The sequence below is a fragment of the Colletotrichum lupini genome, chromosome 7 (assembly GCF_023278565.1).
Source record: "Colletotrichum lupini chromosome 7, complete sequence".
NCBI lineage: Eukaryota > Fungi > Ascomycota > Sordariomycetes > Glomerellales > Glomerellaceae > Colletotrichum > Colletotrichum lupini.
In genome coordinates this window covers 1-233,066 of record NC_064680.1, presented here as the reverse complement: position 1 = coordinate 233,066, position 233,066 = coordinate 1, and the positions used below count along the sequence as shown (strand labels likewise).

The 233,066-nt window shown below is 40.9% G+C and overlaps 51 protein-coding genes across 51 annotated transcripts, besides 1 other annotated feature; 28 read left to right on the top strand and 23 right to left on the bottom strand.

The window, feature by feature from the left end:
• Positions 1 to 16,920: 16,920 nt before the first annotated feature.
• Positions 16,921 to 17,355, bottom strand: CLUP02_13117 (uncharacterized protein; the record flags this gene model as incomplete). Its single annotated transcript, XM_049292061.1, has 1 exon — positions 16,921 to 17,355. The coding sequence occupies one exon, from the start codon at positions 17,353 to 17,355 to the stop codon at positions 16,921 to 16,923; it is 435 nt and encodes a 144-aa protein (XP_049149207.1).
• A 211-nt stretch (positions 17,356 to 17,566) lies between these two features.
• On the bottom strand, positions 17,567 to 18,829 carry CLUP02_13116 (globin; the record flags this gene model as incomplete). The annotated part of the gene is made up of 1 exon (XM_049292060.1): positions 17,567 to 18,829. One exon carries the CDS (start codon positions 18,827 to 18,829, stop codon positions 17,567 to 17,569), a length of 1,263 nt encoding a protein of 420 aa, XP_049149206.1.
• Positions 18,830 to 19,434: 605 nt separating this feature from the next.
• CLUP02_13115 (uncharacterized protein) lies at positions 19,435 to 21,417 on the bottom strand (the record flags this gene model as incomplete). Its single annotated transcript, XM_049292059.1, has 12 exons — positions 19,435 to 19,509; positions 19,606 to 19,740; positions 19,818 to 19,889; positions 19,952 to 20,063; positions 20,100 to 20,267; positions 20,326 to 20,416; positions 20,609 to 20,705; positions 20,763 to 20,833; positions 20,922 to 21,118; positions 21,160 to 21,227; positions 21,295 to 21,344; positions 21,405 to 21,417. 12 exons carry the CDS (start codon positions 21,415 to 21,417, stop codon positions 19,435 to 19,437), a joined length of 1,149 nt encoding a protein of 382 aa, XP_049149205.1.
• An 11,599-nt stretch (positions 21,418 to 33,016) lies between these two features.
• Positions 33,017 to 34,554, top strand: CLUP02_13113 (FAD dependent oxidoreductase; the record flags this gene model as incomplete). The annotated part of the gene is made up of 4 exons (XM_049292058.1): positions 33,017 to 33,263; positions 33,316 to 33,661; positions 33,719 to 34,244; positions 34,330 to 34,554. 4 exons carry the CDS (start codon positions 33,017 to 33,019, stop codon positions 34,552 to 34,554), a joined length of 1,344 nt encoding a protein of 447 aa, XP_049149204.1.
• A 154-nt stretch (positions 34,555 to 34,708) lies between these two features.
• Positions 34,709 to 39,555, bottom strand: CLUP02_13112 (L-amino-acid oxidase; the record flags this gene model as incomplete). The annotated part of the gene is made up of 13 exons (XM_049292057.1): positions 34,709 to 35,057; positions 35,131 to 35,192; positions 35,273 to 35,431; positions 35,497 to 36,995; positions 37,048 to 37,575; positions 37,656 to 37,855; positions 37,929 to 38,135; positions 38,235 to 38,401; positions 38,472 to 38,618; positions 38,790 to 38,898; positions 38,971 to 39,250; positions 39,319 to 39,475; positions 39,550 to 39,555. 13 exons carry the CDS (start codon positions 39,553 to 39,555, stop codon positions 34,709 to 34,711), a joined length of 3,870 nt encoding a protein of 1,289 aa, XP_049149203.1.
• Positions 39,556 to 39,762: 207 nt separating this feature from the next.
• CLUP02_13111 (uncharacterized protein) lies at positions 39,763 to 40,318 on the top strand (the record flags this gene model as incomplete). Its single annotated transcript, XM_049292056.1, has 2 exons — positions 39,763 to 40,057; positions 40,137 to 40,318. 2 exons carry the CDS (start codon positions 39,763 to 39,765, stop codon positions 40,316 to 40,318), a joined length of 477 nt encoding a protein of 158 aa, XP_049149202.1.
• A 212-nt stretch (positions 40,319 to 40,530) lies between these two features.
• On the bottom strand, positions 40,531 to 41,062 carry CLUP02_13110 (LSM domain-containing protein; the record flags this gene model as incomplete). Its single annotated transcript, XM_049292055.1, has 4 exons — positions 40,531 to 40,614; positions 40,675 to 40,749; positions 40,806 to 40,877; positions 41,033 to 41,062. 4 exons carry the CDS (start codon positions 41,060 to 41,062, stop codon positions 40,531 to 40,533), a joined length of 261 nt encoding a protein of 86 aa, XP_049149201.1.
• Positions 41,063 to 41,349: 287 nt separating this feature from the next.
• Positions 41,350 to 42,858, top strand: CLUP02_13109 (uncharacterized protein; the record flags this gene model as incomplete). Its single annotated transcript, XM_049292054.1, has 1 exon — positions 41,350 to 42,858. One exon carries the CDS (start codon positions 41,350 to 41,352, stop codon positions 42,856 to 42,858), a length of 1,509 nt encoding a protein of 502 aa, XP_049149200.1.
• A 272-nt stretch (positions 42,859 to 43,130) lies between these two features.
• CLUP02_13108 (uncharacterized protein) lies at positions 43,131 to 44,522 on the bottom strand (the record flags this gene model as incomplete). The annotated part of the gene is made up of 2 exons (XM_049292053.1): positions 43,131 to 43,745; positions 43,812 to 44,522. Coding segments are annotated over 2 exons (1,326 nt in total), but the record flags the coding sequence as incomplete, so codon positions are not given.
• Positions 44,523 to 44,821: 299 nt separating this feature from the next.
• CLUP02_13107 (uncharacterized protein) lies at positions 44,822 to 47,318 on the top strand (the record flags this gene model as incomplete). The annotated part of the gene is made up of 8 exons (XM_049292052.1): positions 44,822 to 44,921; positions 44,985 to 45,303; positions 45,351 to 45,414; positions 45,477 to 45,789; positions 45,849 to 45,990; positions 46,052 to 46,661; positions 46,822 to 47,051; positions 47,090 to 47,318. 8 exons carry the CDS (start codon positions 44,822 to 44,824, stop codon positions 47,316 to 47,318), a joined length of 2,007 nt encoding a protein of 668 aa, XP_049149198.1.
• Positions 47,319 to 47,379: 61 nt separating this feature from the next.
• Positions 47,380 to 49,595, top strand: CLUP02_13106 (uncharacterized protein; the record flags this gene model as incomplete). The annotated part of the gene is made up of 3 exons (XM_049292051.1): positions 47,380 to 47,407; positions 47,448 to 47,530; positions 47,700 to 49,595. 3 exons carry the CDS (start codon positions 47,380 to 47,382, stop codon positions 49,593 to 49,595), a joined length of 2,007 nt encoding a protein of 668 aa, XP_049149197.1.
• Positions 49,596 to 50,565: 970 nt separating this feature from the next.
• Positions 50,566 to 50,637: a sequence feature (Short protein (CLUP02_13105, UQC87588.1) was converted to a misc_feature.).
• Positions 50,638 to 50,751: 114 nt separating this feature from the next.
• CLUP02_13104 (uncharacterized protein) lies at positions 50,752 to 51,635 on the bottom strand (the record flags this gene model as incomplete). The annotated part of the gene is made up of 2 exons (XM_049292050.1): positions 50,752 to 50,813; positions 50,894 to 51,635. The coding sequence occupies 2 exons, from the start codon at positions 51,633 to 51,635 to the stop codon at positions 50,752 to 50,754; spliced, it is 804 nt and encodes a 267-aa protein (XP_049149196.1).
• Positions 51,636 to 52,186: 551 nt separating this feature from the next.
• On the bottom strand, positions 52,187 to 53,900 carry CLUP02_13103 (uncharacterized protein; the record flags this gene model as incomplete). Its single annotated transcript, XM_049292049.1, has 5 exons — positions 52,187 to 52,492; positions 52,523 to 52,577; positions 52,659 to 52,742; positions 52,796 to 53,372; positions 53,432 to 53,900. 5 exons carry the CDS (start codon positions 53,898 to 53,900, stop codon positions 52,187 to 52,189), a joined length of 1,491 nt encoding a protein of 496 aa, XP_049149195.1.
• A 53-nt stretch (positions 53,901 to 53,953) lies between these two features.
• Positions 53,954 to 63,869, top strand: CLUP02_13102 (immunoglobulin I-set domain-containing protein; the record flags this gene model as incomplete). The annotated part of the gene is made up of 25 exons (XM_049292048.1): positions 53,954 to 53,988; positions 54,036 to 54,152; positions 54,193 to 54,256; positions 54,334 to 54,421; positions 54,472 to 54,822; positions 54,882 to 54,980; positions 55,042 to 55,409; positions 55,472 to 55,966; positions 56,066 to 56,182; positions 56,251 to 56,339; positions 56,394 to 56,505; positions 56,598 to 58,325; positions 58,386 to 58,443; positions 58,515 to 58,591; positions 58,629 to 58,770; positions 58,842 to 58,903; positions 58,971 to 59,380; positions 59,461 to 59,534; positions 59,618 to 59,964; positions 60,059 to 60,492; positions 60,548 to 61,848; positions 61,909 to 63,065; positions 63,289 to 63,335; positions 63,429 to 63,588; positions 63,648 to 63,869. The coding sequence occupies 25 exons, from the start codon at positions 53,954 to 53,956 to the stop codon at positions 63,867 to 63,869; spliced, it is 8,154 nt and encodes a 2,717-aa protein (XP_049149194.1).
• Positions 63,870 to 64,328: 459 nt separating this feature from the next.
• CLUP02_13101 (kinesin motor domain-containing protein) lies at positions 64,329 to 67,702 on the top strand (the record flags this gene model as incomplete). Its single annotated transcript, XM_049292047.1, has 4 exons — positions 64,329 to 64,368; positions 64,444 to 64,483; positions 64,553 to 64,669; positions 64,726 to 67,702. 4 exons carry the CDS (start codon positions 64,329 to 64,331, stop codon positions 67,700 to 67,702), a joined length of 3,174 nt encoding a protein of 1,057 aa, XP_049149193.1.
• A 3,709-nt stretch (positions 67,703 to 71,411) lies between these two features.
• CLUP02_13100 (uncharacterized protein) lies at positions 71,412 to 71,832 on the bottom strand (the record flags this gene model as incomplete). Its single annotated transcript, XM_049292046.1, has 2 exons — positions 71,412 to 71,542; positions 71,577 to 71,832. The coding sequence occupies 2 exons, from the start codon at positions 71,830 to 71,832 to the stop codon at positions 71,412 to 71,414; spliced, it is 387 nt and encodes a 128-aa protein (XP_049149192.1).
• A 52-nt stretch (positions 71,833 to 71,884) lies between these two features.
• On the top strand, positions 71,885 to 73,190 carry CLUP02_13099 (endothiapepsin; the record flags this gene model as incomplete). The annotated part of the gene is made up of 3 exons (XM_049292045.1): positions 71,885 to 72,348; positions 72,375 to 72,619; positions 72,697 to 73,190. The coding sequence occupies 3 exons, from the start codon at positions 71,885 to 71,887 to the stop codon at positions 73,188 to 73,190; spliced, it is 1,203 nt and encodes a 400-aa protein (XP_049149191.1).
• A 481-nt stretch (positions 73,191 to 73,671) lies between these two features.
• CLUP02_13098 (uncharacterized protein) lies at positions 73,672 to 74,484 on the bottom strand (the record flags this gene model as incomplete). The annotated part of the gene is made up of 5 exons (XM_049292044.1): positions 73,672 to 73,765; positions 73,820 to 73,984; positions 74,042 to 74,120; positions 74,173 to 74,296; positions 74,356 to 74,484. 5 exons carry the CDS (start codon positions 74,482 to 74,484, stop codon positions 73,672 to 73,674), a joined length of 591 nt encoding a protein of 196 aa, XP_049149190.1.
• A 164-nt stretch (positions 74,485 to 74,648) lies between these two features.
• CLUP02_13097 (uncharacterized protein) lies at positions 74,649 to 76,177 on the bottom strand (the record flags this gene model as incomplete). Its single annotated transcript, XM_049292043.1, has 3 exons — positions 74,649 to 74,959; positions 75,152 to 75,726; positions 75,816 to 76,177. 3 exons carry the CDS (start codon positions 76,175 to 76,177, stop codon positions 74,649 to 74,651), a joined length of 1,248 nt encoding a protein of 415 aa, XP_049149189.1.
• A 1,185-nt stretch (positions 76,178 to 77,362) lies between these two features.
• Positions 77,363 to 81,277, top strand: CLUP02_13096 (uncharacterized protein; the record flags this gene model as incomplete). The annotated part of the gene is made up of 12 exons (XM_049292042.1): positions 77,363 to 77,388; positions 77,441 to 77,617; positions 77,688 to 77,876; positions 77,929 to 78,062; positions 78,281 to 78,381; positions 78,422 to 78,464; positions 78,730 to 78,947; positions 79,020 to 79,141; positions 79,201 to 79,437; positions 79,511 to 79,708; positions 79,772 to 80,980; positions 81,040 to 81,277. 12 exons carry the CDS (start codon positions 77,363 to 77,365, stop codon positions 81,275 to 81,277), a joined length of 2,892 nt encoding a protein of 963 aa, XP_049149188.1.
• Positions 81,278 to 82,097: 820 nt separating this feature from the next.
• On the bottom strand, positions 82,098 to 85,026 carry CLUP02_13095 (uncharacterized protein; the record flags this gene model as incomplete). Its single annotated transcript, XM_049292041.1, has 4 exons — positions 82,098 to 82,804; positions 82,864 to 83,938; positions 83,988 to 84,704; positions 84,829 to 85,026. 4 exons carry the CDS (start codon positions 85,024 to 85,026, stop codon positions 82,098 to 82,100), a joined length of 2,697 nt encoding a protein of 898 aa, XP_049149187.1.
• Positions 85,027 to 85,943: 917 nt separating this feature from the next.
• CLUP02_13094 (uncharacterized protein) lies at positions 85,944 to 86,898 on the top strand (the record flags this gene model as incomplete). The annotated part of the gene is made up of 4 exons (XM_049292040.1): positions 85,944 to 85,988; positions 86,023 to 86,325; positions 86,396 to 86,518; positions 86,593 to 86,898. 4 exons carry the CDS (start codon positions 85,944 to 85,946, stop codon positions 86,896 to 86,898), a joined length of 777 nt encoding a protein of 258 aa, XP_049149186.1.
• Positions 86,899 to 87,085: 187 nt separating this feature from the next.
• Positions 87,086 to 90,438, bottom strand: CLUP02_13093 (proline dehydrogenase; the record flags this gene model as incomplete). Its single annotated transcript, XM_049292039.1, has 8 exons — positions 87,086 to 87,914; positions 87,982 to 88,699; positions 88,920 to 88,933; positions 89,010 to 89,066; positions 89,155 to 89,351; positions 89,407 to 89,525; positions 89,702 to 89,857; positions 89,916 to 90,438. 8 exons carry the CDS (start codon positions 90,436 to 90,438, stop codon positions 87,086 to 87,088), a joined length of 2,613 nt encoding a protein of 870 aa, XP_049149185.1.
• A 385-nt stretch (positions 90,439 to 90,823) lies between these two features.
• Positions 90,824 to 91,290, top strand: CLUP02_13092 (uncharacterized protein; the record flags this gene model as incomplete). Its single annotated transcript, XM_049292038.1, has 2 exons — positions 90,824 to 90,826; positions 90,886 to 91,290. 2 exons carry the CDS (start codon positions 90,824 to 90,826, stop codon positions 91,288 to 91,290), a joined length of 408 nt encoding a protein of 135 aa, XP_049149184.1.
• Positions 91,291 to 92,164: 874 nt separating this feature from the next.
• Positions 92,165 to 93,883, top strand: CLUP02_13091 (uncharacterized protein; the record flags this gene model as incomplete). The annotated part of the gene is made up of 1 exon (XM_049292037.1): positions 92,165 to 93,883. The coding sequence occupies one exon, from the start codon at positions 92,165 to 92,167 to the stop codon at positions 93,881 to 93,883; it is 1,719 nt and encodes a 572-aa protein (XP_049149183.1).
• A 1,347-nt stretch (positions 93,884 to 95,230) lies between these two features.
• Positions 95,231 to 95,602, top strand: CLUP02_13090 (uncharacterized protein; the record flags this gene model as incomplete). The annotated part of the gene is made up of 2 exons (XM_049292036.1): positions 95,231 to 95,433; positions 95,524 to 95,602. 2 exons carry the CDS (start codon positions 95,231 to 95,233, stop codon positions 95,600 to 95,602), a joined length of 282 nt encoding a protein of 93 aa, XP_049149182.1.
• A 545-nt stretch (positions 95,603 to 96,147) lies between these two features.
• Positions 96,148 to 97,844, bottom strand: CLUP02_13089 (NLI interacting factor-like phosphatase; the record flags this gene model as incomplete). The annotated part of the gene is made up of 2 exons (XM_049292035.1): positions 96,148 to 96,759; positions 96,813 to 97,844. 2 exons carry the CDS (start codon positions 97,842 to 97,844, stop codon positions 96,148 to 96,150), a joined length of 1,644 nt encoding a protein of 547 aa, XP_049149181.1.
• A 1,294-nt stretch (positions 97,845 to 99,138) lies between these two features.
• CLUP02_13088 (uncharacterized protein) lies at positions 99,139 to 100,068 on the top strand (the record flags this gene model as incomplete). The annotated part of the gene is made up of 1 exon (XM_049292034.1): positions 99,139 to 100,068. One exon carries the CDS (start codon positions 99,139 to 99,141, stop codon positions 100,066 to 100,068), a length of 930 nt encoding a protein of 309 aa, XP_049149180.1.
• A 598-nt stretch (positions 100,069 to 100,666) lies between these two features.
• Positions 100,667 to 101,886, top strand: CLUP02_13087 (3' exoribonuclease; the record flags this gene model as incomplete). Its single annotated transcript, XM_049292033.1, has 3 exons — positions 100,667 to 100,752; positions 100,980 to 101,312; positions 101,373 to 101,886. 3 exons carry the CDS (start codon positions 100,667 to 100,669, stop codon positions 101,884 to 101,886), a joined length of 933 nt encoding a protein of 310 aa, XP_049149179.1.
• Positions 101,887 to 102,029: 143 nt separating this feature from the next.
• CLUP02_13086 (uncharacterized protein) lies at positions 102,030 to 103,554 on the bottom strand (the record flags this gene model as incomplete). The annotated part of the gene is made up of 2 exons (XM_049292032.1): positions 102,030 to 103,334; positions 103,405 to 103,554. The coding sequence occupies 2 exons, from the start codon at positions 103,552 to 103,554 to the stop codon at positions 102,030 to 102,032; spliced, it is 1,455 nt and encodes a 484-aa protein (XP_049149178.1).
• Positions 103,555 to 104,482: 928 nt separating this feature from the next.
• CLUP02_13085 (uncharacterized protein) lies at positions 104,483 to 105,874 on the top strand (the record flags this gene model as incomplete). The annotated part of the gene is made up of 4 exons (XM_049292031.1): positions 104,483 to 104,585; positions 104,662 to 104,762; positions 104,817 to 104,956; positions 105,016 to 105,874. The coding sequence occupies 4 exons, from the start codon at positions 104,483 to 104,485 to the stop codon at positions 105,872 to 105,874; spliced, it is 1,203 nt and encodes a 400-aa protein (XP_049149177.1).
• Positions 105,875 to 106,056: 182 nt separating this feature from the next.
• On the bottom strand, positions 106,057 to 106,857 carry CLUP02_13084 (short-chain dehydrogenase; the record flags this gene model as incomplete). Its single annotated transcript, XM_049292030.1, has 2 exons — positions 106,057 to 106,431; positions 106,495 to 106,857. The coding sequence occupies 2 exons, from the start codon at positions 106,855 to 106,857 to the stop codon at positions 106,057 to 106,059; spliced, it is 738 nt and encodes a 245-aa protein (XP_049149176.1).
• Positions 106,858 to 108,503: 1,646 nt separating this feature from the next.
• On the top strand, positions 108,504 to 112,480 carry CLUP02_13083 (alcohol dehydrogenase GroES-like domain-containing protein; the record flags this gene model as incomplete). The annotated part of the gene is made up of 7 exons (XM_049292029.1): positions 108,504 to 108,786; positions 108,852 to 109,571; positions 109,653 to 109,705; positions 109,764 to 109,794; positions 109,854 to 109,881; positions 110,004 to 110,089; positions 110,172 to 112,480. The coding sequence occupies 7 exons, from the start codon at positions 108,504 to 108,506 to the stop codon at positions 112,478 to 112,480; spliced, it is 3,510 nt and encodes a 1,169-aa protein (XP_049149175.1).
• A 29-nt stretch (positions 112,481 to 112,509) lies between these two features.
• Positions 112,510 to 113,551, bottom strand: CLUP02_13082 (uncharacterized protein; the record flags this gene model as incomplete). Its single annotated transcript, XM_049292028.1, has 6 exons — positions 112,510 to 112,575; positions 112,726 to 112,838; positions 112,902 to 112,933; positions 112,988 to 113,077; positions 113,144 to 113,200; positions 113,391 to 113,551. The coding sequence occupies 6 exons, from the start codon at positions 113,549 to 113,551 to the stop codon at positions 112,510 to 112,512; spliced, it is 519 nt and encodes a 172-aa protein (XP_049149174.1).
• Positions 113,552 to 113,744: 193 nt separating this feature from the next.
• On the bottom strand, positions 113,745 to 115,512 carry CLUP02_13081 (uncharacterized protein; the record flags this gene model as incomplete). The annotated part of the gene is made up of 5 exons (XM_049292027.1): positions 113,745 to 114,229; positions 114,309 to 114,373; positions 114,431 to 114,816; positions 114,893 to 114,997; positions 115,090 to 115,512. 5 exons carry the CDS (start codon positions 115,510 to 115,512, stop codon positions 113,745 to 113,747), a joined length of 1,464 nt encoding a protein of 487 aa, XP_049149173.1.
• Positions 115,513 to 118,042: 2,530 nt separating this feature from the next.
• Positions 118,043 to 128,408, bottom strand: CLUP02_13080 (acetyltransferase; the record flags this gene model as incomplete). The annotated part of the gene is made up of 15 exons (XM_049292026.1): positions 118,043 to 118,143; positions 118,432 to 118,619; positions 118,672 to 118,795; positions 118,870 to 118,933; positions 118,995 to 119,126; positions 119,253 to 119,316; positions 119,396 to 119,611; positions 119,751 to 119,930; positions 120,028 to 120,073; positions 120,128 to 120,212; positions 120,393 to 120,429; positions 120,507 to 120,561; positions 120,694 to 120,797; positions 120,880 to 121,407; positions 128,404 to 128,408. The coding sequence occupies 15 exons, from the start codon at positions 128,406 to 128,408 to the stop codon at positions 118,043 to 118,045; spliced, it is 1,929 nt and encodes a 642-aa protein (XP_049149172.1).
• An 8,197-nt stretch (positions 128,409 to 136,605) lies between these two features.
• Positions 136,606 to 142,380, top strand: CLUP02_13079 (FluG domain-containing protein; the record flags this gene model as incomplete). The annotated part of the gene is made up of 16 exons (XM_049292025.1): positions 136,606 to 136,733; positions 136,795 to 136,984; positions 137,033 to 137,072; positions 137,132 to 137,407; positions 137,490 to 137,754; positions 137,816 to 137,946; positions 138,013 to 138,231; positions 138,279 to 138,607; positions 138,660 to 138,800; positions 138,858 to 139,044; positions 139,203 to 139,490; positions 139,537 to 139,908; positions 139,966 to 141,367; positions 141,535 to 141,621; positions 141,687 to 142,069; positions 142,238 to 142,380. 16 exons carry the CDS (start codon positions 136,606 to 136,608, stop codon positions 142,378 to 142,380), a joined length of 4,581 nt encoding a protein of 1,526 aa, XP_049149171.1.
• A 1,367-nt stretch (positions 142,381 to 143,747) lies between these two features.
• On the top strand, positions 143,748 to 144,320 carry CLUP02_13078 (uncharacterized protein; the record flags this gene model as incomplete). The annotated part of the gene is made up of 2 exons (XM_049292024.1): positions 143,748 to 143,831; positions 144,078 to 144,320. 2 exons carry the CDS (start codon positions 143,748 to 143,750, stop codon positions 144,318 to 144,320), a joined length of 327 nt encoding a protein of 108 aa, XP_049149170.1.
• Positions 144,321 to 144,926: 606 nt separating this feature from the next.
• CLUP02_13077 (uncharacterized protein) lies at positions 144,927 to 145,316 on the top strand (the record flags this gene model as incomplete). The annotated part of the gene is made up of 1 exon (XM_049292023.1): positions 144,927 to 145,316. The coding sequence occupies one exon, from the start codon at positions 144,927 to 144,929 to the stop codon at positions 145,314 to 145,316; it is 390 nt and encodes a 129-aa protein (XP_049149169.1).
• Positions 145,317 to 168,973: 23,657 nt separating this feature from the next.
• On the bottom strand, positions 168,974 to 170,044 carry CLUP02_13076 (uncharacterized protein; the record flags this gene model as incomplete). Its single annotated transcript, XM_049292022.1, has 1 exon — positions 168,974 to 170,044. One exon carries the CDS (start codon positions 170,042 to 170,044, stop codon positions 168,974 to 168,976), a length of 1,071 nt encoding a protein of 356 aa, XP_049149168.1.
• Positions 170,045 to 170,500: 456 nt separating this feature from the next.
• CLUP02_13075 (uncharacterized protein) lies at positions 170,501 to 171,622 on the top strand (the record flags this gene model as incomplete). The annotated part of the gene is made up of 1 exon (XM_049292021.1): positions 170,501 to 171,622. One exon carries the CDS (start codon positions 170,501 to 170,503, stop codon positions 171,620 to 171,622), a length of 1,122 nt encoding a protein of 373 aa, XP_049149167.1.
• Positions 171,623 to 179,200: 7,578 nt separating this feature from the next.
• CLUP02_13074 (serine/threonine protein kinase-20) lies at positions 179,201 to 179,776 on the top strand (the record flags this gene model as incomplete). Its single annotated transcript, XM_049292020.1, has 1 exon — positions 179,201 to 179,776. One exon carries the CDS (start codon positions 179,201 to 179,203, stop codon positions 179,774 to 179,776), a length of 576 nt encoding a protein of 191 aa, XP_049149166.1.
• Positions 179,777 to 180,872: 1,096 nt separating this feature from the next.
• CLUP02_13073 (uncharacterized protein) lies at positions 180,873 to 181,442 on the bottom strand (the record flags this gene model as incomplete). Its single annotated transcript, XM_049292019.1, has 2 exons — positions 180,873 to 180,988; positions 181,214 to 181,442. 2 exons carry the CDS (start codon positions 181,440 to 181,442, stop codon positions 180,873 to 180,875), a joined length of 345 nt encoding a protein of 114 aa, XP_049149165.1.
• Positions 181,443 to 183,379: 1,937 nt separating this feature from the next.
• On the bottom strand, positions 183,380 to 184,474 carry CLUP02_13072 (uncharacterized protein; the record flags this gene model as incomplete). Its single annotated transcript, XM_049292018.1, has 5 exons — positions 183,380 to 183,563; positions 183,849 to 183,938; positions 184,031 to 184,142; positions 184,206 to 184,274; positions 184,348 to 184,474. 5 exons carry the CDS (start codon positions 184,472 to 184,474, stop codon positions 183,380 to 183,382), a joined length of 582 nt encoding a protein of 193 aa, XP_049149164.1.
• Positions 184,475 to 184,544: 70 nt separating this feature from the next.
• On the top strand, positions 184,545 to 185,351 carry CLUP02_13071 (uncharacterized protein; the record flags this gene model as incomplete). The annotated part of the gene is made up of 4 exons (XM_049292017.1): positions 184,545 to 184,568; positions 184,635 to 184,943; positions 184,990 to 185,279; positions 185,315 to 185,351. The coding sequence occupies 4 exons, from the start codon at positions 184,545 to 184,547 to the stop codon at positions 185,349 to 185,351; spliced, it is 660 nt and encodes a 219-aa protein (XP_049149163.1).
• Positions 185,352 to 185,483: 132 nt separating this feature from the next.
• Positions 185,484 to 187,224, bottom strand: CLUP02_13070 (uncharacterized protein; the record flags this gene model as incomplete). The annotated part of the gene is made up of 9 exons (XM_049292016.1): positions 185,484 to 185,931; positions 186,020 to 186,057; positions 186,086 to 186,126; positions 186,188 to 186,235; positions 186,296 to 186,422; positions 186,454 to 186,499; positions 186,557 to 186,653; positions 186,765 to 186,821; positions 186,891 to 187,224. The coding sequence occupies 9 exons, from the start codon at positions 187,222 to 187,224 to the stop codon at positions 185,484 to 185,486; spliced, it is 1,236 nt and encodes a 411-aa protein (XP_049149162.1).
• An 807-nt stretch (positions 187,225 to 188,031) lies between these two features.
• Positions 188,032 to 188,802, top strand: CLUP02_13069 (uncharacterized protein; the record flags this gene model as incomplete). The annotated part of the gene is made up of 1 exon (XM_049292015.1): positions 188,032 to 188,802. The coding sequence occupies one exon, from the start codon at positions 188,032 to 188,034 to the stop codon at positions 188,800 to 188,802; it is 771 nt and encodes a 256-aa protein (XP_049149161.1).
• Positions 188,803 to 189,254: 452 nt separating this feature from the next.
• CLUP02_13068 (protein kinase domain-containing protein) lies at positions 189,255 to 189,806 on the top strand (the record flags this gene model as incomplete). The annotated part of the gene is made up of 3 exons (XM_049292014.1): positions 189,255 to 189,342; positions 189,413 to 189,575; positions 189,635 to 189,806. The coding sequence occupies 3 exons, from the start codon at positions 189,255 to 189,257 to the stop codon at positions 189,804 to 189,806; spliced, it is 423 nt and encodes a 140-aa protein (XP_049149160.1).
• A 7,524-nt stretch (positions 189,807 to 197,330) lies between these two features.
• Positions 197,331 to 197,563, top strand: CLUP02_13067 (uncharacterized protein; the record flags this gene model as incomplete). The annotated part of the gene is made up of 2 exons (XM_049292013.1): positions 197,331 to 197,433; positions 197,502 to 197,563. Coding segments are annotated over 2 exons (165 nt in total), but the record flags the coding sequence as incomplete, so codon positions are not given.
• A 7,343-nt stretch (positions 197,564 to 204,906) lies between these two features.
• On the top strand, positions 204,907 to 205,989 carry CLUP02_13066 (fungal specific transcription factor; the record flags this gene model as incomplete). The annotated part of the gene is made up of 1 exon (XM_049292012.1): positions 204,907 to 205,989. The coding sequence occupies one exon, from the start codon at positions 204,907 to 204,909 to the stop codon at positions 205,987 to 205,989; it is 1,083 nt and encodes a 360-aa protein (XP_049149158.1).
• A 470-nt stretch (positions 205,990 to 206,459) lies between these two features.
• CLUP02_13065 (uncharacterized protein) lies at positions 206,460 to 206,821 on the top strand (the record flags this gene model as incomplete). Its single annotated transcript, XM_049292011.1, has 3 exons — positions 206,460 to 206,495; positions 206,554 to 206,694; positions 206,747 to 206,821. The coding sequence occupies 3 exons, from the start codon at positions 206,460 to 206,462 to the stop codon at positions 206,819 to 206,821; spliced, it is 252 nt and encodes an 83-aa protein (XP_049149157.1).
• Between the last annotated feature and the right edge of the window lie 26,245 nt (positions 206,822 to 233,066).

Below are 233,066 nucleotides of genomic sequence, written 5' to 3'. Positions count from 1 at the left end.
TACCTAAGCGAACTTTAAATAAAACTTTTTTTAAAATATTTTACTTTAATTAGGACGTAAGGCTAGTTTATAAAAAAGGTAATACTATTTAATAAGAGGCTATTCCTAGACCCCCTCGGATTTTATAATTTAGATTATACTATTTTAATTAAGCTAAGTATCTTATATTATTATAAAATCTATTTTAAAATATTAGATTTAGTTATTTTTAATAAATAAAAAGTATACTCTTAATAGCGTTTTTAAAAGACATTTTGTTTAGATCTATATTACTAAATCCTTAACCCTAAGATTATTATTATTATAGTTAGCTAGTCGTAATAAGTATATTAATAAAAGTTAAGACTACGAGTACTAAGTAAATAGTATCGTAATTATAAATAGCTTCTCTAAAGCTATATTTATAAATTATAAAATAAATAAGGCTTTAATAATTGATTATAGTCTTATTAAAAGGGGTTCTTAATAAAAATAGCTAAAAGCGATTATAAGATTTAATACTAAGTTAATTATTAAAAAAGCTATAAAAAGTCTATCCTTAAGCCCGGCTTAAGTTTATACTATATATAAGTCTCGTTTCTAAATATATCCTTTATAATATTTATATTTATTATTATTTAAGTATTTACTAAATAATTATCCGTTCTATTTATTTATAATCGTCCGTCCTATTTATTTATAAGTATTCGTTCCTTATTTTATTATATAATTATAGTTATATAACTTATTTATAGTTTTTTTATTTTAAAAAGAGTTACCCTAAGTCCGTATTTTTATATATATAGTATAGTAGCCGTTATAAGTCCCGTAGGGCGAGGCTTTAGCTTTATTATATATATTAAGTCGTAATATTAGCTTCTCTTTTTAAAAGTCTAGTTTTTTAAGCCTATAAATAGGTCGTCTATTCTTAAGTTAGGGAATCGTTAAGTATTCTTTTAAAATATATTAATACGATATTAGGTCGAATTAAAAAATTAAAATCTTTAATAGTTACGTCTTATTATAAATTAATACGTATTATTCGCTTTTTTAACGAAGGTATAAAAATAATACCTTATTTAAATTATTACTCATAAAGGGTTTATTATTTAGTTTTTTTTAATTCCGAGGTTTATGGAATATACTATTATTTAAGTATTTTATATAATATATCTACCGATACTATTTATACTTATAAGTATTACGTTTTTATTTATAAGTTTTAGCTAACTAAGTATAGTTAGTTAATTAGTAATAAAGTCTAATCGTTTTAATGATAAAGAAAAAGTAAAAGAGTTACGGTTTTAAAAAAGAGCTATAGAGTTATAAAAAAAGGCTAAGGCTTATTAATAAGCTTAAGCTAAGTTAAATAAGTTATTATTTAAATTAGAGCATCTTCGTTCTTAAAAGCGAATAGTATTTAAAAAAAGTTAAGTTATATTAAAAGAGTTTTTTAAAGATTTTAAAAATACTTTTTTAATAGCTTATAAGGTATAAGCTAACGGTACTTTTAAAATTATTAATTAGGACACTATAATAGTTAAGAGTTCTAAATTTAATTTTAATTTTAGTACTTCTTAAGAAGTTATTAAGAGTTCTAGAGGTTTATAATAAGTTCTTATATATTTTCTTTTATATTTATAGTTTTTTTATTTAATAAAGAATTCTCGTATTTTATTCCTAATTTTATAATTAATAATTCGTTTAATTTCGTACTCTAATTAGTTTAGTTCGATAATAATATAATTTTCTATATATAAGCTTTTTAATATAAGCTCGAGTAATAAAATATAAAAAAAAGGGTAGTATTATATTATATCTAATAGTCTTAATTCGTAATTAACTAATAAAACTTTTTTAATAATTTCGAAAGGTCTAAGTTTTTTATAATTTAATTTCTTACTTAGTTATTTTATTTTAATATTATAATAAAAGAGATAAGTACTATCCCCCTTTTTTAAAAATAGTCCTTTAATCCTTAATTTATTTATATTTTTTTATATATATTATTATACGAACTCGAGGTTTAGAAAGGCTTATTTATAAATTTCTTTAAGTTTACTTATATTTATTATAACTTTTATAACTTATAGTCCTTATTATACCTCTTTATATATTATTAGTCAGAATCCGTAATTAAAATAAAATAGAGATTTTTTTATACTTTTACTAACTATATTATTATATACGAACTAAGCTATTAATAAAAGTACTACCTAATTATCCTAATCGTAGTTTATATAATAATAAAGGTATATTTCGAGGATCTAGTTAATCCTTTTTATTTATTTATTAGTTTATAAATAAAATAATATTAATAGTTTATAGTCTATACTAAGTTACGAAATTAGAGATTATTAAAGCTTTAAAATAAATAGCTTATTTTTATCCGAGATAATTTCTTTTAATAAACTATAGTTCGAGAATATATTTTTAATAAATATATATATTAAGTCTTTTATAGTACTTAATTCTTTATAAAGAATAAAGTATGCGAACTTAGTAAGCTAATTAACTATAACTAAGATATTATCGTATTATACTTTAGTAAATAGTTCTCTAAACTTTAATAATTTAACGATAAAGTCCTATATAATTAATTATTATATTTTTATTAATAATTATAATAGTTATAGCTTGTTATAAGGTTTATATAAGCTATTTTTATTTTTTTTATAAATCGTATAATCTTTAATTACTTTTATAATTTTAGTATATATAGCGGATTTATTATAATATTAATAAATCCGTTTTTATATTTTAATAATTCCTTAATAACCGTATACCGGTACGTTATAAACTTTTATAATAAGCTTAGGGGTTATTCTTTTAATTAAGTTAATATTAATCCTTCTAATTATTATAAAGAGTTTCGTAATTAGTATAAGGCTACCGTCCTTTTTCTACTTAAAAATAGCTTATATTTTTTTAAGGACTATAATTTCGTAATTAGGTCTTTTATTAAGAGCGTTTATTTTACTATTTTCTAAACCTTTTTAATAAATAATTTAGAAGTTAAATTTAGATAAGAATTCGCTCTATTCAACTTATTATTTATTTAAATTCTTATTCGTTATAAAGTTCATAAGGTTTTTATAATTTATATAAACTATAATTTCGTACTTAGTTCTAAATAACTATAGTCTCTATTCTTAAAATACTTTAATAATTACTATTAGTTCTTTATTATAGATTTACTAATTTAATTCTACTTTATAAAATACTTTAAAATAAAAATAATATAAATAAAGCTTTTTTTATTTATCTCGTTATCCTAAGACCGCTCCTATAATAAAATCTAAAATATTAATCTTAATTTTAAAAAGTTTTTAAGAGTTTAGAATTATAATAATTAGTTTAAAAACGACTATATTCTTAATTTTAATAAATACTTCTTTATACTTAGGATTTTAAATAAATAGGGTATTTTTTTATATTAAGTTATTAAAAGGTTTAATTATATTAATATAGTCCTTAAGTAATTATTAATAATAATCAACGAATCCTAAGAATCCTTATACGTCCTTAACGTTCTATAGTATAAGCTAGTCCCTAACTATTTCTATTTTTAATATTTATATATAAATTTATCTTAGTATAATAATATATTTTAAAAAATCTACTTTTTATATATAAAACTTATATTCAAAGGGTTTAGTATATAACTTAGCGTTTTAAAGTTTTTAAAATATTATATAAATATACTTTTTATATATTTTAAAGTTAGAAAAGAAAATAAGAATATTATTAATATAAATAATAATAAAGATATTAACGTACTCCCGGATTATATAGTTAATTATTATTTAAAAAGTTATTAGAGTATTAGTAAGTTTAAAGGGTATAACGAGGTACTTAAAAAGTCCTTTATAAGTTTAAAATGCCGTTTTTTATTTATTTATTCTTTTAATTCGAATTTAATTAAATACTTTTTTAAAATTTATAATAGTAAACTAGTTAGTTTTATAAAATAAATCTCTAAGCTTAGCAATAAGTAGTAAAGAACAGTAATTCTTTTTCGTAATTCTATTAAGTCTTTTATAATTAATAATAAGTTTTCGTTTTTTTACTCTTTTTTTTAATATAAAAAATAGGGGTAATCTTACGGGAGAATTCAATAATTAAATATATTCTTTCTTAAGTTTCTTATTAATATATTTATTAAAATACTCTTATTCTTTTTAATTTATTAAGTATATTAAGAAGAACCTAAGTTACGTTCCTTTTTTAAGTTCGATTTTTATATCCTAATTACTATATTTTAATAATCCTATTTTTTTAAGTTTTATAAATAGTTTCGTATATATTTAGTACTTTTTAAATATAGTTTAGAGTTCTTATAATCTTTAATTATTATTATTATATACGAACTTCTTAGAGCTTTTTACTATTTTAATAAAAGCTATATATTATATTTATTTTTATTCTTTAGGAGTTCTTAAAAATCCGTTTAAACCCTTTTTTCTTTTAAGTTATTTAGTAATTAAATTTTCTTAGAGGACCTAATTAATAATTTAATTTCTTTATAAGTTATACTTTCGTAATTACGAGATTCTGAAAATAATATTAATATTTTTAACTTTTATAATATTATATTATAATTATTCTAGCTAATTATTAATACATATTAAGAGGTATATAGTCTCTCGATTAATATATTTATAGTTATAATTAACTCGTTCTTTTTTTATTATTTATAATTAATATAGGTTATTGTTTTATATTCATAATAAATTAAATTCATTTACTACTCTTAGTAAAATATAAGTTTCTTATATATTATTATTAATAATAGCGTTTAATCCTTATTTATAAATATTCAAGGTTAATTCATAAGTATACGTCGTTATATTATCTAGTTATATATAAAACCCTTTTTTTTATTCTTACTTTTCGTCGTTTTTTTATAATCAGCTTTTTTAGTTTTTTATTATATACTTTTTTTATTAAGCGCTTTACTTATATAGTTCTTATTATTCTCTCTAAGCCTTAGCTTTTTTAATATAATAAACTTTATATTAGTCGTATTTATAATCTTCTTATTTTATATACTCGCTATTAAAGTACTTTATAAAAAAACTAGGGTTTAGGCTAAATATTATTTTATCGTTATGATTAAAGCTTAATAACGTCTAGCTAAGTAATTAATCTTTTATATAAATATCCTTAATAAGTTTATTATTACGTCTTTATAAATAAAAACGACTATTTTATTTATATACGAAGTACCGAAAATATTTATTATTTAGGCATTTTATTTAAAATAATTCCTTATAAAAAGGATCTTCGGGGTCGAGTAAAGAGTAATTTTTATTTATATAAGGGGTTATTATAATCCGTAGTTATAAACTTTATAAGAGGGAAAGTTAAAAAGTTAGAAAATCTAAAAAACAATAGTCTAGCGAGATAGTATAAGTATTTACTAATACCGTATATTAATACTATATAACCGATATCGAAAATCGCCCGAGTAGCTAGCAAAGGCAGAATACTAAAATAAATAAGGGGTTATTATAACTTTCTTATATTCTTTAGTTTTATAAAACTAAATAGTTTAATTATTTTTAAATAAATAAATATATTTATATTATAGTTTGTTATTATCTTTTTTAAAGCTAGTATTATTAATACTAAGTAGTACTTTATAATCGATCTTTATTTAAATACGTTATTAAATAACGTTACGAAGTTCGTCCGAATTATAAAGTAATTTTATTTTATTAAAATAGAAGGAGCTAGTTCTTATTTTAATATCTTTTTTTTTTAAAATTAAAGTTAATTTTTCTTTTTTTTATAATTCGGAAGTTAAGAGTTAGTTTCTTAATTACTTCGATCTTGTTTTTATATAAGAGGTTTTTAAGCTACTCCTTAACTTTATAAATAAATTTTCTATTACCGTTTATTTTTTATATTATATAAATAGACTTAGTTAATTATTTTTAATTTATATAGTTTCGTCGTGCTATATAAACGAGGCTATTTATAGGTCTTTTTAGTATTAGGTCCTCTTTTTTTAAATTTAAGGAGCTACTCTTTTATATTAGCTAGGCGTCTTTATTTAATTCGTTTTTTAAAGAAATAAAGTATATCTTTTATAACGGGGTCTATTTGAGCTTTCTTTTCTATATTTTTATAAATCTAAGAGAGCGTAATAATATGTTTAATATTATTATTTTTAAGAGTATAGGGTTAGTATATAAATATCTTTTTTTTTATTACTAGGGTTTTAATAAATAGTATAGTATTATATCTAGATCGTCCCTTATTTTTAAGTCGCTTTAAGTACTATCTTATTTATTCTTTATTATTTTAATAAGTAAAATAATTATCGTCGTAATAAGCTATTTATAAGAGTTATTTATAAAGAACTTCTTTATTTATAATATTAGCTCGCTTTTTTAAAATAGGTTAGTATTAAATATGCTTAGGTTATTAATAATCTCTAGCTATATATCCTAGTTTATTATAGTTATAGTACTTAAAATCCTTTTTTTAGCGAGGTTATTTCTTTAGTAATATTAAGATCTATTAGTTTATTATTATACTTTATTATAGTAGTCGTTAGTTTATACTTACGTTTATTATTAGGTTTAGCTTAGTTATTCTAAGTATTCTATTTCTTTTATTTAAAGCGTTGTTCGTAGAGTCGATTATTAATTTTAATTATTATATTAATATAATTATAAAGCTTATTTAGTTATTCTTATTAAAAGAGGTTATTTTTAACTTCTTTTTTTAAGCTATAATAAAAGGCTATTATAAGCGTATTATTACCTTAATCGAGCTTAGAAATAATCTATTTAAATTTAAATATATACTTACTAACTAATCCTTTTTATATAAGGGTTATAAGCCTTCGTTTAGTAATTCGCTCTTTATTAAAGCTACCGAAAGTTTTTTTAAGTCTTTTTTTAAATTTATTATAATTATTAAAGATCTTTTTAATATTTTCGTTTTAAAAGTTACGTTTATTCTCTAAGTAGGTTTTTATAGAGGGCTTAAACTATATAAGGGTATCTTTTTAAAAAAATAAAGCTATGTAATAAACCTTATTAGCTTTAGTAATAAAAAAGGTTTTATAATAATATAAATAAGCCCTAGTTTAGGTAAGGAATTTTTAAAAAATATCCGGGGACCCGTTATAAGGTTTTAGTTTAAAGTACTTAGTTCTAAGTACTAATGGAGGTCGGGGTATTATAAACTAAGTATAAAGCTACTTATTTTTATTCTTAAGTTTAAATATGATATTATATAGTTATTAAATAGGAAGTATAGTTACTTAAATAAGCTACGCTATACTATTATTATTAATAGTCGATATATTCGTACTATTTAGTTAGTCTTTTATAAAATAAACTTACTAAATAGGAGTAATTAAAATATTATAGCTAATTAGTTATAATAAATATATTAATAAAAGTTAAAGCTACGAATACTAAGTAAATAGTATCGTAGTTATAAATAGCTTCTCTAAAGCTATATTTATAAGTCGTAAAATAAATAAGGCTTTAATAATTAATTATAGTCTTATTAAAAAAGGTTTTTAATAAAAATAATTAAAAGCGATCGTAAAATCTAATACTAAGTTAATTATTAAAGAAATTATAAAAAGTCTATTCTTAAGCTTAGCTTAAATTTATATTATATATAAGTCTCGTTCTTAAATATATCTTTTATAATATTTATATTTATTATTATATAACTATTTACTAAATAGTCGTTCGTTTTGCTTATTTATAATCGTTCGTCTTATTTATTTATAAGCGTCCGTTTTTTATTTTATTATATAATCGTAGTTATGTAACTTATTTATAGTTCTTTTATTCTAAGAGGAGTTACTCTAAGTCCGTATTTTTATATATATAGTAAAGTAGCTATCGTAGGTCCCGTAGGGCGAGGCCCTAGCCTTATTACATATATTAAGTCGTAATAATTATATCCTTTTATAATAAGCTAAAGAATATAATATAGCCTATTTTATTATAACTAGTTTTATTTAAAAAAGGCTAGTTAATTAGTTAAGCCCGTACTATTTATAATAACTAAAGCGTTAATAATAAAAAGCGAGGCTATTTATTTAAGAATAAAAATAAGTTAACGCTAGTTAAGCTTATAAAAGAGATAAGTTAGCTAAGTTAAAACTAGATATTAAGCTTATTTTAATAATAAATAAGGAGCTAGTTTAGCGTTTTTAATAAGAGGAGAATAATAAGGAATTATATAAATAAACGGCCGATATAGCTTAGTATTTAAAAAGAATAGAGCTAATAAAAAGTAGTTTATAATAATAATAAATTATTATAATTACGTTAGAAAAGGTAGTTAAGTAAACGTTATTATAATTTACTTTTTTTATATTTTAAGTATATAATATAAAAAAGCCTTACTTATTTAAGATTTATAAAAGCTTAGATTATTAGCTTATTTAAGATTTATAAATCTTAAATAGGTAATATAGTAAATCTAAATAAGTACGTAAGTTATAGTAGTATTCTTATTTTTAAAAATCTTAAACTAAAGCTTAGGTTAAAAAGGATAATAAGAATAGTTATATTAATATAGTTACCCTTACCGCTTTTATAAAGAGGTATTATTTTTTTAAACTAATTAGAAATAGAGAATATTATGCGTCCCTAAGAGCTATGCGTCCGTATTAATTCGTTATATATCCCTATTAATTCTTTTAAAATAATAAAAAGCTTTAAAAAGTTTATAATTAGTATTAACGATTAAAAATCGTAATAACTTTAAACCATATTTAAAAAGTACTAAATATATATAAAGCTATTTATAAAACCTAAGAAAATAGGATTATTAAAATATAGTAACTAGGATATAAAAATTAAACTTAAAAAAAGGATATAACCTAGGTTCTATTTAATATATTTAATAAATTAAGAAGAATAAGAGTATTTTAATAAATATATCGATAAGAAACTCGAAAAGGGATATATTTGATTATTAAGTTCTTTTCTAAAATTCCCCTTATTTTTTATATTGAAAAAGGGTAGAGAATTAAGATTTATTATTAATTCTAAAAGACTTAATAGAATTATAAAAGAAATTACTATCTCTTATTACTTATTACTAAGCTTAGAGATCTATTTTATAAAGCTAACTAGTTTATTATTATAAACTTTAGAAAGGTATTTAATTAAATTTAAATAAAAGAAAAAGATAAATAAAAAGCAGTATTTTAAACTTTTAAAAGACTCTTTAAATACTTTATTATACCCTTTAGACTTATTAACGCTCTAATAACTTTTTAAATAATAATTAACTACGTACTCTAGGAGTACGTTAATATCTTTATTATTATGTATATTAATAATATTCTTATTTTCTTTCCTAATTTTAAAGTATATAAAAAATATATCTATATAGTATTTTAAAAGCTCTAAGATACTAAGCTATATATAAAACCCTCTAAATATAAGTTCTATATATAAAAAATAAACTTTTTTAAATATACTATTATATTAAAATAAATCTATATATAAATATTAAAAATAGAAATAATTAGGGACTAGCTTATATTATAAAACGTTAAGAATATATAAGGACTTTTAAGATTTATTAACTTTTATTAATAATTCTTTAAAAACTATATTAATATGATTAAACTTTTTAATAACTTAAGATAAAAAAATACCCTATTTATTTAAGATCCTAAGTATAAAAAAGTATTTATTAAAATTAAGAATATAGTCGTATTTAAATTAATTATTATAATCTTAGACCCCCGAAAATATTTTAAAATTAAAACTAATACTTTAGACTTTATTATAAGAGCAGTTTTAAAATAATAAAATAAATAAAAAAAGCTTTATTTATATTACTTTTATTTTAAAATATATTATAAAATAGAGTAAAATTAATAAATTTATAATAAAGAACTAATAATAATTATTAAAACATTTCGAAAATAGAAACTATAATTATTTAGAACTAAGTACGAAGTTATAATCTATATAAACTATAAGAACTTTATAAACTTTATAATAAATAAAAACCTAAATAAATAATAAGTTGAATAGAGCGAATTCTTATTTAAATATAATTTCTAAATTATCTATTAAAAAGGTTTAAAAAATAATAAAATAGACGCTTTTAATAAAAAACTTAATTACGAAGTCGTAGTCCTTAAAGAAATATAAGTTATTTTTAAGTAAAAAAAAGATAGTAACCTCGTACTAATTATAAAGCTTTTTATAATAATTAAAAAGATTAATACTAGCTTAATTAAAAAAATAACCCCTAAGCTTATTATAAAAATGTATAATATATTAATATATAGTTATTAAGGAATTATTAAAACGTAAAAACGGATTTATTAATATTATAATAAATCCGCTATATATATTAAAATTATAAAAATAATTAAGGATTACGTAACTTATAAAAAGAGTAAAAATAGCCCGTATAAACTTTATAATAAGCTATAACTATTATAATTAATAATAGAAATATAGTAATTAATTATATAAAACTTTATTATTAAATTATTAAAATTTAGAGAACTATTTATTAAAATATAGTATAATAGTATCTTAGTTATAGTTAATTAACCCCCCCGATAGAGCAATCCGCTAGGGCCGTACTATATATTACGTATTAAAAAAAACTAAGTATATTGCGCTTTATACTTAATTACTAATTAAAATAGTAGTTAACTAACTTAACCGTTATTTTCTTTTTATTAACTCCTAACCTTCCCCTACCTATCTAAAGGGCGAGCTATACTTACTTTAACGTATATAAAACCTCTTAATATTAGCCCGCATAAGTAGCTAGATCTTATATTATATACTCCTTTTTATTAAAGGTTAGGGGGCCCCTTATATATTCCCTTATATTTATAATATAACCCGTATTAAAAGGATTTTTAGTTTTATAAAATATAATTTCTAAGCTAGTATTAATATACTAAATCTTAACGTCCGTATTAGCCCGGTTATTTATAGCGTTTATATTATTACCTAGCTAAATTCCGCACTATTAAAAAGTACTTTATTAATCTTTAAGTATACTTATTTGTTTTTTTTATTTTTACCTTTGCTAACTACTCGGGCGATTCTCAATATTAGCTACATAGTATTAACACATAGTATTAGTAAATACTCCCACTATCTTATTAAACTATTTTTCTTCAGATTTTCTACCTTTTTGAACTTTCCCTTTTATAAAGTTTATAATCACGGATTAATAGCGATTAAGTATACTTATATTAGCTATAATAGCTATAATATCGAGCTAGCCGAGGGTGCCTAGCCCGAGAGGGGTAGACTTATTAACGGGTATTTTTAGAGAGTTCTAGCCTACTAATTATTAACTATATACTAAGAGTAGAGTAGTACTTTATATATTAATAAGTTTATTTAGTAAATTTATTTAGTAAATTTATTTAGTAAATTTATTTAGTAAATTTATTTAGTAAATTTATTTAGTAAATTTATTTAGTAAATTTATTTAGTAAATTTATTTAGTAAATTTATTTAGTAAATTTATTTAGTTTAAATAGAGCTTTGGGTAATATTAAAAGCGATAAAAATAAAAAGAATTTTTATAAGCTCTGAAAAGTAATAAATATTAGCTTATTTAGCCCTTTTTTTAAAAACCTTTACGTTACTATTAAAGTTTAGAACCTCTATAATTAAGGGCCGCTTCTAATTATTACGGCCGATTATTATAATCAACTATTATAGCCGACCTCTATTATTAACCTTTCTAACTAGCGCCGCTATAAAGTAGCTTACTTATTTTAAATTATATAGTAGTTTTCGTATCGAAATTACTATATTACGTTAAGTACGTACTTAAGGTATATTGTGCGTATTATATAATTAAAAAGTATACTATATTATATAATTTCCTTTAAAAACGTAATCCTGTTAAGGTCGATCTTTTATGCCTATAAAGCCGGAAAAAGACCACTATATAATTAATTAACTTACTAAGTTCGTATACTTTATTTTTTATAAAGAATTAAGTACTATAAAAAACCTAGTATATATATTTACTAAGGTTATACTTTTAAATTATAATTTACTAAAAGAAATTATTTTTAATAAAGATAAGCTATTTATTTTCAAATTTTAAAAATTATTAATTTCGTAACTTAGTATAGGCTATAAACTATTAATATTATTTTATTTATAAATTAATAAATAAATAAAAAGGATTAATTAAATCCTCGAGATATACTTTTATTATTAAATAAACTACGACGAGGATAATTAAGTAGTACTCTTATTAATAGCTTAGTTTATATATAATAATATAATTAGTAAGAGTATAAAAAAATCCCTGTTTTACCTTAACTATAGATTCTAGCTAATAATATATAAAGAAGTATAATAAGGTCTATAGGCTATAAAAACCGTAATAAATATAAAAAAGCTTAAAGAGATTTATAAATAAGTATTAATGTTACGAAGGTAACTTTGTTTACCTTATTATTCGCCTTATTATCAACATTACGTAAGCAAACTATATACTATATTAATCTACGATTTCTATAGATTATTATAGGTATTGATTATATAGGTAATACTGCTTACATAAGCTTACGTGAGCAATGGAAAGTACTAGAAGGTAACTAAATAAGCTAGAATTCTCTCGAGACGGAATTACGTACTACAATTACGTATTCACTTACGTATACGCTTATTAATTATATTATAATTAATAAGCAATAGAATATTTTAGTAGGAGGTTTTTATACCTATATATAGGCGTATATTTACCTACCTAGACCTTTTATTAAACAAGCAACTTCTTATATAATAATTTAACTATATTACTCTCTTTACTATAAAAACCTCTTTTATATACGCTTATTTCCCCTATATTTATATATTCTTACTTCTATATAAATATTTACTTTTTATATTCTTTATAAGAATATCCCGCATTACCTTATTAAAGCTATACGTATTAGAGTTTTTAGAAAAAAAGCTCCTCTATTTCTTTTTTACGTTCTAACTTATTAATTTTAAATAAAAAACGATTTATTATAAATATAATTAATATAAAAAGTTTTAATAAAAAAATAAAAAAAACTTATAATTATATATAGTACTAGTAGTTATATTATAAAAACGACTACGACGTATATACTTATAGTACTTTAATTTACCCTTTAGTATTTTATATCTTTACCTTAATAAATAATAAAATAAGTGAAGTATTTCGACCTTAAATCCTCGCTCCTTAATTTTAAAAATAGGTTTTAATTAATAATATATTAAAACTCTAGTAAATATTTTAGTATTTTTAAAAGAACTATTTAATAAGCCCTAACCTAGGCTATAACGACTTATTTATAAGTTTATAAAAATAAGACTTTTAAAAAAAGACTTAATATTATAACTTAATATATATAACTAAAACTAGGGCCCGCCCTATGAACTTATAATAGTTATAATATATTATATATATAAAAATATAGGAATATAAAGTAGTTTTTATAAAATAAAAAAACTATAAATCAGTTATATATAAATAAGAAATGGTAATTACGTAATAAAGTAATTATTATAATTACTCTAAGTAATTATTTATTAATATTTACTAAGCAATTGCTTAATAAATAAAAGTAATTATTAATAAAAAATATATTTATAAATAGGCCGTTAATAATCCGTGGTTATGAACTTTATAAGAGGGAAAGTTAAAAAGTTAGAAAATCTTAAAAAAATAGTCTATCGAGATAGTAGGAGTATTTATTAATACTATATATTAATACTATATAATCAATATTAAGAACTGCCCGAGTAGCTAATAAAAGTAAAATATAAAATTAAATATTTATAAATAGACTTATATATAATATAAACTTAAACTAAGCTTAAAAATAGACTTTTATAGCTTTTTTAATAATTAACTTAGTATTAGATCTTATAATTACTTTTAACTATTTTTATTAAAAACCCTTTTTAATAAAACTACGATTAATTACTAAAACCTTATTTATTTTATAATTTATAAATATAGCTTTAGGGAAGCTATTTATAACTACGATACTACTTACTTAGTACTCGTAACCTTAACTTTTATTAATATACTTACTATAACTAGCTAGTTATAATAGTTACCTAACTCTAAATAGTTAAAAAGGTCGTAGCGGCACGGTAGGCCCTATTAACTTAAAAAGGTATTAGTATAAGAAAGTAAGTACTTTATATAAAACTAGTTATAAAAGACTTTATTAGTAATATATAATTAATACTAAGTTTAATTAAGTACTTAAAAAGAGATTATTAATAAAAAATTCTTTATTATTAATATATTACTATAGTCTATTTTAATATAATACTTTCATTTACCTATTTCTTTTTTAAATCGTAGTTTTTTTATACGGACTATTTTAATAATAATAAGTTAAAAACTATTAAGACTAGAGAGCCGATTATATAAGTATAACTTTAATTTAATATAAATAGACTCTATACGTAACGTAACTTTAAAATTATAATTCCGTAAGTAGCTAACGTAATAAGTATAAAATTACTTATAAAAGGGCACGTAAATAGCCTCGAAATATAAAATACTTCGTAGCTATGTAGAATTAAAGAGTTTATATAATATAGCCTAATAGTAGTTAAAATCTTTTTTAGTTTTAGTATAGATATACGCGCACTAAGCCTTAAGAATTTTATTAAGCGTTTATTTATATAAATCTAATAATAAAATTAGTATAATTAAGGGCCGCGGAGGTAGTAAAATTAATAAATTAATTAAAAATAAATAATTATTATTAATAGGCTATGTTAATTAAGATAATTTATAAGTTAAAAGTTAACTTAGCGGGCTAGCTATAAGATCCTTATTTTCCGTAATTTTTACTTAGTTAGTTAATTTCTAAAAATTTATTAAAACTATACTAGTAAAATTAGGCTAATTAGAACCCTCTAATTACTTTAATAACTTACTAAGTAAATTAAATCCGGCGCTTAATAAGGGATTTTTTTATACCGTTAAGCAAGGCTTAGAAATAGCCTCGTAAAAATCCTAAGTAGCTATGGGTTTCTCTTTATATATACTATCCTACTTCTACTTAATATTTAATATTATATTTTTAAAAATATACTAAAAGTAGATTTATTATAGTATATTTAAAAAATACCGCCCTTACTACCTTTTTTAATATATTATTAAAGTTCGTAATAATTACTTTTAGCTATAGAATTTTTTTTTCTTTATATATTAATTTTAATTAGCTTAGTACTTATTTAAACGTTTTTATGTTTTTACTTAATACGAAATCAAAGGCTACGTTAAATATAATATAAATAAAAGTCGTATTATTAATTTAAAAAAGCGGTATATTAAAGTAATTAACCTATACTCTTAGTAAGTTTTAATAACTTTTAACTATATAATTACTAACTTTATAAGTATTATCTATTACAAATAATTTAGGATTCCTTTTTTATATTTTAAAATACTATATATAAATTTAAAATATGCTATTAATCTTTTTTATCGTTAGGCTATAGTAAATTATTAAAAATATTATATTATTATTCGCGTTAAGCTCTTATAAAAAGATTTATATTAAAAAGAGCGGGCCGTACTTGTCTTACTATAGCTTTTACTAAGTATTCTTAACGTCGCGCTTTTTATATAAGTATACTTATAAAATTACGGATTTAAGTAGTAATATAAGTAAAAATAAGTTTTCTAATTACTAATAATAACTTTATTTATATACTAATTACCTCGGTACTAAGCTCTTATTAATTTAGCTTATAAAAGACCTAGCTTAACGAGTATAATTCTATTATTAGTAATTCGTAATTATACTTATTATATATTATACTTACCCTATACTTATTTTATAAGTTAGGGTATTAATATATATAAACCCTCTATAAATAGCCCGTTTTTAATATTATCGTTTATTACTACTTAGTTACTAATAACTATAATTAACTACTACGCTTATATATAAGATCTAAATATAATAAAGAGCTATTTTACCGCTTTTTTAATTTTAACTTATTTATTTTATAACCGAGGTCTTATTAATATAACTAAACCCTTATAAAAAGGTCGTTAATCGAATTATTTATTAAATTTATTAATAAAAGCTTAAGAAAAATATAAAAAAGTAGAAATTAGGTAATCAAATTTATATAAAATTATCCTGATATAGTTAATAAAAAAGTACTATAATAATTATATAATTACGTTACCTAGGCTAATATATAAGTAACCTAGCTATTAAAGTTAGCTAGAACTAATTAGTATAGTAGCTACTTACTTCGCCTATTATTTCCTTAAACGGGCCTAGTATGGGTGCGGGATAGCCTTCATGTGGGTGCGGAATAGCCGTCCTCGTGGGTCTTGCTGCAAGAAAAATCGTTGAAAATCGTGCGTCACCGGCGAATTGCGATGAATGAATTGGCAGGCAACGTCTCGGGGGGTCTATTCTGACCATCGATCTCTATGAAATCTCTTTAGATTCTCCTTCGTGAAAGACTCAGGTGACTGACCGTCGAGTCTGACCTACGACATTCATGACACAGGTGGACCGAGGAGAATAGAGGAACTTCGGCTGCAGATGAGTAGGATGTGCTTGGCGCTAGCAGCGGGCTTTTCATCATCGCCAGCGGAGGTAGCCCCGGAAGACTTTCCAATCAGAAATGTCGATTACCTGTTGTCTCTCGTGAACATTGACCCGATGATCGATGGGAATTTGATGTGTGGATGTTGATAGTGAACACAATAGATTACTCTCCCCATGTCCCCCATCGGCACAATGTCAGGATCTAAGAGTGCTGTCTGCGACTTCGGCTGCAAGCATATGTCTGGTGACATGGTGATACATGTTGTCTGGCTCTCGTCTCCCGAATTCTCACGAATGAACCAACTGACATTTCCCTGTGGATCATTGGGTATAGATGCGAGTAAGATACAGGTTGCACTGAACTGAGTTCACTCCAGAACCCCAGCGATTCTCTCCAGGCCCCAGTTAAGGAACCCCATAGGGAGTTCTGGGGGGTTGGGGCTCCTGTCAGGGGCTCGGAGGAGCAAGATTAAATAGTGGCGAGTCAGGCGGTTGCATTGTACTACATCCAGTCCAGTTTTCTCGTATGATGGAGGAAACTCAGTCATTGTCAAACCGGCGCTGAATCCGCGATGTTGTGCAAGGGCTGTGAAGGTGACGTCCATTTCGACATCGGGAATTGAGTTCTTGAATTGGCTTGGTTGCCATCGTTGAATTTTCCGGGTGTGCTGAATCACAAAACTCGGATTCTCTGGACCAGTCTCAAACAGAGCGCCATGTGAGGCATCGAGTTGTAGTATTACGCTTCTGATAACAATCGAAATACTCGCATGCTCTGAACCCTCAGAGCCAAAAGGAGCCATCCAGTTTCTGCTCCTGCATCTTTTAATAAGTAAACAAAAGGCATAAATATTTCCGTTTGTGTAGTTTCTGTACCCGTTTCTGTACCCGTTTCCCAGATAGACCACTTTCATGAAACTCCGTCTCACCCGTTTCCTGAATCAGCCCCCAGAACCCATTTCATTCTCCGTAAAAGCAATCACGTCGAGATACTGGTATTAGCCTGTGTCGACCTTATTTTTTGAACTCCAAATCACCCGTAGTAAACCTCTCGAACTTGACTCTGTTGGGATCGACGCCTTGGTTGATGAGGAATTGCGACATCTCAACCATGAAAATCTCAGGACCGCAGATGTAGTACTCCGCGCCACCATGGCTGAGGTAGAGCTCTTCTGGTGCTATCCTCGCAAGATCCATGCGGAGGCCAAAGTCGCTAGAGGAGGAGAGAGAATCATCGTCCTCGACATCGGCGATCTGGGATCGAAAGAACTTGATGATGAAGTTGGCGCGGCTGTAAGCAATCTTGCGGATATGCTCTTCAAAGGGGGCTGCCCGAGCCGAGCAGTGAATCCATGAGATGGGACGGATAGCCTGGCGCTCGATGATGGTGTTGCAGATAGACATGAGAGGCGTGACACCGACGCCTGCGGAGATGAGAACGACGGGAAGAGTGCCGGCCGCGTGGGTGTCGAAGAAGAAGTCGCCGGTAGGATGCGTCAGCTCCACGATGTCACCCGGCCTCTTCTCATCGATGAGATGGTTGGAGAAGACACCAGGGTTGAGGTTAAAGGTGGCGGCTCCCTTGCCGACCTTGACGCCCTGGTCACGCTTGACGGTAATGCGGTAGTAATCCGGTCGTGGTGAGTCACTGAGCGAGTATTGTCGTGACTGATAGTGGCCGAGCTCGGGGATTGTGACGCGGATCGAGGTGTATTGACCTGGGTAGAAGTCAGGTAGCCGTTTGCCGTCGACAGGCACCATGTAGAAGGAGAAGATGTCGTCCGTTTCGGCAACCTTTCTTTCGATGCGGAACTTGCGCCATCCCTTCCACTTGTCATCATCGAACTCGCGATACATTTGGGCCTCGCGGCCGATGAGCATCTTTGCGAGGATCCAGTAGGCCTTTGTCCAGGCTTCGCGGATCTCTGGGGTCATGGCAGGACCCAGAACCTGTCCAAAGGCTTGGATGAGGTACTTTCCCACGATGTCATAGTGTTCCGGTAGAATTCCAAGGGAGCAGTGCTTGTTGCACATGCGCTCCAGCTTGGGGATGAGCTCGCTGATGTGGTTGAGGTTTGCGGCGAAGGAAAGGATGACGCCGGTCAAGGCACGGGGCTGGCGGCCGTTGGCCTGGTTGACCTTGTTGAAGTGGTCATGAAGCTCAGGATGAGCCCGCAGCATGTTGGCATAAAATATGGTCGTGATGGTCTCGCCATGCTCACGCAGAGCCGGGATCGTACCCCTGACGAGCTGTGATTGCTTGTATGTCAAAGCCATGGTTGTGATGGTTCTGCACAGAGAATTTGCTGTTTAGCTTCGGATTGAGAATACTGTTCTGTAGTCCTTGACTGATGGCAGATAGTAACTTGGTAGCCAAAAATGGGAAACCTCACGGTTCTCAAGTAGATACTTCTCGTACCCAGATACAGGGTCAAGGATGGAGATCTAGGGGCAGACCGGAACGGGGATAAATGTTAAAGGGGGTATCAACAGAAATGCACAAACGCTACGGAGAAGTGGGTAAACGTCTGCGTGATAGAAGGAGAGCCGGATCCAAAGGTTTGGGAACACAAATGCAGACGTCTTTCTCGCCGCCGGGTTCGGGCCTCGGAGGAAAGATATAGAAGCTTTCAACTCCAGCCCAAGATGCCTTCGTGTACCCCGTAGAACCACTCCGATAGACACAAAGCTCAATCCTGTCTCACCCCTCCCCCTCGTCGTGCTCCATCATCGCGTGCGCTCGAGTCTTCGCGGTCTGCATGCTTCGAATCAGGCACCGCCCGTCTCGACGGATAGACATCGTATGATTTGTATGCCGTAGTGTAAAAAGAAAGCTGGTTCCTCATTTGAACACGGCTCCCATGGGCCATAGATGCATGGATTCAAGGGTGGGGGGCCCATAGAGGAAGACACTGGGCGCCGTTAATGGTTAATCCAAGGAACAGCGCCAATGGTAGCTAGTCGTTCGCGATGAACCGAGGAGCGGTTCAAAGTCAGCCCTGTCCATCGCCGAGTGGTACAAGACCGGGAAATCAGGGATACCAGGATCTCACAGGCACTAGGGAGACACCGGTAGGGGTATCAACTGGACCCTGAGGGTGACTCGAAGCCTCTCCAGTGGGACACCGCCCGTGAGCTGCCGAGCAAACCGAAGTAACGAGGAGCTCCGGGGGTCTTCTAGAAGTACGCTAAGAGGCGGGTTTGTGGTAGATATTCCGCACAACTTTTGCTGCATGCAGTCCGAGCTGCCTCGAGGGAAACAAACTGAAGGTCTCAAGCAGTACTCCGTAGCTTTGCAGAGTGGTGATTGAGGATCTCGTGGAGACAGGTACGCTGGCTTATTACCCAGTCTGTCAGATGTAACCGGGCGCACGGAATAGCCCGAATTCTTCTCTTCACAGAGGCTGGAGCAAGGCAGGCGGGAAACCTGAGCATGCGGACAGAACCCCCCAGGCTGCGATGGAGGCGGCGGTTGGAGGTGACTCTGAGTTTGCAGTCCTCTAGCTCGTCCCTTGTTCCTAACAGACGTCAGCGACACGCGATGTACAGTGGAGTAGAGAACACGCCACAGCAAGGAATTGCCGAGTTGCAATTGCAAACTCGTATGATGAGATTTGCGGTTTCCGGAATGCCTAATTGAGGGTCCACGGGGCTTCGCCCAATGGTCTCAATATTGATCCTTGGAAGTACTTTGATGCCATGTAAGGCTTTGCTTCTTTGCTTGGGTGACAGCGAGGAGTGAGAGAAAGACAGAGGGAGAAAACGGGGGAAACAGAGGCGACAAGGGGTTGAGCGGCACATAACCACAAACACTGTGACGCTTCTCCAGTTTACCCAGGAGCACTTTTTCACTTCCCGATTCCCCTGGAGGGGGGGAACAACGTCCGTGTGTCATGGACGGCTTTTTGTTCGGCTTTCTGCCCACTCTGTTGGAGCGTCGGGGGGGGGGGGGTTGTATTTAATACCGTTCGTCGTCTGTTGGGTCTCACAAGTTACGCTCAAATCTCAACGCGAATTCCCATTACGACGTCGGAAAGAAAACTGAGTTTTGCCAACTGATACAATATCTATTGGTGGAGTTGCAATCATATACCCTTTCTTCGTCAAGTTTCAACTTGAGCCGGAAAGGATTGAGTGGAGTTGTCTTATTTTGCTATTCGCACTGGCCAGTTCGGCTACGGTGAGACACAGCACCACTGCGTGCTCGAACGGGGTGGTTCCTTTCGCTTGTGACTGGAATCTGCAGCGCATATGTACGGATGTGCTCGATGAAAAAGTCTGCTGAATGGAACATCTGCCAGGGCTTCTGATCCGTCTTCCATCCCGGCCGGAGGATCCGCACATGTCGCGATTGTAGAAGCTTACTCACTGCATGTCGTCACGCCACGATCTCCCAGCCTCATCTTGTTCATCTTCTCTTTTAGAGTAAATGGTGTTGAGACGGAAGCGCCATCGCGTGTCGACACTGTCCGTAGTCGGGATTCCCCGGGCTTTGGCGGCACGAAGCTCATCAACAACCCCGAACCACCCCGCATACAACCCTTGACAGTGGCCTGCTTCTCGAGCCTCGAAGCGGAAACCGTTAGCGGATCAGAGTCTTTCCATACGCAATTGTCAGATTGTCAATGTGACCTCCACCTACAGGTATCCGTAGTATGTACTTCGTGGAGCCCACCTACTGGGCCCGTCAGTGATGTGATGGAGATCTCTTAAGATCTCGATGGACCAACAGAAGACTATACAGTAAAGTAGGGGGCCAAAAGGCCCTCGCGAATTTCCAAGGTGCCCGCCTCTTGTCATTTGTGACAGGTGTCAAAGTACAATGCAAACATTGCAATATGAATCTCTCCACGCGGCGGCCGCATACATGTCGCTTGAAGCTATTGAACACCGAGGAGATGATCGCACTGGTGGTCGGCGGATGACCGAAGCGCAATTTCAAATGCAGGCGCCAATTCTCACATAGAATTTTGAGCCTACCCGCCCAGCGTACCTAGGTGACCAGCGGATTGATAGATCCCACTTCCCCTCCGTCCGTGTTGATAAATAGACCGAGGCGTGACGAAATGAATCTGATATGTCATTTCGCCGAGGGATTTGTCCCCCAAATTCCATAGGGAGGAGGAGAAAATGTTTGCTGCTCTTATTGATCTTCTTCGACGCCACCAAAGGAAACCAGACCCTCAACTTGCGGCGCTCTTCGATATTGTGGCGGCCGTTTCATTTGCTTCTGCGCGTCCTAAAAGTGAGACCTGACGCAATGCAGGTGTGAGCATAGCTTTTGGTCCGATTCTAGGTCCTCACGAAGACAATTGCAGGAAATCTCCGGGGGGCCCAGTTCCAACCTGCGAGATGCATCACACGAGCCAGGTGCTCGACACCACATGCTGACAAGCAAACATCGTTCCAGGCCCTGTCTGAGCAGAAGACATGCCTGTTCCGTTGCTGCTCTCGCACGTTTTCAGTCTGGGAAGAAGAAATGTTTCGCCCGTTTGCCAATTTGTAATTGACAAGCAAACACCAAGCTCGTCCGGTCTAGAGCCGCTTGGACTTCCGCAACCTTCAACACCACACGCGTTTTCCACGAGCCACATGGCGTCCACGAGTACGACATGATGCAACTTGGGAGAAGAAAGGGGATGCTAGCACGGCTTCCTCCCCGGCCAAGTCACCAACGGGCTGCACCCGACCCAATTGGGCTTACCTGAACCTAGCTAATGACGGGCGGGTAAAATTTTGACACTTCCAAAGCCGACGGCGTCGAAAATCTCTTTGAATCCGCTACACCCTTGCCCATGACAGTAAGCTCCCAACAGTAATAACTAACGAAAGATGTTTGCTTGCCAGGTGCGCCGGCCTCCCGCTCATCGCGCATCAATGCGAAATTTCAGCCGGTGGCCCGTTGCGCATCTGCCCGGAAGCTCCAGTCGCTACATGGCCTCCACAGTTTGGGGACCAAGCACACTTGGCAATTGGCTTGGGGCTTGTCATCACCGTTGTTAGCCTATCTCTAAGACCCATATGCGTCTGACACAGTGCTTTCGACGTCGCATTCAATACGGATGAGGGCCTGCGTATGGCGGGGCGGGCATTGTAGCGAACACGGCATCTAGTCTTTTGCAGGTCAAGATGCGACTGACGGTTCAAACGCTTTGGCGATGATAGATTACTGATCACGGTGACTGACTTGGACTTGGAAATCACATACACGCCGATCCAAGACATAGTAAGGACACGAAAGTAACGAATCCGTATTCAACTACACCAATGGTGATTCGCGATCTCGTTGGTCGGCTATCACTCAAAGCAACTTGCGAAACCATCTCCTAGCTTTTCCTCATCATTAAGCGAGGCAAGATGACGAGCAGCATACTGTATACGCAGGCTTGCGGAGACCGTATATGTATCGTATTGCAAATGATGCTTAGGGTCCAGATTTACTGCCACTTCGACCCAACATCTCGTACGAGGCATGCTATTCCACTGTTTAACTCCATCGTTTTGCATTACTAGAGGATTACCACAGTACATATAGACGCTACCCTACCCTCGAATTCCGTACTATTCAACCTTAACCCTTTTCTTACCTATCCTTTCCTCTATTTTACCCTCTCCCTTATTAAAGAATCGCTAGAATCGTAATTTTAATAGCTTATTAATAAACTAATATTATTATTTAAAAATAAATAACTTATTCTTATATGTAAGTATTAGGAGTCTTATTATTATAAAAATAATAATAAGTATACTAAAGTATTTAAAAAAGCTTTTTAATAAATTTTTAATACTATTTAAAGCGATTATTCTCGAGCTATAAAAAGAAGCCGAGGTATTATATTAATACGGCCCTATTTATTTTATTAATATTAATAATACCCTTCTTAATATAAGATATATTAATAATATTCTATAATTATATTATTACGCTTTATAAATCGTATTTAATATTAGCGAGGTTTTTAATATTATTTACTAAGTTTTTTATTAAAATTATTATTATAGGGTTAGTTTAGTTATTAATATTTTAATAAGTATTTTAACTTAACTTAGAGGCTCTTATAGCTCTTAAAAAAAGGTTTTTAAAGGATTTATAATTAGACTTTTTATTTATTATAAATAAAGCTATTATAATTAAAGCTATAGTACTATTTACGGACTTCGATAATAAATAGTTAATAATATAATTATTTTTCTTTTATAATAAGCTTAAAAAAGTATTTTAATTTAAGTACTAAGTAAGTATTATACTATTTTATTAAAACTGTATTCTTATACTTATAACTTAAAAAGAATTAACTTTTTTCGATAATAAGGTACTTAGAGGCATGCTATTCTAGCGCATTTACTAAAGGGTCGGGCCGTTGACCTCGAATGAGCTACCACTTCCGATAGACTGAGATGACTTTCCTGTGAACACGAGTTGTCGAGGATGGAGTCTCCGCTGCGGCGTAGAACAAACCCCGAGGCTACAGTGCGGATGTGGTCATCGGCCAGATTCTTCACAAACATTGCGAATGAGCGTCATATGTGAAACTGAATTCTTCAGAACCCATCTTGCATACGGTGATGCTACCACTTGCCATGGAGTCGGCGAAATGATTGCGGCCCTTGAGATGTAGCATATGTACAGTATGCATGACTGCATTCAAATGGGTAGTAAGCTTGTACTCCGTACTCGGTCTTGATATACTGCTAGTCAAGATATCCAGTCAACGTGAGGAACTGGTCGAGACGCGTGTCCGTGTATCGCTAATAATAATGTACCTGGAATCAGGTGACATCAAGCCTCCGCCATCTGGCTGATTTTCACAAGACAGCCAGCCGTAAGTATTTCATATCAGGCATGACGTTTGAAGCTACATGGGATCTGTCGGTCCCATCAATCCCTCTGGTACCATCCATATCGTCAATGTCTCACTTGCGCGACAGATATGACATACCTGGTTCGGTTACGGAGCGGGCGCGGAGGCTCCAAAGCCCCGCCAATTTGACGAGCCCAGTAGCTCAGGTTAGGTGATATCGTGATTGAGAACCCAAGTCAATCACACATTTCCTTATAGTTTGATGTACACCATACTCCTCGGACAAGGAGTCCGATCTATCAAAGAGACGCATCGTCAGATGAGCTAGGTACTGCAACCAGAGCCCACGTGTTATTGAGTGGCTTGCACGCCCGGCGTGAGATGTGTAGCCAAGACTACTTATGAATACGATTGCATGCATAATCTTCTGCGGCAGCTATGAGAATTGTCTCTGGGTAAGGTATGAAAGCCTCGTTGTGATGCCGGTAATTTAAGCCGTCCATGCGAGTGAGTTGATTGCATCACCCGTGATGAATGAAATTTGACGGTCGGTTCATATATAAGTAAGTCCTCGTCTCCAGAACGACCACGAGGATGTACGTGAGCAGAATGAGATCAAGCTTCTGCGAAACATCGGCTAAACCAGAGCTGCCAAGGTGCTCGAGAACGCCATCTAATTAATCCATCTTGCTGAAGCAAGACAATTGGATATTGGGAGGCAAGCCACAATGACTGAGGTGGGAAAAATAATATTGGACAGATCGAGCGTGGGGGCGTCTTTCGGCATACCTAAATCTCAACAAGATTTCAACTAGACTTTAGTCAGGTATTGCATCCATTAGGTTAGTGATTATGTGGTGAGCTCAGCGCTCATTATGCTGTTCTTGGCTTTTCCCTTTATTGGCCGGATGCTTGGACCGACGATGCTATGCTTGAGGTTAATGAGACTTGATTAGTACCGGAATGCACATCGACCGATCTGGAAGGAATTCTCCCCACTTCCAATATCCAAGAATACGGGAAGTCAACCAGCCACGCGACAGCCGTGGGGTTGTTTGATGCATTTGGCTGGTGGCATCGGCAGTCAACGAGGTCCCTGCAGTATTGTTGACGTCCTCTGTTCCAAATCAGACCCGATGAGTGACCGAGTGCCTGTTTGGGCAATGGAGACATGCAGCTCGTAGTTGGATTAACCAGATCCGATCTGGAGGAACGTTTGGGCACATTCCATGACTCCATGGCGTCATCGATTCGTAGATAGCAGCAACGTTGCCATGGACGCATGGTTCATGCACAAGACAGACTCACTATTGAGGAAACTCGCCGGTTAAAGACTGAAGCGTAAACTCACGTCATTGAGATACAAGTGAGCTCAGGAAATAAAAATTGACCGTGAAGCACTAAAGCACTACAGAGTAAAGCCGCCTGATGTGGCCTGTTTCTTCTTCATCGAGGCTAGGTATCTGTCACGAGTTATGGCACGCAGCAATGGGCATACGGAGTGTGGTAAAAGTGGCTTAACTATCAAAGTAGAAATAGACAAAAGGAGAAGGTCTATATATACGATATCTGAGATAGACACGTGATTTAGTACGTAACGGGCACTTTATGAGGTACGATTACTATCCCTGTTATGTAACATACCCCCTAATTACTACCGCTAGGGAGCTATTATACCTAAGATAGAATCTCTAAATGCCCTTATAAAGGCCTAATTTAGTTGAATATAAATAAAGGAAAATTAAGCGTAAGGGATATACGTCTTTTAAACCGCGTTTATTATAAATATATCCCTTTATTTAAAATAAATAGAGTCCTAACCCGGAATAGCACGTATTCTATTACTTCTAATATATAAATTACTAAGGGCGAGGCTACTTAGCCGCCTTATATATATCTAAATTCTCGCGGCGTCGCCTAGCTATTATTTTTTTTCCTCTTTTTAACACGACGAGTCGAATCGTTTACTAATTATCGTAGTTAACTAACTATACTTTTCTTAGGTTAAGGGCAATGTCCTTAAAAAGGCGCTTTAGAGCCATGGTCTCTTTTACGGTTTCCTTAAGGTAAAAAAGCTTAGCTTCGGTAGTTAACGTCGTAACTATCGCCTAGCGTGCTAATTTCTATTAAATTAGGCTACTAAAAAGGAACATTATATATCCCTAAGATAATCGTCGTATTACCTCGTTATTTACGAAGCTAGTATCTCTAATTAGAAGTAATAATTACGCACTTAGTATACTACTATAATAGAGCGTAAGATATCTCGTTATATAAAGATATTAAATATAGTAATTAATTACTTTAATATAAGTTGCGCTTAGGTTAGTTAGGAACCGTAATAATTATAAGTAAATAAAAGCGACGTCTAGTCTAATTATAATAGCTATATAAAGCACACTCCCGACCTTCTCTTAGTAGCTCTTTATTTCCTCCTTTATTACCTACCCCTCGTTTAGTTTAAACTCTTTTTAAAAAAGAGGGGTAGCTAGATATAGTAAATCTATAAAGTCGAAGCGCTTAGTAACTCGCTTAATATATACGTTATAAATAAAGTAAACCTTATGAGTAGTACGGTTTTATAAAATCCGTACTCCGAGGAAGTAATTAATCGGTCTATTCTTTTTAAGGTTAATATATTCTTTTATACCGTCGACGATCCCCTAAGCCGCTTTTTAGTTATCTTAATAATATAGAATAATAAAGTTATTAACGTAGAATACTAGTATTACCTTCCTATTTATAGTTTAGTAAATATAGATCTCCTCGTAACTATATATTATATTTATATTACGGAGTATAGAAATAAAAGTTTAAAACTAGAGAATTAGTAAGTCTCGGAGGCTATATAAAGCGCGTTAGAGTTTATTTACTTTATTAATAACTTTATATCCCTCTAAGAGTTTAATAATTACTAGCTTCTCGCTCTTAAGAGGCGCGTTAAGGAATGCGTTAATAGTATTATACTAGTCTATTTTAAGGTCGAATTAAATAGTTATTATTATTATAAGCCTAAAGGCCTTTGCGGCGAGCGTCGAAGCGTATATATTTTATAAGGGGTTAAGTAGTTATATATCCCCCCTTATATATATACGTGCTTTTACCTCGCTAACCTCGTTATTAACGTCGTACTTATAAGTATATACCTACTTTAATAAAAGTGGGATCCCTTATTTAGGATCACGGTCGACCTCTTCTTATATACTAATATCCCTTAGCTTTTTATTTCTATATCTATAGTATCCCTAAATAACTTTTATAGTTACGGTAAGAGATATTTAATATCGCTAAACTTCTTTAGTAGGCTCTAGAAGTTAACTTTAATAAGTCGTAGTTTTTAAACTCCTCTAGAGCGCTCTAAGTAGGTCCTATAAACTACTCCTTTTATTACTTAATAAAGTATTATATATCTTATACTACTTTCCTCTATAGCTTTTTATTAATTAAGTATAAAAGTAGAGAAAAAGTAGTCCTAGAGACGGTTATAGTAATCGCCGTTTCCTATATTCGAATATAAAAGCGTTATAAAAATATTATTATCGAAGCGTTATAGAGGTCTGCGGGCCCGGTTTAAACGTTTAGGACCTAACGGAGCTTTACTTAGTACTTAATAAGGCGGTTTTTATAAGCTCTGTTCTTATATAATAGTAGAGGTTTATTATAAGGGTTCCTTACTAACGTCGACTTTAGTATTAAGAATTACTTTTTTACGATCGGTACTTTATCTACCGCGTGCTCTAGCGTTTTACTAAGAGCCGTTAGGAATTAAAGGCTTAAGAACCTCCGCGGTATATATAAGTACTTATAAAGCGGACTATAGACTGCGCAAAGCCGTTTATAACCTAGTTATTATATTCCTTTTTTTACCCCTACCCCCGAGCTCGCGCAAGGGGGTTATCTTAGGGATTAATAATAATAATAAGACTATATTAGCCTCTTTAGCCTTATTTACCGCACCCTAGAGTACGTTTATCGGTTACTTAGCGTCCTAAATAATTAAAAATCTAATAATAATACTATCCTCGATTATAAAGTTATCTTAAGTACTAGTATTTTTAAAGTCTAGATCTACTTCCCCGAGTGCTCGAATTAACTTATTATTAGTATTAAAGAGTTCTTATATTTTTTAGATTACTAGATTTACTTATTTACTTACGATAGCTTGTTCCTCGTATATAGGATTATAAAATACTTCTTTATTAAACCTAATATTTTTTATAATAAATACCTACTTAAGCGCGGGTACCTAGACCCTATATATATTATGCGTTTTTAGTATATATCTAACTAAGTATTTTATATACCCGCAGGGAAGTACTTTAAACTCCTTTTAACGTATACCCTTCTTATGATCCCTATAAAGAGGGTATGCTTAGTAACTATATACGTAGAGGCTACCGAGATACGGGGTAACTAGTTTAGAATCCCGTACTTAGTAACCCGTTTACTACTAGCGTTAATACCGCTTTTATTAGTTAATTTCTATTATAATAAGCGAATCTCCTTTATTAGCCTCCCGTGGGGTAATATTATAAATAAAGATTACTACTAGTACTATTTCGTCCTATAAATTCGTAAAGAGGTTCGCAAAAAGGCATATCTTACGAGCTTTAGTAATTACGAGTTAACCTACTCTTTTAGCGTTACTTATAGGTTTTTTTATATATAGAGGTAGAAGTTCTATTTTAATTCTTAGCTCGCTATACTATGTCTTATATACGCGTTTAACGTTTACGGTTAGGAGAGCGGTCTTATTATTACTTTTAAAAAAGCAAATTAGAGTCCCTTTTTAATAACGAATCGCTACCTCGAGGCTCTATAATACGAAAAGCACTTCCTCCTCTATTTTTATCCTTAAAAAGAACCCCCTAAGCTATTTACTATATTTATTAAAAGCTATAAGTATATATTATCGTTTACTAAGAAATAGTTCGAAGTAAAAGAGATCCTAGTATATATAGTACTATAGCCGTAAGGCTCTTCTCGAAGGTAGTCCTCTTAAGACTACTATCTTAGCTTTAAATAATATATATACTTTATACTTAACTTATAATAGAGGTTTAATACGCACACCTCGAGTCTTATATAGTAATTAACGAAGAGTATTAAGTCTAAAATAACCTGTTCTAAGGTACTAAAGGAGCGCGCTATTAGACCTCTTATAGGTATATTAATATAAATAACGGAATTTTCTACGGCTAATTAGTAATATAATACTAGCTAGGCTCTATAGGATACGCTTAAGGTTTATAAAAGAAGGATAGGATTAGAGGAGCTTATATTCGAGGAAGACTAGATTATTTTTTTAGATAAGCTACTTTTTAATAGTGCTCTTATAAAGCGTTCCCTATTATAAAGTACAATCTAGACCGTAGTACTAGAGTACGCTTTTATTTAGTAAAGTCTTTAAGACTATATTAATATAGAATCCCTCGACGTAAGCGACGTTTTAAAGCTTTAAATCGTAAGTTCCCTTTCCCTTAGGTCCGTCTAGGACGCCCTTTATAATACGAGTACTACGTGTAGTAATAAGTAGTATAGTAGTTCCTAATTTAACGTAGTTTTTATTACTTAATAATACGCAACTCTCGGGTTTAAGTAGGCTCTTATTATTAACTAGATATATTACTTTATAACTATTTATTACCGTACTCTAAGAAAGGGGGTAAGTGCTACTTATAGGGGTACTAAAGATTGCGTTTATCTCTAAGTCCTAACTTTTTATAAGTATAGCGACTACGTAGCCCTCGTCCTAGTTTATTAATAAGCTCGCTATAAGTTAATTAGAGGATCTTTTTAAAAACCTAGGTTTCTTAGGGGTTCTATCGTTCCTTAGCTAACTAGCTTTTTTAAGCTTATCGTAAAGTAATTTCTACTTACTTAATTTAATAGTAGCAAGGACTTCTTTTATATAGCTCTTTAGTATTCGTATTAATAACTTATTAGCGTTTCGGCTTATAAGTACTTATTCTAATTTTTAGTACGCCGTAGGGCGCTACGAGTATACGTAATTATAAGGGTATATAACGTTACCCTTATTATTTACGTCGTTAACTAAGTTAGAGCGTTTAGTAAAAGTAAAGTAAGCCCCTCTTTAACCTAAAGGTCGTTTAGTATATACGTCCTAGGTTACTAAGCTAAATATATACATAATCTCCTCGAGGGTCCTCGTATACGTTCCGAAGGCTATTAATTCGCTAAAGGTCTTATATATACGTTAGCCTTATATAGGGTTAAGTCTAGACTTAACTATAACTAGGAAGTTAAGTACGGCGATCTCTCCGCTAATTTCTAAAATATTATACGTTTTAACTCGGAAGTAAGCGGACTACTACTCCTTATACTAATATTAAGGGTTAATTCCGGTCCTTATTTTATTAAGGGCTTATCGGTATTCCTCTCGAACCGCATTCCTTACTACTAGTTCGGGTAGCGCAAATTCCTATTTTAAATATTTAACGATTCGCTATATACTAAACTTAGCGCCGTTCTTAGTAGCTTTTTAAAATGCGTATTTATATAGTATAGCGTTAACTAATTTTATTAATTACTAAGCGAGGACTTTAATATACGTATTAATAGTATTACGTTCGTAAGCTATAAGTTACTCGTATTTAGTATTAAGCTCCTATTATTTCTAAATATTCTTAAGCGTATAGATCCTCTTTATAAGTGCGGTATAAAGATAGATTTATCTATATAAAGTAAGTAGTATAGCTAGCTTTGTAAAAAGAAACCCGGCTTAGTTCTATAAGTTACTTATACTTAAAGAAGTCGAAAGGTTCGTATTAAGAGTTGTGTTTAGAAGCTATTAGCGGAGGATTTCTTAGTTTTTTTAGTCGTTCTCGAACGCCTTATAACGGGCTTAGTAAGCTCGTAGTTCTTTTTTATTATAAGTTATAACTAATTATTCGAATTCTAAGGGCGAAGTGAGCACTATAGAGGGGTTAAGGAATACGTTAGAATTTAGAGCGTTTAGGTCGACGTATTTCTAAACCCCGACGCCCTTATTTATAGTACGAAGTATATTAAACTATTTAATTTAATTATCGTAGCTAGTTAGTTTAGCTTAGGCTAAAGTAGGTATAAGTAAGTCGGTTATTTTAAAGAGATCGTAAGAATCGTATTAATAAGTGCGTTATCGTAGTATAAGGTCTTAATTAAGAGCTAGGCTTATAACTATTACGAGTTATAGTACGTAATAATAGGTATACGGAGTGTAGTAAAAGTAGCTTAATTATTAAAGTAGAAATAGATAAAAGGAGAAGGTCTATATATACGATATCTAAGATAGATACGTGATTTAGCACGTGACGGGCACTTTGTGAGGTGCGATTACTATCCCTGTTACGTGACAGTATCCGCATCTGGATGAGAAATTATGTGTAAGGTAGTATAGCATATGAGCTAGACCCAAAGCCACAGATGCGTGAGGGCCTCTGGGTGAGAAGATGGAAATTCTGCCCCGCGCAATAAGCATGACTCGAGAATGGTCGGGTCTGGCCGACATGGATGCCGCAGTTCGTAGTTGAGGACTTGAGAGCTGTTTGAAGCTGTTTATCGTCACGCCTTGCGACTTTTAGAGGGGACAAGTCGGAATCGTTTGGTGGTGATTCGAGGAGCGGAGACGAGCCAATTTCTCAAAGTTAGCATTGACCTGCGCGCTAAAGACTATCTAGTCTCGGATCCCTCATCAACGATCACAGGCAGCAGAGGGTATTGACACTGAATGATTTGAAAGCAAGTCGACCGGGAAATCTAGCAAAGTTCACAACGATGATACCTGATAACGAGCGGTGAGCTCGGTCAGGTAGCAACAATGGCGCATCCCCTGGCCGGAGGGCATTCCCCGTCAACAAGGTTTCAAGCCTCGTGGCCCGTCAAGCAGATTGACATGTCGGCGGTGAGCCATCGTGAAAGTTCCGAGGGGTCGCAGAGACCCAAACTTGACAGATGACAGGTGCGGGGTCAGGGGCGTGGCATGCCGTTCATCTATGAGGCCCCAAAAGGTATTGTCGTAGCGTTTTGCAGTAGCGTGACGGATGCCCAAGGCGTCGGTACCGAGTGAACGATGTTAGTGTGCTGGGCTGGGGCAGGCCACAGAACGTGCGGTTGCGCGAGTCAGGTAATTTGCAAACAAGGGGTTGTGATCCCCAGAGTTGAGTGGCGAGAGTGGGTAGGAAGCGTGCAAGGTTTGAATGTTACTGGCAGTGTTCGTTGAGGTTGAAGTTTAACTAAACTTATCAACAAGGGCAATGGGGTGAAACTTGCCCAGTTGGCCCCGTTAAGTCGTCTGCATGACCTTGCCTTAGTGCCTCCGACATTCCCGGAGTGAGACAATAGCCCTTCCGAGGCGACTCCCGGCAAGGCCCCGGTTTCGCCGGCCCGGGTCTGTGCAAGATCCCGGTCGGCGCCGAGTCGGAGCTGGTAGACACGACCCCGCGTTTTCGGCATTTACTTGCCTATCTCTCTCGGAGCATCTTTACACCCAACACACTCCGATGTCTGTCTACCTCGTGGTCACCTTATCTTAACTATATTACCAACTTACAATAACAATCTCATCTCGAAGACTCACATTTCGTACTTGTTTGTGTTCTCATAGTGTTGAATCTACGTCATCTACCTCGGTCGTTCACGACACAACTCAAGGTTCTCTATAATGTCCGAGACTCCGTTCCCTGTCCCTAATGCCATCACCCCATACTGGCGCAAGGATCTGCATCCTCTAGACAGCCACCAAAGCTCCGAGACCCTGCCGGCGGAACAGGACATTGTCATTATCGGTGCCGGATACTCAGGCGCCGCTTCGGCGTACTACCTCTTGGATGGCACTGATCCCTCATCACGTCCGACTGTCACAATCCTCGAAGCCAGGCAAGCATGCTCCGGTGCAACAGCCCGCAACGGTAGGCACTCTTCCGTCACAGTATAGATGGTTCCCAATCTAACATGGTCAAGGCGGCCACGTGAGGCCGGATCTCTATGCTGGACTTCCCGCCCGCGCCAAACGATATGATCAAGAGACTGCGGATGAGATGGCGCTATTCGAGCTTGCCAATCTTCATGCTGTGAGAGATCTCGTACTGGAAAAGAAAATTGACTGCGACTTCCGGATGACTACATCTATGGCTGTCTTGAGAGACCCGGCACTTGCAAAGCCGATCAAGGAAGGCCTAGATGAGCTCCTGCAATGGAATTCGCCGACCGCAAAGCTCGTTCACTATCTTGAAGGCAAAGAAGCCGCGACATTTTCCGGTGTCAAGGATGCGACTGCTGTATTCTCGTTCCAGGCGGGCTCGATCTGGTATAGTCTGCAATCATTCTGTTGCCTGCGCCGGCGTAAAAGCTGATCCCCCTTCAGGCCCTACAAGCTGGTTATGTTCCTCCTGTCTCAGGCTGTCGACAAGGGAGCCCAGCTGCACACTCACACGCCCGTAGTCAAAGTTTCCGACTCCCAAGAGGGCGGCTTCTGGACCATAACCACGCCCAGAGGTGTCATTAAGGCAAAGACGGTAATTTACGCTTCCAACGGGTACACGTCAACGATCCTTCCAGAGTACAAGAACCGTATCATCCCCGTCCGCGGGATCTGCAGCCATGTGGCTGCTCCTGATGGCGCCGAGCACCCGCATCTCCCCATGACATACTCACTACGGCACGGAGCCAATCTATACGACTACCAAGTCACACGACCGGATGGGAGCATCGTCGTGGGCGGTGCTAGGACCGAAGTCATCCCGCGCGTCAACGAATGGTACAACGTCTGGGACGATTCGAAGCTCATCGAGCCCGCGGCTCATTATCTTGACGACCACATGCAGCGGAACTTCCGTGGGTGGGAGAACAGCGGGGCAAAAGTTGACAGCATCTGGACAGGAATCATGGGCGTGAGTTTTGCCGCGCCCTGCGAACCTATTTAGTGGACGCGAATAATGATATGGAGGTGCGAATGACTGACACAAACGGGCATAGTACACCAACGATACATACCCCCATGTCGGTCCTGTACCTTCAAAGCCGGGGCAGTTCATCTGCGCGGGATTCAACGGGCATGGCATGTCATTCATCCTATTGACAGCCAAGGGTTTGGCGAAGATCGTACGGGATGATGTGCCATTTTCGCAGTCTGGCGTTCCGCGATTGTTCGAGACGAGCGAACGCAGACTCCGGGAGGAAAAGAATGAGCTGCTCGGTTAAGTCGCCGAGCTAACTTGACAAATATGCTCTGCCCAGGCGGAAGATAGTTGTATGTAGCATGGCTCAAAGAAGAGATGAACACTCTGATGCCTATACGAGAACTCTTGCTGCTGGTTGGGATACTGAAATGTGGAAAATATCCCACACAGACATGCTAGATACCAAACAGGCCACTGCTAGTGCAACTTGAGAACTTTGTTAGAGGATCAGCCTGGCGCTGCAGAAGTGCGGCATTGTCAGCAGATGCCGAACCATCGTGTCCCGGGTCTGGCCGAACCCCTGTCCCAACCAACCGTGCGACGCGGTGTCGAACGATGACCATATCTGCAAGGCTGAGCCCAAAATCTACCTTGATACGCTCGGCTGCATGCTGCATTCGACAGGGGGTACGGCCATGTGGGTTGTCGTCTCTTATGTTGTGGGGATCCTTGCGAATATGGATCGTTGGTGGTTCTATTCCTCGACGCCTGCGGTCAAATGCAGACACGATGCAGATGGTGGCTCTATAAGACAGCATTAGATGAGGAATCATTGATCTATTCTTCGTTAATCGTCAAACTATGTAAGATTATGTACTGCCATTTCTTGGCGACAAATCGACTCTTCCTGAACCCTTTGCTTTTGGGTTTCCACCGATTCTTGATTATCATTGTTCTTCATCACTAGAGAGCGTTGTTAGGACCACCTCATTACCATGCGGTTGAGAATTTGAACTCACGATATCGATCCATCGAGCCATCCACTTGTTGACAGCTGCCTTGGCCTCGTCAACCAGACCAAGCTCGAGCAGCAACTGGACAGAACCACGGATTCCAGAGTCGAGAGCAGAGGCGATCCAAGCGTGGGTGTAGGGGGTGTGCTCGCCAATGAAGATCATCTGATTTCTATATTAGAACTCTTGTCTTTGCTCAGTTATCCAGCAAAGGGCAGGTCATAACTTACGTTATCGTACGTCTTGAAGTACTCGGGGATGTAAAGTTGATGTTGGCCAGCAACGGGGCTGACCCAGCTGCCACTCTCGAGAGGGTCGAGAACCCAGCAGCGACGATTATACTTGCCCGTGTACAGCTCACGGGTGTTCTCGCCGTGGATCTCAACCATGGCGTCAAGAACATACTGGACGTGCTCCTCCTCCGAGACGGAAGCCCAGCGGTGGCCCCAGTCGCCCGAGATGTACGAGGCCAACATGGTGGCCTTTCCGGTGCCGTTGATGTTGTACGACGGGTAGCACGTGGAACCGATACCAGCAATGTCAGAGGTGGTGCTGCAACCGCCGACGATGGGGTTTTCGTAGTGCTCCCAAAAGCGCTCAGAGAACTCGAGGGCGACCTTGCAGGCGCTGGTGTAAGGGAGCTCATTGATGGCGTTGGAGATGGTCAAAGGCAGGGACGGGAAGCGCCACTTGCGGATGATGGAAAAGGGGACAGCCAGCAGGGCGTAGTCATACTCAGAGGTCTCAAAAGTCTGGTTCTTGAAGGACTCGCGCCATTGAAGGTTGACCTTGGAGTTCTCCGAGTCGAACTGCACGCGCTCAATCTTGCGGTCCATGGTGGTGATGTCGTCAACGAGAGGGTGGAAAGCCAGCGGGAGACGGCTGAGACCGCCGTCGATGGTCTTGTAGGAAGCAGCCTGGAAGTACATGCCCTCGTAGAGAGTGTCCCAGAATGAGGTGGCGGTGTAGCTGCCCAGGGCATCCGTCGAGTTAAGGGAGCCCTTCAGGTAGTTCACCATGAAGGCATACTCGGACCAGACATCGCCACCAAGGCCCTGAAGACCAGAGTCGAGGAATTCGCGGTGGGCCTTGAACATGTTTTGAGCCATACGGACAGAGAAGTCGCTACCAGGAAGATACTCGTCGATTTTCTCATTGAGGGTGTTGGTAGACTCATCGTAGACCGTGGCGACAGCCAGCGAAGAGTTGGCGGCGATCTGAGCCAAAGTAGGGGGCAGACCGTTGGGAAGCTTGATGCCGTTCTTATAAGAGAGACCGTTCTGGTTGCTCTGGATCCAGGGGATGAAGTCGACGCTGAGGTTCTTGTCGTGCTTGTTGAGCTCGTTCATCTCTGCAGCAAGCTGAAAGACGAGCTGGTGGTCAGTGATGTTGTAAGTGGTGTTGGTCTTGGGATCAACATAGTGCTCGGGGAAGCGCATGGGACCCATCTCCTGATAGGAGTAGTCGAAAGGACCACCACTGAGGTACTCGGTGTGAACACGGCCTCCCAGACGCTGGCCAGCCTCAATGATGCTGATGTTGGTCATGCCGGCTTGTGAGAGAACGAGGTAGCTCATCAGACCAGCCATACCAGCGCCGACGATGGCGACGTGCTTGGACTTGGCAGCGTCGACATCCACCGTGGTGGGCTCCTTGTCCTTGAGGAGGTTGACGCCCTCAAACCAGGCTCCGAGCGTGTCAATGCCGGTGCCGTTGTTCATCTCAATAGCTATGGCGCGTTAAATTATGAGACAATACAACAAGATCATGAGCGCACTTACATCTCTTCAGAGCCCGGCGCTTCCACTTGTGGTGCAGAGTCTGGGGCTCACTTCTGCCCTTCAACTCGCCGGAGATACTCCACGCGGAGATGCAACCATCGGTGGCAGCATCTTCAGGGAGAACCCAGACGAGGCGCTGAGAGTCGCGCACCTCTGACTTGACGATGGTGTGGTGGGCATCGCCCATGGAGGCACCTCGACATGAACCATAGGTGAATGTGACGGTCTCTTCGATGGGCTGCTCAAGAGTGATGTGAATGTTGGACACGCGGGAGGTGACTGCGCTCCGTGTCTCGAGCTTCATAGGAAGGCCAGAAGCCGCCGCAAGGGCGCTTCCAGCAACGAAAGATAGGAACCACCGAGCCATTGTAAATGGAGAAGGCCAGTCAGAGGGAATCCGGGGTAAGCTTGGCGTGAGGATGAGTCTCTGGAATCCCTTCTCTCCTTGTCCAAGATGCGCCCGCAGCTCTTTATAGTCAGGCGCAGGTGTCGATGATAGTACGCCGGTGACGAGTAAGACGCCGGTCACTACCAGGGCTGTCGTCAAATCGATATCGATCTCGGTGTAGCCTCGAAAACGCGGCCTACGGCCACAGCACGAACCGCACCATCGGTGCCCGATCCATGAACATTACAATATTGGTCATCGGATGACGACCGGTTAGAACTTGGCGGTGTCGGACCGCTTACACTACAAGTGGCACTTCGAACTACGATAGATACAACCTCAAGGGTAGCTGATACTGGAACAATGTTCGGCAAGTCAGGGCTCCATCGGAGACTTTCCCGCGCCTTTTGCTTTTCTTCCCTTCCCAGAGACATCAACCATACCAGAAGAAGCAGGTGAGAAACGTCAATCGCAGGGCACTTCCATGGCTCACCATGTGGCTGCCATGCAGACTGACATCGCACAAGGGCGAGTGTCGTCTGTCTGGAGGATCCGAGTCATTGGGTGTTGGACGTTATCAGTGGAGGCGGTGCGGTGCAGGCGGGAAGATAGGGACGAGAAGCTATAGCGGCCGAATTCCAAGTTGTTTGGCGGGGCAAACAAACCCATGCCGTCTACAACGGCCCCGTTCTCTTGGAGCCTTAGTCTCCGGAGGCCGCGATGGGGGAAGGGGGGCGCGAAGGATTGTGTGGAGGTTCAAGGTTACCGAGACCGGGGACCTATCAACTTATTCATCTACCGTAGCCATGTCGTTGGCGCCCTGATTCGTCTCTTCGCGCCCTTGGGATGAACATGGCAGATGGGGATCATGGGACAAGACGAGGATGTCAGGGATGTCAGGGATGTTGGTGTATGTAGACTTGCAGTTTGCCGGCTCCCTCCGGAAGAGTCATAGATTGAAGTCATCTACTCCGTACCCCAGAGCGATAGCTTCTGTTGTCCGAAGTACCTCATGCTGATGGTTGTGCAGTCTTACATCCGTAACATCGAGCAGTATCTGTACATTCTGCCAAGGTAGCGTAAGCTCGCCCGAGATCAAGTTGTGTAACTGGGCGGGATAATTTACGACCATGAGTAGTAAGAAACTGGGGGAGACTGCCTTGCGCCGCTTGACGCGTTCCTTCTCTCTGACATAAGCAAGTCGAATGAGACTGCGATATCTTAAACGATAGATAAGATATGTTCGTTGATAGATAGGCTCAATAGGGGACCACAGGTTTGTGGCATCTCGGATTCGTATGCCTGAGTTGACCGGCCCGGCTCCGGTGACGGGGTGCTCTCAAGGTTGATTTACAATCATGGAGTACTCGGTAAATTGCTGGAGGTTGTGTGGATTTGAGCGGGAAAGTTTCTGTCTTTGCCAGTCGGAAACCTGGGAACCTCGAATCAATAATGGAACGTAACTTTGAGGGGAAGAGAGAAGAAAGGAGAGTAGAGACCCCTAAGGGAAGCTTGAAGCGAGTTGAGATAAGGACAAATACCGCACCAACGCAACTTTGGGGGAACTAAGGGTTGAGGTGGACAAGAGTGCCGAGCTCCCCACTAATTGGTTGAGATAGCCGATCCGAATCCCACAGGAAAAGATAAGAGATGCATTGGTTTTAGTCTCGGCATGTGGGCGGGAAGCAAGGTGGTTGGGTGGTGGTATTAAGAGAGAGAGAATCAGATAGTCAAAGGGGAAGAAGAGAAGGAACCAACGACTTGTGATGAAAAGTCGCGATAGTTTGTAGTTGAAAGAAGTTGAGCAGAACTCTCCTTAGCACACGAGAGTTTCGGGAGTCAACATGGCTCTTGAGTCTTGATGGGGGGGAATAGAGTGTGACGGGCGCAAGGGTTCAAGTTGCAGAACGCATCCTTTGGCGTAATGGCATCATTGACAGCCAATAAACGCCGCGGAATGACAGAGGATTCTGAGCGGAAATCTCCACAATCGCAGAGTGCCGAGACTTTTGGATATTGAACGCACCGCTTGGCTCGCTTCTGCGGCTCTGCAACTCTCTTTTCAACTGCCCAAACCCGTTAATCGCCCATCCTTTTCCCCTTGAATCGGTCACGACCATCTACGGATACCTAGTAGAGATCTCGTCGCAAAAATCCGGGGTAAGGTGCGCCCGCAACTCTACGCCCGCACCATCGATCCGCAAAACAATCACACATCACAACGTAGCGTCAGGAGCAAACGGCTGGCGTCTCATCACATTGGGTAGAGAGACAGAGAGCCTGGAGTAACACCAGAACTGGATTTCGTAGCTTACGAGAAGCACGCAATGGCAGAAGCCACAGCATCAGAGACCCCGCCATGGTGGGCGGCCTTTCCCGCTCCCAAGGCCAAGTCACCGGAAGTCGAGGCAGACGAGGTGATGGGGTTACTTGAGGCTCAAGCTGCGACCAGCAACAGCACACCTCGAGCCTTCCTGCTCGTCGATGTGCGCCGGAACGACTTCGAAGGTGGCACCATCTCAACGTCCATCAACTTCCCGGCACAATCCCTATACCAGACAAGACCCATCATTCATCAGCTGTGCAAGCAGGCAGGTATTAAGCGTGTTGTATTTTACTGCGGTGAGTTCCCGCCGTCTGCCTCTTGTGACTGTCTAAGACTCCCTTTTTTGGGCTTATCCCCCATGCTGAAGCCACTCAGGAAGCAGCAATGGCCGTGGCCCTCGGTCAGCGAACTGGCTGCAGGACTATTTCGACGAGGTTGGCGAAACTGCCGTGCAGGCCGTCATCCTCAAAGGCGGAATCAAGGGCTGGGTTCGTAAGTATGGCGGCCGCATGATGGACTGGTATGACGAGAAAGCCTGGGCCGGTCTCGACAAGTAGAAATACCCCGCTTCGTCCCGGCCTATGATTGCAGGCTGCGCAGTCGTACTTCTGGGCCGTATGAATGTGACATCGTTGTGCTGGTATCTAGCATATTTCATCCCCATCCTTGTCTCTGAAACCAAAAAATCATCTTTTGCCGTCATAACGCCAACTTGTAAAACCTGTACTGCCTTTTCGCGGAAGTCGACCACCGGATAAAGACGCGCCTTTTACCGCTGGTGGTTGCGATCGTCACCGCCGATTCTCTCCAGAGCCTCCAGCATGACAACGGAGTTGCCGCGGATGACCTGTTGCTATATTAGTGTTCCATGTTCCAAATAAAAAGGTTGGAAAGGGGGTCTTTCGCAACATACTACCATGCCTATCCGAACCTTCTCGCCGCCCTCCTTCTCCTCGACAGCCTCGTCCAGCACAATGTTCAGGAAAACCTTTGACACAGGTTAGCAGGGGCCGCACCCAAGCAGATCGTCAGGAGACTGCGTACATCGTAACCGCGGAGAACACCGATGACCTTGCGGCTGCCGTTGAGCTGGACAAACAGTCTCTTGTCAAGGTACTACGAAAAGACGTGTTAGCTTTCCGAAATCTCAAATAGCAATGGACGGGACAATGAGGGATAGCCAAGCAGCTTGCATAGCTTCCGTTATCTGGCAATACATCGAACAAGTCTGGAGACTCCGGTATGTCCGTGAGAAATCGGGGCTTCCGTACCTTCTTCAGCTCGGGCTGTGCGGGCGCCATCTTGAGTAATTTGGTGGGTGGGTGTAGAGTGCCGAGGAGGAGTTCAATGGGTAGGTGCCGGTTTGATGATGTCGCGCGAGGTGAGCTTTGCGACGCGACGGAGCTCTGACGGCCTGACCGAGGGGATCTCTCTGCCACCAACCGTTATCTGGAAAATTGGGTGGAGTCACGTGGAGATAATCGTCTTATCGGCGCGTTATCGCCAACACCTTTCCGAGAGGTCGCGAAGCTGCCTGACTGACATCACACCGAACCAAAGTCACACTCGCAACCTCATAGTACACAAAATGAGTGCATTTACGCCAAAACGAAAAGCGAAAGTAATCAAGGTTCTTGACGACGACGAAGATGACGCGGGAAAAGCGTCGCCAACTAGTCAAGAGCCCGTAAGGGATGGTGAGTCTGCAGATCCCTTCCAGAGACCTTGCGCTGATATTTTTCGCAAGACTAACGAGTCTCCAGAGGGTGAACCGGTAGCAGTCAAATTCACAAGGAAGCCTTTTCGCCAGTCTGGTTTGCGCAAGAGCATCGACTTTAACGAGACCGACGACTCAAACGGCGGCGTCGCAATCGGCGCAACCACGAAACCCAAACCCAAAGTCGCTGCACAGGACGATGAGGATGAGGATGGACCCGTAGTTATTCGTCCGTCAGTGAGCCGTTCAAGCTCACTGAAGCAAAAGAAGCGTCAGTCCTCCTCAAGATTGTCATTTGGTGGTGCTGGAAGTGATGGCGACCAGGGAGCAAAGTCGGGATACACGACCCCCAAGAAGTCGACTCTGGGTCACCAGGCACTCGAAAATAGTGCGGTCAAGAACCGATTACCCATGCGATCATTCCGCGACGATGATGAAGACCGTCCAAAGTACAGCAAAGAATACCTCAGCGAACTACAAAACGAGACGCCAAACACGCCGCAGAACCTAACGTCCCTGCGCATAGAAGACGAAGACGGGATGGATCTAGACTCCTCTGAGCTAGAGGGCGCATTGATAGTGAACCAGGATGAGTTTGCATCTCAGCCGGCCCAAACAAACATTCTCACAGAAGCCGAGATCCAGGAGAGGAAGCAGCGCAGGGCTCGGCTGGCGCAAGAGCAAGATGGCGACTTCATCTCCTTTGACGACACCGAGGACGGCGGTACCTCTCTGCGGAAGAAGAAAGCCGAAACTCGCCTCGTCGCCGAGGATGAAGATCTTGGCGAAGGCTTCGATGACTTTGTCGAGGATGGCGGCTTGTCGCTGGGTAAGAGGGCCGAAAGGGAGGAGAAGCAGCGCCGCAGGCGCGAGATGGCTGAGCAGATTAAGATGGCCGAAGGAGACTCGGGTGATGAGTCCGATGCGTCGGAGGCGGAACGACGTGCAGCTTTCGAGGCGGCACAGACAAGGTCGGGAATGGACGGCTTAGAGAAGCCCGAGCGCAATCCCACCGAACAGCTCCTGCAGGTTCCGCCAAAGATTACGCCGCTGCCGAGTCTGACAGATTGTCTTTCAAGGCTACAGGCTACAATGCGCGCCATGGAGCTCGAGCTTGCGGAGAAGAAGAAGCGGGTGGATGAGCTGACACAGGAGAAGGACGGCATCATGGTCAGGAAGGACGAGGTGCAGCAGTTGCTCAACGAAGCTGGACAAAAGTACACTACTGCTGTGGGCAACGGAGCTTCGGTCGAGTCGACTACGCAATCGCCAGCTAGACAGATTACGAATGCCGGAGCGAGCGAGCTGAGGGTTGAAAGGGGCCTCGAGAGCCTGGGAACGACACCGAATAATCGTCCAGACGTAGGAGATGTCGACTAGCTACTGTACTCGGGACCGACAGTACCTCATATATCGCGATACCACAGATTAGAAAAGAGGAATAATGTTATCATAGCTTCAATTCTTTTCGATTGTCTAAGAAATAACCTCTCCGCATAAAGAGAGAAATGTCCTGCCAATGCCAACGCCACATGAGAATACACCTATGGTACAGACTACCACTTGCCGATTATAAGCACAATCACCCTGCCTTGATCGAGGTCAAGGCCCTTTCATCCCTATTGTTCAATGAGGCCATCCAACAACGATCCTTATTTGGTCTTGGAGACGCCAGCACCAATGACACCCGGAAGCTTCTCCTCGCCAACACTGAAGAGCAGACCAATAGCAAAGGTCAGGGTACCGACCATGGCAATACCGAAGCCGACGAACAGCCAAAAGGGAACGCTGACGTCAATCTTGCTGCAAGTCCTGCCGCCCCAGTGAGTGACGCTGCCAGTGGTCTCGTTCTTAGTTCCGAGGCACATGCAGGAGAAGCATTCCTTTCCGGCTGACTGGCCATCCGCTTTGGCGTACTTGTTCAAGCACTCACCGTGGCCCGAACAATTACCAGTGGCCTTAACACAGGCATCCTGCGAGCCAAAGCAAGAAGGGATAGTACCCCTCTCGGCATTTCCAACGAATGGCGCCGTGCTCTGGACTGGCGTAGTGGGTGCGGGCGGATCGTGGTCGTCAGTCTCGGTCATAGTCATGACTTCCTCGGCTTGGCGGCGACGGAGCTCCTCGGGCTTTGAGGACCAATGACGCAACTTGGAGTTGCGAGATGACTCGGGCATCGCGATGATGATGGTTTCCATCTCGCCATTGGCAGCAAGCTGCTTGAGAAGGGTGGCGTTCTCAGTGAGGGACACGAGGATTGACGAGTCCTAAGGAGAGAAAGGGTTAGTTTCTTTGTGAAGGATGCAAGGTCTGTTGGAGTATTCGATGCTCACCTTCTTGGTATCATATCTGACGACAGAGGACTTGCCACTCCAACATTGTTCGGCAAAGGGGTTGATGGCCTTATCGAAAGCACAGTTCTTTGCGGTGACGCCAACCGACGGCAAGTCGTTGGCCAGCAGCATATCATTGGCCGTGATGGAGGGAGCATCTCCAACTCTGAAGCTAGGTCCAGAGGTAGCAAGAGACTTCTGGAGCGTCTTGGCATCGTCGGCAGTGATGCCCTCGAGCATGACGACGAGCTGCGACGGGTTTGTGGAGACGGCATTGCTGAAGAGGCCCTGAGGGGCCTTGCCGAACTCGTTCAAGTAGCTGACAGCGTTCTCGTTGGAGATAGACTCGGGAAGATCCCAGGATGCATGTTGACCCTCGGGTGACAGGCGTTGGAGGAGGATAAGGCGGGCAATCTGTCGTGGTAATGATGGAATATCGGAGCTCGAAGACTGCTTCGATTGCAGGAGATATACGTCAGCGGGCTGGTCCGAAGAGAGCGCGGTCGCGACGCCGGTCAGGGCAGCCGCAAGCCCTACGGAGAGCTTCATGGTGTCGTCTGATGTGGTTGGAGCTCGTAGATGGGGATTCGGTGATGATGTCGTGGAGGGGAGGAGGATGTGGATGCGACTGTTTGCTGCTTGCTGCTCTCTCACCAAGCTGCGGCGTGCGTCGAGGATGTCGAGCTCACAGTGCTCCGCCTGCACGCTGTTGCTACTGCCACACGTTCCAGGCCAAGCCCATCCAACCCCCGTGTCCCAAAAACGGATATCGGCAGAGATATTCTTCCGGCTGCTCCACTATGATCGGCTTGCTTAGATAATACATTCTCCCACTATGGACCTGGGGGGAAAGTCCCTCGAGGTGGACGGTGGACATTCCTACATGATCCGTGCTTGAGGTTCTTAGGCTTGCACTGTACGTACCTGCCGGGACAGTTGAGACTTCCCTTAGGTAAGCTACGGGCCCTTTTGAAGCTGCCGCATTCCTCGCCGCCAACAGTCCACGGTTCATGCACCACGGCAGAACAGAGTGGCGGGACGTTATCGGAGGGGCTTTCGTCACACTGTGTGCCGATAGCAACGCATTCACGCATCTAGAACCTCCCGTTGGTACAATGCGAAAGAGAATCAATAGCCGCCTCTAATCTAACGTTGTCATACATCGTACATCAGAGCAGTCGCCTAAGCCGCCACGAGGGCGCTGTCAGACACCAGGCCACCTTCAACTCGTTGTATTGCGCCCTGATTCTTCTTTCAACAACCGCGACTTTACCGACTTCCATGGTTTGCCTCTCGTCGCCATCCATCCCGCTGCCGCCGCCGCCGTCGTTGCCATCCTCTATCCATCTCCACCAACCATCAAAAGAACCACGACGAAGCTGAAGCAAGCTGAAGCATCACGATCGACGCCATCGAACTCTTATCGAAAAAATACTCGTCTTTTCTCCGTGTCCGGCAGCCGGCGCTCGGCGAGCGGCGAGCCCCCTCTACAGTGATGTGGCGGGTTTTCCGACCTCGCGCTGGCATATCGAATGCGAGCACCTTGGCTGTTCGCGCAGTCGCGCCACAAATTCCCAGCCAACAGACTGTCATCGTGCAGAGGGTGAAGCTTTCAAAGCCTAGATTTAGGGCCGGGTATGTCCACGTCACACAAATCATGTCAAGCCTGCTTCCACTAACCTTGCGCCTAGAACTTTCCTTATCGGAGCAGGCATTTCGCTCGCTTGTTGGCACATTTACTGGTCCACCGTTTTAAATCCATTCTTTCGACATGTAGATCGCGAATACGAGAAGCTGTCACCGGCGGAGAAGAAGGCGCTTGACGAAGAAATAGCTCAGGAGGATGCCGAGCCGTGGTTCATTCCGTTCCCCTTTACGACGAAATCTGTCAACCAGCCACCGTACAAGGGCAGCGACCCCGAGTGGCTAGAGTTCGTCAAACTCAGCAAACAAAAGGGGACGCAGACCCAAATTCGCGGTAAGTGCCTATCCTGAGAATTGGCTGCAAATGTTCTCCCGACTGATCGCTGTCACTAGCCGACCTTGCCAACTGGGTGAAGTCCTCGGTCGAGAGGCACCCGGTAATCACAGCTAGATGTGGCAACTCAGTAAGGCTTCGTAGATATTGGCTGGACATCGACTTTCCATACCGACCACCACCGGTGTTCTACTCTTCTGGGTACGCGAACTCAAACCATCCCATGACACGCGATCAGGTAGCCACTAACAATACGCTCTAGATTACTGCTGCAAGGCGATGGATTGTACTGGTCAACTCAGCCCGTTGACTCGTTGACCGTTAAACGCCTACAAAAGATACTTTGGCCGGATGCAATTGCCGTGTCTTCGTGGGCTTTTACGAGTGCGCTATTGAAACAACACTACATGGATATTTCCCGAGCCCTTGGTTTCGAGTCAAGCAAGCCTGTTCAAACGTTTCCATCAGTCAACGGTGGCAACATGCAACAAAAGACTCAGGGGCCTCTTCCGTCTGCCAACAGACAGACTCCTGATGGCACGCCGGCAGAGAACGCCTCTCACAATGTCAGCAAGACAACGGATTCATCACAGGCAGACGAGCCAGAGAGCGGCGGCAAGACAAACTTTGTCAGGGACACCGCCATATCCCATATAGAGGGGATGAAGCAAATAACAGACGGCCCTGCAAGAGAATTCCGAAGGAAGCTTGCGCAGTCCTGGAAGCCCACACGACCATCTCCTCCGCGCGGCTGCATCCTCGTTTCAGGCTTCGTTGAATGCGAACTACCCAAGGGCTTCGTATTGATCGACGTCTGGGGATTCTGGAATCCCAAGACGGAGACGTTTGAGACGAAATCAACCTTTATGAATGTACGTAGGGTACAGATGAAGCAACAATCCCCTCGGCGGAGTTGATGGAATTCGCCAAGACACTCCCACCTTTTCTCATTGCATATTGGCGGCGTTAAGGTAGCGGTGAGCATCTACCTTTGGGTTAATTTGGCATTGGCTGGCGATTTGATCTCACCAGCACCACCCCCTCATCGATCGGGGGTCTAGCGGAACACTCTTCTGGTTTGTGAACGAGCATTCAACAGGTTACAGCAAGAGAGTGAGCGTTTGTTCGATACCAAGATACCATAGACGAGCACAGAAACGGGCCTGGGGCAAGACAGTAGAGAGGAGCAACGAGTTCCCCTGTGTCTCCTACAATGCCCTCTTTCTCTTCTGCAAATCATTTTCACTTGAAATCCTGCTGGGGTACTGTTTCTCTCGGTGACACGATCATTTGATTCCAGTGTGACTTGGTCTCCTGCAAACCTCCTGAGAGACGAGTTGCCGGGTTCGAGAGAAAAGGATCAAGTTGGCGTGAGAAGTCTTGTTATTCGCCGAAGCTTTTGCATTCTATTGCAAGAGTACGGATTAAGCACAACACGATTGAGAGCCACTGAACAGAGTGCCGGAACCCAAATAGGCGCAGCAGGCAAGCAGGAATGGGAGTCCGCGCCTGAAGTTTCTTTCTCCTAATTTTGCGAATGCAGCAGCGTCCGGGAGCACTGAGGTAAGTACCTACAAAGGAAATATCGAGATGTCTATTCCTCGGAAGGATCGCGGGCGTGAGGCGGCTCAAATGTGTGGCTGCGCTGCCCCGTTGAGGCCTCTGCGAAAATGAGGCCAAATGGCAAACTCCAGCATGGCACAACTACGGCAATCCGGCGATTGACTCAGCCCGAATTACAGTTTGATAAAATAATCCTGAGCAAGAGGCGGCCTCAGTCTTTATGCGCATACATAACGACGCAGATTAGTTGACGTCTCCATCCTCCCGTTAGATCATCAGCCTTCTACCATCATCACCTCTAAAGAGACCATCAACAAACATCCACTACCATGGCTGCACATCTCCAGCGCCGACTGCTTCAGGACTTTGCCGAGTTACAGCGAAACCCCTACCCTCGCGTTGCATTACATACCAGAGAAAACGATGTTCGCCGGGCATGCCTTGTTCTGCAGCCAGAGGGCTGGATGCCCATGCACACCACCGTCAACTTCGGAGACCGCTATCCTCTCGTCGCTCCCACCATCAAGATGAACACGCGAATGGTGCATCCCAACGTTTTTGATACCTATATCTGCGCATCAATCCTCAATACGTTTGAGGGATACACACCGGCGTATACCCTCAAGGGCATTTCCATTCAAATGCTGAGCTTTTTCAGCAGCGATTCGTTGGAGCAGGAGGGCGGATTTTACACCGAGCCTCTTGAGTGGTATCGGCAAGAGAGCCTCAAATGCCGGCAGGACTTCAAATGTCCTCACTGCAACTTTGATGGAACCAAGAGCAAGGCAGACTTTAGAAGAGCTCGAAGGCACGCCCTGAAAGCCTTGTCGCCGACGCCATCATCATCATCATCCTCGTCAAGTGCTGCGACTATAGCGGCTGCCTCCAAAGACCACCAGGGATGTGTCTTGGCCGCTATGCCTGACGAGCTTCTGCTAGAAACTCTCCACAGTCTCGACTTCGCGGATCTCCTCTCCTTTTCACGGGCTTGGCCGCGGATTGCAGACATACTTCGCGGATATGATGTTATCCGATTGAGAGAACTCCAATGCTTTGTGACCAAAACCAACTTCCGAGATACGAAGCTCGGTGTAGGCGTCATGGTCCCCAAACGCAAGCGGGCTATAGAATCAGAGTTTGACCTCATCTCTCTGCCGGCATTTCAGGACCTGGGAGTCCGCTTCTCCGTCCACAATGTCGCCTTCGAACACTGGCTTCCGCTGCCTCTGAGCCGCCGTCACTGGAACTCCGTCAAAGACTATGTTACACCCGTGATGCATAGTCTAGCCGTGGCTATCTCGTTACCGAGCGCCAACAACTCTGCAGTGGGAGTTCTCGCCGCCTTCATGAACGACATTGTTGTGCGGCTCAATCAAGTAGATGCACACACATCATCTAGCGGCGCAGCATACAGAGGCAACGATAATGTCAGGATTCCACAGATGAGTACGTTGCGGCACGCGTCAGAGAAGGCGATCGAGTCTTACTTCCATCTATTTCACCTTCTGCTCTGCCTGGCGACGGCGGATCCCAAGCTGGTCACCGACGCCAATAACAAAATCAAGAGATTTATGGGTGGTAAGACCTCAAAGATATCTTGTCCGAATCTTGGTCACCTCCTGGTCTACCTCCTCATCAGCGACTTTGATATGACGGAGGCTATGAGAAAAGCGATCATCACCGAAGCCATCACGCGCAACGTCGTCTGGATGCTCGACAGGAGGGGCTCCAATATGCCGGAGTTGAGCTATCTCGAGCCGGATTACGTCTCGGGGTATCGTTTGAAGAGAACCTTTGAGGCGAATCGCACCTCATACCGACTCCTCATGTTTTCGGAGCTCTTCCGCCGCATCGCCAGACCTTCCAACGGAAAAACCTTGGAGCAAATCCGGGACGAGCTCTTCGACCGTCATGGCGCACCCCCTGCTGGTGCCGCTCTCCAGCTATCCACCGAAGTCCGCCGCCTTCATGACATCGACAATTTCCCCCATTTCTTCAACGAAATGGGAATTGTGCACCATCCGTCAGCTGAAAATTTCACCAGCGTGCTACGGGACTGTGTCAAGGACAGCATGAAAAGAGGCTACTCGGTCTGGGGCTTGCCGGTCCCTACTGCTCTGGCCTTGCGATCCCGGATAGAGCCCAACGTTGGCGTTCGAGCAAACCTTGTGGTGAGGAACCCTCCTGGTCCTCGCTACATGTCAAGGATCACTTTCTTCCCTGACAAGGACCGCCGGAGCTGAACAGCCACCTTGCAAGAGGCTTAGAGCGGGAAAGAGAGATTTTGCTTGAGCCGAGCAGTCGAGTTATTGGAGATGATACCCCTAATGAAATTAGAAATTCGAATGAGAAACAATTAGTTAAATCTAGTTTATCGTGAACCAAGTCATGGATCCTCCAGACTATCGTCCAATCGCGAACCAAATGTTCGAAATGGTTACGATCTTTCGATTAACTCAGAGTCACAATGGGCAAGTAGTTGGTTCGTGAGCATGAACTACGATATCTTCTTTTGCGAAGAGTGCTAAAATAATCGAAAAAATCTCCATTCGCTCAATATTGATCTTTTTTGCAAGTGTATGTTATTAAAAGATTCCTCAATGTCTATTCTACTGGGGAACGTGTTCTTCTGTCTTGATTTCTTAGATGCCGGTACATTAGCATATCGAGTATCGTGAGGCATCGTCCTGCTCCCAAGGTCCGCACCAGCAAGGTGAAGGCAACTCGGTGAGTACGGGTGCCTTCGGTGAGCAAAAACCTTGTTAGTCAGCAGGTATCTTACGTAAGGCCTCTGCAGGGTCCCCCGGCCGCTCTCACTCAACGTCACTCCCTCCCCCCAACTTTTACGTCCCCACGTCCCTTCGTCCTCCCCCGAACTCGTCGTTCTTCGGGTCCAGCCCGTGTAAGTGGTTCTGCGAGGTTTTCGTCTTCACTTTGGCTCCCACTTTCATTCCCGTTCTCGTTGATGGACAAGGACTACAGGCACGACACGTGCTTTTCATTTTGAATCTCACTTATACCTTCATGGCCTTGCCTTGCCTTACTGTGCCTGCTGAGATCCGGCGGCCTCCCTGTCGTTGTCTTGTAACACCAGGATTCTCTACATCTTGATTGACGATGGCTTCAACCACTTCAAACACAAATACCTCGGTTCAAGAAGACAAGAGTCAGATTCACTGAGAGTTCCCTTTTGATTGTAGAAAACATCACAGATTATGGGTTGCCTGTCAACCTGTCCATTCCATCTGGACGAACGCCTTGCCCCAACGCCATACACCAGGACATCAATTCAGAAACAGCCATACATGGACCAGCCACCTCGACCAATCTTAATCAAAAAGACGACGATCGCGTCTGATTTCATCACGAAATGATCCAAGGATCCCTCCTGGGTGGCTCTCACCCTCTCCGCGTGCGACTGCGTCCCTCTACAGCCATCATGTAAGCCAAGGCATCATCCACTGCGTCAAAGTCAGCATTTGAGCTTCACGAAACAGTACATCACGATGTGTCATCTTGAGCTTGTGAAAAGAGCACTGACATTGAGACTCAACCCTCTCCCGACCGGCAATGTACCAGGCCTCGTTAATCCTGTCTCGCTCAGATTCATCGCCGAGGCAGGGGAAGAATTGAACATCTGTCGACAGCGGCGCCAGGTCTGGTGTGCGGAGCCTGGTAATGCGGGGAGCCCCAAGCGCTGACGATGAGTGGGCGGGGACTGTGAAGTCCTCGTGAATGTATTCTCCAGCATCATCGGGGAAGAGGATGAAGTCATCGTATGGCGCATACTTGGCTGAAAAGTCGCCGTCGTGGAAGCTGCTGCTGCTGCCTTTTTCACGTCCGGATCTTGTACATGGCTCTTCATTGTGGGTGCTTGGGCTAGTCCATGATCCCATTGCAACAAGGCTGTCATGATCCGGGCTGCGTCTCCGTCTCTGCGAGACGGGTCCAGGGCTTCGTCGGTATGACCAAGGCTGGTGCCTTGGGCGCGGAGACGGCGGTATGATGTACAGCTGCTCATCACTTAGAGGATTGGACACGACGCTGCCTCTGTAGTCGGCAGGGCGATACGCCCGCATCGACGTCTGTGTCGGGGACGCTGGAGAACGTCGATCACGTGGCCCGGCAAGGGCATCTCTGTGTCTGTAACCGTGAGGGGAAGCGCTCTCCTGCGATGGCACCATTACTGAGCACATCTGACGTCCTGGTGTCATTGGAGACTTGGATCGTGGCACAGTGGTGAAGTCTGGGTTAGTATCAAAGTCGAGAGGCAAGAAAGCCATGGTGCTATCTTAACGAGGCCTTGTAGACCAGGACCGGAGATACTTTTGATGGAACTGGCGATGAATGAGGAAGCTTTTGAGTGATGGAGTGTGTCAGTTGATGAGGAAATATGATGGAGGATGACGGCCTGTAATATCTCCTTCGGGGCGGTGCAGAGGAAGTGTGTGCCAAGGCAAGTATGAGAGGGCTGAGATGGGCTCTGCCAAGATATAGGAACCTGTCTAGGATGGAAAGCGAAAGTCAAGGGGGAATTTGGGCCATTGGAGAAGTTTCTCTGATAACACGGAAGAAAGAAGAGGGGAGGAGGATGGGATGCGAGATGGAGGGTGGTGGGAAGCTCGAGGGCTTTATATGGTGAGTGCTCCCCCGTCCTGCTCTCTCTCCTCCAAGTGGCCAATCAGGGGGCAGTATTCCACTTCCCCCGTTGCGTGCCACCGACCCCGACACGGAGCCCGGGCCCGCACTAGACCGATCCTCTTCCTTCTAACATCCAAGCTGGATGCCTTCTCCCATATTCCTCGTCGTTGATCTCATTGAGATGTGCAATGGCTCACAAAGTCTCATGAAGCCGGCGTGAGGTTGCTGGATATCGTTGAGCCCTCTGGACGATGGTAGGCAATGTTGGACGCATGTCTTGATTTCCTTCTTCCTTCTTTGCCTTTCCAGAGTCTCTCGTTGTTTCACTCCGTCTTACAGTCGAAGTCGATGTTTCTGTCAATCGTCCGGAGCCTTTGAATCGTTCAAGATCCAGTCGCCTTCTCTTTTCTGCCTTTCTTCTCTCGGTCGTTGACCCAGCTTCCTTGGCTTCTGATAGCGATGGCCTTTGTATCGATGTCCCATTTTGAGCGCATCCCCACTTGCAAGCTTGTGGCTCAGATATTCAGACGTTTCTTTTAGCAGGCGCAAGAGTGTAATGCCCGCCCGTGTATATCACGAGAGGCCTGTTTCTTGCGAGAGGTCAAGCCTGGCTGGACTGACCGTGGCACACCAGTCATGTGACCCTACGCTGACCTAATGCGCACCCCCCTTGCAGCTCGAGAATGTCAATGGTCGTGGGAAGCATACACGAGGCTGCCGTCACCAAAAGGATGCCGGAGGAACCGTCGCTTCGATTTCCCAGTCGAAGTCTGGTTGCCGGGCCCCTTCCCACCGCCACCACCAAACATCGACCCGGGTGAAGAAGTTGATGGTGTTGAGCCGAGCAGAGTCCCAGAAGAACAAGCCAAAGAGACGACAGTTCGTCATCCGAGGATCATTGCAGGTTGACCCTGGAAAAGATTGATATGCCCAATACCAGGCTTCTTCTGGGCCCTTATCGGTGTCCTCGCTTATCAGTGACTGTCGGACATGCTCTTTGTACTCGTCCGGAGTATAGGATGACAGAGCTTTCCTGATCGGGAGTTCCAAGTTGCTCATTTCGACGCATCTGTCAACAGCATCCGTGAACCATGAGTAAATCTCGCCAACCCGGTTGTAACTGGCGTACCGTGGCTGTTGCGGGAGGGCGAGAAGTAGCTGGTAGAACTGAGTTGGCGGTGATGTTGACACCCTGTAGAGAAACTTGATCCCAAAGCATAGCAGTCGAGCCTGGTTCTGGTTGATGTGGCAATCGCCGCGCTCCAAATTGGGAGGTAAGATTGGAGCGGTCCAGTACACAACTTGAGCGCCATTTCTAGGGCCGCAATGGTGTGTCTGCAGAGCCTCGATCTTACGAAGCTCCACGAGCGCACGCAATGCTATGGAGAATTGTCAATATTCAACATGATGTAGGTTCGAGAGATGACGGATAACTTACGAGGACCAATGACAACCGCTGCAAGAAAATCCCTTGTCGCAACCAATTGTTCAATCTCCCAAAGTGACAGGTAATCAAAAAAGTGCGCTCTCTGGAAGTTTACGATATCCAGATTGAATCGTACAACTTCGGGGTCTTTGAAAAGCTTGCAGTAGACCTCGAATCGATAGAGGGCTCTGTGAAAACGAGCAGACTCGGCATCGGTTGGCTTCTCAGCGGAAGAAGGTGCGTCAGGCCAGTCAGGACGGTCGTTGGCGAGACTACACTGCTCTTTCATGAGACGATGGAGTGCCATGTCCCGAAACTTGGACCCCAGATGGCCGACGCACTGGTGTAATTCTGCTAGTTGGAAGCCATCTGATAAGCTGATGGTGGGAGGAACACGCGGCCGTCTCTTGAGATATTCGTCACTAAAGGCGGCAACGAGATTCAGGTCTTTCGGGTCAAATTTGGAGGACTCCAGCGCCATGACAGCATAAGGAAGTGAAAGGTGGCCTATTTCGTTCAGGACCACCTGCCGACATGCTGACGAGGCGCATCGGAGCCAAGTTGGAGAAGTGAGGGCTGCATCTCTAAGGCATTTGAAGGTTGACAGATGTGATAGGATATACACCCAGAACTCATCTGGCATGCGCCGCGACATCGTATCGTGGATTATTTGGCAAGTTTGTCGTGATCTTGTTAAGAAACCGCATCGAATTCTCTATGTCTTCCTCAAGTGGTAGGAATTCCGGAAGTGGGCAGTTCGAGGTTTGACACAGGAATAAGGTGTTTTCAGTTGGTGGTATTTCAATCCAAACTCAAATCAGGCTCAAGGCAGAGACCGTATGACCTGGAATTACTGGTGCTCAGGGTCTCATATGTCGTACTGAAAAGTCTCTTGGGTGGATGTGCGTGGTGAGTTCATGGCTTGTCGTTGTAAGATGACTGAGCTGATTGATGCGAGGATCGTCGATTCGGCCGCCGTTTGGGCCAAGCCGGGGCCGAGAGGTACGTACTGTGTGGGTTTACAGTGTTTATACTTCTATCGGGTCATCCAGACTGGGTGGAGTCTTTGAGTGATAGAACCAATGAGAGATCATCAAAGACACTAGTCTACATCCGGGTCAGCGCCCAATTGCTCTCAGCTCGGTGCAGGTGCAGTGAATTGCTGGTCGAGCACAGCTCGCGTCAATCCCTTCGCCAGACTGCCACGGTACCTCTCTGTGAACGTCACACTTCTTCGCCGCATTCCACCTCGCTCTATCGTCACCAGACAACTACGAAATCGCGATTACGCCAGCATTCATCGCCTCCGAATAAATCCGAAGTAACAACCGTCGCGATGGGCAAGAAGAAGCGCGGACACCCCGACGTCGAGGACGTCCTCTCCCGGCCTTGGTGCTATTACTGTATGAATTCATTGCCTTTCGCGTCTCGGATTTGAGCGCGTGTGCTGACTTGTTTGCAGGCGAGCGTGATTTTGAAGATCTGAAGCTTCTCATCTCCCATCAGAAAGCCAAGCACTTCAAGTGCGACAGATGCGGTCGCCGACTCAATACCGCTGGAGGTTAGTCCACCACGCACGCTGTTCTCTGTGGCATCGTAAGCTAATGTCTCGTGTCGCGCAGGTCTCTCCGTCCATCTGAACCAAGTTCACAAGGAAACTCTCACCCAAGTCGAGAATGCGCTACCGAATCGACAAGGCCTCGATGTGGAGATCTTCGGCATGGAGGGTATTCCCCAGGATATTTTGGACCAGCACAGGAACCGCATCATCCAGAACTTCTACCAGGCCCAAGAGGACCGCAGGATCGCCACCGGCAACCCCTTACCTGGCCAGTCGAAACAGCCGAGGAAGAAACTCAAGGTTGAGACTCCCGAAGAGTTGAAGGCCCGCCTTGCCGAGCATCGCGCACGACTGGCCGCCGGGCATCCTCCCGCTACTAGTGGCAGCCCTGCCAATGGCGCCCCTGCGAGCGCCAGCCCGGGTGCATTTGTAAGTATCCATACACCGAAAATGTTATACATGTGTGGCTTTGGGCTAATCATCTGTCACAGAACAACTCTCCGTACCCGCCGCCTCAAGCGCCTTACGGTGCGGCTCCCGATCCGAACTACCCGCCTGGTGCTGCCCCTGGCGCTCCGGCCTACCCTCAACAGGGCTATCCGCAAGGCAACTTTGGCGGTTTCTCTGCATCATCTCTTCCCGCGAGACCGACGAGTGGCCTTCAAGCGATGCCCGGTCTACCTCAACGACCGCCCCAACATGGCGGCCAGTTCTGGAATGGCTCTGGCGCACCGCCGCCTGGCTTCCCAGGAGCATCCACTGTCGATGAGCTGGTTTCTGGAGCGGCACAACACGGAGACGAAATCGACGAGCTCATTCGCAGAGCCGAGTCCGGTATCAAGCCAGCCAAGAAGCCCGAAGATGAAGCCGGTGATGAGGCCGCAGGCGACAAGAAGTCGAAGAAGGATAAGAACGGCAGAATGTTCTATGCAGACACAGAGGTCAGCCCTGAGGAGCGCATGGCGCAAATACCGAGATACGCCTACGTGCCCCCAGCATCGTAGTCAAGTAATGACTGGCATTGAACTATTTGGATGGCGGCGCATGGGGATGTTGCGACACGGATGCATCCCAATCATGGCAAGTGTCACTGCGAGAGGCTTTCATCGATTGACACGATTTTCGAGACTCGGGACGACAACGGCAACCCTCCTGAGCGGAGTTTCAATGGCGTAGCTGGTTTTGGGATGTACATAAAAATTGTAAGGAATGCACTGAAAATTTCCGTCACTGTACTCATCGCAGGCCGTGACGCTGAACAAATTGACAGGTCCTGCATTTCAACGATCGTCGTTTCATAGTGACCCGAATTGCTGTCTCTGGAGCTGCGGATGAAGAAGCTGGGATAACCTCTGATATGTGAACCGGCATCTGTATTGGTCCTAAGTCATGCATGAGAATGCAGGAGATGAGGGGCCGCGACGTGATAGGTGGTCACGCGTCCGTATCTGGACTTAGTTGCCAGCCTTGCTTACCTTGCTTGACGAGATCGCACAAACGACGCATGATCCATCCTTCTCAGAACGTTCAACATACTTACTAGCATTGGGGCATTCCTCTCGTACTACTCTGGGCCTTTGGTGCACAGCCTTGGCCATGTGGCTGATCGACACACAGAAAACAACACTGCATCGCGTTGCGGATCATCGACAGAATGGCACACGCTCGTACGCCATTCTCTCCCACACCTGGGGCAACCAAGAGGTCGAATTTCACCACATGTCGAATCTAAACAGTGCAAAGACGAGAACAGGATGGAACAAAATCAGGATGACCTGCAAGCTTGCCCGCTCCAAATTCAAGTACGCATGGGTCGACACATGCTGCATTGACAAAAGCAGCAGCGCCGAGTTGACAGAAGCCATCAACTCCATGTACTCCTGGTATCAATCGGCCGAAATATGTTACGTCTACCTAGCAGACCTAAGTCCAATACCTGAAGGGCTTAGGGGCACATATCGTTACGATTACCTCAGAGACAAATTACCCAAGTGCCGCTGGTTTTCTCGGGGCTGGACTCTCCAAGAGCTGATAGCCTCAAAGCAAATCGAGTTTTACGACAAGAAATGGAACCTCGTAGGCGAGAAAAGTGACCTCATAACTATCATTCAGGAGATCACACGAGTTGACGTGAGCATTTTACAAGACAATTCAGACCTACAAACGCTCCCGGTAGCACGTCGCATGTCCTGGGCCGCCGGCCGCAAAACCACAAGAGTCGAGGACATTGCCTATTGCCTCCTTGGTATTTTTGATATCAATATGCCATTGCTATATGGCGAGGGATCAAAAGCATTTCAAAGACTTCAAGAACACATCGCCAATGAGACCAACGACTTGAGCCTTTTTGCGTGGCAGAAAAAGATCGACTACCAAGCGGCTTCAGCTCCAGGGCTCAGTGGTGTATTCGCAGAGTCTCCAGCAGACTTTACATACTGCTCTACCCTCATGAGACACCGAGATCGATTTCAGTTCAGGAACGACTTTACCCTCACCAACAACGGTCTCCAAGTCAAGGCCCAAAAGCTCAGGCTGCCGGCGAATGACGCTGCGGAAGCGGCGAACGATGCTGACGCGTTCTACGCATTGAGTCTTGATTGTCTCGAAACCAGTGTCAGAACGCAAGGGACCCCCAAGTGGCTTGCAATCTGGCTACTCAAGGTCGGAACGACGTTTGTTAGAGCGGTTCCAGATCAGGTGTATGCATACAACTCGAGATTACAATGGTCTAATGCCACGCTGGACACATTTGATGCCTGCATCCGCAAGACGCTATACGATCACGAAACGACGCGGCTGGCGTCCTTCATGGGAGCCAAGATCGGATTCGAGTACGACTCGCAGCTGAAAAACTTGATTATCTCCAAGACAGCGAACCCCGTGGAGGCATGCGTGCGATCCTCCGTCGCAGACTTTGTCTTTGACTGCCACGGGCTCGACAATTTCGCTGGGACGCATTGTTTCAAGATCCAATTCGGATTTCCATTACAGAAGGTTACCCTGGGCATCATCTGTGGCCTTCAGTGGGATGGCTCGCGTTGTCGACCGTGGGCGGCACTTTTTGACGAGCTCTCGGTCGAAGGGACCGAATCGGAGCTGCTGATGAGATACGCACAGGTGATCCCTGGCGTTAAGGCTGAGGAGAGACTGTCGGAGATTCGCGACTACATGATGTGTCGATTCACGGATCAATCAGGCCTGTACAAGTCGAATTTGATGCCCAAGTCTGCAACCATTATTCAGTACGGGACTGTCATCACACATCGTATCTGGATCGAGGCGGAACCCAGAAAGATTGACGAGGTTTCCTTCTCTCGAGGTTCGTCTTCTGCGTACATCTTCAAGGTCCATTATCGATCTGGCGTGAACCAGGCAGATTAGGTATTTGCTGAACAGGATCAAAAGTATGATGTTGTTGCTTCCATGCTCCTCTTCCCGCTCGATATGAGACGGCCGGGATTGCGTGAGTGGTGACGCTTTTGAGCAAGTACCTTACATGCGTGTAGGTACGCAGTACTCCGTAGACATGAACAGTTGTTCGTGTGGGGACGGCAAGACGTGCCGAAGTTTTCCAATTCACATCACGAACCCAAGCGGTCGGGCTACTCATGGTGATGGCTTCCTTGCCACTTTGTTTAACAAGACTAGGGTGGCCGGGTAATCTGGGGGACCAAAGTTGCTAACAAGGCGAGTTTTTTTGGTGGCGGCCGGGATCATGTTCACTTTGCGGCTAAATGCAACTCTCCACTTCCAATGTCACAACTGGTTGTTCCCCGCAGTGACTTTTGCCGTGAGATCACGCGCGGATCAAGAAATCTCCAAATTACACGCAACTAGCTGGCTGATTGCTTTTTGGGGTAGGCAATTCTTCTATCTTGTCTGCGTTTAGTTCAATGTCTCCGAAGTCTGACCTGTTTGGTATTGTAAGTTGAGAAAATCTGGTCAATCTGGCGTGTAATAAACTTACTTGAAGAAGAAGAAGAAGCAAAGGGTCTTCCAGAGTACTCAAGAGAAGCCTACTACCGTAACATGGCACCGGCTCTTGAGCAAGTTGTGGCCGAACAAAGCCGGGCGTGGGGTAAAAGAGTCTTGGAAGCCGCTCGCTTCGAGGACCCGGCCGCGCCGCGCTGCGGGGAAAGCTCGACTCAAGCATTTTGGAGGCTGGGGTGTCCCTCGCCCGTATCGAGGATGACCATCTCTTCTCTACTGAGCATGCCTCGTAACCTCGTCGGCCTCTGCTCCGGCCTGTCATGGAGACCCAGGAAGTGGTCCCTTTTACCCGTCGGCCAGGAACCGTCATCCCATCTTGGCTGGTGTCATCCGTCCCCGGCCGTCCATGAAGGCGGTTCTCGTGCCATTATTGGTGGTTCTCCATGTTTGTCTAGCTTGTGGTGCCGTTCGTTCGTTCTTTCGTTCATGCCCCGTACCATCAGTCGATCCCACCTTGCCATGCCTGTTCAATCTGATTTCCCCATGGAAGCGTCATCCTGGTCTGGGGTCTCCAACCGTTCCTGATCCGAGGACTGAAGCACTTGCGCGCGCTATTGGATGCTCGTTTGTGTATTTAACAAAAGCGGTAGCCCTTCCCTCTCAATGATGCTGGTTCCTGTCTGTCCGTGACATTGTTCTTGTACAAGTGGAGCGTGAGCTTCACAAGCCCGCAGTCATGGTGTTCGTCAACCTCAAGTCAATCTCCCTTGTGGTCCTATCGAGCCTGGCACCTTTGATCTCGGCATTGGGACAGCAACCGATCGTCTCATTCGAGAGTGCTTCAGGCAGCTTCCAGATTGCCGGAGGAGATGTCGGGACAGGCCAAATTCTGGTATCAGACGATGATTACTGGGGCGTCATTCGGGCAGCAGGCGACCTAGCCTTGGATTTTGGTCGGGTCACCGGCACAAATTACACGCTCAGCAATGGCGGAAACAGCTCCAAGCCTGCTCTGTACACCTTCTCGCCAGTGGATGTCACCAATAACACCGTTGTGAGTCTCCTTCCTGTGCCGCAGTCCAAGTGGTCTGAGTGGCTCTAGAAAGCGTTTTCTTAAAGAGAGGAAGGTCGCTAATCGTTGTCCACAGTACCGAGTTCTAGACGAACAGTCATTTTCCGGTCCCAACTACACCAATCCAGCCCCCGATCGCACCGTTGTCATCGCCGGCACAATTGGTCATTCAAAGGTCATTGACAGCCTCATCAAGGCCCAGAAACTCAATACGAGTGAGGTTGAAGGACAGTGGGAGTCATTCGTCAGCCAACTGATCGACGAGCCCATTCCGGGATGCTCCCGGGCCCTTGTCATTGCCGGTAGTGACCCTCGAGGCACCATCTACGGCATCTACGGCGTCAGCGAGCAGATTGGAGTCAGCCCATGGTACTTCTGGGCCGATGTGCCGTCCAAGAAAGCGACTGAGATCTACGCTCTGCCCGAACGTAAGGTCCAAGGATCTCCTGCGGTCAAGTACCGTGGTTTCTTCATCAACGACGAGCAGCCTGGTCTCTCCAGCTGGGTTTCGTAAGTCAGTTCCATTCTCTTGGGGAGAAAAAGGCTAACATGCCCAAAGAACCAGATGGAACGACACCTGGAATAATGCCGCAGGGTACAACTACCACTTCTACAGTCTCGTCAGCGAGCTTCTCCTGCGTCTCCGTGCCAACTACCTCTGGCCTACGCTCTGGGGAAGCATGGTCTACGTCGACGACCCGCTAAACCAACCCCTCCTCGACGCATACGAAGTCGTTCTCGGTGGCTCTCATACCGAGCCTCTAATGCGCGCTCAAAACGAGTTTAGAACATTCTACCAGGGCCAATGGGCCTATAACCTCAACAACAAGACCATTGACGACTACTTCCGCTACGGCGTGCAGCGTGCCAAGCCCTACGCTCGCAACAGCCTGTGGACGATGGCCATGCGCGGCACGGGTGATACCGCTATCGAGGGCAACTTGGGAGTCGAAGGCATCGTCAAGATGCTGGAGGAGCTCGTGGCCAATCAGCGATCCATTATCGAAGAGGGACTTGAAATCGACAGTGCCTCGGAGGTTCCGTCATTGTGGTGCCTTTACAAAGAGGTCCAGTCGTACCAAGAAAAGGGCCTCGTCGTGCCCGAGGACATCACTCTACTGTGGGCTGACGACAACTGGGGCAATGTCCGAAGGCTACCACTGGTAAACGAGACTGACCGGAGCGGCGGTGCCGGTGTCTACTACCACTTTGACTATGTCGGTGACCCGCGCGACTACAAGTGGATCAACACGATTCAGCTGGAGAAGACGGCGGAGCAGATGTCTTTGGCGTATGCCCGGAATGCGCGCAGGATCTGGATTGTCAACGTCGGTGACTTGAAGCCGCTCGAGATTCCCATCAGTCACTTCTTCGACCTCGCCTATGACACCGAGAAGTGGGGGGTTGACGGCACTGGCAAGTGGCTCGAGGCTTGGGCAACCAGAGAGTTTGGCGGCGACCACGCGGGCAACATCACGGACATTTTGACGCGGTATGGCATGTACGCTGCTCGCAGAAAGTACGAATTGGTTGAGCCAAACACATACTCAGTCATCAACTACAACGAGGCAGACGCGGTTCTGGGCCAGTGGGCCACCCTCCGCGAGCAAGCTCAAGCCGTCTACGATGCCCTCGCTGAGGAATATCAGGCGGCTTTCTTCGAGATGATTTTGCATCCCATTTCGGCTGGCGAGATCCTGCACAAGATCCAGATCAACGGTGCGAAGAACCAGCTGTTTGCAGGACAGAAGCGCAACCTGGCAAACGATATCATTGACGAGTCCAGGAAATTACTCGATGCGGACGCCGAGCTGACTATCCGATGGGATGAACTGATCGACGGAAAGTGGCAGCATATGCTTGATCGTGAGTTGAAGAACCAAAAGCTCTTTCTGTTGTGAAGGGTGCTAATATGACGCGCAACAGAAACCCACCTCGGATATGATGGTTACTGGCAACAGCCCATGCGTAACACGCTCCCAGATATGCGCTATGTTCAGACAGCCTTCCCATCTCTGGGTGGCCAGATTGGTGTCGGCGTCGAGGGGTCCAACGCCAGCGTTCAAGGTGACGACAAGTGGCACACCAACTCCGCCAACGACCTCGCCGTGCCCCCACTGGATCCCTACGGGGCTATCTCGCGCTACTTTGAGGTTTTTACCCGTGGCAATACTGCATGCCCTTGGACGGCCAGCCCTTGGCAGCCCTGGGTCAAGCTCTCCCAGTATAATGGCACGGTTGGCGGCAACAATGGTACGGACAGTCGTGTCTGGATCTCGATCGACTGGGAGAATGCGCCGACAGCTCCCAACGCGACGCAAGTGTACATCAATGTTACGACGCCGTGCAAAGGCAAAGAGAAGTACGCTGGATCAGGACAGAGAGTCATCGTGCCTGTTTTCAACCGGGCCGTGCCGTCCAACTTCACCAAGGGTTTTGTTGAGTCTGATGGACATGTTTCCATCGAAGGACCGCACTACCAGAACATCATTGAGCCCAGCAACTCTACCGGGTCGAGCAACAGCAGCAGCAAACTCGAGTATCACTTGTATGAGAATTACGGGCGCACGTTGGGTGGGATTGGACTGTATCCGCCCGAGTCGGAGAAGGTCAAGCTGGGTGAGGGACCGGCGCTGGAGTACCAAATGTACCTCTTCAGCAACACCAGCAAAGCCAACGTCACGCTGTACATCTCACCCACATCCAACTATCTCGGGGATGGCAACCCTCTCGAGTATGGCATCTCGCTGTACCCGACCGGTGGAAGTGCACCGCAGCCCAAGACAGTGCAACCGGTGGGCAAGACGCAGGGGCAGAACATGCCGGATGGATGGGGCTATGCCGTGGGGGATGCGGTCTGGGGACTCACCGGCAACTATACGACAACGTCTTTTAACGTGACGCAGGAGGGCGCGTATACGCTTCGCGTGTGGGCGCTTCTGCCGAACATTATCGTGCAAAAAGTTGTGGTTGACCTTGGTGGTGTGAGAAAGTCGTACTTGGGACCTCCCGAGAGTTTTTTGCTTGGACGCGATGAGCAGGGCGCCGTCAAGCGGACCGCCTTTACAGAGACACCGGGAATTGTTGGAGGAACTGCGGACTAGAAGTAGTCACATGCTTGAGCCTAGAGTATTGGGTGTTTATGTAAGTAAGGTGAGAAATAAAGTGAACAATAAGAAAGTACCTAATGGAACGATTAAAACCACAACGGGTTGGTGTCTGATTAACTTTGAAGTTTGAAATGGATTCAAATTTATCCCGGCTTTTCCCATCTTCGCCCAACCCTTCACTCCTGACATGTTTCAGTGTGTACCCGTAGTTCTGGTCCTTGGAGCGTTTCTTTGCCTTTCTTTGTCCTCCCACTGCGGTGATGTTTTTTTATTATTGTTTGTGGCTAGTGGATTTGACACCAGCCACAGCTCACATCAGCCACGTGAGTCCCACAGTGCCCCGTTGTTATCAGATGTGGCTCAGGCGACAACATCCATTATCATTCGTCTGCTCACTGATGGTGGTGGGTTCGGCAGGGGGATTGGGGTTAGCGGATCCGCTTTTGCCTCGCTAAAAAGGCTCCCGGTCGTCGGGGGCAACGGCGGCAGCTGGCGGGTGGGAAAACAACAAACGTCAGTCACAGCACACGGCCAAACAGCACGCACACAGCCCAGAGTGCGCACACCGTCAGCTCAGATCCGCCCAGCCCAGCCCGGCCCAGCACAGCTCAGACAGACAGACAGACAGAAACAGAGGGACCCTTCAAATCAAGACATTTCACGACCACCTACCGTCACTCCTCATCTCCTAATCTCTTATCCAACTGCAGCTCTCTCCTTCCTTCCTTCCTTCCTTCCATTCCATCACCACCTCGCTCTCACCCTCACCCTCACTAACCTCCCCCCCCCCCCCCCCCCCCCCCCCCCCCCCCCCCCCCCCCCCCCTCCCCCCCCCTCCCTCCCCCCTCCCCCCCTCCCCCCCCCCCCCCCCCCCCCCCCCCCCCCCCCCCCCCCCCCCCCCCCCCCCCCCCCCCCCCCCCCCCCCCCCCCCCCCCCCCCCCCCCTTCTGCCCTTCCCCCACAGCAGCTCGTGCTTCTTCTCTTATTCTTCCCCAATACTCTTTCGTACTGCACATGCTCGGCCCGCGCTGCAAAGCGGCTTTGTTTATTTCTTGATTTACACCCCCGTTTGCTGCACCACTTGACTTGGACGTGAACTCGGACTCGAAGAGCTCTCTTTCGCGACTTGCTCGACAGTCTCCTCGAAGCCGGCAAACGGGACTGATCCGAGTCACTTCTTTTCTTCGCACAAGAAAACACCCACACAATACAGACAGCATCGCAATAGCTAGCAATCATGGTTGTCGATCCGAATGCCGCCTCCATCACGGTCGCAGGTTCGTCTTCCTTCTTCTTCTTCCGTATCTTAATCCACTCGTCGAGCGCAAACGCTAACCTTGGCCATTCGACAGTTCGAGTACGACCATTCACGATCCGAGAAGCAGCACAACTGTACGTCAAGAACCTGTAGCAAAGCATGGGAGAAACCAAGATCAACAATACTGACAGGGCTGCGTGCAGAACCCGCAATGAAGAAGGCACAGTCTTTCTCGGCGATGGCTCGCTTGCTGCCGCACCCCCAAAGCTTCAAAGAGGCGGTATCCGACCAGTAATCAAGGTCGTCGACGACAGATGCCTGTGAGTATCCTACCTGTCACTGCGGTCTCGTCTCGCCCTAATACCCTCTTCCACAGAGTCTTCGACCCTCCCGAGGACAACCCCGTCCACAGATTTGGAAGATCCGTGGTTCCCAACGGCAAGAAGGTCAAGGACCAGACCTTCATGTTTGACAGAATCTTCGACGACAATGCCACCCAGAACGACGTCTACGAAGGCACAACAAAACAGCTCATCGACAGCGTCCTCGACGGCTACAACGCAACAGTATTTGCCTACGGCGCAACTGGTTGCGGCAAAACACACACCATCACTGGCACATCACAACACCCCGGAATTATCTTTATGACAATGCAAGAACTCTTCGAGAAGATCACCGAGCGAAGCCAAGACAAGACCACCGAGATCACCCTCTCCTACCTCGAGATTTACAACGAGACCATTCGCGACCTGTTGATCCCCGGAGGCAGCAAGCAGGGATTGATGCTCCGCGAGGATTCCAACCAGGCCGTCTCTGTCGCCGGCCTGACAAGCCATCACCCCAAGAACGTGCAAGAGGTCATGGACATGATTGTGCAGGGTAATGCTTGGCGTACAGTCTCCCCGACAGAAGCCAACGCTACCTCATCTCGATCCCATGCAGTTCTGCAGATTAACGTCTCGCAAAAGGACCGCAATGCCTCCGTCAACGAACCCCACACCATGGCAACCCTCAGCATCATTGATCTTGCTGGCAGCGAGCGTGCTAGCGCCACCAAGAATCGAGGCGAACGTCTGCTTGAAGGCGCAAACATCAACAAGTCTCTTTTGGCCCTGGGGAGCTGTATCAATGCCTTGTGCGACCCTCGCAAGCGCAACCACGTACCATATCGCAACAGCAAACTCACACGACTCTTGAAATTCTCTCTCGGCGGCAACTGCAAGACTGTCATGATTGTCTGTGTCAGTCCTTCAAGTGTCCATTTTGACGAGACGCAAAACACCCTTCGATACGCGAACCGGGCAAAGAACATCCAGACCAAGGTGACTCGTAACGTCTTCAACGTCAACAGGCACGTCAAGGACTTTTTGGTCAAGATTGATGAGCAGATCGCTCTCATCAACGAGCTCAAGGCCCAGCAGAAGGATGCAGAGAAGACGTTTTACGCAAAGTTCCGCAAACAATTGGAGAAGCGCGATGCGATCGCTCGCGAGGGTGTGCAGCGTCTGCGTGTGGCGTACGAGAATTCGGCCAATGATAGACGGGACAGGATCAACAACATGAAGAAGTTGAGGGCCTTTGAGCGACGGATCAGCCTGCTTTCTGCCTGGGTCGCTTCTTTCGATACCGTCTGCGACCAACGAGGTGACGAGGACGCGATGCCCGCGACTCTTTTGGCCATTCGCAAAACCGCACAGGGCATCATGGTAGAGCTGGAACACAGCCGCCACCACATTCATCAAAAGCTGGAGAACACGAACTGGGAACGTGCTATTGATACCGCTCTCCACCACAGCATCAAGCAATTGCCCGGAGGCGAGTCCGATGCGGCTGAGATCGATACTTTGAGTCGAGAGGCTGAGCTGCTCAAGGCCAACTTTGGCAGAGAAGCTAGCCACGAGGTTCTCGAGATGGATAAGGTTGGCGATGCTGCCATGATGCAGGTTCTTCTGACGGCGCAATTCGACATCCTGGCGTCCCTCGAGGATACACTAGCGATGAACGAAGAGGATGCCGTTGCACACGCCAAGCAAATCATCAACCGACTACTAGAAGCTGGCTTCTCGGCCGCATCCCATGTTGTCAAGCCTGATGGTGCCATGATCCCCGTTGAGAAGTTCTCTCCCAGGAAACAGGGTACGCCCAAGCGTAAGAAGGCAGTCGTCAACAACACCACCTCTCCCATCCGCCAGCCAGCCTTTGTTCCTCCAACTGAGCCTACACCTCAGCCTCATGCGTCTCCCATCAAGTTGTCTCCACGCCGTAGAAAGGCGGCGGCTCCGAGGAGTCCCCGTAAGGGAGTCTCATTTACGCCGGTGAAGAGAAAGTCAGAAGCCAAGCGAGGCGTCCGTTGGAGGGATGATGAGACAGAGTCAGGATTGGCCGACTTTGAGAAGACGCCCAAGAAGTTTGAAGCAACGCCGGAGCACACATCACCAGAGAAGGGACTGAGAATGCCTGCTCTTCCCTCATACCTGAGGACAGCATCACCCAATCCGGGTAACTCGGGCTCTGACGACAGCCCGACTCTGGAACTCCCCGAGTCTTCATCCATCCCTCCTGCCAAACCCAATAGATTCCAGGCTGGCTTCCTGACCAAGGGCCGTATCTCGTCGATAGGTTCTGGATCACCAACAGTGCCAATCCCGACCATGTCTTTGCCTCTCGGCTCCTCTCCGTCATCAGACAGCGGAGATCAAGTTGCTCCGCTGCGCGCCCTGGACGTGCACCGTTCTTCGAACTTGTCGCCTCCGGCTTTCCGCTCTAGAATCGCGAGAGCCAGCCCTCCTCCGAGAACGTCACTCTCCGGCAATGTCTCTGCCGATGAAAACAACCCCCCTTCACCGCAGGGGCCGTCCGGATCAGAGTCAGAATCACCTAGCATTGACCCTAGAAAGATTCGATCGGCCTTGCACTCGATGAAGAAGGTCCGCGGCGAGCACCGACGCGTGTCGTCCATAGGAGGGACGGCGGCATCAAATGCAAGACGTATCTCGTCTGTGAACTCAATCGGCTCCAACCACCGCGCGTCGGCAAGCTTTTCCGGCCCTGTGGCTAGCAGCACGAACGGAATTTCTCGATCACGACGAGCCAGTGCAGAGCGAAGGCTCTCACCGCCCATGGTCTGCTCACCTCCTGACTTCAGGAACGATCGGGCATTCACGGCGGGGCAAGCAAGGCGCATGCACTTGGGAGGCAGCTTGAGGCTGGAAGGAGGAAGCCCGCAGACGCCTCAGCACCGAATGGCTAGCGCCGACTTCAAGAACCGTCGCATCACAATCGGGAGCCTGGCAGCGACCGGTAAGATCGAAAAGGGACATGCACCTAGGCCCAGCGTGGCAGGTTGGCGTTGATTTTTCATTCTTTGGTTTCAATCATACCCACTTGGCTTGGTAGTTGTCGCAATAGAGGCGATGGGGGTGTCTTTGGTTCACCTTCCCTGTTAGGATAGGATCCTTGTTTTTTTCCCTCTCGTTGACGGGCGTTGGGTACACTTCGGATCTTAATCTCAGAGGATTCTTTCAGTTTGTTTCCAGCCGTTTGGCGGGCCTCGTCGAGGGCCATTGTATGGTTGTTGTATCAATAGGTTCGGGGTAGAGCATATATTCACAGTTCATCTGATAACGATTCTGAACTCAGCAACTCCGCTCCCCCGCGTTGTGCGATTGGTATAATGGTGACAGGCTCTGAGAAACAAACCGCCGGGTTCACAGTGTCATTTCGCCAAGCAGCCAAGACACGCCGCTCCGAAGATCCCACACAGGGCATGCTGGGAAAACGTGGATGCAGACATGCAGTGAGCCCTGAGGTCACGTCCCTCCCCGGATTTGTGCCAAGACTGACGCACGTCGGCATGCAACGACAGTCCGATAATGCGAATATGTCGTGTGTGAGACTCGAGTGAGTTGCGAGAGTTGAGACTGTGAGACTGTGAGACCTTCGGGTCTGTGAGATGAGAAAATCGAATTGGACCTTCCGTCGGTGCCATGTCATGCTGCTAAAAACAGCACACTTTGTACCAGCAGAACCTCAGAGTTTGGAGCCTCATGATGAGACTGAACTCAACGGCCGATTTCTGCCGAATGATCCGCTCACTGTGGTCAATAAGGCATGAGGCCGTGGGAAGCAGCAAGGGCAGCGCACAACGCAATGAGAGTCAAAGGTACCCTCATTCGAAACGAAAACGCTCGCTGTTTCATATAGTTTGTGGTAATTGATGAGTGGGCTTCTTTGTTTCCATCGCCGATGAAAGCCAGGAGCCAGGAGCCGGGTGAGGCATTTGTATGGGAAATGGGAGGAAAGACAAACGAGATTTGAATGCAGACTTGCAGGAGTTCTTCTCTCGTGATGAGGGGGTACCGGGCAGAGTTCGCCGCCGGGCGCGTGGTCAGCTTTGGAAAACGCGAAGGGCTAGAACACCGTCAGCTGTATATGTGTTGCAGGCGCGCGCCGAGGCTGTCTCATTCAGCAGACCAAGACAGATCGGATGGCAGATGGAAGTGGCCAACGAGAGTAAGAGAAGACGGAGCTCGCGACATCATTATCATCATCGTCATAATCAACACCAACTCTTCCTGTCTCTGTCTCTCTCTATCTCTCTCTCTCACACACACACACACATACTATCAACAACATCAAGTGCAATAAGACGTTAAACTAAGCACCATCTCCGTTGAAGGGGCGGAACGACGGAGTGGGCCAGCGATAAAGGCAAAATAAGTGATGGCATTACCTAAGTTCCCCTGGCGTGGCCCTGGCGGTAACGTAATGAGATTTCCCCTTTTCCTAACAGGACCGTTGAGCCAAAGGATGGTACCCCCTCTCGGTCTGCCACTCTGGCACTCGTGCCACTCACAGCCGTTCCAGGGGAGACCCAGGTCGGGGTAGCTGAGAGTTCTGCGACGGCGCAATCTTATTCCAATCATGCTTATTCGGCTGATTTTCACCAACCGATGCTTATCGCGTCGACGGCAGAAGGGGCGGGTAGATTGCGATATGTGATGAGCACGAGGCGAGTGGCTGGCCGCTGTCGAGAGCTCTCTCTCGCAATGCCACTATGCCTGGCACTTGAATCACTGATTGATGATCCCTTTTCTCCCATTTGCCTCTTTTTTTTTTTTCTCTTCCTTTCTTTTGTTGTGGTGTGTACCCTATTACGGATACCACCACGGACACTTCTTTGATTCTCTCATCTCTTATCTCTCTCATAGTATGGAGACCGGCTGAGTCGGCATCGCGTTTAGGCCATAGTTGAGGCGACTCTCGGGGCTATCTTCAGCTCATTGAACGATTGAGCCCCTCTCTTGCCTCATCGACGGCGATGACGACAAAGTTCTCGGAGACATAGATCAAATGAGGAATGTGAGAAGAGGCCCTCTCAAGAGTTTCACGGGCGCAATTAAGAAACAAGCTGGAAAACGGATGGCTCAGTCAACCCCGAAATCAATACGCGCGAACTTTTGCAAAGGTAACCCCAGTCCGCCTGCTGAGGCGCCAAATCCGCGAGGTCCCAGTCTCTATCAAGAAGTTGAATGCAACGGGAACAGGGTCCAGGCCGGAATAGCCGCAGCACGTCATGACAGGTCAACACCTCTCCCAGTCTCATTCACTCGCAAAGTCGGGTGATTTCACTCACAAGTCACAAAACTCACTTTCATTCACTCATCGCTTGGTTGGCAAGGCAAGGTAGCAGTTGGGGCCACAGGGCAGCATCGCCAAGAAACATCGCCAAGATGGCAGCAAACAGCCGAAACCCGCTCAGCTGGATCCCGCGTTGACACAGAGAATGTGCAAAGAGACAATGGAGTTGCGGCGGCAAGCGGCGTGATCCCCCCTTCAACCCCCCCCCCCCTGTCCTGTCTGTTCCCCTTCGCTTCAGCCTTCATGTCCCTCTTTCTCCTCCACCTCCCCCCCTGGGATTCTTCCCCCCAGAAACCTAGAAAACTCTCTTTTCTTCCTTCCCGTCTTGGCCTCGATCTCGTACCTGCTGCGGCCCCAGACTGGGCATTTTCTGGGCAGGCATGGAATGAAGCTATGCCCTCGGGGGATTGAGCAATCGAAGGGTTCGCAAGGTCGCAATCGCCAACCTCTGGGCGCGCATGCGGGATTGCGGGTGGGGACTTGGCGGTAAAGCTTGTTTCCATGTGCCGAGGCGCATCAAGAGCCAAGAAGACCAATGGAAGAGACGGGATGGTCGTAGGTTCGCCGTCAGAACACCACCACCACGCCGCCGCAAAGCATGGGTTCGCCTGCTTGCTGTCTCGACGTACCAGCCAAACCCTCGACCTTTCCCGGAGCCCCAGCGGACTTGGACCGTAATGTGGCCTGGCTGACTCCCGGAGCCATGTCCCGGAAAGGTAGGTGCTTTCAACGTCGACTCGAGAACGAGGGACCACTCTACCACACAGCACCACTCAGGACCGGCACCGGGGCTATCGCGAGGGTGGATGGATCATGGAGTGATGGACTAGAATCAGATCGCTTTAGACGAGAATACCTCGTCTCGCCTCTGGATTGGTTGGTCCCGCCCTCCGCCGGTGCTCCTCTCCCCGCCGCGGACCCCCCTCCATCAGCTCGGCTCCATTCATATCATCTGCTTTCGGTGCCTTGCTGCTTGTTTCCTTGGCCTAATTCCCCTTTTCACTCATCTCAACTTCCGGCCTTGGATCCAAGAGCGGAGGACGGCGGTGCGTCGACATTCGACAAACAAGCCTCGACTCGTTCGACCCTTTTGCCCGACCTGCTCTTTTCCATCTAGTCTACAGCTGCTGGGAACTTTGTGCCAGTGACAAGCTTTGGTCAAAAGTTCCCATAACCCTTCCCACCCCCTGGCCGGGAATAGGCTGGTCCTTGGGATGGGTTCCATCTTCCACCATTCCATGAGCTCCATGGCGGAGAGACAGATGGAGCTACGACCTTAGTTGAAGAGCTCTAGACACTAGAGTCTATCAGTCCCCTGTTCGAGACTAGCCTGCCCGTTGATGGCTGCCGCAAGTAGTCAACTGCTTGTTGTTCCTCCTTGGTGATCTACACACTACCGACTACCGTCCCTTCTCATCAAATCTAGCCCCTCTGTTCTCTCGAATCATGACGCGCAGTATCATCGTCCTTGTCGGCGCGATATGGAGTCGCGACAGGCAGCCTTGCTATTGCACGATGCTCCCTCTTGGAAGGTGGTATTCCCCCACGGCTAGCTTGTGCCGCACACCATGATGGGCCCTCCTTCACGAGTTCCCCCCTGCCTGTTGTTGTTGTTGTTGTTGGCCTTGACATATCCAGAGACGGTGATGTTGGCAAGGACTGCGAGTAATGTCGCCATGATCCATCCTATCGCCCCGAGTTGCCGTCCCCGGTCACAGAGTCCAGACACCATCTTCATAGACTGGACGATGACGATATAAACCATCCCAACTCCCCGTTGATCATCCCATCTCTCCTCCTCATCCTCATCGGTCATCTCCCAGTCCTCCTCCTCGGTCCTCATATCCTCTTCTCTGCTCCTTTCCCCGGCTTCACTAGCTTTCAGTCATCCCACAATGACTGGCTCATCCTTCGTCTCGGCCCTCACGGCCGGCCTTGCCCTGGCCTCCTCCGTCGCCGCCCTCCCCGCTGGTGCCCAGCAGGAGAGAGGCTTCACCGTCGAGCAGATCAAGAACCCCCGCTACGTCCGCTCCGGCCCCCTCGCCCTCGCCAAGGCCTACCGCAAGTACAAGGCCCCTCTCCCCGCCGACCTCGCTGCCGTTGTCGCCAACATCAGCTCTGCCGGCCTCGTCGAGCGTGCCACTGGCAGTGTCGCTGCCAACCCCCAGGAGTACGATGTCGAGTACCTGAGCCCCGTCCAGATCGGCACCCCGGCCCAGACCCTCAACCTCGACTTCGACACCGGCTCCTCCGACCTGTGGGTCTTCTCGACCTCCACCCCGGCCAGCCAGCGCAACGGCCAGACCGTCTACGACCCCTCCAAGTCTTCCACCGCCTCCCGCCTCTCCGGCGCCACCTGGTCCATCTCCTACGGTGAAGCTCCAGCTCCAGCGGTATCGTCTACAAGGACACCGTCACCGTCGGCGGTCTGACCGTTACCGGCCAGGCCGTCGAGGCTGCCTCCACCGTCTCGGACTCCTTCACCTCCGAGAGCGACCTGGACGGTCTCCTTGGTCTCGGCTTCAGCAACATTAACACCGTCTCGCCCACCCAGCAGACCACCTTCTTCGACACTGCCAAGTCTAAGTTGGACTCTTTCCTCTTCACTGCTGACCTGAAGCACGGCACGGGTAAGTACTCGCTCACATTCTCACTAGATGTGGTATCAAGAGATGGGACAGCTGATACTAACACATTGAACTTATAGCCGGCAAGTACAACTTCGGTTACATTGATAGCACCGCCTACACTGGTTCCATCACCTACACCTCCGTCAACTCCGCCAACGGATGGTGGCAGTTCACCTCCTCCGGCTACCAGGTCGGCTCCGCCAGCTTCGTCTCCAGCTCCGTCACCGGTATTGCTGACACCGGCACCACCCTTCTCCTCCTTCCCCAGGCCATCGTCACCGCCTACTACGCCAAGATCACCGGTGCCAAGTACGACTCTTCCCAGGGTGGTTACACTTTCCCCTGCTCCGCGACCGTCCCCTCCTTCACCTTCGGCGTCGGTACCGCTCGCATCACCATCCCCGCCAGCTACATGAACTACGCTCCCATCAGCACCTCCACCTGCTTCGGTGGCCTTCAGAGCAACGCCGGCATCGGCATCTCCATCTACGGTGACATTGCCCTCAAGGCTGCCTTCGTTGTCTTCAACGGCAGCACCAAGCAGCTTGGCTGGGCCGTCAAGACCCTCTAAATGCTTAGAGAACGCAGCTTCTGAGCAACAGTCATAGAAGAGAGAGATGGACGATTCAGCAAACAGGAAGCCCGGGTGATCTGGATTTGAGGACTGGACAAGGGAAAGAGAACTTAGGGTTGTTTGCTTAATTGTTCATCAGGACAATCCATGTGACGACTTGGTCACTACTTCTTATACATAATTCTTATTCGTAGCATATTGGCGGACATTTATGAGCGATGATGACGGAAATATAGTTGCATTGTCTATATTGAACAATATGACTCAGCATTTGAATGATGATTAGATCTGTCCCACCCGTTTTCCGTGTGCATCGTCGACAATGGCCTTTTCCGTATGGGTGATTCGTTTAAAGATTAGTATCGCTCGTTACTGATCCTTTTCCCGAAGTGCCAAGAGTTGAGTCTTCCCCCTAGACGCGTCGTGTTTGGACCGCTAAAATGCAATTGGGAGTCGTCCTCCACAATTACAGCTCAACTCATCGCTCACTAGCACCCACTTCCGGCCGCACTCTCCCATCTGAAATTTTCATTCCTCCAATACAAACCATGTTAGCATATACATAAGGGTTCCTTGGCATGCGGCAAGCCATCTGGGTTATGCCAAGGTCCTAGCATCTCTCCCACCCAGGTCCTAGAATCTGCCCAGAGCGGCGCGGCCGTCCGGCGCGCTTCGTTGCGCTGGGCGCTGGGCAAAAGCCCAAGACAAGGAATATGAGAGTGGAAGAATATCGTCTCTTCTCGGGCTCAAGGAACCGAGGTGCAGATGGTGGCTGATGAGAAGGGGGAGAGCTGGTTGGCATCGGTGGATGGTTTCAATACAGGGCTGCTCTGCCAAGGGAAACGAACCAGGGGAGGTAGGTGAGTTGGTGAGCCTGACGAGGAGGAATGATTTCACAGTGAGCGAAACTCTGCGCGAGAACGTCCTCTTCTCATCTCTTTGATCATCGCAACGGGACGGGCTTCATCACAATCAGAACCATGTCTCTCGTCTTTCTGAGGATCAAAGTCCTCCAATGAAATGGGGGATTGGGGGCAGAATACGACATACTGAGTTTTTGCGATGACTCTTGGCACAACTTTGAAATGAGGGTCGAATATCCACTGTATGATGATCACTGCAGAGCTCTACTTCATCTACAGTATTTAATGCTGTGTTGGACGCCGGAGATGGAACTTCGGCACTCCAAGGTTGGATTGACTATGACCAAGGGCCCCGTAATCGTCCGACGGTCTCCCGCCGTCTTCACAGAACCCTTCAGTGCCGGGGACCATAGGCTTTGTCTTGCCATTGCATTAATGGGGTGCCATCTGACGCGAAAATACCGGGGAGGTGATGTGCAACAACCTGTGGCTCACCACCTAGACCTAGCCAATTGCGTTTTCTCGATGCGCATCTCTCACCATCCCGTCAACGAACCAAGTTCATGTGACTCTTCTCCACCGTACATCAGCTCTAGATCTGGAAGTCGAGGACGACAACTTGGCGATCTTTCGATGAGGTCGCCGACACGGCAATGGCGAAGATGGACAAAACATCTTCCTCCTCGAGTCTTTTGCTGTCCACGAGCGGCTCGCCCATAAAGCCAACACCACGCCAGACCTCTACTGACTCAGCATAGTCTTTTGCTTTCGATGACTTGAGGATACGGAGAGATGAATTGGTCGGGTCGGGTAGAATCAGGAAGAGGTCACCAGTTTTGCTGATGGCTAGGCGGCCGCGTCGAGGACTAGGTACTGGCCCGATGGCATGTTGAGTCCATTGACCTGCGCAAGAGTTCTTGTTAGATGAAATTCTTGGGAACGATCATAATATATAAGAAAGGCTGTGTGTCGTCATCTTGCCATTAGGAGATCGATAGTAATGCTTCCATAGATTCTCTGCATCCATCGTGTCGCGGTTGAGAACATGCACCCCACCGTCCTGATCGACTGCCTGTGCCTCTTGATTTGTCAAACCTCGCCCCTTGGGGATATCAAAGGCAACAAGACCGGGGCAATCGGGTGTGATCGAGCCTCCATCTCTCAGCAAAGCAATGGTCTTGTCGTGCCCGTTCTTCCATGTGTAACCCCCGTCGTCGCTATAAGCATAACAGATGTTATAGTTATTATCGGCGCCATTGGGTCCGGCTTGTTGCTTGTGTTTCGTATCTAGAGGATCATCCCATCCGTCATAGTGTACGAAACCGCGAAACACCCATGTGATATGTAGCTTACCATCACGGTAGTCCATGCCATGAACGTATGGGTTATTCTGGATGCCTTTCAGGTGTTTTCCAGCATACTCATACAATCCTGTTGCGGCATGGTATATGTACAGGAGATCATCTCCAAGACCAGCTTTGCCATTCCTTATGGAGAAGTACATGTCGTTGCCCAAGACACCGAAACGCGGGTAGGTCACGTAGCCGAAGTTCTCATGAGGTTTCGTGATGCCAGGAACGTAATCGAGAGTCAAAGTGAAGACGTCTTTGGTCCATCGGGATAGTTCTGGATCACTGGCAATGCCCTTGATGGAGCGCCGATACCTCAAGCTTGGGATTCTGTTAGCGACGGTTATCCTTTTCTTATGGTTATGCAACTAAAAGCTGTCGCATGGACTGAGAATAAGAAGCAATCCTACGTGTCACAGTGATGGTCGTAAGATAGGTGGATGGTACCATCGCCTGGACAGATGCCCATCTGCACGGTATTATGGCCATCGTCAGTGGTCTGGTGATAATCGTCGAAAACTATCGTTTGCCACTCAGAGTTGGGTAGTTTACGCCGATTCATGCAGACGAAGAGAGGTTCTCGCTGAGTGTCATCGTTTAGACTTGAGGAAGAGCAGCTACTGTAGAACACAGCATATTGCCAACCCTTGAAAGAGATGATGGCGTCCTGCTGGAACGCGTTCCCGTTGAGAACGCATTTGCGGTGAGCCGGGTCCTGGCCCAATACAGTGACCATAGGGGTTTGAAGACGATGCACCTCGTTGAGTGACATACCGGCTCGTCAACGCAGGCAGGTCAGGGACAAGCAAAAGCGGGGGGACTTGGCTCGAGCTGGATTATCTTGGCGTTGGATGTGAGAGGTGGCACAGGAATGCGCGGGCTTGGTGTGGCACGATTGAGGGAACGGGAGTGAAAGGACAAACGCAGAGGCTCATGGAGTGGCTTGCATATGTTTTCAACGTCGGGTCTTGGAGGACGAAATTCTTCCGTCCCGTCTCTATACGAGAATCGTTCGCGATGACGATACAGCGACGCGCCGACATTGAGTCGAGATTGTAGTACCAGATCAAAAGATTCCCGATAGTTCATGGACTAGGATAACTTCACAGTCCACTTGGGGAACTCTAATCATGTCTGAAGGCCACGAGGCAGCCGTGAAGGATGCGCGCCCGAGTCCCATAGCCCTGGCCTGCGACGGTACGGCACATTGCGGACTATTGGTTCATGGATAGCTACAGCTGCAAAAGAGGCGCCAACAGAACCAGTGCAGGGCATGACAGGCCTAACAGGGCCCGAGGACTCGGGTCCGGAACCAGACAGACATAAAGGGGAGGGATTGTTATGTGGCATCGCATGATGTTGGCCGAAGGCGACCGGAGTGGCTCACTTAGCGTGTGGTGGCTTGAACATATCTGGAATATCTACAGCTACATGTACACTTGTTGACGAATATGAAATTGAGCCAACTATCAAATACGAGAGTAAGTCAACGTACGTGCCAGAAAAGAATTGGAAGGCTTCAAAAATAGAGTGTTGACAGAATCAGACTAGAAAGATCCGGTCCTTCAGGTCAGAAACGCGGATTAATTTTTCCCTCAAATGAATGAGCTTCATGGCTTGTTGCCAAGCCTTAGGATCCAACGCCACAAAGTCGGGGTGGTGTCGCGAAAGATGGGAATGGCCGTTGGAACCCCAGACTCAAATCTTGTTTGGCGGGTGGTTGGTCGAATCACGATCTCTCTTACCTTGGCTGGAATAGTCGTCAAGGTTATCAAAAAAGTGCCAGATCGAGTCTGAGCTTAGACAACAAACGAGACAGATGCCCAACAAGAGTCCAGACTGTGCCTTCGCTAATGAAGACATCTACGGACGAGCTTAGTCTAACTATGGTCAAGCGTCAACTGAGAGGCGCGATCTACTTTGATAGAGTCTTTCTTCGTCTCTTGACAAAGTCAAAATGTTGCTTGTTGACTTGCTGATGTTGTGTTCGCCCATGAGGTCAAGTCTGTCTGTGCCACTTCACTAACCTCCTCAGGCTCCTTTTGACCACCCCCGCGATCTCCAACACATCTCCACCTCTCCAACCCCATTTCTCCTACCCGCGTCCTTACTCCGCAGAATCCACCGTACGGGGATGGGTCGACAAACGGGCTACTGGTTGGAGCAGAAACCAATCCGGGACGTGGGATGAAAGTGGGAGGCGCCGGACCGAGTAGGCTCTACGGAGTACCTACTTATCAAGAGACGGCCTACATAGTACTTAACCTGTCACTGGTCGTCAGAGACTCCTTGGCCCTTGGTGTTTGTGTTCCTGTAACCCTGTATGGATACATCGTCTCATGCCCGGACTTCCCTGTCAGCGCATACGCAGTGAAGAGGAGACTAAACCAAGTCCAGCGCACTAAATGTCTGCTCCCTGGTCTACACTCTATTCGTACAGCCAGTCATGGCAGTCTAACTCTACGGCCCACGTCCTTATCTCTTTGCCTTTTTGCCTCGTCCCTCTTTCTCCACCTTCGCCAGTAGCCTAAATGCTGTGATGGGGGAGACAACCAGAGACGCATCTTCCAGCAAATCACGCGCCTTGCTCGTTGCAAGGAGCGGTCCACATTTCGGCAACGGAAACCACAACGAGAATAGCCACAATTCGGAGAGCCGTTCGTCCTAGCAAGCATACGGATACTTTATTCTTGCTCCGCTGTGCGTACGGAGTACTCTGTATCCTATCCCGGGGCACCTGGGGAAGGACGGTACTCTCCTCTGGGGCCCCAGAGAGCCACGTCTATTACTATGAAGCTTGAACTGTCAGCATGCGCCCCTGGTCTACAGCCAGCAGGCGTTTGTTTCTTTCATTGCTATGATGAAGAATGTCAAGGCATCTGGGAGGTAACCTGGGAGACAAGGTCATCCATCTTTTCATCTCATTACCTTTACGCCGCATTCAAGCTTCCCCACAGCTCCCATGTCAAGTTTATGGTTTGTATACCTAGATGAACCGTGAGAACCATACTTTGAGACTACCGGCCGCGACAAGCTCAAGGTCATCACGTATCCGAAGAGTAGGTAGGATGCGCACGTGGGTGCTTCCATCTTTCACCAAAGTCTTTCTAAGGCTGCGATGTTGGTCTCCCCTGGATTCGCACACTCGTAAACCCGAGCGTCGTTCCTGTCGTCCATCTGACTAAAGGAGTACTGCGTAGAGTGCTATCCGTTCTGCCTTTAGCCTGCCAAGCCTAGTTTCTGAGACTAGCCCAGCCATGCCATGCTTGTTGCTGCATCCCATCCGGCCACCTCGATGGTCGACCACCACCACCACCACCACAGTTACCACACACCCCCCAAGATGCTTGCCGTATCCCACCCTTTGCCGGAAGCCTCCAATTGCACGACCTGGTCGGCTGATCGCAAAACCGAATAGGTTCCCCTCTCCCAAGAGCCAAGCCGTTCCTCTGCCGCCCCCGGCGGCCCAGCACCATCGGGCTGCCCTCTCCGTCCCTTCTGAATGGCGGAAAAATCTCATGGACAATTCACCGTCCGTCTTGGTACTCGTTGAGGCTCGGTTTTCTGGGGTTTAGAAGCACAGATGAGCGGACGAACGAGCTACACTAGACAAGATAGGATTGCAGCAGGGGTTCTTTGGGTTCTGGACGGGCTGGGAAACGCACAGGATCGATTGCGACCATGGCTCTCCGAACAGTTACTCCTCACCAGCACCTCCAATCCCCTTTTCCTCAGGGTACTTTTTGCTACCTACTACGTACATGTGAGATGGCAAATTGCTGACTATTCTGGGAGTGAGGGGTCCCCGGGTTTCCATCCATCTGGGGAAAAGACGAGGGTCCAGATCAGCAAAAGAGGGAAAACACCATTAGAGATTTCCGATATATCAGGGCAGGCTGCCCACACCCTCAAATCGTCGCTTTCTTCTCTTCGTCGCTTCGTCTCCTCATCCAGTCCTCAGCCCATCACCCACCCCTCATCACATCTTGAGCTGAATCACCTTGGCTCGAGATTCAACCATCACAGGGTGTCGTGCACATCGGCCACCAGTCATTCAACTGCGATAGCAACACCAACCCCGCCAGAGCCTGGCCGTGTTGTGAAGAAACCAACCGCCCAACATGACGACGATGCAAAAGATTCTCAAGAAGATCGTCCACAATGAGTCCATGGAGACGGACCCCGCAGAAATCTACGGCTGGAGAGTCTTCGCGCTCGCCGCCTCCGCCTGCTTCGGCGCCATGTCATTCGGCTGGGATAGCTCCGTCATTGGTGGTGTCGTTGTCATGGAGCCCTTTAAGAAGTAAGTGACGACTTGGACAGCATAAATCATCAAGTATCAATAAACTGACTTATCCAACCATAGCGACTACGGACTCAAGGATGCCAAGCCCGTGGAAACTGCCAACTTGACCGGTAACATTGTGTCCACTCTCCAAGCCGGATGCTTGGTCGGTGCTCTTCTCGCCTCTCCCATGACAGACAGATTCGGTCGCAAGTGGTGTCTTGTTACTGTCGCTGCCATTATCCTCGTCGGCGTTGTCCTCCAGGCTGTCTCTTCCGGTAGAATCGCCGCCATTTTCGTCGGTCGCTTCATCGCAGGTCTCGGTGTCGGCGGTGCCTCTGCCATCAACCCTCTCTACGTCTCCGAAAACGCGCCTCGTGCCATTCGCGGTCTCCTCACTGGCATGTACCAGCTATTCATCGTGACAGGAGGTATGATTGCCTTCTGGATCAACTACGGCGCCGAGGTCAACTTGACGGGAAAGACCATGTACATCTTTCCTCTCGCCATCCAGGGTCTGCCCAGTCTGCTGCTTCTCATCTGCATGCTCTTCTGCAACGAATCTCCCAGATGGCTGGCCCGCCAGGACAAGTGGGAAGAGGCCAAGAAGATTCTCGCCACTCTGCGTAACTTGCCCGAGAACCACCCCTATCTCGAAGATGAGTTCCAGGAGATTGTTGACCAGCTCCAACATGAGAGACAGCTCATTGGCAACGCCACCTTCAAGAACCTGCAAAAGGAGATGTGGACCATCAAGGGCAACCGCAACCGTGCTCTTATCTCCATCTTCCTCATGATCTGCCAGCAAATGACGGGAACCAACGCCATCAACACCTACGCCCCTATGATCTTCAAGAACCTCGGTGTCACCGGTCGCTCCACGCCTCTTCTGTCAACCGGCGTCTACGGAATCGTCAAGGTTCTTGCCTGCATCTGCTTCTTGCTCTTCATGGCCGACTCTCTCGGCCGTCGTCGCTCGCTTCTCTGGACTTCAATCGCCCAGGGCTGCTGCATGTTCTACATCGGTCTTTACGTCCGCATCTCCCCACCCATTGCCGGAGAGCCTGTGCCAGGTGCTGGCTACATGGCCCTGGTCGCCATCTTCCTGTTCGCCGCATTCTTCCAGTTTGGCTGGGGTCCGGCCTGCTGGATTTACGCCTCTGAAATCCCGGCAGCTCGCCTTCGCTCCCAGAATGTCGCTCTTGCTGCTGCTACCCAATGGCTCTTCAACCTCATCGTCGCCCGTACTGTCCCGAACATGCTGGCTACTGTCGGTGCTCACGGATACGGGTAAGTGGTTTCTGGTTAGACCTTCCTTCAAATGAACATTCAACTAATGTTTGTGACAGAACCTATCTCATCTTTGGAAGCTTCTGCTTCTCCATGTTCTTCTTCGTCTGGTTCTTCGTCCCCGAGACCAAGGGTATCTCCCTTGAGCACATGGATGCTCTGTTCGGTGTCACCGACTATGACTCTGACAAGAAGTTGAACCACGACAACCTGAGCGAGACCAAGGGCTCCCCCGCCGAGATTCAGGTTGAGTCTACCAACCCCGCCCACGCCCACGTCCGCAAGGAGTCGGCCTAGGCGGTTATGTTCGGAAGGAGACATGATGCTAGGATTTGTGAGGAGATGCTATAATGTCAAATGACGGAAAGGTGTAAGCGGGTTCGATCTTAGATGAGATTTAGAAAGGGGTTGAGATGCGTAGTGGGAAGTGGCCCCTAAGCACCTAGTTGCGCCATTTGATACCAATCTTTTGAGACCAAAACCACGCACGGCAAAGGTCTATGACCATAACTCAATAAAGTTTTGAATTCACCATAATGCTTACTCGCCAAGTGAAATCCCACTGTCAGGCCTTACACGCCCTAGGCTGCCAGCGATCGCCCTCGACATTCGTGAGGTACCATACAAGTCTCAGGTTCTGCCCTGCTTCCCCTTGGCCAAATTCGGCCTTTACTCTAAAAGTATATTGTAGGTTCATCGCCGTGAGGAAGCACCGGCTAGGATTGCTTAAAAGCGACTGTATAGTTCGTATACCTTTACAGAACCACATGAAGCCTTGAGAGAGATAGGACTATTGAAATTACGCCTATAGAACGCTGCCCATTGTTTGCTTGCAGCCGGGTATTGCTGGGTTTACATCATGCAACGATCGCTGGTGAAATTGACCATGAAACGCCGAAACCCATCGGGGTCATCTGGATTGCCCCAAGATACCAAGTCGAACCATTCGACTCGTGCCCATAGTCCCCTATCCTTTTACCCCCGTTGCTGAGCCGCAGCATGTTGTCTGGTCTGGAAAGAGACCCCGAGTAGACGCCTAAAGTAGCTCCATGATAACATATGAACGAGAGAAACATATCAGAACACGCTCGCAAGTGTATCAAAACCAAACCTCCGTCTACTGTCCTCCTGGGGCGCCCGCTCCGTCAAAGATGATGAGCGGCCATTGGCCGACGGGAGCTGTGACAGAAGCCATATCGGCCGCTGTCGCCGCCTCAGTCACAGAAGTGGGATCCCTAGACCCGCCGCCCAGAGTCAACAGGGCATTAGCGCTGTATCTATCTTGGCTGTCTGCCATTGCCGCTGTCCAGTCGTGCCAGGTATTCCCTTGTGACGCTGATTGTCTCCAGAGGAGCTCCGCCGCAGCCGCAGAGCCGGCCGGGTCTGCCACATGCTGAGTGGCTTGGGATGCGAACGCAATCAGTGGATTGGTCTCAGCCGTGTTGTCCTCCCCGTTTGTGGGCTGCGTCGCCGCAGGCGTATACGCGTATCCATTGTTTACCTCGAAATTACTTGTCGATGCCATGGTGTTGGTGCTTGGTGGCTGCTCGGTGTAAGCTAGGGAAGGGTATGGAGTTGTCCCATTCTGATTCTCCGCGTCAGCGTAGAATGCCTTCGTAGCCGCTTCGTCGGCACTTGCAGCGAGGGCCTGCGCTGCTTGAGGCTGGGACGTAAGCTGAAATGGTGACGCCTCTGCCGTTGATGGTTCGGTCTTGATCGCTGGAGCAAGTGACGACGAGTCCTTTTGTTTTTGGTCGTGTTCAATCCAGCTGATTGTCCTTTCAATAATAACACTGATTTCGTCACTGATACGTGCGCCAGTTCCTAGATATGAGCGGTTAGTCTCAAAAGTTCCGATTGATATATCCAGAAATAGGACTTACCCAGTAACGAGACAGTCGCATTGATGATCTCCATCCAATCCTTCATCTCCTCTCGAAGGGTTGCAATCTGATTTGGCGTTGCCTCGAACCTCCGTTCCCAGTGGGCGACCAATGTGGTGAAAATGGCGGCACCGTAAACTGCCATTTGGTACCACGTGGTATCGAGAGACTTCAGCTTCACGAGGCTCTTGACAGCATTGAGCATGTGCGCAGCAGTCTCTTCGCATATGCGGGCATTTTCGAGGAGAAACTTGCGATCGGTGGTCATGGCCACGGATGGATGGCGTAGACACAATCGAAGCTCAAGGGCGTACATCTGTATGTACAGGGCATACATACGGCCTTCATGTTCATTCTGCCCTGGGTTGATTTGGAGCGCTTCGGGGAGGTTTTCCTTCCAGAGACGAAGCTGCTCTTCTAGAGAGTTGACAACATCAACGTAACTCTTGGGGTCGCGCTTGACGCTGTAGATGTTGGAGTACATCTCCATGAATAATGGCAAGATCTTGAAGCCTGCCAGCCCAACGTGATACGTACAAGGCGTCGTTACCGACGGGTCGACGCCGTCTGGCGTCAGGGCCTCGTCGGCGATCGGCTCGGGAAACTCGACATCGTACTCCTCAACCGTGATAGGCATAGGCCGCCCAAGGCGCCCGTTCAGAGTGACATAGACGAGAAGGATGGTCCACCAAGTGCGCTTACGGATCTCGTTCTCAAGATTCGTCGTCTCGCCTGGTCCCTTCATGGCGCGGTGCATATTCAGGTCGATAGCGCGGTGGAAGGCAAAGTTGGTGACCATGGAGCCGCACCCTGGCTTGGGGAAGCTACGGCTGTGAGCGCAAATCATCGCCATGGCCTGCACCGCTGCCACTGATTGCGAGGATGCCAAGTCAAACATTTTGCTCAAAGCATAGTGATAATGCTTGTTGGACAGTTCATTGAGTTGGGATCGTGTTTCCTGCTGTTCCCAGTTTCGCACGCCGTATTGGAAGTAAATGGTCGCAAAAACCATGTGTACCATGACCTGGTCAGGCACACTTGCTTCGAAGCCGGGTTCGTCGTACATGCGAGTGAGCTATAGATGGTCAGAGCTGACAGACTTGAATCGACATTGGCCTACTTACGATGTTCATGAAGCTAGGCTTGTGCAGGACTGGCAGAAAAGGCCAAATCATGAGAAAGTACCATTCCGAGTAAGTGAAGGCGTCGCTCCTTGAAGGAAGCTCAATGTTGACCGTAGGATTGATGTTCATGCTGGACTGTAGAAACGATTGTAGAGACTTGTTATACAGAGGCTGCGCATCCTTGGCGTCTGGTATCGGCTCGTCAATGTCGGGGGCATCGAACGAGGTGACGTCGATTGTCGTTCCCAAAATGGACAACTGGGTGCCCTTGATTGAGCTGAGGGGTGCACTGTCAGAGCCCACGCCCAGATGATTATGGACGGGACGTGATTCGAGCGTCGATCGAGGGAATGAGCGACCACCGGCAGGTTTGTAGTTGTAGTTCTTGACCCAGACGGAACCGACCTTGGTCCAGGCATCCTTCTCGTTGGGGTCTTCGATGGCATTGCCCATGTGGTCATAGGTTGCGCCAGGAGTCGGGTAGTTTATGGCGTACGGAGACCATTGGGCCGGTTTGACCTCGGTGCCGTTGTTCTCGAGCAGCTTTTCGAGTTCGCGGATGTGGTTCATCATGTCGGTCTTTTCCCTTTCGAGCTCCTGGAGGTAGCCTCTTCTTTCGGTTCGGCCAGTGACGCGATCGGTGACGAAGCAGTCGAGATTCTGGCTGATGCAATGGGAGCATCCTTCGGGGAGGGCATCGCATCGAATCTTTCTGACCTAAAGGTTATTGTCACGAGGGTTAGTACGGAGAGGCTAAAGATGCGAGCGGGAATGTGATAATGGGGCGATGCAGTATCGTGAAGAGCTCGGTACGAACTCAAGAAGAGCAGTCAAGACGCACCTTGCATCTGTCGCAGGCCTGACCTGTCCGAGTGTACGACGACAGGCGATTCTTGAAAACAGAGGAGAAGTCTTCCTGGCCGCCCTTGTCGAGTCTCGGCAGCTTCACCTTCGGCGCGGGTGTGGTGGAGGCGACGTCTTCAGAGGGAGTAGCTGCATCGCCAGCTTCAGCCGGTCGCTTGGGCGGGCGACCCGGCATGGTCTATTGTTTTCTCTCCCTCTTTTTCTTCTTCTTCCTCCTCTCTTTCGGTAAGAAATTGTAATTCGAAATTGGCGCAAATTGGAGCGAAGAATAAAGTGTCACTGGCGACGCGCGGGACGGGAAGAAGTCGCGACGGGGATTGCCGTGGATGATGGAGGTTGCCGCGCTTTTAGGAGAGCTGTGCGCTGCTGAGGTGCCGGAAGGAGAGCCGGGGGGGAAAGCATCCAGTGCCGGGGGGGGGATCAGTAAGGTAAGGTACCTACCTACCCGTGCTACCTAAGGGAAGGTATCCGTACCGGACGCAACTGGGGCGCGGGAGCTGATGGCAAACGCAAACGCAAACGCACTGCGGCACAGGGGGCGAGGTGCTCCCAACCTGTCGGGATGCGGGAGGGCGGCACGGCGGGCGGGTTCCAGGCCAAGCTACCCGTAATTGAGGCTGCTAGGACGTGGGGATTTTTACCGCATCGAATAATGAAAAGACCAACAGACTGCAACTTAATATCTACAGAACAAGAGGTACCTAGCAGGGCTTCAATAAGGTTCTTAGCCTCGAGGGATATCGTGTTAGTCTCTTACACGTGCAATGCAGCTAGTGCCGAAGCGGGGTGGGAAGATGCAATTTGACGGAGGAATGAAAAACATATCCGGGCAAGGGTTGGTTAAGGGACAACTCACTGAATGAGTGTCTCAATGAGTGTCTCAATGAGTGTCTCAATGAGTATTTGGTTTTGAATGAGCAAGTCACGGCATGAGTGAGAGAGTAAGTGGATGATCGGATGAGGAGCAAGGCCGTGGATCGTGAGAATGCAGTGCCCTGAATTGCAGCAAACACCTCAGCAATAGGTAGGTAGGGCAGGTGGGCCCGGCTAAGGCGCTGTCTGCCCGTAATTCTGACGTGGTCACCTCATGTCATGGCAGGGAACCCCGCCATTGCGCCGTGCCCCTCCAAGTTTATCGTGCGCTCGATAACAAACTTCAACTGAAATTCAGTCTTCCCAAGTTTTACCCCGCGATACTTTTCGACCAGACCACACTTCAGCTTCCCAAACCCGGCACTCACAGCTCCGTTCTCATCCGTCTTCCCATCTCATTCTTGACATTTTTGTGCCTCCATCTACCTTAGCAGCTAACATGTCGTCCTCCATCATCGAAACCATACCCATCGATCACGTGCCTGCCGATCACGTCGTTCACGTCGCTTTCGTCAAGGAGATCGAGAATGCTGCCTTTTTGCACCAACAGCTCCTCGACCGCAACGCAGACTTTGAGTATGCATTGATCGATGCCTCCGTGGTATGGCACACAGCCCATCTGCACTAAGCAGTAGGCGCCGGAAATGACTGCTAATCACAAACTTCAACAGGCCGTCTCCCGAACCCATATCCTGGCTGCGGCCTTCAAGGCCGTGACCGCAAAGGTTGACGGCAGCCTCAAGACCCCAAACGTCCATTCCGAACTCGTCGCGTCCCTCAGCTCTGCCAACAATGTACGGTGACTTGTCTTGCATTTCAAGAATTGGGTTTCAGGTACTTTGGGGTTCAGGCACTAACTGGTAATTAGATTGCAGAAGCCTACCGTCGCTATGGTATTAGCCCGTCGACCAAGGACGTGATCGTCGTCAAAATCACCTCCCCGAGCGGCCCGCCCTCTGCCCAAGACGTGGAGCAACATCTCAAGGATAACTTCCAAGGTACCCCGACCCCGTTTACGGATGAATCCATTGCGACATCGACAGATTGGGCCAAGGTGCGCAAGTACTATAAGTTGAACGGTCTCGCATGGCTCGACGCCATCAAGGACGAAGCGGAGCGCAGAGAACAGCTGGAGACTCTGGTTCTGGGTGCAATGGCATTGCGCACGGCATAAGCTGCCAAACTACGCCGGCGCATGCGTGGAACGTACAGGTCATCCACCTCTGTTCTTTGAATGGATTTGTCGTAAGTCATATAATCGTAATTGCTATGCTCTAGTTCTCGAGGGATATCTAACCCAGTACCTAGGATCCAACTCCTCGCAGCCCGGACGATTTCGAATTCCAAAAAAGCGCGCCAGTTTAGACGGATACCCCAATACTACTCTTCATTCTCCTCACCAATTCACTGAACATCGCATTGCGTCCACTTCGTGTTCGCTGTACCGCATCCCGATTTTCATGCGCTCTTCTTAAGAGATACTTCATGCATTCTCCAGTCGACCCCCAAACGAGATACTTGTACGCTTCGATGGCCCGGGACTCTGCTCTCTTCCGCTCCCGCATATTGCCCGAACCTGTCGGACAGACTAGCTCGCAGCTAACTTCGTCCGCCATGCCTTGCAATTGTGCAAAGACTACCTCAGTACAAGCTTCCCCATCGATACAAATTTTTCGAGCCAGCCTGACGGACTCAGCATTGTGGGAAGCAATGATCAAGCTGATTGATGGCATTCGGAGATCACCCTGCAAAACATTTCCCCATTGTTTCTTGAGGAGACTTTCGGCAATGCCATCGTAGCAGGCATCCGTGCCTTCTTTCGTTTCGTGGATGAGATGTCTCGGGTCGGTTCCAATGTATGCACCGCGCACAAGCTTTACGCCCAAGGTGAAGCCTTCTTCTCTTGCGACTCGAAGATGTCTTGAGAGCGTCTCTGGGGTTGACTTTAGGTACGCCTGATACGTCCCGTAGACAAGTGCTTGCCTTGGGGCGGTATTGTACTTTCGCATGTACTCCATGGTCCAATCGTCGATAACAGGCTGCAGAGAGGCCTGCTCAGCGTCGAACAAGAGGCGAACACCACGCTCGGAAGCGAGAGAGCAGACGGAGTTGATGGCGTCGGTCAGGGCGGCAGAACGTGGCAAACGTTCTGCGAGAGAATCTAGTGCTTGACGACCGGCACCAGTAAATCTGCCAGAACAGTCAGTAGACGTGGTTTGAAGGATCAAGATGGAGAAATGAAATGAATGGTTTCTACTTGAGAGCAACAAAGTCTCCTGGTTCTGCCAGCTGTACTGTCTTCAAGGTACCTGTGGCCCAAGGAATAATCTCATTGCGAATGCACTCTTCCGCAATCTTGCCTTGGCTACAAGCACCCAATTCCTTTTTCTGAGCGTTGGTCAAGGCAACCTCCTTTGCGTATCCCAGTATGACACCCGAGAACCCAATGTCCTTGAGACCCTTGATGGTTCGACCAACTTCGGCTGGAGTTTCTCCGGCGCAGAACTGTGCGTAAAATGTTTTCTTTAGGAAGAAACGCAGGAGCGGGTTCTTGTCTGGGTTGAGCAGTGGATTGGTAGCGTGTGCAAGGACGGACATTAGCCATAGCGAGGGCGGAAGAAGGGTAGGCGAGGAGGATATTGTTGATGTCAGTAGGGAGCGGACGATGACGTTCAGTGGAAGGATGGATAAGGGTTTTGGTGGGCCCATTGATGGTGGTGATGAGGATATTATTGTCGATGATGGTGTCTTACGTTCGAGTGCCAGGTGTGTAGGTGTCGTGTCTGCGTCTAAGAGCTGATTATTCAACAAAGGCCGCCTCGTAGACAGATGGATGGATCTTTCCAATGTACTCATGGGAGGGAAGCTGCCATGTTGCCGAAATCCAGCGCGCGAGGCAGACGATAGGAAGGCGGCATGCAATGGTCTTCTCCTAAGAGCAATGCTGTATTGTTGAGTAGGTGCAAACATGCCCGCTGCTCAAGGACCGCAAGGTAAACGCGCCCTTTGTAGAAGCTGAGGCTTAGGATGCCTTGGAAAATGCAATGATCAATGCGAGTTGAGGAAACAAAGCTTGGTAGCGGAGTAGGGCAGAGGGGTGGTTGCCTATTTCTAAGATAGGCTTGATTGATGGATATTTATTTACTTAGTGACATGCAATATCGGCGCGAGAGGTACTACAAGGTAGGTAGGTACTGTACTCGACGACCCTACACATGACATAGCCTTTATCTAGCAGTCTTTGCAAGATGCCCGAACCCACTGACAGTCCCAAGGCCGTCTCACGGACTGTACCGTAATCTCAGGTAGGCCAGTGTCAATGGCCAAGAAGATGAGTTATTGCTGTGCGCCGAGGCAGGTCAAATAGCCAACGATGGCTTTGGTGAAGTTGAACCAAGGCCCCCCTTATCTCTTTTCACAGACCCGTCACGTGGAGGTCTTGTGCCTCAGAGAGATAGCCGACTGTAGCCGGAAGCGGAGGCGGAGCGTTTGGACGGACCCTGGCGATGATGCAGAGCAATTTGCGAAGCCTCCCATTGGCGAATGGCCTTGACCTGTGATGGCGGTGCGATTGGGTTCCATCAAGATGGTTTCGATGCGACCAGGATATTCTGCGACTCGAACATTCTAGTGATTGTGACCTTCCATCTGCAGTCAACTAGATGGCCGGCCATCTTGGTACTCGGGCAGGCGTAGGGTACTGCGGCGATGTCCTGTGGTACACTGTCTCAGTTTCGCGCGGCATAGGGCCAGCTAGGCCATATTGATTCGGGCGGCGCAATAGCATGCGGATTCCTTCTCCTTCGCAATGCAGAGGTCACGCGCCAGCTTCGGGGCTTTCTGATTCACGCAGGCTTGGCTCGGCTCGGCGATCCTCAGCGCAACCAACAATCCGTGGTTACACAGCCCCTGAAGGATGGGGTTTTTTTTTTTTTTGCAATGAGGTCCGCTTTCCCGGTGGAGAGCCTCGAATTAACCACTCTGAGGCTGATCGGCCTTCGGTGTCTTGCCAGATCCAAACCGCCTGCGTAGAGATTCCACATAGCCAATGGGACGGCCCCGAGCAAGACCAACAGCGTCTTGTAATCCACCGTATACCAGTCCAAAGAGGAGGCCATATCTTGCTGTGCGAGCTGCCGTTGGAAGAGAGAAGCGATCTAGATTGGACAAGAACTATTAGTACGCGCATACATGCGCCTGCATGGGACGGAGTTGACCTACTCCACAGACTGAAAGTACCGGCCACGGTCAAACTGGCGGAGACGGTACTGATGAGATCGCTCTGGCCTCGATACCGGTCGATGGTGCTCTCCAAGCCAAAGGCCATGAGGGTCCAGAAACTAAGTCTGGCTCCCATGGTCAAGCCTTCCCTGAGGCCGCCGTACATGGTGTGGTAGTTCTTGCTTTTGTGGTAGAGATACCATCCGGTCGTCGTTGTTGGCATCTTGTGCGCGTGCTCAGCACGGAAGCGCAGCTGAGCTATGCGACCTCCATGGGCGAGACCCAGAGTAGTTCCGATACCAAATCCAATAAGCCCTGCGAGCGGGATTCGTGCTGGTGTCGGGATGGAGAGGCGTGCCTCGGAAGGCTTCTGGCCGAAACTGAGGCTCTCGGCCAACGTCATCTGCGGTCGTTCGGCCATGGTGGGATCGATACTGGAAGGATAATCGGTTCCGAGTTGTGTTTTGTGGTTTTCATTGGCATATTCAGGCATCTTGGAAGAGCGGACAGCTTGTGGCTGTTGGCAATTGAAGACTTTGGTGACGAAGACCGGGATGCACGGCCAATGTGCTCACCTCAGGTGCAGAAGTCCGTGATCCGTCAGCTCCTGGGAGCTTGGGCCATCTCTGCATACAACACGAAGTCATGTGATTTCGCATTGGGGAAAGTGCCCCGCGGTCCCGAGCTCTGTCGGTCGCGACTTCCCCGCTGCTTACCTGACAGCTGCCACCTGAGAGAAAGTAAGGTACCTTACCATACACAGTAGTTCTTCACCCACCGACGATCCCCAACCAACATCTTGGTTTGCGACGTCCCACTGTCGCCTCCAACAATTTGCATTCAATCTCCATAAGGTAGAACAGGTACACCTCGCAAAGATGGTATGAAAATAGGTCGCTGCCTTTCCAAACCTTATCGTACTAACACTCTTGATCAGCAGATCGACGAGACCTTCTTCTCGGTACGCTTCAAGTACGGTGCCCACACCATCTTGATGTTTGTCGACGGCCAACAGCAATTCTCCGAAGTAACCACATCGCTGCTCGAGGTGCTCCGCGATCGCTTCCCCGATGGCCTTACAATCAACCACACTTCCCCCGAGACAACCGCCGTTCCTGAAGGCGATGTACAACTGGCTTATGCCCTGCCAATCAATGCCACCGATTTGACTCAAGGATGGAAGAATATCAAGGTTTCTGACAGCGATACGCCAGTTGGCAAGGGCTTCAAAGATAATTGCATTGTCGCATTCTCGTTTGATACAGATGAGCCTGAGTTCTTGGTCGATATCCCGACTCTGGATGATGAGATGGAGGATGAAGAGGGCATGGGGTCTTACGCATGATGGATAACACTTGGGATTTCAAAAACGATACACGCATGGCGTTGGGCGATGGGGTCGCAGAATTATAAATCATGTGCGTCAAACTTGAAAGGAGTGGCCTTTCACAGACACACAACAACATCTCTCTGCACAGATGCATGAATACCAGGCAATGAAAGATACCGCCTTGGCTAATTCACACTCATAGATAGTAAAGCGAAGATCCAAAAAGTTCTAGGCATCGAAACAAGCTTGTTTTAAGTTAGCAGGCTACCTAAGACAGTTCGTCATGACTGCCACGACTGGAGACCTTTGCGTAAGCACATCTGGCTCTTAGAATTCGGGACTTATTGGTACATCACAGTCTAAAGGCTTCTTGTGGCTTTGTTTAATTCAAAGAACATGTGAAATTGAACCGCAATTGGTAGGAAGATGCATTCATTGCGCATTGCATCGAGGCAAGAAATTACCTTACGATTAGGACAGTGCCTGGAACAAATGACGTCGGTGGCCTGGACCCGGCTACTTTACAGCAGGTGAAATGGTCTCCACTACGGAGTACAGGGGCACCCCAAGTGCCTAGACACAGTGCCTGGCGCCCTGGTCAGGGTTGCTGTCGCTGTAGCTAGGTATCCATTTGGACCCCTTTTCCACACATGTTCCGTCCCATGTCACCCCCGAACGCAAATTGCGACGGAAAGCTGGACGAAACAGGAGGAACTACTCCGTATTATTATTGTGATTATTTTTTCTTCCCTTTCCATCTCGACTGTAATTATTCATACGACTAGACTAATCTTTTCTTTCGGCTTTATATCCCTCTTTTCACAACAAGGAGGCTCGACACCAAACACAGCTGCAGAGTCATTGACTTCTGCTTCATGCTGCCGTCTACATGTCCCTAGTGGCCCTCCTCCGCCATGGCCTCCGCCTCCTGCTGCCGCTGGCGGTAATCTCGACCTTTTGGCTCTATCTCTATCCCGTCTTCTTGGGATGCGCATTCCCTGTCGCTCCAACCGGCAGCGCATCGACGAGTCCGAGCCATGTTGCCGACAGCAGCGCCGCTGCTTTCCTCGAAGCCGCGCGACAACATATTCCTCTACCAATCCCCCTACGATCAAGCGAAGCTCGCCCCGCGCCTTTCCGCCTTCTTGCGCTTGGTGACCCCCAGCTCGAGGGCGACACGTCCATTCGAAAACATGATGGCCCAATCTTCCCTCACGCGAGAAGTCTATGGTCCCATGTGACCTTTGGATCGAGTCACTCGCTGCGCCAGCGCATTCGTCACTCTCTGCACGACATTGTCGATATCTTCTGGGAGGACGTCTTTGACGAGCTCGAGTCCATTCGCAAGCGGATAGACCTCTTTGGCAACGACTTTTACCTGGCACATATCTTCCGAACGGTACACTGGTGGACTCGCCCTACCCACGTTACCGTGCTCGGGGACCTCTTGGGCAGCCAGTGGATTGGCATTGAAGAGTTCCGGCGCCGCGGCCGTCGGTATTGGGATCGCGTGGTGCGAGGGGCCGAGAGGGTTCCAGACGAAGCTGCAGTGTTCCCGGCCATGGAGTATGACCTCACTGACTACCTTTCCGTCTCTGGTGAGCCCTCTGCTGTGTGGCCGCGCCGTGTCATCAACGTGGCCGGCAACCACGACATTGGTTACGCCGGCGATATCAATCAGGACCGCTTCGGCCGATTCGAGCGCCTCTTTGGCAAGGCAAACTATGAGCTACGCTTCGAGCTCCCCATCCAAGACCCGAAACTCAACGCCACCATTGTGGACGACGAGCAAAATCCCGAGTCCGATCGCCTGGCCCCAGAGATTCGCGTCATTGTCCTGAACGACATGAACTTGGACACTCCGGCCAAAGACACGTCCCTCCAAGACGACACATATGCCTTCATCAACGCAGTCATTGAGACTTCGGCAGCGGTAGAATACAGCGGCCATTTCACCGTTGTACTGACTCACATCCCGTTGTACAAGCCTGAAGGTGTTTGCGTCGACGCGCCCTTTTTCGACTTTCACGGCGACCACGACGGTGGCGGAGTCAAGGAGCAGAACCTGCTCTCGGCTGACGCGAGCAAGGGCTTCCTCGAGGGCATCTTTGGCATGAGCGGTAACACGGAGGCGCCCGGCAACGGCAAAGGTCGCCGCGGCGTCATCTTGAACGGCCACGATCACGAGGGTTGTGACACGTACCACTACGTCAACCAGACGAAACCAGACCAACAAGTTCCGTCATGGGAGGTCGAAACCTGGCCGACCGCAAAGAGCCGCGGCGCAGTCGGCGCAGCTGGTGCTCCGGGGCTGAGGGAGATCACGGTTAGGAGCATGATGGGCGACTTTGGCGGCAACGCAGGTCTGCTCAGCGTTTGGTTTGACGAGACCACGTGGACCTGGCAATTTGAATATGCAACTTGTGCCTTGGGCACCCAGCACTTTTGGTGGTTCGTCCACATCATCGACCTCATTGCAGTCGTAGCACTTGTTGCGTACGGCGTTTTAGTCGTGACAGCGACAAGTAGTGCCTGCGTTGCTGCACCTGCACCAGCACCAATCCCGGAGGAAAAGAAGATGGTTCAAAACGGGGAGGCCAATTCATAATAATGTTGCTCAAATACCCGGCCAGGAGAAGCCTTGTCTCATTTCTAGTGTACAATCTCATTTTGTAGCATTACTCGCATCGTTCTTGCAATTTCCATCCGGCATGCTGTGATATTATGTCTGACCTTTTTCGTTACGATGGCAACAGTGTCCATCCATCGCCTTTATGGTGCATAAGTATAAGGACAGCGCTGTCGGTGATGGAACCTTGGGCTTGTACACCCGAGCTGTCACGGATATCTTTCATCAGTCGCGAAGGACCGAGCAGCTGCCCCTTACCCTAAGTTCCACGACACATCCCCCAAGGCAACACGTCCAGCTTGCGATATTAGAATAGATCAAGCTGTGTTCTCTGCCGCTTGCCAACGCTGAACTATGGGGGACGACCCTGCGCAGAGCTGCCAGATTGCGCTGCGTACCTGATCTACTGCGAGATGTCTCACCGCCATGTGGTCTCGTACAACTTTTGTGCGATTTATGATTACGTTACTACATCTGAGGGTGTGCAATGCATCCATCAGTTCATTCGGGGACGTAATGTCGATACGTTCCAGACGATACCAGCTGGACTGGGTCAAGTAGCTTCGACTCCACGAAAACGCGACCTTCTCACGTCGTACAAGTGCCATGGACGCAAGTCCGATTCTATGACAGCACTGGAAGGCCGTTTTTGTCGCACTTCTTTTGTCCAATTCCCTCGTATGCCTACCGGCCTCCCTTGCTGGACGCCGGTTGCCCTGCTTACCGGGGAGAACAAGGCGAAAGATCTCATGATGGATTCTATAAGTGTTGCCCTGTTGCTGTTTCGCCATTCATCGAGGTTATACTGGTACGACCTTTTGCACGACACTCGACAGGAATCCAGGCATTCATTCTTTGGTCATATGAGCTCTTTCGGACCTTTTCGATCCCAGAATACCCAATATTGAGCTGGTCTTTCAAAAGCCGTGAAGTATCTCGGGATATCGAGAAACACAGAAATCGTCACCAGACCAGGAAGCATTGTCACCCTGATAGCATTGTTGCTGTGCCAGCCTGTACTTCCTCGTGCAGCCTCATGCTGAGTGAACCGCAAACATTGATGCAGATGATCTTGCGGTGATACTGGTTCATGGCTTGGATATCAAAGCCTGGGAAAGAAGACAGTTTTTTTCAAGGCGTTACGGGAATATAATCCAGGGCAACGGCGAGGTTGAGGACATGAACAAAAAGCATCGACATCAGCCAACATTGCAATATAACCTCGAGTCTTCGCAACCGCAACGTTTGGCACTCTACTCTATATTTACCGTTCAACACCACTTCTGGAAACAAGGCTTATAGACTGGTTCTCGATACCGTAACAACATGCGCTTCTTCCAAGTCACACTTTTCACCCTCTTTACGGCACACGGTCTGGCCGCGCCAACCACACAAAAGCCAGACACCAGCTCCCTCGCCGAAGCAGACCCTCTCATCGAGGCAGGAAAGACACCGCCATTCAACCCATTATGGCACTACTGTCAGTTGGCCTGCCGCTGCGAGGACTTGAAAGGAAAAGACAGAGACGGGTACGTGGGATCCTAATCACTTTGCAATTTCGTACTTTTCACAAAAGAGTGTTGCGATCGAGTCATTGCCAATAGACTAATCATTGGCAGATTCTTCCAATGCATCACAAACCCCAACTGCGAGCAGTGTGCGAGAGTAGGGATGAAGAAGAACCCTCACCCAGCTTAAGCATTCTCAGCCTCACGGAAGTCTTGGTAGCTAGCTGAGTTTCGATCAATGGAGGATATTTGGAAAGCTGAATTAGGATACCGCCCACTGGAGGTACGTGATGATGGCGAATAGTAGCACGGCCTACGATGATTGATGATGAGCGACGGACAATGGGCTGGAAACCCATAGGCTTATAGTAATGAACAATAGATATCAACTACAGAATCTGGCAATAATGAGTCAACCCCTAGGTTATACGTTGATCTAACTGCGCCACTCGATTACAGCTTGGCTTTACATCGCACAATGGTACGCCAACTTTGATTGAGCCATTCCCTCATAGAGGTGTTCTGGCATTGTAGTAGTATACAGAGATTCGTACATATGCAGACCTACGTCGTCAAGTCTATATGCAAGTTGGGACGCCTCTTCGCCGCCCAAGCTTGCCTGATAATACAAATACAAATAGTTTTGGTAAGAAGAGAGAAGAAGTGGGTCTTTGTGGAAAGCACAAGATGTGCTGATTAGCCAAGGGATTTTGGTTGTGCGTGGCAGCCCCCTCTTTACTGCTTCTTGCTGGCGTCGTCGCCCTTAACGAACCATCCGCTGAAGGAGCCCATCATGCTCTGCATGGCTTCCTGCTGGGCCTTCTCCTGCATGGCAGCTTCCTCCTTGAGCCACTTTTCACCGTTTTCGCGAATCTCCTTCTCGAGCATCTCGTAGTTGCGCTGGCCGCGCTCACGGGCGATATCCTGGAGCATCTTACCCTGGGCGAGAGCCTCGTGGGGGTTTTGTTCACCATCGGGGGAAACCATCAAGGCCATGTTAGAGGGCTTGAGGCCGAGCATGCCACCCAGCAAGCCCATGCCTGAAGGCGCCTTCTTCTTCTTGGCTTCCACCTGCTTGTTGAACTCGGCACGTGCAATCGCCTCGCGGCGAGCAAACTCGGTAGGAATGTGCTTGCCCTCGAATGACTTGAGGACCTTGCGAACATCGCCGTACTGCATGGTGTGGATGTACTCGAGAAAGGGAATCAGGCTGACAAGCTCCTTGTCCTTGGACTCGCCCTTCCACTTGGGAAGAACAATGGCGTTCTCTGGCTGGTTCTGGACGTGCTTGTCGCTGCTGTCGATAATGATCACCTTGGACAGGTCGCGATTGAGGTAAGACAGATCCTGCATCCGGGTTAGAGGTAGTACAGAGAATGGTTGAGGGGCATTCTACGAACCTTGACGACTTCACCATCCTTGTACTTGGTCGCCTCGCGGTAGAGGGGCCACATGATGAAGCGGTAGGGGTCAAGTTTGCGAACAAGCGGCTCGCCAATGGCGAAAGGAACGCTGGTAAAGAGAACCAACTCGTAGTACTGGCTCAGGTAACGCAGGAAATAGTCAACGCCGGGGCGCTTGGCCACTCTCCAACCGTGCTCGCGCGTCCACTCGCTGTGAACGAGCATATCTTCCAAGCTGATACACAGAGTGTAGGGACGCTCAAAAGACGGATCGGGATCAGGGAGCAGCTTCTCAAAGGCAGGCTCCTGGTAGTAGTTCAAGAAGTCGCCGGTACGGGCGGTGACTCTGTTCCACCAAGCGCCGAACCCCCATCCGTTCGGTGCGTCCTCGGCGTGCCGGAGCTCGTCTGCCTTGTCTTCCCAGTTGCGGCCAAGGTAGACGGCACCGGCAGCCCCGAAGCCGACGAAGGCGAGAAACATGCGGCTCGCAAACTGCTGTCTTTTCCTGTCTGTTGATGAGACGTATGCCGAGTCGGGAAGCTCTCCACGCCCGCGACCGCCGCCCTGGGCCACAGCCTCTTCTTCAGCGAGGGCAGCCAGCGCGGCCTTGTTTGTGGCACCAGACATCTCGTATGCTAGGGTGGAGGGGATTCCCTGGGTGAGGTCGGGTAGTGGGCCGGTAGGTGCGGCAGGCTCAGGAGCTTCGGTCTTATCGGCGGCATTCTCGGCGTCGGATTTGGGAGTTTGTGTTGAGGATGTCTTGGATGAAGCTTCGGCAGCCTCTTCGTACGCTGCTTTGTATTCGGGACTTGACGACGCCGAGATCTCCTCTTGCGTCGATTCAGAAGACTTTTGCTGGTCAATCGGCTTATCTGAAGGGGAGCCTTTCGGCTTATTGTCCTGCGCAAAACCCCTAGTCCATGATGAAGCTAGGAACTCGGGTCTCCTCGCAGCTGGTGTTGCGACAGAGCGGTAGAGCTGCGCTGCAGTGGGCTGCAGACGCGCGATGCGAGCTGCCCTTGACAGCATGGCGTTTCAAGGGCCAATGTGGACGTGACTAGATATTGATGGCTTCGAAGCTGGACCGTTGTCTTGATCATAAAGTTGATAGATGATGGGGACGTACGTGTTGCGCCAGTGGACGGGAAAAGATACTGGTGCAAGCGTGTGAGGTCGAGGTGGAGTGGGTTTGGCGATATTCCTGACGAAGGCACTAGAAATTTTCGATGAGGAAGCACACTGTCAGGACCACCTTGGAACTTTCTGACCAGGGGAACGAATGACAGCTCGTTGGGTGCACGGTGCCTTGAGAAGCTTGGGACCTGGAACTCCACTGTGAAGTGGCTGTTCTGCAGAACCTGGAAGGCGCCCCAGGGAGCTGGTGCCACTGTGGCCAGGGTGAGAAGGAAACTGCAAAAAAGCGTTGATCCACCAAGGTAACGACTGGGTGCCGAGTATTCTCCGGCTATCTCCATCGGCGATAACTGTAAGCTTAGGTAAGGCACTGCACGGATAACGAACCTCGAATGAGGTCATTCTCGATGTAGATGCTGTCCCACCTTTGGTTCTCCCCAGCAATGATTGGTTATAGCTCTCATCTGCTTAGTAAGTCGGGTGCACGTCCTCTGGGAAGGGGCTCACGTGCGAACCTTGTCCGAATGGTGGACGCGCGACTGATGGATGTCCTTCGTCCCCTCCGGCAGTGACCTTCATGCATGAGCTGCATCCACCACCGCCCACCGAGTGTCCGTCCATCCTGAGTGCTGCCCCCCCCTCATAACTGCGCCATACCCCCAGTGCTTCCATCCGCAACTCTTTCCACTTCGCATTTCCCACTTGTTGCACCCCTCGAAGAATACCCTCGAACCTCACCTAACCTGGCCGAATCCCTCAGATACAGACACATCAACACAAGCCGTCCAAATCAACCTAGCACCGTCACAATTCCCTCTATCGTCACCATGGCCGTCGCGCGTGGTGAATTCTAGAGGGTGGTCCCCAAGTTCGCATCAACGATCACAATGGGACCACCCTCTGTGATTCACTACGCTCTGCGAGACTGTCTGTCGACCTGCAACAACCTCACCAATCAAACAAACTAAACACAAAGCTGTTGAAATCTCTGCACATAACCACTAGATACCATTCATTGAGGGAAAAATCGCCCCGCCACCCCGCCACTCCCGACGCTCCTACCCACCAACACTGTTGGCGCATTACCAAAGCCTCAACATCTTGAGTATACATTGAATACCTGGAAAGGATTCAACAACCCAAGATACCGTAGCATCACGAATACCAACCCGAGCCACTGACCGCAACAATGGTTCGCCGCGGCAAGATATCGAGAGCCGCCGGCTCATCACTCGACCCGACACCGATTGCATCTACTCTTACCACACCACTAAGCTCCGCCTACCCGTCGACGTATGCCTCCGAAGTTGAAATAGATGCACTCGGAGACAGCATCAGCTCTCTCACTCTGAGCGAGAGAAGAGCAGCCAGGAGGAAGGCTAAGCCTTTTGCGTTCATGGCTTTGCCATCAGAACTTCGCCTCAAGATTTACGACTATTATTTTGAAGGAAGTGGTGGCGTCGTGGACCTCGACCCAGACAACTACAAGACCTACCACAAAAAGCTCGGAATCCAAAGAACTTGCCGCACTGTCTATCAGGAAGTCTCTCACTACTTCTACAGCAGCCGCCCGTTCCGCATTTTCCCAACACACCCGGGCAAGTACTTCAAAAGTAAGAAGCCGCTCTTGGCTCGTATGAAGCCAAGCTCAAGATCGTACGTTACATCCTTGGAGCTTCGCCTTGGTCCCGGATGGAGTAAACCGCCGCGAGGATGGGTGGTGACGCCAGCTCTGGGCCTCCACGAGTGCGTCAACGTCCGTCGCTTGACGGTGCTGGTCGAATGCGATCCCAGCGACGGCATCTTTAACGGCTTTCGCCGGTCGGATGGCTTTTATGAAGGTTTCAGCCAGTCTCTCCTGACGGAAATATTCAACCAGATGCCCTGGATCGACACCGTCTATTTCGACGCCTGGCCTGGTGTGAAGAAGTCGGGGGGAATGATGCGGGCCCTTCTGGAGGTGACATCGGCGAACAACCGGAAGATCAGATGGGGCCCTGAGAGAGGATGGACTGATGGACCCGAAGACGACGAGGTTAAGCCGACCAATTCCTTGGTTTTGGTACCTCCGGCGTCCGAGTTCAGCACGTCTAATATGGGCGTCCTGGTCATGGCTTGAATGGTGACTATTGAAATTAAACGGCGTGGACTATCAACTTTCCTTTTACTTTGGGCAAGCTCGCGAACGATACTGAGCTCTTTTCTTACGGGACTGGTTGGCACGGACATGAAGGCGGGCATGGAACTTTCGGTTGAGCAATGTGCTGCTCCAGGTAACCGACACCATCATCCCTCCTGCAACGAGATCGTAATATTAGCATAACGAGGAATGAGAACGAATACACCGGTCATCAGCTTGCCAAGGTTCAAACCTAGATGATCGATCCATGACCGCAATGAGTGAGATTTGTATGTGATTATCATCAAATGTGAATAACGACGAAGGATTTCGGGGCGCAGTAATTGCCTGTCACTTCCCGCATCAAATCACTCTTCAAAGGTCTACGCGAACTCATGTAGTGTACCTCCAGCGCGAGAAGAAAACATGGCATTGACTCTGGCTACCCCGCGTTTTCGATTCCTACCAGCCACAGTCAGCCGTGCGATGTAAAGGTGGCAGCTGGCCGTTGGCGAATTTACTTGCAACATCCATGCCGAGTCTGATGTTACTTCTTTAGTTTCGAAACTTCCTCCTCTCTGGTCTTCCCACCACCAAGATGGGAGAGCTTCCCCGCGATCTCGGGAGGGACAGTGCGGGCCATAGGAAGCCCAGGGTCCAAAGGGGTTCAGAGGCCCGAGCTCTGTACGTAGATGACCGGGACCCGGACGCCGTCTCACCGACCGCCCGGCCCCACCATCCCACCTTTCCCAGCGTGGCCAAAGGCAGGCGGTGGATTGACGCTTTCCAAAATTTTGGTTTTGTCCCTCTGTCGCAGTCGCAACAGCCTCGCATCCCACCTTGTGCAACACTTTGTCAACAACTTTCTGCGCCCGCAACCCCTCCATTCGTCATTCTACCTACGATCACAGAGTTCAGAATAAATATACATCCAGGAAAATTGCAGGTGGCCCAATCATGCCTCTAGATACCTCCACTTACTCCATGGCGCTCCTGCGCGTCGATGGCCGCCGCTGGAACGAGCTCCGACGCCTGCACGCCCAAATCCGTACCCAGGAAGCTGCCGATGGCTCGAGCTACCTCGAGATGGGCCACACAAAGGTCATGTGCGTTGTTACAGGACCTGCTGAACCCCAGCGTCGCGGGGGTGCCGGCGGCCAGTCCAAGGAAGCTGCCGTTACCGTCAACCTCGTCGTCGCCGGCTTCAGCTCTGTCGACCGTATGAAGCGAGGCCGCAACGACAAGTAAGTGCATCTAGTGTGTGCATGTGCGTATTGCCTCGGCTAATCGTTTAATCTTTGCAGGCGATCACAAGAACTCGAGGCTACCATTGCCAAAGCTGTCTCGGCGAACCTTCACACACATCTCTTCCCCCACAGCAGCATCACCATCTCTCTACACGTTTTGTCCCAGGACGGTTCCCTTCTGGCGGCTCTTCTGAACGCTTCGACACTAGCACTAATCGATGCTGGCATTCCCATGACCGACTACATTGCTGCTTGCACTGCCGGCTCGACCTCTACATACGCAGCCGCCGATGATGGTGCTGACCCTCTACTCGATCTCAACACCCAGGAAGAGCAGGAGCTGCCGTACATGACAGTGGGAACGCTGGGCCTCACGGACCGTGTTGCCGTAATGGTGTGTGAAAGCCGTGTCCAGGTCAGCCGGTTGGAGGGTATGCTTGCTGTTGGTGTAGATGGATGCAAACAGGTGCGACAGTTTATGGACCGCGTGGTGAAGGAGAAGGGCCGTCAAATGGTACAAGAAGGTACGGTAGAGAAAGGCACCGGGTTGGACTTGGAAATGGAATCATGAGTGGAAGCATGGAAGGCAGCATCAACCACAGAAGTGGCTCAGCGGTATTGGCAATGGTCAGATTTCTCCCATCACATTGACTAACTAATGTACACACGGTCCAAGCTAACCATTCATGCAGATTTCAGAGGACAAGCGGATGCTTACAACTCATCATGGGGCGCGGGGGCTTCAGATGGTGTCTCCTTAGGCGCGTCCGTCTCGGTTTCGGCAGTAGGATCCGTGGCTGCGGTAGAGGCGGTCGCACTGCTTTCCGAAGACTCGGGCTCGATCTCCTGAGCTACCAATCCATCAGGCAGCTGCTTCTTCGTTCCCTCACCAAGACGAATAGCATCGATCCAGCTCTCGACGCTCGTCGCTTCGAAATCGCCCTCGTAGTGTCTCCACCAGTTCCGGCGTGCGTTGACGGCAATAATCTCAACCTCGCTAGCAAGGCCAAGACTCTTGAGGACAGTGGCCGCGGCCGGGTTTTCGTCGGGAACGGAGAAGAAGGGGAACAGCTTGCGCTTGGCCTGGCCGTGCTTATGGGCGATCTCTGACAGACTAGTAAGCGCCTTCTCGGCCTTCTCGTTCTCCTTAGAGGGCACGAAGGCCAGGACGCAGGTGTGGGACTTGGTGTTGAGGCATTCCGACAGGAGCCTTCCGGGCGTGTTGGCAATGGGCAATGGAGGAATGACGTTGAGGACAGGGGCGGCCTGCTCGGTTGACGGGGTCTCGGTGGCGGCTTCAGGCTCAGGGGTAGCCTCCTGCTCGGCGGCAGTGCTGGTGCTTGACTTTTCGGAGGCAGGCTTGCTCTTCTTCTCAGGCTTCTTCTCTGTCTTCTTGTCGGCCTTCTTCTTGTCGGCCTTGGGCGCGTGGTCGGGGTTGGGGGAAGCGACCTGGGAAATGAACGACACCAGCCCATCCTTCTTTAGTTCTCCATCGTAGACAATAGGTTCCTTGTCTCCACCGGGCAGTAGCACCAGGGCGGGGAAAGACTTGACTCCGAATTTCTCGACAGCCTTTGCCTCCTTGCTGCGGACCTGACCAATTGTGACAGCGTCGAGGAAGTCGATGGCGACACTGCGGAGCAGAGCGCTAGTGGTGCCCTTCTCAGTGAAGAGGATTGCCTTGGGCTTGTCACCCTCGAGGAAAGAGTCGAGGTCCTTGTCAGTAACGCGCTTGACGTGATTGGTGATCTTGTCGACGACAGCCTCAACAATACCGGTGGCAGTACGGGGCCCCTGGTAATCCTCGACAACGGGCTTGCCAGGCTTCTTGCCAGGCCTCACAATCTTGAGGGTGGGGAAGCCTTGCACGCCCATCTGACCGCAGAGAGGCTTGTTGGCATCCTCGTCGCAATCGACGGCAGCAACCTTGGCCAGACCATTCAGGTTTTTGGCAGCCTTTTCATAGGCGGGCTTGAGGTTCTGGCAATGACCGCACCAGGGAGCATAGAACTCGACAATCTGGCAAGCTCAGGTAAGCATGTTGAAAAAAAGGTGATTGATGTAAACAACACCATGAAAAATTTCTTACCGATGTGTAGTTGGATTTGGCAATCAAGCTGTCGTAATTTTTGGCATCAACTTGGAGCACAGCAGAGCTCTTTGGATACATGCCAGCGTGGGCGCCGGGCAAAGCCGACAAAACGGCAGCGCCAGCTGCAAGGAGAGTGGGGTGATGCATCGTGGTGGATAAAGTTTAGCAGCAATGCACCTTATCTGTTGTAGGTGTGAAGTGTGGGGTGGGCAAGGTGAGTAGAAGTGCGCCGGATGGCAGCGAGTGATGTGACGCCAGAGACAATAGACAGGCGGATGGGCAAGGTAGAGAGAGAGAGAGAAGGAAAAGAGGAGGGGAGGAAAGGGAGCCGGGAGATAAGAGAAAAGGTGTGGGAATAAAAAGTCAGAGCATGGAGCTGGGTTCAGCCATGTGAGTGAGCTCTGTCCCTGTCTGCATTTATGGAAATGGGAAAGCAAGCAAATGGAAGCATAAAAGTTTAGTTGGCTTCTTCGCAGCGTAAAGAGGCCAGCGTGGAACTGTGAGACGCGAACCCCTCACCTTTGGGCTTGATTCGGCCTGGGAATGGAACCATGGAAATTTCCAGTCAATTGAATCGGAGCATCTGGCCTGACCACCAGCCACATACCCCACACTAGCTCTGCTGAGCTTGAGCCACAATTCGAGCACCACCAGCCACGAGCCGCAGTACCTAAGGTACCTTATGTACTTCCTTCTGTGGACGTACCTAAAAGTACCTCACAATCTGAGGTCGTCGTCCACCTGATGGATGCAGGTACGTACCCGGTGACCTTCCCACCCCGCTGTGATGTGCGCCGTGTGGGGAAAGTTGACGGTGGTGTTGCCGCTGATACTGCCACCTGCGGTAAGGCTTCCAAGATACGAAATACATGTCTCCTACCTCTTGGCGCAGCACCACTCGTCGCAAGTCCGCTACATCTCTGCGCCCGTGAGCTGTCACTGAGCAAAAGGGTTTTTCCCCTTGCTCTCGTCCGGACCCCGATACTAATCAAAAGCGTCCTTTCCCGATACTGTCCATCGCGCCCTTCGAACCCTCCTCCTTCTGCTTGTTGCAGCCGCCGCCGCCGCCGCAGCCATGGCCGAACCGATCCCAGACAGCCTGCGACAGGCAGACATCACGAGATTCATCAATCGCGCAAATCAGCTGCGGCAGCACAAACCTGTGGTGACCTACTGGTGTATGTCCGGGCATCTCCATTACTACTGCATGGCCGGAGGATGCTCTAGATACTGACCAGACACACACACACACAGGCGAATACTGGGTGGTCAACCAAATCCTAGCCAAGGGTTTGCACAACGTCGACGATGAGAGTCTCTCATACACGACAAACCTTATGGATAGGCTTGAACAGGTTAGCAAGACGATGATGTTGTTATCGTTGCTGCTGTGCGTCAGCGACTAATAGTTGTCGTGCCAGACCAAAACTGAGAATGCTCAAGAAGAAGCCATCACCGACGACACAGTTGGGCAAGCATATGTCGAGCAATTCGCACAAGATACTCTCGACAGGGCAGAGAAGGTTATGCGCGCGAATCGCGTCACCAGGTGCGCCCTTCACTACGATAGCACCACCTTCCTTGCCTCCTAACGTGCTTCGAACCTAGGCAAACCGCCGATACCTTCGATGCCGCTGCAACCTTCCTCCTCCTGGGCAATATTTGGGGCCCTGTAGACGAAGAAACGCTCAAGAAGGTCAAATACGCAAAGTGGAACGCTGCTCGGATACTCAAGGCTTTGAAGGAGGGCAAGGACCCCAACGAGTCGAACCCCAAACAGGAAGAGCCCGCGGCCGAAGATGTTCTTCCTGCTCTGGATCCCAACGACCCAGATGTCCAAGGATTAACGTCCCCAAAGCCTGCGTCCGTAGAGGACGACCCGGAGACCGAGTTTTACAAAAAGGCACCGGCACCGGCAGAGTCCGCGCCGACAACCGAGCCCAGCGAGCCTGAGCCTACCCAGTCCAGCGTGCTCGATCTCCCATCAGTGCCTTCGGCAAACGACCTCAACCCGCCGGCACCACAGACTCAGGGCTACTTTGACCCTCCCGAACAGTTCCCGCCATCTCCCTTGAGCCAATCCGGCGTAAATGACTCTTCCGTCAAGGCAAACGAGCCGTCAGCCCCTTCTCCTTATGCCGCATCCTCGACCGGCCCATCATTCAGCCCGGCCAACACTGCGTCGCCGTGGCAGCCGCCTCAGATACCCCCTTCCAGTGTTACCAAGTCGCCTCCACCTCCGGCGCCTCAGCAGTTCAAGCCACCGCCGATTGTACCTCAGCCCAGAGCACCAGTGGCTGCCGGTTCACACAACTCGTGGGCACCAAGCAGTGCACCTTCGGATGATATGGATTTGCCAAAGGCGCAGAAGCACGCCAAGTGGGCTATTTCTGCGCTCAACTTTGAAGATGTGCCGACGGCAGTAAAGGAGCTGCGCAATGCACTAGCTGCCTTGGGGGCTCAGTAGAATCCCTAGCGGCGCCATCAGTTTAACTTTAGATTTTTGGGATATTGAAAGAGCGTCCAAGGTCGTCCAAGATCGCATATTGCGTGGTTGCCTCGAGGGAGTGAGGCCAAGGCGTTGAACATGAAAATTCTATATCATTGACTAGCACTACATGCGCAAGCCTTTGTCTAATTACATGCTCCTCATGCAGCTCCTCCATTTACCCGAATAATCTGCCCCGTCACCCAGGATGATTCCTTTCCTGACAAGAAAACTGCCACAGAGGCGATTTCCTCTGGTGTGCCAATTCTGTTGTAGGGGCTGCTGGCAGTGATGTTCTTGAGCATCTCCTCCGTCTTGCCCTTGTAGAACAAGTCGGTCCCGGTGGGACCAGGCGCGATAGCATTGACGTTGATGCCCTTCTTGGCGAGGTCCTTGGCCATGTATTTGGTCATCTGCTCAATACTGCCCTTTGTCGATGCATAGAGCAGGTACGGCGGGGGAAGGCTACTTGAAGCGAGGACGGTCGTTGAGAGGAAAATGATACGGCCGCCTTCAGACATGTGGGGGAGAGCTTTCTTTTCAGAAAAGGTAAGTTTTATAGAACACAAGGGCACGTCGGAATGGATTGGATCGCATACCTGTACCAAGAAGTAGGGTCCCTTGACGTTGGTGTTGAACATTTGGTCAAAGTCCTCTTCCGTAGTATTCTCGACAGTGCGCATGTGCATGATGGCAGCGTTGGGGATCAGCACATCGATTTTGCCAAACTTGTCGATGGTGACATCCACGAGCTTCTGCAACTCGGCCGTCTTGGAGCCGTCGGCGCGCACGGCGATAGCGCGGTCGCTGCCAATGGCCTTGACAACTTCGTCGGCGGCGGTTGAGTCGCTGCTATAGTTGACAACAATCCTGGCACCCTGCGCGGCAGCATCAAGAGCGATGGCCTTGCCGATGCCTTTGGAACCTCCGGTGATGAGGATGACCTTCTCTTGGAGAGACATCCTAGGTGTAATTATATTTCTAGACCTGCCTGTACGTGAAGCTCTGTTGATACGTTGAGTGATTGGATTGTGTGATGTGACTGAAGTATTGCTTCTATTAAAGTGATGTTCCGTTATTGTTTGTTTCGAAGGACAAAGTATAGGATGTGGGTAGCCTTGGTCATTTATATACCCGAGGCAGCTTTCAGCTATTGCAACAAAAGATCCATCAACTCCATCAATGACCACATTCATGGAGTTTCGGGGACTCTGACTTGCACCCCCAGAAGGCGTGGCTTCAGAGCTAAGCCTTCAAGACTTCGCTGCTCGAGCTCAGCATACAAGTAGCTTTTTGCGCGCGAAGGCCGAATTTGTGGGGAGGCTCCGGAGGGGAACATCAGATCGAGCTCTGCTATCTCCGCAACTGTGCAGTATTCTCCATCATTTTGTTGCTCTCGGACGGCCATCAAAAGTTCTTTGTTTGGCGCGAAGCGCGAGAAAGGTACTTCAGTAATCAGCTTGTGGATAGCTTACCGGCTGTATCGGAGCTCTCAGGAGAATCACGCCTGCTACACATCTCTCATCGGTACACGTGCTAAGGAAAGCTTGACGACTTAGCTTTGGCATGGTTCCGAATCCTTGTTTGCCCCGGTAAGGCTGAGGCAATTGAACTCCGCGACGAACATACTGTGCAAGGTACCTTTACGCCCAGTATGCTGCCGTGGCTACCTAAAGGCACGAAAGAGAAACGGAGGACTCGCTCGTCCGTATCTGTCGGCTTTGGAGAAAAATGCCCCTGCAAAACCGACAAGGAATAACATTTCATTGGCTGACGGAGTTATGCGCAAAGTACGCCTGCATTCGGCGCGCCGATTGCCGATGGCTCCCTTGAGATCTCTCCCAAGCCGCAGTTGATTCTCCAGCCACAAGTTGATGAATTTGCTCTTGCCACGAGGGCCAAGTAGAGACATTCCCGAGAAGCAAATCGTGCATGGGTTCCATGGCCTCCGCGAAATTTGTGACGTTGTCATGGCCGTGCACATCTTGGCAGCGACAGGTGGCCGATTAACTCCATCTGATCCTACACAGTAGGGGTAGAATGGCTCTACCATATGTAGAAGATGTTCTTTGCACAACCAGCTCTATCCTGGAGCTATGAGAGGGGCTCACATCCATGAGGGTTGAATTGAGTCTTGTTGATGTCATCGTAGCCATGGTAGCAGCGCCACCACACTTTGACCCCTCTTCTAAATCCGTCCTAGTCTTACCGACAACCCAAGCTTCTCTGGAAGCATCCTATGAGACATGCGAAGCCTACAGGAGATGACTGCAGCCAGGAGTTCTTATCAGCGGTGCAGACGTCTGGGTACTGGGTCTCTCGAGCTATCTTGTTTATTAGTAAACAAATGAGGGGCTTGAAAGTCTGGACTTGACTTGCCCAACCCTCTCGGAAAGCGTGGATTCCAGCATTGCACCAGTCAAGTCGACGTGTGTGATACACAGACTGGCTTCTTACCCTTAGTCCTGCATGCATATAAGTAGTGGCCAACGGGCCGCCCCAAGCTGAGGTCTACGCAAGAGCACCCTCTCTCTTTCATAGCACATCTTTTTCTCTCTGTTTCAAACCCTGACACTCAACTTCCAAGACTGCAAGATCACGATTCACAATGTCGGGACTTCCAAAGACCTTCAAGGCGGCCGTTATCGAGTCCAAGAGCGCGCCCCTCAAGATTGTCGACCAGGAACTGAAACAACCAGGTCCCGGCCTCGTCCTCGTCAAAGTTCTAGCATGCGGGGTATGCCACTCCGATGTAGGCATGGCAGAAGGAGGTTTCGGAGACGTTTTCCCACGGATCCCAGGCCATGAGATCATTGGCGACGTGGTGGCAGTGGGCGAAGGCGTGAGCCGGTTCACAGGCGGAGAGCGTGTTGGAGGTGCTTGGCACGGAGGTATGTCTGTTCCAGAGTTCTCATGCATTTGTACGTCAAGAGCTCTTTTTAATGGTGACATGCAGGGCATGACGGAACGTGTCGACAGTGCCAAAAGGGGTTCTTCCAAGCCTGTGATAACGAGACCATCAATGGCGTGTTCCGGGATGGTGGGTACGCCGAGTACGTGCTGCTCCGTGCCGAGTCGGCAGTCCGGGTGCCAAAGGACGTTGATCCTGCGGAAGCAGCACCACTTCTTTGCGCCGGTGTTACCGTTTTCAACAGCATTCGCAAGATGCAAATCGAGCAAGGCAATCTCGTTGCCATCCAGGGTCTCGGCGGCTTGGGTCATCTTGGCGTGCAGTACGCCAGTCGCATGGGTTACAAAGTCGTGGTCCTGAGTTCCGGGTCCACCAAGAAGGACTTTGCGATGAAGTTGGGTGCGCATGAGTACATCGACTCGAGCGCAACAGACCCCGTCAAGGAGCTCAAGAAGCTTGGAGGTGCTGCTTTGATCCTTGCGACAGCACCCAACCCCAAAATCATCTCGCCGCTTACGGGTGGTTTGCAGCCAGGCGGCAAGCTGTGCGTTTTGGCGCCTGTCGGAGGATTGGAGGTCGACACGATTGACCTTATCGTTGGAGGCAAGTCGGTTTGTGGATGGCCCAGTGGACATCAGATGGACTCGGAGGAGGCCATTGACTTTGCAGCAACACACGGCATTAAGTGCATGGTTGAGAGATTCTCACTGGACGACGCGAAGAAGGCTTCGGAACACATGATTTCTAATAAGGTGCGCTTCCGGAGTGTGCTGGTTATGGGCTGAACATCTCGAATGAGGGTCGTGCTGGTGAGCAATGCGATTGGAGACTTGAAGTGGCGTTGAGGAAATGATGTTGATGATGTCGGTGGGAACGATGATGTGAAAAATGAGAACGGAGTATGAGCAAACACCCAGAGGTGTCGCCTACTAGGTATATGAAATTGCTTAGTTCCAGAGCAGCAGTGAGGGTGTGACTGAAAGCGAGAGTGAGACTGAGACTGAGAGTGTGACGAAATGTGAGAATGAATGAGTTGGGTGAGTCCAGGGAAGTCTGGCTTAGGTAACACCCGTCGGTAACAAGAGAACGTTTAGGTACCTTACGAATAGTTCGTTCCAGAACACTGGCAGCCAAATCCTCGGCGAGTCGACTCCACAGGGCCACAGAGCGTTGAACCCCTGAAACCACCACGCGCAGCGGTGCCGGTATCTCCCAGGTTCCGCGTCCTCGGCTTCTGCGCGGTCAGGGCCCCTCCATCCTTGCTCCCCGTCCCTTCCGCGTCAGTGTCACGCACGCAGATTTCTTGACGTCGGCTCTCCCATGCCCACACTCTTTCTCGATATCATCATCTGCATTCCCCACTAGAGTCTAGCCTGGCGATACCCTCGCGGGCCTTGAACCATTCATATTACACCATGGTGGGGAAAGGGGACTACAACGACGTATTCTGGATCACAGCCGTCTCGCTCCCGCTTCCCCCGTGGCCGAATTCAGTGGCCCTGTCTAAAGCGATTCTTCTTCATCCTGGCAATGCAAAGAGATTTGACAGATTTGCCGAGTTGAAGACCTTGTCCGATCGTCAAGGGCGCATACACCTTAACCTCGTTATTCTTTTCCGGCTTCTGTTACGATGTCAACATCTGGCCCTCGATCGCATCCGCTTTTGGGACTTCATACGCGATCACTGGGGTGTGTCTAATGCCAGCTCTCGAATGGTCGAGGACCTCGCAGAAATTTACTCGGATCGTCGCCGCGTATACCTGGAGACCCCCAAGATCCACAAGAAGCGCCATAACTTCCTCAGTAATCTCATCGACGCGTGGAATTCCCGGGATCCTGACCCGCCAGTCGGTGCCCAGCCGACAACCCAGGAACTTCAAGAAGAGTGGAAGTACGTTGAGGAGTCATGGTCAGAGCTGATGAAGCATGACCGGATGTCTATCATCGATCCAGATAATCCTCCCATGTATGGGGCGTTCCCCATCAAGAAGGGCACACCTTCGAGCTTTCAAATAAGAGGCGGAAGCATACGCAGCATCGGCAAGGATCTGGCTTCGCGCATATCAGTACCATCGGGCCAGCGTCAACGTAGGGACTCTTCCACTAGTGCCCACTTCCAGACGATATCTTCTGGCAAGAGCCTCCCAAGCATCTCAACGACAACACCGGATAGGCAACGCAGAGCTTCTTTCGGCTACGATAACATCAGGCAGTCGTCTACTCAGGGTGCTTCAGAAAGCGCTATCGATGACCTCATCCAAAGCCAAGGGCGGAAAAGGAAACCTAGCCCTGATGCACCCGACTCCTTGAAAAGGCAATGCCTCCCGGAATCGCCGTCATGCTCCCCGCGACTGAAGTGGCAGCTCACCCCTTGTCACGAGGAGCCCTCTAGCCAAGTAATGAGCAGCCAAGACCATCGACGAACACCCACTCACCATGGGGCAGCAGGCTCGATGCTTGATGCAAGTCAGGATTTGGCTGAAGAACAACACAAGACATATGACCCGCATTTGGATGACCTAGCCACCATCGGACACCAGAAACAGTCGCAGTATGACGATGAGCTACTCCGACTGCTCGAGACCAGAGTTGGACAAAACGACGAGACCATGCAGCTCTTGAAACAACAAGCAAGCCTCGTTATGGAATCTGAGGAGCTTTCAAGAGATATCCGAAAAGCACACGACCAGCTCAACCTGCTCACTGCTTCAAAGTGCCAAGATGCCCTACAAAAGTTGGATATGCTCAGTAGCCAGATAAACAGCCTTGTTGCGGAGATTATGACATGTCGCAAATCGAGCCAAAAGATTCAACAACGGCAGCAAGACCAGCATGGCCTTATCGAAAGCTTCGAGGGCGATTTGAAGACGTTGAGCCGAGAGATGAAGGAAGTCAAACACGGTCTTCTTTCCAACACAGAGTCGTCTCAAGCTTCCGAGACAAGCAAAAAAACCGTCAGAATAGGATCAGAAGATCGAAAAGGGGTAGATACTCAGCAGAGCATCCGGACCGAGACACGGCTAGCCGCATTGGAAGAACAAATGGGCGCGCGAGCTGACCCAACCCTGCCGCGTCCAGAGGGCTTTGAAGACCGCCTTGAGAGGATAGAAAGAGCCATCGCCGACCAAGTACCGAATGCTGATTACATGCCTCGAATTTTGAAGATGGAGGAAGCTATCGCTATCAGCACAACCTTGATCAATAACTGCAGAACACTCGTTGATGTTAGCAAAACCTCCTTAGATCAGCACCTGGGCACTCTCAACAATCGCATCGCAATGGTGGAGACACGCCTCACGAACCACGTTGCCGAACAGGCGGAAGCAAAGAAAGAACAGGCCAAGAGAATGGATCGGATCGAGGCCGAGCTTCAACGCCAAAAGGAGACAACATCGACACAGCAGCAGCCTCATCCCGGCCGTCAGCCCGCAATCGAAAGTAACGATTTTCAGGCCCAGTTGAATGCGCTCAAGAACTCATTGGCTGTTCTGGCGCGAGGTCAGAGCATGGGAAATGCTGATAGAACCTCGACAACACCATTGACGCCAGTGACACCTTTATCGCAGGTCAACCAGAGCTCTCTGAACCGCCTTCTGAGGCCAGTACAGAATGGAGTGCCAGCTGGCCCGACGAGGCCCCAACACAATGCCGTATCCATGAAGGACGAGACTTGATATCAACACTGCACACTAGCGACCAAGTTTCAAAACTCTTGAGAGTGATTCTCGCCATTGAAGGGATCGGATGTAGCATGCCATGTCCCCGTCAACTAGAACAAGGATGTAGTTGCGGTCCTAAGACCCAAAGACGAACCACTTCAAGAAATAGAGCGTTAGGGAGGTATATTCAGAGAATCATTTGGACGAATCAACTACTCTCGAACGTCCTAGGAGCAATTTGTGTCCAGTCTAACGAGAACGAGGAAAACAATGACGCTTGCGTTGTTCGTGGTTCCGAGGCGACATTGCGAGGCGGCCCTGAGTGTACTCCAGCTGGTGTGCTTGACACTCATTTCAGCACTGCATAGCAATGCTGTTGGTGTGGACGGCAATGATTTGCAGTGGCAACCAAATCAACTTGTTATTTCGGATCGACAATCTGCCAAAATTTCAAGGATTGGCGTATCGCTGTAGCCAGAGTGATTGGTTTGTAGTACAAGTGATGCTTATAGCCAGCCTCACCGTGCAACACCAAGTACAGTATTGCTGTCGGATGACAATATGCGTATTGCGACAACTTGCGAGACGGCTTGCGTTGCTGGGAAAAGAGAACTGCGAGTCTTCTTGCGTCGAAGTTTCCCTTGCAAAACCAAATGTCTCTCTACTTGGCATGATCACACAGGCTCCCTATGGTTGTCATAATCGTGGCTGCAGAAGCCGTGGTTGGTCTGGAGCCTAGACGAATGAACAACACAAGGATATTCGCTCATTGTGGCGCGGGCAATCTTGGGGGAAGACCTTAAAGATAATATGTAGCTCTATTAGCAGAATTCAAGTAACCTGAGGGTCGATTTGTTAAATCACTTTTTCCTGTGCCTTGTTGCTGCGGTCCCCGGTGTAGTTTGTGTGCCTGCATCTTGGCTACTTGCCCTCAATGTTCCCGACGGAGTGGCTTATCGAGATTGAGACGATGAATTTCCAGCTGTGTTCAGGGGAACACAAAATCATGGCTTGCTGCTGAGTTAATCTCGCAAGTGCATACCAACCATGTGCCTGGGTATATGGAGAGTGGTTCATCTGATGCATCTCCTGTCAAGTAGGTAAGACATCAGATTGGTCTGATGGACCTGACATTTGCATGATGGCAATTGGATCGCGTTTGCAGGATTTCTACATATACATGTTGCTCAATTAAGTTTTATATATACCATATCCCAATTCCCATTCGTGAGGCGTTGAATATTAGATTCATCGTTTACAGTAAGCACGTGTACAATGTTTACAATCGATCTTCCCGCAAAGAGAAGGTTTGAACAACGACTATGTTGTCGCGGTCACTCCCCACCGACTCTTTTGAGGCTTCGAAAGTTAGTTCAGTCTCGCTCTCATTATCCCGCCTCCCTGTCGACTCCCAGCCGCGAGCGCGCTTACTTGAAGACATCTTCTGCTGCTGGTTTCGTTCTTGTTCGCTGCCGCTGCCCATCTCATGACTCTCGCTTTCATCCTTGGACATGAAGGTGGTAAGACTGAAAGGGCCGCGTCGTTGGCCCCGGCTTGAGCTACTGTTGCTGACGTTCTTGATGTTGCCACCCATAGCAGATGGGGCGCCGCGTTCGGAATCGTGGAGTTGCGAGGGTCCCATGGATGTAAAGCCGAGTCGGTATCCTACGAGTCTGAAGAGTGGGCGGAGCGTTGCAAGGCTACCTGCGGTGATCGCCAGACCCTGTTCAGTGGTGGACCAGATTGCAATATCGACGGTTGCATCTGGAAGTACGCGAGTCAGCCACCACCAACCTTAAATCAATCACGATGAGACATGGGGGGGGGGAGGAGCTCGACTTACAAAGGAAGTCAGGATTCTTGAAGTCCTTGACAAAAGGCATACGCACAACGACGGCAGCGCTGGCACTAAAGAGGGTAGTAGTCAGTCATTTGGCCGCAAGCCGACGGATGTAGAGCACGAACATGCAGGCCATGGCCATGATTGGAACTAGAGCTAGCTTGGTCTTGTGGTCCATTTTCAGTTTCCAGATGAGAACCATGGGCAAAATAGCAAACGTAAAGTCGCAGATGACGCTGAAGGCGCTGTAGAGGTAGGTAAGAGCGATGATGACATCCACGGGGATGCAGCGGCCACTTTGGGTCGTGTTGTTCCAAAAGTAGGATATCGGTTGACATTGGAGGAGAGTGACGAAGAAGAAGACGACGCCGGTGCAGACTGTCATCATCATGACACTGTAAATGATCCAAACGTCGACCTTGCGGACCGTGATTCGGAGGAGGAAGTAGCCGATGGAAATTTTGGAGGCGATCATCGACAAACAGTACCACAGATAGCAGTACCACCAGAACTTCAGTGTGTCAGTGTCTATCCTCCCATCGTTTTTTACCACCCCAAAAGGATTAAGAGGGCTGTCGGAAGCTTACCATCATGGCGGTTGACCACTGATCATCGGTGAGATTCACCTTGTGTCGACCCGTTCCGTAATGCACACCCGTAATGGCACATGCTACAAAGAGGATGAATGATGTCTGCAAGTTGGTCCTCTGGTCAGCTTGAAATCTCCAACATTTCGTCTCGGGCGCATCGGTGCGAAGGAAGAGGAAAAGATTGGTTTCCGTACAATCGCAGCAAGCATGCACCAGTCGTCGACTCCGAAGTTCTTGACGAGGAAGATTCGGACATAGCATCGGAGAGTCGTTGCGACAATGGCTGTTGTGACGAGCGTTATGCCGACGGCCACCAGCTGCGGGCCGCGGTTCTCGATTTCCGCCATCGTGATCGGAACAAGACGATTCAATGTCTTTGATATCCGTACTCGGGCAAAGGAAAAAGGGATCGAACGACGAGTCGTGTTTGTCAAAGGAGGGGCCGTGAGAGGAACCGCAGATTCGGGACGTCGTTCTTCGGGTTCTCCATCCTGACAGGAACGAAGAGGGATGGGAGGGACCTTGTTGAAGATATGCGTTCCTGGACAATGTGGGAAAAAAACACGGAATTGCGCTACTGCGCGCGTGTGAGTGCGGCCTGGCCCTGTTGCTGCCATGCGGCGTGAGTGGAAGAAGAGAGGAGAGAGACACCAGCACCCCTGATCGTCACACTTACACCTGCGCAGAACCTTGCAGAATGCAACATGGGCAGGCCACCCCGGGAGGCTTCAATTGCAGCTTCTGGAGAATCTATCCCGTATTGGAGTGAGATCTTCGCATGCTAGGCTATGTTGAAAGCGGGTAAGAGGTGTCGACCCTGGTGTGAGCAAATGTCGGCAGATGGGGCGAACCACATCTCGGGTAATCCAGCCTCACACGCTATCGCCCACGTTGGTGTTAGTTTGGTGGTTAGTAGCCGGTGGAATGGCCGTATCCAGCTACCGGCCGAAGAGTCCACTGTCTGGAATCCTTCCCCCGCATTAGTTCCGAAAAGATTGAAGACTCTTGAACCTCGGGGGGTTCCCTTCGCCAAGAGTCGCGAGATGGTGAAAGAGATTCAGGGGTCCTGTCGTGGTAGGGTGACAATGGGCCGCTCCTCAAACACAACTCCGATGGCTTGCTGTCCCTGACCAGCTTCCCACGAGGTGTGGCAGGGAACGAAATCCACCGTGATGGAGGATTGGGAAGAGTTGGGGGCCATCTCGATGATAATCGCCTGCTTTCGGAAAAGTTACGATGGCAAATGGCACTGGCACGCGTGCATGGATGCAATGCTGAACCTTGACCTGCCATTTTGTTTCCAGAGGGCTAAATTGATGGATTCGGGCAAGAGGAAACTTTTCTCTGCATTTCTAACCGTAAACCCATCTCATCGGCAAATGTCTTTCCGGGTTGGGACTTGACCATTCTATGTACAATACTACCTCACTGTACCTGTATAGCACCCAGTCCTTCCGGACCGTAGTAGCAAGGGGAAGGAGAACGGGAAATTTCCTCAGAGTATCCGTATCCTCGCGTGCATAATTGCGACTGTGCTGTGCTGGTGTTCTGCAGCCCATGCAGAAGCGAGCTCAATTCAGAATCTCACCCAACATGGCACCACTTTTTTCTCACTTGATCCTGCTTGCTTTGGCGACATGGAACCACCCCTCAATTGTCTGACAGCACTGCTCCGCCCGGCTCACGCCAAACGCGTTGACTATCGACAAAAGCAGTAAGCAGAACGGCCGGCGGCCGGAGGCGGACATTGCCGGAGTAATGCAAGTTGGGCGTTGAGGCTTGAAAGTAATAAGGAGTCGTGGCAATCTGCTACCCAAGCTGTGGAGGTTGGAATTTCACTGGAACCTTCGCACAGACAGCATTGGGTGACTGTGCGGACATGATGGACGACATGGCCATGGGAACACAAGAGAGCACAAAGCCACGCCCGACCGAGTTCTGTTCTGCGACTGGCTGGAAGTTTGGGAGATGCTACACTACCTACACTAGAAGGAGGAACAAAAGTGTCACCCCCAACGATGCGGACTGAAGCCGATGCTATTCTGCAATAGGGAACTGATTGTCTCAGACCATCTCCACTCGTATTACGGTGTCATCGGCGTCCCATTTAGGGGAGACCACCCGGACCAAGCCAGCCGGCCCTTTGCCCCTCCCTTCTGACACTGACAGCTGTCTACGGGCGTAGTCAACCATATGATGGGGCTTCCTCTAGGGCGGTTCTTGTGGTGGCTGTTGCTTCTACGGCTTCTTCTGATGCTTCTTCTTCATCTACCCTGTGGGATTGTGGCTTGCAATCGGCTAGTTTCTGAGACAATCATGACAGGTCGCTACTGACTCTTTGGCTTCCTCTCCATCCCTCGCAAGGAGGTGATGCAGGGTTCTTGAAGATTGTCTTTACGATTGGGGCAAGATTGCAACTTTATTTCTTCATCTTACTTTTGACAGCCACGAGCATGTCCAGCCATGCCATACACACTATTGCCGCCAGTTCCCAATCGACCAGCGATCCGGTGGTTTCATTTACCAACGCCAAGGAGCCTCAAGGACTGACAGACTACTTGTACATACAGTTCGCGACTGACCCGCAGCTCTTGATCGGATAAAAGACCAGGAATTGCGTCAGATTTTGATCCTTGTTCTTAAAGAGGAGCCCGGGTGTCACGGATGAATGTCCGCTGGTCCCAATTTAAATCCACGCCGCCCCAACGCACAGATAGTTGGCCACCACAGACACGTAAGAACGCTCTTTTAGTAGGGGCCACGAAGACCTAATCAAGCAGACGATCTACTTCTATCAATGCGACCTGATATCCCGTAAGGCGAAGGCGCTGCCCAACAAGCTCCTGTGCTCCTCCGAGCAGAAAATCAGCTCGCAAATCTAGAGTCCAGCCCTTCTGTTACCCTTGCCTGCTGTCGTATTATAGTGTCGCTGGCGCTGTTTTGGTGACATGGCTCTCCTAATTCGGTCTCGCTACCAAACTCCGTAGTCAGTCTTAACAAGCACCATCGAACTTAGCGTACAAGTAATATGTGCTATAGTATTCATGCTGGCAATTCCTGCTAATACACGACTGCCGCGGCAGTACCCCGGGCGATCATCTCGTCGGTAAATGCTGGTGTTAAAATAGCCTGCATTTATCAAGACACTCAAAATGTGCGGCACATGCCGTTCTGATCCTGAATGAGTTGGATTCGCGACCTAGCCAACAAAACGTTACCTAAAAGGGAGGGAACAGCAGCAGGGTCGTCTGCAAAGAGTAGGTGAGTCAAGTGAGTGTTACATCGGGTGGGGGGATGGATAAGACAACAGGACGATCATCACTTATCGACACACATAAAACTCGTCGACATCTGATGGAAGATATCGTTACTAGGATGGTAAGTAACATCAATCATTATGGTTGTTACGACAGTCTAACTGCGGTGCTTTGCAGCCCTGTTCACTCATCCTCCCCGATTGACGCGTTCCGCAGAGGATGAAAATCAAGATACTAGACTTGCTAGGGTAACATTAACAACTACCAAGTAAAAGTTACGTTTCTGTCTAGAACGATCGCCGCCATAGACTGGAAACACCGAGCAATTTGCCATCGAATGTGTCTGGGCCACTACACCACAGCGCTGGGATAAGGCACTCTTAAGATAATCCAGCTGTGTTACGGAGGTGAGTACTCCGTAGCCAGATTGCAATCGAGAAGCAAAGCCCCAGAGTTTTGAGGCGTGTCTTTGGCGGTTAATCAGGTCGCCCAGTGAAATGCCGCATCATTTGTCATGACCCTTTCTCTCTATTGGACACGATTGGCCAAATTAGACTTTCAGAGTGTTGTTGTGTCTTTGCCAGATTTGTAAGGGACAAGAATCTTCGGTTAGCCTGGACCGGTATTGCAGATAACACAGCTTCTGCAAGGAATTTGTTGATTCAAGTCAACACAACTTTAAACACGTTTTGTGAAGAAATCGTTCCAACTCAGGACCATGTTGCAGAGCGCGAGAGATTACTTGGGTCAGTCGCTGCCAGCTCAATATTAGGTTCTGTGACTGAAATCCCCAGCATTGTGATTCAATAAGATGGAATTTTCATGCACACGTTTTTAGATACCGTGTTTCGAACATAGGTTGTCAGTGACTTAGGCCTAGGTATGGTGCTAAACATGCCTCCAGTCACAAGTGCCAGGGTGCGATATTCAGGCGTACAAGCTAGCTCAAGCTGAAGCGGTGGCCACACTGAAACCTGAAAGCAAGATGTTGTACCCAACAATTCCAATGCTCAAGTGCTAGGATAATGCCAACCGAGCCTCGCAAATAACTCGACGGGATGAACGTATTGCCTAGTTTACTACATGGCCGAGCAAGACACTCGAGCAAACAGGTACAAGAGGATGAAGCTCAGATATATCAGAAGTCCAGCCATGAGGGTATTACTGGACCACATGACAGCATTTCTGTACGTACGTTGCGTGGAACACATCGTTTGATGAGCGTTTAGTATAACAACAAGACAGCCAAAGGTGCTTCAACTTTTGCGAATTCACCCAGCAGGTCGTTTCCATGGTTCCAGCGGTGACGGATGCCGCCAAATGTTCTGGGCAAACGTAGGGTCGTGGCTTACTGACAATATCGATCTGAGGGAGATATTGGCAAGAACTTCCTACGAAGGTGAAGTTGACGTATCTTCTGGCCCAATGAGATGAACTCGGAAAAGAGCTTCCATGCCCACTTTGTGATGATGACATAGATTGGATATTGGCTAGCTCACGACTCGAAGAACATTCATTATTAGCTACCATCATGGCAGTATTCAGTTTTGTCAGAACTGATAGTTCTTATGTATACATTGAATGGCATCAGTACTGACGATGTCGGCTGAATAGTGGCAACAAGCAGTCTGAGTGACATATAAGTCTGACCGATAGCTTGTGATATGAATAAGTTTCGTGGAGTAACCATTGATATGACATTGCACCCGACGTCAAGGCTTGAACCTGTATGGAGAAAAGTTTGGCACCTATCCATGGTCTCCCACTTCTTGATGATACTTCATGTTAAGAAAAAATATCTCATCCTCAACATATAGCTGCCAGATACTACTCCTTTTCTAGCGGTACTCGTTCTTGAACGCCAGCTAAACAAACCATGGGTAGCAGATATCCGCAACCTCCCCTGTGAGGTTGTCTGGGGCTAAGAAAAGTGTAAAAGCATGCATATTTTACCAAAGACGACGGTTATCAGCACTTCTTCCGTGAAACTGAGCTATGAAACTTATCCGATAATGATATGCCTTCGGCTGGACATTTTGGCTATTTTGGCAGCTGCGAAACTATGGCAAGCCGGCAGATGAGGACTGTATACATGATACACGCGAAATATTTGATCCTGAGCCTAGTTCCAGTTGGCTGGTACTACGAGCCTGTGACATAGTAATTCAGGACTTTGTCTACAATCAACTGAAGATTTTGCACGAGACGTGTTCACACTAATACGGTTAAGCAAAACAGACATGTTCACCATCATAGATGAAAACGCTATCAGCCGTACTGAGATGAATCATCAGGTCTATCAGAGTCATATGAGGCGACCGCGGTACGCCTTTCTAGTAGACCATTCTTCTCACATCGCCTCTGCAGCGGAGAGCCTAGCTTCGATGCTCCGACGCCAAAGAGAAGACGCTAGTTTGTTAGAATGTTTCTATCAGACACAATGAGTAGAATTCCAAAAGGAGACCAGAGAAATACGACTATTGTGATCAAACCCCTCGTCTAATTTCTGTTTAGCATATGGCCTAGAATGAAAAGCCGGACCTTGATCTAGCTGCCAAGGAGAAATTTGGACGTATAAACTGAAGACTTCTAGATCGTTAGGAATGTCTTCGCGACGTTGGTCACGCAATATTGAATACGTAAGCCTATATGGAGAACGTCAGCAGGAAGCTTGTATGATTGCCCTCGAGAGACCATACCAAATCGTGCCAAGCTACTCCAGCATACTCGGATTGGCTCTTGCCATAGTGTGTAAAGCCCAGCTTTTCATAATACGAAACCAGCCTGTCGTAAGTGAGAATGGAAATTCTCTCTGCCTGTGCCGTTTGCATCATGTGCTCGATGTAGTATGCCATGAGGGTTTTGCCGTAACCCGACTTCTGGAAATGGGGCGCGACAGCCAGTGAATGCAAAGTGATAGTTCTGCCTTCAGGTCGATGCCCCACGTCGTATGTAGCGGTCGGGTTTATCTTCCACGCAGATGGGACAGCCATATCCTCGTCTGTGACAACAGGAGAGATTGACTTGGTGGAAATTGTGTGTGCGATAAGTTCATCACGACTCGAAGTTTCTGATGGGCTGTAGACCGGGGTGATCCCTTGTCGGATAACGCTCTCTGGGCTACTTTTGCCCTTACGAACAAATAATCCTAAGCAGAGTTCGGGGCATACCGTCAGTCGATATTCAATCTGAATGCACAATCGAATTAGATATGTTCGGTGGCCTTCTTTGCAAGCGCGCCCTTGCCCCTGAAAACTGCAGCAATATGTGTGCTAGTGGCTACTTATGTACGAATTAGCAGGGATCTGGGTCATAAGATGTAGCTTAATAATAAATTTATTCATAACAACGAAGGCCGATATAGAAAGCAACTTGCCTTTTCGCGAGTCGCTGCTTCGGCGGGGGGGAAGGCTGCGGCCTCTACTATAACGCATCGATCAAGATCGTTAACTAATAATAGTCGGATATATAAATCCATAATCACAACGACGGGCAAATAGTTCGACGATAATTAATATTAAGGTATTACTAAGTTAAGAACGTATTAATATTAGTTAGTATTGGATTAGAAGTCTAATTTAACTGCGGTATACGGCCAACTGCGCAGGGGCTAATTAGGGGCCCTATTTATAATTATTATAACTAGCCTAACCTACGGTTAAAACCTCCTTTTTATACTTATTACGTAAATATTTATATAGTTTAATTAATCTTTTTATTAATTACGGTTCGAACTAATTACTTTATAATAAAAATACTAATACTAATTAGTAACAAAGTTTTATTATTATAGATTAGTAAAGTATTTTACTACGTAAAAAAGACGACTTTTTAATATTATATAGGATAAGAGATTTATATTAATTAACTTTATAAAAATAGATAAAAAGGGGTAATCCTTAAATACCGTACGGAATTAAGTAATCGTAGCCCTTTACTACTTACGAGAGGTTAACGTTTATTATATTAAACTACGTTAATTAATAAAACTACTTAAATAACTAGCCTTTTACTATTGTTTTAAGTAGCTTTTTTATTAACTAACTTTTTTATAACCGGCCCGTAATTAAAAATTAAGTAGTTAAATTAGTAAAAAATAATACTTACGTAGTAATTACTTATTTAATTAAGTAGGCTAAATGGGCTTAGGTTTAGGAAATTTTAAGAATTTCGCATACTTTTTACTTAAAAATAAGGTATATTTTAAAAAAGCGAGAAATTAATAAAAGTATTCTTATATTATAATTAATAAGTTATTACTTTTTAATATATATAAATAAATTATTTTTCTTTAATTATAAAATATAATATTACTTTACTACTATAGCTACTTAATATTACTTTACTACCGTAGCTATTTAATATTACTTTATTACCATAGCTACTTAATATTACTTTACTATTATAAAATATAATATTACTTTACTACTATAGCTACTTAATATTACTTTACAACTATAACCGCTTAATATAAATAAAAAAAAAGTTTTTTAAATAATTTAATATAAAAGAAAATAAGTAAATAAGTTTACGGAATTCTTTATGCTATTAAGTAATTACTAAAGAAAATTAAATGAAACTTAAGAAATTCTTTTATTTAATAAGTAATACTTAAAAGATCTTTTATTTAATAAGTAATAATTAAAAAAATTAATTAAAATTTTAAAATTCTTTTGTTCGCTAGGTCGTAAATAAAAGAATCGAGTACTTATAAATTTTTTTATTTACTAAGTTATAAATAAAAAAATCGAGTACTTATAATATTTTTATATACTAAGTCGTTAATAAAAAAACTAAGTACTTATAAATTCTTTTGTTTACTAAGTCGTAAATAAAAGAATCGAGTACTTATAAAATCTTTCGTATGCTAAGTTATTAATAAAAAAATTAAGTATTTATAAATTCTTTTATTCGCTAGGTTATTAATAAAAAAATCGAGTACTTATAAATTCTTTTATATACTAAGTCGTAAATAAAAGAACTAATTAAAATCTTAAATTAATTAAAATTTTAAATTTTTTTATTTACTAAGTCGTAAATAAAAGAATTAAGTACTTATAAATTCTTTTATTTACTAAGTTATAGATAAAAGAATTAAGTACTTATAAATTCTTTTATTTACTAAGTTATAAATAAAAGAATTAAGTATTTTTAAAATTTTTTATTTACTAGGTCGTAAATAAAAAAATCGAGTACTTATAAATCTTTTTATTCGTTAGGTTATTAATAAAAGCATTGAGTATTTATAAATTCTTTCGTTCGCTAGGTTATTAATAAAAGAACTAATTAAAATCTTAAATTAACTAAAATTTTAAAATTCTTTTATTTACTAGGTTATAAATAAAAGAATTAAGTACTTATAAATTCTTTCGTTCGCTAGGTTATAAATAAAAGAATTAACTAAAATACTAAAATTCTTTTGTTCGCTATGTTATAAATAAAAGAATCGAGTATTTATAAATTCTTTTGTTTATTATATTATAAATAAAACAATTAAATATTTATAAATTCTTTTATTCGCTAGGTTATAAATAAAAAAAAATAATACTTATAAATTTTTTTATTTACTAAGTTGCGAACGAAAGAATTAACTAAAATATTTAAATTCTTTTATTTATTATATTATAAATAAAAAAATTAAGTACTTATATAGTGGTTTTTTTCTAGCTTTATAAGTATAAAAAATCGACCTTAACGGGATTATGCTTTTAAAAGAAATTATATAATACGGTATACTTTTTAACTATATAATACACGCAATATACCCTAAGTACGCGCTTAATATAATATAATAATTTCGATACGAAAACTACTATATAATTTGGGATAAGTAAGCTACTTTTTATATAGTAGCGCTAGTTAAAAAAGTTAATAATAGAAGTTAGCTATAATAATTAGTTATAATAATCGGCCGTAATAATTAGAGGCGGCCTTTAATTATAGAAGTTCTAAATTTTAATAATAACGTAGAGGTTTTTAAAAAAAGGGCTAAATAAGCTAATATTTACTACTCGTACTAAAGCTCATAAAGATTTTTTTTATCCTTATCGCTTTTAATATTACCTAAAGCTCTATTTAAACTAAATAAATTTACTAAATAAATTTACTAAATAAACTTATTAATATATAAACTATTACCTCGACGAGAACCTACTCTACTCTTAATATATAGTTAGTAATTAATAAGCTAGAACTCTAAAAATACTTATTAATAAATCTACCCCTTTTAAACTAGGCGCCCTCTTTAGCTAGCTCGACGCTATAGCTATTATAACTAATATAAGTATACCTAAGGATTAGTAAAGTACTTTTTAATAATACGGAATTTAACTAAATAATAATACGAACGCTATAAATAGCCGGGCTAATATAAACGTTAAGATTTAGTATATTAATATTAACTTAGAAATTATACTTTATAAAGCTAGAAATCCCTCTAATACGGGTTATATTATAAATATAAGGGAATATATAAAGGGCCCCCTAACCCTTAATAAAAAGGAGTATATAATATAGGATCTAGTTACTTACGCGGGCTAGTATTAAGAGGTTTTATATATATTAAAGTAAGTATAGCTTACTCTTTAAATAGTTACGCGGGGGAAGGTCGGGAGCTATTTTAATTAATAATTAAGTATAGAGCGTAATATACTTAGTTTTTTTTAATATATAATATATAATACGGCCCCGGCGGATTATTCCGTTAGGGGGATTAAGTACTTATAAATTCTTTTATTTACTATATCGTAAATAAAAAAATTAACTAAAATCTTAAATTAACTAAAATTTTAAAATTCTTTTATTCGCTACGTTATAAATAAAAGAATTTAGTACTTATAAATTCTTTTGTTCGCTATATCGTAAATAAAAAATAAAATAGTATACCCCCTTTATTATTACTATACTACTATAACTATTTAATATTATCTTATAATAAAAAAGTCCTTTTTTTTTTAATAATAGAACTTTAATTACTTTATAATAAATAACTAAAATAAGAAAGGATTTTATAAACTCTATAAGGATTTTTTATATAATAGAGGTTAGCCTTAATAGTATTTATATAGTAGCTAATATATCTTATTTAAACTATTTATTATATTATTTAGGACCTTTAAATATATAAATAAATTCGCTACTATATTTTAATAGTTTATTTATTAAGTATGCTCTTATTTAAGCTAACTAAAAAAAGGGTAAATTAAGTTTTTAAGGAGTTTAGTTATATTATTAAGTCTCTTAATATACGTCTTAATAATAGTAATAATTTTATAATAACGTACTTTTTTATATTATTTTTATATTATTTTAGTATTTAATAATCTCTTAGTATTAAAAAATATTAAGTATTTAGGGTTCTTTTTATTTAGGCCGGTATTTATAACGCTCTTTTATTAATAATATAAAATCTAACTTTAGTAGTTCTTAATAAACTTATTATTCTAAGTAAAACTTCGTAAATTAGAGACGTAAAACGAGAGTTCGTTTAGGTTTTATAATACTTAATTTATTAAAACTATTATATAAATATAGTTATAGTAATTTTTATATATATTTTAATTAATATTAAAGCTTATAATAAAGTCGATCGAAGTATTTATAAGTTTTTATTTTATAAACGTAAATTAATCTCGGGCTCGGTTATATAAATAACTAGCGGATATATATACGAGTAGGTATAACTTTTTATTATTATTTAGGTCTCTTATTACTAATTTTAAAAATATAAAAGTAAAAATAATCGTATTTATTATAATTTAAACCTTATTATAAATAAAACGTACCGCTAAGTAAGTAGTTATAATATTATTAAAATTATTTATAATACTTATAATCCTAAGGGTATATAGCTTAGTTAATAAGTTATATATACTAATATTACTTATTATATATTTAAGCTATTTAGCTTAAACTTTTATTAACTATTTAGTATTAACTATAATAAAGTTATTATTTATTTTAATATTAAAAGTAGGGCTATTTCTCTCGATTAACGTATTTAATATTTTTTATAAAATAGATTACTCTCGACTTATTTACCTATTTACTATACCTTTTTAATAATAGCTTACGAAGCGTATTAAATATAAATTAAATACTTAGTAAGAGCGTTAGAGAATTAATAATAAGTAGTATTATTTAATTATATAAAACGGGTAGGATACGACTTATAATCTTAGTAAGGGTTTTATAAAATATTTAGTATTAGTTAAGTTTAATAATTAATAAGATTTATATAATTAAAATAAGTAAATTAGGACGTTTTAGCTACGTTATTATATTAATAATATATTAATTACGTTCTTATTAACGGTCTATTCTTATCTAAGTCCTTATAATAATTTAGCTTTTATAAAAAATAATTATTATAAGTACTCTATAAATAATTATATAATTTATATATTTCTTTTTACCCGAGTAGTATTATAAATACTAATACTTTATCCTAACGTTATCGTCCTTATATATCGCGTCCTATTTTCTTAACGAAAATAATATTAATATATTATTATAAAAGCGTTAGTATACGGTATAACTCGTTTTTTTTTCAAAGAAATAACGGTATTATTAAGACGCAAGGATATCGATTTTTTAAATACTAAATAGATTTTATAATTATATTATTTTACTTAACTAAACCTCTTTATAAAAAGGCCTATATCTCCCGTTTATATTTCTTATTTATTAGCGTTTATACCCGTATTATTATTATTATTATTATTATACTCTAACTTTCTTATATATTTAGCTCTTTTACGCACGGTTTTTTATAATACTAAATAAACGTCCCTATAAATAACTTAGGAAAATCTTAGTTAAACAGTAGGGGCCTAGATTTAAGGTTTATTAATAATATAAATATTATATTAATATATACGAGGCCATATTATTAAAAAATAACTTAAAAAGCCTAGTAATTATTATAAGCTAGGAGTATAACGGACGGCTTCGTTTCTATGTTTTTAAGAAGAACTAGTTTAAAAAAGTAATAAATTAATTATAAATATATTTAAAACGGGGTTAAATAATTATTAACTACCCTTATATTATTTAGAGCTCAACGTTTTATTATAATAATTATATAAGCTCGAGATAGAAAAGGGTAATTATTATATTTCCTAAGGACCGGTACTTAATAATTATAAAGTATTTAAACCCCGCAATATTAAATAAAAAGTTAATATATAACTATATATCCTAAGGGTTTAGTATTATTAATAACGTATAGGGCTTTTAAGAGAGTAAAATAAGTCTTATTATAATTATTACCTTATTCCTATTGGTCTTTTCTAAGTTAGTAATTATTTTAAAAAAATATCTTTATTTACCCCGAGCTCTATAGGTTATATAAAATATATACTAAACTATTTAGTTAGTTATAGTTTCGTTTTAGCTTCGTACTTAAATATAGTTACGAATACAATAAGTCGTTTACTAAGCGTTCTTTTTAAGCTTTAGGCTTGGATTTTATTTAAAAAGAATTACGATTTTTAAATATAGACTTATATAAAAGGAATAGTCCCTTATATAAGTAACATTTTAGCTACTTAGCTTAAGAATAACTCGTATTTTAATATAACTATATACGTCCTTCCCTTAATAAACGTATTTATATACGAATTTTATTACCCCCTTACTAATCCTAAATTACCCTATACCCGCTTATATTACTTTAATAATTTAGCTTTTTAAATAGAATATTTTAAAAAACGTACTATTATTAAGAGAATATAGCTTTATAAATTAATATTAATAATAATAAGAGCTCGAGCTCGAGCTCCGCTCTTAGTATAAAAGGATATTATAAAAAAATATAAAAGTTTATAATAGGGGTTATAATACCTTAATAAACGAGGTAAATAATAAATAATTCTTTATTTTTATTTTTAAAACTAAGGTTAATAAAATATACGTAATTAGTCTTAGTTTATTAATATTCCTATTTTAAAGCTAACTCGATTTAATAAATAAGGGTAACGTATTTACGAGGATATAAGCCCGTTTTAATATCTTTATTATAGGGATAGCTAAGTTAAAAAATAAACTACCCTTAACTTATTTACTTATTTTAAAGCTATACTTCGTAACTTTAACGTTCGTAAATATAAGCTCTAGGACGCCGTTTATAAAAAATAAAAAATACTATTATATATTATACATAATAATAAAAATTAAATATAAAAATATATATATACTTATACCTTATTACGAATCGAGGTTAAAGCGATAATATTACCGTTACGGAATTACTTCATACTATTAGTCTTAACTCTAAAAAAGATTAATAAATAACTAATTATAAATATTCTCGCTCGTACTTCTTATTTTATATAATAAATATTTATTTTTAAGTACTCTACCTCTTTTATGTTACTTTATATTATAGTTTTTAATATTATTATAGCTTTATTATTATTTAATGCTTAAAATACCTAATAGCGCCTACTATTTAACCCTTAAAATACCCTTAATCTTAATATTAAGGACCCTAATATAATTATAACCCCGGAGTTTAAGAAAATAATTAGAGTGGCCTATTATTATATTATAATTTACTACTATACTAATATAATACGATTTAGTGTTAAATTCCCGTTAGCTTAGTAAATTACTTTTATATATAATTCTTTTTTAAATAATAATAATATATAGTAGTTGTATAACGAAGAGTATACTAAACGGACGTACCCGTTTTACCCTAACTTAAATATTAATAATCCCGACGTTTTTAACTTAAACGTCTATTTAAATATTAATTAGCTTAAGATATAAGGCTATATTCTTATCCCTATTTACTTAATACTTAATTCTAAGCTTAACTTAGTAACTTAGTACCTCCCTAAGGGTAGTTAATAAAACCTTATTAATATTAATATACTTAGCCCCTCCTTAAGCCTAGCCCCGAGCCCCTAAATTAGACTAATTAATAAATAAATATACTAATTATATAAGGCCTTAAAAACGAATATAAACCTATATAATATTAAAAATAATACGCTTTTAGCCTAAAGGCCTTATTTAATAAGCCTAGGACGTATTAATAACCTAATTAAATTTAATAATAATAATATTTTTAATAACCCCGAGGTTATTACTAAAATAAACGAGCCTAAATATTATATAAAGAGGGTAATATATATTTATAAAAACTTTAGTACTTTTATTAAATAACTTACCTATGCTATAGCTATCTTTATAAACCTATAACTTATTATTCTTATTAAGTTTATTATTATTAAAAACTTTATTAAATACGTTAAAAATCATAACTTAAGGGGCTTAGGAGTTCTAAAAGATAACGAGCTACTTCTAAATATTATAATTAACTAAATTACTTTTAATAAAATGTTTAGAACTTATTAAGATATTAACTACGATATTATTAAGAATAATAAGCTTTATAATTTAGTTAAGGCTCTCTTTAGTAACGAAAATAATACTAAGGGTATTATTTAAATAAACTAAATAGGCCCCGTACCCTTATTATATATAGTCCGCCTCCTTACTTTCTATCCCTTTTTTATATCATATTTATTTTTTATTCTTTTTATTATTTATTAATTTTCTTTTTTTTTATTTTTTTTTTTATTACGCGCTACTTTTTTTTTTATTACTTATTACTTTTTTTCTTATCGCTCGCTCGCTCCTCTCGTTAAGTTATATAATAATTACTTATTTAAATTTAAAAATTAGTAAATTTTATTAATTAAGTACTTACATATAATAAAATTAACTCCTATTTTATAGCCTTACTCTACTTAAGTATATTTTATTATCGTTACTAAACGTCCGTAAACTTATTTAAAACCTTTATAACCTCGGGATAATAGTTATTTTAAAAATATATTATTATTTACCTTCGTTTATATATATTACTAAAGAAGCGTAGCTAACTTAAAAAATATAAAATATTATTATATAATTTAAAAAGCTAATAAAAGGATCGTAACGACGCTCGGGTTTAACTTAAATATATATTAAATATTATTCAAAAACTAATAGTTATTATCCTTTTTAAAGTTAAGAATAGAGCGCGAACTTTTTAGGATATATTTAAGCTAAATATAAATAAAATTAGGTAATTATATAAAGTAAAGCTTAAATATATTCTTTTTTAATTTCTTAATAGCTCGAGTTCGAGTATTTTAAGTATTAGGAGAGATTTATATTTTATAATAAACCTTATTAATAAGATATTCAAAAAAGTATATAATATAACGCTATTAAAGCCGTCTCTTTACGAGACGCTTTTTATAAATCGTTATACCCGCGAGGTATAAGGTTATTTATATATTATACTAAGACCTACTTAGATTTAAATACGGAGGTAAATAAAATAAAAACAATAGTTTTAATAATCTAAAATAATAAAATCGGTTAATAATATAGGCCTAGATTAAGTCGTAGCTATGTAAGGGCTAATATTTATAATAATATCTATTTCTTAGGCCTTTTTAAAGTATTCTTAGAGGTTATAAATATTCCTAAGAGGCTTACTTAAAATCTTTAAAATATTATAAATTATATATTTCCAGAGCTTATTTATAAACTAAATATAATATTTAATATTTAAGTCGACGACCTTTTTAAAAAAGCTATAAAAGAGAACGCTATAAATAACGGCTATGTTTATATTATCCTAATAAATAACGAGTATAGTACTATTATAAATTATATAAACGTTAATCTTTTTATTTATTACTAAGGCCTAAAAAGCCTCGTTTATAATAATAGCTACTTCGTAAAAGTTATAAATTATATAGTATAATAGAATTTAGGAGCGAGTACTACTAGTTTAGTGGTTAGTAAGTAAATATAAAACGAGTAGTATTTTTATAAAAAACGGGTATATAACGTATAATAAAAAGGTCGTCCCTATATAAAAAAAGAGATATAAAGGATTTAAATATATTATAAGACTCCAGTTAAGCTCTAAGTAATATAATAATATAAGTATTATAAATACTAAAGACTATGCGAATGGTATAAATATAATAAACTATAAGTACTATAAACTATAAATATTATAAATAATAAGACTAAGCTTAAGTAGTAGTAATATAGAGGCCGGGGATAATAGCTCGTATTAAAAAAAACATAATATAATTAATATCTTATTCCTATTAGCCTATTCTAAGCTAGTAATTATTTTAAAAAAAGATAGTTATTTACCCCTCTTTAATAGAACGCCGTAATATATTACTATTTTTATAAAATAAGTCGCAGACTAATAATTAACTTATTTATATTATCCTACTATCGGCCTCGTTAAATAAATAACTTACTATCCTATATAAACTAGTATATTACTTAGTTACGGTATTTATATAATAATATTTAATAGTAAATCGATCTAACGAATTTAGAGTAGGGGCTAGTTTAAAAAACTCGTATTATAGCGTAATTTAAGAATTCTTTCCGAGTTACGCTCTACGGGTCGTTTAATATTTAATAATAATAAATTACGGGACGTAACGTAGGCTAGAGCTATACCTTTTTAATAACTATTTTATAAAAATATAGTTATTTTTATATAATTTTTAAACTACCGTAATATATTAATATCTTACGTTCTTATTAAAAGTGTGCGCCGGGCTATAAACGTTCGGACTTATTTTATAAATTACTTAACTATTAATTTTAATATTACTATTTTTAACTTCTTACCTAGCCCTTCTTACCTTTTTTACTTTTATAGCTTTATAATAGCTCCGGGCTTTTATTCCTATAATATCTCTTCCCTTACTTTTTTTCTTTTTATAAATAACTTATATATAATATAAGTCTTTTTTATTTTTTTCTCTTACTCTTATATACCCCCTTCTTATTTTACTTATTTTTATAACTATTTACTAACTTAACTTTTATATACCCCGTAGTACTAAGTTTCTTTAAATAACTTATATATAATATAAGTCTTTTTTATTTCTATTTTACTTTTATATACTCTTTTTTATTTTACTTATTTTTATAACTATTTACTAACCTAGCCTTCGCGTACCCTATAATACTAAGTTTTTTTAAATAACTTATATATAATATAAGTCTTTTTAATTTCTATTTTACTCTTATATACCCTTTCTTATTTTACTTATTTTTATAACTATTCCTTATTATAGCCTCTATATACCCCGTATTATTAACTCTTTATATACGGCTTTTATTTAGATAAATATTCTTTAATAAGTCCCTATATAAGTCTATATACTTAGTAACCTTATTAACGATTTTTATTTAATACTTCTATTATACTATTCTAAATCTCTTAGTTTTTAATAAAGCTAAAGCTTATTATTACTAAGTAACTTAATTATAAGAGCCTAAGTAACTTATACTAAATTAATTATAATTAATAAAGCCTCGCCCTACTCTTCTTCTTATTAAAATTAAAATAGCTAGAGAATATTTAGTACGTAATTAAAAAGCGACGCTATATTTAAAAATAGTTTATCCTAAGGATTAAATATAATATTATAACTAAGTATTTTAAGCTATGCTTCCCTAAGCTCTAGGTCCTAAATAACTTTTATAATATATATCTCGAGGATAAGAGATAAATTTATAATATAATAATATAAAGAATACTAAAAAAGCTCTGCGTTTATTAATAATATTATTAAAAAAGCGCCCTAAGTAATAAGCTAAGCCTACTACTCTCTTTTTATTTTAATAAGTTTAAAATACTAAAAATAATTAACCTCGACTTTAGCGCTTTTATTTTATTATACTAAGGTAAGTTCGTATTAAAGTAGCCGGCCCTATATATAATACGTGTTACTTAGGGTAAGGATATTACCGTACCTAGGTACTTAATATAATTATTAAAATATATATTTATATTCCGTAAATTAGCTCTACTTAGTTCCTAAGTATAAAGCTACTAGCTTACTCTTTAAATAAGTAAGAAAGCGTTTTCTTTTATATTATTTACCCTAACGATCTTAATAACGACTCTTTATATTATAACTATTCTTAAGTATTTTATTAACCTCGCTTATTTATAGCTTAGTATTTTTTATATTATTAATACATAAGGGCTCGCCCTCTTTAAAAAGCTCGCTAAGTTAATCTCCCTTTTTTTTATAAAGAACCTTAATAACGTTAATTAAAAAGTTATTAAATAAACTATAAAAAAGTTTACTTATTTATTATCCGCACTACTTAGCTTATATATCCTTTAATATAATAGTATTACCCGCGTTAATAATAATAAAAACCTATTTTATATATTAATATACTAAGTACCTAGCTTTTTAAAAATTAACTTTAAGTTTATATATACGTATCCTAACTAAGGCTTAACGCTTCTTAGCCTACTCCTCGTTACTCTATTTTTATAATAACTTTTAATAAGTAGTATAATTATAAAAAATTATAAGTAATAGGACGACCTAGGTAATAATAAGTAATTATATAAAAAGGAGCGATTACTCGAGGTATATAAAACTATATTCCCTTAACTTAACTTTTTTTATAATATAAGTAATAGCTACTTAAATCACTTTAACTATATTAACTAAGTATATAATAGCTTAGAAATTATTTATTAATAGCCCTTAGCATTGTTTTAAGTACTTAAATAGCGTATTTATCTAGTCTTTTATTATTATTTAAGTTAGTATCGTAGCGTTTTTTTAATACTAATATAGTCCTTATAATAAGTTATATTATAATAAAAATCCTCCCCTTTCTCCCTTAATAAATAATGTTTTTAAAACTTAAGAGTTATTAGTAAATTCGTAGTACTATTTATCCTCCCCGAGCGAGATTCCCGCCCTAAGTCTTAAGTAGTTAATAGCGATAAGTAACGGTTTATATATAATTAATAGTAGTATTTAATAATTTAATATTTTATTTTATAATAATAACCATACCTCGGATCGCTTAGTAAGGATTTTAAGCCGAAGTTACTATATAACCTAGCCCTTATATTTCTTATATAGTGTTATTATATAATTAAATCGTTAGTAAATCGCGGGTAACTATCTACTACTTAATAAACCTAACTTAGCTTTTATATATATAAACTAATAAACCGCCGTCGGGTTATAAAACATAGTCTTATTTTATTATAAGTTATAGTACGTAGTAATAAGCATATAGAGTATAATAAAAGTAGCTTAACTATTAAAATAAAAATAGATAAAAAAAAAAGGTCTATATATACGATATCTAAAATAAATACGTAATTTAGTACGTAACGGGCACTTCGTAAAATACGATTACTATCCCTATTACGTAATACATTCTCTTATCTATAAATATAATATCTTATTATAATATTATTATATAACCTAAGTATAAAAATTAACTATAAACCCGGAACCGTAACTCTAATACTAAGATATCCTAAACTACTTAATATTAATATAAATAAAAACTTCGAGCTAAATACCTATTTCTAAACCCCTCCTCCCAGGGATACGTAAACGCTTTAACTAAATAATAAGCCGTCCTTATTATCTCTATTAATATTTAGATTTTCGTCGTTTTTATTAATATTTTAATTATTATTATTATTTTTTAACTCCTCCCTAGAGTATAATACTTCCTTAACTAATATAAACTTATTAATACCTTTAGGGTACTAAATACGGTTAATTTAATTATATTTTAATAGCTCTTTTATTATAATCCTATATATAGTTTTTAAAAAGACTTATTACTCTTTTATTAACTAGAGCCTAGTTATATTAAATAGTCTCTTAGCCTAGCTAAAATAAATAACTTAAAGTACTCCGGGGTTAGAAACCGCTTCTTTACTACTCCTTATTAAACCCTTTAAATATATTAAATAAATATAAAATCTAAACCGAGGGTAGCTAAGTAATTAAAAACGCTATTATTATTTATTTTTAAATAAATAAAAACAGTAGCGAGCGTATCGTAGCCCGTAAGTAGTAAAAAAAACTAATTTTTAAAAAGAATATTAATAAGAATATCTAAGGGTTAGGGGTTCGAGAGGTATTAATATACCTACTCTTAGTTTATAAATAAAATATTAGCCTATCCTAACTAAAAATATTTATTAATACCCTAAGTATAACTATATCCTTTACTTTAACTAAGTACTACTTTGGGTCGAGGTTTAAGTTATTATATATAACCTTTTTTAAAAACTTAGTATTAGTATTACCGGGGCCCTTAATAATATTACCCCTCTTAACGAACTACTTTACTAAAATATTACCCCTAGGGGTCTTAGCTAGGGCGTTAATCTCCGATTTTATTATAAAAATTTTAATAAAGAGGAGTAATTTATATAATTATACCGCGCTAATACTAGCCTTAGTATCCTTTTTAATAATAATACTAAATAGCTTAATAATATTATAAAACTCCTTTAATAGCGGGTTGCTATTATTATTACTTAGGGTAGCGCTACGAGATAGCTAAGTAAGCTTTATATTAATATAAATACTCGTTTTAATTATATTTACGTATTTTATTACCCTAATTACATTAATTCTAAAGTTATTAATTATAATACTAAAGTAGGATATTATAAATTTATAAATATTATTAATATCTAGCTATTTAAAAATATTATAATATCAAAACTTAAGGGTCTTAAGGGTTATATTAAACTCGTTTAGTATTTAGCTTATAGCCTACTTATTAAATCTCTTTAATACCTTAATAGCTCTATAGTATTACGGGTTTATATTTTTAATCTTATCCTTCCCCCTATAGCTTAGTTTAAATATAAAAATAATAAAAATAGAGGTAATAATAATAGTTTTTTAATAAATATAATAAGTATTATAATTTAGTTAATAAAGTTTAATAACTTTTTTAATAAGCCGAGATATATTTTTATTATTATAATTGGGCTTAGTAATAATAAGAGTAATATTAAAAATAAGTAGTTATATTAAATAAGTTCTAACTAGAGTAGGGAGGCGTTTTTAAAAAGCTATTTAAAATAAGTATACTTACTTATACTCCTCGGACTTAGGAGAGGTATTATTACTAGGGGGCCTAGCTACGTTACGCTCCCTAATTTAATACCTTTTAATAAGCTACTATTAACTAGCGCTTATAATATTATTATAATTATACTTCTTAAAAATAATAAACCGTATTATATTATAAAATATAATTCGCTTTTTAATAGCGTTTATTAACTATTCTTATATAATATCTAAGTCCTCTATTTTTATTATAAAACTTAAGATAACTTATAAAATACGAGGGTTAGCCGGGGACTCGGTATTTAATAATAATAAGAATAACGAACCGTATTAATATATTTTATAAAATAAGTAAAAAACGTAATATCCTTTATATTAGCCCGCTTATGTATATTATTAAGAAATTAATTAAGAGTAAAATAAGTAAGTTTAAATAAAAAGTAATTATAAGTTTATAAGAGTGAGGTATATAAGTCTAAATAAAAAGCGCGGGAAGGTTATAAAAGTAAAACAAGAGACGGCTTGCCTGCCTTCGGAAATGGCGGTCCTGACGTGCCATTTTCGGCACCTGCCACATCGGGTAATTCTCGGCCACGCCATCCCTCGCCGTTCTTGCCAGCCCATAAATGAGCGCCCGCCCCGCCCCATGCGCCAATGTACCTCGAAGTTTCCTTTGTATCCTTTCCTTGTCGCAGCATTTGTTTGCGCCACTTGGCTGTTTCGCCAGCCCCAGCCACACCCATAGTCCACGACATTCGCCCAGCGTCAACATTCTACTCCCTTTCGCGATTATCAACCACACGAGAAACCACGGCTTTTTCTTACAACAGCTTAACCCGGTGCTTGGACGGCAGAGGTATCTGTTTCCCGTTACCTGCACTCGTTGTGCCTCTGCCAAGTTCAGCGCGCCTTGCACAGTACGCTCCGGTGTTCTCTTGCTGGAATAGTGTTGCTAACTTCCTCAGTTCATTGCCGTTTATGGTGACCTGTTCACCGCTATTTGCTGTCTTGCGCCTTGCCGATCCCGATTACAGTCGATGTCGAGAATCTCTGACTGCCCGAAGGGACGCCTCGCAACCCCGTTGCCGATTCTCGGGGGTTCTTCTTACCGTCCGCCTCGCATTTTGCCTCGCCTTCCCGTTCCTCTCGCCTCAATCTCGACCCAAAATTACTTTTGAGAGTAATTCAAGGGCTCGAGGGAGTCAGGGATAAGGCACGGGATCACACTACTGGTCAACACTGGTTCGGCGCACTACTCCGAGTTCTCGGCATTATTTCGTTGCGGCCGCAAGCCGCAGGTGACTCGCCGCGTTCCTCATGCCCAAAAATTGCCGCTTCTGGTAATTTGACAGCTCAGCGGGTTCATGGAATGCATTACGAAATCATGCAATCATGCTGCGGGTGTTCGATGTGCTAAGCCAGGCATCACGACAAGCGCCCGCGAGATTACCCCTGGGGGTCCATCCTCGGGCGAAAGGACGCAGGGCGTGACCGAGAAATTGCCGTATTTAGCAATTTTCAGGTCTTCAACCTTGGCCAGCAGTCGAGGATTGCCGAAAGGGGCAAGAGACAGCGCATGTTACGGAGATTGGCGTCTGGCCGCGCTACTGGTCAAGCAACGATGGGCTCTGTCTCACTGGGAGTCTCTGACACGAGAAACTATCGCTTACGCCGATAGAATTCCCTTGTTGGGTAATTCACGTCTCAACGGCAGCCTGGATGTTCGGCCTACCTACACCTGGGCATAGTGCTACCGCCGATGACGGTCTCGTATGTACGAGGAAAGTATGCCAGCCGGGACACGTACACCCTGCGGCTACGCCGGTGGTCACTGACCTGACCATCACACCCCTGAGACGACCTGCTTCTCAGGGGCTTGGTTCATGCAACATCGCCGCGGACCTAGGATACGGCTCGCGAGAAAGCTTCTGATCGAGACCCCGAGGGTCAGCTCCCGCTGGCTTCTCGGCTTCTTTGCCAGAGTACAGCAATTCGGAGTCGCCGCAAACGATGGCGGAGCTGGCCATGGCATTGCTATCTACCAACGGACGGGATCGATTTCCGCGCAGAATCTCTGAAGATGAGAAGGGAGGGCTCGCCGACGAGATTGCCCCGTTGGAATTCTTTCATGCCATGGACAGACTGCCGACCCTCGAACCTGAATGTTCGGACGTTGGAGTCTAGAAAGACGCACGGCTAGACTTCACCGAGGCGTACCAAGTAACTGCCGAGCGGCTTCCGGAGTCAACAAAATTGCTCGAAGAGGCAATTTTCCTCTCGGCTGTGCTGATCGTTCTGGTGTGCCTGGTTTGCCTTTGACAAAGTGTTGCGAACGTCAATCACGTTGCATATACGAGACGGAAGGCATCGGGAAGGCTGAGCACAGCTCGGCGCGCCGGCACAAATTCCCTAGACAATCGACACCTCCGCCATCAGTCCTGCCCAATCCCAACAGCTTGAAAACATCATGCGTACGAGGTAGTATCCTGACGGATCGTGCGGTTGATCCTGCACAATCAAGGGGCCACCTTCAGGAGAGAGTGCAGATGACTCTTCCCTAGCCAAGGGGCCAGACTTGACGCCGGCTGAAAGGTTGAGCAGGCTCGATTGGTGGTCAGTCTCAGCTGGACAGGCCTCACACGGTGCAATCATCAGTCCGAGAGTTGGCGTCAACGGCTGAATTCCTATCCCCGTCCGACAACTATGATTCACGACGCCAGGAGCGATCCTGGCGTATGAAATTGCCCCGGCCATCTTTAACGTTGTGACGTGGCTCACGGGCTTGGCCAGGGGCTTAGAGCTGCAGGTTACTGTGTCAATGGCCATGATACGCCTGACAGTTGTCCTGTCACGACTATCCTGAAAGCGGAAGAACGCCGCCAGCGCTTCAGGGGCATATCCGAGGTTGAGAGTGAAGAATACGCGCCATCAGGGGTTCACATGGCAGAGGCGTTGCTCAGAAGCGGTGTGACTACCGGTGAGAGGGTTTTTTCCCATTCCCACTGCGAATGTGGAAGCTGCAAGCTCTTCCATAGCTTGGTGAGGTGATGGCTTGAACCGAGCGTTCTGTTGAGCGACTGGGTCGTTCACTTGGAAAACAACGCATATAAACCCGTCTCCCCATGACCACGACAGCGAACTGGTTCCAGTCCGCTCAGACTCAAACAAATTATTCCTCATTCACCGACATGGCTCAATCTCACTTCAGAAGAACTCATGACGTGCATTCATATGCAAAGTTCTATCAAGAAAACGAGCGTAAACAGATGCTGCGCGAAGAAAAGAAACGTCAACGCAAGCGCGAGGAGCAGCGAAAGCAACAGCAAACATTAACACTCAATTCAACAGCGCTGACAACGTCACTCGAGCGAGATATCAGGGGCTCAATTGTGTCAGAGAATCAGACCTCAAGCTATACGTCGGGTACGCTCGCATCATATCCTTCGAGGCATTGACTTACAACGAGCAGATGGTCCTCCCGACTTCCCTCTCCGTGTCGACGAACCAAATCCCAATCTCATTGAGGCTCTCGCGACAGGCGAGTCATACGACGGCGATGCTTTGGGCGATCTCGCACATACAAGGCGACCTTTTGCCTCGAGATCCGAGATCGATGGTTTTACAGCGGAAACCGGCAAATACACCACACATGATGGCATCAAGTTTCCGGAACACTGGTCGCCTTGTGCCTCTGTACTTTCTCAGCCTCCCACAGGATTGACCTCACAGGAAATCGCAGTTGCCTCTCCACCAAACAAGCAGCCTCTGGCTCTCGGTCCAGTTAGATCTTCAACCGGACAACTTCGCCTGGCAGTTCGTGTTCCAAATGACGTGAACGAATGTGAGTGATCAAGAACAACACGCAAGACGATATCCTAAACTGACAGAATTCCCACAGGCACTGCCCAAGACAAGGAGAGGAGCGAGAACAGCGACACCTGCGGAAGCAGTGATGATGACGGCTCAGCCAACGACGATAACGGGATCTCTGATGATGACGACAACGATCGCGAGAGCTTTTCTTCGAACGGAGCGGTTCGGGAACCTCGAATTACGGATCGACACTGGCCGATGACCTTCTCAACAAGCAACTCGGCGGCGCTTGACCCTGCGAAGAGCCCACTATACGCATCAAGTCCTGTTTCCAATTTCTCCGTCGATGATGTCGCCGCTTCACTGGGCATAGCGGAAGAATATCAACCAGACATTTCTGCGCTTCCTACTCCATCCTCAGATCACGCCTCCGTCTCACAGCAAGGTGGTGATGCCGTCACTAGTCGGAGAAAACGAGGTCACGAGGCAAGTGAAAATGGTCATGAGAGCGACGATCTTTGCCTTCCTAAACGAAAGAGATCACGAGATCCCAATAAGACGACTGCAATAAAGGCTCTTCCAGCGAGAACTTTGCGCGCACTACCTTCTCGAGTCTTGGCAGAGAAGCCACGCAGGAGGGGCGTTCCAGCCCAGTGCGAAAGACATATCCAGCGCTCCTCAAGATCAAAGCCACGATCTCACGCCTCTAGCTCCATGAGTTGTCACGATGTCCAACCGCACCTTGATGGGCTTCCCTCACTGGACGTGGATAATGCCTCAAATAGAGGGAAGCGGACGAGAGCACAGCGGGGGCGATCGCAAACTATGCCTGAGGCAACTTCGCCGCGTTCGTCTCATTCCAACCATCCTTCAGGAAAACCTAGTCCTCAGAAGAATGGACGATTTTGCCTCCCTCCTGCGGCCATCACAGTGAATTCATCCTCAGCCACATGTCACACCTGTGGCTTCTCTGCAGAGTATTTGCTGCAGATAAGCGATACCGTCGAGACTCTTACTCGAAGTGGTGCTGAGCTGGCTGGCAATGCAAAGCAATCAGACATTCTTCGGCTGTTCCTCGGGTTCGTCAGAGATTATGCTACTAAGAGGCTTCCACATAAGGCAACAATCACGGGAAATAGCGAACCCTACAATGGGACAAATCAAGAACAGATACGGGAGGCAACTGTGGGGCTGCCAAACTCCGAGACAGTCAAAGATGATGAAAGCTCAAATGGCAACTCTGAAGACAACGACAGCGAAAGCGAAAGCATGAGTTTCGATCGTAGTGATAGCCCTGATATCCCTGAGCAAAAGAGCAAGAGACCTAAGCGTCTTCGTTGGACACCCTTGGATGAATTACGCCTGCGCGCATGGGTTCAAGAGGAAAAGGAGTGGTCATGGATTGCTGGTAAGCTGCAGCGAAGTGAGCAGGGTGCCTTTCAACACTGGACTATCATGAAGAAAAGGTCGGAGGAACTGGGAAAGACGTGAGGGAAACATCGTCTCAGAGGTATGCTGTGTTGTCTCTTAGATAATTGAAATGAATGCAATTGTCCCATTTCTCCTTCAAAAAAATAACCGGATCTCGTGATTTCTGTGCATTTTCAATACATTGATTGCATGGGCTTTGTTGTCTGCTGACCTGTCAACCCAGCGGTTATATAGTCACGGAGATTTCCGCGGAACCGGATCCCACAGATGCAGAATCGTCAGCGCAGTCGGTGACATCAGTCGCCCGGAGGTGAGGGACGGTCTTAGTCTGCTTGCCGCTTCTTAACTCATGGACCTCTGGATTGAGGCTGTCAGTCTGATGGCCACACTTTGTGACAAGAGAGAGACGGTCAGACGAGACCGCATCCGCACCCATCCTCAACCCAAGCCCTTTCCACTGCTCCTTGATCCGAATCAGTGCCCTGATTGTGTTGGGGATTGCAGGTTTTCGCCAGAAGAATGGACGTTCAAGTACTGCTGGCCAACGATCAGAAATGACCACTTTGACGACCAGCATCTGGTAGAACGAGAGCGTGCTGTACAACGTGGCGATCCCATTCGGCGCAACCATCCTCAATGTTACGATGACCCAAATTTCGAGACACTAGATGCGTTCAGACGGCACGTACAGACCTCCCATGGCGTTGCGCTTAGGACATCAGGCCCGGTTATGCAAAGGCGATCAAAGAAGGACAAGCGTAGACGAATGGCTAAAGGGACAGAAGGACAGGCTTAAATTAAATCACACAGAGTATGTAATGTTGACGCATAGATAGGTTCACGGAACTGCCCCTTACATCTCTGTCCCGTGTCTTCAACGCGACACGATGCTAATTCGTGATCCTTACGTCTGAACCACTTTGAAGGGGGCACCGAGGACAGAGCCCTTGTGACAGCAGCACAAAAAGCGCCAATTGATCTGGAGCTATCCGCCGGCGGCGGCTCTGCTCACTTTTACTCGGGCCGACGGGAAGCCGATTCGACTACCAGAAGCATGCCTAGGCTGTGAGCGCTTCGAAGACGGGCGTTTTGGAAGATTTGGAGCGGCAATTGAAGACAACATTGATTACGTTCACTTTACTAGTGACAGGCGAGAAGCTCTCTAATAGCTGGGGTGGGCGCTTTGGCTGCCCTGCAAACAGATGCTTTGACGATTATTACTGGTAGGTGGATCGGATGCGGACCACGATGTCCCGTCTGTGGACCCCCGAAGCGCCCAGCCCGGCCATGCTACTATTTGAAGGCTCCACATCCTGGGGCCTTACTAGTGACCCATGCCAAAGCATCCCGTCCATGGGATCCTCGAAACGGGTGGGCGCTTCTGCGGCCCGGAGGCTTTAGTGACTCTTACCCGTAAACCACTCGGGTGTTGTCACGTCCGGACGCCTTGCTAATAGCCTACGCTGAAGCTCCCTGAGACAGAACGCTGCCACATCTGGTCTCGTGGTTAATTACATCAATTGTCACTGTACGTACTTGGCAGCTAAATTCTAGACTAGAACACCGGTAGCTGCGACAGAACAGTTGCAGCATTGCGAAAAGTGGCAGTCGTCACCGTTCTGGCCATAAAGGTACGTACGAGACTGAGTCGCCCGCTATTTATGGATTTGCCCGGTGCCACTTGGGAGATGCGGTCACCTCGCTGGAAACCATGACTCGTTGGTCCGAGGTTCACGCCGAGCGATACGCCCTCTATGGTGATTGAATGAACAGCTTTTTGCCATCTCTTCACCTTGGCTCTTGTCTATCCTTGGTAGTTTCCGACAAGTCGGTGATCGTGCGAGATGAGGAATGAGGGATGCTGGCAATTGCCTTGCTCAAATTCGACAAGCAGAAAGAGCCCGACAGTGGCCTGCGTGGCAAGTGCTGCGTTATAAGCGTCGTTATGTTTCGCAGTGTCACAGGTCGCCCAGCAATGGAATCGCCCTTGAATGAGGAGGTTTCCCATCCTTGATCTGATTGATGCTTTCAATAAGGCACTCCAGGGCGCTTCCGTCGTAAGTTGAGAGGCTCCCGGGCGAAGGCAATCTAATATCCCGCAAGACCCTCTGCAAGTGCACGCTTGCTTGGGCACGGTTCCGCGTCCGCACATCAGCTTAGGCACTGTCCTGCTTACGTATGTCTGCGTGAGCACGGTTCAGCGTGAGCATCATTGCGTGGGCACGATTCTGCATAGGCACGTAAGCGTGGGCATTGTCCTGCTTAGGCATGTCTGCTTATGCACCATTCTGCCTACTCACCTCTGCGTATACAGAGTTTTGCAGAAGCGCGACGTTCCCTGGCCGCCCGAAGGTAGGGGCTCCCAATAGGTTCACGGGTCCATAAAACACCTCCTGTATTTGGCCGTCTCAACACTGATCAACAATCAATCACAAGATGGCCACCATCATATATCTCTACCGATGCATTTTCAACGACCTTCCCCCTCAAGCGTGTTACTCATCACAAGAAGAATTGTCGGTCGGTCTTCATCTCTGGACAGCAATCAGAGGCTATAAATTCATTGTGCGAAGGTCGACTATCGGGAGGTCTGGCCGATCAACAATCACCTACTCATGCAACCGATTCCGTTCTGGTTGCCAATTTTCGGTATTAGGCAAGGAAGAATGGAGCGAGAATCTCTCAAACACCGGGAAGCCAGATCCTCTCGACACAACCACGACACTACAGACAACTGCAAGTCCCAAGAGGATTTCGATTTCCTAGACAATCACGAATCTCAAGATCGGCAGCAGGAAGTGGCGCGGGACCAAACGCGAAACGAGCTTCGAGGCCCTCCAGATGAGCCTCATCATGGGCCTTTGGACAGGTTGGGAGGCAAGGGTGGGAAACGACTACCTACGTGTAGTAAATGCCATTGAGAAGGCCACACCAGGAGTGCAAAATCTTGTCCCCAACGACACCGCCCCAGCCCCTGCTGAGACGGCCAAACACAGTAAATATTGCTGACTAACGGGAGACCCGTGAGTGTACGGACCCATGAACCTATTGGGAGCCCAGGCAGGGGACATGTTTAGTCAGCTTGCCGTGTTTCCTATCGCGTGACTTTGAGGCACGGCTGTTGTCGGGGCGACATGGATCAAACGTGACGAAATACACCCAGACAATTCAGACTGTCGAGACTCAAGGGTTGATCCCATTGATCGCTTTGTTCCTATCACACATCTCCCGAGTCGCAATGGAAGATGAAATCGCAAAACCACGAGAACAGCTTCAGGAAGAGCAGCGCCGTCGCAAGGAAGAACGGAGCCTACGCGAGGAAGAACAACGCCGACGAGAGGAGGCTGAAAACTCGCGAAGGCGTCACAACCACAGACACCTTGAAATTATCTCACATCTTGTCACTCGCTCAGCCTCGCCATTCAGGTGGTGACCGATCGCACCTTAATTACGCAAGGCGATACGACCAACCCGACCGGCCGGGTTTTCCCCCGACGAATCTTTCCATGGGCTGACTTCGCGACGAGGCAAGAGGAGATATGGGATCAGCTCTCAAATTTCCGCTCGTTCGCTTCGAGACCCGTGTTTCCATTGCCGCATCAATTGGACTTCGTAATGTCTCTGGTCAGCCCGATTAGCAGCGAGACCGGCATTCGGAACTTCCAGCGCGAGATAGTGGATAACGCAGTTCAGAAGCTAGTCGACGAGGCGTGCAGCAACACACGACCCCGATGTGACATCGGCTCGCAAAGGACCGTGACTTTCGGAAGCCACAACCATCTCAGACAGACCCACGAGGCCCTCTCCGCTGCTATGGAGCATATGCCTGTTGAGAGACCACTAAACCGCAAGCCCCGACGCAGAGCTAGAGCGAAAGGCAATGGGGAAGATCAGTTCTGCATATACCACACTTCTGACGGCCAAACATTCCGGCCCTGGCGATTGAGTACAAAGCCACAAAGGAACTCGGCAGGAGGCAGCAAGAAGATTTACAGATACAACTGAGATACGGTGCACGCGAGTCTGAGAGGATGCGGACAAGAGAAACAAATGAGGCTCAGCGCTGGGGGGAGACTGTAGGTATGCGGAACCAGACACGGTGGTAACCACTCACAGAGCCGAAGCAGGAAGACGCGAAAGAGGGAATCTAGAGAGGCGAGGAAAACAAAAATGGTTGAAACAGAATGAAAGCAGGAAGAGACTCTTCAACAAAGAGAATCAACACGAGGATAGACAGTGCAACGGGGAATTTGGAGTCAACTGGCCTTGATTCAACAACTGGGCGAAGTGGGGCGTCGCGACTTGTCGTGGGCGCGTCGGCTCTTAGCCAAACCTTGCTTTCCGGGCATAGCTGCGGATAAGAGTGGCCAGAACGGGGTAGGAATTAATCAATCAATCTACAGGCACACTCACAACGCCTATATACCTTGTTTAGAAGGAACAGTCGGCTCATGTTGTTTACATCAATTTGGGCGCGACAATCTATGCTTGTTCAACTACGTAGCCCCTACCATAGAATAGCTTGACAAAATCCCTCTCAAGTGCATTGCTTCCGTACTGTACAGCCAAGTCGGAATGGACGGATGAACCAACTAGCCAGACTATGATACTGCTCTCACATTAGAACCCATTGTGACCAAACACTTCACAAACGACTTGTCTGAAAATCAGTCAAGTACAAGCATATCCACCTTACTGCCAAGGCCTGGCAACAATGCACAAGTCATCCTCGGCATTCTCCCGACACGGGGAGCTTTCCATGTGACCAATGCCTCGGTGCCGTTCTGACGGCGCAACAGTGATGTTCAGATCATTTCTGTATCCATCCTGTCGTGTACTTGATTGGAGCCCTTGATTGTGCTGCTGCTCGATGGCTTCTGCTGGACAATCGATATAGTCGTGAAGGTCCCGGCTGCCGGCAGTGGTGCACGCCTCGCAAGAACCACCATCAGTCGTGGTCAAACATGGCGTGGTTTCTTGAGCACGGTCTTCGTTTGAACCCATCCAAGAGGCCTCTTCTGGCGATGCCCATGCTGGATAATCAAACTTGTTTGCGGGACATATGTTCGGCGGCGTCGGTGATTCAACTAGAGTAGTAGTCGTAATGATTGGTATTAATGCCTGAGATAGCACCGGCGCGAGTCTCTTGTTTTGTGGCTTGAAAATAACGATTTGTTCGTATTCATTGACATTAGTATTAATAGAGCATAGAATAGGCGAGTTCCGATGACTGAACCAAGTTTAAGCCGCTCTACCTATCACCCGGCTAGAAGGGAACATTTGAATAATCACTTCCCTAGGTGTTCAAGGGAAGCTAGTAGTTACTATATACCGAAGCCCTTTATAAAATACGTAACTATATAACTAAGTAAACTTCTGCTATTACGACGTGAAGATTATTTAACTTATACAAGTTAGGCTATTAATTCGGAAACTAGTAGGACACTTACAAGTTGCCGGCTCTAGTTTAAAAATTCTAGGCGTAATTATAAATAGGCTTAGTAGAGTATTAGGTAATTTAAGCCCGCTCATCTACTATATCCTATTATATTAAATAGGCTAATATTAAGCCTATCCCGCTAATAAAGCCGTTGGGCGTAATATATAAAAGCTCTTTACTTTCCGTGCTTAGAGTAACGTTATTAATTTACTATATTTTTAGCTTCGCAGTCCTATAATGAAGTAAACTGGGAGAGTCTATGTTATGAGTAAACTCGTATTAAATAGTTTCTTAGAGTATTTAGAAAAGAATTGAGTATAAAGCTTTGTATTCTATATTATTTAGTAGGATTTACGTACGTATTAGCGAAAGAAAAGAGAGAAGCTTAGTTTTTAAGTAGACTATATAAATTGTGGTTTAGGGAAAGTTTAATAACCTCGGTCTTTAAACTTAATACCTTCTGTAATTAACCTAGATAATATTAGGGTATTAGCGACTCGCTAATCTCATCGGTATTTTAAAGAATAGCACTTCTCTTTGCTATAATACAGAACATAGTAGGCTTAACTAAAAGCACTGTTAATAGTATTTAGGCTATGGGCTATTGTACGTATCTTATATCGAAAACATAGCCGATCTATAGGTTTATACGAGGTGCTTAAATTTGTGCACTTCTCTACTCGACTAGGTATATAGATTTGAGTACCTAGTAGCTACGAGTCTAACACTAACGTTAAGCCAGCGATTTAGCGAATAATCGCCTGTGTTAAAGCTTAGTAGAGTTTATATAGCTCGCTTAGAGTTCTATACGCGAGCTTACGTTCGCGCTAAGGGATAGAACCCTAGAAGAGGTGTGGCTCCGTTTAGTAAGTTTAGCTTCTCGCTATACTTAGCTTAGCGATTAATAAGCTAATAGAAGCAATGAGTAGTAATTCTATAAGATTTTCTTTAAATAATCGTATTAAGAAAGGCGGACCTATTATTTAATAATAATAAAATCCCTGCTATAGTATAGTCGGTAGAGCAACCTATATAGAGATATAATTAGTTTATAGTTTTTAAATTACGTAACGTCCTTTTTTAATAACGAAACTTATATAAGGAGAAAGAAAGGATAGTTTTTTATTTTAATTATTTAACTTTCTCTATTAACCTTCTTTATTTTTGCTTATTATAATAATAGAGGTTTATAATATCGAGTACTATATATATTCGCTATAGTTTCTAACGTCGGACCTATTATAATAGCATATTTAGTACTATTAAGTAAGAAAGTAAACTTATTAATAAAAAACGATATTTAATTATTTTATCTAGGCCGAAATTATAGCAATACTTACTAAATTATACAATCTCTTTACTTATTAATTTTTAATACTTAATATTACCGTTTCGATAGATACTTATACTTCCTTAGTCCTAATACCCGACTTAAAAACTATCGGAGCTATTAATAATACCTAGGCATTAGTTTTTATAATAAATAAAGCGATATCAATACCCTAAGACTAAGGACCGATTAATAAAGTAGACTTATTTTACTAATAAAAGACGTTTACATATTTAGAATATCGAGCTATACTAATAAAAAAATAAAATCTTAAATAATATTATATAATTTATAAAATTACCGTTATTATATTTCTACTTTTTACTAGCTTATCGTAATTAGATTATTAATATAAAGAATTTTACTAATTTTATTTTAATATATTTACTAGAGTACGTAAATATATTACTTATAAGTATATAAAAGGCGGACCTTAATACTAATAATTATATATAAAGCGGAGATACTTCTAGCTATATACCGAAACTAAAAAGGACTTATATATAAAACGAAATTAGATCGATTATACGTACGATAATATAGTTCGAATTTCGAGGCGTATAAATAGAACTTAAGCTATTAGTATAGAAGTATCATAGTATATAAACTTTATTTTTTTAAATACGGACGTAGCTCTTAACATAAGAAGTAACGGCTTAGCTCCTCGACTTAATAATATAGCGTTCGTATTTTAGAACTTAATATTACGTACTACTTACGACGCTAAGTCCTCGAATAATATATAGCTCTATTCGCCCCTTTTTTTACTTTTTAATATTAACTAATAAAGTTAAATATTGGAATTTCTTATTCTATTATAGTCTTACTATTTTATTAATATAGGGCTAAACTCGCTATTATTATACCTAGGCCTAGCTTCTAACTTATTAATAGTGCCTAAATAACCGAACTTTAAAATATTAATAAAGTAGCTAAGAGTGTAGGGAGAGATGACGCTTCTAAAATAATTAGAAGTAGTTATACGTACTTATTTATTACTTTTTTTAGCCCTAAATATATTATTACGTTCTATATTTACCCTCTCTATATTATATATAATTATAAATCTCGCTTTCCTTTTAAATAAGAGTCGTATATTTATAATTATACTATTTAAGTTAATATTAGGATAATATAAATTATATAATATTATTATACTTATATATTACCCTTAGGCATATTTAAGGGTATAGGTTTAGAGCCGTGGGTTTTGAAAAACGTACTAAGTACTTTAAATAAACTATTTAAAACTAAAATAGCCTTTAGTAATACCTTATATACTCCTTAATATAGAACTAGCCTCGTTCTTAGACTCTATAAGGATAATATAAGATAATATAACTAATCTAGCTTAGGCTAAAAATAAAAAACCTAGAGAGGTTTAGAACTAAACGTATAATAATTATATAAGTTAAGTAATTTAAGGAATCCTTAAAATATTTAGCGTATAGTCTATTTAAGAGTTAGTTAAGAATAGGCTACGATATAAACCTACTTATAGGGTTTATATTAATTATATTTACGAAAAATTTCTAACTTTTATAACTAATAGAGAGCCCAAGATTATTTACTTCCTAAACTAGTTTATTAATATAGTTATTTTTAAAATAAAAAAATCTAGTATTGTTAAAAATATTAACTATTCCGTCGTTAGCGGCTACTATTACTATAATAGTTAATATAAGCCGTTTATATCGAGGATAAGAAAATCTCTGCTAAATAACATTTATAATGTAGTATATACTAGGCTAGTAGCCTCGTAATACCTTAAGGCCTAACGGCCCTATAAAAAGGTTATTCCTCGGCTATTAAATTTTACAATTAAGTAATTATATTACGAGTTATACGTATATATAGGTTTACTACGTCTAGGCTATATATATATTATACTTAGCCTACCCCTTTAGGTATCGTAGGTATTAACCCTATATATCTCTCTAATACTTCCTAATTACGAGAAGTAAGTTACTACTAAAACGATATTACTAAAGGCTATGTTAACGTCGCAAAATAAAATTTTTATTTTAAATATGCCTAGCTATTAATATTATATAAAAGGCGTAATATTTAAGGGCTAGATTTATATAAGATATAAAAATTAGTTAACCGCAGTAAATACTATTGCGATTTCTTTAACTATATTACCTATTTCTTAGTTAGTTTTAAACTAAGTCGAAGATTCTATAAAGACTAGTACTTTATATAGGAGGGAATAGGTAGAATACTAGCTATTAAAGCCCTCGAACATAGCCACTTACTATAGTAGAAGTATCGCTTTTTTATAAAATATATAAATATTCTATATAACCGCTTTAGTTATTACGTCCTTACTCCTCTTATATAACTAAACCTCTTATTTTATTATCGTAGTAACTAATAATAAGGCGACTTTCTCTCCTAATAATACTAAGATATAATGTTCCTATAGTTCATTAATATACCTAGGTATACATAGTATATTAAAATACGTACCAAGTCATAGAGCGTAGATAAAGTATATACTTCTAAATACTCTAATCGAAGTACCCTTATAAAGTACTTAAAAGCCGTGCCGGTATATAGTATACTATTTAGTATACTAAAGAAACAAAAAGCTATTAGCTAGTTCGAAGTACTACGTTCTCCTCTATATAAAGCATAAGTTATAAAGTAAAAAGTTTAAATATTTTATTTATATTTAAAAAGAGCTAGACTTATTTTTAGCTATAGGGCGCACGTTTACTACGTTTTCTTTAATAAGCTTTATTAATCGTTAAATTAACGTTACTTAGCTCTATAAAAAAGTAAATAAAACCGGTAAATAAGCTAATTAAGAAAATACTCCTAACTAACTTCCCTAACTAGTTACTACCTAATTATATAGCGAGTACTATAAAAAGGTTAAGTTACTTTTAGTAACTATGCTTAGTATAGTTATATAGAACCTAGTTTATTATAATTAGTATTATAAATAAAGACCGCTATAGGCTTTATTTTATAATTTATAGTATTTTATATTAAGAAAAAGAGCTAGTTACCTAAATTATTATAGCTAGCTAGTCGTAGTAAGTATATTAATAAAAGTTAAGGCTACGAATACTAAATAAATAGTATCGTAATCGTAAATAGCTTCCTTAAAGCTATATTTATAAGTTATAAAGTAAATCTAGCACGTATAGCTTTAACGAGGTAATGCGGGATATTCTTATATAGAATATGAAAAGTGAATATTCATATAGAAGCAAGAATATATGAATATAGGGGAAATAAGCGTATATAAAAGAGGTTTTTGTAATAAAGAGAGTAATATAGTTGAATTACTATATGAGAAGTTGCTTGCTTAACGAAAGGTCTAGGTAGGCAAATACACGCCTACATATAGGCATAAAAACCTCCTACTAGAATATTCCATTGCTTATTAATTATGATATAATTAATAAGCATATACGTAAGTGAATGCGTAATCGTAGTACGTAATTCCGCCTCGAGTAAATTCCAGATTATTCAGTTATCTTCCAGTACTTTCCACTGCTCACGTAAGCTTATATAAGCAGTATTGCTTACATAATCAATACCTATAATAATCTACAGAAATCGTAGATTAATATGGTATATAGTTTGCTTACGTAATATTGATAATAAGGCGAATAATAAGGTAAACAAAGTTACCTTCGTAACACTCCCTCTTTTGCCTTATTAGCTATGTTGAAATAGCTAACCAAGTACCCTAGAGTAGATTTCTAGTACCCTAGAATAGTTTTTTGGTACCCTAGAACAATCTTTTGGTACCCTAGAGTATTTTCCTTAAAGTATTCATAAAAATATAAGGAAAATAAATACCTATATTAGGGGTATAATATAGGTTAAATAGGGTTATTAGGATCGTTTAAGCCTATTAGCTTAACGAATTCCTTATGTTTAACCCGAGGTAAGGGTTTTGTTAACCCATCGGCAGGCATTATAGTAGAAGGGAGATATTCTACTTTAATATTCCCTTTTTCTACTTCCTGTCGAGTATAATAATAATATAGGGCAGTATGCTTAGTCCTTTGGTGATATTCAGGATTATAAGCAAGAGATAATGCCCCATTATTATCGGTTTTAATAGTAATAGGTTTAACTTGATAACCTATTTCCGATAATAAATTCTGAAGCCAAATAGCTTCCCGAATAGCTTCCTGAAGTCCATTAAATTCAGCCTCTGTAGTAGAAAGTGCTATAGTAGACTGTTTTTTAGACTTCCAGCTAATCGGACCTCCATTTAGTGTAAATAAGTACCCAGAAGTTGATTTTCTAGTACTTTTACACCCGGCCCAGTTAGAATCAGTATAGCCTACTAATTCTACAGGCCCAATATTACCATTATAGGTAATATTATAGTGAATAGTGCCACTAAGGTATCTATAAATACCTTTTACTACCTTAAGTAGGTAAATAGTGGGCTTATGGAGGTATTGGGAGACGAAAGAGACTGAAAAAGCTAAATCAGCCCTAGTCACAACCATAGCGTACATTAAAGATCCTACTAGGTGCTGGTAGGTCTTTAATAGCTCTTTTGAAGGTAAATAGTCATCTTTTTCGTTCCCTAAATCACTATTTAATATACCCGGATTTATAGGTATATTAGTGATTTTAGCTTTGGAAAAATCATTATTATTAAGAATTTCCTTAATATAATGACTTTGAGAGAGAGAAATAGTCTTATTAGACCGATTTCTAGTAATTTTGACGCCTAGGAAATTCGAGGCTTCGCCTAGGTCTTTAATATCGATATATTTCGATATTTTACCCTTAATTTCCTCTATATATTTAATATTTTTATTAAATATAAGGAAATCATCGACGTGGGTAACAATAAAAGCAGGATTTTTGAAATCCTGGTTGAAATAGGTAGCCTCATCGGATTTTAGAGGTAAAAAGCCTATTTTATTAAAAATAGACTTCAGCTTTAGTTGCCATTGTCTAGGGCTTTGTTTGAGCCCATATAAGGCTTTTAAAAGCTGTAATAACTGATTTTTTGATTTATCCCAATTTATAGTATTTAAATTAGGGTATTTTTCAAAAAATTCAGTTAAAGGTATATTAGAAGGGTCTATATATACCTCTTCTAATAAATCCCCATTTAAAAAGGCACCAATAACGTCAATTTGGTGTATATGCCAGTTTAAAGGGGCAGATAGGGCTATAAGTACCCTATAGGTAGTAGGATTACTTCCAGAAGCAAAAGTTTGGAAATAATCGACTCCATACTGTTGTTCGAAGCCTCTAACTACTAATCGGGCCTTATATTTATCAATATTACCAGTATTAATATTGATTTTTCGTTTAAAGACCCATCTAGTAGATAGTGGATTTTTATTAGCTTTATAGACCTTATTTGGGTCTATAGCTAATAAAGTACCCTTTTTAATAATAACCTCTAGCTCAGAATATATAGCTTTTAACCATTCTGATTTTTCTGAGCTATTTAGAGCCTGTTTTAGTGTATTAGGCTCTGGAGGTAGGGTAATACTCTGAGTAAAATCTTTATATTTAGATTTTTCTTCCTCAGATAATTTGGGAATTAATACCTCTATTTTAGAAGGTATTTCCTGAATATCTTCGATTTTATCAAAAATTTTAGAATATAAAGGAGGATTTACGCTTTCTACCCCCTCTATTCTATTATTTTGAATAAATCGAATATGCGAAGTCCGTAATAATCGAGATCGAAAAGGATTAGAAGGGCAATATATAACATATATATTATTACCTTCTTTTCCTAAATATATACCATTTTGAGTATAGGTATACATTTTATTCGAAGTGACTCGCTTTTGAGTAGGGTAATAAATAAGTACCCTAGAGCCGATTTTTCTTAGATTAGATAAATCCGGCTTATTATTTCTTTTTGGGAAGAAATAATCGAGAAAAGCCTCCATAGGGGTCTTTTCAAGGCGTATATTAGCGGTAAAATTAACTAATTTAGTTAATTCTTTCAAAATTACGTCCCATAAATATAGGGGTAATTTCTCTGCTAATAAAATAGTTCTAGCCTTTTCGATAAGGGCCCTATTAGTCCTTTCGGCTATACCATTTTGCTCGGGCGTATAGGGCGTGGAAGGTCTAAAATAATGCCTTTTTCGTTAATATAGGGTAATAATTCCCCTATATTGAATTCCGTACCATTATCTAAGCGTATATACTTAGGGTAGGAATTAAACTGGTTAAAATAAAATTCCAGTTTGTTTTTGAGAATATTAATTATATTCTCTTTGGTTTTTGAGAATTCAACATCTCGAAAACCAGTAAAATCATCCGTAAACGGAATAGCGTAATTATTTCCACTAATAGTAGTAGGGGTAATTTTAACTGTATCAATACAGACCCTTTCTAGTGGAAATAATGCCCGATTATAGTTAATTTTAGGCTGTTGCCTAGTTAACTTAGCTGTAGTACAGCTCGGGCAATTTAGGTCTTTTTCCTTTAATTTGTCTAAAGGAATTCCCTTAGTTATTTTCGCAGTTTTTAATAAATAAGGGTAAGAAGGATGACCTAATTTTTCGTGCCATTCCTGGGTGATTGAATAGGCCTGATTATCTGAATTTTCAGATAAATAATCAGTATTTTTCTCTATATTACTATTATTAATAGTAATATTATGAAGAGAATTTTGAATGGATTCTAAAATATTTTTTAGATCCAAATACTGATTTTTAGGGTCCAAATCGTTTTGTTGGTACCCTGTAGTAGGCCTTCGATTTTTCCAAGCAATATTAAGGAAAAATCCATGCCTTTTGAAATCCAAATAAGCAAATACATTGCCCTCAGAATCCACTAAATAATTCTTTTCAATATATCCACCATTTTTGTAGTGTAATATACCTGAAAAGATATTAAGTGGGAATTCTGGAATATATAAGGTATTTTTTAACCTTATAGGTATAATTTTACCCCGTAAATAGATAGGTAAAATTAAGTCCCCAATACCCTGTGGGTAAACTGGGCCAGCTCCGGTTCGAATAGGGGGTAAATTGTCCCTATTATCGAAATTTTCGAATAAATCCATACTATTAGTAATATGGACTGTTGAACCCGTATCATACAACCACCTTTCAGTTGTATTTGTGCCCATATTAGCCGAATTATTGGTATTTTCTCCCGAAAGGCCCAAATTATCATTTGGAGTCGAGTTGGGTAATATATGAGGGAGAAAAGGTTGATAATTTTCATCAAGTGGGTCTATGGTATAGTGGTCGGAACCACTAACCATATAATTCCTTGATTGTAAGGGCTGAGGGTTCAAATCTCCATGTGGGCGTTGGTTTTTCGTAAAAAGATTGGGCTGGTTTGGTTGGTTTCGGGGCTGGTTTCGGGGTTGGTTTGGTTTGGGTTGATATGAGGGCTTATTTGAGGGCTTATTTGGGTAATTTGAGGGCTTATTTGGGTTGGTATTTGGGTTGGTATTTTGCTTATAATAAGTCTTAGACTTATTATACTTATTTCGAGAGTATTTATTACTCTTAATAGTATTACTAGACATAGGAGTATCGATTTCTCTCCTATTTTCGTCTAATATATCCGTAATAAGAGCCTCTAAAGTAGGGGGCTCTTTAAGTCTTAAATTAGACCTTTGACGATCAGCCCAAATCGGAAAGATATTAGTTAGGGCTGATATAAAGACCGTTTTTTGGTCTATATCCTCAATAATAGCTCCTACGCTTTTTAATTTGGAAATATAGCTTTTAAATGAGCTAATAAACTCATTTAAGCTATTAAAATGCTCCAATCTAATAGCGTGGAATTCGAGGTATAATTGTTGACGTAGAACTGGTCCTGTACCCTCATAGGATGCTTTAAGGGTATTAAGAGCCTCTTTTGGATCAATTTGATCAAAAATAAGTGAAAGAGGCTCAGGTTGAATATTTTGCCTTATTAATAATAAGGATTGGGTTTTTTGCTCTTCAGTAATATTTTCATATTCGTTTTCAACTTCGAAATAGGTATTTAATTTCAAAAGTCGAAGATAAATATGAAGAGTAGAAAGCCAAGTAGTCCAATTTTGACTACCTTTTAGGCGTTGATTTTCAGGCATAAGGCAGCCTGTAATTGCCTTGATAATATCCGCCATTATATATATTTTAGAATATATATAATATAAATATATACTAGTATTGTTCCTAGTATAAATAAGCTTACTTTAAGCTTAGAATTCAAGCTTGTTTTTAAGCTTGAAAATAGACTTATTTTAAGTCTAAAAATATATATAAGAAAAAGTCTATTTTGACTTCTTTTTCTTATAAATAGATATTTAATAAAAGTAAGTATATAGTATAAAAAGGACTTACACTTCGTCTGCCTTTTTATATATATAAATCCTTTATTAAATATAAAGGTCGATTTCGAATTTTCGAATTCGAAAAAGTGATTTTGGGCGGAGTAAGATATCTCAATATATGAATATGCATATACCGGATAAAGGCATATACCTAAATGATAATAGGTATGATATAGGTAAATAAAAATAGAAGAGCTCGGATAAGTGAATAATATTCACTTAAGTAAATAAAACCTCAGTTATATAATAACTGGGCTCATAACCTCTAGCACGTATAGCTTTAACGAGGTAATGCGGGATATTCTTATATAGAATATGAAAAGTGAATATTCATATAGAAGCAAGAATATATGAATATAGGGGAAATAAGCGTATATAAAAGAGGTTTTTGTAATAAAGAGAGTAATATAGTTGAATTACTATATGAGAAGTTGCTTGCTTAACGAAAGGTCTAGGTAGGCAAATACACGCCTACATATAGGCATAAAAACCTCCTACTAGAATATTCCATTGCTTATTAATTATGATATAATTAATAAGCATATACGTAAGTGAATGCGTAATCGTAGTACGTAATTCCGCCTCGAGTAAATTCCAGATTATTCAGTTATCTTCCAGTACTTTCCACTGCTCACGTAAGCTTATATAAGCAGTATTGCTTACATAATCAATACCTATAATAATCTACAGAAATCGTAGATTAATATGGTATATAGTTTGCTTACGTAATATTGATAATAAGGCGAATAATAAGGTAAACAAAGTTACCTTCGTAACAGTAAATAAGGCTTTAGTAATTAATTATAGCCTTATTAAAAAGGGTTCTTAATAAAAATAGCTAAAAGTAATTGTAAGATTTAATATTAAGTTATTTACTAAAAAAGCTATGAAAAGTCTATTTTTAAGCCCGGCTTAAGTCTATATTATATATAAATCTCTATTTAAATATATCTTTTATAATATTCCTATTTATTATTATTTAACTATTTACTAAACGGTCGTCCGTTTTACTTATTTATAATTATCCGTCCTACTTATTTATAAGTATCCGTCCCTTATTTTATTATATAATTATAATTACGTAACTTATTTATAGTTCTTCTATCTTAAGAAAAGTCACCCTAAGTTTATACTTCTATATATATAATATAATAGCCGTTATAGGCTTTATAAAGCAAGGCCCTGGCTTTATTATACGTATTAAGTTATAATATTAGCTTCTCTTTTTAAAGGTCTAGTCCTCTAGGCTTATAAGTAAGTTATCTATTCCTAAGTTAGGGAATCGTTAAGTATTTTTTTAAAATATACTAATACGATATTAAGTCGAATTAAAAAATCGAAATCTTTATTAACTATATCTCGTTATAAATTATTATGTATTATTCGCTTTTTCAATAAAAATATAAAAATAATACTTTATTTAAATTATCGCTCGCGAGGGGTCCGTTATTTAGTTCTTTTTAATTCCGAGGTTTATAAAATATACTACCGTTTAGGTATTTTATATAATACGTCCGCTAATACTATTTATATTTATAAGTATTACGTTTTTATTTATTAAGTTTTAGCTTAACTAAGTATAGTTAGTTAGTTAATAATAAAGTTTAATCGTTTTAATTAAAAAAATAAATAAAAGAGTTACGGTTTTAAAAGAGGGCTATAGAGTTATAAAAAAAAGCTAAGGCTTATTAATAAGCTTAGGCTAAGTTGAGTAAGTCGTTATTTAAGTTAGAGCGTTTTTATTTTTAAAAGCGAATAGTATTTAAAAAGAGTTAAATTATATTAAAAGAGTTTTTTAAAGATTCTGAAAATACTTCCTTAGCGGTTTATAAAATATAAGCTAATAATACTTTTAGGATTATTAATTAGGACGTTATAATAACTAGGAGTTCTAATTTTAATTTTAATTTTAATACTCCTTAAGAAGTTATTAAGAGTTCTAGAGGTTTATAATAAGTTCATATATACTTTTTTTATATTTATAATTTTTCTATTCAATAAAGTATTCCTTCTTATTATCCTTTATTTTATAGTTAATAATTTATTTAACTTTATATTTTAGTTAGTTTAATTTAATAATAATATAATCTTTTATATATAAACTTCTTAATATAGGCTCGAGTAATAAAATATAAAAAATAGGGTAGTATTATATTGTATTTAATAGTCTTAGTTCGTAATTAACTAATAAGATTTTTTTAATAATTTCGAAGGGTCTAAGCTTTTTAGAATTTAATTTATTACTTAGTTATTTAATCTTAATATTATAATAAAGGAGATAAGTACTATCCCCTTTTTTTAAAAATGGTCCTCTAATCCTTAATTTATTCATATTTCTTTTTATATATTATTATATAAACTCGAGGTTTAGTAAAGCTTACTTATAGATCTCTTTAAGTTTACTTACGTTTATTATAGCTTTTATAGTTTATAGTCCTTATTATACTTTTTTATATACTATTAATTAAAATTTATAATTAAAGTAGAACGGGGATTCTTTTATATTTTTATTAACTATATTATTATATACGAACTAGGTTATTAATAAAAATACTACTTAATTATCTTAGTTATAGTTTATATAATAACAAAAGTATATTTTAAAGATCTAGTTAATCCTTTTTATTTATCTATTGGTTTATAAATAAAATAATATTAATAGTTTATAGTTTATACTAAGTTACGAAATTAAAGATTTTTAAAACTTTAAAGTAAATAGCTTATTTTTACTAGAAATAATTTCTTTTAGTAAATCGTAGTTCGAAAGTATAACTTTAATAAATACGTATACTAAGTCTTCTATAATACTTAATTTTTTATAAAGAATAAAATATACGAACTTAGTAAGTCGGTCGATTATAACTAAAATACTATCGTACTATACTTTAGTAAATAGTTCTCTAAATTTCGGTAGTTTAATAATAAAATCCTATATAATTAAATACTATGCTTTTATTAGTAATTATAATAATTATAGCTTATTATAAGGCTTATATGGGCTATTCTTACTTTTTTTATAAGTCGCGCAGTCCTTAATTATTTTTATAATTTTAGTACGTATAGTAAATTTATTATAATATTAGTAAATCTATTTTTATGTTTTAATAACTCCTTAGTAATTATATATTAATACGCTATAAATTTCTATAATAAGCTTAGGGGTTATTTCTTTAATTAGGCTAGTTTTAATCCTTTTAATTATTATAAAAAGCTTTATAATTAATATAAAGCTACCGTCCTTCTCTTATTTAAAAATAACTTATATTTCTTTAGGGACCGTAACTTTATAATTAAGTCTTTTACTAAGAACGTCTACTCTATTATTTTCTAATCCTTTTTAATAAATAATTTAGAAATTATATTTAAATAAAAGTTTACTCTATTTAACTTATCGTTTATTTAGGTTCTTATTTATTATAAAGTTTATAAAGTTTTTATAATTTATATAAACTATAACTTTATACTTAGTTCTAAATAACTATAATCTCTATTCTTAAAATACTTCGATAATTACTATTAGTTCTTTATTATAAATTTATTAATTTAATTCTGCTTTATAAAATATTTTAAAATAGAAGTAATATAAGTAAAGCTTCTCTTATTCGTTTCGTTATCTTAGGACTATTCTTATAATAAAGTTTAAAATATTAGTCTCGATTTTAAAAGGTTTTTAGGAGTCTAGGATTATAATAACTAGTTTAAAAACGACTATATTTTTAACTTTAATAAATACTTTTTTATATTTAGGATCCTAAACGAATAGGGTATTTTTTTATATTAAGTTATGAAAAGGTCTAATTATATTAATATAGTTTTTAAGGAATTATTAATAAAAGTTAACGAATTTTAAAAATCCTTATATATCCTTAACGTTTTATAGTATAGGCTAGTCCCTAACTACTTTTATTTTTAATATTTATATATAAATTTGTTTTAATATAATAGTACATTTAAGGAAGTTTACTTTCTATATATAAAATTCGTACTTAGAGGGTTTAGTATATAGTTTAGTATTTTAGAGTTTTTAAAATACTATATAAATATATTTCTTATATATTTCGAAGTTAGGAGAGAAAATAAGAATATTATTAATATAGATAATAATAAAAATATTAACGAACTCCTAGAGTACGTAGTTAATTATTATTTAAAAAGTTACCGGAGTATTAATAAGTCTAAAGGGTATAACGAGGTACTTAAAGAGTCCTCTACGAGTTCGGAATACTATTTTCTATTCGTCTCTTTTTTTAATTTAAATCTAATTAAATACTTCCTTAAGATCTATAATAATAAACTAGTTAGCTTTATAAAGTAAATCTCTAAGCTTAGTAATAAGTAATAAGGGGTAATAATTCTTTTTCATAATTTCGTTAAGTCTTTTATAATTAATAATAAGTCTTAATTTATTCCCCTTTTTTAGTATAAAGAACAAGAGGAATTTTATAAGAGAATTTGATAGTTAAATATATCCCTTCTCGAGCTTCTTATTAATATATTTATTAAAGTATTCTCATTTTTCTTAATTTATTAAGTATATTAAATAGAACTTAAGTTATGCTCTTTTTTTAAGTTCGATCTTTATATCTTAGTTATTATATTTTAATAATCCTATTTCTTTAGGTTCTATAAATAGTTTTATATATATTTAGTACTCTTTAGGTATAATTTAGAGTCGTTTTAATCCTTAATTATTAATACTATATATAAACTTCTTAAAGCCTTTTACCGTCTTAATAAAAGCTATATATTATATTTATTCTCGTTCTTTAGGAATTACTAAAAATCCGTTTAAACCCTTTTTTTTCCTAAGTCGTTTAATAACTAGATTTTCTTAAAGGACCTAGCTAGTAATTTAATCTATCCGTAAGTTATACTTTCGTAACTACGAGATTTTTAAAATAACGTTGATATTTCCGATCTCTATAATATTATATTATAATTATTTTTATTAGTTATTAATATATATTAAGAGGTATACGGTCTTTTAATTAATATATTTATAGTTATAGTTAAGTCGTTCTCCTTTTACTATTTATACTTAATATAAGTTATTTTTTTATACTTATAATAAATTAAGTTTATTTACTATTTTCCATAAAATATAAGTTTCTTATATACTATTATTAATAATAATATTTAGTCCTCGTTTATAAATATTAAGGTTAACTCGTAAATATACGTCGTTATATTATCTAATTATATATAAGAACTTTTTTTTTATTCTCGCCTTTTGTCGTTCTTTTATAATTAGCTTTTTTAGTTTTTTAATTTACGCTTTCTTTATTAAGTACCTTATTTACATAGTTTTTATTATTCTTTTTAAGCTTTAGTCTTTTTCTAGCACGTATAGCTTTAACGAGGTAATGCGGGATATTCTTATAAAGGATATAAAAAGTGAATATTTATATAGAAGCAAGAATATATGAATATAGGGGATATAAGCGTATATAAAAGAGGTTTTTGTAGTAAAGAGAGTAATATAGTTAAATTACTATATGAGAAGTTGCTTGCTTAACGAAAGGTCTAGGTAGGCAAATACACGCCTACATATAGGCATAAAAACCTCCTACTGGAATATTCCATTGCTTATTAATTATGATATAATTAATAAGCGTATACGTAAGTGAATGCGTAATCGTAGTACGTAATTCCGCCTCGAGTAAATTCCAGATTATTTAGTTACCTTCCAGTACTTTCCATTGCTCACGTAAGCTTATATAAGCAGTATTACTTACATAATCAATACCTATAATAATCTACAGAAATCGTAGATTAATATGGTATATAGTTTGCTTACGTAATATTGATAATAAGGCGAATAATAAGGTAAACAAAGTTACCTTCGTAACACTTTTTAATATAATAGACTTAGTATTAGTTATATTTATAGTCTTTTTATTTTATATATTTATTATTAAGGTATTTTATAAAGAAGTTAAGATCTAGGCTAAATATTACTTTATCGTTATTATTAAGGCTTAGTAACGTCTAACTAAGTAGTTAGTCTTCTACGTAAACATCCTTAATAAGTTTATTATTACGTTTTTATAAATAAAAACGACTATTTTATTTATATACGAGGTACTAGAAATATTTATTATTTAAGTACTCTACTTAAAATAATTCTTTATAAAAGGGGTCTTTAGGGTCGAGTAAAGAGTAGTCTTTATCCGTATAGGGGGTTATTATAACCTTTTTATATTTTCTAATTTTATAAAACTAAACGGTTTAATTATTTTTAAATAAATAAATATATTTATATTATAGCTCATCGTCGTCCTCTTTAGAGCTAATATTATTAATACTAAGTAATATTTTATAATTAATTTCTATTTAAGCACGTCGTTAAGTAACGTTACGAGGTTTATCTAAATTATAAAGTAATTTTATTTTATTAAAATAAAAAGAACTAATTTTTATTTCGATATTTTCTTCTTTTTTAAAGTTAAAATTAATTTTCTTTTTTTATAACTCCGAAATTAAGAATCGGTTTCTTAATTATTTCGATCTTATTTTTATATAAAAGTTCTTTAAGCTATTTTTTAACTTTATAAATAAATTTTTTATTAGCGTCTATTTATTATATTATATAAATAGACTTAGTTAGGGCTTTATTTAAATTAAGTTCTTTTTTAGGCTTAATAAATTATTCTTAGTTTATATAGTTTCGTTATGTTATATAAACGAGGCTATTTATAATTTCTTTAATATTAGGTCCTCTTTTTTTAAATTTAAAAAGTTACTCTTTTATATTAACTAGGAGTCTTTATTTAATTCGTTTTTTAAAAAAGTAAAGTACATTTTTTATAATAGGGTCTATCTTAGCCTTTTTTTTTATATTTTTATAAATCTAAGAGAGTATAATAATATATTCGATATTATTTTTTTAAGAGTATAGGGTCGGTAGGTAAATATCTTTACTTCTTTTATTATTATTACTAAGGTTTTAATAAGAAGTAATATAATATCGTACCTTAATCGTTCGTCGTTCTTAGGTTATTTTAAGTACTATTTTATTTATTTTTTATTATTTTAATAAGTAAAATAGTTATTATTATAGTAGGCCGTTTATAAGAGTTACTTATAGGGGACTTCTTTATTAGTAATATTAGCTCATTTTTTTAAAATAGGTTAATATTAAATACGCTTAGGTTATTAATAATCTTTAGCTATATATCCTAACTTATTATAGTTATAGTATTTAAAGTCCTTTTTTTATTATAGTTCTTCGTATTTAGTAATACTAAGGTCTATAAGTCCTCCGTACTATTTATAAATAGTATTTTATTAATTATTATTTTAGTTATTATAGGGTTATTAGTTTATTTAGAAACTGCGCTAGGGTTATTATTAATACTTACGTCCCGAGTTAAGTTCTTATTTATATTCTTTCTTTTCTTTTTTTCTTTTATAAAGCTAGTTATCGAGCTTAATAATAAGCTCGCTATACTAAAAAAAGTCGTTAGGTCTATTAAATCGGATTAGTTCGTCCTTAACTTCGTCCTTTAATCCTTAATAAAACATAAATATCTTAATATTATTTATAAAATCTAGCTAAATACTAAAATATTTAAACGTAATAAAGTATTTTTGTATTAACTTAGTTTATTATAACTACGTAAGGTTACGTTTAGCTTATCGTTTTTTATTAAAATCTTAGAATAAAGATCTAAGAACTTTTTTAAACCTATTAAAGCTATAATAAATATTACGTACTTCGATAGAACATTCGTTAAACGTTTTTTTACTAAGGTATTCTTTCTAAATTAATTTAAACTATTTAAAAGCTCGTTTTTTAAAAAAGCTAGCGGCGTATATAATTTTCTTAGTTTTATTAATAAAATCCCCGTAATAAAAGTTCTAATAATTCTTAACTTAGATTAGAAATCCCTTAAGGGCTTTTAAAGTACTATTATAAATAACTAGCGTATTAAGCTTAAGGTTTTATCGTCTTCTTTAAAGAGGAGTAATAATAATATTAGTAGCTCCCTAAAGCGTATTAACTTATTAAGTTAAGTATTCGGCCTCCTTAGTCTTAGTCTCTAAATAGCTTATAGCTTCGTTAAGTATAGCTTATATTTAAGTAATATTTTCGTTGTTTTTCTTAAAACGTCTTTATATAATAGCGTAGATTTTTAAAGTAAAATCGAGTTCTTTTTTAAAATCTTTAGTATTCTTTATTTTTTTATTTAGGCTTTTAAGAGGGGTAGGTCCCTTACTCTTAGGGCTAGTTAAAGAGGTAAATAAAGTTATTTTAAAAAACATTATTCGTACTATTTAGTTAGTCTTTATAAAGTAAACTTACTAAATAAGAGTAATTAAAGTATTATAACTAGCTAGTTATAATAAGTATATTAATAAAAGTTAAGGCTACGAATACTAAGTAAATAGTATTATATTTATAAATAACTTCCCTAAAGCTATATTTATAAATTATAAAATAAGTAAGGCTTTAGTAATTAATTATAACCTTATTAAAAGGGGTTGTTAATAAAAATAGTTAAAAATAATTATAAAATCTAATATTAAGTTAATTACTAAAGAAGCTATAAGAAGTCTATTCTTAAACCTAGCTTAAGTTTATATTATATATAAGTCTCGTTCCTAAATATATCCTTTATAATATTCTTATTTATTATTATTTAACTATTTACCGAACGGTCGTCCGTCTTACTTATTTATAATCGTCCGTCCTACTTATTTATAAATATCCGTCCCTTATTTTATTATATAATCGTAGTTACGTAATTTATTTATAGTTCTTCCGTTTTAAAAGGAGTTATCTTAAGTCCGTATTTTTATATATATAGTATAGTAGCTATTATAGGTCCTATGGGGCGAGGCCCTGGCCTTATTATGCGTATTAGGTCGTAATATAAATATATAAAGTTCTAGTACTTATAATAGTCGTTTTAGCAGCACTAATAGGGTTAGTCTCTTGCGGACTAATAGAATAAAATACTTAAATAGTAGCTTTAGCTTAAATTTAAACCTTTAGTAATAGCAAGAGTTAAGTATAAGTTATATAATATATTCTTCTTAGTACTTAGTATAAGGTATATAGTTATAAGTACTTTATACTCTACTTAATTTTATATTATTAGTAAATAGTAGAGAAGTAGAGAGTTATTATACGCTTATAAAATAAGTATATAGAGATGAGTAATAAATAGCTATCGATCGTTACTTAAGAACTTTGCTTTATAAGGCCTCCGTAGCTATATCTTATAGTCCTTAACTTAGCTCTAAGAAGCGTCTCTAAAGAAGGATTAGATAGTAGCTAGTAGGATAGCTTTTATTTACGGTCCTAGTAGAATTAATAGTAGCCGTACGGGCTATAAAATTCTCCTTTACCCTATTTTCTTTTAAATATGCTATTATACTAGCTATACCTAGCTCTTATTTACCGTATTACTAGCTTAGTTTATTAAGAAGTCGGCCCTAACTTATTATTAAATTGTTTTTTTTAATAATTATCCTACTCCTTAAAATACTCTTTTAATTAATACTATATATTACTCGAGTTTTACTAAGGTCTTTATAATAGATATCTTTTTCCTTAGCTTTATTAGCGCTATAATAGTACTAAATTAGCTTCTTAATAGTACTTTAAATAGCTTTATTATAATATTATACGTTTACGGACTACTTATATTTAATAATAAGTTTATTTATAATATCGTAGGAGGCTTCGTAAATACTTACTTAAGTTAGTAATCCTTCTTTTTTAATATTTTAATATAGTATTAATAACCCTTAATATTTAGAACCGACGTTTATAATTTTAATAAAGGATATAATATGCTCGAATTCTAGGTCTCCTCTTAAGACTTTATTAAAAATGCCTATTTATCCCTTATTAGCGTCGATAGTAAGCGAGGACGAGCCCTGTTCTATTTAGACTACGATACTACGACTAAGAAGCCCTTCTTATTTACTTTATAAAAAGAGTAATTATATTTTTAGTATAAAGGGTATTTACTCTTTTTATAAAGTATACAAAACGAGGTAATATTATTTCTTTATAAGATAATAATTATTTCTTATATTAATAGTTCCTCTTAAATCCTACGAGATTTTATAAATAAATACCGCTTTAAATACCTAAAATGTTTAGAAAATAAAACTTTAATTTTCGAGTATTATAATAATAATTAGAAAAGAATTATAACCTGAGAAATTAGGCCGATCGAAACCGTTATTATAAAAGAAGAGTTAAAGTAAACGCTTATAAATAATATTAGCGCCTTTTTTAACCCTAATGCTCGGTTTTAGTACGTTAGTTATAAGTAGCTATACTAGAGGGGCTACTTATTATATAGCCGCCCTAGGACCGGGAAGTCGAGCTTTAGTATATCTATTACTAGCTACTTTAGTCTCGATATTTATATTATTAGTCTTATTAATATTAATAATATATAGCTTAGTACCTTATTTACCGACTTTCCTTAGTACTATATCGTTCTATTTAAAAACGTTAACGTAGTTAGTACTATACGAGCTCGAGATATTAATAATAATAAATCTAATTTAGGCTTAGATATATTACGTAACTTAATAAAGCCTTATAGATCTCTTTTATTATCCGGACTACTTAACGTTCTTAATAACATAGCTTCGTAGAATAATTATATCCTTATTATAATAATAAATTATATTAAGTACTTAAATAACGCTTTCATATAGCCTAGCTACGTTAATAAGAAAATCGAATTTAGACTTATTAATACCGAAGTAATTTAAAAGCTATTCTATATTATTTTTAAATACTTAAAAAAGGAGATACTTAATATAGAGACCTAAGATAAGAAGAATATAAGTATATAGCGGCTAGTAGTTTAGTTTACGAGCGTTATACCGGAGTTATAGCTCAGCCCTGCTAATATTCTATTATTTCTTTTTATAAACAGGGGATCACTATCGAGCGTCTTAGCCGATGCGGAAGGATGGTTAGTTAAAACCAGAAAGGCTAGAACACTGAGGCGGTGTGATTCTTGGGGCCAAAGTGATTGACCGTGGAATAACTAGTTTGGGAGATCCATAACATTTCATAGCTCTAGAATGACTGGAATTGCAAGCCTACCTTTCCTCTAACAGCTTTGCAAGAAGAGCCGCCAGTGATGGTGACATATGAACGAGCAGATACAATAGACGCACTAAAACACGCCCAAAGCGCAAACTAAAGAGTTGTCTCGAGAACCACGTTATGAACCAACCGTCTATGCCAAGGAATATTGGCCGGCAGCAAAGAAGCAGTCGCATTAGCTGCCAGCGTACGGTATGGTTGAGGTGGATATTCTTGATTTACCACGACGAGGCTGAGGAGTCGTGCCTGGATGCTAAGCCTAAATTGTGCGAGGTCTTAACGGCGTAGAAAATACAAAAACGTGGCCTCGACAGCTCCGTAGCGGCAAGTGAATCGCTAAGGCACCTATCTTTCAGAGGACTTTTCCTCAGTTACACCCTCTCCCCTTGAGCAAGACTGATCGGCTGGTACTCCGTAGGCCGAGCTTCTGAGAAAGGCACTCGACATAGCACCCCAGCTTTCACTACGTACAAACCTAGTAGGATTCAAAGAAAGAAAGCAAGCACCAAGATCAAGAATTGCGCAGTTGTGCTCCGTAGGCAAATTCAAGTGCTGCCTAGAGCAGACGAGCTTGTGAGGTCATACCCGTGGCAAGCCCTACAGCGAACGTTCTCAGGACCTGGCTTCGAGGTCTGCTAAGTTCGGTGGCATGTTGGACATGGTTGCTCCTGAGGCCATGGGGTTGCCACGGTGGCTACGTCGCTATGGACCTCAGGAAGAGCACGCGACTGTCTAGTTGACTTGTAAGAGGGTGTTGTGGCGCTGTCTCTGCTCCGATTTCAATAATTTCGTTCGCACTCTTGATCATGTTTTGTGGCTTCGATGTTCTCAATCTGTCAGAATGCATGGCGCCCCTAGTGGGTCCTGGGCGCAAAGGGGGGGGGGGGGGGGGGGGGCTGTCCGCGGCCGGCCCATATCCGTTGTAAGGGGTCTAGATTGGCGCGGTATTTTGGGCGTGGGGGGGGGGAGGGGGGGGGGGGGGGGGGGGGGGGGGGGGGGGGGGGGGGGGGGGGGGGGGGGGGGGGGGCGCTGTTCTCGGGCCGGCAGTTTTCCGTGTCTGATGGATTGAAAGGAGAATGATTAGGGGCTCGGTTTAGAGGTAGGGAGATTGGAACCAAAGCCACGACCAAACCTAGGTGCACGGCTGACCTCTTCACTTAGTACGAAGCAGCCTGACAGATTGTTACTGAGGCATCCGCTATACCGTCATGTAGCTGCTAGACGGATTCACGCTCAGCCGATCTAATTGCCAATGTACCCGGAGCTGCCGCTTCTTTCATGCAACTCCGACTAGCAGATGTTGTGCCAATATTTGAGGATTACAATATATTTCCCTTGTACCATTACATGCGCCTTTCATCGCAGTCAGACGAAGAAAGGCGTTCTATATAGGTATGGTGATAACATCAGACCTGAGCCTACCCCCTCCCCTGCAAAAAGCTTTCCAGGCCACGAGTATGGAGAGCATATACGCCTATCATCAACACATCTGATACAAAACTGGCTGATGCTATCCCTTTTGCTTCTGGCGCTTCTGTCCATTATCGTTGTGGTGATCATCATCCTGCAGCTTCCTTTTTTTACCTTCGTTCTTGGACACGGAATCTGCTCTATTAGTAGGGAATCTCGGCTTTGGAGGCGATTGCCACTCGTCAACCATGCGGGCACTTGTAGATGCGGACAGTTTCTGGTCACAAGTGGATGGCGGATCAGGGCTTGATGTTTGTCGTGAATGTGGTGACAAGCCGACAGACGTGTCTATCAACGACAGATATGGCGACGGGAGCGGCGAGATTTGGTCTGTTGGTGGTGTGACCTTGAGAATGCCGTCCAATTGCTCTGGTGGGTGCTCACAAAACGCCTGATCGCTGTCACCTCTTTCGGCTACCACGACTTCATCTACACCTGGTGGCGATAGATTCGTCTCCGATGTAGGACAGTCGGACACCTTCCAAGAGGGATCATTCCACAAGTTCTCTTCATCCTCATTCCAGTCTTCCCATCCCCGAGGTGAGTAAAGGCCGGAAGCTATCGTGTTGTCGTACTCAAATGGGTCATCCGCAAGCTCTGACGAAATCTCTGGGGTGTTGTATTTGCTCCGGAGATCGCCCTTTCCATCGATGCAGTATTCAGTCTCATCTGCGTCGTCGATCCGTGGCACCCTGTTCTCTTTGTCGCCATCCTTCCAGCCGAACACCACACCACATAGGAGTTGCAGAAGACTGTCAAGGCTACCCGTTTGGCTAGCTTTGAGGGCCGCATGGTGAGGAGTCTTTGAGAGTGATGTATTCTGGATGCATGCGACTGCAATATCGAGGATTAACGTATCGTACTCCCGCCGGCGTTCTTCACATTGAACGTCCAGGAGTTCTTCAAGGTGCTCACGACTCTGGGCGAGCTTCGCGGCGGCACTGACGTCGGCAAAATAGGCATCTTCGTCTCGTAGCGGGATGGTGATGGTATTATATCGATGCCAGTATTTATTCCAGAGCGGTGTCGGGTTGCGGAATGGGAATTTAGCTCTTTTGATCCAAGCCTTGTCCTTCTCGCAAGTCACCTCCGGCGGCTGGAAGGCGGGCATCGTGTGGTCGGTCAATCGATCGGTCAATCGCGGTCCCGTATCGGAGCTACGCGCCGTGTTCGAAGGGTTGAGAGATTGTGTGACCGAAGCGTCGGCAAAATCAGCGAAGTATGCAGCGCGTCGAGAGACTGAAAATCAGGGAAGCGTGGAAACAGCTTGAGGGGCACGTTGTGTTGATAGCATGTGTCGCAACGGACCATATGCTTCAATGAACGCAGAAAATGGTCAGAGGCAATTTACGTAGCCCCAGCCCCGTGACCTTATCTATTGGTCAGCGCCTCGGTAACCAGGTCCCTGGCGGCCAATTTTAGCAGCATCGTAAGCGCCGACCTGTGAGGTACTGCAGGTAACTAACCCAGGTCTCGTAGTGCGTATAAGAACATGTGCCGTTCTTGACAGAACTGTATTCCAATCATTGGTTTGTTCATCTGGCTATCCATCTGCTGTATGTCGAAAATGTCGTCTGATGGAGAATCAACTCAGCCTTTCAGCGACTCTTCCGAGATGCAACGACGCCTAGACCGAATCGCAGCTGAATACCAGAAAACAGGAGAACGAAGCGGCGTTGTACAGCCAGGATTGTCGGCGCCTGACGAGGACCACCTGGGACGAACTTGCGGGCTAAAGGCCGAAGAAAGAGCAACACAAGCGGCCGCCAGCGTGACGGTCGCTGAATTAACCGAAGCTCTTACTAGTGCTACACTCGCTTCGGCACCGGACGCCCGGCTTGTTCTCGCTTGTCCCCACTGGCCGAGAGGCGCCGATCCAGCAAGTGTCCGGCTTGCAGAAAGTGCTGACGGTTGGGACGTGGTGGGTGTAGTGCAACGCACACACGATGTGAACTTCACTATTTGTCTCCCCTTCTACGACGACCCTTACGAGCTGCCCTCGCGACGGGCCATACCTCACTACCTCCGTTGCATACTGTACTATGAACCTGCCAACGACGACTGCGTGTTGCTCAACCAATCCCTCACAGACATCTACCTGATTCGTCTGGGTTCGACAATGTGTCGCGCGCGCATGTCATACGATCAAACTCAAATCATCAGGCCTGGTCTGTGGAGGATTCTAGCCGTCGGTAGCAACAATATTGCAGAGCAGCACCTGGTCGATATTTTGATCCTTCGAAGACGATTCTCCGTCTCTATACACAAGGCTCCGGCCGAATCGCGGACATCTACCAAACGCGCGGCTAGCGACGAAGAGGAACCAAACGCCAAACGCCAAAAGAGAAATGGGGACGTGACAGATATTATCCTGGCCTCGACAACGACTCCCGCTCAAATCCCCATCGCTAAGGCTCCCGGAGCTAGCACGCCGCTGAAACTGATCCCCAAGTCCGCTAAGTGCATCGTCCGCACTAGAGGTACACCACTTCTAGACCTTGCAGATAGGGAATCAGCGACCGTTGTGGTTGCACAACCCACTACTACTAGCACTGCGAGCGCTTTTCCGCAGCCGGACCCAGTTGGCGAAGTAAACAACAGAGGTGCGGTTACTTACAAACTGGACCGGCTTAAGGAAATCACTAAAACGCCATTTGTCAGGCCTCGCCGGTTAGGCCTCGTTAGTTAAGGGATAGCTCAGGGGGTATAAAGAGGGGGACTAAGTAATAAAGGAGTAGCTTAGGTATATATAAAGCGCTAGTAGTATACCTTAAAGGAAAGGTAGATTTTAGTAATTTATCTTTTAAACCTTAATAATAATTAGCCTTTATAAGCTTTTTCCTTATATTATATACTTATTAATAATTTAAAATTTTTATTTATAAAAAGGACTAAGCTAAAAGCTTAAAATATTAATAAGAACGAGACGTAGTAAGAGAGCGTAATTAGTATTATAATAATAAAAAAAAGACGATTTTTTTTATTAAACCCTTTAAAGTCGCCTCTTTTTTAATAAATAATATAAAAACGAAGCGTAATAGGATAAATAATATAGTAATAACGTAGAAGAACCGTATTATTAAAAATATTAACGAATTTTAAATAAAATAATAAACCTCTTACCCTTATTTATTAATATTTAAACTAAATAATAAGTAATAGGCTAATAAAATTATAAGAATAGGAACGATAATTAGAAAAAGAAGTCTTTATTATAACGTATAAAGAGCGCTTATATAAAAGACGAGTAGATTTAGAATGCTTATAAAGCTTTTTAAATAGCCTAGCCCCCGCGCTAAGGGCTACGGTTTTAATTATAATAACTTTAAATATTAGTTTTAATATAAACGGGAACGTAAACTCCTAGACTAAGAATAGTTTAATAAATAAAGCTATATTTAAAGCACTATTTAAGTAATAATAAAATAACAAGTTCGTATTACTTAAGCCCCTATTTACTAGCTCCCTCCCGACTTAAATAAGTATTATAAATAGAACGTTTATATTTAAACCGCTATCCTTTTTTAACTTATTATATATTAATAAATCGGTACGGGATTTATAAAGCTTCTTTTTTAATTATTACTATTACTTTAACTTATAAGCTTAATAAATAAGAATAGACCGTAATAAAATAGTATATATAGTTAGCTACTTAAGTAATAGTATAAAGACCTCTTAGATATATTATATTTTTAATGACTAAAAGACCCCCGGGCTTATAATAAACTAGGTTATATAAAAGGAACTAAAGACCTTTTTATAAAATAACCTATTTAATCCTATTAGTTAAGGAATAATAGCGAGTATATAACTAAATAGCGCTTCGTAAAGTTAAAAAGAGAAAGTTAACGAGTTTATTAGCTATATTGATAAGCTCGAAATAAAACTAAAATATATTTTAATGAAGAAATAAAAAATCTCTATGCTAATAAATAAGCTATAGCCCGAACTACGCTTTATAATAATATTATAAATAGAACTTTTATAATCTCGCTTATAGTTAGTATTATTAATAAGACGTATTAAATAATCCTTGTTATTAATAGGGAGCTTATAAACGTCCCTTAAATAATATTTTAATTTAAACTTAAACGAGCTAATAAGAAGATATTAGGGTATTAATAAGTTAAATACGTAAAGAATATATTATAACTTACTTAGTAAGGATATTACGTATTATAATTATAAAGAGACTAGTTATATTATAAGGGAATGCCCGTAACTATAAAAGTAATATTAATAATACTATAATTATAGTAAAACCGGGTACTTTATTAATAGCTACTTAAGCGTTATATATTATAAATATAATTAAAAGGGGCATAAAGCTATTAATTATTAATTAAACCTTACCCTAGCTAAGTAGCGCGGACTAGTAATAAGCTTAAATACTATTTTAATAAAAAGAGTAGTTAGTGATTAATAAGGGCGGCGCTTAGATATCCCGACTTATATATACTTAAATTATATATAAGAGAAGCTAAGCGCCTTTATCGATTCGGAAGTAAAAGGGAACGTAGTTAATATCGGGCTACTTAATAGTTTTAACGCTAATTTATAAATTTACTTATTACTATAGCTAGTAAACATAGAGAGTAAATAAATAAAAATATTAAGAAGCTACTACTTATAGCTTTAAATTATTAATAATAACTACGTAATAGAGATATAGCTATATCGCTTTATAATAATTAATATTATAGTACTTATACTTATTCTTAGTTTCCCTTAGCTAGAGGGTATCAACCCGCTAATTAGTTAGAAATAAAAGAAGTAATAATATTTAATTTATAAATAATATATTTACTTAGATACCCTAAAAAAAGGGCTACTAAATAACTTAGTTCTAGTAATACTTATATATATTATAATCAACTTAGCTATAAATAGCGACATAGTACTAATAAGCATAGCTAAGGACTAGAAGCTACGTTACTAAGATTTTAATAACTTATTTTTTTAAAAAAAAGCTATTTTATTACTAAATAAAGTACCGCACGACTATTATATTAAGTTAAATAACGTAGTGCCTATCCCCTAAAGACCTATTTATTTATTATTAAACTATAAGCTTAAGATCTTATATAACTATTTAATAAAAATAGAGGCTAGGGGCTAGATATACCCTTTTATAAGCCCGGTAAGAGTACTTATCCTTTTTATATTTAAAAAAAGAGGAGAGCTATAACTTTATATTAATTATAAAGCGATTAATAAAATTATATAAAAAGATAGAACGCTACTACTACTAATTAAAGAAATATTAAATAAACTATTTAATACCTCTATTTTTATAAAGCTAAACCTTAAGAACGCGTATTACTATATATATAGCTAAAGGTAATAAGTAAAAGACGGCTTTTTATACTAAATATGGGTAGTTTAAGTACTTAATTATACTTTTTAAACTAACTAACGCGCCCGCGACTTTCTAAGTATATATTAATAACGTTCTAAGTAGCCTAGTTAATACTATTTATATTATATACTTAAATAATATCCTAATATATAGTAATAACTATATAGTATATAAAGAGTACGTACGTAGCGTATTATAAAGATTATAGTAATAGAACTTATATCTAAATAGTAATAAATATAAGTTCTATATATTATATATAGGATTTTTAAAGTATATCGTATTTAACGAAGGCATAGAAATAAAACCTACGCGTACTAAAGCTATAGTAAATTAGCTATTTTTAAAGAGTATTAAAAATATATAAACGTTCCTTAAATTTACGGGGTTCTATTATAAATTTATTAATAATTACGCTAAGATAATAGTACTTTTAATAAACTTATTAAAAAAAGCAAAACTAGGATAGTTAGAGTTATTAATACCTACTATAAAATTATTTAAAAAGCTATTAGTAATATTTATTAACGTACTAATATTATAATATTTTAACCCTACTCTACTTATATAGTTATAAATAAACGCTTTAGCTCGAGCTATTAGCTTAGTAATTACGTAATTATTTAAGGGTAATTAGTACCTAATTATTTATAAGTTAAGGAAATTAATAAATATAGAGAGCCGCTACGGTATAAAAAATACGGAGCTATTAATTATTATAAATATACTAAAGAACTAGCAATATTACCTTACTTATAGCTGAGATTAAGTCGTAGTATTTATAAATTATTTTAATTTATAGTTTTTAAATATAAAAAAAAGACTAAACGAGAGATAGTTACGCTAACTAAACGAACTCGTAGCGTTTAATATTAAAATTAAGTTTAAACTAGGTATAAAAAACCTAGCGAATAGACTATTATAAAGACCTAATTATAGTAAAAGTAGTAATAATAGCAGAGTAGAGGAGCTATTATTAAAAATAAAAAAAGACTTTTATAATACTAAAAATATATAAGAGCCCCTTAAAGTTATAATAATTAAATATATAAAAATAAGCCGTAAGAGCGGTTCTTAAGTAGAAAGGATAGTAAGTATTTTAAAAACGGAATTAGTAATAATATAAAAAAATAAGTAAAGGAGGTTAAGAGCTCTAGTTCGAGGGAATTTTAAAGAGTACTTTAAAAGGCATAATGAAGCTATAAGCCTAGGGTATTAAAGTTATAATATAATACTTAAAGAGCTACTTAAGCTTATTACTAAAACTATAAATTATAAGCTACTTATTTTATAGGACTTTAATATAATAAGAATATTTAAAATAGTAATTAATAAAGAGGGGTTATTAATAATAAGTTAATTATGGGCCGCTTAATAAGAAGACGCTTTTATAAAGGATAAGTAGTAAATTAAAAAGAACTAATAGCTTTATTTAATTAGAAAAAAGTAATAATAGAGCTAGGTATATAACTTAAAAGGGCTATTATATTATAGTAGTTACGCTTACGTATTATTATATAAGGGGCTAAAAAGAGAGGTTATTAAAGTATATTATAATATATTTATAATAAGATATTATAATATAAAGTAAATAATAACGCTATTAAAACGCTATTATTACTAAGATAGAATAAATAGGGATATAAAAAGTTATATTAATATTTATATAATATATTAACGAACAAAGCCTTATTATTATAAGCTATATAGCTTATTATACCCCTTACTTACCTTAGTTAAGTTATAATAAGAAATATTACTAAACTTTATTACGGACTTATTTATATTAATTATATCAATTAAGAGGCGCCCCTATAACGTAGTACTCATTATAATAAACTAATTTATAAAATATAGCGTCTATATTATTATAAAGACGACTTTTATAACCTAAGGATTTATAAACCTCTTATTTATAAAGATTTTTACTAAGTTTAAAATACTTAAAAAGATCGTTTTTAATAAAAGGTTATTATTTATAAGTAAGTTTTAAACTTATCTTTATTATTTTTTAATAATAAAGAGGTATTTTAGTACTATGTTCTATTTATAAACGGACGGTTAAATAGAATAATAGAACTAATACTTAAAATAATACTTTTGCTATTTTTATACTTAGGACTAATTAAATTAGGCATAGCGTCTTTACTTAGCTAAGTTTATATATAATAACGCCTAGTATTTAGTAATCCGTAAAGTATTTATTAAGGCCCTACTTAGGTTCTTATTTATATATTTTATATCGATTTTAACGGGGGCTCGAGATAGTATATAAAATATCTTAATTAAAGAGCGTACGGCCCGATTATAAGTTAATTAAAAAGCTCTATAACCCCTTATATAAAAAGTACGTAAAATATATAAATAATAAGCTAATAAAGCTAAGATAGATATATTATATAAAGTAAATAATTAAGTATTATTATTAAAAAGATATTAATAAGTAGCGTCTTAGATAGAAGTTAATTAATAAGTATTTAGGCCTATTCGAAATTAAATTAATAATTAAAATAATAGGGGTCGCTTACTAACTAAATATATTAACGTAATATAAAATATATAATATATTTTATATATCCCTATTTAAGCCGTATTAATATTCTAAAGAAGCCCTTTAAAAGCCCTTATTTATTAAGGATATAAACGGGGAGCTATTTTATAAAATAAAAAATATTATATAATATAAAGGGCTAAAAAAGAGGTAATAATACTTAATTTAATAAAAATGATAAAATGATAATAAAAATATATAAGAGCTAGCTAGGTATATTAAAAACGTAGCGTTAATTAATATATATAAAAAACGAGTTTTAATTAAATAGCGCGCCCTAGTTCTTAATAAGCTTAATAATATAGTAAACTAACTATTAATAATAAAAAAAAGGGGGCTATATAGTTATAACTAAGTAATATAAATATATTAATTACGAACCGTTTTTCTAATTTTTATAACGTGCGGGAGGACTACCCTTATTTATAAAGGAACTACCCTTATATATAGAAGGGCCGCCCTAGTTATTATTTTAGAGGTCGTTATAGAAAAAATAATCTCTTTATTATTAACGAATTTATAAATAATTAGTTATAAATACGGAGTATAAGCGGGGTAATGATATACTAGTTAAAATATTATTTAAGCGGCGTATTTTATTATAAATAGTACGAAGTAGTACGATTATAATATTATTATAGGACGAAAACGTAGTGCAAGAGGAGCTTATAGCTACTTTATTATTATTATTATTAATAATAAGGGTTAAGCGGGCCTTTTTATTAGCGCGCTTAAGCGCCCTTTATATATTATTAATAATAATTTAATAAGTTTACTAAAGCTATAAAATAATATTAGCGACTTAAATAGTAATAATAATAAAGCGATAATAAAGTAATAAACTTCTAAATTATAAATATTATTATTTGAAATAAGAGTAGTATTTTATAAAGTTTAGACTATAGATTTCGCGGACTTAGGGACTTAAAATATTATTAATATAATACGTAAAAAAAGTAATAAAATAGTAATTATACTAAGCGCTTATTATATTTTTATAAAAATAATTCTGCGCAATATATTTTTAATATAATATACGCTAGATTTTAGAAAAGTATTAAATAAAAGAGCGAACTAGGGGTTATAAATTACTAACTTAGCTAAGTATAATACTTAGCTTTTAGATCGAGTACTTTATATATAATATAAGCGGGGTAAGGGAGCGGGCGTACCTAGCTAACCCCGATCTTTTTAACGTTTACTTTTTTTTTTTAATAAGAGTTTATAATAGTTAGTATAAATAGTATATAAGTAATAATATATATACGAGGTTAAAGTAAATAAAGGGGATATTAAGCTTTTTAAATAAACTATTACTATTATTATTATTAAGTATACTTATAATACTAACGACTATTCTATTATTAATAATAATAACTCCGTAATTAAGAACTATATTTATATTAAAACGAGTTAGTAACGAATACGGAACGATTTTATAAAAAACTTATTTAAGCGCGGGAAGTATATAAAAATAGGGATTTAAAAGATATTTATTAATTATAATATTTATATAATAAGGGAGTAGTATAGATATTAATAAAAATAAAAAACTATATATAAAAAGGATAATTATAAATAAAAAAAATAAAAAGAATTCGGAATTATAATAGCTTAAAAAGGGGTTAATATTAATAAATAAAAGTAAAGTAACGATTATTTAGGTATTAATAGTTATAAGGACGGCTTATAAATAAGAGCGACTTAGGTATAAAATTATAGGGTTATTACTTAGAATAAGGGGTTTATATTTAGGTTAATAAGCACTACTTATACTTACTTTTATATTATATATTTAAGGACTTTTTAAGTAAGGGATTAATATAGTATATATGAACTATAAATAAGCTTTAGGACGAAGTTTACGAGAGGGAGTACCCTATTAGGCCTTATTAATTAAGCCTTATTAATTAAGGGATAGCTTAGGGGGTATAAAGAGGGGGACTAAGTAATAAAGGAGTAGTTTAGGTATATATAGAGTATTAATAATATACTTCGAGGGAAGGGTAGATTTTAATAATTTATTTTTTAGACCCTAATAGTAGTTAGCCTCTATAAGCTTCTTCCCTATGTTATATACCTATTGACACTATCAGCCAGCTTATTCACTACTAGACACTCGGGATTGCTAGGAAGGATTGTTATTAAAGTCACCCGATACGAGGGAAACGAGACCAGGGAACTCATTCGGTGCGCGGGGATTTGGCAACGAGAGAAATGCTTCCTAGAAAAGTTACATCATGTAGGTCGTGCTACTAGAATCCTATATATGTTCGCACGCGCTACTAAGCTACTTTTACCACTTGTAGGAAAGGATCGTATCGCTTCAAGCCTTTGACGGCCGTCTCCTCGCAATGTACGAAGAGCACCTTCCCCCGTCACTTAGCCGCGGCATCAACTCTCCCTTTTCGGCTGCGGACGCCTACGCGATTCTCCGTGATATGTCGTCCGCCTTGACATATCTGTCGTCTCGACAGGTCCCGGTGATCCATAACGACATCAAACCAGCCAACATCGCCTACTCTCCCCAACGAGGCGCTGTCCTACTTGATTTCGGTTTGGCTATGTACAGCCGAGAAAAGCATTCAACAGGTGGCACGCCGTGGTATGTTCCTCCAGACCTTATCACCGAAGGGACGCGTGGCGCACCAGGCGACATATGGGCTTTAGGCGTCACGATGCTCTACGTGGTGGGAAAGATCAGCCTTCCTGAAAAGGCAAGAAAGAGCTGGCTAATCAGGGATCTGAAATCCCGAGATAACGTAGCCCTGAGGCACATGATGGATTGGCTTGGCTTTGTCTCTCGCGCTAGGGAAGGTTTGAGTCGTAATGATGAGATTGAAGGCCTCGTCTATCGGATGTTAGAGCCTAAAAGCAAGCTTCGAATCCAAGCTGGGCAGAGTGCTGTCGAGTTCCGCCAGACACCTTGAATCTCCTAGATCTTTGTTAGATTGATTAGATGGTCGGATCAGTGCTCAGGATCGAAGAATGGGAGGCTCATCGCTGAAGCAGGCACTCGGCCCTGATCCAAAAAATTAACGTCGTTGTTAGACACGTCCTGAGAATGAGGCCGGAGGAGGCTCCTGGACTCAAGAATTCGAGCTGCGATGATAGCAGCCTTTGAGGTCGCAGTAAGACCAGCAATAGGTTCTTCCAGAACATAATGCAGGCAAAGCAGCATGGCTTAAGGCTGAAATCTGACCTAAGATGAATCAGGGAGGTTCCTAGGAAGTGTTCTCGTAGGAGGACGATACCGGAAGATTGAGGGGAACCTAGAGTAACTAATGGAATGTAACATATGCAAGCAGATGACAGTCGGCGATTCATTCAGGCTTAATCTCTAAATCGATTCAGAGAGAACCATAAAAATAAGATCCATCTCACCTATACCAAGGCATACCGGCCCACCACCGACAGGCTCCGTCTAACCCATGTCGATCCACTTCAATGGGGGAATCATCCTGCCGTGCCCCGTCCGGTTAGCCGTCTCCCCGCGAAACAAGAGTGGACAAGCTACCATCCTCTGGTTGTTTGCGCATTGACCATGTGTATCTCTGTCCCTTTCGGAGTTCCCTGTTTCGCTAGAACACTGCCGTGTTCCAGTTCCAGCAGCCAATACATGCCAGCGACTCCGTCAGCCCGGCGAGAATAAAAGTCGCCCTCCAATGGGCAGCTACCGCCTTCTATGTCCACTTTTCTGCCTACTGCTCAGAATCCAACACCTCTAGTAGCACGATGCATCCAGACACTACCCCCATTTGGCCTGAGTTTGCAAGACACAAAGTCTTCATCTTTTGGTCAGATGTCCAAGAAAGAAAGCAGCCCGTCTACGGACTCGAAACTCTGGGACCAGCAGCCTAAAATAAGACCTGCATGGGGTACGCTAGTCAAGTCTGGAAATTCTCGGTTGTTATATATCTCCCGAACTTCTCCGCTTTGAAATTCCTGAAATAGAGCTTTGCCCGTCATAATGTAGTAAATCGTTGATCCTAAACTGAAAAGGTCGCTTTTGACTATTAGGGTCGACTATAAGGAGCGGTCTGGTAAAGGGGCTGCGTATTGAGTCCCAGGGTTGATCTTAGTGTGGGAGCTGTCGACGGATGACCCAGAAAAGTCGATGATTTTGAGATAGAGACTGTCATCTAGGAGGAAATTGTGTGGTCCAATGTCGTAATAAAGAACAGTCGAACTGTGTAAAAGCTTAACGCACTTAATCGCCTCAGTTACCCATTACTATCGCTGTTCTACCGGCACATCCGTGTGAGACTCCAGAAAGTCTTTAAGCGTTCCGTTGGGCATATCTTCTAAGGTTAAGGCGTATTCGTCTAGGTTCCAAGCCTTCTTTTTCACTAAGCAAGGATGTTCACCAAGTCGATCGTATATCTCGGCCTCTGTAGCGATTTCGCGGCGTCGCTGGTGGGCGCGGTCGCCTCCGGGCCAGGCCGTCTTGATGATAGTGCCATTTGGCAAACGCTCAACATAGGATGTTGAGCCTATCGCGACGAAGTCACCCTTTTGATTCAAAGATGGTATTTCATCGTTGTGGCCATCGCTCGTATGGGGAACCATGTTCGGCCTTGGATGGTTGTCGGACATTGTAGGGCGGGGACTTGAGCAATGATGTTTGACTGTTTACGCCGGTTTGGGTGGAAGAGCAGAGGATTAAGAGGGTTTATGTGGATGCGGTTCCTGTGTGGGCACCTCGCGGTTGGAGGCGGTGAAGCTACGTTCCCCCGCAGCCGTGGGGGTTGGAGGGGGGGGGGGGGATAAATTTTCCATGGACTAGAGCGAGTTCTTGTCAGATGCGGAATTGCCTGTTCACGCACGATCAGGAACATTTCTTGCCGATGCTCTTCTTCTGAAATGTTTAGCGACTGGATTTGAGCTGCTAAGGAACCACACACAAAACGCCTCTAATTATTCATTTCCTTGAACTTTTTTGCCATGTACAGCATGCCCAGTCATCTGAAAGACTAATGTGCGTCTTGGCCAAAGGTAAATTATGGTCAGGTAAAAAATACACGGAAAGGTGAGCCCAGAATATGTGTCGAACAAATTACGCTATCTGAAGGTTCAATGTTCACTAAGGAGTCAGGGACAGTTGTAAAACAAGACTATGCACACATATCACCCAAATTCAATCGCTCTGAGACCAAGATCCACCCCTTCTCAGTGCTTTCTCCCCTCTAGTACGGGAAACCTATCTCTCTATTTTATCTAAAACCCCTGAAGGAGAGTCCCTGTTTGTTAAAAAGAAAGATAGAATGTCTATAGGGCTAAACTCGAGCTTAGGTATTATATCTATAAACTAAATAGCTAATTACTAGACTTTTTAGTTATTACTATCTTACTTTTCTAAGTTAAAAAGCTCTTTTTATGATTATTTAAATATATAATAAAAGAGCTTTTAAGTTACATTAGCGTTAATAAGCTAAAGTTCGATCTTTTTATTAACGTAGCTTAATTATATAAGCGCGTTATTAAGATACTTTATATAATTTATAGTTATTATAAGAATATATTTATTTTATAAAACTATACCGTTAAGGACGTTTAGAAGTTTAAAGAATAAAATAGTTTTATATAATTTAAATAACCGCTATAAAACCTCTAACCTTAAGTTAAAATTTTTTATATTTATATTTTAAAATAGTAATATATTAACTACGTTAACGTCCTTTAGTAAAACAATATAGTATTAAGGGAGCTCCCTAAATAAAATATTAAAGTACTTATTATTAATTATAATAAGACTAATAATATAAATATTTAGTCAGAAGTAACCCGTAATAAATATACCAAAGCTCGATTTTCTAGTTCCTAGGTATCCGTATATTAAGTAGCCCCTTTTATATAGTAGCCTACGTTTTACGTACTACGAGCGAGCTTTAGGGTCGAGGAAGGACCGGATATCTTTAAGGAGTATCTACTTTAACTCTTTATTTATAATAACGGTTTCGATCGGTCTAATATCCTGAGTAGTAGTTTTTTTCTAGTTATTATTATAGTACTTAAAGATCGAGGTTTTGCCTTCGGACTACCTCAGATACTCCAGACGACACTTATCTATTAAATCCTAAAGAACTTTTAAAGAGCGCCCAATGTAAGAGATCGTAATCGATTTATATAAAAAAAGAGATAATTCATTTTACGTATATTAGAGCCTAAGAAAGTGCCCCTTATACTAGAAGGATAGTCGCTCTCCCTAAGGTATAAATCGAAGAGGTTTTTTATTCGCTATGTCTAAGTTGCTAAGACCCAGAGGCCTTCCTTGCCTATTGTCAACATGGGTAAGCGAGGAAATAGCGTTTCTTAAAAAGTCTTAGATAGATACCCACGACTCTAATATATCGTAAGCCTCATTAGGATCGTAGACTTCAGTTCTTAAAGCTACAAAAGGTTAATAATGTAATAAGTTACTAAGAAAGGAAAGCCACTAACTCAAGTAAGTGTCTAGAAGACCCCCGAATGTCGCTAATAAAAATTTAGTACAAAACACCAGCAATCCGCAGATACATAATAAGCCAGCATAGCTATCCAGATTCCCGTCTAGAAGCTGGTGGAGCGCTGCGGTGGCACCGGTAAATCCTGGAAAGAAGATGTCCATCATGGAGACATGGTGAGAAGTCGGAGGAACTGGATGATGCATAGTGTAGCTCGAGTGTTGTGTGGTTACGTCTGACAATGTTGACAACACTACTTGCAGAAGTTGGAGCACTGAGTGTCGACAGATTTTTGACAATCACACCAGCATTGACATGGACCGGGCATACTTGTTTGAGCCGAGGTTTTGATTGATGAAGGAAATACTCTAAGTATTTATATGGTAAATGCCTTGCCTGTTACACCGTTACAACTGAGATGGCTTATAGAGCTAAGCCTCGCTAAGCCAAGGGTCACCCACAGTCAATGATCACTCCGTTCCGATTCTCTATACTGGCGGGAGATTTTGGCGAATCTATGCAATGATCACGTTTCTCAACATGGAACGGTCCAACTTACCGACCGTTGAGACTGTGTAGGCGATCGACTAGAGGATCCACTGTAACGTAATTGAATTCTTGGCGGACCCACAGAAGCCACTGATATGCACTGGTGCCCTTAGTTTTGCACCCGTGCTAGCTGCACCATAGGTGCTGATAATTTTGCACCTCCCCCTCATACCCCGAGGCCTGCTTTCTCACATGAGCCAGCCGATATCAGACAGTTTCCCGCGACAACCAAAATCCGTCGCAAAAGTCGTCTGCATCATGGTCTCATCGACCTGTTGCTTGGATTCCAGGTTGGTGCGATGGGCTTAATGTACGTCCGTTAAACCTCGCCTTTTCCTTTGCATCTGCCGCAAATGAATCCGGCAACCATTCCCTCTCCCTTGCAAGCGGGGCATTCGACCATGCTTGAAAGTATGCGTCAACTTGCGCTTGAGAACTAGAGATGATGTCAGTACTCCCCAGCGACGAGCAAACGAAGAAAGTCAGACGTACTATAAAAGTTGTGGGACTAACAGTATACAACAACTTCGGGATATTTGAGCTGCAGAGGTCGGATTCGTTGGGTAGAAAGGATGTATCTTGAAGATTGTGAAGGTGAATTTGGGTCCATTTGAGAAAGTTATGTCGGAATTGCATTTTGGTGGACATCAAGTGACACACCCTCTGGCAAGTCTAGCGTAAGAGGCGCTTATTGCATCAGTGAAGGATGACACCCGCAGTGGCAATTCTAGTAAGCGATATAGCGGATTTTCTGATGATCCGGGAAGCTGACCTGGCGCCTGATCTGTGCCTAAAGATCATTACGTCGCAAGACTGCTTCCCAACAATTTCTGGCCAACCTGTCAATTACGACCGTTTTGCCATGCTTCGAATACCCCAACTTATGGACGAACCGTCGAAATCCAACGTAGACGAACTGTTCGGGGCAAAAGAGGTCTCAGAATCAGTGACGGCCTCTGCATCCCTCGAGTTTTTCAAGGAACACGGTCTTTTCTACACGGAAAATGCAGCAGTCGGAGGAATCGTGGATGCCTTAGACCAGCAGGGACTGTCCAGCAGCCCAGATAGCTTCAAATTCTTCAGCGGCTGCATAATTGGAGATGATGTACGTATTGGAACCAAAGGGCGTTGAGTATTCTAACCTAGAGCAGCGTATCCAATCCATTTTGCGGCCATACCTTTTGCACCCTAACCCACAAGTCTGTCGCTCCTTCGGTAGCGATCCAAGTCATATATTTGCATTTTCCCTCGGTCCAACTCACGGGGATCGAGTTGTTGTTCATATGTGGGGGGCTGGCTCACGTGTGGTATTCTATGGAAGCTCACACAAGAAGCCGTTGAAGGGTGTGTTGGCTGCAAATGGCTTGCTAGAGGTTCCGCTGGCCTCCTTGAGGAAAAATGGCTGCGAGCCAATCGACGTCCAAATGGAGAAAGGCGGCATGTAAGTCTTCGATTCCGCTCTTGACAACCACCCAGATTCCTAACGAACCCCAAGCGCAATCCTGCATTATAGGCACGCATTCGAAATCAAAACCGGTTTTACAAGCGCATACGGACTGGAAAGCCCCACGATTAGTGATGCTGGTACACGGAGCTTATGACAAAATTCGACACGCAGGACGGCTCAAAATATTGGATCTCGTAGCTACAAGTATGCCGCGGGGTCCATCTGTTGAAACACTTCCGCTGAGCCAGAGAACCCCACGAGCGATGTTGCTCCTACACCGAACGATGTGAGCTGGTTGCTCGTGGTCATGTTGCTCATAGGCCACAGCGGAGTTGACATAATATGTAGTTGCCCAGATCGGTCTGAGCTGTGCCTGCCATCAAACCAAATGGGAGTCTGGTGATGCTGCGAATGAGGTGGTGGTGACTGGGTGACAACGTCGAAGGATAGACAAGTTGGGTCGGGGTCGATCATGTCGGTGATCTGGCTTGCTGAATTTGGCTGTACAGACAAGCGGTCTCGAAATGCTGTTGCCTGATGCACAGGGTCATTGGCGGGGACAGGTTGCACTTGAGCAAGGTCTCCGTGAAATTCTTCCCTGGCTATTTGAGCGATTGCTGGCTTGGCGTTCTGCGAAGCATTAGGCCTACGGCCTGTCGCAGGTGATGACTCTCTTTTTTATTGTTTTGCTGCAAATAACTCTTTTCTTGTCATGCGTCGTAGTTCCAGACCACGTTTCTTTATGAATTTCCTTTGACTTGGCGGTCCGCTTCTTGCACATTTGTGTGCCCAAAACTTACTCGCTTGAGTAAAAGTGGTCGTGCAAAATGGACAGAATTCCCTACAGACATAATCTGACTTTCGTTAGTAATCGATCGCGAGAGGATGTCGGGGGGCAATACGCCTTCCAAAGTGCCGCGTGAGTTCCTGCCTTCTTTTGAAAAGCCTCTCTGAGCGAGCGCAGTCGTTGTGCGGGCACCCGCTTGGCATCTCTATCGACGGATGCTGACCTCTGTCGGAGTCATCGGAGAATTCCTCGAAGTCGTTACCAGAGTCTTGTGGTTCACTGTTCTTATACTCGAGCTGCTGATGGACGAGAAGGACGTGAATTTGAGAAAATAAGGTCGCGAAGCGTGTCTGCAAAGCCTGTCAGATTGACTGGTCTCACCCTGTAGTGCTGAGCTTCACCTGAAAGGCCCAAATATGTTCCCGTACTTCCTCATGAGTCGTGAAAGTTTCCCAGCATACAGTGCATTCAATGATGCTGGAACTGCTCCGGCTGGAAGTCTCGCCTGAAGTCCGTACACTTTCTGGCCGCTGATGTGCAGAAATTGCCTGTAATCTCGCAATTGATGCCGCTATCTCTGCCTGTTTCGCGCGTTAGGCTAATGGTTTTGATTCAAATGACGCGACTCTTACTTGGAAAGCCCATGCATGTTCGCGAAGTTCCTGGCGAGAATCAAACGTCGCGAGACATACCGTGCATCTGGAGATAGGTTCCGACATAGTTCAGTACGGGGCAATGGAGTTGAGAAGCTGGTAAAGCAGGCGTGTTGTTTGATCAGAGATGGACACAGGTATTGGAGACCCCGCACAGTCAAGCACAGCCAACGAGCTTGGTGCCTGTGCCGAAACCCAGAAGCGAGCACAGATTGGGAAGCGGTGGCTGCCCTAGTCCAGGAGCTGAAAGCACCTGGTGCGGTAATTGGCGCACAGGTGCCAGATCGGAGTGCACCGGTGCAACAGGTGCAAGTGTTGCACTGGTGCAGAGGAACAGCCCACATGAGATTCTGAGTGCAGTGTACAAGATACAAGGATAGTCAAGGCAGTAGTTGCACCTGGTGCCGGTAAACTGCAACGCAACTGTCGGAATTCGTTCCTTCCAGCTGTGACTCGGCAACCGGGGAAGATAGCAAATCGAGACGCAATCTACTTGCATAGTGATTCAACTGCTACATCTGGCGACTGAAAGCTATAGACCATTGTTGCCGTTCTCCAAGATATATATAGAGCGAAATCTTCTCACGAAAAGTAGTGTCCTCTTCATTACTCTCAACCTCATCAGCTTCCGCCAACATACGTCCCAAGATTCCTATTCTCCCATTCATTAATATAGTAACTCAAAGGTGCGCTGCCAAAATGTTCTGTTTACGTCGTCGCTAATCAAATGTAGTCTAGATCCAATCATCTCAATCGCCATGGCTACATGTACTTCGCGTAGTGGATCTGGGAAGGTGTCATGCACGGGCTGTTATGGCACGGGCTCCACTAGCACTGAGCCATACACTTGCTACGGCTGTGGGGCTACCGGAAAAGTCAATTGTACGACCTGCAGCGGCACAGGCCAGACTTGATGTCCTGCGGTGATGGATTCGTCGTGAGGTTTTAGGTGGATAGGACTGCCGCTACTCTTTTTTTGTCCCCAAATAACGGGGGGGTTTTTTTTTAATGAGGGTGGCGGTCCCTTGGTGGTCACTGTTCCTGTCCTTTATTTTCATAAGTCGGTCTTCACAGAGTGATGGGTCCGTGTAGCTCAGCGGAGATATATATTACCGAGCCGACCCGTCCGTTACTCGAGGGTTTGCTTAAACATTTTCCTCGGAAGTGACAAATTAGTAGTATTACCTTCACAATGATAGCTTCATCGCAACCCTCACTTGACGTCAGCACAGAACAAAAGCGGCGAAGTCAACCCTTGGTGCACTTGGCGGCTGGCGCGTGAGATAGTTTACAACTCATTACCTGCATGAAGCTGACTGTTCCTAGGACCGGTGGTGCTGCAACCTCAATACTCACTTCTCCGCTCGACGTCCTACGAACGCGACTTCAGTCCGACCTTTACCTGCGTTCGTCGCAACCGACTGTCACCGGTCAACCCTCACGCTCTCGCTTTTACCGCACCGCCCTTGGCCACGTTTTCGAAACGTTTGAAATACTGCGCACGATCAAGAATAACGAGGGATGGCGTGGACTGTTTCGCGGCCTCGGGCCCAGTCTGGCCGGCGTGGTTCCTGCAACTGCCATAAAGTTCTATGTGTACGGAAACACTAAGCTCTTCGTAGCTAGATACCTGAACCAGAAGGAGGGCGATCCTATCATACATGCGTATGCCGCCGTTGCCGCCAGCATCGCAACCGCAACGGCGACGAATCCCGTGTGGCTCGTGAAGACCAGGCTCCAACTCGACAGATCACGTGCCATTAGCGGCGCTACGATGCGACAATACAAGGGAAGTTTCGACTGTGTGCAAAAAGTGCTGCGGACAGAGGGAATTCCCGGGTTGTACCGCGGATTAAGCGCGAGCTACTTAGGCACAGTAGAGACGGTTCTGCATCTTGTTCTCTACGAAAAGCTTAAGGTGGCTTTTCAGGCTCCATTTCTCAGTCATCGGTCAGGGCACAATGTGCATCCAGCTTGGGAAGAATTCGGAAAATGGGTCAGTACCAGTGGTGCTGCTGGCTGCGCTAAATTTGCTGCAGTTCTGGTCACATACCCCCATGAGGTACAGAAGCCTTAATCACCATTGGTTTCACATAGTAATTCGTTCTGTAGGTAATTCGAACGCGTCTACGTCAGGCGCCAACATCGAACGGCACCCCAACATATACTGGTCTTGGCCAATGCTTTGGTCTGATTTGGAAGCATGAAGGTTGGCGAGGGTTATATGGTGGTCTCACACCACACCTCGTGCGCTCAATTCCGTCTGCTATAATAACTCTTGGCGTATACGAGTTTGTTTTGCGGATGGCCAACTCCCATACAGTGTGACAGGCTTTAGCAATTGTGTGCAGGGAACGTCGTACAAGCAAATCGCAAAAGGAAGCAATGGACTGTCGGCAAGCGCGTATTGTCTACATTGTACAATGAGGGGCCCGTGGTTGCAGTGTACGATAGTTAGCGGGAAATATAACTCACAGCTCTTCAATACCCGAGCTGTTCGGTTTGGGACAGCTTGGATCCTGCAACATCATGCCAATCATGTACCGGGCCTCAGAGACGGTCTTGCACATCCAACGGGGCTATCCCGTCGATATCTGGAGCGTAGAATTTGCAGTATGTGTTCAGACCAAATCACAGTTCCACTTACGGATTCCTTATAACCACTCCTTCTCTGTCCCAGGCGTGAGATCTCTTTGCAGGAAAGACGTTGTTCAGCGCCCGCAAAGTAGATGGCAGTTCCTCGGACGGAGCTCACTTCGCTAAGCTCATCGCGGTACTGGGTCCACCGCCTCTAGAGCTCCTCAACCAGCATCGCAACCGAGCGCTCGAGTACTGGGATGCGCAAGGTTCGTTTAGCAGAATCCTTTCCATTAGCCTGTTCACGGGAAGTCTGACCATTGTCTCCCAAGAAATTGGAGAAACTTAGTGCCTATACCGAGAGGGAAACCCCTTGAAGCAGTGGGCAGCAAACTTGAGAACAATCTCAAGTTCTTGCAATTCATTCGAAGGGCCCTGACATGGGACCCGGACACTCGGCCTACGGCAGAGCAACTTCTGCAAGACCCATGGTTGACGGACTGAGTCAGGATTGATAAGCGAGTATTCCATGGTGATTCATCCTCAGGGCAGACCATGGCAAACTGTCTCCCGAGATCGGCTCATTCCTCTGTTGCGGGTTAGATGAAGCAAAGCCAAAGGCTAATGATGTAATTTTCGAGAGCAACAGGCTTCGTTGCTTATGCCAGTAGGCTTGTCTTGTGGCATACCCGTAGTAACCACTACGAGGCTAATTTGCCGTAGGAGGCCAGCCACAGCTTTGCAAATAGCCTCATAACATTCAAAGCTGTACAGTAGACAATACAGAGAGCGAAGTGGGTGTCGCGCTTGATCCTTAGGTATTCGGCTTTCAGTAGGTTAGCCTTATTTGTTTGATATCCGGGAGCAGAGTCTTATCTAGCCATGCAGCCAGCTCATATACTAGTGACCCGGCTAAGCCTAGGATCCTAGATCTAAGATATATAATAAAGTCTATAAAAGGGATTATAATTTAGTAACGTAAACTTTAACCGCTATTCCAAACCCGGAACGTGGATACTTAGGTATATAATAGCTAATAAAGCACTAGACTCTTAGGAATATTCTTATTAAATTTATATAAACGTACCGCTAGGCTCTATTTATAAGCTATTATAGCGAATTATAGATCCGTATTAGCTATTTTAAGCGGGGCGTATATTGTAATTTATAATAAGGTAGGCTTATAATAAAAAGTATTACCTCTCTTTATATTATTATAATTAGAATAATTAAAGGCTAGTTATAATACGAAATATAGACTTCTAATAGCTTTAATTACGTTTTTTAATTTTATATTAGAAACGGATTATATTTAAAAGTGTTTACTTAGATTATTTTAGTCCTTAACTAGTTTAGTACGTAGTATAGGCTAAATATTAATAAGGGATTATATTAATATTATTATAATGAGTATATTACTTCTTTTTTATAAACGACTCTATTTTTCTAAGCTCGACCTTATACGAGCTAGACCTAGACTTAATCTTACTATATACTGTTTATTATACTTAATAATAAGTAATAATAATTATTAAAGTTAAATATAAATACCTTAAGTAGCTTTTAATAAAGTACCTTAACTCGTACTAATACTATCTTAACCCTATAATTTATTTATAAATAAGCTACTACGGCTATTACTAAAGGTTTAAGAAGGCCTATTATATTAATATTAGGCTTTTTAAATATTAAGACTATTTATAAAATATAAGGTTAGTTAACGTAAGTAGCTCTTAGAGTCCGGGGCTAGCTATAGATCCTATCCTTAACTAAGTTAAATATTATAATATTTTAAATAGCTAAAACCCGCCCCTAATATTAATTCTAAAAGTACTTATTTATAAACTACTATTTACGCTACTAATACTTATTCTGGACGTTACTAAATAATAAGAATTAGTTAACGAAAGTAATTAAGTAAAGCTTAGTATAAATAGTAATTTATAGCGCTATAAAAAAGTATTAAATAGGCTTTTAATAATAATAGTAGTAATTAATAAGTAAAGAGTAGAATAGAACTCTATAGTTAGTAAACGGGGTTTAGCCTTTATTTTTATATATTAAAATATTTAGTTTTATTTATAATTACTATTCCGGACGTTTTAGGTTCGTATAGTCTAGCTTTATAATTAGTAAACCTATTTCGGAGCTAAAAGGACTATAAATATTATAAAATTAGACTTATTAAAACAATTCCCCTATAGCTAAGTTATTACTAAAGGCCCTAACCGATACGCCGGGCTATATATACTATACTATACGACTATATTATATATAAACTATAGAGTTATTTTTATTACGAGGTCGCCGAGCCGTCTTTTGCTTACTATAGGGCCTAACTTTTTATAGAGCTAGTGCATAACGTAAGTACCTTAATTTACGTAGGTATTAATAATATTATCCCCTCCGCGCTTTTAATAAACTCGCTATAATAAGACCTTAAGTAACTACTTATAAAAAGGATATAATACTTTAAGTTAACGTTTATAATACTTATTAATAAGGATTTAAATATAAACGAGACCCGATTAGTACCTTACTAGTTTAATTACTTCTCTTAAAATTAAGTACTTTTATTACTAAACTATCCGACCCTAAACATTAATATATTACTAACGGTCTCTAGTTACGCTATTTAAGCTAGTTATATTATATATAATATTATTTATTAGTTATAACTATAGCTAGTAAAGTATAATTAAACCTAACTTTCTAAAACTTATAATAAAGCCGATTATTATATATATATACCTTAACTTATAACTTAGTAAATAACCGTAGAAGTAATACTAAGTACGTAGTCTAGTTACGAGCCTTACTTTTTTAAAAATACCGCTAGGTTTTAATATATTTTTATAATATAACTTAGGGGATAATCCTAGTTATAGTATATATATAGTACTAAGCTGTTTAAATGCATAGTTTAGCTACGTTATTACTAATAGACGTAGTTTATAACGCAATAAGGCGAGCGGGAAAGATAGTGCTTATTAATTACGGAATATATCGTAGTTAAGGGGAGTAAAATAGAGAATAGACTCGTATTAATAAGAATTAATTTTAAAATAGTTTTTTATGCTATAATATTACGAACGGATTAAGACGACTATTTATATTTTACGCTAGTTTTAGTATATTAGTTTTAATACGCTAGTTTTAGTACGCTAGTTTTAGTATATTAGTTTTAGTACGCTAGTTTTAATACGCTAGTTTTAATACGTTAGTTTTAGTATACTAGTTTCAATATATTAGTTTTAGTATATTAGTTTTAGTATACTAGTTTTAATACGCGGGTTTTAGTACGCTAGTTCTAGTACGCGGGTTTAAATATACTAGTTTTAGTACGTAGGTTTTAATATACTAGTTTTAATACGCTAGTTCTAATACGCTAGTTTTAGTACGTAGGTTTTAGTACGCTAGTTCTAATATACTAGTTTTGGCCTATAGTTATATAGTATTATGTATATCTTACTTTATTTTTAGAATAAATATTAATTCTTTTAATTTACCCTACGAAGTATATAGTATTTCCGATACTTTATACTATCTATATACCTCTACGTATTAGTAAGAGGAAGAACTTATATAGTTATTAATAGCTCGTTACGGGCGTTTACCTTAACTAAGTCTAATTATAACTAAACTAAATATACGCTTAAAAGCTAGAAATATACTTAATTATTCCCCCTAGCTTGCTCTATAGAATTCTTTTTACCTTACGTCTCTAAGGATATTTATTAAATATAGTAAGTATTTACTATGTTCTACCTTACTACTCTAAAATAAAAAAAGTAAATAAATTAGGGGGGGTATGTGCTATATATATATATCGACCCGAGTTATATTTTAAGTCGTAGTAAAAACTATATTAATTAGCTAGTACGGGACGAGCGGAATTAGAATAGACCGAGTAGCGCGGAGCTAGCTTATTAAAATAGAACTAGCTAATATATACTAGTACCTATATACTAGCTATAGATATACTAGTATAAATATACTAGCGTCTATATAACTAGAGGAGCCTATATAGACGCTAGTAGCGCTTACTTAATATGCTCTCTATTTATTAGTATCTATGTGCTAGTATTTATATATTAGTATTTATATACTAGTATCTATGTGCTAGCATCTGTGTGCTAGTATCTATATACTAATATCTATATATTAGTATTTATATACTAGTATTTATATACTAGTATTTATATACTAGTATTTGTATACTAGTATCTGTGTATTAGTATCTATATACTAGTATCTATATACTAGTATCTATGTGCTAGTATTTATATATTAGTATCTGTGTATTAGTATCTATATATTAGTATTTATGTGCTAATATCTGTGTGCTAGTATCTATGTGCTAGTATTCGGCTTCTTAGTAAAAGCCACCTGTTTTCTTAGTATTATACCCTTAGATAAGTAGTTATTGAGTTTGCGCATCGTCTTTTAGATTTACTAACGATTTAGGGTATTATAATATAAATAGTAAATAGATCTGCTCGTAATATAATATTATTAGAACTGCGCCCTCTAACTTCGAAACTCTATATTAATTATAGTACTTAACTATTATAATTATCGTTATCTCGTATATTATAGCTATAAGAGGCTAACTAAGCCCCCGTTATAAACCTAAAAATAATTAAGTAGTATATTTTAATATTACGGGCGTAACGCTTTTTATAACTAAGCGTAAAGCGATTTACGACGCACTTTAAACTAGAGTTATCCGTAGTACGCTTATTATATAAAATATTCCTTAAATATAATACTAACTAAATATATATTATATATTTTTCTATACGTTCTTCTTATAATTATATAAGAAACTATCTTTCATGTTCTATTATTATATAACTATACGAATCTAGCAATAAAGTTTACTTACCTTACTTACTTTTAAATATAACCTTTATAGAGGTCTCGTAATTAGTATATAGCTACTAAGTCCTACTTAGCTCTTAAATTCGAATATAATACTTATAACTATTATTATAATAACTAACGAGCTATTAAATAGTATATAACTACGCTAAACTATTAAATAGATTTATTTTCTAACGAACCCGAGTATTATTACGACTTTTATTTTTATTTTAAGGTTTTAAATAATAAAGATATACTTAGGGAGTATAAAATAAATAAATACTTTTATTACGATCTATACAACCGAATACTCTAAAACTTAAATAATATTAAAATAGTTCGTTACTAAACTATAAATTATAAAATCGGCCTAATTTATATAGTATTATAATAATAGAGCGTACTGCGGTAATAACGTATCCTACCTTTTTTATTATAAATTATACGTAACTACGGCCGGTATTTTTTATTATTTAGAGGAGGGAGTATATAAAAAAGTATTATTAACTTAGCTTAGAGTTTTTTAAGTAGTTAAAAAGCGTAATTTAAATAGTATACTTACGAAATAATTATAAGAGTGGGCTATAGAGGTTATTTTAGAGGCTACTATAGAATCTTAGGATCCCGTTACTAAGATTTTTAATTACTCTCTATGTAATAATTATTTTATAAGCCTCGAGTTATTAAACTAATACTTTAAATTACTTAAATACTAGTAGAGCCTCTATTACTATTTTAAATACGGCTACTCTAAGGAGTTTAGTATATTAATAGCCGTTACGGAGTATTTATAAAGTAAAAGCTATAATTTTATAGCCTTCGAGGCTATCTAGGAGTTTATAATATAAATCTTTAATCTTAAATATATAATTACTCTTTAAATAGGCTTATATTTAAAAAAGAAATATAATATTTAGTTAATATTAATTACGAGATAGTACGGAGTAAAATATCGACGTACTTAAGTATTGGTAAAAATAAAGAGTAGTTTTTGAATAAGGAGCTTTAAGCTATTTAAAAACTATATTAAATATAAAAAAGGCTTTAGAAGTAGTTCTAACGAATGCTCTTACCCTTTTTTTATACTTTTAATTAAGTAATTAAGCTCCGTAATACCTTAGGTAATAATAAGCTCTATAAAGGGGATAATTAGTAAATTTAGATCTTAAATAAACCTAACTCCGTTTTCTATATATAACCTTATAATAAATAAAATCGAGGATATTATTGTAAAATAGAGAATTATATAATAGTATTTTTATAATATACTTAGTTTTATTAAGTCTTAAGAGGGTTTATTTATAAACCCTCTTTAGGTTATAAGTACGTTTTTATATTATAAATTACTAAATAGATTAGCCTTCTTTTTTCTTAACGTTTAGTTATTAAGTATTCTTAAGCTAATAAAACTAAATACTAGTTATTTATAACTAAGAGTTAAGGAAGATATCTTCTTTATAAAAAGACGCTCTTTGCTCTAGTTTTACTTAAATTATTACTATAGTATCGGCCCCTTTACGGCCTAGTATACTATCTAATTAATCGTCTCTTTTTTATAATAATAAATAGTCTATTATAATCTCTTTAAAGTGCGCTCCTTTGCGGATAAGCTAGGGGTATCTAGGTATTAGCGTCGTTTTTAATAGCTCTCTAAATAGTATATATAAGCCTCTAATATTACTTTTACTAAGACTAGCGCGGTAGCTAGTAGTAGCGCTAGTTATAAATAAGGGTTTTTAAGATAAGATTAGAGTATTTAAATCTATCGTATCGTAAAATACGATAAATACTCTTTTAATAACGGTTCTTAATACGGTTTAAGAATTACTTACTTATTTAAAGTTAGTTAAGTATACTTCTAAATAAGAAATAGCTACTACTTTAATATTAAACTACTATAGTTAAGTAACCGTTTTTTTTAATATAGACTTTAATTAAGTATATATAATTATAATAAAATAGAGGTAGGATACTTAAAATAATAATTAAAGTATAAGTAAGTAACGTAGTTAAGAAAATATAGGGTTAAAGAAGTAAAATAGTAATAGTAATTCGGACTTATAAACTTTTACTCTAAGTATAGTAAAGACTTAATAAATCTAGTTAATAAATAAAAGTAATAAAAAAAGAGAATAGTAAATAAAAAGAGGGGTAGTAGTTAAAATATTAAAAAAGACTAACTAATACTTTTATTAATATAGCTAAGGCACAGGATTTTAGCGCTATTATTTACTTAATATAAGGTACTACTTATAATATACTAATTAAATTAGTAATATAATCCCGCGAGCTAAGTAATAAAAAGGGTTACTTTTAATTAATTATTTAGTAGCTAACCGGCCCACCTTTAGAACTCCCTCTTTCTTATAAAGTTAATATAAAATAATTAATTTTTATTATTACTAAGACCATACTATTCTTATTATATTACTATAGTCTAGATATTAATAAATCTAAACCTATAATTAAGGAGACTAATTACGAAAAACGGGAACTTTTGAGATACTTAAAGTGCTTAAGTACTAGAGGAGTATAAGGTTAAATGCCCTCTTGCGCAACTTGTATATAAAAAGAACGATTAGTATATATAGTATCTTACTAATTTATACTTTATAAAAGTATTACTTGCGAGGTAATACTTATACGGCCTCCGCGGCATAACTAAGCTAGGCGCGGCACTAAGTACGCTAACTAAAGTATAGCTTATTATAGAAAAGGGGCCCGAGTTCGAATATGAAATCACTACTTATTTATTAACTTCCCCAGCTATAAGGTATATTAGCAAGGCGGCTAATATAAGTAAATATAGTACTATATTAGCAACGTTTTCTAAGTATAGCGGACCCTTTAAGTATTACTATATTTATACTTACGCTACTTGTAACAGCCGCTCAGTCTATAAAATTACTTATCGAAACTATTAATCGCTATAAAGGTCGGGATAAAACCTTATCTTAACTATAAGTAGAGCTCGAGGCCTTCTTACGGATCCTAGATACGCTATATAAGGTTATCGAAACAGAATCTACTATAATAATCCTTTTTAAAAACCCTATTCTCTAATATAACTAGTTATATAACGACTTTAAAAAAGCTATAAACGTGTTTAGTAAGAAGTTTAAATTAGGCTTCCGAGATTAAGTAAAAATAGAGTTTATATAGGGTAATATTAACGATTTCTTAAATACTTTATTAAGTTATAAAGAAACGATCTCAATAGGTCTCGGTATAATTACTATATTTATTACCTATTTTACTAATTTACGTTAACTTAAGTCTTATTTTATAGTAGCTTATATTATATTAAATAGATATTTAAAGCTTTTTAAAAAGTCCTTAAGGAATATAATAAGATAATTATAAATACTATTTATTACCTTAACGTTCGACTATAGTATATTAATAAAAAGATAAACGGGTTAACTATAGAAGTTATAAATAGCGTAAATACTTTTAATATAATTATAAACCTAGAGGATAAGCGGGTTATAATAAAGTAATACTTATAAATTTATAAAGATACGTAGTACTATTTTAAGACCTTAGTAAACAATAAGGACTTTTTAAAGCATTAACTAGCTCTAATTAATAATAAAAACGACTAAATATAATTCGAAGTATAGCTAATAATATACCGAATACTAAATAAAAGCTAAGATAACTTCTTAGAAACTATTAGTTAGTTATATAAACGCTTAGTATCCTTACCTCGGAATAGGATAAGTTAAGATAAAAATAAGAAATTATAATTAAAAAAGGACCTTAAGGCTTTAAAAAAGTATTTAGAAGTTTATAAAGTAGCTTTTAGAATAATTACTTAATAAAAAATATATTAAGTTAATAAGTTAATTATAAACATTAAAAATAATTAAGTAGTTATTATTACTTTAATAAACCTTTTTAATATTAAGAAAGTATTATTTACGAACGGCTTAGTATAATAAATCGGCTTATTAAGAAACGAAACTACTTAATAAATATTTATAGATCGTTATTATAGTCGTTTTAGGGTAATATTTAGTATTAAAATATATATTATTACTTAAGTTTTATTAGATTTATAAACGGCTAAAGATTATATTACGTATTAGGCCTATATTAATAAATAACTATTTATATACGAAGCGATAGGAAGGAGGCTAATTCTAAACGAAGTTAAGAAGCGTATTTCTAGAGTTAATAAGAAATAGCCGGCTAATAACGAGGTATAAATAAGCACAAAGCGTACTTATAGATTATAACTACCGTAGTTAATAATAATATTATTATAAATAACTATATTATAGGATTATTCTTATAAGATTTAGAAGTTATTATATAGAACGAAAAAAGTATATATATAAAAATATCCTATATCTAAGACTTTAATATATAGCGTAACTTATATAAAAGAGAAAGTTATTAATAGCTCGAAGTAAGAGACCTAGCTTAGGTAAAGCTTAGAATCGTAATACCCTTAATACTACCTTAGTACGCAATCCCGTAATACTAAGGACGAAAAATCAAAATAATACCGGAACTTTAAGGTACGGAAAGCATACTAATAATAAAATAATACCCAAAGCTACCGTACTAGTATACTACTTAAGTATTTATACTAATATACTATTTATACTAGTATAGTAATTCGGTGCCTTAAAATTGTTATACTAGTATGCTATTCGTACTAATATACTATTCGTACCGGTATACTATTTATATTAGTATAGCAATTTATATAATATAATCGTATTAATATAGCTATCTAAGGACCTTAACTCTTTATACTAGTATAATATTCGTAGTAATTCAGTGTTCGTAATAGTACGGTAGGCATACTATTATACTAAAAATATTAATATATTACTAACCTAATACGGGCTTCGTTCTAGGGTAGTATCTAAAGTATAGACTAAGCACTTTTCTAATAGTACCTTATTTCCTTTATACTATATATATCTTATTACTTTATACCTCAATTTTATCTACTTACGAAGCCTAGATCTACTCCTATATAGATTTTATACTAACTTATATAGGATACTTCGCGTATATAGGAATTTACTAAGGTAAGCTCGCTATTAAGAAGTACGGGAGGGGGTTTAGGTAATAGTATAATAAGCGCTATAAATAGACTAGCTCCCTTACTATTTCTAATATATTTTATTAATATATTTACTTTATAAGAGCATTATAAAAGTAAGAGCATAGTACTCTAAGAACGTCCTCGTCTATGTTTATAAAAAACGTATTAGAACGATATAAACCTATAATAGTTTAAAATAAAAGATAAGGAGAAGCTAATACTTTTATAATAATATTATTAATAATAATAAGAGGGTCGTAGTATTTTAATATATTATTAATCTAGTAGCCTTTTTTATTATAATTAGTAATTAAGTACTTTACTTATCTACGGGACTAGAGGCTATAGATTTAGTATATATAAGTAGTTACTATTTATAAAAGCTTTAAGAAAGAGCTTATAGGCCTAAAGTACTTAAAGTACTAAGTTAGCTCGTTTATAGTACGTAGTACTATAAACTAATTACTAAGGTAACTAAGCTAAAAATAAACTATAGTTATTCGTAGCTTCTCCTATTTAAGTATAGCTTATAAGCTAAGACCTATACTAATATAAGTTATTTAGTAAAGAACGGTAATAGTAACGGCTATTTTAGGCCTAAGATCTAAAATACTAATAATATTAAATATTATTTACGTTCTATTTTAAAAGTATTTAAGTATAAATTATTAAGTAATAACTATTTTTACGAAAGTAATACTCTAAAAGCTAAATATAGTATTTTAAAGTTAGCGTCTTATTAAGAAATAAGATAGGTTTAGTAAGAACTTTACTAAAGTAACGAAGAGTTTATTAATACGATATAACTACTTAAGAGAGCGATATAAAGCCGATATTTATATTTAAATACGTAGGATATATAAATACTATATATATACTTTATTTAATAAGCCGTCCTAGCCTAAGACGAAGGCGGAGATAATAAGTACTATTATAAAGCAATTACTTAATATTAATATTATAAAAAAAAGGATATACCCTGTCCCCGTACTAAGAACACCTTAAGATTTTGATAATAAGCGAAATTGCTTATTGAGTATCTATATACTATAGGAAAGCGTAGTAAAAAAAAAGACGCTTTATATTATAATAAGGGAATCGTTATATATAAAGTATTATAATATTCTAGCTCTGAATTATAAAGAAGATGTATATCCGTATAATAAGCTAGTAGGGTAGGAGACGATGTCTCTAGGAGAGTATAGTACGCGCTATATAGAAAACTATTTAGAAGAAGTAATAGCTCTAAAAATAGATATAGTAAAACTAGCTAGGTATTTTAATTGGGTTTAAATTGCGGGGCCGATGCGGGTCCTTGCCCTTTTTTATTAAACTAGTAATAAATAGAGTAGGTATATAGACATAAATAGAGCCCATCGGTTCTCTATTATTCTCTCCTCTAGATTTACTCCTAGCTTTTGCCCAAGGCATCCTAATTACTTCGGACCCTTACTAAGTTTCTAATTTAGAACTAGAGCTAGCGATATTACTCTCTTAAACTTAGTCTTCTAGACCTATAATACGTTTATAATATACCTTTAGTTTAGTAAGCTAAAAATATATTATAATTCTAAAATACTTAAAAAGATAAGAAATAGAATCGAGGTACTTAGTAAAAGTATAAGCAATTCTAAAATCGGATCTATTTTAAAATCGGGGTACCTAGCGGAAGTACTAGCAATTTTAAAATTAGATCTGTTCTAAAATCGGGGTACTTAGTAGAAGTATAAGCGATTTTAAAATCGGATCTATTTTAGAATCGAGGCCTAGCGGAAGTATAAGCGATTCTAGAATTAGATCTATTTTAGAATCGAATCTGTTTAGGAATCGAGGTACTCGGGCTATAAAAATACGAATTTACTTTTTATATTTAAAAATATATTATAAAGTTTTAGGAAGATTTTAAAATACCTATAGCTTTAAGGAAATAGATCTATTTTACTATTTATAATCCTTATAGCGAAGAGATTTAGAAGGACGATCTTTATTTAAAGTATTTTTAGAACCGGGCTACGAAGTACGTATAATAAGATTTTTATAAATACGCATATATATAAATAAAAAGGATATAATAAAAGTATAGAACGGTTACTACGGCTTAATAATATACGACCTACTTTTATAAATATACCTTATTAATAATAGTCTAGTCTATTTTAAAACTATAATCTTACTTAGGGGTATTATTAAAATTAATAAGTAGATTCTAGTCTTTAAAAACCCTAAAACTAACTACTACTAGTTTTAAGTTCGGGGAATTTTTTATATTATAAATATTATAGTAGCTCTTTTTAACGTAGCGCAAGTTTATTAATAAATCCGCAGTTATTTAGAGCTTAGTCCGCTACTAAGTTCTAAATACTATAGCCCTTTAGTACGACGGCCGGTAAGTAGCTCTTATTAATTAAATAGTTTATATAAGTAATACTTTCTTAAAGTAGGACCCGTAGGCTATTATTCTTAATAATAAAGTACTCGACCTAAGTACTATTTAAGAGCGTAAGCGTAAAAGAAAGCTTAGTATAAGTCCTCTTAGTATAGGCCTAGTTAGTTAATATAAATAAAAACATAAGTCTCTAAGAATAACCTAAGTAATACTTACTTTATAAGATTTTTTATTTAGTTAAATAATAGCGCTACGAAGTTCCGAGATATATTTATTGATCTTTATACTCTATTAAGAAAAAGTAATTAATTATATTCCAAAGGCGTTAAATCTCTCTATTTTCTAATTAATAATTACGAGTATTTAATAATTTCTATTATAATTTAATATCTAATTTACTACGTTAATATTAATTAGTAATACTATATTATTAAACCTTTTAGTAAACGTAGAGGCTCCCGAAGATAAGAACGGCTCTAAGAACTATATAAGTAATAAGTTTATAGTATAAAGTATAGAAATATTATAAACGTATTAAAAAATAATAAGAAAAAGGATATTATTAATATACCGTCCTAAATAAAATTAATCTAGCCTTTATTTAAAATAAGCTTAGTTATAATATAATAACTAACTAATATAAATATACTTGATTATTTTATTAATTAATTTTATAATAAACCTTAAAAAAGACCTATAACTAGTTCTTAGTTCGGTAGTAGGGTCGGGGTTACGATCGGGACTAATGTTAATGAAAGAGGCTATATTTAGTTCGGCCCTATACCTAGGGCTATACTTTATAATTAAATTAATAAAATATATATTACGGGATACTAAGTCGGCTTAGTATCCTCTAATAATAATACGATCGACTCCGGTTAGACTTATATTAGTCTTTATAAGTAATATTAAATTTAGAAATATACTAAACGCTACTTCTTTAAAAGTTATAATCAAAGAAATAAATAGTAAGTAAATAAATAGGACGTATACTTATACTTTAATAAACTTATTAGCGTTAGGACTTAGAAAAGAATTTTATATTAATAGGGGTTAATAAACTAAATTAACGCTTAATAATTAACTAGGTTAACTAAAGTAGTAAAAATATTACTAAACGGTTTTATTAAAAAACTTAGCTTCGCTTTTAACTCTAGATAGGGAATAAAAAATAGTATTTTATATTAAAGAATTTAATAAAAGCGAGCGGTTATTTAATAAGTATTATAAGAAATCTAGGATTACCTAAACTTACTTAAGAAGGATAAAAAGCATATTTAGACCGTCTTTTAGCTCGTTATATTCCTTTTTTAATAATATAGCTATAGTAATTTTATAAACTATAAGCGTTCTATATAAGGAGTAAGTACGAATTTTCGTATATAAACGAGAAAGGTTTAATACTACTTCTAGGAAATAGAGATAATAAATAGAAGGCTAAGTATAGATTAACCTTTATATTAAAAATAGCTTATTCGTTCCCTTATCTACCTAATTCCTTATAGTACTTAGGTTTATCTAATTATAAAGACTTTAGCTTATTTACTAAGCGCCGTCGATTAGTTAATAATACCGTATTAGTATCTCTTAAAGAAGATATACTACTTTATATTACTATTTCCGTCGTTTTAACCCCTTAATACCTAAGGTAAATATTTATTAAAAAAGTATTAGACTTTGAGTATTCGTATTAGAAAATATTAAGAACGGTAGTGATATGGTGATACTAGTTAATATGGTTATAGTATCCCTTAAAGCGCAGCCCCAGAATGTCATCCCCCAAAGGCATCCCCCAAAGGCATCCCCCAAAGGCATCCCCCAAAGGCATCCCCCAAAGGCACCCCCCAAATGTGCAACGCTTAAAAGCATCTGATAAATTGTGATTCTCTATAGCAGTCATGTCGACAACGTGTTTCAGCTCAGCGCGTCGTGCGGCTAAGTCTCCAAGCAGAAATAGGTGACTCGATCCAAAAGCAAAGCTGAAGGCCATCGCGACAAAGCCATCGCTGACAGCTCCACCTTGCCACCGATAGCACTCAAGGCCTATGACGGCATGCTCAGTACGAGAAGCACAAAACTGTGTACATGCCGTCTGTTCGATTTCGTACATTTTCAAAGTGAGGAAAGCTGAAACGTGCTGCAACAGGCTTCTTCAGATGTCTAGTAGTGGCTGAATCCTTCGGTTTACATTGAAAATGAGGAGACAAGATGGCATGCAATAGTGGGAATAGCGAGCTGCCTTGCGGCCTACCTCAAGGAATTCATCTTCAGATCCGGATTGCAGGTTCCAATGCAACTATGTGGCGGTCCTGTATATGGTGCCAAATAATTACTGTACGTCAACAGCACAACTTACTCCTACCACGCGAACCGTACTTTTGAGTTATTGAGCTTAAGGACCAGGAGGAGTAGACGGAGTATCGATACACAATGAACACCTGTACATACCATCTGAGATGTTAGCACGCACTCTAAGGGTTTGCTCAGTCATCGGCTACTTTCCGTCTTGCACCGAATTCGATTAGCGGATAATGATTCTATTCCCATAATAGCCAAAGAAGAGAACCAACGTTTCGGTTCGGGCGAACCATCAATACCTCCAGGCACTTCCTTAGCGGCCTCATCAACGGAGAAAGCAAGGAGGTATCATGGATGACACTAGGGTGATGTTGCGATCAAGGGAGAAAGTGATGTCTCAGCAGCACTTCCAAGCGCTATCTTTAATTGGCTCTTCATCCCGTTTAGCCTCCCTTTTAATATGATCGACCACAGTCTGCGAATGCCCTGTTCCTCCTGCCATCATTCAAGCTACAATACTTGCCCAATCAATGTTTCGCTCTCCGGCCGTTGAGGGACCCCTTCTTCTTACACGCCTAAAAACCCGAAGCCCCTCGTAGGGCACATCAATTACCCATTGCCAGCTTTCTTTCTTGCCTGCGGTATGCGGCAACGCTCGGCCCAACATTGACCGCACCTTCCGTCTCCAAAAGCTGCGGGCTCTTCCCTTGCCGCCCCATTCATGGACCATTAAATCGGTGTCCCATCCAGCCTATCTGGTCTATCGAATGTGCGGGCGCTAAACGCCCTCCATCTCGAGCAAATGCATCACCAGAACCCAGTGCGAATGATCAACTCATCAACGCGTCGCCATGAGCCAATATCTAAGTCAGCCGTCTATCGCCGACGGCGGGCCGGTTCAATCCCGCACGCCTAATGAAGATATACCGAGACCGCTGTCAGCAGGCGTTGCCCATCGCAGGAGACCCCACGGGGGTGTGCAGCCTCCCATGAGGTCCAACATAGCTTGCCAAAGATGCAGGAAGAGAAAAATCAAGTGTGACAATGCTGATACCAGCTTCAACACTCCATGCAACGCGTGCATCCGAACAGGGCACGTTTGCGACCATCCAGAAGCCGCAACGAGATCAGGTAAAAGGGCAGCACCGAAACCCACATCAGAGGATGAAAGAGTTGGACAGCCTGGTTCGAAAATGGTCAAGAAGCCCAAGCATGTATTTTGGTTGGATGAAACCAATGTCCTCGAGGAGGTCTTGTCCATGCCGTGCCTGTCACGCAAATTATGGTTTGAGCTCTTTGACCTATACCAGTTGCACTTCGCTGCGGAGCTTCCCTTCATGCATCTACCGACGCTGAAGAGCATCGTACACGACAAAGAGGCTCAGGCTCCGTCAACGGATGCCAAACTAGCATTGTTGGCCATCTTGACACTTACAGCGAGGTTACATCCCGACTTAGTCAGGTTCGTTTCACATCGCAATCTTGTGGAGATCGAAGGCTCAAAACGTCACAATCCTCTTCTCGGCACGGGTTCTTTTGCCGCTTCTGAATACTTCGCAGATCGCCTGATAGGAGCGTTGGGGCCTCTCGAATGTGCTCTGACAAAAGGATCCGTCGCGCGGATCCAAGTCTTTCTGACACTCAGTCGGTATAGATGGAGCCAACCTGATGGCGGTCCGGCCGCGTGGATGTATCTTGGGGTGGCCATTCGTATGGCTCAGGGCCTGGGACTGAACGCCGGTGGCAAGCACCTTAAGATACAGAGGACTGAACTAGCAACGAAATCACCGAAGGCAACCCATCTCTCTCCGAATTCACGGACAGAGCAGGAGATCAACCGCCGAACGATGTTCAGTTGCCTTATCCTTGATTGCTTTCTATCGGCCGGACACGGGCGGGTTTCGACGATGTCTCTCGGCGGCTTACAGATTCAACTGCCATCTGACGAATACTCATTCAATGTCGGCCGTCCGTCCGGTGTGCACTGCCATCCTGACGCTGCTCTCCTGTCCTACAATCACATCGCTTGCGAAAATACATCAGGAGCGTATTGTAATTACCTACCGTTTTAAAACGCTAGTTTTTCAGAGAAAGATGAAGCTACGGGGTGGCATACCGAGCAAGGCGACCCATGCATACGCACATTAATCGTGCCACTTGCGACTGAGTTCATGAACTTTCGGAGCCATTGGCAATATCCCATATCAAGGCAACGATCGGCATAGTACAGTCTCCCTGAAATGACCGAACCAAATGGACAAGTCAAAAGGCTCACACTTGTTCCTGTCTGAGGCATTCTAATCTATTTCACTTTCCGAAGGAATTTCCGAAGAAAGTTTAACACCACGCACCACGTAGATGGACCATCCCACCGATTACCAACTGTAATCAATTTAGAAAGGCGACAAGTGGGTCTCACTTAGACTGATTGTGGCAGTGAACAAGCTCTGAATATATAACAACTCCCACCTTGGCTTTCGACGATTGCCATCCAAGACGCCATGCACCACCCCAGTCAACTCATCAGACAACTTGGACAACAATGAAGGTCTATCAACTTACTGCTTTGCTGCCCTTTGTGAGAACTAATCCTAGAAGCCTCCTTCCCCCATGAGAATCTAACGTGCGAGTTTCAGAGCACTTTCTTGAGCGGTGTATGCGCTGCGTATTGCAACAACAGCCCATCCTTGATGTGGCAATGCCTGAGATCTGACAACTCCAACTCTGGATACACCTCATCATGCTGTCCCGGAGGTAGCTACCAACAAGACGGTGCTGTTAGTAACCCACGCGCAGGTATAAACTCGGACAGATTTTAACGCGGTATAGTGCTGTACTTCCAATTGGCAAGCTTTTAAGTCTTGCTGCACTGCGCATCCTAGCTACTGGGCTACCAACGGCTAAGAGCAATCGGTTTCAGTTCCTAATAATCATCTCACCTGCTGTAAAGGGTTTAAGGTAAAGGTTGATGCCATTTATCTAGCTTACTACAAGTATAATTGTGCCGGGTCGAGCCCGTTACATGGGATACTCTTAGCTATGCTCGGTACAAGCTTACGACATCAAGGGATAAAAAGGAAACAGAAGCAGATAGAAGAACAAGAAACCCTTCCTCATCTGAAGATTCTCATCGAGAAAGGAAGTGCGGGTTGCAACATTGCTCCGACCGCCTCTTGCATTACCTGATCAACAACACAACAAGTTAGGTACACAGATCGGATTGGCCAACATTTAACAACGAATTCTCCACATTCAGCAGCAGGAGGCTGGTAAGTAGGATAGGAATAGTGACAGATCTTCAGTATGGTCAGCAGTGGCATAATGAAATGGGGATAAGTCTAGTTATATTGCCTAGAGTGATCTGCTGGGCGTGCAGTAGATCTATAAACGAGTGGCATCTATTAAGTAGGCTAAATGGGCTTAGGTTTAGGAAATTTTAGGAATTTCGCATACTTTTTATTCAAAAATAAGGGATATTTTGAAAAAGGGAGAAATTAATAAAAGTATCATTATGTTATAACTAATAAGTTATTGCTTTTAAATATATATAAAAAAAAAATCTTTAATTATAAAATATCAAGTAGGCTAAATGGGCTTAGGTTTAGGAAATTTTAAGAATTTCGCATACTTTTTACTTAAAAAAAGGTATATTTTAAAAAAGCGAGAAATTAATAAAAGTATTACTATATTATAACTGCTTGGTTATTACTTTTTAATATATATAAATAAAGTATTTTTTTTATTTATAAAATATAATATTACTTAACTACCGTGGCTACTAAATATTACTTTATTACCGTGGCTACTTAATATTACTTTACTACCGTAACCACTTAATATTACTTTACTACTATAGCTACCTAATATTAATAAAAGAAAGTTTTTTTAAATAATTTAATATAAATAAAAATAAGTAAAGAAGTTTACGGAATTCTTTGAGCTATTAAGTAATTACGAAAAAAAATTAAATAAAACTTAAGAAATTCTTTTATTTAAGAAGTAATGCCTAAAAGATCTTTTATTTAATAAGTAATAACTAAAAGAATTAATTAAAATCTTAAAATTCTTTCGTATGCTAGGTCGCTAACAAAAGAATTAAGTATTTATAAATTCTTTTATACGCTAGGTCGCTAATAAAAGAATCGAGTACTTATAAATTCTTTCGTGCGCTAGGTCGCTAACGAAAGAATCGAGTATTTATAAATTCTTTAATACGCTAGGTCGTAAAAAAAGAATTAAGTACTTATAAATTCTTTTATATACTAGGTCGCTAACAAAAGAATCGAGTACTTATAAATTCTTTTGTGCGCTAAGTCGCTAATAAAAGAATCGAGTACTTATAAATTTTTTTATTCGCTAGGTCGCTAATAAAAGAATTAAGTACTTATAAATTCTTTCGTGCGCTAGGTCGCGAACGAAAGAATTAACTAAAATCTTAAATTAACTAAAATCTTAAAATTCTTTCGTTCGCTAGGTCGCGAATAAAAGAATTAACTAAAATCTTAAATTAACTAAAATCTTAAAATTCTTTCGTTCGCTATGTCGTAAATAAAAAAATTAACTAAAATCTTAAATTAACTAAAATCTTAAAGTTCTTTTGTTCGCTAGGTCGCTAACGAAAGAATTAACTAAAATCTTAAATTAACTAAAATCTTAAAATTCTTTCGTTCGCTATATAGTGCATAAAAGAATTGGGTAAAATACTAAAATTCTTTCGTTTGCTATGTAGTAAACGAAAAAATTGGGTAAAATCTTAGTAATTCTTTTGTTCGCTATATAGTAAACGAAAGAATTAACTAAAATCTTGAATTAACTAAAATCTTAAAATTCTTTTGTTCGCTATATAGTATACGAAAGAATTGGGTAAAATACTAAAATTCTTTTATTTACTATGTAGTGCACGAAAGAATTAGGTAAAATCTTAGTAATTCTTTCGTTTGCTATGTAGTAAATAAAAGAATTAACTAAAATCTAGAATTGACCAAAATCTTAAATTAACTAAAATCTTGAAATTCTTTCGTTCGCCATGTCGTAAACGAAAGAATTAACTAAAATCTTGAATTAACTAAAATCTTGAATTAACTAAAATCTTAAATTGACTAAAATCTTAAATTGACTAAAATTTTGAATTAACTAAAATCTTAAAATTCTTTTGTTCGCTATGTAGTGAACAAAAGAATCGAGTACTTATAAATTCTTTCGTACGCCTAGTCGCGAACGAAAGAATTAACTAAAATCTTAAGTTAACTAAAATCTTAAAATTCTTTTATTCGCTATGTCGTAAATAAAAGATAAGATAGCACACCCCCTTTATTATTACCATATTACCGTGGCTACTTAATATTATCTTATAATAAAAGAGTCCTTTTTTTCTTTAATAACAGAACTTTAATTACCTTATAGTAAATAACTAAAATAAGGAAGGATCTTATAAACTCTATAAGAATCTTTATATAATAGAGGTTAGCCCTAATAATATTTATATAGTAGCCGATATATCTTACTTAAACTATCTATCGTATTATTTAGGACCTCTAGATATATAAATAGATTCGCTACCGTATTTTTATAGTTTATTTATTAATTACGCTCTTACCTAAACTAACTAAAAAAAGGGCGAATTAAGTCTTAGGGGAGTCTAGCCGCGTTATTAAGTCTCTTAGTATACGTCTCGATAACGGTAGTAATTCTATAATAACGTGCTTCTTTATATCGTCTCCGTGTTATTCTAGTATTTAACGATTTCTTAATATTGAAAGATATTAAGCGTTTAGGGTTCTTTCTATTTAGGCTAGCATTTGCGACGCTCTTTTATAAATAATATAAAATCTAGCTTTGGTAGTTCCTAATAGACTTATTACTCTAAGTAAAACTTCGTAAATTAGAGACGTAGAATAAGAGTTCGTTTAGGTTCTATAACGCCTAATCCGTTAAGACCGTGACGTAAATATAGTTATAGTAGTTCCTATGTATATCGTAGTTAGTATTAAAGCTTATAATAAAGTCGATCGAAGCATTTATAGGTCTCTGTTTTATAAGTATAAACTAATCTCGGGCTCGGTTATATAAATAGCTAGCGGATATATATACGAGCGGGTATAACTTTCTCTCGTTATTTAGGTCTCTTACTACTAGTTTTAAAAACATAGAGATAGAAATAATCGTATTTATTATAGTTCAAACCTTATTATAAATAAGACGCGCCGCTAAATAGATAGTTATAGTACCGTTAAGGTCGTTTATAATACTTACGATCCCGAGGGTATATAGCTCGGTTAATAGGTTATATATACTAATACTACTTATTGCGTACTTAAACTATTTAGCTTAAACCTTTATCGACTATTCGGTATTAACTATAGTAAGGTCGTTATTCATTTTGATATTAGAAGTAGGGCTATTTCTTTTGATTAGCATATTTAATATTTTTTATAAGACAGATTACTCTCGACCTACTTACCTATTTACTATACCTCTCTAATAGTAGCTTACGAGGCGTGCTAGACGTAAATTAGATACTTAGTAAGAGCGTTAGAGAATCGACGATAAGTAGTACTATTTAATTATATAAAACGGTCGGGATGCGACTTATAATCTTAGCGAGGGTCTTATAAGATGTTTAGCGTCGGTTAAGTTTAATAATTAGTAGGATTTGTACGATCGGGACGAGTAAATTAGGACGTTTCGGCTACGTTATTATATTAATAGTATATTAACTACGTTCTTATCGACGGTCTATTCTTATCCGAGTCCTTATAACGGTTTAGCTTTTATAAAAGACAACTATTATAAGCACTCTATAAATAATTATATAGTTTATATATTTCTTTCTACCTAAGTAGTATTATAGATACTAATACTTTATCCTAACGTTATCGTCCTTATATATCGCGTCCTATTTTCCTAACGAAAATAATACTAATATACTATTATAAAAGCGTTAATATACGGCGTAACTCGTTCTCTTTTTAAAAAAACAACGGCGTTACTAAGACGCGAGGATATCGATTTCTTAAATACTAAATAGACTTTATAATTATATTATCTTACCTAGCCGAACCTCTCTATAAAAAGGCCTATATCTCCCGTTCATATCTCCTATTTATTAGCGTTTATACCCGCATCGTTATTACTATTATTATACTCTAACCTTTTTATATATTTAGCTCTTTTACGCACGGTCTTTTATAATACCGAATAGACGTCCCCGTAACTAACCTAGGAAAATCTTAGTTAGATAGTGGGGGCCTAGACTTAAGGTCTATTAATAGTATAGATATCGTACCGGCGTGCACGAGGCCGTGTTACTAAAGAATAACCCAAAAGGCCCGGCGATTATTATAAGCTAGGAGTATAATAAACGGCTTTATCTCCGCGTCCTTAAAAAGAACTGGTCCGAGGAGGCGATAAACTAACTACGAATACGTTTAAAACGGGGTCTAATAGCTATTAACTACCCTTATATTATTTAGAGCTCGACGTTTTATTATAACGGCTACGTAGGCTCGAGGTAGAAGAGGGTAATTACTATATCCCCCGAGGACCGGCGCTTAATAATTATAAAGTATTGTTACGAAAGGGATCTCGAGGCAGGTCGGAACGCTGCTATATTAACCTAATTAACTAAAGACTTAACGTAAAGAGGGAAAAAATAGAATAGTGGGCAGAAGCTAGTAGGCTAGCCCTTTAGGCCCTGTAGTCTAGCTCGTTACGTAACTATTAGGAGCTTAGCCTCGTAGCCTAAGGCTAAACCACAGGGCCCACAGGGCCCTAGTACCCACTACCGTAATATTACCCCCCCCTCTATACTAGAGGGCGCTGTCCGTAGCGCTAAAAAATAAACCTCTAAATTACCCCTTAATTTACTAAATCCATAGCCGTAATTACTACTATTATATTATCGTCGTCCCTCGGTAGTAGTAAATCGCTAGCCGCGGCGGCTTTTATTTATATATCTAGGTTCCGTAGCGGGCCCTTAATAGTTAGGTACTAGCGGTAGAACGCCTAGAGCGCCGCTAGCGCATACTAAAAGCTCTCTACGTTATACTAAGTTAGATCCGTATCGTACCCTTTCTAATCTGCCTAATACTATAGTTTTCCCCTATATAAGTATAATTTAACGACCTCCGAGACCTCGTACTCCGGTTCGCCGTCGTCGTTAATAATTAGTAGTAGCAGGTCTTAGTTCTACCTAAGTAATAGGTCGTTAGCGGCCTTCCTTAGCTTACTTAGGTAAAAGACCGGGTGTGCCCGGCTGCTTATTAGTAGTTCTATAATCTATATACCCCCCTATTTAGTACTAACGATAGGCCATAGCCTAGCCTATAGCTACTATAGTTTATTTACGTCGGCGGACTTCTAGTACGAGGTATTAATAAAGACCTAGTCTTCTAGTTTTAAGTCGTCCGGGTATTAGTAGTAGTTAGTATACTTCTTATACCGTGCCTAAGCGACTTTTATATTACCCTTAGCGGTTTTTTAAGCCTCGTATATCCCCTAAGCTATATGCTACGCGTTAGTACGGTTTAGCTTTTCTTTTATAGAGCCGAATTAGTAGGTTCGTTTAGACTAATTAAAAAAGAGTCGTAGCTAATAACCGAATTCTACTTCGTATAATAATAGCCCTATTATCTCGCTAAGCTAGGCGGTATAGGTAAAGTCGACTACGGGTAGTATATCGCTCTAGTTATCTTAGTATCGGTTAACTAGTAGTCTTAATTACTGTAGGATATACTAGTTTAGTACCTCTATCTAGCCGTTTATCTAGGGGTAGTCGGCCGTCGATAGCTATAGCTTAACCTCGCAAATCTTATAAAGCTCCCCCTAGAAGTCGGAGATAAATTAGGGGCCTCGGTCCGATATAATAGTTTTTAATAAGCCGAAGATAGGTAGTACCCGTTCGTAGAACATTCGGCTTATATCTTTTACTATAGTGGTTTTATAATAAAGAACGGATATTACCCTCTTGCCTAGGCGGTTTACTACTACCTAAATATTATCGAATCCTTTTTAATTAGTGGGGATAGTTATAAAGTCGGTAGAAATGTGCTACTACGGGTAGTCGGGCACTAGAAGTGGCCTTAGCTCCCCCGGGGGCTTATCGCGCGGCTTTTATAATTAGTAATAGGTATAGTAGTTCCGTACGTACTAGTAGGCATCTACCGTTAGGCCCGGCTAGTGGTATCGCTACTTAATTATTTTTATAACCTTATTACGTCCTAGGTAGGCGAGGAGCTTCTACTCGTGGACCTCGCGGATAATTATAATACGAAGGTTCTCTTCTTCGGGCACTACGAGCTTCCCGTTTATTATTAGTAATCCGTTATTTTAAATAGACTAGCGCTCGCGCTCTTTAGCTACTAGCGCTCGTATTAGTACGAGGGACGCTATAATAAGGTCTCTATTAAGCTTTAAAATCTTCTTTATTAATAAGTACCCCTAGAGCTCGTTTTTTAATAAGAGCGAGCCGACTATGAGCTATAGTTAACTAATTACGGCGCCTAATAGCGCCCATAGCTCTGCTATAATATCGGGGGATAGTAGTCCTAGTAATAAGAGGACTTAGGTCCTATTAGCCTCTTTTAGTGCCTACTAAGTGCGGATATCCTCTATCTTTTATAATAGGGCGTTAGTTAGTACGTTCTCTTTCCCCGGGTAATAGTAAATTTAAAAGTTAAAGTCCGCTAGCGTGCTGGCCTACTGGGCTTGTTATAGGTTAAGTAGGCGCTTAGTTATAAAGAATAGTAATAGCTAATAGTCTATAATAACGTCGAACTTATGCTCGTAGCTCATAAGCTCTGTGCGCTATTCCTCTAGGTATAGTATTATTATTAACATTTCTTTATCGTAAATAGCGTAGTTAAGCTCTGCGCTACTTATTATTTTTAAATAGAAGGTTACTAAGTATTATAACCTATTATCTTCTTATTACTATAGTAGCGCTCTAGCGTATATTAAGTTAGAGGCGTCGGTTTCTAGCTACGTTAGTAGTTTTAGCTTAAAGTAGTAGAGGATTAGCGCTAACGTTAGCGCTAGCTTTATAGTTTTAAAAGCCGTCTCGTAGTCAGCGCTAAAGTTAAAAAGAACTCCTTTGCCCATTAGCCTCGTAAGGGGCCTAGTTAGGCAGCCGTAATCCCTTATAAACCTCTTATAAAAGTTATAAAACCCGAGGAAGGACTAGATGCCCTTAAGTAATATAGGTAGCTTCTAGTCTCTAACTATAAAGACTTTCTCCTTATTAGGCTATATACTTTTTATAAAAACCACGAAGCCTAGGTACTTTATAGAGGTGATACTAAATTCGTACTTTTTAATATCCGCCTATAAGCCTGCTTTTTATAGGCGGTCTAGCACTTTAGTAACGTGCTCCTAGTACTAGAGGGGGTCGTTAGAGAAGATTAGGATATTATCTATATACGCCGTATAGAAGTTATCTAAGTACTCTATTAGTATCTCGTTTATATATTACTAATACGTAGTAGGCCCGTTATAGAGCCCAAAGGGTATTACTTTATACTTATACGCCCCGTAGCGGGTTCTAAACGTTATTAAATCCTCAGAGGCTAGGTCGAGGCGGATATAGTAGAAGGCCTACTTAATATTTAGTTTAGTAAATACCTTCGCCCTACCTAGCCGCGCGAGGGTCTTATCGATAAGCGGTAATAAGTAGCGGTCTTTTTTCGTAACCTTATTAAGCTTACGGAAGTTAACGTAGAAGCGTAGACTACTATTATGCTTTTTTATAAATAGCGTCGGCGACGCGAAAGGAGCATTACTTAGCTCGATAAATCCCTTTTATAAGTACTCTAGTAAATAGGCTCTTATAACCTCTAGCTTAGGCACTAACTACTTATATAGAGGGTAGTAAGTTAGCTTCTCTTTATTACTATTTAGTAACTCGATCTTATAGTTATATAGCTTATAAGGCGCTAGTATATCGCTAGCCGCCTTACTAAAAACGTCGGTCTAGGGCCGTAAATACTCCGGTAAGTTCGTTACTATAAGGTTACAAGTAACCTAGTCGTCGTTAAATAAGAGGTCTACCTCCTCCTTCTTATCCTCTATAATACGGTCGAGCTTATAGAGTAATATAGAGCCTATCTCGACGTCGTTCTACCTAAGGTTCTTTTTAAAAACGGGAGCGTTAATAAAAGTAATATCTATTTATACTATTACTAAGTATAGTTTTTATTACTTAGCCCTCTCTATTAGGGCGATATTAGTACCGTTAAGGGCGCGCTCTATCTTCTTCGCATTCTTAGCCTTATTTAACTACTATATCTAGCGAGCTATCGTCTTTAGCGGGCGTAGTAATACCCTAATTAGTATGCCCTTTACCCGCTACTACTAGAGCTTTTAGTTATAGCGGGTTATATCTATTTCGAACAGGTCCTACTAGTAATCGGCGTCGATTTAGTATTATACGTTAATAACTTCCGGGGTATATAGGTCCTCGATATCCCTAACGATAGTAGAGGGCGTCTTTTATAGCGGTAGGTCCTTAGGCTATATTAGCCATTAGCGGCGAATATTAGGGTTTACCCCGTAGTACTCGAACTACTTCTACCCTAGGATTAGGTCGTAGCGGCCCGTATTAAGCTAAAGGAGGGGTGTTTTTAGAAGGACCCGTTGATTAATATATAGGTTAGCGGTTTATACTACGCTAGTATTATCTAATTACTCTCTATTAAACCTAGCGGTAGGGATTAGGCATTATAATTCGCGGGATAGGGCCGCGCAGAACTACTATAATAAAGGGGTTACGCAGTTATTTATAAATCCGTACTTATTAGCTCCCGTATTAAATAAGGCTCTTAGGCAAATTCTATATCTATTAAATACTAGTATAAGCTCTATTTTAAGGGGCTAGCCCCCTACGAGATCCTATAGGTTTACTAAATTAATCGCTAATTTTCCGTCCTTTTTATATATATCCCCTAGCTAGGAGTTTACTTTTACTAGGGGTTTTAGTTTTCTAAACCCGACTCTATTTTAATAGGGCCTACGGTAGCGTTAATAACGACTATAGTAGTCTTTAGCTTCTTAGGGTAGTCCTTAGAGATATGTCCGGTGTTACTATAAACGAAGTAAGCGCTACTATCCTTAAGCTTTTAATATAGGGCTTTAGGGATCGTCTTGCGGGTAGAGGTACGACCTCGGTCCTATTTAGTACTTTTAGTACCTCTATTATTTCCGCTACTTCTATTATTTCTACCTAAAGTCTAGCGGGCCTAGCTAGAAGCCTTAACCGGGCGGTCCTCTATAAAAGGGGGCTATATCGCGTTAGCTAGCTAAGCGACGTACTTAGTATACTTTTAAAAAGTAGCCGTATTATCTAAGTACTTCGATATAGCCTAGTTACAAAGATATATAAGTAGCTTATTATAAAAACGGCGCTTTTACTAAGGTTCTAAAAGCTTACTAATACGCGCGAGCTTAGTAAATATAAAATACTTCTAGTAAACGTTTTTAAGCATAATTATAAATACGTCTAGCTTATAACTAGCGTCGTTTATAACGGTCGGGTTAGTATAAGCCGACTTAAGCTCGTAGAGTAGCTACTCAGCCGTAATAATCTCATTAGAGGTTAGCATTAAGTATATAAACTCCGTAATACTACCTCTAATCTTATTAATAATATACTCTAGGCAGTACTTATCCGTATTATAATTAGCATTCTCTAAGCGCTTTATAATACGCTAGAGCTAGTAGTCGAACTTAAAGCTAGTATTATTATTTATAAAAATAAGTACGTTAAGTATTTTCTAAGAGCCGTAAGTAACGGGATAGGACGAGGCTAGGGTAGTCTCGCGGCTGCCCTATGTCTCTAAGCGCGCTAACTATTATTTTAGCGCGCTAAAGGTAGCGGTATCCTAAACAGAGCTAGCCTAGGAGCCGTTCTCTAACTATTCTAATCTCTTAGCTATGGCCGTATTATTAACATAGGCTCGGGTAAGGGCTTCTTTTATAATACGGAGCTCTATAATAATAGTATACATAAGGTCGAGGTTCTTATAGGTTATTACGTATAGGCGCTTAGTACTATTACTTAGCTAGCTAATAGTAGAGGCTAGGACCTGCTCTAATTAGTACTAGGCAATACGCATCTTTAGCTACTATTCAATCTACTTAAATAAGGTCTTTCCGTCGTTTTTAAAGTATAGTTCTTAAATAAGGTTAAGGTCGATATATTACTTAGTATTCTTTTTAAAAAGAGTATTGTTACGGATATAAATAAGCGAGGTGAGCTAGTTAGCTATATTACTAAAATACACTAAGCGATCGGCCTAGGTAATAGAGGGTAAGAAGCGCTCTATTAACTAGTTAAATAGCGCGACCTTAGGGTTAATAACTAAGAGCTTAGCGCTTTTATTAAGGCTTATAACGCTCTATCGGGACTCGTAAAGGCAGTAACTTTACTAAAAGCCGTTAGTACGAAGGGAGACTTAGCCTCCCTAGCTATATTCTTTAATTATCGTATTTAATAAAGGGGGTATATACTTAGGGGGTATTAATTACGCTACTTACGCGCGATTAATTTAGTTAGCTATCGCTCGGCTCTCTCATACGCTTTCTTAGTAAGGGTAGCTAGTTAGGATAGTAAGTAGTTAATTAATTAAGATATTATTATTCCGTTTCTAGAGAATAGTTAATTAAATAACGTTAAGTAGTATTACGAAAGGGATCTCGAAGTAAGTCGGAACGCTGCTATATTAACCTAATTAACTAAAGACTTAACGTAAAGAGGGAAAAAATAGAATAGTAAGTAGAAGCTAGTAGGCTAGCCCTTTAGGCCCTATAGTCTAGCTCGTTACGTAACTACTAGGAGCTCAGCCTCGTAGCCTAAGGCTAAACCACAGGGCCTATAGGGCCCTAGTGCCCACTACCATAATAATATCTAGACCCCGCGACGTTAAATAAAGAGCTAATATATAACTACATATCTTAGGGGTTTAGTATTACTAACGACGCATAGGGCTTTTAAGAGAGCAAGACGAGTCTTATTATAATTACTGCCTTATTCCTATCGGTCTTCTCTAAGTTAATAATTATTTTAAAAAAATATTTTTATCTACTCTAAGCTCTACGAGTTACCTAAGATATATACTAAGCTATTTAGTTAGTCGTAGTTTCGTTTCGGCTTTATACCCGGATATAGTTAAGGATATAGCGGGTTATTTACCGGGCGTTCTCTTTAAGCTTCGGGCCTAGATTTTGTTTAAGAGGAATTACGATTCTTAGATATAGACTTATACGAGGGGAGTAGTCCCTTACGAAAATAAAACTTTAGCTACTTAGCCTAGGAATAACTTATATTTTAATATAACTATATACGTCCTTTTTTTAGTAAACGTGTTTATATATAAACTTTACTACCCCCTCGCTAATCCCGAATCGCCCTATGCCCGCTCGTATTACTTTAATAATTTAGCCCTTTAAACGGAATATTCTAAAAAACGTACTATTATTAAGGGGATATAGCTTTATAAGTTAGTATTAATAATAGCGAGAGCTCGAGCTCGAGCTCCGCTCTCGGTATAAAAGGATATTATAAAAGGACGCAAAAGTCTATAATAAGGGTTATAATACCTTAGCGGATAAGGTAAATAGTAAATAATCCTTTATTTTAACTTTCGAAGCCGGGGTTAACGGAATATACGTAGTTAGTCCTAGTTTATTAATATTCCTATCCTAGAGCCGACTCGATTTAATAAGTAAGGGCGACGTGTTTATAAAAATATAAGCCCGTTTTAGTATCCTTATTGCGGGGATAGTTAAGTTAGGAAATAAGCTGCTCCTAGCTCGCTTATTTACCCTAGAGCTATACCTCGCAACCTCGACGTCCGTAAATACGGGCTCTAGGACGCTATTTATAAAAAGTAAGGGATACCGTTATATATTATAAATAACGATAAGAATTAAATACGAGAACGTACGTACGCTTATACTTTATTACGAGTCGAGGTTAAAGCGACGATACTACCGTTACGGGATTGCTCGATACCGTTAGTCTTAACCCCGAAGAAGATTAATAAATAACTAACTATAGACGTTCTCGCTCGCACCTCTTATCTTATATAATAGACATTTACTCTTAAGTACTCTACCTCCTCTATATTACTCTATATCGCACTTTTTAACGTTATTATAGCTTTATTATTATCTAACGCCTAAAATGCCTAATAGCGCCTACTATTTAACCCTTAGGATACCCTCGATCTCGGTATTAAGGACCCTAATATAATTATAACCCCGGAGTTTAAGAGAATAGTTAGAGTAGCTTACTATCGTATTATAATTTATTACTATACTAATATAATACGATCTAGTATTAGATTCCCGTTAGCTTAGTAAATTAATCTCGTACGCGACTTTCTCTTAAACAATAGTAATATATAGTAGTCGTATAATAAAGAGTATACTAAACGGACGTACCCGTTTTACCCTAATTTAAACGTTAATAACCCCGACGTCTTTAACTTAAACGTTTATCTAAACGTTAACGAGCCTAGGACGCGAGGCTATATTCCTACCCCTATTTACTTAGTACTCGATTCCGAGCTTAACCTAATAGCCTAATACCTCCCTAAGGGTAGCTAACGGAACTTTATTAATACTAACGCACCCGGCCCCGCCTCGGGCCTAGCCCCGAGCCCTTAGATTAGACTAGTTAATAAGTAAGTATACTAACTATATAGGGCCCTAAGAACGAGTATAAACCCGTATAGTATTAAGGACGATATACCTCTAGCCTAGAGGCCTCGTTTAGTAAGCCTAGAACGCGCTAATAACCTAATCGAACTCGATAATAACGATATCCTCGATAACCCCGAGGCTATTATTAAAATAGACGAGCTTAGATATTATACGAGGAGGGTAATATATATTTATAAGGACCTTAGCGCTTTTATTAAGTAGCCTACCTACGCTATAGCTATCCCTATAAACCTACGACCCGTTATCCTTATTAAGTTTACTACTACTAAAAGCTTTATTAAACACGTTAAAAATCGTAACTTAAGGGGCTTAGGAGTTCCGAGGGATAACGAGCTACCCCTAAATATCGTAATTAACTAAATCACTTTTAATAAAATATTTAAAGCTTATTAAGATATTAACTATAATATCGCTAGGAATAATAAGCTCCGTAATTTAGTTAAGGCTCTCCTTAGTAATAAAAATAACGCCGAGGGTATTATCTAGGCGAACTAAATAGGCCCCGTGCCCTTACTATATATAGTCCGCCTCCTCGCCCTCTATCCCTTTTTTATATCGTACTTATTTCTTTTTCTTTCCGTCGCTCGCTACTTTTTTTTCCTATCGCTCGCTACCCTTTTTTTTTATTATTTATTACTTTTTTCTCTCGTCGCTCGCTCGCCCCTCTCGTTAAGTTATATAATAATTACTTATTTAAAATTTAAAAATTAGTAGATCTTATTAGTTAGGTACCTATATATAGCAAAATTAACTCCTATTTTATAGCCTTACTCTACCTAAGTATATTTTATTATCGTTACTAGACGTCCGTAGACTTATCTAAAACCTTTATAATCTTAGGATAGTAGTTATTTTAAAAATATATTATTATTTACCCTCGTTTACGTATATCGCTAGGGAAGCGTAGCCGACCTAGTAAATATAAGATATTATTACGTAATTTAAGAAGCTAATAAAAGGATTATAACGACGCTCGGGTTTAACCTAGATATATATTAAACGTTATTTAAAAGCTAGTAACTATTATCTTTTTTAAAGTTAAGGACGGAGCGCGAACTCTTTAAAATATATCTAGGCTAGATATAGATAGAATTAAATAGCTACGTAAAGTAAAGCTTAGATATATTCCTTTTTAATTTCCTAATAGCTCGAGTTCGAGTATCTTAGGCGTCGGGAGAGATTTATATTCTATAATAGACCTCGCTAATAAGATATTTAAAGAAACGTATAGTATAACGCTACTAAAGCCTACTCCTTACGAGACGCCCTTTATAAGTCGTTATACCCGTAAGGTATAAAGTCGTTTATATACTATACCAGGACTTACTTAGATTTGAATACGGAGGTAAATAGGATAAAAACAATAGTTTTAGTAATCTAGGATAATAGAATCGGTTAATAATACGGGCCTAGAACGAGTTATAGCTATACGAGGGCCGGTATTTATAACGATATTTATTTCCTAAGCCCTCTTAAGGTATTCTTAAAGGTCGTAAATATTCCTAGGAGCCTCGCCCGGAATTTTTAAGGTATCGTAGATCGTATATCTCCCGAGCTCGTTTATAAACTAAATATAGTATTTAATATCCGGGTCGACGACCTTTTTAAAGGAGCCGTAAAGGAGAACGCTATAAATAACGGCTACGTCCGTATCGTCTTAGTAAATAACGACTATAGTATTACTATAGATTATATAAGCGTTAATCTTCTTACTTATTACTAAGGCCTAGAGGGCCTCGTTTATAGTAGTAGCTATTTTATAAAAGTTATAAATTATACGGCGTAATAAGATTTAGTAGCGGGCATTGCTAGCTTAGTAACTAGTAAGCGGATATAGGACGAGCGGCATTTTTATAAAAAAACGGGTATATAACGTATAAGAAAAAGGTCGTTCCTATATAAGAAGAGAGATATAGAGGATCTAAGTATACTACGAGACTCCGGTTAAGCTCTAAGTAACGTGGTAATATAAGTATTATAAGTACTAGAGACCATGCGGATAGTATAAATATAATAAACTATAGGTACTATAAACTATAGATATTATAAATAATAAGACTAAGCTTAGGTAGTAGCGACATAGAGGCCGGGGACGATAGCTCGTATTAAAAAAGATACGGCGTAGTTAATATCTTATTCCTATCGGCCTGCTCTAAGCTAGTAATTATTTTAAAAAAAGATAGTTATCTACCCCTCTTTAATAGAACGCCGTGGTATGTTACTATTTTTATAAAATAAGTCGCGGACTAATAATTAACTTATTTACGCTATCTTACTATCGGCCTCGTTAAATAAATAACCTATTATCCCGTATAAACTAGCGTATTACCTAGCTACGGTATTTATATAATAGTATCCGATAGTAAATCGATTTAACGAATTTAGGGTAGGGGCCGGTTTAAGAAACTCGTATCGCGGCGCAATTTAAGAATTCCTTCCGAGTTACGCTCTATAAGTCGTTTAATATTTAATAATAATAAATTATAGGACGCGACGTAAGCTAGAGCTATGCCCTTTTAGTAACTATTTTATAAAGATATAGTTATCTCTATACGATTTTTAAACTACCGTAGTATATTAATATTTTACGTTCCTTTTAAAAATATGCGCCGGGCTATGAACGTTCGGACCTACTCCGCAAATTACCTAACTATTAACTTTAATATCGCCGTCTTTAACCTCTTACTTAGCCCTTCTTACCTTTTTTACTTTTATAGCTTTATAGCGGCTCCGGGCTTTCGTCCTTATAATATCTCTTCTCTTACTTTTTTTCTTTTTATAAATAACTTATATATAATATAAGTCTTTTTTATTTCTATCTTATTCTCGCACACCCCTTTTTATTTTACTATTTTTATAACTATTTACCGACCTGGCCTTCGCGTGCCCTATAGCGCTAAGTTTTTTTAAATAACTTATATATAATATAAGTCTTTTTTATATCTATCTTACTCTTACATACCCTTTTTTATTTTACTTATTTTTATAGCTATTCCTTACCGCGGCCTCTACGTACCCCGCGTCGCTAACTTTTTATATATAGCTCTTATTTAAATAAGTATCCTTTAGGAAGTCCCTATATAGATCTACACACTCAGTAACCTTATTAACAATTTCTATTTAGTACCTCTATTATACCGCTCTAAATTTCCTAGTTCCTAACGGAGCTAAAGCTTACTATTATTAAATAACTTAATTACGAGAGCCTAAGTAACTTATATTAAGTTAACTACGAATAGTAGAGCCTTGCCCTACCCCTCTTCTTATTAAAATTAAAGTAGCTAGAGAACGTTTAGTAAGTAGTTAAAGAGCGACGCTACGTTTAAAAATAGTTTATTTTAGGGATTAAATACGGCGCCGTAGCTAAGTATTTCGGGCTACGCTTCCCTAAGCTCTAGGTCCTAGATAACTTCTATAATATATATCTCGAAAATAGGAAGTAAATCTATAATATAGTAATATAAAGAATACTAAGAGAGCTCTACGTCCGTTAATAGCGTTACTAAGAGAGCGCCCTAGGTAATAAGCTAAGCCTACCGCTCTCTTTTTATCTTAGTAAGTTTAAAATACTAAAAATAATTAACCTCGACTTTAGCGCTTCTACCTCGCTATATTAGGGCGAGTTTATACCGGAGTAACCGGCCCTATACGTAGCGCGCATTACTTAGGGTAAAAATATTACCGTACCCGGGCGCTTAGTATAGTTATTAAGGTATATACCCGCGCTCCGTAAGTTAGCTTTACTTAGCTCCCGAGTATAAGGCTACTAGCTTACTTTTTAAATAAGTAAAAAGGCGTTTTTTTTTACGCTATCCGCCCTAGTAGTCCCGGTAACGACTTTTTATATCGTAGCCGCTCTTAAGTACTTTACTAAGCTTACTTATTTATAGCTCGGTATTTCTTACGCTACTAATATAAGGGGGCTCGCTCCCCTTAAAAAGCTCGCTAAGCTAGTCTTCTTCTCTTTTATAAGGATCCCTAATAACGTCGATTAGAAAGTTATTAAGTAGACTGCGGAAGAGTTTACCTATCTACTATTCGTACTACTTAGCCTACGTATTTTTTAATATAATAGCGTCGCCCGCGTTAATAATAATAAAGACCTATTTTATACGTTAGCGCACTAAGTACCTAGCCTTTTAAAGATCGACTTTAAGTTCGCGTATACGTATTTTAACTAGGGCTTAACGCTCCTTAGCCCGCCCCTCGTTACCCTATCCTTACGGCGACTCTTAACGGGCAATATAATTATAAAAGATTATAAATAATAGGACGACCTAAGTAGCGACGAGTAGTTATATAAAAAGGAGCGATCGCTCGAGGCATATAAGACTATATTCCCTCGACTTAACTTCTTTTATAATACGGGCGATAGCTACCCGGATTACTTTAACTATATTAAATAGGTACATAACGGCTTAGAGATTATTTATTAGTAGCCCCTAGTATTGTTTTGAGTACTTAAACGGCGTGTTTATTTAGTCTTTTATTATTATTTAGGTTAGTATCGCGGCGTTTTTTTAATACTAATATAGTCCTCGTAATAAGTTGCGTTATAATAGAAATCCTCGCCTTTCTCTCTCGATAAATAATACTTTTAAGACTCGAGAGTTATTAGCGAATTCGTAGTGCTATTTATTTTCCCCGAGCGAGATTCCCGCCCTAAGTTTTAAGCGGTCGATAGTAATAAGTAACGGTTTATATATAACTAACGGTAGTATTTAACGGTTTAATATTTTACCTTACGACGGTAGCTATGCCTCGGATCGCTTAGCGAGGATTTTAAGCCGAAATCGCTATATAACCTAGCCCCTATATTTCTTATACGGCGCCGTTACGTAATTAAATTATTAATAAATCGCGGGCGACTATCCGCTACTTAATAAACCTAACTCGGCTTTTATATATATAAACTAGTAAACCGCCGTCGGGTTATAAAACATAATCTTATTTTCTTATCCGCAAATATAGTATCTTACCGTAATATTATTGTATAACCTAAGTATAAAAATTAACTATAAACCTAGAACCGTAACTCTAGTACTAAGATATCCTAAACTACCTAATACTAATATAAATAAAGACCTCGAGCTAAATACTTATTTCTAAACCCCTCTTTTTAAAGATGCGTAGACGCTTTAGCTAAATAACGAGCCGTCCTCGTCGTCTCTATTAGTATCTAGATCCTCGTCGTCTCTATTAGTATCTAGATCCTCGTCGTTTTTATTAGTATCCTAATTATCGTTATCGTTTTCTAACTCCTCCCCGGAGTGCGGCACTTCCTTAATTAGTACAAACCCGCTAACGCCTTCGGGGCGCTAAATACGGTTAACTTAGTCGTATTTTAATAGCTCCTTTATTATAATCTTATATATAGTTTTTAGAGAGACCCGTTACTCCTCTATTAGCTAGAGCCCGGCCGTATTAAGTAGTCTCCCGGCCCGGCTAGAATAGATAACCTAAGGCACTCCGGGGTTAGGGACCGCTTTTTTATTACTCTTTATCGAACCCTCTAAATACGTCGAGCGGGTATAGAAGTTTAAGCTAAGGGCGGCTAGGTAGTTAAAAATACCGTTATTATTCGCTTTTAAATAAATAAAGACGGCGGCGAGCGTATTATAGCCTATAAGTAATAAAAAAGACCGGTTCTTAAGAGGATTATTAATAAGAGCGTCTAAGGGTCGGGGGTTCGGGAGGCGTTAACGTACCCGCTCTTAGTTTATAAATAGAATATTAGCCCACCCTAACTAAAGGCATTTACTAACGCCCTAGGTATAACTATATCCTTTGCCTTAGCTAAGTATTATTTTAGGTCGAGGTTTAGGTTATTATATATAGCCTTTTTTAAAAGCTTAGCGTTAGTATTGCCGGGGCCCTTAACGATATTACCCCTCTTAACGAACTACTTTACTAGGGTATCGCCCTTAGGGGTCTTAGCTAGGGCGTCGATTTCCGATTTTATTATAGAGATCTTAATAAGGAGGAGTAGTTTATATAACCGCGCCGCGCTAGTACTAGCCCTAGCGTCCTCCTTAATAATAATACTAAATAGCTTAGCGATATTATAGAACTTTTTTAGTAATAGGTCGCTATTATTATTATTTAGGGTAGCGCCGCGAGATAGCTAAGTAAGCTTTATATTAATATAAATATCCGTTTTAATTATATCTACGTATTTTATTACCCTAATTAAGTTAGCCTTAAAGTTATTAATTATAGTACCGAAGTAGAATATTATAAACTTATAAGCGTTATTAGCGTCTAGCCGCTTAGAAATATTATAATACTAGAACTCGAGGGTCTCGAGGGTTATACTAAACTCGTTTAGTATCCGGCTTATAGCTTACTTATCGAATCTTTTTAATACCTTAACGGCTTTATAGTATTACGGGTTTATATTTTTAATCTTACCCTTCCCCCTATAGCTTAGCTTAGACGCGGAGGTAGTAATAATAGAGGTAGTAGTTTTTTAATAAGTGCGGCGGGTATCGTAGTTTAGTTAACGGGGTTTAACGACCTCTTTAATAAGCCGAGATATATCCTTATTATTATGATTAGGCTTAGTAATAGCGAGAGTAGTATTAAAAATAAGTAGCCGTATTAAATAAGTTTTAGTTAGAGTAGGGAAGCGTTTTTAAAAAGCTACTTAAAACGGGTATACTTACTTATACTCCTCGGCCTTAGGAGGGGTATTATTACTAAGGGGCCTAGTTACGCTACGCTTCTTAGTTCGGCGCCTTTTTATAAGCTATTATTAATTAGTACCTATAGTACCGTTACGGTTGCGCTTCTTAGGGATAGTAAACCGTACTATATTATAAAATATAATTCGCTTCTTAATAGCATCTATTAGCTACTCCTATATAACGTCTAAGTCCTCTATTTTTATTATAAACCTTAGGGCGACTTATAAGATACGAGGGTTAGCTAGGGACTCGGTACTTAATAATAATAAGAATAACGAACTGTGTTAATATACTTTATAAAAAGAGCAGAAAACGTAATATCCTCTATATTAGCCCGCTTACGTATATTATTAAGAGATTAATTAAAAATAAGATAGATAAGTCTAAGTAAAAAGTAATTATAAGTTTATAAAAATAAGATACGTAAGTCTAAGTAAAAAGCGCGGGAAGGTTATAAGGGTAAGATAGATAAGTCTAAGTAAGAGGTAAGGGAAGAATATAAGATTAAGACGAGTAAGTCTAAATAAAAAGTAACGGTAAGTTTATAAGAGGGAGACGGGTAAGTCTAAGTAAAAAGCGAGAGAAGAATATAAAAGGGAGACGGGTACGTTAAAATAAAAAGTACGGTTTAAATATAAAAAATAAAAATAAAAAAGTAGAATAAGAGAAGGGAAAAGGGTCTACTACGTAGTATAAGAGTTAAAAATAAGCCGTATATAACGCGATTAATATAGGGCGTAATTAAGTAGGGCCTACGCTAAAACTATTATAGGACTAATATAGCGCCCTACGCGGCGATTTACTAACGAGCTATTTACGGGCATAAGACCTAACTTTAACTCTACTACTTAAATATTAAGTAACTACCGTAGTTTTTAAACCCTTCTTATATTTAATATCGCCGTTTAGATATTATTAAACTACCGTACCGTAGTCTTTATAATCTTACCGTATACTATATTTATTAATCTCGCTATCCGGATAGCGCTTAGCTACCGTAATCCCTTAGGTATTTAGTTATATACTTACCTATCTCTATATATCTAGTATCTACGATTATATAAAGTACTATAGTACGAAGAGCCGGCGCGCTTAATAAATAATAACGTAACGCCGCATAAGTTTTATAAATAAACGATAACTAAAATAGCGGAGCGGCTCTATATATTCCTAGCGTATAGCGTTTAAATTAAAATAGTATTATCTCTTTTTATTTTATAAAGGTCCCCGGGTCTGCTTCTCCGTTTTATTAACTACTCTCCCTCTTACTATTTTAAAACCGTCTAGGCTTTTACTATTTTTAACTCGCTATTTAATTATTTACTAAGTAACTACGTTAACTAAGAGCCTCTCGTTTTCGTACCGGTCCCCGTTACTCCCTACCTTCGCTTTTTATATATTTCTCTAAGCTATATATCTCGTATTTACTTTTCTTTTCTTTTTTCTTTTTATCTTCCCCGCTACTAATCTCTAACTTAACCTAGCTAAACCTAATACTTTTATTTACTTTTATCTTTCTTCTTAGCGGAACTTTAATTTCCTTTATATATAACTTTAAGAATCTTACCTATTATAATAGCTCGACTACTCTCTCCCTACTTAGCTATTAGCGCGCGCTCTAATCGGTTTATTCCCCTACCCCGCTCTACCTAATTAAGTTTCCTCCTACCCTTTCCTCTTTTCCCCTTCTACCTTATACTAAAATATATACTCTCTTATATATATCTATATATTCTTACTTATATATATATATTAACGCGCCTATACTTATACTTATATATATATATTAACGCGCCCATACTTATATATATATATCCACTCTCTTATATATATCTATATATTCTTACTTATATATACATATCTACCCCCCGCTATACGTTTTATTAAAAAATCTCTTACTCGTAGTATATAAACTTACTATTATATAATATACTTCTAGTAAATTATAGATAATAATACTACTAACTAAGGTAAGTATCTTGAGGTAGAGACCTCTAAAAGTATTAAGGTTATTAATATTATTAACGAGGTTAGTCTCCCCCCCTCTCCTTTACCCTAGCCGAGGTTTCTTTTTTAATATCTAACTTTATTATATAGTACTTAGAGAATAGACGGCTACTCGTAAATAAGCACGACCTTAACCCTTAGTAAATATTAGACGTCTTTTAGGGAGTAATAGAGGCTATCTTAGTTTACTAAGATACCTTAGAAAAGTAAAGTATAAATACGAAGCGGTCCGAGGATAAGGAGTAAGATAATATTACCGGCGCTACGAGCGCCTCTAACGCCCCCGCTCATACCTATACCCCTATAAAGGACGACTTCGATCTTTTTATTACGGTATTACGGGAGGTCGATCGTTCGGCACTTATTACTATAGCTATATCCTTAGCTAAGACCCTTTATAAAATAAACGTTCGCATTATCTCTAATTATAAAAAGGTAATCGTTAGCATAGTAAATAAGGCGATTAAGCTATCTAACGTAATCTTCGGTATATTACTATACTATTTAAAAAAGAACCTTATAGTTATAGTAAAGGGGGCTCGGGGCCTAGATAGTATTATATCCGGTTTTAAGTACTAAGGTAACTCCTCGAACCCCCGCGTGCTCCGTAACTTAATTTAAAAAATTAGCCTTATTTAGTTATATATAAACTATAGCGGTGCGGTAGTTATCCGCCTTAACTTTACCTAGGTTAAGGTATATAATAACTACTAGTATCTCCTAAAGACCCTTAATTCTGACTAGGAGTCCGCCCTAAAAATAAACCTCTTAGAAGCGTTTAAGGTCCTAAACGGCGGGCCCCGTTACCTAGGGTAAAAGAACGAGACCGTCGCTCTAAAAGTACTCGAGTAGTACTTAGGTATCTCGGCTAATAATATTCGTAAAATTATTAAAATTACTAAGCTCTTATAAATCCTTACCTCTATTTAGGGGCGTAGTAATATTATATTTTTATTAATAAATAAGAGTGGGTAAGTTCGCGTCTACTTCTCCCTCTCGTACTCGAATAGTATCTCTTTAATAACTAACTACGGACTAATTATACTACCCTTATTAAATACCTTTTTATTATTAAGTAAGTCCTCGAGGTAGCGTACGAGTATAACGGCGGCCTGTTTTATCGGCTATCCGAGATACTTAATAAGCTTATTATCGGACTTATTATTAATAGCGAGCAGCTCGCTATTAAATAGCCGTTTATAAAAGAGGTTCGGTATCTTAAAAAAAGCTATATTAGTAATATTATTAATAACGTGCGATACTTTACTATCGAGGACGGTTCTAACGAAGCTAATATTATAAAGGTAGATAATTCGGATAGTATATAAGGGACGGCTTGCGGTAGCTACGATATAAATATCTCGCTAAGAATAGGGGCTTTAGGGGGAGTTTAATTAGGTTTAATATAATTTTTAATACGGGAGTAGCACCTCGAGGATTAGGGATAGATAGTTAAGTTCCTAACTACGAATAGCTTTTTTATAAATAAAAGTGATTCTTTTTATAGGATAGGTAACTTATATAGTAATATTATCTTAAAAAAAAAAATAAAAAAAAAAAAAAAGAAATCCCCGAGCAATGCTATCCTAGCTATTTGTTATTATTAATAAACGGCACGTATACTCTAAATCGCCCGTAATCGGTACGTTTTACTATAATACCGCTTAGACGAGTTTATAATAATAACTAGCCGTTTCCTACGCTCAAAATTTATTAAAATTCACTAAGTATAGTTAGGCGCATTGCGTTATAAGTATAATAGATTATATAAGCGCCTACTATTTAATATTAGTACATACGCTAGCCTAAGTAGCTAAACTAATAGTATAGTTACGATTAAAATATTAAAAAAAAAAAAGAAAAAAAAAAAAAAAAAAAAAAAAAAAAAAAAAAAAAAAAAAAAAAAAAAAAAAAATAAAAAAAAAAAAAATTTAAAAAAAAAAAATAAAAAAAAAAAAAAAAAAAAAAAAAAAAAAAAAAAAAAGTAACGTAATATACGCGCAGCCGCGCTCGTTTCCTAAGCTTTAGGTAATACTTCTTTTTTATAGAGCGTACGTAGTTCGAGGTCGTGGGCGTTAGATATTAATTTACTTAACGTAGTAAAGTTATATAATAGGAATTAGTATAATTAGACTATATAGGGTTTTTTATTTATAACTATAACCCTTATAATAGTAAACTTATATAACGGTTAATACTATTTCGTAACTTATTACCGTTAACTACTAGTTTTAGTACCCGGCGCGACTTTATAAAATAACTTCCCTAAATACGATATTAATACGACGTAGACCCCTATAACCCCCTATACGGCCGTTCTCCCGTCCGTCCTACTTATATAGTCTTTTTACCTCGGGCTGCCTATTTATAAATAACTAGCCTATATATTAGTTAACGATCTAATATAATACGGCCTCTAGGGGATAAGGTAGGGTACGTTTTACTTACGGATCTACGCTCGACGCTTTATTAATATACCCGTTACGTTATAAGAGGCTATTAAAAGTTAGCTACGTCTCTCTAACGGCGGTTATAAAGATCGGGTACTACTAACTAGTTAAGAAGTACTAAGGAGATTTCTTTATTAATAGATTTGCTTACTATTCTTAGGTTATTATATATATAATATATAAGCCTTAGGTCCCCTTAGCGAGTAGTATCGTAGCACGCTTAACTTACGAACTTAGCTATACCTAGCTCGCTTTATTATAGTTATAATAATAAGCGAGCGGCCTCGGCCGATTAATAAGCCGCCCTTATAAAGGACGAAGTCTCTCTTTATGCGTTTAAGGGCTTCTTTATATTAGCTCGCTATCTAAATATATATAGAGAGATAGAATAATAACTTATTTTTAAAAGCCGCGGTCGTATACTTGCCCTTAGTCGCACTTTCTAACTTTATTTATTTAAAAAAGGCTTTGCGTAAGAAGTCTTATTAAAAATAGGTAATAATTAGTACGGCTACTAAGAAATAAATACTAGAGCGCCTATTTCGGGATCCTTATTATAAAAAGCTCTTTACTTTCGGGCTCGCCGTTAGTAATAAGCTTGCTTATATTACGGGTATCGTTTAGGCTCGGTATTATTAAAGCGGGAGAGATTAGGCTATATATAAGTTCGAAATAGACGAGATATGGGCGCGAGGAGACCTTATTACGGTTATTATAAAAAAGAGGTTATATAAAATAAGACCTTGCGTATAGAATAGCGGTTTAAATACTAAGGATACGTCGCTAATTACTAGTATTTATATTACTAAGAAATCGGTCCGAGCCGTAAGTTAACGAAGAGTATAATTAAACTCTATTATTTCTGCGTATGCGTAAAGATAAAAATCTAACCGTATACTAAGTAAGCCGCGATTATTATACTTAGTTAGCGAGGTCGAAGTAAACTTCTAATCCGATATAAACGTACTTATATACTTATTATATATCCGACCGCTACCCTACTTCGTTCGCTTCTAGCCGACCCCGAAGTACCTACTTAACGGATTACTAAACTACCGTATCTACTTAATATATACGTACTTTACGTTCTCTCGCAGGCCGGCTAACTACGTACGGCTTTTAAAAATAGTAGCCCTACCTACCGCCTTACCTAGCCCTACTCCGGAAGCTTATAAGATATTCTTCTCTTATTTATATTTACCCAATTCCGTAGCACTTTTCGACTTCTACTTTCTTCTCTTATATAATAAACTCGCTTACTCTCTTAAATATATATATATATATATATATATATATAAAAAAAGCCCCTAATCCTTATAATATAAACTTTAACGTTACTAAGAAGCCTATTACGGATACTAGCGCCGAGACTTCTTTTTTTAAAAAGCAAAACGGCGTTTAGGTCGTACGTTCGCCTCTTCCCTCTTATTCCCGTTCTCTCTATAATACTAATTATATAATAGGCTATATATAAAAAGATCTATTTCGAAATAGCGGCTAAGGGTCTTATTAAGAAGTAGGTAGCTAATCTACTTTAGTAAAATAAGTCCCTAAACCCCGAGTCCTTACTAAACGCTATATTAACTAACTCTAGAACTTATTAGCCCTATACGGCGCCTTTAATAGCTTCGAGGACGAGGGCTAAGATAAGTCTAGCTCCGAGTTTAATAGCTTCGATATAGATCCTAGCTAAGAGCTCCCTAGCTATACGTCTTTTTTTATTTATAAAAATAAGAAGACTGCTATAAGTACTCCGCTCGAGGACTTCGTCGTCGCGTACCCTAAGTCGGCCTCTAAGCTTAAGTATAAAGCCTTAGGTATATATCCGCTCGCATAATCGTAGACTTTATACTCCTAAATTACTAACTAACCTTAATATATAGGCTTAGATCTCGCTAAGCGTCCTAGCTTTAATAAAGTAGTAAAGAAATAAGCGCCCGAGCAAGGCCTTAGTATAAACTTAGGGGAGGCTAAGGGTAGCTAAAGAAGGGGTTTAGCTATAATAGTACGCTAGTAAAGAGCTTCTTAAGTAGATTATAGGGGACGGACGTAGGGTAGCGGTATTCCTAATTATTATATATATAGAGCTTATAGCCACCTCGTTTTAAAAGACCTAGTATTACGTATTTAGGTAGTAATTAATTAACTATAATAATAATATTCCTTAGGGTTAGGGTTAGGGTTAGGGTTAGGGTTAGGGTTAGGGTTAGGGTTAGGGTTAGGGTTAGGGTTAGGGTTAGGGTTAGGGTTAGGGTTAGGGTTAGGGTTAGGGTTAGGGTTAGGGTTAGG